General features: G+C 33.4%; 3 protein-coding genes across 11 annotated transcripts; 1 reads left to right on the top strand and 2 right to left on the bottom strand.

Moving 5' to 3' along the window:
* Nucleotides 1-65,678: 65,678 nt before the first annotated feature.
* On the bottom strand, nt 65,679-138,030 carry LOC140452522 (ras-specific guanine nucleotide-releasing factor 1-like). Of its 2 annotated transcripts, XM_072546836.1 has the most exons (21): nt 137,967-138,030; nt 113,996-114,262; nt 108,533-108,664; nt 108,301-108,407; nt 107,532-107,679; nt 102,776-103,259; nt 102,494-102,687; nt 101,028-101,153; nt 96,350-96,576; nt 96,070-96,170; nt 95,804-95,910; nt 95,480-95,747; nt 95,052-95,378; nt 94,719-94,910; nt 94,191-94,663; nt 86,540-86,685; nt 85,016-85,391; nt 82,781-82,878; nt 74,310-74,592; nt 70,400-70,597; nt 65,679-65,982 (listed from the first exon to the last, which is right to left on the bottom strand). In XM_072546836.1, the coding sequence occupies exons 2-21, from the start codon at nt 114,152-114,154 to the stop codon at nt 65,788-65,790; spliced, it is 4,341 nt and encodes a 1,446-aa protein (XP_072402937.1). In that variant the 5' UTR covers nt 114,155-114,262; nt 137,967-138,030; the 3' UTR covers nt 65,679-65,787. The 2 variants fall into 2 exon arrangements, with proteins under 2 accessions (XP_072402937.1, XP_072402938.1); XM_072546837.1 differs by lacking the exons at nt 65,679-65,982; nt 70,400-70,597 and having other exon boundaries at nt 74,424-74,590.
* Nucleotides 138,031-154,389: 16,359 nt separating this feature from the next.
* LOC140451915 (adenosylhomocysteinase-like 1) lies at nt 154,390-206,115 on the bottom strand. Of its 5 annotated transcripts, none has more exons than XM_072545873.1 (12): nt 205,848-206,115; nt 192,621-192,665; nt 176,337-176,421; nt 169,921-170,067; nt 169,603-169,775; nt 169,351-169,549; nt 163,136-163,286; nt 162,653-162,805; nt 162,282-162,447; nt 161,978-162,224; nt 161,698-161,818; nt 154,390-156,315 (listed from the first exon to the last, which is right to left on the bottom strand). In XM_072545873.1, the coding sequence occupies exons 1-12, from the start codon at nt 205,941-205,943 to the stop codon at nt 156,309-156,311; spliced, it is 1,590 nt and encodes a 529-aa protein (XP_072401974.1). In that variant the 5' UTR covers nt 205,944-206,115; the 3' UTR covers nt 154,390-156,308. The 5 variants fall into 5 exon arrangements, with proteins under 5 accessions (XP_072401974.1, XP_072401976.1, XP_072401977.1 ...); XM_072545875.1 differs by having other exon boundaries at nt 169,921-170,055; XM_072545876.1 differs by lacking the exon at nt 192,621-192,665.
* Nucleotides 177,785-242,982, top strand: LOC140451916 (solute carrier family 41 member 1-like). Of its 4 annotated transcripts, none has more exons than XM_072545879.1 (5): nt 177,785-177,954; nt 232,674-233,011; nt 233,192-233,371; nt 233,925-234,216; nt 242,112-242,982. In XM_072545879.1, the coding sequence occupies exons 2-5, from the start codon at nt 232,760-232,762 to the stop codon at nt 242,819-242,821; spliced, it is 1,434 nt and encodes a 477-aa protein (XP_072401980.1). In that variant the 5' UTR covers nt 177,785-177,954; nt 232,674-232,759; the 3' UTR covers nt 242,822-242,982. The 4 variants fall into 4 exon arrangements, with proteins under 4 accessions (XP_072401980.1, XP_072401981.1, XP_072401982.1 ...); XM_072545880.1 differs by lacking the exon at nt 177,785-177,954 and adding an exon at nt 203,699-203,842; XM_072545881.1 differs by lacking the exon at nt 177,785-177,954 and adding an exon at nt 215,738-215,827.
* The last annotated feature ends 3,209 nt before the right edge of the window (nt 242,983-246,191 follow it).

The raw sequence follows: 246,191 nt of genomic DNA, 5'->3' as shown, positions 1-246,191 counted from the left end.
ATTTATTTATATAATATGATATTTATATCTTATTATAATTTATTGTTTCGTTTGAATTTGAATCTGTCAAACGTAAACAACGTATGCTTTGTTAATACGTCAACCGGTAGTGTTAGGAGCAAACATAATAATTCATTGGATTGTTTAAATATAATACAATTTGTTTAAAATATAAATAATAAATAAATAACAAAATTACTTTATTCAATTTTTAAAAAATTGCTTTAATTTTTTTTTTTTTTTATTTCAACTTTAACGTGCTCGGCTACTATGGCCACTTACACAGGTACTATAACATGAATTTTCATTACACAAACATTAAGTGTTACATTAAGAATATGTTACAATAATACGGAATGATAATAATATGTTATACAATGTCTAAATTAAAATCTAATTATATTTTTTGATATAAGTGTTCATCTCTAAGGAATTGTAGCACAGCTTTTATTTGGTCAGGGTTGTTTAGGATATCTCGTACTTCACTTTTGAGTTTGTATTGTAATCTTCTGGCCAAATGTTGATGGCATTCAGTGAGAATATGTTTGATTGTCAAATATGATTGGCAGATTTGACAGGAGGGACGGATGCTAGAGGACATTAGGTAGCCGTGTGTGAGTTTTGAATGTCCTATCCGAAGTCGTCTTATCACAATGAGATCTCTTCTTGAGAGGGCTGAGTAGTCAAATGTAGGTTGACTGGTTATTGACGGTTGTATTTCGTGTAAGATCGAACGGTTAGAGTTCCAATGCTGCTGCCAAAGGAGTCTGGTTCTTCTTTTAATATATGATTTTAGGTCCTTACAAATTTGAATTTTATCGGTGATTTCAGGTGATGCTGTAGCAAGTTTAGCATAGTGATCTGCAATTTCATTGCCTTCTATACCAATATGAGATGGCAGCCAGATTATGGTAACTGTTATGTTTTGGGACAAGATAATTTGGTAAGAGTCTAGGATCTTTTGGACGATTGGATGATCAGTAAATATATTTTTGATAGAATAGATTGATGCTAAAGAGTCTGTGCATATGGCAACCTGCTTATTAGGTGGAGATATATGGTTAAAAGCTTGCAATATACTAAATAATTCGCCAGTATGAACGCTGCTGATGGCTGGTATAAGTGATGACTTAATTAGTGAATGAGAGGTTGTAACAGAGCAGCCTACTCCTGTGTCATTTTTTGAGGCATCCGTGTATAATATTAGGTCGTATTTATTTCTATCTATAATGTCTTTAAATGCATTTATAATGATCTCTTTCGGATGTTTATTTATATCGAAGTTGGTGAGCGAGGTGTTAAATTTGGGAGTGGACATGATCCAAGGAGGATATGGAGGGAGATAAAGAGGAAGGGTATGTGTAAGAGAGATATCATTAAGTGTCTGTGCTAAAATTAGTGGAATAGGTTTTATTGGTGGTAAGAAATTGGTATTGTGTAAATTATACGTGGACATTTTAATTTTAAAAATATAGAAAACACAGTATAAAGCTTTGTGCTAATCTACTGTACCGCTTAAAATTATATCTTTTTTTCTCCATTGATTCTGTACATATTCCGATTTAGGATATTTTTCCATGGATTATAGTAATACTTTCTTTACTTTACGTCTCCAGCTTTGTTAAAAAATCTTCTTCGACAAAAAAAAAACAGTCTGAATTGCTGTGTCGCTTGTATAAAAAAAGTGGAACAGTAGGCGGTACTGTGGACTAGCGCGGAGCTTTATACTATGTTTTCTGTATTTAAAAAAAATTATTATATATTTAAAATTAAATAAAGTAATTTTTATTATTTATTTATTTTTCGTATTTTAAACAAACTCAGTAAGTTATTAACAAAGCATACTTATTACTTTATAAAATTTATGACAAACCTGTCAAATTCAAACAAATATTAATAATAAAATATAAATAAATATCATTTGATTTTTATCCAAGCCTATTATGGCTTGAGGAAACATATGGCCCCAAAACTACCCAGAAAAAGATAACATAGAGGATGATCTAAAATCCATCGGAGTTAAAGCATGGAGAAGAGTTGCCAGAGACAGGGGCGAATGGAAGATTGTTCTGAAGAAGGCTTTGACTCATAACGAGCTGTAATGCCACTGATGATGATGATGGAGAACGAGCAAACTAATTCTACTATTCAAAAAAGAAGATAAAAAACAGTCAGAAAACTACAGAGGTATAAGCTTGTTAAATACTACGCTAAAACTTACAACTTAAATTTTACAAGTGCTAATAAATCAGAGTTTAGCAGATGAACAACAGGGTTTCGTAGTGGAAGATCATGTACAGATGCAATATTCGTTATAGAGCAAATTACTGAGAAATCACTAGAGTATACTAGACCAGCAGTTCTGTGTCTGATTGACCTAAAGAAAGCGTTTGACAGAGTAAGACTCAAAGATGTAAGTCATCTTCTGTATAATAGAGAAGCTCCCTAAATATTATAAAAACTATCGAAAACATCTACCAAAACAACAAAAGGCAAGTCAGAATAGATGGACAACTTACAGAACCTATAGAAATAGGCAGCGGAATAAGACAAGGGGATTCATTGAGCCCCATGCTCTTCAATTTGATCATGGATGAAATCATCAAAAGCATTAACAAAGAAAGAGAATACATAATGGGAAACAAACAAATCAAAATACTTTGTTACGCAGACGACGCAATATTAATAGCCCAAGATGTAGATAGTCTGCATGGACTGGTCCACAGATTTAACATAAGAGCAAAAGAATTTAATATGACAATCTCATCTCAAAAAACTTAAACAATAGTAGTCAGCAATGAAGTTATTAAAAGAAAAATACCAGTATTAGTAAGTCGGTAACATATAGAGGATACATCATTTATGTTTTTTAAATAACAAACATATAAAATCATAATTTGATGTTTATTGATAGTAAACTAAATGCACGACCAAATACTTACCATGTCGGGATATTATTATGAGGTTTTTTCCTGGTTTTTCCCTCATAATTTACTATGGAATCACTAACAGAAGATTTTTACTGTCATCATGACATGTGTTTGTCTTTTTAAAGACGAACTACATGCTATGATTTTTTCTGACGGATATTCTCAGGTTAAAGTTGATTTCATGTAATCGAATGAACTATCTTACAAGTAAACTCGTCCCAGGAACGCAACTCAACAATATTGGCAATATCATTTTAAAGTCGTCTACTTTAAAATGTATAATGTATGTATGAATTGTCAATATAAATGAGTTAGATAAAATTAAATTAGAAGAATTTTTCACCAAGTAACAAAAAAGCAAAATTTGTTTAATTTACTAATGTTTGTATTTTGAGAATGATTTCCGAAGTCGAAATTGAAACGTCAATAAACGTACTTTAACCTTTAATTGTGGCTCATTCCCATTTAAATTATGAAAATATATACCACATACTTTCCCAAACATTCTCCCGCTCCAAAAACGAATGTTTTTAGGAACAGTTAAAAGTATAAGTATAAAGAATAGACATGAAAAGACCGATATACTAATAAAGAATTAAGTAAGAATAAAATATGCATTGACAAATAAGCGGCGGTCATGTTTTGACCACAGGACATTGCTGGATGCCATCTGAAACCGTGCTCAAATTGACAACGCGTACAATGCCATCAATTAGAAAAGAATAGGGTCAAATCAGTAGAATTTTTTAGATTGTGTGTGGTATCAGTTTTTGTATGTGTTTAATACGATTGACAATTTATGGGTAGAAAAATTAGCTCAAGGGAGCGCAATCGTCGAGTCAGATCAAATATCGGAAGATCGGAAGGAGAACCCTTTGACAAAGGTGACTAGATCAGCCAGCAATATGGCTGCCAAGAGTTCCAATCTTGGAGAGTCAGAGCGAGCATGAAAATTGGACAAGACTCGTTGACATAGGTGACTAGATCAGTCAGCAGTATACCTGCCAAGAGCTCCGATCTTGTGATAGATATTTCTGTATAGAAATAACACCAGAAATGTAACACATACAAGTACAGAGGTCAGATGTATCTGTTCAGACGTTTCATCATCCCAGGATACATTGAAGTACCACAACGGTTGTAGAAGATGTTTGACTAGCAAAAAGACATGGAAAAAGAATAAAAACAAGAGGATAGCAACAAAAATACAACTGATTTACGAACGAATAGCCCGCTTTGTACAAGGTTTGTCAAAGAGACGAGAAGAATGAGAAAAGAAGTCAGTCGTAGGATTCCATTTTAGGCCCAGTATCGTAAAAATGGAAGGTTCCGCTTTGTCAACGAACAACATGTTAAAATATCTAAGCCAAAGTCTTGAAAATAAATGAAGATGGTTGTTGACGTTGTCGATTTGTCTAGCGAAAACCCATTCAGCTTTAAAAGCTAAGTGAGTGCTCACTGCAGAAGGTAAGTAGATCAAAACAAAATCACTTGTAGCGTGATTCTGACGGAAGGCCGTCGAGATGGTTGCTGGCCCATTGCCTAGCGGAAAACCATCGAGCTTTAAAAACTAAGCGAGTTCTTACTACAGAAGGTGAGTAGATCAAAGAGTTACTCTTGTAAAGTTTATTAAGCGAAATAAAACAAAGAAGAAGTGCCGTAAGTAACGGTATGTAGTAAAAACTCTTGGAGAGGTTTAGAAAAAGTCCGATCTCCAGAGAACCCCTTTTATAGTTCCATGATTTTTTCTGACGGATATTCTCAAGTTAAAGTTGATTTCATGTAATCAAATGAACTATTTTACAAGTAAAGTCGTCCCAGGAACGCAACTCAACAATATTGGCAATATCATTTTAAAGTCTACTTTAAAATGTATAATGTATGTCTGAATTGTCAATATAAATGAGTCAGATAAAATTAAATTATTAGAAGAATTTTTCACCAAGTAACAAAAAAAATTTGTTTAATTTACTAATCTTTGTATTTTGAAAACGATTTCCGAAGTGGAAATTGAAACGTTAATAAACTTACTTTAGCCTTTAATTCTGGCTTATTCTTAAAGGATATACAGCTCCAGCTTGAAGAAACACAAATTTAACAGGTGAAAACGTTTGAATACTTTGGAGTGACAAATGAAAAAACTCTCAGGTAAGAAGTAGATATAAATAAAATGATAGATAAAGCAAATACATTATACCAGGCAATAGGAAGAACAATCATCAACATGAAAGGAATAAGGAAACAAACTAAAACAAATGTTTTTAAGGTTACATATAGATTAATTCTTACTGATGGGCGAGAGTCCTGGGCAACAGCAACGTAAGACGCAGGCGGCAGAGACGAGATATTTACGAAGTTTACAGAAAAGAGATCGGGTAGAAAATAATGTTATAAGAGATAAATTAAAAATACAGTTAAGTTGGTGGGGTCATCTGTAGCGACTAAAAAATTAAGTACTGGTCAAAAACATATAGGAAAGTAAAGCACAAGCGAAAAAGAATAGAGAAAGACTTAGGGAGACTTGGAAAGATGTAATAGCAAAACAACTTGACAAAAAAGAAGTTATCAGGAGAGAAGCAAAGATTATGGCACAAGATAGTCCGTCGGATTTCAATACAAAGTTCGACCACAATTTTATCCCTTATGCCTTTTTGTGTACTGAATATGTCATATGAGATAAGCATAAAAAAAGGAAATTTAAAGTTAAACCAGGGTGCGTTTTTCTGAAAATTGAATTTTAATAATTTTCCGCAACTTTTCCAAGGTAAAACTTTTCGTTTTCATGACCAAACGAACAAACTTTTAAGTGGCATGAAGGAAAAAATGAAGGACATTGATTTAAAAACATTACATGTTTAGGTCATAATTGACACCCGTAGGGAACCAGTATCCCCTATGCCAAAATTTTTAAAAATAGAATCAATATTCCTTTATCGATTCGCTAAATGGTATAAGGGAGAAATAAAATTTGTTTTCCAAAATAAAATTCAATTTTCACGAAAGGTTCATCGTTCAAATTATGGGTCATTCGAAGGGTAGATGGGATATATATATATATATATATATATATATATATATATATATATATATATATATATATATATATTATTTCTTATTATTACTGAATTATAAAAGAATAAAAGTAAGCACACAGTCATTTAGACCAAAATTGACAATATGCAAAGGACGGAGAACTACTAACAGAGAAACAAAAAATTATAATGAGATGGAAAGAATACTATGAGGAAAATCTAATGCAGAAAATGGAAATAATCAAAACGAGACAATATATTTTACGGCGGAGCAGTACCACTGAAAATCTGAGTTATGAAGAAGTTCAAATAATAAAGAAACTAAATAACAGTAAAGTGCCAGGAACGGACGGAGTTTCGGCAGATTTGTTGAAATATGGAGGACCCGAACTCTGGGGAACAATCCATTACCTGATAAAGTTGGTATGAACCAAGGAGCAAATCCAGGAGGAATGGACAGTTGGTCTTATACAGCCAATATATAAAAAAAGAGATAAGAAGGAATGCCAGAATTACAGACCAATTACATTGCTAAATGTAATATAAAAAACCTTTCTGACATTATCTACACTAGATTGTCAGAATACTCGAATACGAAAATATAATTGGTGATTATCAAAATGGATTCAGACCAAATAGAGCCACTACAGACAACATATTCATACTTAGAACAAAACAAGAGAAAGCTTATGAATGTGACATAGAACTATATTATGTACATAGACTTTAAACAAGCTTTTGATAGTGTGAAAAGAGACAAAATGCTGGAAGACCTCCGAAATCTAGGTATACCAAAAAAATATATCAGCCTCATAAAAATGACGTTGCAAGGTTTAAAAGCCGCAGTTAGAGTAGATGGAGAACTGTCTGCCCTGTTTAACATCAACATGTGGGTGAGACAGGAAGACGCACTTTCAGCCATGCTGTTCAACCTAGTTCTTGAAGCAGTCATCAGAAAAACCAATGTAACCGGCCATATAAACACCAAAACAGTACAAATTACTTGCATATGTAGACGATGTCGCCATTATTAGTAGAAGCAAGACAAGACTAATGGAAACGATCAAGGAAATTGATCCCTAAGCACAAAAAAGAGGGCTTAAAATTAACGAAACAAAAAAAAGTACATGACCATCAAAAGAACACCTGAGAATGAAAATAATATAGCAATAGACAACTATACTATTGAACGTGTGGATGCCTTCACATATCTGGGCACAGCAATCAATCAGAAGAATTCCGTAAGTGGAGAAATTAATGCACGTATTTACAGTGAAAATCGTACATACTATACTAATAAAAGATTGATGACATCGAAATTATTGGACAAAAGAACCAAAATGACTATCTACAGAACTTTGATTAGACCCGTAGTAACCTATGATTGTGAAACCTGGGTGATGACAAAAAAAGAGGAAGCCCAACTCAGGACATTCGAGAGAAAGGTACTGAGAAAAGTATATGGTTTGGTGCAAGAGGAAGACGGCACATGGAGAATCAGGGAAAACGACGAGGTTAATAAAATGAATAATGGGTATGACATTGTAAGATTTGTGAAAATGTCAAAGACTGTCATGGTTGAGACATGTTTAGCGACAAGAAGACATGAAAACGACAAAGAAGATGTGACAGTGGAAGCCGGTAGGAAAGCGGAAAAAAGGAAGGCCTAGGACGAGATGGTTGGATGACGTGGAAGACGACCTAAAAACCATGAATATAAGGCAATGGAGGAGAAGGGCCCAAGAGAGATCTGAATGGAAGGGCATAGCCAGACAGGCAAAGACCCATCCAGGGTTATGATGCCAAAAGAAGAAGAAGAACTGAATTTTTCTGATTAATTTGTAATTTTTTTTTGTTATTCAATCTGATATATTTAAAATTTGTAAATCAAACTATAATTAACTCAATTCTGACGTTTTTTTACATCTTTTAATTTATTTTTAATACCAATTTTCGGTTCTTTAATGCCTAATTTAAAAATCATTCATTTGTTTAGCTAAATAAGTAAAACGGGCATATCTTTTTAGCAAATCCTCCTTGAAAAAAGTTTTAGATTATTTTCCACCGAAAAACGTTGAAACAGTTCTAAGCGTTGATATATTTGGAATTTTTCCTAATATAGAACAGAACACGACGATATTTAATTGAAATATTGTCGAAATCTTAAGTGCTATGATAAAGATCCTTTATATGAATCAAGTTATCAATGTCATAAGATTGATATTAATTATTATTGCATGTTATAATTTTTTGTATTTTATCCTGCTATCTAAATTATCTCAAGTGTATTGCGTACTTAAAGCATGATCTCTATGACTTTATTAACAATAATTTGCACTTAAAGACCACAAAAATATTTCAGTTCAATCCTCTTGCCAACAAAACTTATTCCAAACGTTACAACTTGTTAAACCTACAATAAAACTTACAGACTTGATGAAACAAGAAAAATTTTTTAAAGAACATACTTATAAAACATGCTATTTTTAAAAGTAAATCAAAGAGAAACCGCTGAATTAAGAAACGTAATGAACAAATTTGGCGTAATATTGGAACGTCTAAAAAATCTGAAAATTTCTAAGATTTATACTAATACTCCTTACAACAATTATCAACTACTTTTATGATCAGAACCTGTGCTCACCTTAGTCAAACTATTGCCATTCTTTTTTGTATGCCTCTATACTTAGTCCGCCTTTATTCTTCTTCTAAAAGTGCCTATTTACTAACGATGTTTGCGACCACATTGACTCATCTTATTATATTCACAACAGCTCGAAATAAATCAGGTGACGTTAGACCAATCGATTTCCTAAGTCTGGATAGTCAGAATAAGTCTACGCCCAGGGCCTCTCTTGCCCTTAATCTTGCCTTGTAGAATCAACTGTAGAAGTCTGTATTATCATTGCTCATAATATGGTTGAAATAAGCCAATTTTCTGTTCTTTATGGTGTTAATAATTTCTTTGTATTTTCTCAGTCTCTGGAGAATAATTGTTAGTTAGTGTGTGGTGTACATTCTTCTTCAGGTTCCTTCTCCTATCGGAGGTTGGAAATCATCATCACTATTTTAATTTTATTGGCCGCACTTCTGAATAATTCTAATGAGCTGCAACCGAACCACTCTCTCAAATTTCTTAGCCAGGATATTTTGCGTCGATCTGGGTTTCTCTTCCCTTGTACCTTCCCTTGCATAATTAATCTAAGTAATACGTACTTCTCGCCCCTCATTATATGACCCAGATATTGAATCTTTCTAATTTTAACAGTTTTTATGACTTCACATTCTTTCTTCATTCTTTGTAACACCTCTATATTAGTTACTTTTTCAGTCCACGATATTCTGTGGATTCTCCTGTAGCACCACATCTCAAAGGAGTTTAATTTTTTGATTTCAGACTGTTTTATTGTCCACGCTTCCATGCCGTATAGTAAAGTAGAAAAAACGTAACAACGTAGCATTCTTGTGCGGATCTCTAGATTAAGGTTACGGTTGCAAAGTAAGTTCTTCAATTTAATGAACGTGTTTCTTGCCATTTCTATTCTAGATCTGATTTCTTTTGTTTGATCTCCATCTTCACGCCACGTGTATGCCACGTGTATGGTGTACATATGAGACCCTTAACATACGTCGGTAGCACCACATTTGTCATGTTTTTGTCATCTTCTGTAAGACTGCAGCTTTCTACTAAGAAGAGGAGGACACTAAAAGACGTAACATCTAGGAATATTTATGTTTATATTGATATACATATATGTTACAGAGAATCTTCCAAAGACCATTAAAAGAGCTTCTGGCTTTTTCAATACGAGTTTTTATTTCGCAGCTTTGATCCCAGGTATCTTTTATATTGCAGCGCAGATAACCTATTTTCTCCATTCTTTCTAACGGTGTATCGTTTATTGTAATCCGGGCGTTTATGTTGGTGTACTTACTAATGATCATTATTTTTTCTTCTTACAATTTATTTTTAGGCCGTAGCTGTACATTTTCATTTCTAATACGAGCCATTCACTGTGTTTCGGAGTACACGTAAAGTTGTCGGTCCCTCTGGTTTAGTGTGCATTGACACTAGCTACTTGAAATAGGGTTAAAGATGCAATTGGCTCCAGAACTTGTTCGAAAGGATCTCTTCAGTTAAAGTACCATACGATATTATTATTATTATTTAGGCTGTATTTGTATTATGTTTCTACAACATTATCTATGATCCATTGGAGCCCCTGCGCACTATCTGCCAAAAGTACGGTATCGTCTGCATATCTAATATTGTTTATAAGTGACACTGATAGTAATGCTGGTCACAGTATGCAATCATCTCGAACTGCTTTTTCAACTATGATCATCTCTAACGGTTCCTTTTTGGAATCGGACTGTTGCTTTTTTTGGGATATAAGTTTGAGATTAGCCTTATGTCCTTACCATCGAGTTCTGATGTTTTTAGGATATCGATTAGTTTCCCATCTGATACTTTGTCAAATGCCTTCTCGAAATCAAAGAAACATGCGTAAACATCACAGTTGACATCCCTGGCTCCCTGTATTAGAACTTGCAAACTGAAAAATGCTTCCCTCGTTCCGAGTCCTGTTCTGAATCCAAATTGAGCTTCAGTTAGGTGTTCTTCTAATTTGGTATATGCGCGAACGAGTGATAGTAAGAAGTACTTTAAGTACATGGTTCATCAAACTAATTAATCTATGTTCTCCACAGCGTTCCTAGAGTTGTTTTTTTGGGAAATGGAATGAATATTGATTAGCCAGTTTTGTGGTAAGTGACTAGTCTCATATATGTTGTTGAATAGCTTTGTAAGAGCTGTTATTCGGTGTGCCTCTAATAGTTAATTAGTAATTTCAACATGCACTTTAGGTTCTGGTGATTTCTCATCTTTATGAATCAGGTCCTGGTGATTTCGCTGAATGTGCCCTTTTGTCAAAGCAGCACTATCTATAACGTCTATTGACATTATAAAATTTGTAATAGTTACAGTGCCCATCGGCAAAAAGTTGATGATAGATAAATCTCTCCCAACTTTGAGTATCGCTTCATTAGACCAAGCCGGCATATTTTCCCTTTGTGAATTTTTTTTCCGACACATGTCGATTTTACGACATACCAAAAATTTATATACTGCCATTCTCTTTCATTAAATAGCCTAAAAAATATAAGAAAAACACGAAAATAAAATTGTCTGATGATAAATGTAGGTCATTCAACGCGTCTGACGACTCGAATATGTAGGAAAAACTCCTGTGACGAATTTCATAGATAACCAGCTAATTTATATATGACACTTTCATTCACAGCAGCAAAAACCACTTTTCATATTGTCGAATGTAACTTGTTTTCCGATTTTCCTCTGACAGGTGAAAGTTGTCGATTTTATGACTGTCAAAACAATTATATTATTAATAACCGTCAGACATTAAAAAGTTATTCGTAGAAAATCAGTACTTACTCGTGGTAAAAGTCTCTCACAGATATATGGGACATAACTAGAGTCTCACGACAAAAAGTAATTTTACAGCGTTACCAGACCTACATTTTTGTTTGTAATAATTATAATCTTGTTGTAGTCTCGATTGTTATTTTAACAATCAATATGTAACTTTTTCGACATATTATAAAAAAAATGCTTTATAATAGAAAATAATATTAATAAATATCAAATATTGTATTAAAAGATTAATAAAAATATAAAAAAAATTTCAAAAATTTTTGATTTTTTTGTGAAAAAAATTATATTCATGTTTATTTTTCATGACATTATAAACAAAATGGACTGTATATTAGGATATGAATAAATAAATATCAAATAATGCATTAAAAAGTATTAATTAGGTAATATAAAAATTGTTGTACATTTTCAAAATAGAAAAAAATTGAAAAATTAATTATATTTACAAATTGTCAATTAATAATTTGTATTTATTTAACGTATGCTCTGTAAACGGTGGAATTGTGTTTACAGGTAGTCGGACAGACAAACATGCCTAATTTAAGGTCTTCACCATGTTTTGAACCCTTAATTATTAATTTTAAATTATTAATATTTTGGCAAAAATTTACATTTGGCATGCACGGCCTACACTAGCTTACTTATTCGATACAAGGATCGTCAGTACTAAATCAAAGAAGCGGGAGGTGTGTTATTTGAAGTTAGAGCGCAAAGGTCATACATTCTGCGCGCGTCTGGTTAGCTAAAAGTTTTTATAGTTGTTACAAATCAATTTATTGTGTTTTTTGTCACCGTAAAGTATGTATAAAGGCTAGTTTTTTAAATATTTTATACTATTATACTTTTGTCTCATTCTTAGTAGTCTTTTGGGTATACCTCTTTTTTACTGAAGTCAGAAATTCAGCACGTGACAAGTCATCAAATTTTAAATTACTTTGCTTACTTTGGACTGAAGATTCGAAAATCGAACAAAAACAGGATTTAGAGTAAATAGGAGAAGTTTTGAACTGAATAACACACAAGAAGAAAGTGTTTTTAGGGGAAAAGATAGTATAGTGTGGAGAAAGCATCCAAGAAGAAACGAAAGAGTACGTATAAGAAAGACTAATGTAATAAAATATTTACATGGGTCTAATAGAATTACAAAAGACTCGAAAAACATTTATGAAAAAATTAATTAGTTTATTAATGAGGACATGATTTACATAATTGTTGAAAACACTAATGAATATATTGAAAGTATAGCAAGCAATTTCTCAAAGGAAAGGGATTCAAAGCTTACAAACCTATCTGATATTCACGCTCTCATATGCCTTTTATATTTGGCAGGGACATAATATAAAACCCATCACCTGAATATGGAAGATATATGGCAAAGTAATGGCGAAGGTATTGAAATATTTAGACTAGTTATGCCCATATCACGATTTCGGTTTCTTCTAAGATGCATTAGATTTGATGATACGGTCGATCGTGAGGAACGTAGAAGACTGAATAAAAGGGGCCTCCATCCAAGTAGTTTTTGACAAATTCGTAGAAAAGTGTAAATCGAGATATAACCCTTTGGAATTTGTAATATGCGATGAAATGCTTCCTGATTTTTAAGGGAATTGTCCTTGGATATAATATATTCCAAGCAAACCCTCAAAGTATGGGCTCAAAATGTTTAGTTTATGTGATGCCAAAATTTATTATAGCATTAATATGTATGTTTATGTGGGTCGTTAACCAGATGGCCCATTTACTGTAGACAATTTCCCAAACGAAGTTATAAAAATAATATATGCACAAATAAACAATTCTGGGCGCAGCATCTAGATCTAGATAATAAGTTCGTTAGAATTCCTCTAGTTAGAATGGGGACCATTAAAAAGAACAAAGGGGAAATGTCCCTTGAATTACTTCAATGATCTCGTCCCCTAAAATCAAATATGTTCGCTTATCCCCAAAAAGAAGAAAGTTGTATTACTTGTTTTTTTAGGTCTACATGATGACGGCGCTATACATAAAGACACAGTTCAACATTATAAACAAGAAATTTTGACGTTTTATAACAATACAAAAGGCTGGATTGACGTCGCTAATCGGCTGTGCTCCTCCTATGATGTTTCGCGAAAAATAATACGTCGGCCCATGGTAATTTTTAACACGATAGTAAATATCGCAGGGATTAATTCGCTAGTGATTCATATAAGTAAAAACCTTGCTGAAAACAAAAAGGCTTAGAAGAAAATTTTTGAAGCTATTAGCATTTTCTCTTATGAATGAAAGAATATCTTCGAGTCCGACCGACAAAAGAAAATTTAAACAGAGATATGAAATTATGTATTATGAAGGCTATATGGTATATTCCTAACGCAGACGACAATCCAACTACTGGAAGAGTACATGGTAGATGCTACTTTTGCGACCGTAAAAAGAACCGGAAAACGACAGTTTCCTGCTGTAGATGTAAAAAGTTTTGTGCAGAGGGCATATACGTGCAGGATTAACTAAAAGTTTCCTTTTTTTTATAGAAGTAGAGAATAGTTTTTTAGTGTTATGTCCAGTGTTCATAACATTAGTTTACTTTTTATATTATTTTGTAACATATAACTATACTTATTAAATCTAAATAAACTAGTGTTTTACTTAAATTGGTTCCAAATACTTTTATTAACATAAGCTAGGAGGTTAAAAACGAAGCCGTGCGCGACTACTAGTTTACAAAAATTCCTAGTGACAAAAATTTTTTGATAGTCATCAAATCGACTACTTTCACCCGTAGGAAAATCAGGAAAACAAGTTCCGTCAGACAATATGAAAAGTTGTTTTTGCTGCTGTTAAGTATCCTAACAAAATTAGCAGGTTATCTATGAGTTTCGTCCCAATCGTTTTTCGGACATGTTTGAGTGGTCAGACGCGTTGAATGACCTATATTTATCATCAGACAATTTTATTTTCGTGTTTCTCTTATAATTTTTAAACTATTTAATTAAAAAGAATATAGCAGTATTTATAAATTTTCAGTATGTCATAAAATCGACATGTTTCGGGAAACCGTCTCAGACTCGGCCTAATAAAGCGATTGTCAAAGCTTATAGAGAGTATCTATCTTTAACAGTTACAGTTACATTTGTCGCTATTTTTCGCAACGTAAGGCATGAGCAATTATTAAAATACTTTAAAATGTTGGCTATGACTACACAGCCATCCGTGTTGTAGTAAATTTTCACTGAAACCAGTCAACAAGGGTAAAAATTGCCAGTTCGTTCAGTGAGTGCATTGAAAATAGGCAGGGCGTTCAGCAGGGATGTATTCTATTCCTTCTACTTTTTAATATTTATTGGGAGACATTGTTTAAAAAGTTTAGATACGCGTATGGTACATTGGTACTTTCTAACAGTATATGAGAACTACATCATCTCATGATAACGGTTCAAAGCTCTAACGATGAGAGCAAAATCATTCTAAAACTAAACAAAAACAAATGAATAACATAGTTAAACAGTTAATTGAAATTGAAAAAGCTAAAGCAACTTTTAACACCATGAGAAATCTATTCACACACAGTACAGATATTTTTCACTGAAAATAAGACTAACCAAACGCAATATATGTTCTGTTTTGCGGTACGGGGTAGAAGGATGGACATTAACGGAAATATTGAAAATAATGAGATAAATATAATTGATTATCAAAAGATAAAGTTAAAGTATCTTGGACATGTAATGAGCCATGGGAAACACTGTTTACTACAGCTAGTACTCCAGGAGAAGATAGCAAACGCAGACCCGTAAAAAGAACACAGTCGTGGCTCCACAATTATAAATTCTCTTCAACAATAAAAACGCGTTGTTCTCTGATGTAACTCTCCAGTTTTATTAAGCCTAAACTGTCAGTTGTCAAACTGGTTATTGGTGCCAACATTTTACTAAATAAATGGCGGCAAATTCAAATCTTGCGTTTGTTGTATCCCAAGTGCTTCCTTGGAGGCTTGGTGTAGATACTGGTGTTTCGTAATGCCTTTTCGAAAACAATAGCATTTATACTTCGAAATTTCTATTGTTTTTTGATTATTATTATTTTCTTCATTCTCCCCAAGTTTTAACATTTTATATTCGTCTTAAATTCATAATTTTATAACTTTAAAAATTGTGTGTATCTTTTACAAGAGGTTCAAAATATCAAAAAGGTTTATTTGGTAGGAATTTATTATTTTTTATTTTTATAATTGAATGAAGAATATCTCAACATTTGTCATGTCTCACATGAAAAACTTGCCCTTGACTTTGACTCCGAAATATATTTTACTTGGCATTCTAACAGTTTTTTAGCGCTTCTTTTGTGTTTTATTTTAGATAATACTACGCGTTCTGCTAGCAATGATATTAATTTAATATTTAAGATAGTGTATTATATCGATAATAAATGATAAGCAACCAGAATTTATGAAAAATCTACTTGTGTTTTTACTCTTAAAATGTTAGCAGATAATCGCAAAATCTTTACTTTATCTACTACTGCTGCTGGTGCTTCTTTGATCATTGACAAAGGTTTTAAATTATTTTTTTTCCATTATTTAGCTTTTCTTAAATTATTGTTAATAATTTGCCATCCCTATCTCTTTATGCAGATGTCCTAAATCAGTCGATTGTTTTCGACTAAACATCGACTAAAAAATCTAAATAGCTATATCTAAAGCGTATAATAAAAACCGAACTTCTACAGATACTAGACCTGGATTAAATACCAGGAATAACACTAAAGGTAAGGAAGGTTAGCGAAAAAATAAGCCCCTTTGAGACCTCTACTCCAGGTACCAGGCCGCACCCATGTTTCATTACTCTTCTGTCGGCTTATCCTAGCATTTCCTAGCTTCTTGTGGGACAGCAACTGATCAGGAACGATGCATAGCAAGGATCGAGAGAAGGTCCAGTTTGCGAGTATGAGCGAGAAAAAAATATCTATTTACACAAGGCCTCAATCCAAACGGGGATTGACAGTAGGCGATAAAGCCTATCAGAAAGCTACTAGCAAGTAAAAAACTATAGAATATAAAAAATTGTAAAAAGTTATAAAAAATTATATAGATACTAATGAAAATGTATATGATGAATAAATTCTATATTATATTTAACAAATTTTGAAAATTACTATAATCATTAAAGACAATTTTTAAAGAAAAAAATTAAGATTTTTTTAATTTTAAAGAAATTTTAAAGTTAAATCTATAGTGCTATTATAAGAAATATTCTTTTTCTTCTTAACATGCCGTACACCAAAGTGCGTAGGCGACTATCTCATTACTAGAATTCTGTTCTTGGCGGCGTGACACAGCTCGCCTGTATTGTGTATTCCTGTCCATTCTTTAATATTTCTTAACCAGGATAATTGTTTGCGGCCGGCTCCTCTCCTACCTTCGATCTTCCCTTGTAGGATTAACTGTGGTATTTCATATTTTGCTCCTCTCAATATGTGCCCAAGGTAACCAATCTTGCGTTTTTTAATTAATTCAAAGAGTTCTCTTTCCACGCCGGCTCTCTTAAAGACGTCATCGTTTCGAACTCTATCCACCCAAGGTATGCGCATTATTCTTCTCAATGACCACATTTCAAATGCTTCAAGTTTGTTGATAGATGTTTTTTTCAAAGTCCACGTTTCCATGCCATAAAGCAAGATGGACCATATGTAGCACTTGACCATTCTGTAGCGTATTTCGAAATTTAGGTTTTGATTACATAGGAGCGGTCTGAATTTCACAAAAGCTTGTCTTGCCATTTGTATTCGGGTTTTTATCTCTTGTTGTGGATCCGATTGGTCATTGATTGTGGTGCCAAGGTATTTAAAAGTTTTCACGCGTTTTATGCGATCGTCACCCATGCATATTATCGGGTTTTCTGGAGGGTTTCTGCTAATGACCATATATTTCGTTTTCAAAATGTTGATTTTGAGGCCATATTTTTTACCTATGCTATTCACCCTATCAAGTAATAACTGCTGATCTTCCAAATTATCTGTGTCGTCCGCATAGCGTAGGTTGCTAATTGGTATGCCGTTCACCTTAATGTCTAATTCCGTGTCTTCTAATGCTTCCGCAAATATATTTTCAACATATAAATTAAAAAGGATCGGAGAAAGTATGCAGCCTTGGCGGACACCTTTCCGGATTTCAAATTCATCCGTATATTGGTCTTGATCAATCCTCACCTTTGCCATTTGGTTCCAGTATAGATTCTGAATAATTCTGATCTCCTTCTGGTCCATGTTGGCCCTATGTAGTAGTTCCATCATGATATCATGTTTAACATTGTCAAATGCCTTCTCGTAGTCGATGAAGGTGAGGTAGACATCTTTTCGTTGATCTAAACAGTTTTGTATTAAGGTGTTCAAACATAAAATTGCCTCTCTTGTTTCTAGTCCTCCCTTAAAACCGAATTGTGTTGACCCGCTAAGTTCTTCTAGTATCTTGTACATTCTTGAGTGTAATATCCTAAGGAAGAGTTTCAGCAAGTGACTCATTAAACTGATTAAGCGGTGTTCATTGCATTTTGTGGCATTAGCTGTTTTTGGGATCATCACAAAGGATGACTGCAGCCATTCTCGTGGAATGTAACCAGTATCATAAATTCTATTGAACAGCTTTACCAAGATTTCGATATTCTCCTCGTCTAGTAGTTTTATTGCTTCTATATTAATTTCATCTGGACCTGTTGCTTTATGCATCTTTGTGGTTCTAACTGCATATTCTATTTCACTTCGCATTATTGATGGCCCTGATAAGTTTTCGGAAGGAAGTTTGCGCGTTGGTTGTGTTGGTCTTTCCTCATTAAAAAGTCTTTCTGCGTATTCTTTCCACGCCATTGCTATCTCCTCTTCTGACTCTATGTATTCGTTTCTGTCGTTGCGTATTCTTGTTCTGTGGTGGCTTTTGTGTATATTCGATATTTCTTTGATCTTCTTATGTAGTCCAAAACTATCTCCTTTTTCCTGCAATTGTTCTATTTCGTTGCACCTTTCCACCATCCAACGTTAAGAAATATTAACAATTCAGAAATGAGCAGGCATAAAATTTCATTAACCGACATATAGCAATAACAAGCTATAAGAAGTATTCACTTCTGTCGGCACTCCCCCAGAGCCACGCTCTTTTTTTTTTAATCAAGAAATCTGTTTTCTTCCTACACCTCTACGGCCTTATATTGTGCCTTTAAGGATCAATTGTAGTAATCTATATCAATTTCCTTTTACTATATTTCCCATATATGAGATTTTCCGGCAATTCTCTATCTTTGTTGACCCTCCTTAGTACTTTCTCATTAGCTGTTCTTGCTGTCCAAGGTATCTTCAGCATCCGTTATAATGCTTTAATTGTGTTTATACTTAATACTTTTAATATCCCCATTTTTGCTCCATACAAAAGTACAGACCAAATATAGCACTTAAAAGACTTTGTCTTAGTTCTAAACTGAAAAGACTTCTGATTATTGCAAAGAAATGTCTTCATTTTCATAAAATTAGTTTTAGTCATTACTATTCTGCGTTTTATTTCTATGTCTGGATCTAGTTGGTTCCATTATGACAGTTCCCAAATATGTAATTTTTCGAACTTTTTCAACTTGGACTCCATTTAATTGAAGCTCTGCATCTGGGTGTGGGTTACGACTAAATACTAAAAACTTAGCTTTGTTTGAATTTATTTTAATGTCCATTTTCTCTCCTACTTCGTGAATACGGTAAAGCAGAATTTGGAGACCTTCAATATTTTCTTACAGAGTTACTGTGTCGTCCGCGTATCTAATTACATTAAGTAGTTCTCCGTTGATGTTTATTCCTTATGGCTGTCTCTCAAGTGCCTTTTTAAATAACTAGTCCAAGTGAACATTCGAAAATGTAGTTGAGAAAATGTAACCTTGTCTGACTCCTCGTTGTACAGAGATTTCGTCGGTCTAGTGGTCAAAACAAAACAAAATTTGTTTAATTTATTAATGTTTCGTATTTTGAGAACGATTTCCGAAGTGGAAATTGAAACGTCAATAAACTTATTTTAAACTTAAATTGTGGCTTATTCCCAATTAAAATAGTAATTAGTTGTCTCCAATTTTGACGATAGCGGTTTGATTTCAGTACAGATTTTTAATGACACGAATATCTTTGTCATCTATTCCTATATTTTTTATTGTCTACATTAATTTTTCATGCTGTAAATTTGTCATATTTTAGCGCAAAAAGTGCCTCCCTAGTTTGAATAGCATTTCTAAAAGCAAAATGGATATCTTCGAGATCTTCTTCGTATTTGCATCTAATTCTGTTGTGGACTATTCTTAGGAAAATCTTATGGAGTGTGACTCACTAGGCTAATTAATCGATATTCTGAGCATTTTCTAGCATTGTGTTTTTTAGGTATTATGACAAAAATGGTCTTGAGCCAATCTGTGGGAATCCGGTGTTATATATTGCAATAAAAAGATTTACTATTATTACTTAGCTATAAGCTCAATAAAAAATAAATAAGGAGGAGTTTTCTGCGAGCATCCATATTCGTTGATAATCTTTTAGTATTATTTACTTTCTGAGTAATGCAATATCGTTCATTAATTTCATTTGCTTGTTAATTCAGCATCTATGTAACCTACACTTTCATTGATTACCAGTCATTCATACTGTGGACAATCGCTCTTTCCATTTTAGTAAACATTTGTTCCAATCATTTTATGGGAATAAAATAATTTTTCTCCCTGTATAAAAAAATATAAAAGAAGAAACAAGATTTCGGCAATACTTAAAAATACAATTGCTAATTCATGGATTTTTTCAAAAGCCCAGTGTGTCATAAGATCTTCGGTTCTCAAGATATTTTTTTGAATTATCTTATCACGTAAAGATAAATTTTAAACAGCTGAATAATTGATACTTAAAAATACCTAGGTATAATACTTGAAACTTTCTGATAAAACTGATTCAGCAAAAGTAAATAGAAAAAAATGCACATTTACGGTTTTATCGATTGAAGTACGCGGCAAACACGCATCACATGATTCAGGTTTCACATAAATCAGAATTACAATGGGTAATAAAAAAAGGTACATATAGATATTTAGAAACTTTGTATATAAGTAAAATATAACTATGAGCACCTAATGGATTTAATTTTACAAAGACATCATTTTGAACATGACCTTGCTACTAAATTAATAATTAAGTATGTATCTTAATATATTCGGAGAATATATATATATATATATATATATATATATATATATATATATATATATATATATATATATATATATATATATATGTATATATATATACATATGATTTAATAGAATGAAGGAAATTATGTAAAATATACGCGGCATTTTTTTTATAATTTATGACAGAACGTCTATTTGACAACATTGTTAAAATTACGTAAAAATTTCAAAAAATAAGAGAACTTGATTTTAGCATCAGGTGTGTTCAAGGCGTTCCAGAAATAACAATATTCGTCAATAATTCACCGTCCAATTTGTTTCATAACCGCCTCCATTTAAATACAAATATTTTTTCCGCCAAATTTAATGAAGTTAATAATGAAACAATACTGGCTAATTAATACTATTTTCTACCACTTTATGGACTCGGTTTTGGCTAAAATAATATACAGCTGTTCGCTAATACGCTTGCTGTTTATTATATGCCACTAAGAAAAATAATGACATAGTATTTATCTTTTTAGCGGCTGCTTAGTATACGAGCTGTTGCTATAATCTACCGACAACGCTTTGTTAGAGATAATCCTCGGCATTTGATGAATTTTCAAAAAATTAATTTTAACAACTTGTATCCCCAAAACTGTTGCTATTATTTTATCTTATCTGAAGGTTTAATTATATCTAATATAGGAAACAAATAAACTTTTATCACCAAGGCACGCAAAGAAGTGTTGGATTTAACACTCTGCACAAGCAATGTAAGTGATATATTAACAAATGGGTATCTATCTGATGAACCCTCATGTTCTGATCACAGACATATTCAATTTGACCTGAATTTATTTCCATCGGAAATTAAATACAGAAATCCTAGAGATACAAATTGGGTAGGAAATAGAAAATCCCTCAGTAGAAAGAAATCTCGGGGAAAGTATGAACTTTTTAAAAGGCGTTAGAGGCCTTTTAAATTCGACAGCAGAAAGGTAAGCGAAGCCATTATGGCGGCTTGTCATGAAAACTGTTCGGAAAAAACAGGTAAGAATACAATCGTAATAAAGTCTGATGGAACAACGGCTTGAAGAAGCCAAGGTCTGTAGCTTATTTAAGAAAGCCAAAAGTAACCAATACTGGGATACCTACAGGTATAAGTTAACGCTGTATAATTAAGAAATGCGGAAAGTCAAAAGGAATTCATGGAGAGAGTTTTACGAGAGGATTACAGATATCTCGGCCTGTTCTCGAAGCCATAAAGTTCTGGAAAAGGATAGTGCTATGTTTAAAGGAGTAGGTTTTATAAAGAAAGCTAATGGCAAATTTACAAAGACCAAAGAGGAAAGTCTTCGAGAACTCATAAACACGCACTTTCCGGCCTTAACAATTTTGAAAGATGTAGATAGGCAAACCAACATAGACCAAAGGCCCACTAGACTAAGTTCTATAGATTGGGAAATAGCGACAGATGGTATATATCTGATACTTTTGCATATGGGACTAAAGGTATTAACACCATACATATGTAAGCTCCTCAAAGCCAGTTTAGTATGTGGGATGATACCGGATATATTGCAAAAGGTTAAAATTATACACTTGTCTAAGGTAGATAAAGTATCAGACCTGACACCAAAGTCATATAGACCAATAAGCCTATGGTTTTTTTTATTAAAAACGCTGAAAAGCCTTCTGAGTATGTACGTAAGAGACGTAGTGCAAAAAGATAATACTCTAAGCAATCGTTAATAGGCATACCAATCTGGGAAATCTACGGACTCAGCGTTGGATGATCTAAATAGGTAAATAGGCTTATCTCAAAGTCAATAGAGGACAAAGAGATAGCAATGGCCCCTTTTTTAGATATTGAAGGGGCATTTAATAATGTTACCACCAACTCTTTGGTTAAAGCAATGAGTAGACCAGTCACTGGTCTATGGAGGTAATATGCAGATAGATAAGGGCATTCTTGGAGAATAGGATCGTAATATCCACTCTGAGTAAAGAAACCACCAAAGCAAGAACAGGTGGAGGCTGTATACAAGGAGGAGGGTCACTTCTACTTTGGGCAAACATGGTAAATGATCTTAAAAATCTGTCCCCAAAATACTTTTACTGTCTATGATACGCTGACGATATTGCAATCGACGTCAGAGGCAAATTCGGCCGGGTTGTATCTGGGAGAATGCAAGCAACCCTTAATATAGTTGATAATTATTGTAAACAAGAGAGATTGACAGTCAATACTCAAAAAACACAAATCATCAACTTCACCAAAAAGATAGCATTACAAGGCCTAAAACCAACGATGCTGGGAAGAACAGAGGCTCCATTCGCAAAAGAAAAAAAATACCTAGTACTAAAAAGCTACTTAAGTAGATAGAGAAGGATATATAGTAAGAATTGGAAGCTCAATCCGAAAATGACCCTATGGTTAGTTAACAAGAGATATTAGACCCGTGATAACCTATAAGTCTGTGACGTGGTGGACAAAGATGCAGAAAGTGGAAACAATAAGGCAGCTAAGTAATACACAAAGTCTATCATACCTATGTATTACGGGAGCCATAAAAACAACTCATACAGCGGCGTTGGAAGTCCTGCTGAATCTTCCACCACTTCAATTGCCTTCTTCACAGATAGTCAGGCAGCGCTTAAGGCACTCAATTCTGTAGAGGTCAATTCTAAGCTAGTATGGATTGTGTAGGTCTCCTAAATAAACTAATAGACCGTATCAAGGTTACAGTAGGCTGGGTACCGGGGCACAAGGGCAATAAAAAGCAGACGAAATGGCCCAACAAAGCTCATTAATGCCACTCATTGGACCGGAACTATAACCATCTAATAGCTTCAGTCTCGAAGCTATTTTAAAAATTTATGTAATCTAGGATTAGAGGATCACAATAAATCTGAAAAGGTCGCAGTAAAATAGACCAAAATCCATTGAATCTATCTATTGTCCGTCTCCAAAGATCTCTGTCTCTGGTCATTTCGTTTAACTCATGCATAGGTCTTTTGCATATTTGCGGTAATTTGATTGATCTATCTTGTTAGGGATCCTCCGTGTGATTTTACACCTTCTATCTTTTCTTGGATAATAAGTATTTCCATGTTTTCTGTGTCTGCCCTCATAACATGTCCAAAAGTATTTCAACTTTTGGAGATGGACTTTGCTGGAAAGACGTTTGTTGACCTTTATTAAAGATCGCTATTAAAGTAGACAGGAATAAAAAAGTCAACGTGTATCAAATCAGGACCTAATATTATATTTACTACTTTCGTCCAATAAATATTTGTGTGATATTCGCGTATGACATTTTAGACTGATTTTATCAAGCCCCAGAACTTATGTAGCGGTTCTTCGTTACTGAGTATCACTAGAAACACTTTTCTACTTAGTTGGGGATCCAAAATAGACCAAAAATTTCAAGATTGAAGTTATATTGCTTTTTTTCCAATGTGAAGACAACAGACAATTGGAATCAAAAATAGAAATAAAAAAGACGCAACAACAATATTTATATCATAAAAGAAATTATAAAATAGACAAATTTTATTACCAGTTTTTTTTACAATGTCCTTGTTATTATATAATGAGATCTGCCCTTCTACTACATGTGAGTTAAATTCAGAAGTTATATGCAAACGATAGCTCTTACGTAATAACCTTTGTTCAATTTTAGTCTATAAGAGAGACACCACATATTCATTTCGTTGACGAACAATTGGCCTATAATTGTATTATCTCTGTATATTCGCAGAATCTGCACATTTCTGTGTTCACTTTGCTGAGTAAACAATATATAGTGAGAACATCTGCGATTACTCTGAGTTCAGTCTTCCAAAGCTTTAAGAGTATCTTTGTGTAGCGAGTAGAAAATTGTAATAGCCTTTTTGCTTATGTTTGGCAAGGAGTATTTTCCAGTAGGCTGCCCTTAGTTTCTTCTGCCATTTTCGGATTTCATATTTTTGATATAATGCAGACTTGCTCGGTAAAAGAAGTTTTAGCTACTTTCTTAGAAAGACTATCAATAATCTTATTATCTTATTATTAATAATCTATATATTCAACAAAGTTACTTTGTTGTGCTTCGTCAATTGCTAACGGGACTGTTTGCTTTCCATTCGGACTCATAATTGTAAATTTTAATGTCAGAGTTTTCAGTGCTATTTTGACATAATTGAGACGTTTTGTTAAGCACTCTTGGGCATAAAATTCTGCTTAAAATATGTTAGGAGTATTTTGGAGGACTATTGTCAGTCTACTGTTAGGATTAGCTCCTTATTCCTATTGCCTCCTGTATTTTTAATCTATCAGTATCATACGTGAGTGGGATTTGAGCGATTTTGTTTTAGTTTAGTATGAGTCCGAAATATTTTTGTCAAACAGACAAGTTTTACAGAATGAGTCCATTTTAGCCTTAGAATTTTCTAGAGCAATCCTCTTACATATCTAACATTGCCTCTAACGCTTCAGTGGGTCACGATCTCATTATACCCGTGAAAGTAGAGCTACAAAGAGTGATAAATAACTATTTACAATAAAAATTACTAGAAATTTCGTACAGTCGCAGGTGATTGATAATCTGGAGAACAAGACAGTTACTCAAAATCCACTTTACGAATTTTGCCCATTACGATCGAAGATTTATGGACACTTGAGCTATAATAATGAAAAATAGCTATCATATTAACCAACTGGTACAGTGTTCTCTCCAGATTTTTTCCTAAAGTGACCAGTCAAACTACCAAAAATTTTGCAATTTAAATTACGGTTCCAGCATTATTATTTTGCGATACTATATATTAATTATATTATATAAATGAATATTTTAAAAATGTTAATAACATATTTTTAAAAACAATATTTATTTACTTACATTGAAATGTTTTTAAAAAACATATACATGTGCCTTATTCTCAATAGCCCCATTTTCTTCCATCTCTCAACTAAAAAATCAGTTCCAGAGGACGTTTTTAACGATTTGAGTACAATAGAATACCAAATACCCTTTTCGCTTTCTCCGTCTCACAATTAAGTTAAATTATATATACAACCGGTGCGGGGACTGAACATTGCGGCGTCGTACAAGTTTGTCCTCACTATTGGATACAAGCTGAACGTAGCGCTCGATGCTGCAAGAGCCTGTGACGTCACGGGAAGAACGGACATCGTGAAATATTTAAAACCAGTGCCGCTTGGAAAGGGGGAAGAGGATGGAGGATGGAAATACTTATGTTTAAAAGTACGTTCCTTAATCTTTTAGATAGTGTGGTAAAATATGAAATTTTTTTTGCCAAATAGTCGGTAAAACTAATATACATATAAAACAAATTTCACTTATTAGCTGACTATTGAAGTCAAGCTGGGGCTTAAAAAATAAAGCACATTATTATTTGAAGATTCAAGCTTTCGAAATATTTTATTTCCTTTTTCAAGAATTTCTACAATGCAATAAAAGAAAAAATTACAATATGTACAAATGTAATGGATCTTTATAAAAACTTATCAAAATTTAGATTAAAAATACATATTGTTTAATTCACATAAAATTAAAGTACACAGCAGAAGGCTGTAGTACATTATTAAATGAAATAAAATACTGAAATTTTTCCCAACACAAAGCTTACATAAGTTACTTAATAATTTGTACACGAAAAATCTTTGAAAAAGTTTTATATAGAAACATGTCGTTGACCGAAACACAAAATATAACTATTTTACAAAACTATGGTTTTAACAGCTTGAAGAAGTGTCGACTTTTTTGTCGAAAATTTTTTTGTCTTTAAAAGCAAACTAGTTAATTTAAAATTATATTATGTAGTTATCGAGAAGGAAAATACAATTTCTGTATTTGGCTGTATACCATATATCTTCTTCTTTACGTGTCATCTCCGCGATGGAGGTTGGCAATCGTCATGGCTATTCTGATCTTAGATGCTGCCGCTCTGAATAGTTCGATTGATGTGCATCAGTACCATTCCCTCAAGTTACGCAAGCATGAGATTCTTCTCCTACCTACACTACTCTTGCCCTGGATTTTCTCTTGTATAATTAATTGAAGTATGTTGTATCTTTCATTACGCATACCATATATCACAAAAGTTTTATTTAAAAATCCTTTATAAATGGTATATAATTAAAAAGACTCTTTCGGCTCACATCACAATAGAATGTCTTCGGAATAACTAGTACATCATCAGTGCATTTACCTGGAATAAGTATTACCACTTCAGTGAATACAAACGTACAGATTAAATTTTCACTGGGGTTAAAAAGTAATGTGGTTAAATACTCACCAGGTGTACATGGGTCAAGCCACTAAATATGTGGATAAAAACCCTTAAAATGGTACAAAATTTGTTATTTATTACATCTTTGTTAATAAGTTGTGTGATGGTTAAAATTTTTAACAGATACCTTGCATGACAACGTAAGACTTCCAGTTTGGGGATGTTTAAATTTTATTTATTGTTACTTGTAACAGTAGCAAAAATCAAGGTTGGGGTTGAAGTGTAAAGTATCCTGAAAATGATGTTTAAACATTGTAAAACAATAATTGTATGTATGGAATGACTTTAAACAGTATTTGAATCTGAAATACGTAAGCATCAATACATATAACTAAAGGAACCAGGAAAAAATGAAATATTGATATGGCTCTATATGTTTTAAATTAACATTTGGTACCTAAAACTTAAATATAAGTTATTTGTATGATGCTGATTTGTTAATTAATGAAGACAGAGGGGCAAATTCTCTTGTTTGTGAATAAAGTAGAATATAGAAATATATTAAAGAAAAAGAAAGGAAAAGTTATATTGTAATGTGGGGTTAATGTGTAATGTAACTTGAAATATTATGTTAGAAAATTGTAGAACAATTACATAGAGGAATGAATTGAAGAGAATATTTGGATTATAAGTAGGCAATCATCAATACAAATATCTAATGTACCCAGGATAACTAATTGAGGTAAAAAATGTTGATTACAAACATATAGGGCCTTATTAATCTTTTATTTCGATTTTTAATCGGTTTAGTTGATTAAATACCCAGTTGTTTACTTATTTCAATAGGTATAAACTTTCAACTAAAATGTTATGTAATATCAGTAGATCTTTTTGAACAAACTGTGGATGGGAAAGCCTATTAACAATATTTTTCAATGCTGTTATCAAATTATACTTCATTTTGGTCAGATGGTAAGAATATTAGCATATGTACCGATTGCTATAGATTGGCTTTCTGTACCATTTGATTTTAACAATATTGTTATCAAATCTCAATATAAACATGTCAAAGAGTGGCAGGGTTTTATGTACCTCTTCGTCGCAAGTGAATTGTAGATTTTCATTATAATTGCTAAACATTTGTAAAGTATAAATGATTTTATTTGGAAGAATTGCTAAGATTAGATCATATATACAGTGATGAGTGCCTTAAGAACCGGCAAAATAACGCAAAAGATAGAAAACATAATATGTTGTGAAATAAAAAGAGATGAAAGTAGTAGAGATGGGAAATTATCGATAGAAACCTATAATTTACATTAAATTTCATTAGGACTATCGATAGTTTCCCACCTTTAGACGTTAGCTTATGAGCTAGTTGACTTCAGTTATAATATTACAAGTATGACGTCGAACATTTACATTTTTTAAATTTCGCATAAAGTAAAAACTGATTGAAGGCAATAAAGTAAATGTAAGTAAACAGTTTAATTTGTAGTAATTTGATAATTAATTCTGTGTTGACGAATACAGAATAACAAGCTATGATAATTCTGTATTGAGAAGAGTGTAGGCGACGTCCCAAATCATAGTTTATTATTGATCAATATTTTAATTTTGGATAAAACAATACTCCTACTTAAACTGTTTTACTTACATTACGTGATACGTATTACTATGACTGAAGTCAACCAGCTCATAAGCTAACGTCTAAAGGTGGGAAATTTTCGATAATTCTAATGTAATGTAAAGTAAATTATAGGTTAATATCGATCATTTCTCACCTCTACTACTTTCATCTCTTTTTATTTCACAACGTATTATGTTTTCTATCTTTTGCGTTATTTTGCCGGTTCTTAAGACACTCATCCCTGTATATATTTTAACTAATGGAACATGATATTCTAATTTAAAAAGACAATATGACACCAAATGATGTAATATGTTTAGAGTCAAAAACAAAATCAATACGTTTCTTAAACATTGATAAAGTGATCGAAGTATGTAATGCAATCTCGTCCAAAATCTTAATACTCTGGATTGTGTTCAAAGGCAGGTTGGTAAACAAAAAGACAACGTCAAAACTATGGAGACCTATAAAATAGGAGAAGGATCGAGATTGGGCGACCTTGAAATTTGTGTACACTACTTTACCTGTCTGCTTGGTTTTTCGCTAGGGCGGAGCTGGTGTAGAGAAGGGCGCTAGTTTTACATTCGAGTGAATGTGAAAATTTCGAAAATAATTAATTATTCGTAGTTAATATAACATAACTGGTTTTGGGGGTTAATAATATTTAAATATGAGTGCCAAGAAACCTTACACCAGTAGAACTTGCTCCGTACAGGGATTTATTTATCGTTCAGATAAAAAATTGAAAAGGGAATTTAACGAAGTTAATACAAACCTTTTTAAAAGATAAAATATCTTAAAGAAATGTTTATTTATAATTTCATATTAATTTTAATAAGTAGGTATATTAATATTACTGCTTGAGTAAAATTGCATGATTTTTGAATTAACATCAATTTGTGGCTTATTTGTGATTTATTTATTTTTAATTTGAGTCTTGGTATGAAACAATGTTAAGACAATATTATATTTATAGAACGTGTGCTATTTCAGCCCTATAAAAGAAAATGTTTTGGATTTAACACAGAAATACTACGACTTTTTTATGATTTGTCTTTATGTTATTTTCTTCAGTGTAAATAGAGTTTGTGTTTTACCCCTGATTGATTTTTATTTCAACCTGAAAATTATATTGATAGTAGTAGGAAGATCTTGAAGTATTTCTGCCGAAACAATGCATTTTTTTGAGAAAAAAGTATTTTACACAAATTAACATTAATTTTGTAAAAATCAGACTGTCGTTAATAGGTAATTTACATATATTTCTATTAACTACACTTAAACATCTCTATAAATGCCTTCAGAATAAAAATGTAGTGTTAAAAAAAAGCATTTTAAATTTTGATAAAAAGATTAATTCAAAAAAATTTTGATCAATAAACTTCAAATAATTTAAATCATTATCATTATTGGTGCTACAGCCCTATAAAAGAGCCTCGACCATCTCAAGTCTATTACGCCAGTCAGTTCTATCCATTGCCAACTGTTGCCAGTTTGCTGCGCCTATTTTTCTACCATCTTCATCTACACCATCCCTCCATCTGAACTTTGGCCTACCCCTACTTCTACTTCCCATAGGTTGTGACATAAGGATTCTTCTAAGAGGGTTGTTCTGCTGTGATCGTGCTAGATGTCCTGCCCATCTTAGTCTTCCTATTTTTATAAGAGATACTACGTCTTTACCACCAAATATATGTTTATAACTGTGATATATCTCGTAGTTGTACTTCCTTCTCCAAACACCATTTTCACAGATGCCACCGAATATTCTTCTCAGGATCCCTCGTTCAAATATAGGCAGGAGGTTTTCATCTGCCTTGGAAATGGTCCACGTTCTCCTTGGTAATCAGGGAGCCTAAGTATGTGAATTTGTCCACCACTTCAAAGGTAGAGTTATCAACAGTGAATTGGTGGCTGATGTTTCTGGCTCTATTGTTGGTTGGTTTTTTCCACTATTTGCTTTAGCACAAAAATCTGGTCTGTTGTTGATCGACCAGGCCTAAAACCACTTTGATATTCGCCAATAAGCTCCTCTGAATATGCACTCAGGCGACCATATTAAATACTCGAAAAATATTTTGTATGCTGTATTAAGGATGGTTATTCCTCTATAGTTTCTACATTCCAATTAATCACCCTTTTTGTGTAGCGGGCAAACGATCCCAATACACCACTCTTCCGGGATTTGTTCCTCATTCCAGGCTCTCAGTATGATTATATTTATATATATATATATATATATATATATATATATATATATATATATATATATATATATATATATATGATTAGTCAGAGTAGCACCTCCACATTTAATGAGTTCCGCGGGTATACCATTACTTCCTGGAGATTTATTATATTTTAGGTGTTTTATTGCATCCCGTACCTCTTGAATTGATGGAGGCTCCAATGGTGTATTATTGTTTACTCCTGGGGGTGGTTGATTTGGATCTTCTACTTCGATAGTTAGTAGTTCTTTATAGTGTTCCACCCACCTTTTCAATCAGTGACGCACCCAGAATTTGGCTTAGGGGGGGTTTTGAAATTTTTTTATGCTACCTCCATTTTGAGCCCCTAAAATTTGGGTATTATTTTAATTTAAAGTACTAAAGATAGCAGTGCCAAAGATTCAAGTATCTGTTATCCTGTCTACCAGCTAAAATCAACCTCTCCTACTTGTGCGCAGTTGACTATCGCACGTACCGTACTCCGAAAGTGAGGTGGCCGCTTTAAGGCTGGCGATATTTTTGGAACACTCCCTTCTCTTATCTAGATCTTATCTATTGTTCTGAAGCTATTTTCTTGTGGAATTTTAAAGTAATTACGATTTTAATGGGAATAAGCCACAATTGAAAGTTAAAATAAGTTTATTGACGTTTGAAATTAATGTTTGAAAGGTAAGTGAGCCAAATATTACCATCTTACCGTTTGGTTCTAAATAAATCCTACACTTTTATTAATAAATGAAAACAAATTTGAGTAGTAGTGAAGAAATGTATTTTCTTTAACAATATATTCTAATTATATCAAAAAGTAAATAAAGAATACTTTTTTATTGACGTTGCGAATGGCAATATTAGGATTATAGATCTCCTATTATTGCCACCCATGTCAATAGTAGGCACTGCAGAAATACAGTTAACAGTAACACATTTTTCTAAAAAAATAAAATCCTGTATCTTTAAAAGAACTGTTTAAGCATTTGGAGTAAGTTTTTACTTGATTAGACACCGGATTACATTTTGTTTTTTCTTTTGTAACCGTATTGCCTCTCTGTTTATATTTTAATTCAATTAGTGGACTGTCATCTTCAGAGCAGCTGCTCCTCTTCAATCTTTTCATAGGTATGTCTTAACTATAGTGTTCTTTGCACACTACCTCTGCGGAAACATTTCGCGGGAATAGATTACGCTATTTTGTAAAGACAAAATAAACAGTAGTATGGCCTAGAATCTATTTCTACACATAACGCTATGAGTTTTTCGCTACGAGTAATCTGATATTTTTGCCTATTTAGCTAGTCCCATATACAACAAAATAAAAAAGAACTTTTCGATTTCTTCAGAAGACACGTCATTCCACTTTGGTTTTTACTTTTAACATTTTTGTTAGTTTCCAAGACAATACGTTTTAGAATATCCGAATCAACAATAAGTTTGAAAATATCCACATTTCGTAAATTGCAAGAAACATTTATTCTGTTTGCATCAGTAAAAGCAAATTGTTTCAAAGATGATCCATCTACATCATTCGACGAAATTGCAATCGTTTGATTGATATTTTCATTACTTATTGCTAAATCTGAATTGTGGCTGGCAGTTTCAGATTCAGCTTCAGGCTCGTATTCCGATTCTGAAAAGGGAAATGGTTCCTCATCACCAGCTTCTACGTTTTGGTTTTCACAACGGTATTGCCTTGTTGGTCTGCTAGTACTTATACCTTCATGGTGCTCGTCCTCTCGTAATTCATTGTCACTCCTGATCACTTTCAACAATTTTTTCTAGATAAAAAATGTACGTGTGTTACATTTACCCTAAATGTATTTATCTAAACTTAAATTTATTACCTTCTGCTTCCAGCTCATTGTACCATTGAAGTAATTTTTGTTCATTTTTAGGATCCATATTTTACAATAAAAACATTAGCAAACGACCTAGATACGCTTACACTATCAAATAACTAAAAAATTAATTAAAACACAAAAACTATAATGTTCTGGTTTATTCATATACCATGTGAATCCCCGGTGATCACAAGCAAATCCCACCAAAAAGTTATTCCGGTATCATATTTAAGCCGTCCAAATGCCCTATGCATTGGAGAATACATTGAATCGGTGAGTTGAAAAAGGTACACATTCCAAAATGGCTATTTTTCAGAAACCAAAAAAAACTGTTTATCTGCAAAACTAAATATATTACAGAAAATGTTTTAATTATGAACTTTCATAGGTAAATGTAAGACATTTAACTGTTGTGGTTATTTTTGGTTATTTTAATACTTTGTGTAAGTTATTAAGAATTTTAAATAATGGAATGTGTCCCTATTTATACTCAATAACTTAACAAGCAACATAAAACAATATAGTTTGAAATATAGCAATGTAATATTGAAATAGCTACATGATTCATTAAAAAAGTATACAGCACAATAATGAAATTTTAGTTTTCATCAGGGGTTTCAGCTTCTGTCTATGTCTCTGGAATGTATTCGATGAGTTTCATAACATCGTTGCTCTTGCTTGCCTTAATAGGTACCTTTCCATCATCGTAAGCCTTGCTTGAAGGAAGCATTACATCATTGGATTTTAGAAGTTTAAAAATGTGTGAGAAAAAAACCATCAATGAACAATGACGCTACCACGTATCCTTTCCGGTCACTTGTGTGAATCAGATAACTGTATTTGCTTATGGCAAAAGATATTGTTTTACCTTCGAGGCTTTTTGTTAGTTTAACAAAGTAAAAAGGCCACCACTTCTTACAGGCTAGTACATCTTCAATTTTTCAAGTACAGCTAGCTTATCATCCAAATAGGTTACAGGTTGCTTAGTGTAATGGGTTAAATATTTAGGATATGAATCGATATGTTTATGTATTTTGGTAGTTATAGTGGTTGGAATAGTATTAACACGATTTAAATGCGTGCTCCCATGATAACAGGAGATATTCCCTTAGTCAAGAGATTTGTAAGTCTGATAACTATCTTGTGTGAAATTGCATGTAAAGTTATGAATGCTTTGCGACATACTTCTGAACGATTTCCAGACTCAATCACATAATACTTAAATGTGAAAGTGATTTGCTTTGAATGATCAACTGTTGGTCTGTGCCGTTTGACATCGAACCTTTCAATACAGCCCAGTAAAAAAGGTGTCTTGTTCATTTTTTGATTGGCCAGCATAAAGTTTTTTTGCAATATGTTTTTTGTCTTCATCTAATAGCTTTGACATGCACAGTTTCCTACACAATCAGGTCCAGTTTATTTAGCTTCAATTAGTTTACCCGATGATGAAACAAAATCTTCACCCTTTTTTCTAGCAATTTTTTCTATCTCTCTGACATGTAATTCTTTATTTAGCTTCTCCTTCTTCTGGCGTGGCTCTGCATCTTCAATTTCTCAACTCGACATCACAAAAGAACAGTCACAAATAATACGTTATAACTATTGACTGTTAACTGTTGTTAACACACTATAACGTTGTAACACAGCTCCATACTAACTAAACAACAACAGATAAATGACTGGTAGGTGATGTATAGAAGCCGGATTTGCGCCGGCAGATAGCTGTGCGGACTCACACTACACTAGCGCTGTCTGACACGCGTCGAGTTGAAGAAGGTACACATTCCAGGAATGTGTCCCCTATTCAACTCAACGGAATATTTTGACCTGTGCATACGTGATGTATAATGTAATGTGTACCTTTTTCAGTCTCATAGTTGGAACTTGACTATAGAAACAAAGTGGCTATTTCAGTTTAAATTCGCATTTTTTGAAATGTGTACCTTTTCAACTAAGCTATTCTATTTATAGCCACAGCGTGCCTGGTACCAGACAAAAGTCTATGCAAATTTATGTCGGTATAACAGCGACTGAAGCTGATATATCGCCGCTGATTAATATAGGAGTCAACCTGTTAAAGCTACGATTTGGGCTGCTTATTCTGACGTTAAGTTAGGTACTCATTTTTTTGTAAGAATGCACCTCCTTATTGAAAAATCAAGCAGACATAGTGCATAGAACAAATTCTTGAACACAAATGTCTAGAGCTCTTCTTCAAAACTAGCCATTATCTTTAATCACACAAATAAACAAAAAAAAAATGTACGTTTGTAACACAGATTCTTGCGGCTTACTATACACATCAACTCGAAGTAAACGAGCAAACACCCATGATGAGTCACGTGACTTTTATGAGCTCATAGATTGGCCAGGCGGATTTAAGATGCCTTGCAAATAAAGCCAGTAGGGATATGAGACTTTTTCAAAATAAATACAATTTTCAAATGAACTTTTAAACGGCAAACAAGCCGTTTTGGTGCATAAAACTATTCTAGGCCTGAAAAGATCTATAACATGTTTAATAAGTAAAAACATCGAAAAATCGCAAGGTTAAATTTAAGACACTTTGGAAATAAACTCTTCAGTTATTACTTACATGTAATTTAGTGTAGCTAAGTACATAAAATTTTATTTTAACTTTGTACTACTGTAACCATATCTTTGCTCTGATAGCGCCAAAGGAGATGCTCGAAATGTTTTGGGTATCATACAAGATAGAGATGATACATAGAACAATAAACACACGTTTTTTCAGGAATCAAATACAAGAATACAGAGAGAATTTTCTTAATTTCGACGATGTGCTCGACGTTCAGATGTCTCTAAGAGAAATCAGTGCAAAATATTTCAAGTTTGGGGGACAAGTCTTTATAAAATTTATAAAATGCTACTGCTATAAATAATGCTTTTCAAAGTTAGGTAGATAAATATAAGAGGTCTGACGTATTGTGCAATTCTAAATGTCATAATGCCTCACTATGTCAGAAAAAAGACTACTTTTTTAAAAATAAAATAGACGGTTTAGGTTTAATTTCGTTACAGCGTACCACCATTCGCTGATATGCGTATTTCTGCCTCTTGGCTTCATCAGAGCCAACTCATGGCAAGCTATTATTCTCACGCAAAGATTCTTCCAAGCAATATATCTCTCAATAAATTATTCTCACTAATTTTTTTATTTTAATTACGACAAAATAAAAATAATCTAATAAATTAGGACGTTTTAATACCTTATCGGAGTTTGCGTGGTCAAACCCCGATTTTATGAAATTAACTTTCGACGTTTGCCTGACCAAATTAGTCTCTCCTAGGTTTGACGAAAATTGTAATTTTCTCCATCACGGCGGCTTAAAAATTTGGATTTAGGTTCCTTTTACCTTTTACTTTCTTTTGGATTTGAGCACAGGGTTGCTTTTACTTGGAGTGTGAAAGCCACCCCTTTACGTACGTGAAAAATATACGTTTAAAATAAGTCCAGAAATGGATAAACTGGCTAATTCTAAGCAACTTTTATTCCATAGAGTTTTTTTACTACGTCAATACTTTTTGAATTAATTGCGAGTGAAAATATTCATTTTTTGAAATAAAAACCACGTTTTCAGACGATTTTTCACAAATAACTCAAAAAGTAAGTATTTATCGAAGACAATATTACAAGCAAAAATGCAGTTTATAAACAAACAAAAAAATGGTGTACTTATTAAGTCTGTAGACCCAGTAGAATCAGAGTTGTAGCTCATGAGGAATATGTTCTTATTTGGTTATTTCATCGTCAAATAACCAGAAATGAAGCACTTTTTGGGGAAAACTTATCAAAACTTTTTGAAAGTGTTTAAAACCAGCTTTATTTTTGTTCTTGTATGTAAAAATAAAGCTGGTCTCTTTTCTTTGGTAAAAACATCGTGAAAATCATCCCCTAATTATCACTCCAAATAAAATTATTCGCTATCGCTTTACAATTTACTTTATTTATGTATTGTTAATATGATATGTAAGTTTAAGTATTTATTTTTTGAAATTTTGAAAGAATGCCTTGTTTCAAAATAACTTAAAAAGTATTAGTGATGCGAAAAATCTCGAACAGTAAAAAATATAGGTTTTGCTGTTCTGAACATTTTGGTTTATTTTGTTTTTCTGTAAGATAAAAATTGGTTAAGATATTGGTGTTCAAAGTTTGCCTAAACTCGTGATTAGCTACTAGTTCAAGCCAACTACAATCCTTTTAAAAATAAGGGTTTAAAAAAAAAATTTAAATTCTTATTGCCCTTATAAAAACCTACAAAATGGTTTTTTAACTACATTATAGCTTAAAAGCTAACCGAGTTATGAGTAAAAAACCAATCACATATTTTAGGAGTTATCAGAACGCGTATACTGGAGCATTTTAAGATTCACGTGCTGTACTATTAAGGCACAGACATACTTTTACCCATCATTACAAACTTATAAGGAGGGTTGTTTTTTAAGTTGAAATAAAATAAATTCAGACCATTTTGATTAAAACAATTATTGTATTTATAGTTTCAATGAAAAAATACTACAAATATTCGAATTTCTTCACAAGAGGTGGTTTTTAGAAAGGTAGAAATTATGTGCTAAAAAAATTAAAACAGTAAAGAACTCTAAATTTAATATATATGTATAATTAAATAATTACAAATTGCTTGAATTTACAATTATATGATTTTTTTAATAGGGGTCGTTTTCACCCATAAAAAATAAAAAGCAACCAAGGGCACATGTCCAATTTTAAGTGGAGGGTCAGTTTAACCTTAATCCAAATTTACATGCAAATTAGTGGAGACAAGTTCAGGTATTCTTAACTAATCTAAATCTTAAATTATGTTGTTTAATGTTAATTGACATACATTCACTTAAATAAAAGATGATTTGAATTAATTACCCGCTTTAATTTACAATTATACGTTTTTTCCTAATAGGAGCTGTTTTCACTCCTAAAAAATAAAAAGCAAACAATCGCACAAGTTCAGAAGTGAAGTGGAGCATAATTAAAACCCAAATCCAAATTTTCATACAATTATGTTTATGTGATGACATGGAAAATTACAGGGTATCGCCGTATTTCACGTTCATTTACTGGACTATTAGTCAAAGGCCGAAAATAGAACTTATTTCGGGGTTTAACTAAGACCGTAAATTAGATCTGAGGATTGACCAGTCAAACCAAGGAGTGCCGGATTTTTAAGGTTTAACTATAACATATACGCGGAACAGTTTGTACTTCTTCTTCAAGTGCCGTCTCCATCAATGGAGGTTAGCGGTTATGGTGGCAAACGTTTGTCTATCTTCAGCTGTTCTTAAGAGTTCCTCAAATCCAAGTCCTGTCCAGTTTTTGATATTACGTAACCAGGACAATTTTTTTCTTCCAATTCCTCGCTTTCCTTCTATTTTGCCTTTTATTATCAACTGAGGGATGTAGTATTTCTCGTTGCGCAACAAATGCCCTAAATAACTGGTTTTTCTTCTTTTGACTGTTCTCAATAGTTCTTTTTCTAAATTGAGTCTCGCTAGTACTTCTTCATTTGTTTTTCGTGCTGTCCAAGGAATTTTTAAAATTCTACGGTACACCCACATTTCAAATGCCTCGATTCTATTCAGGCTCTTTATTTTTAAAGTCCATGTTTCGACTCCGTAGAGAAGAACAGACCAGATAAAACATTTTACAAGTTTTAATCTCAATTTAATATTTATATGTGTATCGCAGAATAGAACGCGCATCTTAAAGAAACTATCCCTAGCTTGAGCAATTCTCGCTTTAATTTCTTGTTCTGGGTCCAGCTTGCAATTAATCCAACAGCCAAGGTATTTGTATTGGTTTACCTGTTCTAAAATATTCCCATTTATTTTTATAGGTAAGGGGATATTCTGTTTTCTTTGGATCACCATTACTTTTGTTTTTTTTTCGTTGATCTTCATTCAAAACTCTCGACAAGGTGGTCTATAACCCTCTGTAAGTTTGTGTCTGTATCAGCCAGTAGGACAGTGTCATCTGCATATCTTATGCTAGATATTGGTTCTCCATTAATTTTTATTCCTGTGGAAAGGTTTTCCAAGGCTTGCTTGAATAGTAGTTCCGAGTAAAGATTGAACAGCATAGGGGATAGTATGCATCCTTGCCTTACTCCTTTATTTATACTAATATTTCTAGATGTATGATCGTCGATCCTAATCTTGGCACTCTGCCTCCAATATAAGTTCTTAATTAATCGGAGATCTTTGCTATCCAAATTGATGCTCTGCAAGGAATTTAACATTTTATTATGGTTTACGCGATCAAATGCCTTTTCAAAGTCTACAAAACATAGAAAGACATCCTTTTGTTGGTCGTAACACTTCTGCAGCAGTACTTGTAATGAAAACAAGGCCTCTCTGGTCCCCATTCCGGCTCTGAATCCAAATTGATCGTTTCCAACTTCTTTTTCACACCTTTTGTATACCCTATTGTGAAGTATTTTTAATAGAATTTTAAGCATTTGGCTCATAAGACTTATTAATCTAAAATCTGCGCATCGCCTGGAGTTAGCTTGTTTTGGAATGGGAATAAAAATAGATTCTAACCATTCCTCTGGTATTTCCCCAGTATCGTAGATTGTATTAAACAAAATTACTAACAAATCAATGTTATTACTTTCGATCAATTTAAGTATTTCAGGATAAACTTCATCAGGTCCAGGGCTTTTATTGGTATTGGTTTGTACAGTACTAGTAAAATAAACAAGCGACAGGAATAAAAATACACTGTTTTAAGCTGAGGCTAACTACATAGATTAGTTATTTTCATACACAAAACACACTCATCTCCATGTTCTGTTTTTTTATGTCTTTTTAGGAGATTAATTTGGATTCTAGATTCTCAATTATTATTTTTTCTTCTTCTTTCCGTTCCTCATATATTCAAAAATATTTAAACGTATTAAAAGGTAAAAAATGGGAAAGAAAATCATTGAAAAACATTTCCGGGACAAAAAAATAAAATTCGGTTCTAATAAACCGAAATACGCAAACAAAAAGGTGACAATATTTGGTCTTAATTAGAGAAATAAGTGAAAATAGAAAAGATACATAGGAAATTAGAAAACAAATTGAGTCAACAAATGTGTTTTTGAAGGAGGGAGGCAAAGATAACTGGTAACACAAAGCTTTAAACTGTAAAGAACGGAGAGAAAACCAGAAAAACCCCTCAGATAAGAAATGACCCGGATATAGTATAAAATATAACATACGAGGTACGCCACTCTCAATAATGAAACAAAGCCTGCTGGTTAAATAATTAACAATATTAAAAATTGCCTTAGCAGAAATACGTTAAATGGGGGAATTTTAACAATAACCCAAAATTAAAAACATGACTACTTTCAAAAAGGATGTAAATGGGAGAATGGAGGATGACAATTTCGGTAAAAAACAATAAAAACTAAAACAACACTAGAGAACGATTTGAATAATCTTACAGAAAACATCGAGATAATTAATTGATCCTGGCAATGCTTATCTGGAGCTCAAAGATGGAAGCTTAGCAATATAAGAGAGCAGAATGTTGACATTAATAAGGTTATCATATCACCATCAACCATCAACCTAAATTAGTCTTCAATATAGAACTAATGTGAGAAAGGCTGCTGAAATAACCCTCCCTCACTTAAAGATTACGGTTATGGAAGTTACAAATCGTTCTAATGGGATCAAGATAGCACCCAAGAACTACCAGGAAAAAATGGTGTTCGATAATGAAAGAGGATGCATAAAGTCCTAATAAAACTTGTCCATGTACTCCTCGATATGAAGGATGGTGACTCACAGACGAATACTTTTTCTTGAAGAAAAACTAGAGTAGAAAGCTATTAAGACTGAAGAATTCTTTAAGAACAAGCCAGTCGCAGATGGATGACTACAGGTGATTTTTAGAGTCGGCAAGGAGATCGAGAAGGTACTGCACTGGAAGCTCTATTATTAACTCCATCGTGCGTATTTTAAGAAAGTGAACTAAAGACTGAGATATTCACTGCCTTGCAGGAAATAAAAGAAAAATTCATACAAATGGAGGAAACATCATTGGAGCAATAACCAGTATATCCTTAAGATTGGGGAACTAAATTTTAGGGGATGGGAGCTAATTATTTATATAATAGATAATAAAATTATAACCGACATCTTTTGTATATCTGATATGCGTAGTTAGAAGAAATTCCTATAAGAAATTTGATTGTTTTATTCTAAAACACTTATTTGTTGACGAAATTTAATGAAAGCGCAAGTAGTATTTAGAAAATCGGATCATCATGCAAAGTAAAGTAGTACATTGTCGACAAATTTATATAGTTTCTCTATTTTGGAATATCCTGTACTCGTCTATATATTTTTTATTTGTGCCAGCTAATGACTTACGTGTTTCTGTCAAAGATTTTTTATTATCGTTAGCTTTTTGTCCAGGAGTATCGTTCTGTTTGAGCGTGACTTACCCTGTATACTTTTGTGAGCTGTAGAGTTGTTATAAATAAGAGAAGTAAAAGTCTGGGAAAACAGGTAAAACGTATATTTTATATTTTTAAAAAATTTAAAGTTCAAGATTTCAACATACATGATAATGTTTAAACATGCTAAATATATATTTCCAGTGGTAACAGTTCATAAAATTGAAGTAATATATTTTAATAAGTATTATCTCGTAAAATATCTGTAAAATTGATTGAACAGACACACTGGCACACCCACAACATCGTGAACATCGTGTCGTACAATCACACTTCTTTAAAATATGTTCAAGGTTTTTAAAATTTGTCCAAAAGCTTAAGACACCTGTGATTAAAACTAGTTAACCTACAAAGGGGAAAAGTTGACCCATCACTTTAATTTTTATTTAATCATAAAAAATAGCCTGTTCCGTAATTATTTGGAAAGTTGCAAATACGCAGAGATTTGATTTTAATAAATATTGCTTGTGTTCATTCTACCGCGTGTTTTCTCCAACAGTTTTTCTCATTAGGTCTTAGAATATATAGAAAACTAATAAATATTTGACTGCCTTTTTATATTATGTTTTCATTACAAAATTTTTATACCAAAGTGTTATATTTCCTTTTAGTGACACAGTTTTTTTATTTGTTTTATTTTCTTAATAACATTAATGAAACGCAGTGAAATTAAAACTATTGTAGTGGGTTTTTTGTACATAGAAAACACTTGCCCAACAATATCTATCGAGTGTATTTCCACTAGAGTTTAAAACTTTGCTTTGTTTAAAATTAGCCATGTGTAACATATAACAAAACATACTGACGAAGAAATTGACATCTTTGACGATATTTTCAAGGTACAGATTGGTGAACTCGCCCAATTTACAATATTATGCAACCATTTTAAGTGCACGATACACTATGGAAATACATGATTCGTAAACAGCATTAGAAACGTTTGGTAGTCCAGGAAGAAACGATTGCTGTTGCAACAAAATTTTTACAGTATGAACAGTTTCTTCTATAGAGTCATCGAAAAAATCGTAATTGAGATAGGTCATGGAATCACATAAATATACTGCTCGAAATTAACTTAGTCACAATGCTAAATGATGTGAAAATTATGATTTGACTTTGAATGACCTTACTTATGGATTTTATTACAATATTGACAAATAACTTTCGTATATGTTACAAAGGTAACCAAAAGTGTTTAAAATTGGTATATCTTATTTCATTTTTTTTAAATTGTGTTTTAAAGAAATCAGATATATCGAGGGAATTACTGATTACAAGGAAGTTCTACTTTAGCACATGTGTAAAACTTCTAAATGTGCGTCCAGGAAATACACCGCGACTAGCAGCAGAGACGACCAAACATTGATGGGTTACACTGTGCTATTGAGATTCCACACAGAAGACACGGCAGCGCTATTTTCACAAGAAGCAGCCTGACTTATAAAACAACCGACACCACAAACCGGGATGGCACAAAAATCCTCTCCGTCGAACTCGACAGCTGCACAGTAATTTCTGTATATAAGCCTCCAGGAACGAAATTTGTGTTTCACCCTCTCAAAAACTTCCAATCCGCCAGTCTGACATTAAACGTAGGTAACTTCAATAGACATTACACAGCATGGGAATAAGCAGGAATGAATAATTGTGAACAGGCCATTGAAGAATGGACGGAGCTTAACGGCCTATCTCTAATTCACTATCCGAAACTGCCAAAATCGTTCTTGACCTTCGCAAGTGGCGTAATTGACAGCTGCTGCACAAGGACGGTCTAAAATCCTATTCCAAAAACACAGCACCGTCCAGTTGGTCTAAACGTACACGCCATAGTCAAAACGACAGAAGTCCTATTTTGATGAAGGTTTAATTAAAAAAAGCCAAATGGGACAGATACGCTGCCGAGATAAACTGCGCACTGGCAAACCTCGAAGCTGCCCCAGCAAATTATAATGCTTTCATCAAAATAATTCGAAAATCCTCCCGAAGATATATTTCTAGAGGCTGTAGACACCGATACATTAAGGAACTTACCGACGAAGGACGCGAGCTACTATGTAAATATCAGAGACTGTTCGAAACCGACCCCTTTAGTAACGAAACGATAGAATGCGGAGAAGAACGTATGAAGATCATGAGAGGGATGGCAGCGAAAGTAGATGAAGATGTTGAAGAAGATGCATATGACACATAGCAGTAAGATGGCGTGGAATCTAAATTAAATTGAAATAAAAAAGCTGCGATAAACTTAAGTCAAGTTACACCAGACCAAATCGACCATCAAATACTAGTCAATAAAAAAACTAAACGTTGGTATCGGGTGCATGAAGAACGATAAGGCAGCGGGCGAGGACGACCTATGTACGGAGAAGATCAAGAAGTTTAGCAAAGGCACCCTTTGAGTGGCTGCTAAAACAGACTGGGTTCAGGCCGGAAAAGAACTGTACTAGCCAAGTTCTATATCTTACTGAACACATAGAACAGGGCTACCAAGACAAACCTATTACATGTGTGGTGTTAGTAGACCTAAATTCAGCGTATGACACTGTCAGTCATAGACTACTCCTTGAAAAGGTCAGAGCATTAACACAAGATAAAAAACTCACAAGCGTCGTAAAATCATTGCTTGAAAACAGAAGATTCTATGTCTCTTTTGAGGGGGAGAAAAGCCGCTAGCAGAACCAGAAGAATGGCCTAGCGCAAGGTGGGGTACAAACACCCATGTTAGTTAACGTTTAAACTAACGATCAACCAATCATTCAAACTGCCGAGCACTTCCTGTATGCTGACGACCTTGCTTTAGCCGTACAGGACAGAACCTCCGAAGGGGTCGAAAACAGACTCGAGGAAGCATTTAAAGACCTTAGAATTTACTATAAGAGGAACTCGCTAAAGCTTAATTTCACCAAAACCCAAGTCTGCTCTTTTAATTTAAGATCGAGAGAGGCAAAAAGACAGCTGAAGATCAGATGGAACGGACACCAACTGGAACACGCGGAGTATCCAATATACCTCGGAGTAAAGTTGAATAGAACACTCACATATAAAGCAAAAAGACGTCCACCAGAAGCGTACTCACATGACGACCTGCGGCTGAAATCTAGGAAACGTTTTTTCAGTGGCGTTCCTGTGGAACCTCCAGACTGGTATCCCTCGAAAACAAACACATCGACTGGTTTGAACAATGACTGGAGGACGTAATTTATATAGTTCGGAGGGGATGTTATCAATACCTGGAGCCTTATTATTCTTTTCTGATTGAATGCTTGTTTTACCTCTTAAATCGCCAGGGTTCTATTTTTCGGTATCATGTATTTCCATATGCTCGTAATTTTCTTGCTTCGCTAAAAGAGTTTGGAAATAGGTTTACAAACTGATTATATTTCCTTTGGTCGCTGGTTATCTGAACTTTTTTATTTCTGCATATATTTGTTCAGGGTTTGTATCCTTCTTCTAAATGGCTTAGATATTTATATGCTTCTCGTATATCGTTGCTTTAATGATTTTCTTCCATTTTCGGTATATTACCGTTTTGGTATTTTCTTTTATCTATTTGGCATATTTTATCGGCCCTCCATCTTGCATGTTCGTAGCTCTTCGTTGCTATTCTGTCTCTGGTTCTTCTTTAAATATATTTCTTGTGTTGTTGTGGGTTCTCGTGAGAATATGACATTAACGTCGACAACATATTCATAGATTTTTAACAAAACTACGATTCAATTAATAGATGCACGTTATAATAAAACGCAGATTTAACATCCCCCAAAAAAAATCCGACTAGTAGAAGCAATAATGGACTCAACAGCAACTGTCAGAATAGGAAATGAGCTCACTGAGGACTTAAGTCAATGGATTAAAGCAAGGAGACGGACTGGCATCGACGTTATTCAACCTGACTCTCTAATATATTACAAGATAGTTGAATATAGAAAGAGCGAGTCTCATCATCATCATCATCATCTTGGTGCTACAGCCCTTAGAGGGCCTCGACCTTCTCAAGCTTTCTAAGCCATTGTGTTCTGTCCCTTGCTTGCATTTTCCAGTTGCCGACTCCGATCTTCTCGACATCTTGTGTTACCCCGTCCATCCACCTCAGCTTTGGTCTACCCCGTCTTCTCATTCCCACGGGTTGCGCTGTTAGAATCTTTTTTATCATGTTTGATTCAGGGGCCCGGGCTACATGTCCTGCCCACTGCAGGCGGTTTCGCTTAATTATAGTGGTAATATCTTTACCACTAAAGTGCAGAGTTTGTTAAAGTGCAGAGACTTAGATGGGCTGGACACATTGCTAGGATGTCAGATCACGAATACACGAAGAGATTAGCATTTTCACAACCAGAGGGCACAAGAAGCAGAGGACGACCACGAATGAGATGGATTGATGATGTGGAAGAAGACCTACAGATTCTAGGGGTTAGAAGATGGAGGGAAGTTGCCAGGAATCGACAGGAGTGGCGACTTCTTTGTGAGCAGGCCAAGATCCACAACGGATTGTCGAGCCACTTATGATGATGATAATATCTTTACCACCAAACGTATGCTTGTAGATATTCTGCAGTTTAAAGTTATATCTACGCCTCCATATTCTGTTCTCACAGACCGCTCCGAATATCTTGCGTAGCACCTTTCTTTCAAAAATGGATAGAGCGGATTCATCTGTTTTCGTTAGCGTCCATGCCTCTGATCCATATGTGAGAACGGGGACTATCAGTGTTCTATACAGACTTATACGAGTTTTTTGAGACAGACGTTTGTTAGCTAAGTAGTTTGATAGACCATGATAACACCTGTTTGCAATTATTATTCGCCTTTTTGCGAATCTCATAACGAATAAATTAATCCAGATTACCATCTATGTCGATGACATCACCATTATGTCTCGCAGAACGGAAGAAGCGCCAGAAATATATTCACAATTAAAAACAGTAGCAAAAGAGATCGGACTAGAAATAAATATTCAAAAGAAAAAAAAGCTAACACAGATAAGAGCCAGAAAAATAGACACACTGTTAAATTAAAAACGATATTTAAACTAAAAAGTTTCACACATCTAGGAGTTGCATTAAGCACGGATGTCGCTTATTCGCACGGACATCAGATGTCGCTATTGCGTCCACAACGAAACCATTTTATTGTTGCTTCCTAAAAGACAGTGAACATTATTTTTCACGTTAAGAAAGGCTATGAATAACTGTTCTGATGAGACTTATTAAGTCGAAATACGTATCAACAGAAACATAGACGCTTTGAACGTGAAATCAAATCTTTGCTGTCTTTTTCATTTTATTTGGATCTACTCTGTATGAGTACAAGAAACAAATTCGTTAAGGATTTCTGCTTAGTTGATAGACATGTCGTGGAATGCAAATTTTAGATTCCCCATGTCTCTATTAACATCTTTAACAACGTCTGTTATACCTTACATTTATAGAAGGTTCAGATTAAAGCAGAAATCTGAATTTGTTTCGAAACTATCTTACCGATTTTTAACAATTTAGAATTAATGGTCCAAAAACTTATGGAGAGAATGGATAAAATGTTCAACCTTCTCATAACGATGCTATCAAAATTTAATGTTCAACCCTAAAATTGAAATTAGATATTGGAACCCAAACGACCTCCAAACCATAGTAAGGAAATTAAAGCATTTTTAAAGTTAAATAATCTTGATATCATGATGGTCTCTAAAGCTCATATGACAAATGAAAGCCATTTTAGTATACCAGATTTCTGCACCTATATGGGAACCCACACCCAAGGGGAAATGGTGGTACTTCGTTAATTATTAACATAACATAAGTAACATAAAACATCATGAAATAAATAAAGTATGTGAAATCAATATTCAGACAACCTCGATATCTGTAGAACTCAGGAAGGAAGACACAACAATGTCAGTTGCGTATTGCCCCCTGGTAAAATAGTTAAAGAGGAAAATTTCTCTAGCTATTTTAATGGGCTTGGTCATCATTTCATTGCAGCAGGTGATTTTAATACAGAACATACAAGATGCGGTTCCAGATTAATAACAACAGGCGGAAGAGAATTTATCAAATTGTGTTCATAAAAGGTATTTGTTATAATCATGTCGGGGTTATGAGTAAATTCCAATAATCTTCTTCTATTATTGTTACTCATTTCCTCTGCATGTTTTCTAACATTTATACACGCTCTATCTTGTATTTCTAATCTTCCATTAAAATCACATACAAATAACATATTTTTTAGACTGTTTCCATTATTAAAAGTAATTCTTCCCGACAAGCATCTCTTTTATTGCTTTTTCATCTTCGTTAGATTCAGATATTGCTAAAATTATGTTGGTAATGCATTAAACATACGACATATTTTGCTGTTATCCTATTGTTGTCTACTCACCTTCACCATAAATATATGCCCATTTGCTCATTGTTAACTTCATTTTCCTTTCATTTTTGTTTACGGATTTATTAATGTGTGATCAAGATAAAATTCTTGACCTAGTTCTATTTTATTTCCTTCGATGCGTCCCGTGTTTCATCTTACCAGTTTTATTATAATTTCATTTTTAGTAAAACCTTGTTTTATGGTTTTTAATTTGTAATCCGTAATCATCTTCAACCTGCTCGTAATTTAAAACTAGTTTTTTAGAAATATCTGAAATTTTAAATCATTCCAAAAATAATTAGAAACAAATTTTAATGATCCACTCTGTAAAAGGAAAACGAAAAAAATAATACTTTTAAACACTTTATTTAATGTATTCTGTAATTCAACTAAGCAACAAATAATTATGGAACAGGCAGAGAAATTATTCTATTTAAAAGCCATTTATCTTTGTTGTTTCAAATTTTTAACTTAATAATAAGAAAAATCATTATTTAATAAAAATTGTAGTGTTTTGTTCCGAAAAACTTGTACCTTAAAATCTAAAATCCAATTTGTGTAAAGTTAGATTTAGAAAAATGATGTAAAACAGGAATTTTGTTCGAATAATGAGAAATCTTAATTCTAATATATGGTGGAAGCGGCGGTACAATTATACCAGAATAGCACAATATTTTGCAATAATTTATTCAACCCTTCCTTTTTTATAAAAAGAGAATTATTTATGAAATAAATATTTAAATAAAAATATATTCAAAATAAAGCATATCAATATAAGAATATTAAATTTTAAAAACGAAGAAAATCAGACGACATTGAAAAACTAGGATGTATTACCCGTGGATTAATTAAGGATTTTCCCGTGATATTCGTTGATATAGGTATCTAACAACTGCTTTTGATAAATTTGGTGATAATATAATGTATTAAATAAAATATGCAAAAGATTAAACGTCATTTTTTACTTGTAAAAAGTATATAAACAATGTAAGAACGCTATTTGATTTTAAATAATAAAGGTAAAGAACGGTAAACTATATGGAAAAAATGACACAATTTTACTGAAAAAGCATAGAAAATAATTTAAAATAAGGGTTTTTAAAGTTGTTTTTGTTAATTTTTGGCTCAATTATTGCAAAAATAGCTTCAAAAGTTGATTTTTTGAAAATTATTAATAATTTATCTAAAAATGCACAAAAAACTTGAGCATAAGGACCATGTCACAGATATTTAACTTTGAAAATTTCAATAAGTTTCACTTAATAGTTATTGCAAAATTGCAATTGTTTATCCCAAAAAGCTTTTATATACAACGTTATTATCCTTAAACTATTGGGTCTACATAAATTCTGAAAGCAGCAGATTGCAGAAAGAGGATTATTTTATCAAATAAAATTATTTAAGGATTAAACAGTTTATGCTAAATATTATAAAATAGGTTTGCAAAAGTACTGTGATTTTAAGCCTTTAAACTATTATAATAACAGACGCAATAACATAAAGGAAGTTATTTTTTTGTATTCGTTATATTGGCATTTTTACACGAATTCCAAAAAAAAAAACAAATTATATCCCACGACCTTTAAAACCCGAGTTAGCCCTTTTTGTTCAAAAGTTTACCGGAAATTTGTTTATAAATAATGAGCAATTTAAAAAGAAGCACCAGAAACATTAAATGTTTAAGTTTGGACAAAAAAAATTAAAACAATTCTTTTAAAAATGAGCCATGCATGATGCGCCAAAGATAAAGGGTTTAAAAGTGAAGCGATTTTACTATTTCGAAAACTGAATTCATAAATTTAAATTTATAAAAGTCGCAATATTTCCGGATCTAATCAACAAAATTTCATGTTTTTTTTTTGGGTACATCATAACGTAAATCATAAAAATGCATTTAGTTAATTTGTGAATTGTCTAGTTAACCGAGTAATTTGTTTAAATAATTTCAAATAATTATTTATTTTTAAAAATTTTACTTTTATCTCATCATTACTAGTAGAAACAGTTATGAAATAATAAACAACTTAAACATTAATGCATTACAGTTGTAAATAATAGCTTTTAACAATAAATTTTACAACAATTAATTTTTTATTTGAAAATCAAATCGATACTTGTTAATTTTTCTTGAATTATGCATATTATTTTTACAATTACTTTATCTCAAAAACATTACAAATATATTTTACACAAATGAATTGTTAAAAACTTTGTATAATTATAACCAAAAATTATGGAATGAATCTGTATATATTATTGACATATTACAAGTTACATGCTTCACTTTACTATATTTATTTATAATTGTACAAAGTTTATAACAATTAATTTGTTTAAAATATATTTGTGTTTTTTTTGTAAAAAAGTAATTTTAAAATGTTAAGCATAATTCAAGAAAAATTAACACATACGGATTTGATTTTCAAATAAAAAAACAAGTTATACTTCTATACACGCGTTCGTCGTTATAAATTTATATGGGAGTAAATCTGCACAATCATTACATATGTAATGCTATAGGTAAGAGAGAGCAGAAAGAGAAAAAGAATTAGGTATACAGGTGTATGGTGCATCGTTTGCTGTATATAAACATTTGCCCTGTAATAGGAGTATAGTAAGTAAATGAAGCATTGAATCAATATTTTAATGAAAATATATATTTTTATTTTCATATATGTATAAAAGGAGTTGAATGCAAAAATATTTTTTTACACATTCTCTGCAGTAAAATTCATTGTTAATTTTGTTATTAATATAAAAATACAATACAATACACTGCCACATAATTCAATTTTATAATACAATACAAATTAAAATGCAATATTCATAAGTATTTAAAAATGACAATATACATAACTTACGCATATGTTTAATTTACCATGATATAATAATATTAATAAATATTAAATATGTTTACAAAAGGAACATTTTTATTCACGAGAGAGAAAGAGAGAGAAAATATATCTTCTGTCTCTCTCTTACCTATATCTTACATATATGTAATGATTTTGCCGATTCACTCAATATATACGAATACACACAAATTTCCAACATCGAATGCGGGTATAGAAGTACAATCAAAAACGAAATAAGACCAACAACTCGGATTATTAATTTTCATTTTATTTTAAAATTTAGCATTTTTGCGTATATTACATATATTTAATAAAAATAACATGGGGTTTTTAAATATTTCAAAAATAAAAAAGGGAATTCATATATTCATAAACATTATATTATATATTATATATTATTGATTTTTTTGTAAAATTTATTTATAAAGATATTATTTATAACTACAATATATAAATATTTAAGTTATCCATCTTTTCATAACCTTTTTTACTACCAGTAATAAGAAAAATGTAAAATAAATATTTATTTTAAATTGTTTAAACAAATTACTCGGTTTAATAAACAACTAATAAATTAACTAATTGCATTTTTATAGTCTATGCTTCGAGGTACTCCAATAAAAAAAACTTCAATTTTCGTTGATTATAACCAGAGATATTGCGACTTTTATTTTGAATTTTTGAATTCATCTTTTGGAATAGTAAAATCGAGAAATAAAGAAAGTGCTAACTCGGATTCTAAGTTGTGACACTTTTCCATATAATTTGCTATTTTTCACCTTTAGTTATTAAAATCAAATAACGATCTTACATTGTTTATATATTGTTTATAAGTAAAAAATGACGTTTAAGCTTTTGCATATTTTGTTTATTATATATTTTAACCAAATTTACCAAATTAACCAAATTTATCAAAAACAGTTGTTAGATACCTGTACCAAAGAGTGTCACGAAAAATGGTTTTATTTGCTAATTCCTCTGGTCTGAACATTAATCAAAGGAATACAGAGACGCAAAGAAAACTAAGAGGAAATATTCAAGAAAATCGATTGACTCGACCAGGAGATTAAAGCAAACAGATAACAACGATGGAATAAGATTTGCGAATATACAGGGTGAGTCATGAAAAACTGTACATACACCTACCTTGTATTAAGACCCCTATGGGAAATAAAAAATGACCATTAAAAGTGTCTGCCCCCATTGTTTCATAATATACAGGGTGTGTTGTGAATTTTGACTGAAATTTCTATTATTATTTATTAATTATTATATTATTATATCTTATTATTTACTTAAAACAAACATTTTGTTTTGCAACTCCGTTTTTTATTTGCTCCCAATCGATTTCTATAGAGTTCAAGTCTGGATGATATGGCGAAAGTTTTAAAGACACATGTCCACATTCGTTGGTTGATGATTTCATACAATTGCGGCTTTAACATTGACCTTACAAATGGTACATTTTTTTTGTCAACCAAGATATCATATCCATTTTTTAGAATTACTAGTGGATACTTCATTAATTTGTACATAATGATATGACGCGTTGTCAGTAACAACAACATATCATACAGACAAATTGGGAATTAACTGTTCTTTCATCAATTTTTCGTAATTTTCTGAATTCATATGATCATGATAATCTTCTGTCTTAACTCCTGATATAAAAATCTAAAAATCAAAAGGGCATTCTGTATGAAACCCATCTCCCCACTACCATGTAGTGTACCTACCAAATACTTAATGAGTAGAGCACAAATGTTATTCCGTTCAATAATTAAACGTCCATTATCTTTCGTTTTCTTCCATTTAATTCTCAAATCTTTCACAATCCTGTAGAGAGAACTCACACTTTCAGTTACTCGTATACCTTTTTAAGTCCTTTTTACAAAAGCTTTAAAGATACACGACAACGTTTAGTCTCATAAACATGGTGAATGGTATTTCTATGAACTGTTTATTGTACTCTATTAAGTCTGTCACGGTTGCTTTCCTTTTAGCAAGTGTTGTAGCTGGAAATTTTAGTAAATTATTTGACTCTGCGTTTGTTAAAATATTGGCTTGTTAAATGATCATTTCTACTGTACGTAAAGATACTCCAGTAGCTTCGCTCATACGTTTAATATTGGTTTGATTATCTTTAGCAAATAGCAGTATATATTTAAATAAATTGTAAAATATTTGTAGATTCTGGTGTCAATCTGATCTGTTTACTCGTACTACACTTAACCATCTCCATTCTATAAAATAGTTCTAATATTCATGTTAGCACCTTTCTTTTTGAGACTCCACAACATAATGAGACTAAATTACGAATTCGTTTTAAATCCAGTGACTAGAAATTCTTGGAAATAATTCTTATCAGTTCTTTGTGTGTCCTTAATGAGTCGTTAAGGTCATTATCAATGACTTTATAATTACGGTTTTAAGGTAACCTTAAGGATAGGAACTTAAAAATTTGGCAACTTTCATCAAACTTTATAGAGTATCAATTAAAGATGGTATTATAACCTTTTGTTAAAATTTTAAGCCCACGTGTCGTAGAAAATTTTGAAAAAAAAAAAACAATCTAAAATATTCATATTTTAACACTGTCGGTACTGAACATTTTTATTTATTTTATTATTATTATTATTATTTTATTTATATAAGTTGCTGATTTGACTAAAAAGTTTGGTATCGATAAAACAATCTGTGTAAAATCAAACTCCATTTATTATTTAAGTGAGTAATAATTTTGTAATCAGTGCAGTTTCAAATAAAAAACAATCTTCTCAAATCAAATATCTATTGTCTGCGCGTTAAACTATTTCGTGGAAGTGCTCGGCACTCGATTTGTAGTACCCAATCAACTGACTTATTCACACTAGAAAAAAATCAGATCCGGCTTTAAACAATTAGTTTGTTTTGTTCGTAGCAAAAATTTCACCGGCTTTTCACCAAACGGTTTTTGAAAATAAAATTTTTATAAATTTTAATTGTATATTTAGACAAATATACAATTAAAATGCCATATTTATTTTTTTAACCACATGATTATTTATTTTTTAATTAAAAAAAAAATTTGGCTGTTAATTAAAACTGTAGCAAAGTGACCATCGACGAAAAAAAAACTAACTTTTTTTTTATACTTTTATTTTTTTAATAACAAAATTATTTTACAACATATTTCTACTAAAAATCATATAAATTAAAGAAAAATAATTTTTTTTATTTAAATTAACGTGCATGTGACATCTATGGTCATTAGCACGAGTTACGATTTACATGGTAATATCATATAAATTACAAAATAATGTAGTTAACATTTAACATAAAAAGAAAATAATAAAAATTTGTAACATAACATTCATATTTTGTTGAGCAGTTGATTTTTTTCGAGAAATTTGATAATCTTGTTGATTTGGTCTGTGCTGTTTAGGACCTCTTTGAAGTTAGTATTGGTATCGAGCTGTTGGCATATTTTGGCATAAAAAGGGCATTCGATAAGTATATGCCTGATTAGATTATAGATGATATATGCCATTGTGGTTGTGGAGATGATGTCATCAGGTAGCCATGAGTTAGACGAGTATGTCATATACGCAATCTCCGTATGATTGCCATATTTTTTCAAGATAAACTGGGGTAGGTAAGAAGGTTTACTGAATGTTTAATTTCATGCAGCGCTGAAGTAACATTATTTCAGTGAATCTGCCAAGTGGATAGTTTAAGCTTCTTCAGCCTAGCTTTGAGATCGTTGCAAATTTATATATTGATAATGGTGTCCGTGGATGATGCGGCTTTTTGTAGAAGACTAGGAATAGGATGTATAATTAAGTTACATGGAGGGTTGTTATGGGGTTGGTGTGATGATGTAATTAAATGATATACTGGATTGGATGGATTGGAAGAAATTGCAGCAGTATAGGAGAGAAGAAGATTTTCTCGCCTAAGCCATAGAGAAGGTTCATTAGCTTCACAGTAAAGACTTTCGGCCGAACTAGAACGGAATGCTCCAAGACAGAGACGAATAGCCATGTTGTGTACTATATTTAGTGAATTTAAGATTGATTTAGTTCCTGACATATAGACGAAACATCCATAGTCGAGCTTGGAGCGGATTAGTGATCTGTAAACTTTCAGTAACGTAGTTTGTTCCGCACCCCAATGATAATGTGAAAGTGTTTTGAATATATTTAACCTTTTTAGGCAAACTCCTTTAAGTTCCTATATGTGTTGTTTCCAGGTTACTCTTGAATCAAATATCAGCACTAATGTTTTGCAATTATCAACAACCGGTAATTTGAAGTTGATGATAGTGATTTTAGGATCAAAAGAACTCATTTTTCTGCTAAATTTAATAACTTTGGCATTAGAGTGAAAGAGGGTAAGTCCTAGAGAAGCTACTTTGTTTTGTAGGTCATTTACTCCTAATTGTAGAATTTTACTAGTAGTTGCGTTGGATTTACCATGACAGTACATTATTAGGTCATCGGCATATAATACGCATTTGACTGGTGGAGCTATATTTTCACTTAACTTGCTAATCGAAAGAATCAATAAGGATGTACTTAAAACTGAACCTTGAGGAACTCCATTATGTTGGATGTGTGGAGAAGAAAGGAAGTTATTGACAGAAACCCTGAACGATCTAGATGTTGGGAAGTTTTTTGGTAAATTCGTATATGTTACCAGTAAGGTTACATTTAAAAAGTTCGTCAAGGATTGCATTTCTAGAGATGGTATCAAATGCGCCTTCTATATCAAAGATAGTTGCTATCAAATCTTGCTTGCAATTTATTGCTTTGGAGATATGGGTTTGGATTATTACCAGATTATCTTTTGTGGAGCGCTGTCTTTGGTAGCCAGATTGTTCCTTTGGAATAATCTTGTGTTTTTCAAAATACCATTAAAGACGTTTGTTAATCATTTTTTCCATTAGCTTACACATAGTGCACGTGAGAGAGATGGGCCTGTAAGATTGTAGAAATATAGTTGGCTGATTTGGATTGAGTATTGGTATAACAATAGATTTGCTCCACTGAGATGGAAATTTATGGGAACTCCAGATTATATTGTATAAATTAAGGAGTTTATTAAGACCATAATTAGACAAATGTTTTAGGAATGCATAAGGAATATCATCAGGCCCAGCTGCAGTGTTTCTACTATTAGCTAAGGCGATATCGGGTGATTTCTGTGTAAATATAAGACATGATGAGATAAAGTATTATTATTAGTTTTATTCCTGAACTTCTCTTCGAAATGTTTGGCAAAAGCGTTAGGAATAAGTTCATGTGAAGTGATCTCTATACCATTTGAAATTAAACGAGTAATTTTATTATTCGTTGTGTGACCTTATTTGTCGTATTTTTTTCAAAGTTGGCTAGGATTGGAGTTTTCGTTGATAGATAATACGTGAACTTGCCAGGATGATTTTTTAGTTTTTTTAACTACGTGTTTGGCTTTAGCTTTAAAATTTTTGTAATTTATTAGATTTTCAAGGCTTTTATTTTTTTAGTACTTATTTAAACCTTTTTTGGATGGAATAATCGCCTCTTCACAAGAAGAGTTCCACCAAGGAACTGCTTTATGATTTGGAGAAAATAATGTTTTGCCAAAATGAGTCTTAGCAGCTGAAAGAATAGTGTCTGTTATTGACGTTAACAAATAGTCTACATCATTGATTATAAGATGATCATGAGCGAGCAAGAGAGATCAACAGCTTTTGAATACTCTGGCCAGTTAGCTTTATTTAGGAGCAAATAGCTTTTGGCAGAGGCAGTCGCACTTCAATTGTTGGAAATTATTATAGGATAATGATTGCTATCAAAGAGATCGTCAGCTGTTTTCCAGATTAAGAAAGGTGCAGATTTAGGTTCACTAATACTAAGATCTATAGCAGAGAGAAAGATCCAGAGAAAATAATGAGTATTAGATCCTGTTTCAAGAAGACATGAGTTTGTGCAGTTAATAATATTTTCAACTACTTTTCTCCGTCCAAATGTTGATTGAGAACCCCACATATTGTTATGTGCATTGAAGTCTCCTGTGAGTATAAATGGCTGTGGAAGTTGGAATATAAGGTCTAGGAGCTCTTCTTCTTTTAGAGAATGGTTTGGGGGAATATATATATATATATATATATATATATATATATATATATATATATATATATATATATATATATATTGAGCAGGTGGTAAGTTTATTAGGGCAATATATAGTTATGGCAATTACCTCAAGATTCGTTATTAAAGGTAGCATTGTTGAGAAGATTTCGCTGGACGCAAATATTGATGCACCTCCACTAACTCTGAAGCAGTTCGTCCTAATGAAGTGGTATCCTTCAAAGGATTTAGGATGAGGAATATTAGTTGTATTGAAATTAGTCTCTTGGAGACAAAGAAAATCTGGAAGGTAAATTGATATAAGATATTGAATGTGTTCAAGGCGCGGATAGTATCCGTCGCAGTTACATTGTAAAATAGTGGATTTAAAAACTTATTTAGTTAGTAGAAAGAATATACCTTGTACTAATTATGTAATTTTTAGAAAAGATCGATATCATTGCAGTTAGAGTCACATGAATTATTGGACGTGTGGCTGGTAAGTTCGTCAGCGTCTTTAGAATTTAAAGTGCGTTTTAGCTTTATCGTTATAAAGAAAAATATCGTTTTTTTAAAATTGGCTTATAATTTTCATGGAAAAAACCAAAATCAAAATTTAACAAAAAATATACAGGTTTTTATTTATGCCTTACACATCGGTGTCTGACATATCGGACTCAGTATTAGAGTTATTCCGTAACAGCATTTAAATTGTTTCAGGGCAGAATGATCCTGGTTTGACCTTTTTGTGTACCCGTTTGTGGCTGCTTAAAATGGTAAATAGTAGGTCAGAAGTTAAAAGAAGTCTGATGAACAAATCTAGGTTGCATTCTTTCCGCGAGAACTTCGTGCATAAATCACGCGGTATAATCAAAAATGCTTATTCTCAGCTTTTGTTATACTACTACTACTAAGGATTTCCACAGTTTTCACTGTCTTCCTTCACTCAACCGTTTTCTCCAATTTTCCCTGTCATTCCAGTCTCCATCTCGCAGGGTTCTTTTCTCCATAGCCTCGTCGATTTCATCTCTGAATGACCTTCGGGGTCTTCCTCTCTTTCTTCTTCCAATCGGGCTCCATTCTGTGATTTTATTTATCCAGCGTCCTCTGTCCGCTCTTCTGACGTGGCCGTACCAGGATAGTCTCTTCTCCTCTATATAGTCGATTATGTCTGATTGCACTCCCATTCTCCGCTTAATCTCTGCGTTTTCAATTCTGTCTCTTTTTGTAAGTCTACAGCTTCTCCTCAGGAACTCCATTTCTACTGCTCTTATTCTACCTCTATTTCTCTTGTTTATTGTCCAGTTTTCGGACCCATATGTCAGGATACTTCTTGTCAGGGTATTATATATTTTCTTTTTTGTCTTTCTCGTAATGTTCTTATCCCACAACACTGAGTTTAGTTGTCTTATACAGTTTCTTGTTTGTCTCAGTCTGTTGTTTATATCTTCTTCTGTTGTTCCCTGGTTCGATATTATGGTTCCTAAATACTTGAATTTATCTGTTCCATTTATTTGTCTTCCCTCGTCTATCTTTAGGTTTCTCATATCCTTGTTTTCTGTTGTTAGGTATTCGGTTTTCTCTAAGTTTATTTCCATTCCGTTGTTTTTATATTCTTCTTCTAGTTTTCTGAGCATAAAGCTGAGATCTTCTTCATCTTGTGCGATGACTACTTGATCGTCGGCAAAACTTAAGGTGTATAGGTATTCGTCTCTTACTGGTATGCCCATTCCTTCGCACTTTCTCCTCCATGGTTTGAGTGTCTTTTCCAAGAATATTTTAAACAGAGTAGGGGACGTAGCACAGCCTTGTAGAAGTCCTTTTGTCGTCTTAAATGGATTGTAGGCTTTATTTCCACATTTAATAGCTACTTTGTTTTCTTTGTATAGTGCTTTAACTGCTTTTATTAGTGTTTGTCGGATTTCGAGATCATTCATTGCTTCCCATAATTTGACTCTAGGTTTTGAGTCATATGCTTTCTTTAGATCAACAAAGGCCAGATGGACCGGTCTACCTTTTGCCATTTTCTTCTCTATCAGTTGTTCTAATGTGTACGTATGATCTAGGCATGATTTTCCTACTGTGAACCCTGCTTGGTCTTCTCCAATTTTTCCTATTATTTCAGTTTCTAGTTTTTCTTTAATAATTTTCCCGTAAAGTCTACCTACCGACGATATTATACTAATTCCTCTATAGTTTTCACATTTTTTCCTGTTTCCTTTCTTATGTATGGATGTGTTGTATGCTTGTGTCCATTCCGCAGGTATTTCTTCTCCATTTAGTCCTCTTTCGAATATTCTATGTAGCATGCTTTTGTTATATCGGCAGCTAATTAAGGATTTCAAAGAATCTTCGGCTAGTGTTGCTGTTATTAGTGTTCCCGAAATTGACTTTTGGCATGTTGATTAACAATTCAGTTTCTTTTCTAAATCTTTCCTGAATGTGTTTTTTGTGAACACTAACTGCTTTTTTTCATCAGTTCTCTTCTCTACCTTCTTTTTTATTGGTAATTTATATGCCAAACGTAAAACGCTTTCAAGCTTTCGGATTCTGGCATGTAATACAGACTAAATTCATTAGACGTAAAACCCGTATTTATTTTTTTCAGATTATTACCAGTCAAATTGTTAAAGTCTTTAGATGTCGCACCATATATATATATAACACTGACTTGTAGATTTTGTATTGGTTACAGCATTGCAGACCTTGCCATCAACTATGGTAATCTTAAAGGCATGCTCAAACATGGATGTGTTACCATGCAAATCAACTTCAGTAGGTGTTAAGTTCTTGGCAAATTCTTCAATTTTGTAAACTGTTTTCTACGGAAGTACTTGTAACCTTTATGCAATCCGTAGGTGAGTATCATTGTTCTTTCCTTTAAAAATAAGTCGTAGCATGGATATAATGATTTATTTGAATTTCCAATAATTTCATATTGTCGCTTGGTTAAATCGGCTCTAACAAACATTGCTAGGGCTTGCAACGGTGAAAGAGCAGTAATGTCTTCTTTATCTAATTTTGTCTGTACACATCTCTGTATTTACCTGCACGCTTTAGAGAGTTTGTGACCTTTTTTAGTATTTTTTAAGCATTCCTTTATTCGCAAGCTTGTAACATTGTCTGTTCTGAATAAACAGCATCATAACTTCACCATGCAGCAAAGAACGTATTTCTTCTTTTCATCCTTTTGCTAGAGTCTTCAAATGGTTTAGAAGGCCAATCTGGTCAGATTTGTTAGTTTTCTACCAGTTTAAATGTTCCGTCTAACCAATCTTTATTTTTTTGTATAAACACTGCTTTTTTTGGTGGACTTTTAACCACTTCCCTTTCATTGCCGTTTTAAAATATCAAAATCTCTACTAAACTGGTTAAATTATTAGGTTTGTCACCATAATAGGTCAATAAGCGATTTTCTAAATATTTTAGTTTAACTCTAGATTATGCAAATATTGTTGCTTTATTTGGCCGTAAAGATATTTACGGGCCACTATTTTCATGCCAGAGGCACCAGATGTAGCTAAAACAAAGAAAATAGTAACTTAAAGTAAAAAGTAATTAAAAGAATTAAATAATTTTTGTGACGTCATCCAATATAGCAAAATTAACAAAAACCCCTATATTTCGGTTATCCGCAACTATCCGTAGCTAAATTCTACGTCATTAATTAGTCAAATATATGCAATATACTATACAATCAACAGTGATCCCCGAGAGAATTCGAGAATATAACTAAATGTCTTACAAATATAAAAATTAAATAGAAATGTCACTACAAAACGGCATGCTTTTGATTTTCTAAAAATAATGTAAAACAACAGTAAACCTTCTTAAATAATTAATTCTTACCTGAATTATTTAATTCCATTACAATCACTTTAAAAACTAAGGTGAATATCACAAAATATCACAATTTTTTAAAGATTGACTACTACTGATCTTAGAGAACAAACAGCCACCAACAGCTACCTGCGCGTGCATTCCTACATGCACACGTGCGCGGTGAACAGTTCTGGAGTGGGGATAGTAAATTTTTGTTAAAACAAACCATCATTTGTCTCTAGGTTGTTTCTTCAATTTTTAACGTCACTCTTGAAATTCGAATTTTGGCCGGCTAATTATTTAAAATCAACGTATGTGCGCCGTAGACAAAAATGTTTCAAATAAAGAATGTAGCTAAGATCATTTTGAACAAAAATGTTTATTAACACTTTTGATGTAGAATGAACCGTTCTCTCAGGAACAACGCTTGAATCGATGAGCGATTTTAAATGTCAATTACGCGCGCGAAATCAATGTTATATAAAATTTGCATCAACTCGACGGTAAAAATTCGATATCTTTTGACCAGAGTGTCCTATCGACAAAAATCAAAATTTTCAAAATTTTATTTAACATTGATTTTGCACAATGTAACTGACATTCAAAATCGCCGGTCGGTTCAAGCATTGTTTCTGAGAGAATGGTATTCTACACAAAAAGTGCTAATAAACATTTTTGTTCAAAATTATCTCAGCTACATTTTTTATTTAAAACATTTTCTTTTACGGCGTAGAGATTCTTGGTAAATCGATTTTTTCTGTGTTTCCCCCTTACCAGGGCGTTTTAGGGAAGCCCAGGGATAAAAGTGCTAAATTTTTAATCGTAATCGTGTGAGGAAAAAAATGTCTATTTCTCTAATTTATAAAATTCATATTAGAGTTTTCAAAAACCGTACACAGGGTAAAATTTTTTCTACGAACAAAACGAACTAATTTTTTTAAAAGCGCACCTGCGTTTTTCCAGTCTGAATCAGGTCCGGTTTGTTTATTAAATGTTAAATTAAATATTTATTAAAAAAAAAATTTTTTGGTTCACTATCGATGGTTCACTTTGCTAAACTTTTAATTAATAGTCAAATTTATTTTTTTTTAATAAAAAATTAAGTAATCATGTAAGGGAAAATATGGCATTTTAATTGTTTGTTTATCTGATTTATAAAATTCTTATCAGAGTTTTCAAAAACCGTATACAGGGTGAAATTTTTGCTATGAACAAAACGAAATAATTTTTTAAAGCCGGACTTGATTTTTTTCCAATTTGAATAAATCAGTTGATTAGTGTCACGTTTGTCCAAAATACACATCGATCATACGGTTCAAAAGTTAAGACGAATAGAAATTTCAGAAAAATATTATCTATATATTATTAAATAATGGGAGCAGATACTTTTTAATGGTTGTTTATTATTCCCCATAGGGGCCTCCATATGAGGTAGGAGCATTTACAGTTCCTCATGAGTCAACCTGTATAGTCATTGTCGCAGACAATAGTGAAGACCTACAACAATCAATCCTAGCTGTACCGGGTAGTAAATCATCGAAAAAGCTCTTGATGTTTTTAAATCCCATGTATCAAAAGCCATTGGAAACTGTTGTATCTACTCTCCAAATTGGGCACATTTTAAAAATTGCAAGAATTTAGTACCCTTTTTAAATAGATGTGAAGAAGTTCTTTTTAATTCGTTCATAAAAATGTAAAATATAAATTAGAATCTAAATGCACTCTCTCATATCTCCGTAAATTTTTATGTACCTATTCCATAGAGAAGTGAACTACACTTTTTTGTATTATTTTTATATTATTGTTCTGTTTCGTTGTATTTTCTATTATTGCAGGTATTCTTTTGAAAGTAATTTCCATTCTGTTCTTTGCAATTTTGTCTTTTCTTGATTTTATTTAAAATTTTCACCAGGAAATTATTTTCGTAGTTATCAATATTTGTTGTGCTTTTTCTTTAATTTTCCAAACCTGAGTTAATGTCTTTTATTTAATATTATGTCTACCTTATGCTCTTTATTTTTTATGGCTTTTTATGCCACTTTTTATGGCAAATTGACTACAAGAAGGAAGTTCTTATAGATACTTAAAAGCTTAAAAAAATGAAAGAGGAGAGAAATTGAACGTGGGATAAAACCCCGTAATAGCACATATTTGCCATATTTGCACAAGAATTAAAGTGGTATAAAAAAGACCGAGACTCTAACGTCAGAAGCCTTAAAAAATCCATCAAAAATAAGTCTACATCAAGCTTAACACAAATTATCTGGATAGAAATCGGATACAAATAAAAATTCGAGATATAAAATTGGAAGTACATACATTCAGGTTAATACTAATCAAGAAGAAATTCCAAGAACATGATCAACAGCAAGAGAATATTGGTTGGACAAATACCGTTGAAAATAATTTTTATCGCCAACCGTCATTAAAGTCATTCATTATTGTACTCATTTGCGATAAGAAAACCCCAAACATATGTACACATATCACAGCAGATACATAGAAAATACACAAAATAACCAATATATCAAACGAAAACAGAACCATCAACGAATGTTGGTCCGACATAGAAAACTCGATTTTAGAGGAAGTAGGAGAGTCTTTGAATATTTGCAAAACATGAGTGGATGACACAGGAAATCCTAGACCTGATGAAAGTTCCACCGAAACATAAAAGGAGAAATATTAACAAATATTGCGAAATCAACAAACTCATAAGAAGAGAAATTAGGCAAGCCAAAGAATCTTGCTTCAAGAATTTATGTACAGAAATAAAACACCTCATAAAAACACGACAGTTTTAACCTTCACAAGAAACTTAAATATACCTTCGGAATTAGGAAACTGAAAAATGCTTATGTACTTAAAAACGCAAATGGAAAAATTTGTGATCACGAACAAGAATGCAAATAATGGAAGAGATACATCACTAACCTTTTTGACGATGCGTCTCGAGAAAATAGTACACATACACATAGTACCTGTGACAACCAGTTAGACAGAGGTCCCAGTATACTGAAATCAGAAGTCAGAAAAGCAATACAGAAAGCCAAAAAATAAAGCACTAGGACCAGATCAAATCCCTGCTAAGCAATTTAAACTTTCGGACGACGAAAACGGTACCTACTTAATCACTTTCTCTAACAAAATTTACAACGAAGGAATAATCCCAGATGATTGGTTGGAGTTACTGTTTATAACATTACCAAAGATATGCAGGCTTACCAAATGCAGCAATTTTAGACTAATCAGTTTGATGAGTCACACACTTAAGATACTTTTCCGAATAATACAAAACCGAGTATTCTTTTTGTGCGAAAGTAAAATGAGTAATAAGTGGTTTGGATTTAGAAATTGTCTAGGAACTAGAGAGGCACTAGGTATAAAAAAATCTATGAGCTCCAAAGGAACGTTTATGTTTGCTTCATCGATTTCGAAAAGGCATTCGACAGAGTACAACACGATACACTTTTCGATTATACATACAATACACAAGTAGTCTCACTACTTGTGTACAGAAATTGAAGATAGTCGTACTGAAAAACTATCTATCAAACGTAGAGTACGACAGTAAATACGTTAAATTGGTGCAGCATACGTTGTAAATCATCTTCACTTTGAGATAGTAGTATTCCGTCGTCTGCAAAGCAGATTATTTTAATTTGTTTGTCTCCAATTTGGTATCCTTTTTTAGTTCTTACTTTTTTTATTATTTTATTCATAGTCAGATTGAATAATAGAGGACTAAGGGAATCTCCCTGTCTTATCCTATTGCCAGCTTCAACAGGGTCAGTTAGTTCTTCTACTTTTAAAACCTTGTTGTTTTTCTGCTGTTATCATTTCATTTCGTTTATTTGTTATCACTTTGGTTGTTAATTTTGGTGTTTTGTTTAATAAATTAATTTCTCTGTAATTTTTTGTGTCCGATTTCTCTCCCTTTTTGAAGACAGGTATGCTTGATCTTCATTCTTAAGGAATGGTTCTATTATTTTTTGGATAAGTTTTAGTAGTTGTTTGGTCAGATCTGGCCCTTTGTACTTTGGGAGTTCGTTCGATATTCTCTCCTCTTCTGGTGATTTTCTGTTTTTCAATTTCCTTAATGCTTCCTTTACCTCTTCTTCCTCAATATCTATTTCTTTATGACTTGTCGTCAGTCCTGGTGTTGGTGATTCATTATCGTCACCTTTAGCAAATATAGATCGAAGGTAGTCTGCTTATGTTTTCTTCTGAATGTGTTTTGCTTTTATTAGTTCGTTTATCTTCTTTCTTTGTTCTCTGCTCCTGTACGCTATTCTTTCCTTTGATGTGCTCCTGTACACATATATTCTGTTTATTTTTAATTTACTGCTAATACCCATTTTTCGTATTATTCTACAAGCTTTCTTGTCATATACTATAAGTCATCATACTGTTGTACTATTATTACCTGGTCGTCCACAAAACTGCATTTCTTCTTCAATTGTTTCAATATTTATTCTATAAATATTTTAAACAATGTGGGTGATAAATAGCAACATTGTTGCTCTTAATCCTTTGCTAACCTTAAATCAATTAATCACTTTAACTTTTAATAAGGATACTAATAGTTATATAAAAAGTGCGAAGAAAAGATGGGGTACGGCCAGTTTGGATTTAGAGATGCAAAAGTGCGGGAGATTCTTTGTTTTCTGTCCAAATAAATCTTCATAGAATGTTACATTTTCTAAGAAACATTAACTTAGATGATAAAGATCTCAGACTAATAAGAAATTTATGTTGGACTCAAAATGTTAAAATAAGAATTGATGAACAAACATCCAGAAACAGTATAAAAGAGTCAGTCAATTTTGGGTATTATCTTCCATGCTATTTAACTTATTCGTACCAGTGAATAGTTAAAAATACCTACTATTTTTCGGGATAATTCAGGACAAAAGCTATAAATTCGGGACCAAAAAAACCAACTGTACAAAATCAGAATAAGGATGAAAAATTAAATATATTTAGTTTTTCAGACCTGGTATCAATGCATTAGGTTTCATAAACCTGTTTTAAAATTTAAACCCTCAATTTGGTTTAAGCTAATCTAATTATTCTATAAAATATTACCACAAGCTTAAACATTAAATATTTGTAAATTAGCGTATGATATGCCTTATGTTTGCTCATTTAAACATTGACATATTGAAAAAGCCAGATTCGTAGGAATGAACAGCTCTACATTGGAATTTTGAAACTTTGAGAAAAGTAGAGATATAATAAAAAGTTGCTATTGAGAGGCAAGAAAACTTATGGAATTAAATGTCGTTGAACATGGCTTGTTCTTGAGATGACTAACTACTCAGTCGAACCCTATTATAAAAATGTCTGTGGGAAATATAAGTTGGAATAGGCCAAAGCAGAAACGACTAGTGAAAAAGACTAGTAAATATACTTTTTAGGGCTTTTACTTTTTTAGCTAAAAGCTTTCTAAACAGCTGATCATGAGAACAAGGTTTTACTAATAATAATAGATATCCCTAAGTATTCATTAAAAAATGATTCATAAAATAAAAATAACTGAATATCTATTAAATATAAATTCTTTATTTTATTTTAAGGATTTTTGAGTGATGTGTCAAATTTCTGCACCAGTATATGATTGCCGTGTACATAAGAATATATTGGTAAAATTTACTTGATAATAGTTGTTGATAATTGAGAGACCAATCGAGGTGTCCTTGGTTCGAGTTCCAGAGAAGTGTTATATAGTTCTTCGTCGTCCATAATAAGCGAAGTATCTAACAAATAATTGGCTACTTTTTGTATGAGTTCTATATTGTACGGGGTCTGTTGAAAGTGCCGAATTTCTCGAATAACATGGGCAATCTGGAAAAAAGTTAAATATAATTTTTACAAGTAATTTGTTTATATACTTTTAGTCAGTACCAAAGATATGTACAACTTAAAACAAAACGGGCACATACATAAAAAAGTCAGCATCATTGCATCAAAGCATCACCACAGACATTGCCTTGATAGATACACAGAAAGATATCTAGCTGCAACTTGCAAAAAACATAGGATTTACTGACTAAAGCAACATATTAAAAAGCAGCATGTTATGTCTTATGCTGTCCAGATTTAGCCATAAGGCTCACATTCCCTCTAAGGGAAAAGGATTGAGCACTGGAAGGATTGCTGCTTTTTGCATGGTCTTCTAAAGACGTTCATAAAGGTCCAGCTGTTTTATGTCCTCTAAGAGGCTCTTCGGAATGACTCCAGTAGTAGAGAGAATAATAGTTATCGTCTGGGTACTGTCCATTCTCCACTGTCTCCTTATTTGTATTTCAGGTTCTCTCTACTTGGCGATTTTTTTGTTGTATTTAACAAGCAGATTATTATTGTTAGATATCGCCCCATCTATTAGTGTTGTCTGTCTAGCAAGTTTATTAACTAGTATGCGATCTGGTCTATTATGTGCCACTGGGTAGTCTGTGAGCACAGAGCGGTCCCAGTAAAGTATATAGTTGTTGTTTTCAAGTATTCTGTCAGAGATATATTGATAATAAGGGAGACGGTTGGTTTAGAGAAGTCCTAGTTTCCTAGCTAGTTCTTGGTGAAAAATCTTTCCTACTGAGTCGTGGCGTTCTTTGTAATCAGTTTCGACAAACGCCTGACTAAACGCCTCCAGTAAGATGTTGGTTGGTTTCTTGGGCTTGACATCCATATCGGTTTTTATCGCTCAGGACCTGACGGTCTTTGACAATATATTTCAGGTAATTTTAGTAAGAATAAACTGATCCTGAATGGTAAGTAGGAAACACTCTATCCCGGAAAACATCTTTCCTGATGTCAACCAATAGTTCGACGCTGTGTTGTCGAAATATTCTTGACTAATTTCATTGACATATCGCCCATGCAGAGGTTTACTCATCTAGGCGTTTACATTTTTTCTTGCTTAGTCAGGTGGTTTATGCGCATTTCTTGTTCCCTCAGTTTGAGCGGTGTAGTATCATCTACTGCTCAAATTGCTCGATGTAAAGTAGATGTCTCAGCCTGCATCTGAAAAAAAGGTTCTTAAATAAGCAAGCTATTTATCCAGTTGCTCACCTGTGTCCATAAGTCCTCTTCCCCCTTGATACCGCAGTAATGTTGTTCTCTCTATTGCACTGGGTTCTTACTGTAAAAAGTGTTCTTACTTTCCACTTAAGACTTTCTATATCCGTTTTTGATAATTTTATAATACCAAATGATTAGCTAAGAGTGGAACAGGCATACGTATTTAATGCCTAACAGATTTTTACTATTAAGATATGATTGGTTTAGCTGTGTTACTCTTCGCACAAACTTAGAAGTTAGTTCTGTTTTCATATGTTCATGGTCAATTTTCCGAGCTTGATTTACTCCGAAATATTTGTATATATCATTTTTACCCATTGCTTAGATGTTTTGGCTATCTTGCATTCGAAACTTCCGGGCTGAACCTTTGCTCTAACTATATTTATGATATCATTTGAGAATGTTTCCACAGTTTTTAGAATCTGATCCAGGTGGTTTCGACTAAGTCGAAGTCATTAATTTCAAACCATCCATATACAGCAGAGGTTCCGGTTAATTGGGATATTTTCAGTTTCGATGTGGCTTTTACCAGGTATTTGAAGGTGAATTTTAGTTTTCCACTCTATCATTATATCCTTTAAAAGAGTCACTATATGATCATCGATTTAATATATTTTCAATATATAAATATATATAAGCCATTCATGCGGTACTGTATCAAAGTTCTCTTGTCGTCAATGAAGGCAGTAAAAATGTGTTTTTTTTTTTGGTGTACGCTTGGTTAGAAATGACTGAGTCTATTATAAGTTGTTCTTTGCAGCCCATGGAACCCTTAGCGCATACTTTTTGTTGAGGCTTGGAATATTGTTTAGAGAATAGTGATGGTAGATACGCTGGGCTACACAGGGTGTGACCAATTTGTACAAGGTTAGAAGACAAGTAATTGGGCAGTACTTGGCTGGATCTTGGGTGTTATTTTGATCCTTTGGTATTAGATAAGTGATTCTCTATATAAGAAATGAGGGTATTTACATGAACACTCCAAAACTTGTTTAGCCAGAATTGTAGCCAGACTGTGTCTGGTCCAGGAGATTTCCAGTTATGAAGCTTTTTGATAATATTAGAGACTTTTTCAGTGGCGATAGATTCATAAGGGATATTACTGTAGTGTTGACAGTTGTTCGTCGTATCTTCAATCCATCCAGCATTGTTGTTATGAGTAGTATAGAAAGCCTTCTCCGCATGTTCCAAAAATTATTGTCGCGTTTCCGATTGTTATTAACTTTGTATCTCCTTAGGCGACCTGAATAAACGGAGAGTTTTTATTTTAATGTGTTCAGGCAATGTTGGGCTGTGTTGTTTTGTGGATCATGTTGTGAGTGTCTTGGAGTCTTCAGAATTATTTCTTCAGCTCTTTTAATTACTTTTTGAATTTTTACTCTTCGGATGTATTCCGTAATTTGTTCAACATCCCTACACAATAATTCAATTTCCCTCAACAGTCGATTTTTGCAGGGTGCAATTTTGTTTTTAGTCCTTTCGATATTAGTACCCTGTCGTGTTCTTATCTTAATGCCCATAACTTAGTAATTGCTGTTGCTGCACAGTAAATCAGCTTATGTAAATATTTTGTATGGGCTTCCACGATATAATTGGGTAGAACTTCAGTGTTCACAATTTGTAACAGCGCACCTAGTCTCTCACAAGGGTTTTTTTTTTGGTAGCGGTGGTCTGCTAAGTGGGTTTTTCCCATTAAACCCTTTTACGGCACGTGTCGGTACGGCAAGTTGTTGTTGTTGAGCTTTTTGTATAAGAGGCTCAGGAATCTGCGCATTAGGGATTTCATTAGGGACTTGATCTACAATTAGGTCTTGGTTATGAATCTCCCGTTCGACTTCGAATCTGATGGTATCAGCCTAGTGTCTGGGATTAGATTATTTTTTATAATTACCCGGTATTAATCTGCTAGACGTTGAGGCTTCGTCTTATACTATTATTTTTATGTTTATAATTATAGTACGAAAAAATAAGCCGGAACATGTAAGAAAGTCCTAATAACATTTGAAGAAATATGGCTAATATTATTAGAGATCTCTTTTCAGTCTTAACCCATTGGAGGGAGTGTAGTAGTCGTCGTAATATTGTGTGTATTGGTCCGTCTTCATAAACTTTTGTCCCTGGTCATTTCTATTATATCGTGCATAGGTCTTTTGCAACTTCCTGTGATTTGGTCTATCCATCTTCTTAAAAATATTCCTCGTAATCGTTGGCCTTGTACCTTCCCTTAAACTATGAGTCTCATTATATTGTCTATAACATGTCCAAAATATTTTAATTGTTGCAGTTGGATTTTGCTGGAGAGCGTTTACCGGTCTTTAGTTCTTTTAGAATAGAATAATTTGCTCTATGGTCGATCCATGGAATTTGCAACATTTTTCTCCAGAAAATTTCAGTGGCGTGTATATTTCTCCTTTTTGATTGCCTCATTTTGAAGGTTTTTGAAATATTAGGGTCTTTTCATATTTTTGTAATTTTCCCATAGCGATTTTGGCTAATATAGTATAGATCACATGTACGTTCTATTTCTTTCTAGAGTGTCCCTGTGTTTGTGATCAAAGATCTCATATATAAGTAAGAGTTTACAACATTAAACTGGTCAATTTTGGTTATATGTGGATGATTGTTATGTTGCATATCCACTATTATGATTTTTGTCATTTATATATTTAACTCCAGACCAAAGTTTTTACTCTCATTTTCAACCAGCCGCATGAGATCAATCAGGTCTTCTTTTAGCTGTTAGCAAGGAGGACTGTATCTTCCTCAAGGCATAGATTGTTTATTTTTTGGCCATGTATTGAGATGCCTTATTCTCTGTATATTGATAATTAGCTGGGGAGATAGTATACATTCTTAGTTAGTTAAGCCTAAATCTTTAACATGTTATATTTACTTATATCGTATATCTATATTTTGAATTCAGCTCAAGATTAAAATAAAAAATATGAACTATAAAGTAGGAGAAATTAGTACATTTTAAATAAGGGGGCATTAAAATAATTTAATGATAATAAAGCGGCTAGATAAAATGTCATGACTTCAGCAATATTAAAAAACAAGGAAAGATCATAATGAATCTTATTAATTATTAAAGGAGAACTTTTATAGATAAAATAGTAACGAACAATGACAAATTAATGAATCCATATAAAAATTAAAAACTAGCGTCCAATGAATAACTTACCATGCGCATTTTCGAAAAGTTTAGAAGTCCATCGGAAGTAAAATTTGGGGTTCCCTCTTCGATAAAAGATAAGTCCGTTAAATACATGCCTAGGTATGGTATACAGGGTGGATCACATCTATGTAAAGCGTCTCTTAGAGATCTAAAACGCCCGTCTGATGACACAACAGTCTGCAGCTTTTCAATCGTATGTTTGGCCTAAAAATAAGGTTGATATTTTCAATGTTTAAAATGTCCAATCTAGACTATACTTGCTTTATTAAACAGAATTTTATATATCAATCAATAATGCCTTTTTATTTCTCATTAAAAAAATACAATACAATTTTCTCTTTTAGCGACATTTGTTCTCCTTGGCACATGCCATCAGAAGGGTTGGCAAACAAATATTATTCTTTAATATACAAAAAGTTACACTTAGGCTCATTCTATTTAACAAGGTCATTAAAATTAATAAAAAATAAATTAAATAAATATTCATATACATGTTATAGTAATAAACTAAATGTGTATATCCTACTGAGTAAGACTTCGCACTAGACTAAACAATAATAACAATGTATACCAATAAGGTATGGCTTGCATTTAAAATGATTGAATTTGTCCCTTAATACTGAAAATGATATGTACAAATATCTCAGAGTAAAACAAGCGCGGAAAATTGACCATAAACAAATGAAAACTGAACTAACTTCGGAGTTTGTGCGAAGAGAAAGACAACTAAATCGGTCATATCTTAATAGTAAAAATTTGTTTAAACATTAAATACGTACGCCTGTTCCGCGCTGAGCTACTCATTTGGTATTATAAAGTGGTCAAAAACGGATATAGAGGGTCTTCAGCGGAAAGTAAGAACACTTCTCACAAAGGCGCAAAAACATCACCCACGCAGTGCAGTAGAGAGAACAACATTACCGCGGTATCAAGGGGGAATAGGACTTATGGATATATGTGAGCAATTGGATAAACAAATTGCTAATTTAAGAACTTATTTTCAGGTACAGGCTAAGACATCTACTTTACATCGAGCAATTTGCGCAGTAGATGATACAACTCTACTTAAACTGAGGAAACAAGAAATGCGCATAAACCACCTGACTCAGCAAGAAAAAAAGCTCACCTGAATGAGTAAACCTCTGCATGGGCGACATCTCAATGAGATCAGCCAAGAATATGTCGACAGTACAGCTTCGAACTATTGGTTGACATCAGGAAATATGTTTCCCGAGACTGAAGGTCCTACTTGCCATTCAGGATCAGGTTATTCCAACTAAAAATTACCTGAAATATATTGTTAAAGATCCTCAAGTGCAAAATGACAAATGCGAATATGGATGCCAAGCCCAAGAAACCATCCAACATCTTACCGGTGGCTGCCAGGCATTTGTCGGTACTGATTATAAAGAACGCCATGACTCAGTAGGAAAGATTATCCACTAAGAACTAGCTGACAAACTAGGACTTCTCCAAACCGACCTTCTTGCTTATTATCAATACGTCCCTGACAGAATGCTTGAAAATGACAACTACAAGCTATACTGAGACCACACTGTACTTACAGACCAACCAGTCGCTCATAATAGACTGGATCTCATACTAGTTAATAAACTTACTAGGCAAACAACACTTATTGATGTGGCGATACCCAATAACAATAATTTACGTGTTAAATACAACGAAAAGATCGCCAAGTACAGAGATATAGAAATACAAATCAGGAGACAATGGCGAATGGAAAGTACCCAGAGAGTACCTATTATTCTATCTACTACTGGTGTTATTCCCAAAAACCGCCTAGAGAACATAAAACATCTGGGTCTAAATGAACATCACTATAAGGCCATGCAGAAAGCTGTACTCCTCGCGACGTCCAGATGTGTATGACAATTTTTGGGAGATACTCCAACATACCAAGTCACCTAGGGCTCGATAACATGGAAAGAGTCCCACTAGAGCTCAATCCTTTTGATACCGTAGGTATCTGGGATGAGTAAATTTTTCTCTTACAGGAAGTGTGAGCCGTATGGCTAAATCTGGATAATAACAAGTTAGTCAAGATAGAAAGGATAGATAAAAAGATAATAGCTATACGCAAACAAATTATTAATGCTAATTTTAATATTTTCATCCTAATGAACTAACACCATGCTAATAGATTTAGTAATTAAATAGGCTCACTAACTCATACCTATACGGCTATACGGCTATGCGTCCCTACTAACCTGCTAACTCAGCCTGTCCCTGTCTCATCATAGTAACTACTTCCACTCTACTAAGTTCATTTCTACCCAATCACTTTAACCTAACCTGTCTCAACACCAAACATTTTCCAAAAAAAAATTATCACATCTTCCCCTTCTTTCGTGTTACAAATGAAATGATCTTTCATAATTTCTGCCAGGCCGATCATTTAAATATAGAACTCCACATCTTAATTTGAACAGCCATCGAATGTCCCCAAAATTTTCCATTTCCAGTAGATAATGCATGCTTACTCCTTCTTCCCGCAGTTCTTTGTAGTGTCCACAAAAATTTGATTCGAGTGCCCTATTCTCTGCCTGACGCTGTATCTCCCTCTTCTTTTTTCTATCATATTCTCAATCACCAGCTATCTCTCCATTCCCATTCACATCTTACCTCAATACCAAATTTTTCTCCCATGCTCATCCAATCTTTCCACCAGCCACACTTTGCTCTCATCATTTCTTTCAAAAGAAATTTTATCAACCTATCATTCCAATATCCTAGTATTTTTTTAACATATTTAGTAAACGTAAATTCATCGTATATAGGCTGACTCTAGCAATACCTGTTTCTAAATATAACATAAAGTTAGGACAATACCTTGGACAAGAAAACATTTTGTTTATATAAAATATTCTAATTATTTCCACCTCATCGTACTCAAAAAGACCCTATACCTGAGACCCATAAGTCAAAATTGATCTTACCACCGACTCATACACTGTTACTTTAGCCAAAAAGGGTATATCAGTCTTAGACACGAAACTACTAAGCCGTGTGAATCACCACTTTTGCCAAACTCTATCGCTTTTTTAGATGAGCTTTAAACGACAACTTGGGTGTTACTATCATTCCCAAATAATTATGGTTATTCACTACCTCTAATACTCGATCATTTAGTTTTCAAGATTCCCTGATCACACCACCTCCTCTTCTGAATACAAGAATTTTGGATTTATCTAAATTTATTTTTAGATTCCACATCCTGCAGTATTTTTCCAGTTCATTAATCATCCGCTGTAGCACCTTTGGATTGATTGCATAAAAAACCAAATCATCTGCATATAATAAAAGCATTATAATCAAACTATCTCCAAACCGCCTCCCAATGCTTCGTGTAGGTCAATCAAGAAAAGCGCAAACAGTAATAGACTTAAACGATAACCCTGTCTCACTCCTACATTACAGTCAAACCATTCAGATAGACCTTCCCTTGACCAGACTGCAGATTTTGTATTCGCGAACATACTTTTTAACAAATTCAGCACTTGAATAGATAATCCCAAGTGACTCAACATGTAAAAAAGGGCCCGCCGATCAACTGTATCAAAAGCAGCACTAAAGTCCACAAAAAATGTATAAACATTTTTTACTCCCCGTGCATGTTGGATGTTTACTATACTCGTAAGATTAAAAATATTGTCTATAGTTGAATAGCTGGTTTTATATTCTACCTGGAAGTCAATACCGCAATGAGTTTGGTTCCTGCATTTAAGAAGCTACCTCGATAACTTTCTGTACTTTCCATGTTTCCTTTCTTAAGAAAGGAATTTTATATATAAGAACATCACTTCACAATTAAATTAAAAAAATTGCAATTGTTTTTATTTCCGTTTTAAATTATGACCACTGCTTACATAAAGAAGCGTTGACATTAATATCTTACCGTTTTCGAGACTTTCTCCCAGGTCTTCTTCAGCCGAAATATTGACGTATTGGTAAACGCTGAGCATATCTGTAGAACTCCATTGAAGTTGTGAAGACATCTAGCAATGTCCGCCACAGCTGCCCATTTCTCAATGGTGGATACTCTTGCAGCAATCGACTTGCGTCTTAAGATCTCTGAAGCCACCAGTCTAGAGACGTCGTTGAAGCGTTTAGTCATCATAAGGATGTGTGGGGCTCGCTTTTCCTTGTCGAGCTTCATCCAAGCTTGCCCCAGGAGTTCTCTAAAATTATTATCATCTATACTTTTAAATACACAAATGTTTTTTATTGAAAGGTGAGGAAAAGAATGGAATCTGGGACTATTAGAATATATTATTTTTATGAATTTGTTTTGAGATTATCATAATATTCGCATTTAAGATTTTCATTGATATTGATTGATTTATAATATCTTTTAGATCAATCATGACGTACAGGATAGAGGCATGAATGGCTAAGAAGACTATCGAAAGCATATTAGCCAAAAAGAAGATATTTTTAATAATATTAACTTAAAAGGTTCAATGATATATAAATAATGAAGTAAAATAGGCTAAAATCGATGATAAATAAAAGGAGAATAAGAAATATATAGCCTTAAAAATAATTACAGAAGCCTTTGATTAATGAACAGATTTCTGGTAATATACATCTTAGACAGTGCTATATTCTGAGGCAAAAATCAATAGACCTTAATCAGTGGAAAAATAATGATACCTCGATGGAAAGATCATAGAGATGTTGTATAACTTATTTTTATAGATAAAGATCTACAGATATAGACAAAAATGGTTCTATTGTATAATATAAATACTTCTTCTTCTTTAAGTTCCATCTTCTATCGAAGGTTGAAAATCCTGTTATACCCTGTTGACTGTCGCTCTAAATAGTTCTTCACTACTTCATTCAAAATATTTCCTCCAGTTTTTAAGCCACCATATTGTTCGTCTTCCCATATTTCGTTTTCCTCGAAATTTGCCTTGCATAATAAACTGCAATATTTAGTATCTTTGCCCTCTCATAACATGGCCTAAGTACTCAAGTTTTCCTCTTTTAATAGTCAATATTATTTTAGCTTCAATTCCTATTCGTCTAGTAACTTCTGCGCTTAACATTATTTGGGTCCATGATATTCGTAGGATTCTTCTGTAACACCAAAGTTCAAAGGCCGCCAACTTATTTAGATGCACTTGTTTTAATGTCCATGCTACCAAGCCATAAAGAAGAGTAGTGAATACGTAACACGTACAAAGAAACTTTTTAAGTTTAACAAATGATGCACGTGCTATTTCAATACGTGTTTAAACTTCTTTGGTTTGGTCTACATTTGATGTTATCTATGTTCCTAAGTATTTGTAGGTATCCACACTCTCAATTACAGTATTCTTAACAACGACAACATATAAATACTAGTAAAGTATATTTCACGAATTTGCTGCTATTTTGGATTAGGGATGAAACCTTTGGCTTATACGGTCTGCTGTGCTGAGAAAGTTAATAACAAATTCTCCCAATATTTAAAAGTTTCTCTCAATGCGATTTTAACTGATAATGTATTTTATATTTATATACAATTATTGCAAAAATAGAAGAAAATTACAAATTCTATTATTTCTAAATTTACTGATAAAATAATAACAATAATACTCAAAATTTTTCTTAATGGGAAAATGAAAACAATACCGTACAGTGTAATCAAGAATTAAATCTATACTCATAATCACTGTCGTCGGTATCTTCATTTGGATTCATCATCATCATCATTATTCAATCTTCGCTTATCCACTGCTGGACATAGATCTTCCTCATAATTTTCCATCTATTTCGATCTTGTGCCTCTTGCATCCAATTCCTATGACAACGTTTTAGATAGTCAGTCCAACGTGTTGGTGGACGACCTCTACTTCGGTAGGCATCATCTCTTGGTCTCCATTCCAGTATCCGCTTTGTCCATCTATTGTCTGTCATTCGAGCCACGTGACCTGCCCAGTTCCATTTTAGTGTTGCTACTCTCTCTACTGCATCAGCCACTCCTGTTCTTTGTCGTAGCTGGCGATTTGGGATCTTGTCTCGTAGTGAAACGCCCAACATAGCACGCTCCATCGCCCTTTGACACACACGGATCTTTTGAACTGTTTTTTGAACTTTTGAACTGTCATTTGGATTGTAACTGAGTGAATAATTGCTTTGATTCGATTTTCACGTATTAACAGTTTTATTCCCATATTTCCGCACATTTTTTTTTCCAAATTGCAGTAGTAGTATTCAGTTCTTTTTGCCATGTTTCCAAAACTACTGCATCACTGTAACCGCTACGTCCAATATATGTATTTATCGTAGCAGGTTTCGCATATTCTCCAAATATGACAATGGTAAAAGAGCAGTCTTATTATGTCCAAAACTATGTCGTCTATATAAATATTTTTGGTTAACCATTCTTTTATTTTATGTACTATCCAGAAATATTTTAGTTGCTTATTTAAAATTTCCGAATGGTATGGGGCATTATCAAAAACTATAGATGGTTCATGTAAACTAGTAAGCCATTTTCTTTTAACCATCTCACAAACATCTCCATAATCATGTTAAACTGATAATCATGTTCCTTCGTGTATTCATGTTCCTTCTGTTTATATATAATATGCCGAAAATCAAACTTACAACATCAGGAAGATCTTTAGTCTTAGGGTGTGTTCTAGGTTTATATTATGCGACAGTAGTTCATTATTTACACTTTTTTCTGTTTTTCAAAACTGACTTGCAAAAACTCCTGTTCTAGCACTCGAACGAGTAAGACGTATGCCAAGTACAATTAAAATCCAGTTTGCCTTATCGGTAGTAATTAGTGCTTAATTTAGATTTAATAGTGTAATTTCGAAAAGTGATTTCTGGTTAAGATTTGTACGTATTGCTTTTATAATATTATTAAATCATATAAATTATATTTAATTTATACAAAGTGCATACCAGAGACTGGTTTTACCAGTCTGCTGGTTCTTGATGGCCATCCAATTCAATGGATTTTAATACAAATTTGGATAGCAAAACTAGTTAAAGAAGAGAAATAAAACGAGGTTACTGTCTGTATTTACATAAACAGTACAAATATAAACAATACTCCTACAGTTTCTACCTTAACCATGGTCCTTCAAACTGCTACAAACAACATTCCAGCAACTACATCTCTTTCATACGTAACCGCTGCAAAATCTACACCGAAACCATCTTTTCCAAAAAAAGAACAGGCGATAGTTCTTCACGCAGAAGAAAACGTTAAACTTCTAGACTATGTTAAAGCCATTGGTGATATCATCGAACCAAAAAATATTTCTAGCGAACTCAAATCTCGTTAATCAACTTCTGAAATCCCACTCAACCGTTCAAATCGGGCGCCTTATTTTAAGTATTCGTAAACTTGTCTCCCCAACAAAAAGAATATTAATTTCTCCTTACATTCTCCATGAACTGGACGAAAATGCAGTAGTCTTGGTTTCCAAATAGCCTCCCCCGTGTCCTTTCTTAAAGCAGGCATTCCAGGTGATGAATACTCCCACATCCTTAGCTTCCGCCGTCAAGTATATATTTTTCCTCCCTCTGATAATTTTGAGCTTCACACCTCCTTGTTAATTCCTTTTGAAGGCAATGATAATAGAATTTTTCTGTCTACGGACAAGATGGAATGTTTCTTATGCAAACAATCAGGACTGAAAATCCTACTGTTTCTCATGACCTCTCAAGTCCCCTCACCGAATCAACGTCACAGCAACAGAATACACAATTTCCATCTCATTCTGAACCGTCTCCCTCCCAAACAAATCTATTTTATTTGTCTTCCTCCCCAGAGAATTGCGAAAATCGTACCTCTGAAAAGTCAGATAAACTATGTTTAAGTTCTCAACTTTTACAGAAAAGGCCACGCTCATCTGTATCATCTATAAGCGATAAGAAACCTTCAATCTGGGGAAAACCCCGCAATAGAACAAACTGTGTTTCCTCCCAAACAAACAGTTCCTAGTTCCTCTAGCACCTCCAATACAAAAAAGAAACGAAAACATAGTTCTTCTCTCGACCTCAGTCTATCCACTGACTCCAAGCAAGCAATACATGAAGCCTATAAACAAAACCCAGAATCTTCTGCAGTTCCTCCTGATAATATAATTGCCTTTATCCTATTGCCTAATATATATCATATATACAAAACGCAATAAACAAAATAGACACCTGGTCTACGCGTGCTGGATTTGTGTTTTCAGCTCCTAAATACAAAGTAATTCACTTTACCAAAAAGTATAGACCTAATCCACCTTCTATAACTCTAAACGAACTTCGTTTACAAACAGTTAATTATTTGACATGTCTTGGTATCACCTTTGATAAAAAGCTTATCTGGAGACAGCATATTCAGAAACTTAAAGGAAACTGTATCCAAATAATCAATTTACTTAAATCTCTTGCTAGCTTCTCTTGGGGAGCTGACGAAGAATCTCTTCTTAAAATATATAGAGCGTTAATTCGCTCTAAACTAGATTATGGCAGTATTCTTTATATGGCATCTAGTAGCTCCCTACTAAAGTCTCTAAAAACGATTTAAAATACATCCCTACGACTCTGTGCTTTCAAATCAAGCCCCGCTGAAAGTGTGTGCGTTGAATCTTCAGAGCCACCACTCCATCTAAGAAGGCAGCAGCTTCTACTTTCATACTTTGTAAGAATATCAGCAAATCCGGTAATAAATTTAATCAATCCCATAGAACCTCCCCCAGCAAACGCATCCAATCAGTCTCTCACATTACCACAAATATTATCTCCTTTATTAGATTCCATCAACCTTTCCAATACTACTTCTATTTATACCCCCAAGACAGCTCCATGGATGCACAATCTTCCAATATTCAATACTGATTTATGCAGATTCGACAAAATAGAAACCCCAAACTAAATCCTTAGAAAATCCTTCCAAAACATCCTTAACTTAACACAATGTGATGAAATTTTATACACCGATGCGTCCAAGAATGAAGACTGCTGTGGCTGCGCTGTGTCCACACTGACGACGACAATAAGCTCTGTGCGATTGCCTAAAAGTTGTAGTATCTATACCGCAGAATTATATGGAATACTCCAAGCATTAAAGACTTCAATCAATCCTACTTCAAATGAAAGCATAAAAATCGCCATTTGCACTGATTCTCTTTCCTCGATTCATTCCATAAGATGCACTTTCTCGAAAAACCCACTAGTCCAGGAAATCCACACAATCTGTAACCAACTATATTCTGCTAACATAAAAGTCATAGTGATCTGGACTCCATCTCATGTTGGTATATTGGGAAACGAAAAAGCAGACCAAGCCGCTGAAGCAGCATGTTCTTCTGACATAGCCTTCAAAGAGGCCCAAATCCATACGGATCTTAAAATATTGATAAAACAAAAAATCCTCAGCTCATGGGCGGACCTGTGGAGTAAAAATGGCGTTTAACCCAACTTATCTCGCGTCAATATCTCCTCTATGAACAGGAAAGAAAAATCAGTTATTCACCTACTACGAATAGGGCATACACGTCTCACACATGGATACCTTATGGCAACAGAAAACCACAAGCGTACATAAACACATTTATGTACGATTGACTTGTCGCAAAGGGCCTCCATTGGCTGTTCAGCAGTAAAGTAAGCGTACAAATTACATATTTTAATTTCTATGTAAATCACGTTTGGCCATTTTCGCTGTCAATACACAAACTCTTTCCAATCACAAGCACTGTGGCATGTTAATTTCTCTTAAGTTTATAGACTGTATTTTTAGGTTAACTCTGTCTAGAGATTAATATTTTTTATCGCTCTGAATACGTGGGTACTTAAAAGTTCCCCTTTTTCTTAATAAATTATGTCTGGGTTAGAATAGGCAATAGTTTCCATGAACGCGCAGGTTTTTCTTAAACTACTTCATTCAAGTGTTTAACTTATATAATCACTCTCAAAATTTAATTAGTTTTGCTATGATTAAAGTAAAGTGGCAAGCTATTCTCACAGGAACGAATACGATGAATACATATAACTATATATCCATCCCCAAAAATTAATTAGCTTTGGCTAAGTTATAAAAGAGCGAAAACCCAGTTTCTGTCTGTTGTTAAGTTGTATATCGAATATAAGTTAGCCGTGATCAAGAACTCGCATATTATGATGTGGTAAGTTGATCATTCTCTATTTTTTAATTTATTCCTGTATTTTTTTTAGAGAGCATAGAGTTTTACTGGACAACTCAAGTTCTACAGGGATTCCTTTACTCAATGTCGAGGAGAGTCTCCTTTGTTAATATGTTTGCCGAAGAGGGTGAAAATACCTTCTTTTTATCTCCTACATCTAGAGAGCCCACTTGTTTTCAGAGCTTTAGAAGCCAACGACTGGTTTCTTTCTCTTGGTTTTAGTACATATTTTCTCCATAGGTTAGTAACTTTGTCATAATGTAATTGCCATATATAATATTTTGTTATTTTTGTGTGCGGTTGATTTATCTTATTTTACAGAACTTTTTTTAAAGAACATGAACTTTGTGTTTATTGTAACATTAATTTTTGGATAAACGAAACAATGGCTATTGAATTCGGTTCAGGTTGTAGTCAATTATACATTTAATTACCATTTTGCTCTGTTGAGATGTTTTAAGTTTTAATAAAATCAATTTACGTTTTAAATTTTTTATTTTGTATTTATTTAATGGCTGGAATCTATTTTAATTATAAGATTATTGACGATAATATTGCTCGTAAGAAAATTGTTGAGTATTTAATAACAGATGACACATGTTTTTTTAAGTTAATATGTATTTGTTAATAAATTTATTTTTGAGCATTTAATAAAAATATTTTCGAGACTCATACTACTACTACTAAGGATTTCCACAGTTTTCACTGTCTTCCTTCACTCAACCGTTTTCTCCAATTTTCCCTGTCATTCCAGTCTCCCTCTCGCAGGGTTCTTTTCTCCATAGCCTCGTCGATTTCATCTCTGAATGACCTTCGGGGTCTTCCTCTCTTTCTTCTTCCAATCGGGCTCAATTCTGTGATTTTATTTATCCAGCGTCCTCTGTCGGCTCTTCTGACGTGGCCGTACCAGGATAGTCTCTTCTCCTCTATATAGTCGATTATGTCTGATTGCACTCCCATTCTCCGCTTAATCTCTGCGTTTTCAATTCTGTCTCTTTTTGTAAGTCTACAGCTTCTCCTCAGGAACTCCATTTCTACTGCTCTTATTCTACCTCTATTTCTCTTGTTTATTGTCCAGTTTTCGGACCCATATGTCAGGATACTTCTTGTCAGGGTATTATATATTCTCTTTTTTGTCTTTATCGTAATGTTCTTATCCCACAACACTGAGTTTAGTTGTCTTATACAGTTTCTTGTTTGTCTCAGTCTATTGTTTATATCTTCTTCTGTTGTTCCCTGGTTCGATATTATGGTTTCTAAATACTTGAATTTATCTGTTCCATTTATTTGTCTTCCCTCGTCTATCTCTAGGTTTCTCATATCCTTGTTTTCTGTTGTTAGGTATTCGGTTTTCTCTAAGTTTATTTCCATTCCGTTGTTTTTATATTCTTCTTCTAGTTTTCTGAGCGTAAAGCTGAGATCTTCTTCATCTTGTGCGATGACTACTTGATCGTCGGCAAAACTTAAGGTGTATAGGTATTCGTCTCTTACTGGTATGCCCATTTCGAGACTCATTATTTTATTTAAATAATAACATTGTAGAGACGATTGAACTTTTTTGAATATTTGATTGAATATATAACCTTTTTTACAGCTTGTCTTTCTTTTGTCAAACTGGTATCTAATTATTATCTATCGTTTATCTATCTGTCCTTAATATGTACTTTTCATTAATTTATATTCTTACCTTCACCCAATGAACCTCCCTTTATTAGCTTTTTTGTTACAGTACCTCTATAAAAAATTTATTAGGGTAGGGGAAGGTGGGAGAATATCGACTACTTAAGACAAAACTGTTATAGATTGTTATAGACATTTAATTCATTCAGTTAACCAATTACTGATTCAAAAATATTATAAAATAATTACAAATATTTTAAAAATACATATTTTTGAAACTCAAAAATTCGGGTAATATCGATCAATCGGGTAATATCGACAATGGAGATGGGTAATATCGATCAAGGATGGGAAATATCGATCACAGATGGACAAGTTCAATGGTTAAGTTTACTTAGGTTTAAGTATAAAATACATGTTTCAAGGATTTTTTTATTTCAACTTGGAAGTTCCTTATTTCATATTTTTATTACTAAAGCATTTTACTTTCGTACTTCTTATGCTATACAGTAGAGTGAACCATTGGCTGTCAAGTGTCTAGCGATAATCCAAACAGGTGCAAATTGGTAAAATACGGTATAGTAAGGTTTCATATACTTACTCGCTTGAAATATTTATAAATATTTGATGATCAATACAGGTGAGTTGTTCTGCTATTTCTAAAGCTGATAATGTCTCAATAGACTCTTTGCTGGCTACCTGCAAAAAGATCCTTAAGTGTACATTACTATTTAGGAGTACATATACACGGTGTCCCAAAAAATACATATACTCCTCTAGAACTCGATAGAAAAATGTTTTGACCAAAAACCAAAAGCCGGTCGAATTTTATATCGAGAGGTACCAATTTTTATGCAAAAATTCTTGCAGCTTTATAGTCCAAGCTGTCGAGAAAAAAAGTGCATTAAGTAGTGAATTTTTGAAAACAACACAGCGTTATATGGGGCACGTTCAGGGCAATGCCTGAAGTAACCTCTAGGTGTTCAAACTATTGGTTATAATTTATTTATGGCACTTTTTAAGTGCAAAAACGGTGTTGATTATTTTTATTGTTATTGGATCAAATCAATATCTTAGGGAAAATAAGTAGGATATTGAATAAAAGTACATGAACAAGCTTTAATTTAATCTTAAATGCAGAATTAATAATTGAAAGTCGAAAAATGTGAATTTTTCGCCATTTCTAATTTTTGGAAATAACTTTTGTAAAAATTCTTTTTTTTTGCAAAAAGCATTATATTTTAGCTCTTTTAATTAATGGAACCGACGTAGCCCGCTACTGGGCCGAAATTTTATGAATGAAATATCCGGACACGATAAAGTAAGTAAAGGAGGTTACTTCAGGCATTGTCCTTCAGAATGCTGAAGCTGTGCTAGTTTCAAAAATTCACTTATTAATGCTCAAACACTTTCATCTCCACAGCTTGTAATATTAACCCTGTGCTGGAGGTTGCAACCAACTGTAAATTTTTACGTGAAACAAAATTTTAAAAGGCGATTTGTCGGTAACTTATTGATCGATTAAAAAAAAACCGTAAAAACGGTTATGTAAGTAATTAAAACCCCTTTCAAATGATGGCTCATTTGACCCCTCGTTCTATTAAAAAAATGATGGGTTTTGCCACTACAAGCATAGGGTTAAAGTTGTAAGAATTTTTTTTACATAGAAATTGGTCCCTTTCGTTTTGGGGGGTACAAATTCGTTGAGACACCTTGTATATCTGGTGGTCTTAAATGTAAAATCTAAATTAATTCTTCTCTCTTCTTGGAACTCATGGCTCCTCATCAACGTATTTATTATATGTCAATTATGATTGCCTGCAAGGTTTTTTTCAACGATCTCTAATCATGTTAGTGTCTAGTTAGGTGTATATTTTTACTCTTTTTGTTGACCTTTCACACTGATTCGTAGAAATTGCTGTTCCTTCTTAGAGATCATCATACATTTTGCTTTCTTAATGTTCAGTGGAAGACCATATCTCTGACTTATTTCTGTGATCCTATTCATTAACTCCTGTAGGGTTTCATCACTGTTAACGAATACCACTGTCTCGTCCGTGTATATGATGTTATTGATACATTCTCCGGTAATTAGAATTCAGGCTTCAACTTCCTCTACTGCTTCTTAAAAGATTTCCTCAGAATATCATCGGATTCTCATGTCTTTTGTACAGATAGACGATGTTTGATTCCAGTAAAGATTACTAATAATTCTTAGATCAAAGGTATTTATTCTTTGATTTTCTTCTTTTTTCCATGAGTTGCAGTGTATTGTCATTCGTCCAACTTTTCCTCTTCTCTTTTTTTTCTGTTAGATGTTCTTCTCTGATCTTGTTAAAAGTTTCACATATATTCTGTAGTGATTTTTCTGCATTGTATGATTGCTCCATGTTACTTAGCTTCTCTGAAAAAATCCGTGCGACTGTCTCTTTTGTTTCCTTACATTTTATTCTTCACATATCGCATTTTTTGTAATATGTGATATGTGATATGGAACATGATTTGACGATATTTCAGTACCATAAATTTGCTTATATTCAACAAAAATATCTTTATTTCTGATTACTACGTTTTAAATATTTATTTACTGTATATTTTATTCAACAACTTATAGGTTTCCAAAAATTGGAAAATCACCTTCATAAATGTATATTCAGTTTTCAAAATACAATAAATGAAATAAAAGAGAAGTATAAATCCGTCCATTGTAATATTAACCATTTTTTAATTGTTATAATTGACGTGCGCTTGGCTTACATGTTTTGGTTTATTTCCTGTAATAAGAATGATAATGATGTGTAAAGATCTGGCGGATCGACTATATATGAATATTTACCGGTGAAGGAATAAGCAAACGTTGCACATCCACTTTGTTACTCTTCGGTTCCTCTTTGACAAGCAACCTTAACAACTGAACAGCAGCTTTATGCTCAGCGGGCAACAAATTTGGACTATAAATAATATCTTCCAAAAACTCAACCGTTAAATTTTTCAAACATTGATCGTTTTCGAAATCTTGAGCATGCTTGGATATCCAGTGTCTTAGTACATTCAGTACGCGCATAGTACATGCTGTAGAGGTGACCGATTCCTTGTGCCGGACTCTTTCTGCCTGGTAGTCCTCTTGCTCTCTGCACGGGGAAACATCGCGAGGGTTACTGGATCCGGAAGTGGCAATGGCAAAAGCTGCTGCTGCTGTGGATGTACTGCTTCTGAAATAAAATAATATATTAAATAATGATAATATACTAAAAGTTGAAACACAAAGACAAAAATTTTAAAAACCAATAGTAATTCATGTTTCAGAAATAATCGTCTTTACTGCAATATAATTACCACTAAAATCTTATAAATAAAACAATAAAGAAAGTAGAATAATCAAATATGTATATTATGAAATGTATCAAATAAAAAAATTTGGAACATACAGAAATGAAAGCAAAGGAGGACATATACTTAGATGGGAGAAAAAGAATTACTTAATAGTGAAAATATCTAGATATCTTATTCTTTATGTGCCGTCTTCTACCGAAGGTTGGCGACCATCAAACGATAGGTTTCTCTGTTTTGTGTCGCATGTATTATGTTCGCGGCTTCTGGTATTTGAAACCATTCTCTCAAATTTCTCAGCCAGGATTTCTTCTTTCTACCCAAACCTCTTCTACCTTCAATCTTGCCTTCCACGATAAGCTGTAGCAGACTGTACTTATCATTACGGAACACATGGCCCAGGTATGACGCTTTCCTCCTTTTAACAGTTGTTAACAATTCCATCTCTTTACCCATTCGTCTTAATACCTCTGTGTTGGTCACTCTGTCTGTCCAAGGTATTCTCAGTATGCGTCGATACAGCCACATTTCTAGAGCCGCTAACTTCTTTATAGTTGCTGCTGTTAACGTCCACCCTTCAACTCCGTAAAGTAGCGTAGAGAGTACGTAGCATTTCGTGGCGCGCCATCGGAGGTTAACGCTTAGGTGGCGGTTGCTTAAGAGCTTTCTCATTTTGATGAATTTGGATCTTGCTATTTCAATTCGGATCTTAATCTCTACATCTGGGTCCCACTTATCATTTACTGTATATCCCAGATATTTAAATCGGTGTACTCTTTCAATACGTTCGGATTCAATATTCAGGTCGATATGTTGAATGTTCTTTTTACTGATCACCATAAATTTAGTTTTCTTTCTATTGATCTATTGATCTATTGATCTAGATATCACCACATAAAAATGCAATAGACATATAGAAGACACGACAGAAAGAAAGCATAGAAAAATTCAAAATAAAGACGGAAGTAAAGAACATATGAAAGAAGGTGAAGGATAAGAAAATAACCTCAGTTTCATTATGGTCTTTTACCTTCGTTTCGATTTTCGAAAAGATGTGATTACAACACCAGCACGACTTGGCCTTGAAGGAGAATCCTGCTGGAAGCTTGATCTGGCTGTTGGTACGTCTTTTTCCGTTCCTGGTTGATTCATTCCATAGTAGCTTTGAAAAAACGACTGCAAAATAAAATATTTAATGTTATTAGTTCTTTTATCTATTTATTAGAACGTTTAAAGGGAATTCTCTTTAAAGGGCCCACAGACGATGCTATTTGTTGTACTACCGATCATACAATAAGTTGCACAAGAAACATTAAATACAAATCTTAGAGTATTTTGCCCAGAGACGTAAAAAGTTCTAAATGGTCGGTTGTACAATTAGTTTAGTTTATTGTTCATTATGACACTAACTGTTTCGATAAAAGGTAACCAGCTTCTACAGTAGTCGCATTATTTTCGAATGAAAATAACAAGGTGAAAAAGAAAAAAGGCTGTGGTAAAAGAAATGCTAACAGAAAAGACATGTTCATTTATTTAGACAATTTACTTAATGAACTACGCATCAGACAACCAATAGATTTCAAGAATTACGTATAAATAGACGATGATTTATTTAAAAAAATTATTAGAGTTAGTACGGGCAGCAATTACAAAACAAAATAAAAGCCATGAGATGTGCAATGAGAGTTTTACGACCGATTTTTAGGCATGCCATATTTTCCGGACGACTTCGTGAACTACAATAGCACACACGTTGCGATTATCGTCGTTATGCGATAAATTTTATCGTCTGTGGGCCGTTCTAGGACCGTTGATTGGGCCCTAAATGCGCAAAAGTGAAATGACGCAGCAGTTTTTAAGATCGGCTCGTTGTTTGGGCATTAAAAAACATTTTCTATGCACAGTTATTTATTTGTAGAAAAAAGTAATATTGCATCATGTTGATAAGAAGGCTTTAGGGAAGTTTGTCAATGGACAAATCGTAAGAAGTTTGGATTATGTTGATTTTTAAGAGACAGATCACATTAGTTTTTAAGCACCCTCATAAACATGTAAAATATTGTAACATGTTTAACAATAAAACGAGTGGTTCTAATTTATGTAAATTTATTTATTTTTAAGCTTACAGCACGATAATAATAGCTTATCAACTAACTAACAGCGCTTTTTATATACGGGAATACTAATACTAGAATAATCTGAATAGTCCACCTCTATTCTTCACCACGTGTATTCGTTACCAACACTCGTTTCACCATACCTGGCACGCTATCTTGAAGGTTCTCGGACACGCGTCATCGTTCGGAGAGGTGCAACCGTTATATGGGGTACGTCGAAATTAGCTTTTTCGTTACACTACTCTTCTCTTAGATCTGAGCATCCCGATCTGCAAGTTTATGTGTAGGCCTAGGATGGCGGAATCTACAGGACTCTCCAGCTCTGTGTAAACCCCTTAAGAAGAAATAATGGTCTACTGTCTTTGAAGGACACGATCTCTTTAAGTTAATGCAAAACAAAGACATTTGTACGCCAGTTTCTCGAAAGATCACTTCATGCATGCTTGTTACAATCTTCCAATCCAAACCCTTCAGGGCATGGCCTATTTTTGCTATAGCCAAATTTTTGATGTTATAATTGCACACGATTTTCTTTAAATTAGTTAGAGCACGCCATATGTCCTCGTAGCTTGACTTGTCTGTATAAGAGTTACTGGTCACCATATACAGCAAAGATCGTGGACCATCTTCTAATCCCAGTACTCTTCCAACTTTAGGCTGCTGATTTTTTAATTCGTCCAAGCGATCAAACTTCTTATTGAATACGGACGAGATTCCTTTAGTCATCTCGAAGTATTGGGCAACACAATGGGCTAGAGAGACGTTTTCGATAACACTAAAAAGATCCTGTTGAACTTCTAAGGTCACGCCGAATCTAGCACTGTTTCTTTCTGCGTAATTTGACATAAGTTCATTAAAACTTTGTCTTCGGTCATCTTTGATCTCTAGTTAAAGGGATAGTGCTTCTTCTGTTTCATGTGAGACAGCATAAGATGCAAGACAATTTATGTGAACAACTTTACCTTTTGACAACTTCTTAATTCGGTTTATTACGTCATTTATTATCTTTTTTATTTCATACGGACTTTCACATTGTCTTTACAGTTTAGGAGACAAATCTCGACAACGTTGTGGATTATAAAGCCAGACAAGATCACCTATTTCAAAGCTCTCATTCTTGCATCGAGAATCTCTCACTGTCTAACTGGATGTGTTGTTGGGCAATTTCATGACTGTTGTTCATTCTTAACTTCAGGCGGTCGAAACCTAGGTCAAGACCTAGCTAAACTCTAGATCGCAGTGCAAATGATCACGACCCAACACGATGCAGGTTAGAGTATGGCCTGTAGTTTCATTTACGACGGAACGGTAGGCCATAAGAAATAAATGAATGTGCAGGTCCCAATCTCTTTGATGTTCGGATACAATTTTGAACAGATGTTTACCCATCGTTTGATTCATCCTCTCGACTATTCCATCTGATTAGGGATGCAGGGGTGTCGTTCTGGTCCTCTTGACACCAATCAATTTACAAACGTTTTGGAAGAGGTTTGACTCAAAGTTTTGCGGGAGAACCTCCAAGAGAACACTAAATAGGCCTGAGAATTCTTTAAAAAGTATCTCTGAAACGGTAGCAGCTTCTTAATTTGGTATCGCATAAGCCTTAGTCCATTTCGTAAAATAATCCATGGCTACCAGAATATATTTATTTCCATCAACCGTTTTTAGAAATGGACCTGCCATGTCGATTGCTACTTTTGCCATAGGACTACCAACATTATACTGTTATATGGGTGTCCCCTTTTTACCAACTGGATCATTACTGGTTGCAGACAGTTCACATTTCTGCCATCTTCTAACATCATCTTTACGGTTCACCAAATAGAACCGTTCTCAACCTTTTACAGAGTCTTCGTAATACCAAATTGCCCACCTGATGCACTGTCATGCAACTGGTGCAATACCTCTGACACTTTACTTTTAGGTACAATCAACTGAAGCTTGGATTCTGTACCATCATCGTTCTCAAAGGTTCTATACAGAAGATCATCTTTTAGTACCAGGCAATTTTATTGGCTCCAGTAGAACTTGACTTCTGGAATACATGCACTAATGCCTTGTCAAGAAGGTCGACCTTTGCGTCCAATCCAATACTCTTTTTATACATGGATCATCAGCTTGGGTGTCTTGTAGCTGTTGAGGCTGCCATTGATTGTTAATGACCGTGGTTCGTCTCATGGGGCAAAGTCGTTACTCTAATTTATGACAGTGATTACAATCATCATTGCATGACCGTTTAAACAGAGCATCAGCATTTGAATAAACTCTTCCAGCCCTGTGTTCGATCTGTTCAAGTTTTTTGACTATTGTATTATTTTCTTGTGATTTACGGCGAATGTGACGTACATCACCAACACTGCAACATCGACATCGTGTTACAAACTATTTTTTGTACTATTTCCTCCAGACTTTCATTGTCTCCTTTGTCAAGGTTCATTCTCGATAGCTCCGTGAAGTTTGACTAGCTGTTTCGTGTTCCTAAATCTTTCTGTCTTTCTAGTCGTAAAGCTTTTTCTATTTTACTATCTCTCCATCAATTAACGAAGGTATCTTTAGAAATTTCTTTCAGAATGTCTCATGCCTCCGGATAAGCTGACCGTACTATACGAGCAACATCTGCTTCAAATTCTTGCAAATTTTCACTTGTTCATTGAATTTTACCCTTAGTTGTGCTTTGTAGATTTGTTGTAGATGGACATCTTCGAAGCGTTTTTCTAGTCAAATGAACAATGTCTGATAACAATTTTTTTGGCCCTTAGGAAGCGATGTAAGGATATTCGCGGCATCACCTCTTAAAGCAGCAGTCAAGGAAACAGCCTTTTTTTGTTCTGTCCAATGCTTGGCTGTCACAATAGCTTCATATTGTCTAAGGTATATAGTCCAAGATAACTTCCCATCAAATGGTGGCAATTTGAATCTTATATGATGTGTCTCTTTAATTGATAAGGTATGTGCAGGTAATATGGCCATGTACGGTAATATGACCATCTATCAAATTTCCTACTATTTTTTTGTTTAAACGGTAAACTTCTTAATAATAACTTAGTAATACGCATTTAGTGCCGAAATTGTCAAGCAGATGGCCCCACATTCTCTATACGTCAGACGAGTATTTCATTATTGCGCCGTCGCCATTGTAGACGCTGTTTATTAATTCCATAATTAAAAAAAATCTTATCTGGTTCTAATATGTAACTTTTTATTGCATATTCCTCTTTTATTGTATACCTAATTTTCGATTTATTACATTTTTGTATAGAAAAATATCAAAATATAGTGTAGAGTAATACGGTGACGTGAAATGTAGGGTTAATAGGCCATATTTCTCTTCCCGTGGCCACATTACTCTACAATATATATTTTGCTTGCTTGCTGTATTGATATGATTTCTCTTGTTACAGCAATCAAAAATGCCCCAGTATCAGTGCAGAGGCCTACGAGACAACTAGACCAAAGAAAAATTTATCACCAGCTTTAAGAGGGGTGGAAAATGGAAACGCAGTTGACATAAAAAGTCGTGCATATCATATCTTAAGACGGATACTTAGACGACATTAAGAAGAAGGAAAGCAAGGAAAGTCTTTTACAACAATCGTCAAATCAGGCATAGAAAAGCAAAAAATCGAAATCCGGCTAGGGAACAAAAGTTTAATAAATCCATTGTAAACGATAATTTTACTAAGCGGGAAGGTATTTTAAGAAAAATGGACAAATTGACTAAACTTTCCTGATATTTTTCCGAATGCAAAAAGTTGCACAGCGATTCATCTCTGCGGAAAATTGGTAGGTTTAGTGCTTCGTAAGATGTCACTTGGATCACACTATTGTAGAAACTGCCGAAAAATACGGAATCACTCTATATTGTCTTCCCTGTAATACTACTAATTAACTTTAACCAATGGACAAAGCTGTATTTAGAGCCTTTAAATATTACTGGGATACTAAAGTTATGAAACAAAATTCTATCCGTAGAGATTGTGTTATTAACAAACAGAGATTTGGGATAATTTTTTCTACCGGTTGGCACAAATAATGGCACCATTCAATATAAAATCAGGGTTGTCATCAACAGGAATTATTCGTTCAACCCAAAAGCTATCCCAGAGATAGCATTTGTTCCTAGTACTATCACATACCAACATCAGGAAGAAAATGAGAATGTAGTATTACCAGTAGGTACCTAACGTTGGTAATAAAGCAGATTATTTTATCCCGTTAACTTCAGACATGCAACGAAAAGATTACCGTCGTCATTCTACTTCGGGCTTACAACCAAAAAATAGCTCAAAAAAAGACGACAAGCAACTCTTGTTGTCTCTCTACTTCGGATATTAAACCGAAAATTCGCACAAAAAAACCATTTCTGGACACTGATAGTAGCAACTCTGACTCATCCTTTAATTTTCATAACTCTAGCAGCGATAAAATTATTGATTCAAAAGACGATAAGAAGATTTTTCAAATATCCACAATATTTCATTCACAAATATGCTCTAAACACATGAAAATGCAGCAATCAAGAACAATAACAAAAGGCCTAGAAAAATAGCTATCAATAGTCGAGCTCAAATTGTTGCTAGAAATTTATTTGGTAGCTGTATTAGACCCAGCGATTCAGAAAATGCGAATATTACAGATGGTAAAAAAGACTCGTCAATGCTACTAAAATTACCCAATGCAACAAAAAACATTAAATCCTTGGTGCTAAGAAGAAGGGAACAATAAAACAAGAATCTTGGTTCTGCAAATTATGCAAGGAAGGCAGAATGGCAGATATGAGACTATGTAGCGCATGTAGCACGTATGTCCAACAAGAGTGCATGTGTCTTACAGCCAAAGACAAGAATAGTACATTCTTATACCCTGAGTGTGAAAAATAAAATATTTTTAAGTTTCTGTACTGTATTTGCTTAATATTTATTAAAACTGTTAAAAATTCTGAAACTATTTTATTGTATTAAGTTTTAAGTTTCATAATTAGGTATAAAAATTAACTTATTTTAGAGTGGCCATATTGCCGACACAATGTTCGTAATATGGCCAATAGCAGCTTTTTTTAAATGCGTCATAAATATCGTATTTTTAGAAAATTTAGACTTTTTAGAGTTTTATAAAAATAATTTTAAAGTTTAGTTTAAATACAGTGTGGTTTAAATTTAAAACAAATTGTATTATTATTTCTTCAATCAAATGATTGTGAAGATTATCAAAATCTAGCTATTGTAGCTTTTGTTTTTTCTAAACATATTAATCTAATTCATACGAGTTTTTAAAATCGCCAGACTCGTTTAGAACTCCAACATATAGACTCGGAATTTGTAGACCCTTTCGTTGTTTCGTCTACGGAAATTCAAAGATATTCGGCTTTTAACTGTCATAACCGTCATCACAACTTTGTAATATGCACATATTTCTTCCGAAGAGATGAAGAACTTGGTATTTGAGACAGTTTATCTTTAATCTTGCAATAAGTTTTAAAAAATGTTTAGTACGATTCATTTTCTAACTTGTGCAGAGGGATATTTTACTTCGAAAAGAAGTTGCATAGATCCTGTGCAAAAATTTCTTGCCAAGCTGACGTATTTTACATCTAGAAATACCTCTGTAGAATCTGCTGGCGAGGTTTATTTTCATTTTCTGATAGCCTATTTTTGTGAAGTGAAGTCTTTATGTGTTGAACTGCTTGGAATTTATGTATTTTGGCACCTGAAATAAATGAATATATGTTTTCTTAAATAGGTACCTATATTAAAATGATTAAACATTTTCGCATTTTTTTTATTTCTCAAAGTGAAATCGAAATCATAAAACTTTAAATGAAAACAATTTAGTTTTAGTGTTTATTTTGAAAAACTATATTAAATGAGACAACAGGACAGCTCCGATGTTACGGGACTGTTTCACCCTTAAATAGCGATAGACATATATATGTGTAAAGAATTTTGATAAGTTTAAAAATCTATTAAAATAGAGAAATTACCTTTATATCACAAATAGTGCAAAACATTTTCACTGTCGATAACGTTTAGTTGATAGTTGCTTCCAATCAAACTTCTTAGAAGACTTGATTTTTCCCTTGCTACTTTAGACACTCTCTCAAAAAATAATAGAATGACTTTTTCTACACACTATACGATTGATTTAAGACAAACCATTAATATAACAAGTTGCGATATCTACCCTACCCTTAAAATTTAATTTTGTCTTTTTTTTCTAGAATAATTCTTACAGCAGAAAGTACTGGTAGTATTTGTAGTATTCAAAATATAATAGGTATTTACTAATGTAATCTTTTCTGAGAAATCTATAATCTTACACATCCGGACAGTGATACCGCCCATGGCGGTATGTTTATGGGTACAACCACAAAGGAACTTAAAAATCGAATATATACTTTTACATTTTATTTTAATGGATGTTATTAATGTTGCAAGGTATATGCATTTATGAAAAACATGAGAAAAATGCAGCATATTTATGCATATGCATTTTGCATATAATTCAGTCTCTAGTTATTATAAATATGACATGCAAGTGTATTATAAATTATGAAAACATTATTACCTGCATAACTCCGGTTGAAGTAGAAATACTCGCTGATCTTGAAGAACTACATGAGGCATGATGGCTGTGACTATAAAAATGATGCTCATCTGATTGATCCTCTGATTCCACTGAAACTCCTCTTTGTATTACCTTAGCCTTGTCACTTGATTCCTGCTTCATTTTTACTGACGGTTTTTTTGGGTGCTCAGTTCTTTTTTGATCTTTGGTAGGAGACAGAAGTGTTTGAATGGCAGACTTAGTAGGGGACTTAACCATTGAAATTTTCACACTTGTGGTGGGTATGGTTTTTGTAGAAGTGGTTGCTTTACTTGGATATGCTTTTTGTGCAGTCTTTTCAGATGAGTCTTTATGTGGAGATGTGGCTGGGGAGAGAGTAATATCTTGACGGTTACTATCTGAGGGTGATAAACCGACTAAAGTTACTGAGCTGAGATTGCTAGGGGAATTTGGCTCGTTAAGGACGGTTACATCTAAAAGAAAAAGTGAGAAAATCAAATTTTGATAAATTAAAAAAAAATCATTTACCAGTTAAGGTATCACTGCTGCTGGAGGCTGCTACTTTGGAGATCGTTAAAAATTTATTTTTCTCTTCAATTTTTGCTGATTCGACTTTTATAGAAACAGATTTGTTTCCAGGATATGGCAAACTGTCTCCGGTTTTGGTGGGACTGGATTTGAACACTTTGGGACTTTCTGCTTCTTGTCCCTCTTCTCTGTCTAAAATAATTTTTTTTTATTTATTTACCAAAATGAAAAAAAAAACTTATATGTTCTGAATGCGTTAGCTATATAAGGTGCTATGTTTTAGTAATATCAACTACATTATGTATAAATCAAGGATATTTTATTTCTACTCACACATTTGCAACGTTGCTTTCCAAACTTTATGCCCTTGGGAGTCATAGCTGTGAGACCTGTCCCTATCGCTCATTTCAGACCCATATCCAGATACAGAACTAGCACCACTGGTTCTTCTTGGTGAAAAACTACTCCGTCTTCTTCCATCATCAAAGGTCTGCAAGGTATTCTCATCTTTAGTTTGTAGTCCATCTAGAGAAACTTCAAGGCAGTCTTCAATACTATAGAAAACCTTTTTTAGGGCTTCCAGGACTGTTACACCGTCAGTGAATACTCTATAAGTTAGCAGGAAAGTGTTAAGGAAGTCAATGGAGAGGAATCTCAAGTCTGGAACAAAAGTATTTAAATTAATAAAGTCTTGGACAAAATTAGTACTGCGTCTTCACTGACAAAATATATTTACCTAAAAATTTAATTTGTTTATTTACCTGTTAGTCTTTGTAGCAATCGTTCAGGTGTGGCATACCGAATTTGTGGTACCTTACAAGAATTCAATGTACGACTGAACCTAATATCAACTTCATTTTTAAACAATTTCGGATCATCTTTGAGGGATTGTGGAAGGCTTATGGAACTACTGTCTGGCATTGTTGGTCCCATAATATCGCTAAACTGTACGTTGTCCAGACACTGGGTAATATCAGATATCCAGGCAGTCTTTTCTTGCATTGTTGATGCTAATAAATGGACGCACATCTGCAGAAAAATATGTTTACAATAATGAGAGAGATTTTCAGGAAAACTTTACTTACCTGACTTGATTGTGTCATACTCTTTGTTTCTATGACGATCTTAAAATCCCTGTTGTGATATACATTTGTGCTAGTTGAAGCTTCGCTTGTAGTCGATTGACTAGATACTAAAGACATCAGAAATTTATGTTCAAACAATAATTATAGCAAACAGAATTTCAAAGTTAATGCTGTCATTTACTCTTTAAAAACAAGAAATACCCAAATAAATAACAACATAAGCAATAATTTAATGATTACCGTCATATATCAAAAATATTACTAACCATCCTCCTCAGGATTTTCTGAGGGATCTTCTATTAAACGAGCATCAGCTAGCGTAATTTTTCCAATGCCAGAAACTAAATGAAGTTTTCCACTTAACGTTCTAAAATATAAAAAGAAGAAGGTCAATAATACATAAATCAATTAAAAATTAAAATCACATTCAGAGTATTATAAATAGTTAGTGAACTTACAATGTACAATTACTAATGAATATCATGTTTTTATAAAAAGTACTTCTTGTGTGATATTTGAAACACCCTATAATAGATAAACACTTACCTAGTAGCTATAATAAGATGATTTGAAAACAAAAAACACTGCCTTACGATTTCTTTGTCAATTTTAAAAGGAAGTTTACTTTTTGGGGTTTTTGTCTTTTCACTTGGAAGCTGAATAAGCGATCCTTGTCGTACAAACACCTGGTTAACATCCAGTAAGATGTCACAGCCTTCCACTATCATTCTTTCAATTGCTAAGTTTTTGCGAAGGTTTTCAGTTTCTGATACCTATAATATTTTGTCATAATTATCATCATAAAAACATAATTATTATCTTGAAATTTGTTACTATCTTAATCATCATCAATTTCTTTATCTAATGTTTATGTTTTTTTACAAATATATCTCCAATGGAGAACAAAAGAAGGAAATGGAAAGAAAATACAAATTAAGAATTCCCGAATGAGAGAATATTTCTAAATAATGATGTAACGAATGAAGAAACAAGAATTCAAAATAACCTAGGAGATTTACTAAAATAGGAATAAAAGGATAAAGGGAAGGAAACATACATAGGTTACAGTAAGATCACTATAGACGGGGAAGAATGGAGATCGAACAAAAATTAGAGAAAACTGTAAAAAGACAAATATAGTTAAAATATTGATCTAACTAAAAGAAATAATAGCCGATATAGCAAGAGAATTCTTGGTAGGGGAAAAGAATACGAAAATAACAAAGAATGACTTTGTCAGGAGTAAAAATGCCTAAATAAAAAAAAACAGAATGCAATGGCTCAGGACAAGGACTGAAATAGATCGGAAATAATATAAAATGACAAAAAACACTAAACATTTTATATACAATAGAATGAAGAACGACTGGCTAAATAAAAAACACTAAAAGAAGTAGAGCAAGGAGGACGTACTCATAAATTGAAGCAGTCGAATAAAAATATATAAAATGATGTATTCATAAAGGGGCATCTAAAGTAAGAGAGGAAGAATTAGACATGTTCATATATAGGTAATATAAATAATATAACCAAACCCTTTAAAATGAAAAAGAAATTAAAAAAAATAGTAATCCTAAAGAAATTAAATGAAAAAATGGAAATGTGTTTAATGAACTCCAAAGCCACAATCAAATTCCAGGAAACAATATCAGAGGAATTTAAAATCAATAATGGGTTATGTTATACCTAACATATTTTGTGACAAGCAGAATTATGCGAAGAAATGAAGCACTAAAAAGCGATAAATCTACCAATTTTCCCCAACGAGATGAATCGCTATGCCACTTTTTACGCTCGATTGGGGAAAGTGTCTGGAAAGTTTGTTAACAAAACTAATGGTGGTAGATTGAAAATTGCATTTTTGATTGCATAAGAAAAATAGATTTTTAAAGTATATATAAAATGAAAAATTTGCAACTCAGAAAATATCGACAGAAATAAGTTTAATTGCGTTACTCGCAGGTTGTCGAGGTCGCTGAACACGAATTTGATAACGATGATGTTCTTCGAGCTACCTGGTACCCATATTGGACCTCGTCTCTAAGAGTTTTATTGTATTTTTTATTAAAATCAGTCGAAAGCCATCACTTGTGGGGTTTTCGAGGGCTCTGAATACAAATATTATGACCTCGATGATCCCTGAGCTACCTGGTGCCCAGGGTGAACCTAGTCTTCTGAAGTTTTATGTTATTTTCATTCGAAATCAGTCAAAAGTCATTACTCGGCGGTTTTCGAGGTTGATGAACATAAATATTATGTCAATATTCCTCGAGCTACCTGAAGCTCATTGTGGACCTCGACTCTTTGAGTTTTATGTTATTTTTATTCGAAATCTGTCAAAAGTCATTACTCGTGAGTTTTTGAGGTTGTTGAATACCAATATAGGCGCAGAAAATTGGCAAATTGGCGATGAACAGAAACAACTGGCGAAATAGACTGAGAAAGGTCGAGGCTCAACTAGGGCTGTAGAACCACTGATAATGATGTGATAATAATAATAATAATAATAAATAATGAGATTTTGTGATCGTTGAACACAAATAATTCATTGATAAATGACACCAGAATATCTTATGGAATTATATATAATTCAAAAAAATTAACCAAAATATTATTTTTTTAATTTGGCGCTTTTAAGCAGTTCGCAACACTTATTAAGTGCCAGGTGATACATATTATAATCCCGTCTGTAGCAGCTCCCGCCTTTTCCTTTCACTGTTCTCTTATATCTACTCATTTTCTTACACGTACTAGTATAGAGACATCCGCAAAATTACATAGGTAGTTAACGTACGATTTTTCTCCTCACTCTATATCAAATTATTATGAAAATCACTTTTTTTATATAAACATGTGGATTGAGAAAGAATGGCTTGGTTTACAATTTGGTACGTAAACATTATGCCGGGTGAAAATGGCACGAATATCGAAAACTATAAGGAAAATCAATTATCTGATATAGAAGAAGATGAAAAAAGAAATACATTTGAATGATACGATTATTTGTTAATCATTTTTTTACTTAGTAATTTTTTTTTATATTTATATTTAAGAAATCATATTTTAACTTATATTTTTTTTATTTAAAGGCAGTCGCATCAATCATATTGGTTATTAGCTGATGAATTTAATGCAAACAATAATGATTACAAATAACAAATAAATAACATACTTATATGTGGTTCAATATGTTACAGTCTCTTAAAAATTTCACAATATTTTCACTGGTACACTCACTAAAAATATCTCCTATAACTGATGGAATTTTATTAGTTAGTCTTTCAGCGCTATGTTTGGGACACTCCGTTAATACGTGTTTCACTGTTAACGGCACGTCACAACTCGTACATTTTGGTTGAGGTTCCTTCTTCATGAGATATTCATGTGTGAGTTTGCTGTGTCCTAATCGGAGTCTGGTTAATACAACCTGAAGGAAACGGCTAGGGACGTTGTTATTCCATCGTCCAAAATTTGGTTTAATTTCTTTTAACTTTGAGGATTTTTCTTCCCAACATTTAGTCCAATTACATATCAGCTTTTGTTTAAAGTACGGATTGAGATCTTCTGCTAATGGTTTTATTATCGGTCTGATATTTGGGGAATTTGCTATTTCTCGAGCATTTTTATCAGCTAGTTCGTTTCCTTTAATGCCTATATGTGATGGTATCCACACGAAGACTAATGTTTTGTTTTCCACCTGCTGCATCTTGTTTTTAATTAATTTAGCAATCGAGTTGCAAGTGTACATTTTTGACAGTATATGGAGGGAATTGATTGAGTCAGTAATAATAAGGAATTTATCTGGTTTGACTGTTTGTATGCGATTTAGAGCTCTGTATATATTGCATACATTTCTCCAGTTATCACAGTGGATTCTGTGGGCAATTTGAAACTTTTTATTATATCTCTTATAACAAATGATGATCCTACACCAGAAGTTGTTTTGGATGCATCTGTGTAAACTTGGATATATTCAGGGAAACAAGAAAGTATTCTATTATAATTGCTTATAAATATTTGTGGATTAGTTTCAGATTTATGATATGATGATAGTTCTAAATTCAAAGTAGGCAAAGGTATTAACTTATATTTGATACCGCACTTTCATTAACATTTTAAATAATAAATTAACGAAAAACTTCATGAGACAAGATAGCCGCTGGGCACAAGATACCTTGGAGATCATTGGCGTCACAATATTCGTGTTCAGCAACCCGAAAACCCTCTAATAACGACTTTTGATTGATTTGATTAATAAAAATTACATAAAACTTTAGAAGACGAGGTTCACCCTGAGCACCAGGAAGCTTAAGGATCATCGCCGTATTAATATTCGTGTTCAGAGACTTCGAAAACCACCCAAGTAATTACTTTGGATTGATTTTGACTAAAAATCACATAAATCTCTAGGAGACGAGGTTCACTCTGGGCACTAGGTAGCTCGAGGACCATTGTCATTATTATATTTATGTTAAGTGACCTCGAAAACCACCGAATAATAAAATTAAACTCATTCCTGTCGATATTTTCTTAGTTGCAAATTTTTAATTTTCTATGCATTTTAGAACTGCATTTTTCTTATGCACATAAGAATTAAAAATTTTTATTTTACCACCATGAATTGTATTCACAAACTTTCTTGACACTTTCCTAAATCGAATACAAAAAGTTTTACAGCGATTCATCTTGCTGCGGAAACTTGGTAGGCTTAGTACTTCATTTCCTTGCATAAATTAAATAAAAATAACAATACTAAATTGAATTCAAATGATTGCAGATTACCTAACAATTTTAAAAGAAAAAAAGAAAAGACTTAATGAAATCTATACATAAAATAACATTGAACGCAGATACAGGAAAAGGTTACCAAAAACTGAAAATTATTTAGATTTAGATTTAGATTTATTATTAGAAATTTGTGAGAGAGGTTTGGCTGCACCAAGAATCAATTGCAAATAAGATCAGGATAGCATTGGTGATTTCCAATCTCCGATAAAATTAACGCAAGAAAAAGACGAAAACATCAGCGAACAGCAAAAGATCCAGGAAAAGATGGTAGGACTAGATAGAAGAAGATATAAAAATAATGAAAATAACAAACTAGAAGACAAAATATATAAACAAACAGGATTGGAAACGCATAACCAACGTTTCAAGGATACATGTAGAGTTATGAAAAATAAATATATTAAAGATATGAACTGTTAGTCCTTAAAACACTTACCTCGTCATGCATCTGTCTTGATAAATCTTCCAGTTGTTGTCTGGCGTTTTGTAAACTTTTTCTTTCAACATGATCATGTGGGGTATGTGCTAATAATTCGTGTAAAGTAATTATATACCGGGGTACCTAAAATATGCGCTAAATTATGTAACGATTCTAAGAAAAATTTATAAAAATTTTAATTTACGTAGATCAAATTCAATTTAATTCAGAAAGCATTAATTTTTATGCTGCCCTTTTATATACAGGGTGTCCCATAATTAATTGGACATTAGCTAATGGGTGATAGCTGACATCAAAACAAAGTGTTTGAGCTCAAATTGCTTAGGCAAAATGTTGCTAGTTTTCGTTCTACAGGGTGATTCATTAATATTTTTTTGTATTATTTTTAGGGATATATTGAAAACTATTTAACCGATTTAAGTGAAATTTGGTATCCTGCTATTATTTAGTATGCTTCATATGAAAATGATATTAGTTTAACCATTGAAAATAGGTGGCGCCACCTACTATACCATTGGTTTATTAATGTGGCCATAATTTTTTGTCCGCCCTGTATAAACATTCTAGGAATAAAAAGATGAAATAACATTCAATTCTACACAAAAAAGGTATTCTTGTTTCAAATCAAAAAAGTACACCGTTTTCGAAATAAACGAATTTTTTAGAGACGTGCATAAAATTAAAAAAAATTACAAAAAATTATCTAAATTCAAATATTATTCAAAAGGTCTTAAATACCAGTGAATATTAAATGTATTAGTAGTAGATAATTTTTGTAAACAAAATGCATATGATTGAAACAATTATTTTTATAAAACCGTTTACACAGCAACAAAATTGAAAAAAATTAGAAATTAAATTAAATTAAACAATGAAGAAAATAAAACAACTGACAAACTGAATAATTCAAACCGAAACGAAAAAAATTACAATAAGTGTTCAAAATGTTCACCATTAGATAAACTACATAATCTAAATCTTTCGTGTAAGTTTTGTTTTATTTTAAATAATGAGTTTCTTTGGGCCCTAATTGCGTTAACTCCGTCTACAATATTTTACCTTTATCTTAAGTGGTTTATAAAAAACTTAATAGCACTTTGACAAATAATGACTCGCACTGCACTTTGACAACTAATAATAAATAAATTCGTAGTTACGTCTTGACGTTGCCATTAAGTTCAAAGGATACTTGTTTTGCAAAAAATTAAATAGAGACATGCATCATTAACAAAATACATTTATTTCAAAAACGGTGTACTTTTTTATGTGGAAGAAGACTAGGTACCTTTTTTTGTGTAGAATTTAATGTTAGTCCATGTTTTTGAAGTTATACTTCTTTAGGTGCAATTGGGAAAAATCAAAAAAATTGATTTAGCAGAATTATTGGTGGAGGCAGAACAGGATCTTTTATTTCCTGCGCCTTCACCAATTCCAATTCTTTCTTCAAAAAATTTCAAGTATACCTGATGCATGGGATATGTCAAAAACGCTTCTAAAGATCGTCCTCTACAGGCTGGTTTACTTTCCAACCGTTTTAATAGAGCAGAAAACTGGATTGATTGCTTACATTCTGTCAGTACTTGGAGGGAATAATGATGGTTCCTTACGTATTCTTGATAAATGCTTAATAAAGGAAGTAACATGGAAAATAAGTCACCTGGAATTACAGAATGGATAATATATAGATTTAAAAATTAAAGAAAATATTCAAAATCGTACGTATACGAAGATTTTGCTGTACTTACCCAAGACAAGCGTCGGCCAACTCTCTAACCTGGACGTCAATCCTTTTAGAAAGATCTGATGAAGAAATAATACTGTCTCGCTGTTTAGGAAAATCGAGTTTACGTCTTCATGGGAACATGGCGGTTTCTTTGAGGAAGCTGCCATTTTAAAAGGCCTCAGAAAACACGTGACTAGCACTTCCATCTGCTCCATGTACTCTTCTTCATCTTCAACCATACGAAACACAAGGCTGTTCCGCTTGCGCATGCTCTCAGCGTGGGGACTTTTGATGTACTGTTCTACTATTTGCTTCCACCTTCTTCGACACAGCCAGCCACGGAAGAAACTCTGGACTTTCTTTATCTTCCGCAGTGCAATGGAATCTTCATCTAAGTTAGAGAATTGACTACCTACGTCTGAGCTAGAGTTACCTTGATATGTCGCTATATTGCCGTTTAATTGATAGTGTGGCATCGATCTCCATTCTTTCTTCAGAGCAAATAACTGCAAAAGAATACAGCAAATTAATATCTTCCTATATCGATACTGTGTAGATGCTATACAGATGGCTTCCAGATGAAGATAACGACCTGAAAGGTACAAGAAGAAATTACGTCATTTCAATAGACTTGAGAAATACTTCTTTATCTTTCAAGCCGAGATGAGGGCTTAGAGATACAACTAATATGCTCTGAGATAATTCGGTGGTGTTAAAGCCTTTAAAGGCTTCTAATTTGTGTATCTCATAATGCTATTGAAGCGATGCCCAATGTAATCGTTAAGTTGTTGGGATTAAACTCCTAGATGAGAGAAAGGCAGGAAAGTGCACCAAAAGTTCTCTCCTATGACTATAGTGCTGCTGTGTGATACCAAACACTTCGTCGGTGAGTTAATCAGTAGCCAATTGAAGGATAAGTGGCAAAGCAAACTTGATTGGAGTCAGAAGCTTAGCCTGGCATTAAAAAATTTATTATTAGGAGATAAATAACACAATTAATTATTTCTTGATTTTTGTTTGTTTTTGCACATAATCTGTAGACACACTGTACACAAATATATATATATATATATATATATATATATATATATATATAAAACTTGTATAAACACCGTGCTTTTATAATTATAGTAGTAATAATCGGGGCGGTCCTTATTCTATTGATCAGGAATGCAAATGTATGTGGTTTATAAATAATAAAACGTCAATTGATCCCCTTTTATCATCGTAATTTTTAAAATATAAAGAAACAGTTTAAACATATCTTATTTGTGTAATATACAGACAATATCATAGAATTTCATTAATTTGAACTAAATAGTAACTTAAAATTAATTAAATTTCGTAATATATAAAATTTAGAAAAAAATTATAATCTTGCTTGACCACACTTTTGGTCTCCTATGCCCCTTTTTATTGTTTTCCTGTTAATTTGTCAGCTTCCATTTACACTAAATGACAAACTTATCGAAGTTTCTAATATTTACCAAATAGTTCTTTAAACAGTTGGTGGTTTACTGGTTTCTTATGGTGGTTTTAGGTGGTGGTCCTCCGAAAGCAATTGTATATCTGGCAAATATAACAAACGGAATGCTAAGATACAGATACATATAAAAAATTCCATGTACTTATGATACCAAAGCCAGGAAAAACCACATATTTTCGCAAAATTACAGGCTGATTAGCTTACTTCCAGTAGTCAGTAAGACAGTAGAGCGAAACATCCAAACCAAACTCCAATCAGAGACAGACAGGCTAGGGTTAATCCCAGAAGCACAATTTGGATTCAGAGCTAAACATTCCAGCGAACTGCAAGTACTGATACTTATAAAATACATAGCAGCTCGATTCAACGACAAGAAATATATAGCAGCCTTTCTGAATGTGAGCAAAGTCTTTGACAGAAAGTGGCATGAAAGACTGACATACAAAATAAAAGATTATGGATACACCGGAGCCATGACAAAACGCATCTCCTCGTACCTAAGCGACCGGAGTTTCGGGGTCCAGATAGGATTGGTTCTATCTGAACACGGAATCCCTGAAGCTGGCGTGCTATAGGGGGTAGTCTTATCACCCCTCCTGTAAAGCATATATGTACAACAAATGTTCTAAGAACACCCAGAATACTAATCAGCCTTTAGAAGACACTGCAATCGCGGAAAAACAACCTTGACATGGCTGCAAGAAATCTATAGATGGCACTGGATACGATAGTGGAATAGAGTATACAACGGACTCATCGAACCGCAAAATAATGCTAAATATCTAGGAGTCACAATGAAATAAGGTCTAACATTCACACCACATGTTAACGCGACAGTCTAGAAAACAGCAGCGGCTAAAGCCACAATAAGAGGACCGAAAGGAAAAAGATTGGCGACCACATTTTTAAAAGCTTCTCTATCTTTTGCAACGTGGAATAATTCGTCTACAGTCATGTTTGTCCAGTCTCGAATATTTCGCAGCCATGACTTCCTCTTTCTACCTATTCCCTTTTTGCCATCGACTCTACCCTGCATGATGACCTGCAGAAGACTATATTTATTATCTCTTAGTATGTGTCCAAGGTATGCAGTCTTGCGTACTTCTATCGTTCTCAACAATTTTTTGTCTCGACCCATTCTTCTCAGCACTTACTCATTGGTGACCCTGGTAGTCCATGGGATTCTCAACATTCTCCGGTATATCCAAAGTTCAAAGGCTTCAATATTTTTAACTATTTGCGCTTTTAGTGTCCATGTTTCTACCCCGTACAATAGTTTCGACCAGACGTAACATTCAACAAACCTCAGTCTCAGCGCAATATTCAGATTTTTTGTCACAGAACAATTGTCTGAATTCTAAGAACGCTGCCCTTGCCATTTCTATTCGTACCCGGATCTCTTGGTCTGGATCTAATTCTGTGTTGATGTAAGCTCCCAGATATTTATATTTTGTCACTCTCTCTATTTGCTGTCCACCAAGAGTTAGTTGTTCATTATTTATTGGACTCCTTGATACTATCATAGATTTGGTCTTATCTGTGTTGATGTCAAGTCCCATTTGAATGCATTCACTATTTATTGCATCTAGTAAAGTTTGTAGATCTTCTATACTCTCAGCCATAATTACCGTGTCATCTGCAAATCTCATGGTGTTTATGATTTCTACACCAATTCTTATTCCCTCTTTTCTTTCCCATAAGGCTTTTCTGAATATGACCTGTGAGTACACGTTGAAAAGCGTCGGAGACAAGACGCATCCTTGCCTAACCCCTCTCGCAATCGGTATATTATTTGTTTCTATAATCGTACTACCAATAATTACATATTAATCTCTTGTATGGGGATACAAAAGTCACAGCAACAAAAAAAATGTTCAAGCAGCACACAACAACTGCCTTAGAGAAACTGCACACGTGTCCAGATACGTCGCTGAACGGTTCCTATTCAGAGACCTAAAGACACCCGGGGTGATGTGATTCTTTTTTGCACGAGCTAATCCTCCTCGCCCAATGAATTATATCACCCTAATGTCCAAATTCTAAAGACAAAAAACATAGACCATAGGGACTTACGAATAATAACAAACCTCTACTGGAATCAAAGAGCACAAATCATAATAGATAAGAAACCAAGTCCAGAAATGGAAATCAGGAGAGGAGTTAGGCAGGGATGTATTATGTCCCCATTACTATTTAATGTATATAGTGAAGCCATTTTTGAAGAAACATTACTATCTCAAAGTGAAGGAATAATAATTAACGGAAGATTTATTAACAACATAAGGTATGCAGATGACACCGTGATTATGGCAAGCTCTGCTGAACAACTCCAATTACTGCTAAACAAAACAAACAGTTTATGTGACAAATATGGACTGAATATAAAAAAAAAATGATAATAACAAAGAAAACAAATAAACCAACAAACACACATTTGTAAAATGTAGCATATGTAGAAAGGGTTGATAAATACAAATACCTAGGAACCTGGATTTCAGACAATAATGATCAAACAACCGAAATAAGAGCCAGGATAGAAATAGCAAGAAATGCGTTCGTAAAAATGAAAACAATTTTTTGCAACAAAGACCTTAGATTAGAACTGAGAGTAAGAGCACTGATATGCTACGTGTTTTCGATACTGCAATATGGACTTGAAAGCTGGACATTAAAGCAAGAACACATAACTAAGTTACAGTCCTTTGAAATGTGGTGTTACAGGAGGATGCTTAGAATAGCATGGACACAGAAGAAAACTAACACGGAAGTATTGCGAGAAATGGGCAAATAATGCGAAATAATAAACACAATAAAAATAAGAAAGTTACAATATCTGGGACACGTAATGAGGGGACAGCTATATTAACTGCTAAGGCTGATAATACAGGTAAACATAAGAGGAGGAAGGAGTATAGGAAGAAGGAGAGTGTCATCGTTGAATAATTTAAGGGACTGGTTTAAATGCAGTTCTATAGAACTCTTCGGAGCAGCAGTAGATAGAGTAAAGATAGTGATGATGATATCCAACCTCCGATCGGGAGACGGCACTTAAAGAAGAAGAATGTCACACTTAAGGGGTGTGTAAGTCTCTCAGGCTGGGTTAAACTATTGTTTGCTTACTAAAAATCTGTTTACAAAACACTACTGTCAAATCTAATTGGAACATTTCTGACAAATTTACATTGTTACATTTGATTTACTAACTTTAATAATTTACTTCATTTTTGTGTACAGCTCCCTAAACATGAAAACAAAAATATTAATCTTTAAAAGTCATCAATTTAGTACTTACTTCAGCCCTTAGTTTCTTAATTTCCGTTGCTAGCTCTTCGCATTGCAAAGTGTACTGCCACTTTGCCGTTTTTTCCGATTCAACAATCTGTAGTAAGTGCAGATGCTTCTGTTCCAGTTCTTCTTTTTGAAGAAGCAGCCTATTAAAACTAAAAGAATAGATTTTTTAAGTCTAAGAAATGGAATCTGGCTAAAGAAAAGATACAAAGGCAGCCAATTGGGAGGCATTTTAAAGAACTCCGTGGCTTAGAAAGAGATATACTGGAGAGAATAATTTAAAAAACAATAACCTATAAGAATCGTCGGCCGAAGAAATCAAGAAACAACAGTGCCCTAGTCCATTTTTGTTTAAGTTTTGAATTAAAAACTTCTAATAGTTTACTTTAAGTATTCTTTTTTGTTAAGGAGATGTTATTAATTGAAATGAACCCCTCATTTCAATTAATTTGATCAAATAACCCTAATTAAATTTAAAATTAACCACATAACAATATTAGTATTTAATAATATACTTTAAATTAAAAATGGACAGTAATATTATTGAGAAGGTAGAAAAAGGGCACTTTAACGTGGTTTTGATATGTAAAAATGAGGACAGTGGATTTCTGGTGAATACAAAAATATATAACGCCTACGAATAAGTTGGTGTGTCGTTGATATAATATAGATGATTTAAGGGGAAGACATTAATTTATGACAAGAAAATATGGAAATTGTGAACGGAGAGGCAACCTCGACTTTTTGTCAATTTTAAATTAAAATTTTCTTACCTTGCTTCTCTGATCGCTTCGATCCAGTTTTTGCACTCCATTTCATTGAGCGCGCGCAACTCATATTGTCGGATATTTTCTCTTCGATATGTAACAGCAAAACAAAACTAGAAGAAATAGTTTTTAAAAACATTTATCATATATTTTAACTTACTTAAGAAGAGGTATCTTTGTGTACTGTGATCAGAACAGAATATTAATTACAAAGTTTCTTTTTTGACTGATAACTCACCTGTCTCTCGGAACTATCTTTTGATTTGGATCCTGTTCCAGTAGTTGGTAACCTTTCACAATAACAACCTTCTAGCATTAATATTCCAGAAGGGCGGTTGCATTGCTCAGATTCGTAGTAAAACAGGAGATTCTGTGAAAACAGAAGAAAAATTAAGCAATTCTAATAATTTTGATATTTTTTAAAATAACTTTTCGTATGTCGATCAAATTATTTGATCCATTTTTAAATACGCCCTTTACATTTTTGTTATCTATCTCGTTTTAGTATATTTGTTAAGATTGCTACTCTATTTCATTTAAGGTTTCCTTCCTTTGACTCAGCGCATAATTTCTTTCTTCAAAGCATGGGGTCATCGATACCATAAAACTTAGCCACAATTTAAATGATTTTAAGGACCAAAATCGAAATAACATATATAGTAACTTCTCATGCGCAGCAGACACGTCAAACAATTACTTTATACTATATGGCATAAGTCTGGAAATATGTTCCATTTAATCCTCCGTAGGTCGCATTTGTATCAAAATGATACAAGCTCGCCAATTTTCAATGCTATTATTGAACCCTAAAGTAAAGAGAACCCATCTTCATAGTACCTTCCTAGACCGGTTTAGTCTATCGATCAGTCGTATTCTTAACGTCCTAGTAATTGAGTGTGTTTAAGTTTTCTTTTACTTTGATCGTATTTTAAGCTATTTTCGGCCTACTTATTATAGGTGAGTGTTATTTTATATTTTTATTTTCAGTATAATGGCTGCAAAGCGGATTTACAACTTAAATAATCCGAATGATGTAGAATATCTTCGAAAATATATGTTAGAAAAGGACGAAAATGAAGACGCCCCTAACCAAGTGGAAGATTTCGAGGATAAACCGGACACAGATGCAGAAGATCAGCCAACGGATGAAAGAGTTGGTGACTCTGATACTGAAGAGAGTGGGACAGGGGAAAAACCAGATTTACACGGCAATTTATTTTACTTTGGAAAAGATAAAATCACTAGATGGATGAAAACACCGCGCGCGAAGAAGCGACGTACTGAGCCACATAACCTTGTTACACGTTTCTCAGGAGTAATACATGAAGCAACTGACACGGACATGACAGAACTCAAGGCCTTTATAGACTTTTTATATCTAGCAGGAACTTTGCACGCCAACAAAATGATGTTAGAGCATTTCTGGGGTACAGATGGACACGGCGTGGAAATATTTCGACTGGTTATGAGTCTAAGAAGTTTCAAGTTTCTTATGAGATCTGAAAGGAAAGCTGTTGACAACATTGCGCATATTCGTGAACTCTTTAACGATTTTACATATACATTACAATAACAGACACAACATGCCCTTCTTCTTCTTTAGTGCCATCTCCGCGCGACGGAGGTTGGCAATCATCATGGCTATTCTGATCTTACATGCTGCCGCTCTGAATAGTTCGATTGATAGTGCATCCGTACCATTCCCTCAAGTTACGCAATCATGAGATTCTTCTTCTTCCTACATTTCTCTTGCCTTGGATTTTCCCTTGTATAATTAATTGAAGTATGTTGTATCTTTCATCATGCATAACATACCCCAGGTATTGCAACTTTCGTGTTTTGATGATTTCTAATGTTTCCATTCTTTTGTTGACTCTTCTCATAACTTTGTTGTTTTGAACTTTGATCTTTTTGGAGTAATTGTTTGTCTGATTAATTATTGTGCCAAGATAATTGTAGTTTTCAACTTGTTCTAAAGGTTTACCGTTAGTTGTCAGGCTTTTATCATTATTTTGGGTTTTAGATATCCTCATAAATTTAGTTTTCTTGATGTTTATTGATAATCCATATTATTCTCCATACTCAACTATCTTGTTCATTAGTTTCTGTAAGTCTTGGAGGTTGTCTGCTATTATGATAGTGTCTAATGTCATAGTAGTGTCATGTAATAGTCAACATATCTAATGTTGTTAATTGGTGTTCCATTGACCTTTATTCCTGATGTTTCCAACTCAAGAGTTCTTTTCATAATTTTTTCAGAGTATGCATTGAATAGTAGCGGTGACAGGATACACCCCTGTCGCACCTCTCTTTTAATTTCGAACTCTTCAAGAGAGCTTCACGGGACCTACGCCTCTACGGAATCCAAATTGGGATTTTTCAATATCCATATCAAGTATTTGGTAAATGCGTTTATGGATGATCTTTAAAAACATTTTAAGTGTGTGAGACATCAGGCTTATGGTGCGGTGGTCGGTGTATTCTCTAGCATTTTTTTTTTGGAAGACAAATAAATGTTGAGGTCAACCATTCATTGGGTATGTCACCCGACTGATAAATTTCATTAAAGTTTCTGGTGTTCTTTAGTGCATACAATATTTCTTCCTTTGTAATTTCTATACTTGTTGTCTCTGTCCTCGAAAGATATGTCTTGTAGGTTTCCTGTTTCGTCGTCGAAGAGCTTTCCATATATTCTTTCCATCGTTTTAGATTTTCGTCAGTCGTTATCATAGTATTTCCATTTTATCTAAAAGAGTTGGTTTGTGGTTTTTTGCAGCCCTGCCATTTCTTTAACCTTTTTATGTAGGTTGAATAAGTCGTATTTGTTCTGAAGATCTTCTATCTCTTTACATTTTTCCTCATAGTAAGTTTGTTTTGCCTCTCTTATCATTTTTCTGATTTCATTGTTAATGATTTTGTAATTGTGACTGTCTTTGTTCTTGGCTTGTCTTCTTTGGTCATCCAGTTGTCTCTACTTCTTATCGGTTCTTTTATTATCTCTTTGCAGGGAACGAGGAGGCAGTTTTTTAATGTTTTTCATTGTTGGTTTATCTCGTAGGTATTATTATCTAATTTATCAAAGTTTTCGTATATTTTCTGTTGGAGTTTGTTTTTTATATTAGCTTTTTCAGCTATATCAGTTTTCTAACATCTAATTTTAGAAATTTTGGAGTTCTTTGGAGTTTTCTAATACGTTTAAGCTTAAGCGTGACATTAGCGATTAGTGGGTTATGGTCTGATGTGACATCTGCTTCTGGATATGTTTTAACTGATTTGATGGTGTTACGATATCTCTTTTTAATCATTATATAATCGATTTGGTTTCTTACCATTTTTTCCGATTTATCTGCTGGTGAGCGCCATGTATATAACCGTCTCATAGGTAATTTAAAGAACGTGTTTGTGATTATTAGACTTTCTTCTTTGTTCAGAATTGTATTATCTCCTCTATCGTTACGTTCCCCTAGTCCTTGATCTCCCATTATTGTTCCAGCTCTTCACTTGCCAACTTTTGGATTGCAATCACCCATAACTACCGTGAGTTTCCTGTTCTTTGTCATTTTCAGTGCATCTTTAATTTGTTGGTAGAATGTTTCTACTTCATCTTCTGTAAATTCGGTCGTTGGCGCATATACTTGGATCAAATTAAGTTTTGTGTGTGATGTCCTTATTTGTAGTAGCATCACTCTTTCTGAGATTGGAACAAAACCCTCTATTGACTTGTTGACCTTTGTATCGACAATAATTGCTACAACATGCCCATTGAAAGAAAAAACATCCACAAGTCAAGAAATGAAAAGGGGCAAATTATTGACAATCGAGATCAAATTATAAACATTATAGAGAGTTTTTATAGCCAACTGTACAAAGAATAGCAATGTACCCGGAGTGGATCGTTACCAAAGATAATTAATCAGGGATCTGGAATTTGACCGGTCATAACACTCAGTAAAGTTCAAAGGTCAGTGCAAAAAATAAAAAACGATAGGTCACCCGGAGACGATGAAATAATGGCAGATGCCTTGAAAGTGGCTGGAAAAATATTATGGCAGGGCCTTGCCAAACTATTCACTAGATAACTGCAGGGAGCAGCAACATCAACTCAGTGGCATAATTTAGAAATTATTTTCCATCCATCCAATGGCGCTACAGCCCAAATCGGGCCTTGGCCTCCTTCAACAGGCTTCTCCAACCATCTCTATTTACCGCTGTTCTTTTCCATGAACGCGTTCCCAGGCAGTTCCTGGCATCCTCATCGACTTCATCTTCCCATCTCTTTTTAGGTCTTCCAACAGGTCTTTTTCCCTGCATTCTTGCATTTAATAATTTTCTGGGGATTAGAAATTATTTTACTTCATCAAAAAGACTATGCTACCTACCTCAGAAACTACAGTCCCATAAGTATAAGTCTACATATTTATAAACTATTTATAAAAATAATTACGAAACGATTAGAAAATGGAATTTTATCAGCACATAGAAAAGGTGGGTTTTAGAAAAGGTTACTGAACAAACGGTCACCTATTGGTAAAAAATGTTTTTATAAAAAAATGTAGTGAATATAATAAACCACTAGCTTTAATATTTGTGGATTATGAAAAGGCATTTGACACCATAAACCAATATAAATGTAGGTAGCCTTAAAAGTTTTGGGATAATTGACTATCGATATATAAATATAATTATAGAGATATATCAAAACGCAATAGCTAGTGTTAGAGTGGGTGATGGTCAAACTCAGAAATTCGCGATACAACGTGAAGTACGTCGGGGGGACACCATATTACCGAAACTGTACACTAAGCTTTTAAAATATACATGTAAAAGGGCAAAGCCGACCGACAAGGGCATAAACATAAACAGATAAAAGCTTAGCCACCTGAGGTTTGCAGATGATATTGTGCTAAAATCTATTAGGATAGGTGAGACCAAAGAACTTTTAAATCAGCTCTACCTTTCCTGGCTAGAAAGAGGATTAAAAATAAATATATCTAAAACCTAGATGATGGCAAATCTTCTAGTAAGCGAAGATATATGCGTAGGAATAAGATCCATAGACCAGGTAATGACCTGTAAATACATAGGTCATGAGATTCACATATGAAAAGATAACCAAACCGTTAAGCTTCTTCGTCGTATAAGATTGACTTGGGTATCCTTCGGCGAGTTGAAGTCCATTTGTCTTGAAAGAAAAACTTTTAATCAATGTGTTTTTTCTAGTGTCGACTTACTGTAAAAGATCAGTACGACTTACATTGTGATGGATCGTGCTATGTTGGGCATTTCACTGCGAGACAATATCCCAAACCGCCAGTTGCAATAAAGATCAGAGGTGTCTAATGTTGTAGAGAGAATAGCAACATTGAAGTAAAACTGGGTAGATCACGTGGCTTGTATGACAGTTAACAGATGGGCAAAGCAGGTAATGAAATGGAGACCAAGCGATGATGCTTACCGAAGCAGAGGTCGTCCAAAAATACGTTGAACTGAATATCTATAACGTTGCCATAGGAATTGGATGTAAGAGGCACAAGATATAAACAGCTGGAAAATTATGAGGAAGATCTACGTCCAGGAGTGGACAAGCGAAGATTGAATGATGATATTGTACTTAGCACGGTTTTGTTGCCTGTCCATACTTTATCTTACAATTTAACCTCAAAAATTCTCATAATCTTATTTGTGTAATAAATTGACCTACCTGATATAGCACAAACCATCTCAGTTGCCATTTGCTGCTATCTGCAGATCTTTTGTGAAGATAGCCTGATTTGACATGGTCATAGTGAGCTCTTTCTGATAACATAAGGAGTTGATTTTCATTTACTCGAATAGTTCTTTGCATCTTAGGACTTAACATTATTCTGGCAAAATTATTTGGCTTTGTTGTATCAACTAAGTTTTGTTATACATTCGATCCAGAAATTAAACGGTACAGCTGGAGTTGGCTTATTTTGAACCTCGCATCCTGAAAAAAACTGTTTTTAAACACTTTTAAACTAAACAATTTTACTATAAACGTCTTTACAAACGACCAAAAATCATTTACGAACTGTCAAATAAACGTCAAAGTGTAAATACGAAGTTACAAGTTCTCCGCATTTTAAAGTTTAATTTCAGTTTATTTATAAATAGTTAAGTGACAATTACATGTAAAACCAGTAAGTTAACACGTCATATTAGTTTTCATTAATATAACGTGATCAATCAGTTTTTTGGTTGATTAGTAATTTAACAATTATCAATAAGATACGAGTTAAGAAACATTATTCCAGTCTTATTACCTGTTTGATTACTAGTCAGGTCCGTATTGTTTTTAAACACATGTCCCGTGTTAAAATCAAAAATAGAACCTAATATTCAGAGACTGTCTAACATACCACAAGTATCGCAATTATAGACAAATACCAATAAAAATACCAATAAAACCTATTCATCAGCAGCTTCTACTCAATTTCCCTCAAAAAATCAAGCAATTGTCTTCAGCGCTTTAGAAAATACGCGACTGCAAGATTTTGGGTAACCTAATTCCTTTGGGTAACCTAATTCATCCCAAAAATATTATATTTTCCTCCCGACTATCCAATAATTGGATTTGCATGTACCTTGCAAACAAACAAATCGTGGAAGAATTCATGCCAAACCATGGACAAATACAAATCCAGAACAATATTGTACAAGCTAGAAGATTAATCTCACCAGCGGAACGTATTGTTTTTTCAAACGTATCTCCAACAATACCACACAGTCTGTTAGTTGATTATCTACAAAGTATTGGACTTAATATGGTCTCTCCTGTCACTTTTCTAAAAATCAATTCCACCCTTCCCGAATATAATCATATTTTAAGTTTCAAAAGACAAATATATGTCAGTCCCCATAATATCTCCTTACCCGACTCATTCACCTTAAAATATGGTAATACAACATATCGAAAATTCTTATCTCAAGAAACGATGGCCTGTTATAACTGCAAAAAGTCTGGACATATCGCCATCAACTGTCCCGATAAACTAGAATCAACAACAAATTTAATTGATTCTAATAACAGTCAATCTACTACTCCTTTCTCCCCTGACATCATGCCTCAACCTGCAGTAACATCCATAGCAAACGATCAAATTTCCGTCCAAGAAAAATTAGCAAATAAAATTTGCTATTTGAAGGTATTTAAAATTTCGTTTAAATACCTTCGAACATCTAAAGCATAATGCGGAGGCGCACCATCCTGTTGATGATGATCCCAATGATTTTATTTCTTACAATGCCAGCCCATACGTTTACCTTTTGCGGATATTGTGTATGATGTTCCCGCATCCAGTTGTATTTTCTTTTGCCCACTATCTACAATTCTGACGGTTGACCTCGCCATTTAATTTGAATGTAGCCTCATCAGAAAAAATAATATTTTGAACCAAGAGAGGGTTTAGGTGGCTGTTATCCATCATTATTTCGCAAAATTGTATTCTTTTATCTGGATCATCCTCGTTTAATTCCTGTACAACTGTGCATTTTACTTACTTTACTTACTTTTACGTACTTTGTGTACCGTTGTTTTGCAAACATCGAGATCACTACTAACCTTACGAACAGAAGTGTGCGCATATTCTTCAAAAGCAAGTAGAACATCTAATGTTGTAACATAATTTACAGAGGGACGACCTGATTTGCATGTATTTCCAACCGGACCAGTTTCTCGAAATTTCTTTTCAATCTTACTTACTGTTGACTGCGTGATGGGTATTTCTGGATATTTATCATTAAATAAATTACACACTTCCATCTGAGTTCGCGATTTGTCTCCATATCCAATCGTCATGAGTATTTCAACTCTTTGCTTTACACTCAAATTCATTTCTACTTAAAATTAATTCTTAGCAATAATACAGAACATTCACGAATTAATACAATTATTGTACTATTTAATTCTTATTGAACGTTACTAAAAATAATTACAGTTTACCAAAAACTAGAAGTAGGCTACTTTTTTGTAATTGATAATAAATCATTTATTTTCTAAGCGCATATCTTTCAAATTATATCCACTAGACCCGAGTATTATACTTTTTTGAAATCAGCTCATTTTTATCGATCTAAAACTGTCCTAAAATATAGGGTGTTACATTTAAAAAAGAGCCGATGACGTCATCACTGTAATGTGTATCACCTGGTATAATAAAATTTTATTGTAAAATGTAGAACATTAAATTTAAAACACGACGTGTTTTAGATTTTTTTAAAAAGGCTGTTTATTTAGGAAATATCGAATTTATTCCATACTTTACGGACACACTGTATATATTAGTAATTCCATCTGTAAAATTCTCATATCTGTGTTAGGTGAGACCTCACCACTCCCTTTATAATCAATTATTGGCATATTTATCTAAAGTCCTATAAATGGATTGATACAAAATTCAGTGTTTAAAAATTTACAACTGGGTCACGCCAGATGAACTTTTCTCTTAAATATTAAAACTCTAAGTGTCAGATAACTGTCAAGCACCTTATTCTACCTCATTAAATATTCAATTACTTACGAAAGCCATCCAATTATTATTAAAACAATAAAGGAAATTCTTTACGGCTTAAAAAAGAGACCCATTTCATATCTGCTTTAGTTAAGAATACCAATATTTTAAATATTTTAATGAACCTTTTTGTTTTTGAGCCTATTTTTAGAAGACAAGCAATAGAATTTTTAATTTGTTTGAATTTGTCATACTGTTTACATTTAAATGTCTCCTAAAATTATAAATCAAAAATACTACTGTATTTACATAGTAAACACCTGTTCAGCAACTTTTCTAAGACCGATATTTACAAAGGGACAAAAACTGTCGGCACCCTTTTTGTGACAGTCTACCATCAACCCAGGATTGCAATTCAACGCGCCGTTGGATCCCGGCTTGATGTGGCCGGTAATAAAAACAGCTTAAGTACATGTTTATTAAGGTGTTTATTGGGTGTTAAGTACCTATAAAAGAATATTCCTTGTTTAACTACTTTGATTGATTTATTGTTGTTAAATGGCAGTTTTTCTCTTTTCCGGTATTATAGTCCAGTCGTCAGAGAATTGACCTCTAAAAATGATACGAAAAAACTGAATTTTGGTGAGTCAATTTTCTAATTTCAAAAGGATGCAAAAACGTTTACCACTCTTACTTTCCCCTAAAGCCTCCATCGCAGAGGGAAATAGAAAAAATCGATTTACCAAGAATCTGTGCGCAGTAAAAAAAATGTTTCAAATAGAAAATGTAGCTGAGGTAATTTTGAATAAAAACCTTTATAAGCACTTTTTCTGTAAAATTAACCATTCTCTTAGAACCAACGCTTAAAGCAACCGGTGATTTTCAATGTGAGGTATGAGCAAGAAATCAATTTTAAATAAAGTTTATATCAACTCGACTGTAAAAATTCGTTATCTTGTGATCAGAGTTTCGTATCGACAAAAATCAAAATGAATTTTAAAGGAAAAAAGTGCAGCTTTCTTATAAAATATTTGTATTTTGCCGCAAATTAAGTCCATTTTAACAAATCCGTTAAATAAATAAACGTTGCCCAAATTTTGCCATTTTTTACGATTCTTGTGAGAACAATAAAATTTATCACTTTCATTAGACTATCGCTATGAAATTTTCATTGCTGAAGAATAATCTTCAAAACCTATAATATGAAATATCGATTTTAAGTTTTGGCAACAAAAACGTTTAAAGTAGTAATAGATGTTTTAAATCGTTTGTAATTTAAAACATTAAATTCAGCGTTAAGGCATATTTCAAATGCCTCACACAAACGTGAGGTTAGGTTTAAATTTTGCCGCTTTATTTTTCTAAAAACTTTTGTTTTTAGAAACTAAGTTTTGAAAGCATATTAAAAATAATATTGTGCTTAATAGTTAAGTCGGTTATTGTTTTTTATATTTCATGAATAAGAGACTGCAAAAAGCCGAGGATTACTGAAATATTTTAAGATACAATTTTGAGGTTATAATGAGCAATAATTGTAGCGCTTGTCCCCAATATCTTGGTACTGATGAAAAGCAAATAATAGCATGCGACAGTTGCCGTTCAAGGATACACATTGCAGAAAAATGCACTGGCTTGTCTACATCCGAGATACGGGTAATTATTTTGCAGAAACTTCTACTTATGTACTTTTGCGCTACCTGTCGTGATGCATTTAAGAGTGTTCCTATGTTTGTGCGAAGATTTACCAAGCTGGAAGAAGAAATCGCCAGTCTCAAAAAAAAGATTACATTAATGGAAAATAGCAATTCACAGACAACAGTCAATTCAGTTTTTTATGAAGTACAACAACGTATAGATAAAGTTCAGAATCTTATGATTTATAAAATTCCTGAATATAATTCTAATGTATTAGCTGATAGCATTCTTCTTCTTAAAGTGCCTATCCGTTCCGGATGTTGAAAATCATCACGGCTATCTTTACTTTATTTATTGCAGCGCGGAACAGTTAAGTGGTAGTCGTGTTATACCACTTTCGTAAATTTTGAAGCCAGGAAATGCGTCTTCTTCCCGGTCCTCTCTTACCATTTACTTTCCCTTGGAGAATCAGCTGGAGAAGGCCGTAGCTGATAGCATTAGCTATGACAAATCTCAGGTGTGTGAGGTCTTTCGTTTACTTGGCTTACAGCAAGAGGAATCCACCATATCACATGTTATCCGAGTTGGCAAAGTGTCCAGTTACAATCAAGCTAGACCAGTCAAAGTTATATGTAATGCTAACACGATGAAATTAACTCTTAAGTCTAGTAATAAGCTTCGAAATACTGTTTATAGAATCTCAAAGGATCAAACTAAGATGGAACAAGACGCTTACAAGGCAGCTAAAAAGAAACTAGAGGAAAGAAAATCTGCTGGCGATGAAAATTTATGCATTAGATACCGCAGTGGTGTTCCTACAGTTTGTGAAGTTAAACTACAAAAATACTAGTATCTTTCCCATTAACAGTTTTTTATCAAAATGTTGGAGGTATTCGTACAAAGATTTCCGAGATCCTGAAAAATATTTCCTGCTGCTTGTACAATATAATTATTTCAGTGGAGAGTAACTTGAATGATAACATAACTGATTGTGAAATTAAATGTGATGATTTTAGTATCTACAGATGTGATAGATCCCAGAGAACCAGGGCAAAATTGAGTGGCGGTGGTGTACTAGTGTTTGTTAATAACAAGCTAAAATCACAAACCATTAGTATTCGTGAAGATCGGGTTGAGCGAATATATATCTTATGTCAACTTAATAAAGTCAAATTTGTGGCCGGTGGTGTTTACATACCTCCACAATCACCTCGCGAAGTATACAACTGGCATTGTCAAACTGTGGAAAATGTTGTTCTGCAATACTCAGCATAGAATATCTATGTTTTTGGTGATTACAATCTTCCCAATGCATCATGGGAGAATGATGAGTTTGGTGTAATGGTGCATTGTCCTTCAAGTGATCCAGCTGTGAATATTGGTCAAGACTTTGGTTTTTTAAAATTGTATCAACATAATAATATTTCTACTAATCGTAATGTATTTTTGGATTTAGTTTTTTCTAATGTTAGGGAGCTTAATATCTTAAAAGTAAGTGATCCCCTTGTAGATCTTAGCATCCTTCATGTGGGTTATGAATGTTGCTTAAACCTCGATGAACTTTATGATTTTCGGAATGGTGATTACATTGCACTTAACAACATCCTTGCTTCCATAGACTGGCAGGTATGTATGGTACATGATATTGAAATTACTACATAATTATTCCATAAAGTTCTCTCTATATTTTTGCTTAGTTTGTGCCATTGAAGAAATATAGAACTTCAACTTTTCCCAAGTGGTTCTCTGCTGATCTTAGAAGACTGACTCTGAAGAAAAAATGTGCTCATTATATTTTTGTTAATAATCGTACTGATGATGACTATATTCGATTTTTCCACTTAAGAGCTGAATGTAAACAACTGTCTGAAATTTGCTTCAGCAACTATATTTTATAGGTATAGACACTGGCCTAAGAAATGATCCAAAATCATTTTGGAAATACATCAATGATAAGCGATCTAGTCATAACCTACCTAACTCCTTATTTTATCAAGTCCAATCTGCAACAAATGTTCAAGACATAGCTAATTTATTTCTGAACTTCTTCCAAACTGTGTATTCACCAAATAACAACAACCTTTACATACCTATCCATCCTTTAAATATCAACTTTAGTACAAAAATTTGTCCTTCTAAGATTACCATGACCAATATGTTTAATGTCATAAATGAGCTGCCCAATAAGCTTACTGCTGGTTCACATGGAGTGCCTAATTTTTTATTAGAAAAGTGTGTCTGTACCCTTGTAATACCATGTGTTACAGTTTAATAGATTTATGTAAACCTTTGTGTTTCCTTCTTCATGGAAAGAAAGGTATGTTGTTCAAATATTTAAAAATGGTCAGAAAGACAATATTGAAAATTATCATAGCACTTGTATACAATCTGCAATCCCTAAGCTCTTCGACAGTCTTATAGCAAAGCAACTTTCTTGGTTATGTAAAGGCTTAATATCTCAATCACAACATAGTTTTCATAACAAAAAATTTAATGCAACAAAGTTGGCAGATGATGTGGCAGAATGTTAATTTAGGAAGTTTAATTAATATTTTTGTTTTATTAGACATAAATAATGCTCCCACTCCATCTATAGTTTTAGAGGCATCGGTATATATAAGACTATGGTTACTGTATGTCTTAAAACAAGGTAATTTGATTTTCATTTTAGCTGCAAAATTTTGGTTTTGACCTATAAAAATATTTTTCTTATTTTTACTTTTTATTAAAACCCTACAGTCGAGTAAAAAAAAATAGAGATTCTACGAAAACAAGAGACATTGTTGAAAACATTTCATTAAAAATATTATAATTCGTTATTACTTCTCCAGCAATAAACATTTTGTTGGGCTATATTATAGATTAAAAAAATATTAAAAAACCATTATAGGAAAAGGCAGGTATGCTAACGACAATGTTTTTATTCTAAAACAAATTATCGAACAACGAAGAAAATTTAAGCTAGAAAAAACTATCTAAAATTATGTATAAAATAGGATACCTAATACACCTGATCACACCAATCAAAAGTATGCCAAGTACCTTTAATAGATTTCTTTAATAAATTTAGAAATATCTGTCTTATCTTATATATTATTATCTGTCTTTAATATCGTTCTAGATACCCTCATATTTTGTAATAAAAAAAATTGCCTATATTTCACGCATAAAAAAGATTTTCTGAATTTGAGTCAAAGACGGCCCCCCTTGGCCTTCCATGTTCCAATTTTATATTAAGTAAATACCGCTATTTCACTATTATGTGTAATTATTATTTTGTGGAATTAAGTTGCGTGTGATCTCTGGCGGTTCAGCAGTACATAATGTTGTAATTAAGCAGTTCACATTCGAGCGGAGCTGCGGCGTTCAAGCTACTAAAAAGCCACACACTTTTTTTCACATAAATACTCATACACGGTAAACGCAAATGCAATACGTTGCCTATTATCATCCATGCTGCTTGGGAGGCGTAATGAGACTGAAGACACCGAGAAACCGCTCAATGTGTGTTGATGAGAAACAAACAAGCCAAGAGCACGCATTTTGCTCGCAGCGTACACGTTACTTGCAAAGACGCAAGTATGCATCGAGCCTTACTGACTGCTTCAGTTAGTCATTATTATTTTTTCTTGTGTATATATGTATAAATTTTCTTAGTGCTTTGTGTATGCTCCAACTGCAGATAAATTGGAAGCTGAAATAGACCTTTTTTATGAACAACTCAAACAACTTTTACAATACACCAGGCAGGAAGAAATTCCAATAATAATGGGCGATTTAAATGCAAAGATAAAAAAAGCCGAGTGGACAATATAATAGGTGGGTATGGTTTAGGTACAAGAAATGCTAGAGGCGACAGATTCGCTCAAGTTTGTCAAGAAGAAAAACTGACGTAGACTCAGAGAGTAGTTAATTCTTATGTGATAAATATTTGTTAAATCATTCAGTATTTGTGCTAATGAGAATATGATGATCAGAATATTAAAATGGATGGGTATGTTCAGTAGTCTACTTCGAACGAAGAGCCATTTTAACAAAACCAAGCTTTGTTGAACAATTAGAACAAAACCAAGAGAAAAATTAGAAACCACTATTAAACAGCTTTTAGCACTATTAAATACGAGTTAAAATCATTCAACATTTTTATTATTTTTATTCAATAGAACGATTTCCGAAGTGGAAATTGAAACGTCAATAAACGTATTTTAACCTTTAATTGTGGCTTATTCCCATTTAAATAGTAATTAATTTAAAATGCCACAAGAAAATAGCTTCAGAACAATATTAAGAAACCGTTATGGGCCCAGCGTTATTCAAAACCATTCAAAATAAAATAGAACCAATTGAGGAGAGCAGTTGAGGAATCCGGGCACACATACAATTACTGCAAAAAGGAATCAAGATGTGTCAAATGCATTGGAAAACATCTAACCCAAGAGTGTAAAAAACCCAAAAATGTAGCTTCAAAATGTGTTCACTGCGGCAATGACCATCCTGCTAATTATAAAGGATGTACCACTGCAAAAGCTTTGCAAAAACTGAGCAATAAGAAGGCTCCTAAGAGCAGACAACATGGGAAATCTGAAAAATAGACATCGAACTTTAAAAAGTGCTGGAGTATCTTACACACAAGGAACACAACCAGAAGCAGAAAATAATACAGATACAGTAACTGAAATGTTGCAAAAAATAATGGAGAAAATAAGTAAACAAGAAGAATTTAATGACTGGACAGACTTGAAAACATCAGAAACCGATCTTCATCATCATCATTCTGGCTTTACAACCCTGCGTGGGTCCTAGTCTCCTCAAGAATTTCTCTCCAGTCGTCCCTACGCAATGCCTTCCTCGGCCAAGCATTTATTCCCATATTTCTCATGTCGTCATTGATATTATCAAGGAACCTTGTTCTGGGTCTTCCTCTTCTTCTCTGACCAATAGGCCTATCAAAGAGCATTTTTCTAGCTGGTCATTTTGTTCCATCCGCATTACATGCCCTATCCACCTACGACGTCATATCTTAATATGTTTTACGATATCTGGTTCCTGGTATATTCTATAAACTTCCAAGTTGTATCATCTTCTCCACACTACATTGTCATTTACTGATCCATAGATTCGCCTTAGTACCTTTCTTTCGAAACATCCTAACATCTTTTTATTACTTTTTGTTAGAGTCCAGGTCTCTGAACTATATGTTAGGACTGGGCAAAGCCGATCTTAATGAGACTATAATGCCCTCGGATCTTAGAACACTCCAATGGAATACAAATGGACTCTTACAATACCAGCAAGAGTTATTATTAACCCTACACAGAAAATACATACATGCCTAATTGCAGAAACACATCTAACTAGACAAGCATTTATTAGGCTGCAAGGTTATCAAATCTATCATGCCAAACATCCACAAAATTCAGCCAGAGGTGGAGCTGCTATTAAACAGAAGAAGATATACAATGTGCTTCTATCAGTTTTAAAACTAATAAATACACACTTAACATTGCAGCTATATATTTCCCTCCTAAACATAACTTCAAAAGAGATGACTATGCTAACTTTTTATCAACCTTGGGCGAAAAATACATAGTTGACGTAGACTTTATTGCAAAAATACCTATTGGTGCTCCAGGCTCTCAACACCTAAAAGTAAAGAATTGCAGCATGTTGTGACTGGACACAAATGTAGATGGCACTCTACTACCCACTTACTGGCTAAATAATGCAAACAGAATCCCGGATCTTCTAGATTTTTTCATATACAGGGGTGTAGCAACAAATTTTACAAAAATAGAGGATTTAGAGGAGCGTATATCCGACCACTCCCCAATTCTACTAACCATTAGTGAGCAAATTGTTACCACTGAAGTGAAACTTGCGTTGACCAATAAGTTTACGGACTGGGTAAACTGCCAATCAGAAATAAAATTGTGTTCAATGGATTTATTCAAACAATAGAACAATTGGAACGAGAAACTGAACTATTTATGATAAACATCCAACAGGCTGCGTGGAACAACACATCTATGATCCAAAGAAAAACAGTAGGAAATAATTACCCCAAAGAAATTAAAGAGTTGATTCAGGAAAAAAGAAAACAGCTGCAAAAAGAAATCGCTAAAATTAAAAACGAATCAATCATAATGTACTTGAGAGAACTAACTGATGACGAGTGCACTAATTACTCCCTCTGGAAGGCGACCAGAAAGATAAATAAGCCAGTTTAACATATACCTCCTTTACGAAAAAAAAAACAGAACATAAACAAGAAATCCCAAATATAAAGTGGATGCGTTAGATGATTATTTAAAAAACATATTTCAACCCAACCCTGTGGAAACTCATGTAGACGATGAACGAGTAGATACTGATTCCATTAACATACAATTAACTACTACAAAAGAAGTCCAACAATTAATCAAGAACATCAACACAAAAAAATGTCTGGGTTTGACCTGATCAATGGTGAGATACTAAAAAATTACCTAGAAAAGCGATAGTAAAGCTTTCTATCCTAATAAATGCATCTTTTAGACTTAGTTATGTTTCCATCCTTTAGAAAACTGCAGAGGTCGTAATGATTCACAAAGTAGTGCAATATTACCATGAACTAACACCATACAGGTCAATCTCCTTACTATCCATAATTTCAAAAATTGCTACTACGAAGAATAAACCGTATAATTGAACCAAAAATATTATTCTGACACACCAATTTGGATTTCGTGATAAACACTCCACAGTTGACCAAATCCATCCAATAATAATTGAAATAGAGAAAGCATTGGAAGGGGACAAAATTTGTTCAGCATTATTCCTGGATATCGCAAAAGCATTCGACAAAGTATGGCACGATGACCTGTTAATGAAGGTAAAGAAAATATTGCCTTTGCAACTCGTTGAAATATTGCAGTCACACCTACACCAGCGAACATTTAGCCAAGCCAAGCAGGGGTTCCACAAGCTAGCGTTCTTGGACAAGTATTATACCTTTTGTATACATCTGACATTTCTGAGAGAAAAAACATTCAACTAGCCACATTTGCTGATGATACAGCTGTCCGGACAATAGAAGCAACTATAGAAGAATCTACGGTTAACCAAAAAAATGCAATTAATGGCAGAGACTGCTGGTCCAAAAATGGCGTATAAAGTTTAGTGAACATAAATCAGTTCATATTATTTTTACTAACAAGAAAATTTTATTTATTAAATACCAATTACCTTACACAAAAGCATTAATTCCTAATAAGAAAACAGCGACATACCTAAGTTTAAACCTGGACGTCCAACTCAAATAAAAGGAGCATGTTAAATAGAAAACTGAACAGTTGAAGATAAAGTACAAAAATATGTATTAGCTGATAGGTAGGTACCCTCAACTTTCCATCCAGAACAAAGTACTGATTTACGAACAGATATTGAAACCGGTGTCGACCTATGGCCTACAATTATGGGGCTGTTCCAAAAAAAGCAATAAAAGAAATTTAGAAACGCTCCAGAACCGAATACTAAAGAATATTGTACGTGCTCCTTGATATGTTTGGAATGACGATTTACGTAGAGTCCTTAAAGTCGAATTTATTCCAGTTAAAAAAATTCGCCAGGAGATAAGAAGAAAGGCTCCATAAATATCCCAACCATAAAGTACTTCAGCTTCTTGTCAACCAACCCCAGATGCGAAGGCTCAAGAGGACTAAACCGTTCGAGCTTGTGTAATGTGTGAAATTGTGCAAGGCTTAGTTAGTTTTGTGTATTGTAGCCACAACAAGGGCGTGAGCAGTTATTGCAAAGCAGAGTCAGTGCTGTGCTGTGTAGCCACAACAAAAACGTGGGCATTTCATGTCAAACAAAAGATAGGATGGACCAGGTGACATCTATTTTCTAAACAATCTTAGGAAGATTGGGTTAAAGAAAAATGCTGATTAATCTTGTCAATTAGGTGTATTCTTATTGTTTAAAAATAAAAAAAATCAATTTTAATATATAAGAGATATGATAAGTTATTATCATCTTTTATTTATCCCTGCCATTTCTTTTTGTTCGGATTTGCACTTAAGATAAGACGACCTTCACATCAGAGACTAGAGCTAGTCGAAGCCAAAAACAGTTGGCACCCAACGTTAGTCAGATTTGTATTATTACACATTGGCGCCCACCATTTCGGATGGATAGTATTATTGTTACAGTTTAAGATAAAAATATATTAATTGATAATTTTAAGCCTCTTATGACACTGAGCTCTGAGGTGGTTGGCTCACTTGCTTACGGCCAGTAGGCTACCTTGGGCATTGGTATTAATTCTATTCTATTTTAGCACTTTTGGACAAACTGTTTAAAATAATTTGATATCTACTTCCTACCTGTACTTACAATACATTGTTTTCAAGGCTTATATGTGATGGTCTGTAATTCTTTTTACCTGAAGTTTCTACCGAATCTAGTGAATAAAGCTTATCTTATTTATTCCCAATCCAATTTTGGATAGAAAGTTTTTAATATAATCTTATTTTGATACAAATTTTACAAATAGGCTGAAATCCAAACTATTTCCCTAATATGTTATTGGATTTTCCACACAATTGACACGTTTTTGTTGGATCAACAAAAGTCGATAGAGAACATCGTTTTTCATTTCGTAATATCCGTCTTCGTTTATTTACGTATGTATAAAGGAAATAGTGGTTTTTATAATAACTTTATTGGCAATGTGAATTAGTTTTTCTCATGTTTAATATCACTGAAGTTTGTATTTTGTTTTTCAACTACGTCGAAATATGTGTATATAGTGGCAAAAAATCGCTATACTTACCGGCATAAAGAGTAAAAAGCAATTAACGTCTATATACAGGGTGTTTCAAAAAAAGATAACCCCGTCTCTAGGGTAGGTAAAAAACTGAAAAATAATTGGGGTTTGCTTAGTAAAAAATTTTTGTAACGCCATCCGTTTTCAAGATACAGGGCGTTGAAAAAAAAAAATTACGCATTTTTTACGATTTTGCCGAAACTACTGGCAACATTGTAATGAAATTTTATATAAATATGTTTTGGAAGCTGATACATCCCATGAATTTGTTTTTATATCTGATTCTCATAGAGGGCGCTAGTTACACGGATCATACTCAGTATTAGTCAATATAACATTTTTAAGAGCTTAATTATTAATCAAAATTTCAAGTAAGTTTACTTAAAATTGAATGATGTTTAAGTTTAAATTTTACACGAAAAAGGTACTCTTGGTAAAACTCGATACTGTGTACCGTTTTCGGAATATTTTGATTTGAAAATTATGAAGTAATAATTGATGCTGGTATACAATAGTTAGTAATTAAACAAAGCTCACAAGAAGAAAATTAAATTAATGACTAAGAACATAAAATAAAATTCAATTACAGTAAGTGTTCAAAATGCCCTCCGTTTTCGCGAATACACAAGTCTATTCTTTTTTCTAAAGATTCCATTAACCTTGTAACGGTAGGGAATCAGCTATGATGTCATTAAGTTGACGTTAAATTCTTTTTTCCAATTCTTGGCGTGAATTTACCTCTGTAGCATAGACTTTTTCCTTAGTATACGACCAAACTGCGTAGTCCAAAGGGTTAAAATCGCATGACCGAGGAGGCCAATGAATCGGAGCTTCTGCACCTCTACCAATCCATCGATTCGGAAAATGATTACTCAACCAAGTAACACCTTCTATCAAAGTGTGGTGGAGCTCCATCGTGCATAAAAAATAAAGATCTTCGCTCGTTTAGCGTTAAATCTTCTAATATCTCGAATAAGGAATTGTTTAAAAAATCAAGATACATATCACCATTTAAATTTCCAGGTAGAATATGATAACCTATTAATTTGTTACCTAAAGTTGCTGCCCAAACATTAACTTTAAATGAGTGTTGGTAATGTAATACCCTTTTGACTCGTGGATTCTCATCACACCAGTTAGTAGTGTGCATTATGGGAGTTAAATATATCTTGTCGCGTAAAGGTGGCCTCGTCCGTAAAAAGAATGCATTTAAAAAATTTGAATTGTGGGCTGTCCTTTGTTGCAATGTTTCACAAAAATCCACTCTAACCGGTAGATCATCTGGCAACAGCTCTTGGACTTGTCTGTAATGATAAGGATGTAATTGCTGTCCTGTCAGTATCCGCCAAGTACTTGAAGAAGAAGTATTTGTTTGTCTTGCTATATTCCTTACGCTAACTGTTGGATCTTGATCAAGTAAATTTAAAATATTATCTTCTTTATTAATTGTTCTTGTTGATCTTGGTCTACCAGAATTTATTTTATTTGGTCTTTTTTTACTTGGTAAGTTTCTTCTAGGAAACTTTTCTGCATAACGTGTCACAGCTGCACTAGAACATAATCTGACATAATCTGACAAGATTTGCTTCCCTTCCTTCTAGACTCGCGACCCACCACTGATCTGTAGTACCTCTACCAGGACGATATCCACATTGATACTATTGTAATTTCTCTTCCAGCAATCAATTTTTGTGCTTAAGAGAGTCTGAAAAACGCCTTAATTTAACCTAAATATTTATTGTCTCTGACAGTCAAGCTGCACTAAAGGCTATGAAGTCTACAACTTACTTATGACTCAATAACAGCTTGGAACTGTAAACAGGCACTGAAGTAACTGACAAGTACAACAAAGTAACTTTCTATGGGTGCTAGAGCATAAAGGAATTTTTGGTAATGAGATTGCTGATAGTTTTGCTAAAGAAGTAGCAAACATTCCTTTTATCGGAATAGATGAATTTTTCTTTCCTAGAAGTATCAATCCGCAAATAAACAAGCAGAATTGCTTATAGAGGCGAAGAAGATAACCGTTTATTAGAACGTATAATATTCATCAAAATGTTTAATTAATTAAACACATCTTTTTTGGTTTTTTGAAGATTTACTGTCAATTGATTAGAATAAACATAATATTTAGTTTCCATGACAACCATTGTTACATATGATTATAATTCTCGATCTAATTACGCTTGGTATACTTCAGGTGCCTGTTTCATTTGTTTTCTCGTATACAGTGGTAGCCACCATCAATTTAAATGTTTAATTGACGTAACTCTATATATACTTGCTTAAAATGCACAAACACACTCGTCAATAATATAAATACCAATTTTCCAGAATAAACCCACACGTTTACTAATCCTATATTTCGTTTAAACTAATGGCTTTAATTGGGATTCAAACGTTTTATAAAAACAGCTTTGTGGATACGAGAGAGGGTCAAAGGTTTTATTTCGCCTGTGTCCAATTAATCGTTAATATTTGGGATTATTTCTAGCATTTCTACTTATGACTATTATAATTTCAATTCTCGGTAACGTGTATATTTCAATTCGACTTATGCGAAAAATCTTTAGAATCAATTTTGTAAATAATTCGTGAGTGATTGACTTCAGAGAAATGATTGTGAGACTGTTAATAGAATATACTATAAAACAATATGCTACAATAGAAAACACTTCACAGAATTTGTCTTCAACAATGTTAGCCACATCATTCGTATCCTGACAAATGATTCCCTCCTTCTTTTTTAAGTTTGTTTCTATAGAAAGTTATAGAGTCTGTTAAATACAAAATATTTGAATTGCAACCTTGCACGTTCAGCAACCTTGATTGTTATTTTAAACTAAATAATGAGAACCCAAAGCGTCACAGTTCAATGTTATATAATAGGTAAACAGACCAGTAGTCGTTCATTATAATTACACATTATTCATTCATTCGTTACTCGTATTGAGTCGTGTTTTGTAAATATTTAATATATTAAGTACTGCCACCCCTATGTTATCTGTATGTATATCTTCTTCTTCAGGTGCCATCTCCGCTACAGAGGTTGGCAATCATCATAGCTATTTTAATTTTTGAGGCAGTGGCTTTAAATAGTTGTTTTGAGCTGCATCCAAACCATTCTCTCAGGTTCTTAAGCCATGAAATTCGTCTTCTTCCGATGCTTCTTCTGCCATCTATCTTTCCTTGCATTATGAGTCGCAGGATGTCATACTTCTCACCCCGCATCACATGTCCGAGATACTGTAGCTTTCTTTCTTTAATTGTAAGTTCAACTTGCTTCTCTTTGCCTATTCTTCTCAGTACGTCATTGTTCGTAACTCTATCTACCCAGGAAACCCTCATAATTCTTCTATATGTCCACATTTCAAAGGCGTTAAGTCGTCTCATTGTGTCTAGATTTAACGTCCATGATTCCACTCCATAGTATAGTACACTGTATACTTTAAGAGCTAATGTTAAGTCTTTGCCACATAGGACCTTTTTCATTTTCATAAAATTAGAAAGTGCTTTTTCGATTCTGACTTTGATTTCTGCAGTGTAGTCATTATTTTCTGTTATAAGTGTTTCTAGGTAAGTGTACTTTTTTACTCTTTCGATCTGCTGGCCCTCTACTATCAAGATTTCGTTAGTATTATGGTTGTTTTTACAAATTTTCATAAACTTCGTCTTTTTGATATTGAGCGAGTGTCCGTACTTCCTACTACACATTACTATTTTACTTATGAGTCTTTCCAGGTCTTGTAAACTATCGGCTATTATTACTGTATCATCTGCATATCTGTTGTTAACTAAGACTCCATTTACTCTTATGCCGACTGTTTCATCTTTCAGAGTTTCTCGAATTACCTCTTCAGAATAAGCGTTAAATAATAGAGGTGATAGTATGCAGCCTTGCCTGACTCCTCTCTTTATTTCCATTTCTTCAGATGTCTCTTTTTCAATTCGTATTATTGCTCGCTGATTGTAATAAAGGTTTGTTATTAGCATTAAATCTCTTTCATCTAGGTTTTTATTTTTTTAAATTTCCATGAGTCGGTCATGTTCTACTTTATCAAACGCTTTATTGTAGTCTATAAAACAGACGTAAAGAGGACGATTAAGATCCAAACATCTCTGCATCAGCACATTGAAGGAGAATAGTGCTTATCTGGTACCCTAACCATTGCGGAACCCATATTGTGTGTCACTAATATCCAGCTCCAGTTTAGAGTGAATTCTGGCGTGGATAATTTTCAACAGAATTTTCAAGGTATGTGACATTAAGCTTACGGTTCGATAGTCACTGCACTCTTTGGCATTCACTTTCTTTGGCAAACACACAAATGCTGATGTCAACATTTCTCTAGGGATGATTCCCGTAGTATAGATAGCGTTGAATAGTTCTACTATTATATTGTTACGATAGATAATGACGTGTCATATGACTCAAAACTGTAAACATATTTATTACTAATATGCTTTCTCATTCAAGTATTTTCCAGATCATATACCTGCCGGCCGAAATGTCTAGTCCCCTACGGTAAAAGACCTGTTTACCGGAATTTTGATGAGTCACCCACTTCTCGGCTCTTCGATGGGGGATCGCCTCCACTTCGAGAATAACGGCATTTTATATTTAAAGAGGAATTTTGCTGTAAGAAGAACAGTTAGTTTTTGAACATCGCGTCGCGTTTTAAAATGTAACGCACGTATTATAATAAATTATATAATTATTAGTGTAAGATAAATTAGTAATAAAGACTTTAATAAACTTATAAGTGTTTTAAGTGTAGAACCTTTAATAATAAATAAAAACAATAAAATAGAATAATAAAAACATTACAAAATATAGAATTCCATTAAACCACAGTGACTTGGAATGGCCGGACACATAATATGAATGCCTGACAACATGTGTGCCAAAAATCTTACGACAGGAACACCTAAAGGAAGAAGAAGCAGCCGACCGCGAATTAGGTGGTTAGATAAAGTTAAGACCGACTTATGGATACTAGAGATCAGAAGATGGCAACACGTTGCCAGAAACCGAACAGAATGGCGACTAACCTTAGAGCAGGCAAGGATCCACACAGGATTGTCGAGCCAAAGATGATGATGATGGTAGTATGTAAATAAATCTTATTATATTTTAATCAAAAACTTCCTTTCGATTTTATTTAGAGTATTAATATAGAATTTTTAAATTTTTTAATAGATTTTAAATTATTTTTCATCAAACGCCTATTAAAATTTTATCAAATATTGAATGTTTTCTGAGTTTTTGAATATCTATGTTTTTATTAATTTTATAATATATAATTTTTAAATATTATTATCGACTATTTGGACTGAACATTAATATTTTTGTTGTAAAGAGATCTAAATTAGATTTTCTTTCTAAATATAATGATCAGTGATTACATTAAGAACTATTGAGATAAGGAAATTGATGTAAATAAATTTTAAGAAGAATTAGATATATAGAGGAATAATATAATGAAACAATTTGACAATAAAACGTAATGAGAAACCCATTACACCTGTCACTGTACGGGAAGTTTACAATATAACTATTCTGTATTTTGAAATAAACTGAATCTTGAATAAGAACAAGCATATAGATCAAATGAAGATCAAGGGTTATATGTGAATTGTAACAGAAGAAGAAAAACGCATAAGTTATCTGATATTCGGTTCTTTAAGCTAACCAAATCATATTACAGATTATGCATATGGATCAAAGCTGATATAAGGATTATGAGTTGCAGTAACAGATGAAGTTATATTGAACATGAAATATGAATATAAATTATATATGATATGTATGGTATATGAAAATGATAAATGATGAAGTTAAATGAACAATTGTGTACAGGATATTGAAGAAATATGAAATATGAATTGTTTTTAAAAGTACACTGTAGAAAAAAGTACTAGAGTATAAAAGAAAATAAATAATTATGTATTTGTGGACGAATATGAACAAATGTAGGAATATATAGGTATAAGACACAGCCACAGCTATTTTCCACGCGTTTAAACCGAACATAACAAAAAGGCCAACAATCTGAAAAGGACCGTTTTTCCAACAGAACTTCTACTTAGTTGAGGGCTTGGTCCAACCGGCACCCAAAGGCAGGAAATCGTTCTGACACTACTGCTTTACAACCACCACTTAAGTTCAGAGAGCGGCAATATGCAGATGTCATGTCTTCTTCTTCTTCGTTCTCAGTAGTATTTTTACACAAAGTTACAATTAAGGTCAATAAGTTTTCTTTTTTTTATATACTATAACTTTTCCTCTTCTTTTCTTCTTTATAAATTTTCTTACACTGGCTTTATAAATTCTTGACTTCATCTCAGTGTTAATGTGGCTGTTTCGCCATATAGTGTTATTAAGTCATCCTACCAGTCTATTTGCTTTTTGTACTTGATCTCTTACTTCTTTGTCCAGGTCTCTATAGCTGGACAGTGTAATGCCAAGGTATTTTATTTCCATTATTTGTTCAATATTGAAGCCATCAATTTTTATTTTACGTCTGGTTGGTTCTTTGCTGATGACTATTGTTTTAGTTTTCTGAGGCTGACTAAATTACTGTTATTTACTATGATTAAATTCTGAAAATTACTTTGATCGCTTAAAGTTATTATTTCGTAATGTCGTCTTTGATAAGAAAGTGGTGGTGTTAAATATGGTTTTTATGATAGTTTAAGCACTATTTCGTTTCCGCAATTAGCAGATGGGGAGGATGAATATGACGTTAATAAGTATTCTTCTTCTTGTAGTAAAACAAGTTTATAATGTTATTTGACGAGTGATCGCGTAAAAACTCACAGTTTATAATTATGTTACATGTACATCTTTACATATTAATGTGTTTGAGTTATTTTATTAAGATTTATGGGCCCTATTATGCAGCCTTAGTTTATTCAGAAAGAAAATTGAAGAACGTTTAAAATAACAAACACCTTACACTTGCGAGATGTCCCCCTCAGAGAACGCAGGATGGTGCTATTTTATTTTAACTACAGTCGACTTTCTTCCATTTTGTAAGGGACGCTGAGCCAGTTGCTGCATCATCTGTGATACAGAAAAATATGTTTTTCTATTCCGCATTTTATGATTTCATTAAAAGCACGTGATTTCAAATATATACATACATTTATATTTGTAAGTTTATTTCTTTTTTTATTAAAAGGTAGTAAAATTGTTGCCTTTATAACAATAAATAAGGTTAGTGCTACGATAGCATTGCTACGCTCATGATGCAATTGCACGTATCCTGATGCGAGAATTAGATGGCCTGCAACATACCAATCTAGAAGCCCGTGGAATGATTCTGAGTTAGTCTAATAAATATATTTGTAGCGCTCCAAAAATATGTTATAAATTGTGTTTTTAGTGTCAGTGTTAAAATACTGTAAATAAATTAAAATAAGTGTTAAAAGACTGTGAATAAAATTTAAATAAAATTACAATATTATTATAGGGTTTAATGAAGTACTTTTATTGATGCATCTTTCAATATATTGAAGTATAGATCAAATAATGTTTACTAAATGACTAAACTTTATGTTTTTGCTTAATTTAAAGTATAAATCAATTGGTTTTTACCCAGAAAGGCAACTTTACGAAAACATATTTTCTCTTTCTGGTATTTTGCTTTGCAATTTCGTTTTTACTTACAAAAATTGAATTGTAATGTGACAGTATTATTGCTACTGGTACATTTTATTTGTTAATTACCAAAAAAGAGTATCGCTATCAAAGTAAACTTGGTGATTTTGCTAATTTAAGGTATAAATCAATTGATTTTTACCCCAGAAAGGCAACTTCGCAAATATATTTTCTCTTTCTGGTATTTTGCTTCGTAATTTCGTTTTTTTTTTACAGAAATTGAAGGGCTGAAGGGAATTGAAGAAGAAATTGGGCAGAACTACGATTGTCACATACAATTAAAGAACAAGGCAAGCGATGAAAAAAATTCTGATAAAATTGCCGCTGCGTTAAATGACTCAACCATACACGCCTGTAATTTTCACCTGCAACAGGTCATGTACGTTCCAACAGATCCGATAAATCCGGTTCTATTTTATGAAACGAAACCCGCTACTTATAATTTTACGATTTTTAATACTGGAAATAATACTGGTAAATGTTTCATGTGGACTGAGATTGAGGATGGACGTGGGTCCTCAGAAGTAGCGTCTTGCTGGGTTCACCATCTTAGGAGCCTCCCCCAAACATTTAAAAATGTTAGACTATTAAGTGACACTTGCGGTGGTCAGAACAAAAATCAATTTGTTGCTGCCATGTTTCTGTATGCTGTTCAGGCTTTACCTATTGAAGTAATCGATCAAAAATTTCTTATCTCTGGCCACAGTCAAATTGAATGTGACTCAATGCATACTAGAATAGAAACCGCTGCCAAAAATATCCCTGTATACTTGCTGCATAAATGGGTAACTATTGCAAAGAACGCAAAACGAAATGCTCCAAAATATGAAGTTTATACAACACCTGACCTTACCTTCATTGATTGGAAATCCCTTGCAAAACTTATAATGGTTAATCGAAACAAAGCTGAAGATAGAACTGTGATTAATTGGCGTGACATTAAGTGGAGTCGTTATGAAAAAGGTAATCCTTTTGTGATGCACGTTAAAACCTATTTAGATGAAGAAGTATTTCACAAAATATTGATTGTTCCTCGTAGGGGTCGAAGAGTTACGTCCACCATGGAAAATTGTTTAAAGCCTTTGTTTAAAGAAAAAAGAAAAATATCGGCTGCAAAACTTCAAAACTTAAAAGAAATCAGTAGTGCCGCAAATTTTCCCGACGATTGCAGAGCTTTTTATACAGACTCAATAATTGGAGATCCAAATATTGTGCACGAGACGGTATTACCCGATATAAATGACCAGGAAGAACAAGAGATTTTTTTTGAAATATTTATTTTACAAGAAGTGTACATCGTTGTTTATTTATTACTTATTTTTATAAATGTTACTGTAGTTGTAATATTGTAGATAATGAGTATTCATTTTTCAATTTAAAATAAAGTTAAATTCCAAATGTAGCTACGTGCATTTTATTACGAAAAACCCTCCCCAGACGAATAATTTAAAGAACTATTTATTATTCTTATATCAAAGGTGTTTTTCAGTATTACTACCCAATATTTTATAGACAAACAATAATTCGATTTGAAAGACCTGATTTGATCGACAGGGTTAAACTTAAAATTTCGTTTAATCGAAAACGACGATTTTGTAGTTAGCCACTTTTGGAACCAGGCCATCGATATAACAATTTAATTTAATATTATATGGATCTCATTCATAAAAACTAAATCTAACGCTGATGGCAAATTTTTTATTCTGAAACGGGTTGGATTCGTAATGACTTGGTATAAATTGCAGCTGTGAACAAAATTTATTTCTTAACAATGTTTTTTTGCATTTATAAGTTTATTTAGTAATATGTAGTATTAGTATTTAGTAAGTAAATAAGTTGAAATCTCCAAATAACATAAGAATATCAAGGTTTGAAACAAGTACCATTTTGTCAATACTAGACGAAATGAAAATGAATTTTGAGAAATGTTTAAACGGAAAAGTTTATTGTTAGTGACAGAAGAAATAATAGAAAACTTTTTAGTAACTCTTAATGCTTAATATATGCACATTCTACCTGCTCATCTCGTTATCGTTTATCGTCTCGTGAATTAGTTTTTTATCTGTTCATTTATTTCCACAACTGTTGTTTTTATCCTGTCAAGGATATTTTTAAAATATATTGTTCAAATGTGTATGTATCTCCTTAATTTTTCCGTATTTATCATGAAGACTCGCCTCTATTGATGTTGAGCTCAACACTTCAATTCTAAGCTACTGTTAGTAAACACCAGCTTTTCTGTAATTTTATGGTTGCATTCTACTCATTTTCACGGCGATAAAGAAATACTTGTTGCATTATCCTGCATCTGAAATCTCTGGTGCAATATACGACACTTAGATCACTATACCAATCAATAACCGTCCGTAAAAATGTCAAAAAACAACAAAACCAACACTATTATTGTGATAATAACCTGCTAAAATTTTTAAACCAATTATTATTCGTTAATTAAAGAAATAATTAACCATATTTGAGTTTGGGAATTCAATAATTTTTGTCGTGGCGTAATTCAAGAACTAATATAAAAAATTCAGAAATTAAATCAATATTAATTTAACAATAAATGTTAGTTTTGTTTTAATCATTTGTACACGCAGTATTTAGTTAATTTCGAAAATTAAGCCAGGGGATTAAATGAAGAACATTACTTAAATTAAATATATCATTTGTTTTTGATTGTTTTACAAATTTTAAGTGTACTGAAAGGATTTACGTAGTTTTTAATATTTTATATAATAAAAATTCAGTTGAAAGTGTGTACATACTTTGTTTATATCATTTTTCCCTTGTCTTAATAAAAAAGTTCTTAATAGATAAGACTTAATTTACAGTAAATGCAGTTTACAAAAATAGTAATACAAGTTATTTTATATATTATGTTAAGTAAGACAATTTTAACTGTGATGTATAAGTTTTTGTATTAAATAGGATTTTGAATATTTCATAAACCAAGAACGGATTTAAAATTTGTTTTTACGCTCTAATAGACTAAAAAACTCAATTCTACAATTTTTTATCACATAAACTGACCTTATTTTTCCTAATTGTGTTACATTTTAGTAATAAAAAAATAAAAACTACCTGTATGACTTACCTACATACATGCCCCTCTGTCTTGAGCACCACGACACTTTGATTCTTCCACGACCACGTTTTGGAGATCGACTGGAAAAGTGCCCCTAGTTTTTTCACCATATAGAACCGAGAAAACAACGTCCAATACGCGTGCGTACTTGTTGAATATAAACTCTAACCAAAATGAGATCGATAGGAGTTTGGCTCACCTAATCATAATCATTAGAGCAACAAGTAGATAGAAATGAAACTGAAATATTTGTGTTTTGACGTGTGTATTGACCCTCAGGAACCTCAGGTGTATCTGCAAGATTAGGAACTTAATGATTGATTATTAGAGTTGGGCATGCTACTAAAAATGTGGAAAATGCGCATAAATATTTATTAGCTTACCAAAAATATGTTTAAATTTTACAAAATCTGCTTATAATATTAGAAAATTTAAATTATACAACTATTTAAATAACAGCAAGTCAATCTTCTCCTTTATTATAAACGTGTCCGTTATCTTGTACTTAAAATGAGAAATACAAGGTATAGTGGTATAATACTGTGCTCACAGACCACCAAGTAATTTATATAATAGACTAGATATCATACAAGTTGATAAACTAACTAGGCTTCTTCTTCTTTAAGTTCCATCTTTTATCGAATGTTGGAAATCATCATGGCTATGCGGACCCTATTGATTGTAGCTCTAAATAGCTCTGCACTATGATTTTTTAAGCCACAATATTGTTCGTCTTCCCATATTTCGTCTTCGTCAAATTTTGCCTGGCCTAATAAGTTGTAATAATGAGTATTTTTGCCCTCTCATCGCATGTCCTAAGTACTGAAGTTTTCTTCGTTTGATTGTCAATATTATTTCAGCAACCAAATACTTACCATGTCGGGATAGTATTATGAGGTTTTTTTACATGGTTTTTTCCTCATCGATTCACTAACAGGAGAATTTTACTATTATGATGCATGTGGTTGTCTTTTTAAAGACAGAATCACATGCTATGATTTTTCTGACAAATATTCTCAAGTTAAAGTTTATTTCATGTAATCAAATGAACTATCTTACAATAAAGTCGTCCTAGGAACGCAACTCAACAATATTGGCAATATCGTTTTAAAGTCGTCTACTTTAAAATGTATAATATATGTCTGAATTGTCAATATGAATGAGTCGGATAAAATTAAATTATTAGAAAAACTTTTCACCAAGTAACAAAAAATAAGATCTGTTTAATTTATTAATGTTTTTATTTTGAAAATGATTTCCGAAGTAAAAATTAAAATGTCAATAAACTTATTTTAAACCTAAATTGTGGCTTATTCCCAAGAAAAATACTAATAACATTAAGATGCCAATAGTTTCAGAATTATATTAATGAATAGATTGGAAGCATTTGGGCTGTAGTTCTTTCGTCGAATTCAGAAAATTTCATGAACGACACACACTATCAACAGGGTGGTGCTTTGAATGATAAACAAAGAGCGGGAACTTTTTTTGAAGCCGTCTGTTATGAACCGGTCGTACTGCAGCCAATTGGCTTATTTTACATCTTCCATTTCTTTATGATACCCATTCCAGAATTCTGTATCCCTGTACTAGCTTATACAGATCTAGTAGATGGGTACCATATACTTTTGGAGTCACTTCGTTTGCTCCAAAAGGTGTTTTCCACCTGCGATCCAATGCCTCGCAGTCATGCAAGCTATTCGTAAAGAAATGGATGACGCAGCACAGACTGAAACTTGGGACAGATAAAACCGAAGCCATCATTCTAAAGGGGAAAAGGAACAGGGAAAAAAAAGTTTAATTACAATGTGCGGGAGCATGTCTAACACCCAAGAAACACGTAAAGTAACTAGGAGTGACATTGCACCAGAATGGAAAATGGGGAGAGCACGTGCGGGAGGTGGCCCGGTAGGCTGGGAATAGTGCAGCTGCCTAAAGTAGAGGGAACAGAACCCCTCCTTGTGGACAGCCTCCACCTACTTTTGCTTTGATGGTTGCTTTACCCAGAGTGGACATTACTGTTCTATTCTCTAGGGATGCCCTTATCAATCTGCATATTACCGCAGGTGCGCCTCGTCTACTCATAGCTCCTATCAAAGAGCTGGTGGTAACATTATTAAATGCCCCTTCTATATATAAAAAAGCGGCCATTGCTATCTCTTTGTCTTCCATTGATTTTGAGATAAGCCTATTTAGATCATCCAACGCAGAGTCCGTAGATTTACCAGGTTGGTAAATTGGCATATTGACGATTGCTTAGAGGATTATCTTTTAACACTTCGTCTCTGATGTACCTATCAAGAAGCCTTTCCAGAGTTTTTAATAGAAAAGAAGATAGGCTTATCGGTCTATATAACTTTGGTGTTAGGTCTAATACTTTACCTACCTTAGGCAAGTATATTACTTAAACCTTTTGCCATATTTCCGGTACGACCCCCCATGCTAAACTGGCTTTAAGGAGCTTGCATAGGTGTGGTATCAATACCTCTAATCCCATATGCAACAGTATTGGATATATGCCATCTGTCCCTGGAGACGCTTATGGCCGCAACTTATTTATAGCCCATCTAATTCTGTTTGGTCTTGTGATTGCTGTGGCTATTTCCCAATCTGTAGACCTTGACCTAGTGAGCCTTTGGTCTATGTTGGTTGGCCTATCTGCATCATCAAGAATTGTTAAGCCCGGAAAGTGCGTGTTTATCAGTTCTCTAAGACTTTCCTCTTTGGTGTCCGTAAATTTGCCATTAGCTTTCTTCAGGAAACCTAATTCTTTTATTGTAGCACCATCCTTTGCCAGGACTTTATGGATTCGAGAACATGCCGGGATACCTGTAATCTCTTCGCAAAACTCCCTCCATAAATTCCTTTTAGCTTTCCGTTAGCTTATACCTGCAGGTATCTGAATCTTGGTTACTTTTGGCTTTATTAAATAGGCTTCGGACTTCCGACCTCATCCTCTTTAAGCCGTTGTTCCACCAGACTGTATTACTGCCCGTACTTTTCCTTGTTTTTTTCTGGACAGTTTTTCTGGTAAACCGCCATAATAGCTTCGCTTATCGTTTCTGCCTCCGAATCTATAACCTCTGGGCCTTTAAACAAGATCATACTTTCTCCGAGATTTTTACTGAGGGACTCCCTATATCCTACCCAGTTTGTATCTCTAGGATTTCTGTATTTAATTTCCGATCGAAAAATATCATGGTCAAATCGTATATGTCTGTGATCCGCACATGAGGGTTCGTCAGCTGTTTCGTTATAATCTCAGTTGTAGTTTGAACGCGGCTGAGGGAATTGTGTTTCTGTGTGACAAAACTAAATTGTTTTGTCATCGTCAGAGAAAAACCTAAAGGTTTGTTTCTCGAGACTGACATGAAAGATGCAATAGAGCTCGTTTGTCAAGGCCACTCCATCAGACGGGCAGCAGAATTAAAAAATGTAAACTACGTAACATTATCTAGGTATGTAAAAAAGAAAAAAGACAATAAGTGTGATAAAAATTTTAAAGTATGTTCCGCACTACATTGTCCGACAAGTGTTTAATGTAGAACAAGAAAATAAACTGAGAGAGTATTTGCTAATGTGCTATGTCTAAATATTTTATGGTCTTCCAGTGGCGGAATGCAAGAAAGTTGCCTATAACATGGCAGTAATAAATAAAATCTGCTCAGCAGAAATCAAAATAAGAATAGAAAAAGCCAGATCCATATTCACTAAAATGAAGAGAGTGTTCTGCGGAAGAGATTTGAGCCTTGAAATGAAACTTCGCCTGATGATATGTTACGTACTTTCTGTGCTGTTCTACGGAATGGAGTCATGGACGTTGAAAAAGATTGATACCAAAAAATTAGAGGCATTTGAACTGTGGATGTATCGCAGAATCCTGAGAATATCATGGACCGAGAGAGTCACAAATGTCGAGGTCTTGAGAAGAATGAATAAAGAAAAGGAAGTCATATTTACGATCAAAAAACGAAAACTGCAATACTTGGGACACATTACAAGAGGCGAAAGATATGAACTGCTTCGAATAATTATGCAAGGGAAAATAGCAGGAAAAAGGTCTATAGGAAGAAGACGAAACTCCTGGCTAAAGAATCTACGGGAATGGTATAGCTGTAGCAGCAACGAATTGTTTCGGTCAGCAGTTTCGAAAATACGTATAGCCCTGATGATCGCCAACCTTCGGAACGAAGATGGCACTTGAAGAAGAAGAATAAATAAAATAAAATATCTAATTTCATGGGACGCTAACAAATCGGCAGGACAAGATTGGTTCTATGAGTTTTTGAAAAGAAATCCATCGCTCAGTCAAAGAATTCCTGAGGGATGTAGTTTGTCCCGAGCTATCTCTTTCACAACGGCAAATGTAGAAGTGTTTTTTTACAATTTGCAAGCAGTGTACAAAAATCCTTACTTTGCAAATGGAACACGAGTATTTAATCTGGACGAAACAGGCACACGCACAGTTCAGACGCCTCAAAAATAATTGCCGAAAATGAGCTAAGCAGGTCAGCAAGTGCACTAGTTCTGAGAAGGGTACTAATGTGACAACCTTTTGTTTCATCTCAACGAGCGGCGACTGTATCCCCCCCCGTCATGATATTTCCACGTGTACACTTTAAGCCTCACATGAACCAGGAAGCCTCCACTGGTACTCTTGGTTTGGCAAATCCATCACCACTCAAAAAGCAGCATACAATCACCCACTCTGATATTATGCGACAATCACGAAAGTCATTTATCATTGGAGGCACTTAGCATCCTGGACAAACAGCAAATATTTACAATGTTGCGGGTTTGAAGAAAACAGGGATTTACCCAGATGACAGACATGTTTTCACCGATGCCGATTATTTATGTAATTACGTTACCGACGACCAATAGCGGACTTGCCAGCTACTTGTCAGGTAAAAGAGAATCCAACGTAAGGTGATGCTCCTGCTGAAAAAATCAACAACTCAACAATGGAAATCGATGCAGATGCCAACTCCTCAAATTTCAATAACAACTCTTAAGACCCCAGTACTTCTACCATCAGTAATGTAAAAATTTCCTTATGCGAACCTGAAGATTTTAGAGGATTTCCCAAGGCAGGGAGTAGGAAAAACAATAGAAAATAGAAATGGTCAAAGGGAAAATAACACATTTTATTAAAGACACTAGGAAGAAATCCAAAAAATCGAAGAGGTTCAGTCTTCATCTAAAGAAGATGTAGTCAATTATAGAGACTTTTGACGACTTTAGCGCCATTCAAGACATTTTCATTCTTAATGAAGACGAATTCATAGATCTGGATAGGTCACCCATTAAAAATGATTGGGTACTGTTGGAAGAGAGATTTCGAAGTGAAATTTTTCAGAAAAAAAAGGACATAACAGCTTTGTAGAGCCACCAGTTCCAGATGTATTAATAGTCGCTGAGAAAAGCATTAAGATGATTTTGGAAAACCCGGTTTTTGCGGGATCAATACAATACCAAAAACCATTTATTTCTTTCGGAATCGATTTCACCAATTTAAACATTGGCTAACTACTATATTCAACGTTTCAATTATTTTTCCTTTGATGTTATATTATTTTTTTATTATTGGAATAAAACTATAGAATACCATTTTGTACAACTTGGTCGTTTTTATATATGTTACATTGTACCCCTATGTATGTTACATTGTGCCCCAGTGGTGGGACACGATAAAACATCTTTTTTTAAACTTAAGAAGTTCTTTGTTCATATTTTCTCTCTTATTTCTGCGGTGGATTTTCTTTTCTTCCTTACCTAGTTATTTATATTCCTCCTCTGCTTGCCGGGCACTGTGCCCCTGTTGCATAAATAGATATGCTCTATTTTTTCTTTCTGTTGTAATCTGACATTCTTTGTCAAAACAGTCATTCGTTCTTGTTCTTCTTTGTTTATCTTCCGTGCCTAGTAATTCTTCAGCTGCGTCTTTCATAATGTTTTTGCACCCTTCCCACTTTTCATTTATGTTCTCATGTTTTACTCTGTTTTCTAGTTTGATTTTTATATTCCCTATTTTTGTGTGTATTTTTGAGTCCATCTACTATGAAATAAGTCATCAGTCATTTTTGAAATCAGAGCATCAAAAACATTTAAAATTCGTTATATCTCAAGCACCAAATTTTTTCATTTTGTTGGGCTGTGTTATCATTCCTGTTTCATACCATGTAAGTCCAACGTTTACTTTGTATTTTAGTTGTTTCGTTGACGGAATTTTTAATTTTTTATTGACGCTTATAAAATGAAAGTATTTGCTTCGTTGTGTAGTTACAGAAATCTGCTGACTCAGCTGTTGATTCATCTGTTGTTTCTTTATTATGCTGTGTAAACACATTTCGACATAATGTCAGGACGTTGATTAATTCGTAAACGAAATACGTAGAATCAATTGGGGGAGTATTGTATTTGTAACAATATGATTCATGTGTAATGTATGACTCGATGTATAACTTATTACAAAATAAACACGTTTTGACATGTTTTTAGAAGACCTTATGTACATACAAATCAAACAAACATCTGCGTGTGCTAGTACTCTTTCTATTGACAAACTAAATAATTGAATATCTTATATATATATATATATATATATATATATATATATATATATATATATATATATATATATATATATATATATATATATATGTGTGTGTGTGTGAAACCACTCAAGGGTTACCGACACTTTTGTTTCGCAATATCAGTTCCTATTTCATCATCCTTTCAGCAAGCGTTCCCATAGAGATAGCTGACCATGCACGGACATCAAACTCTGACCAAAGCTGGCCTTTCGTAGGAAATGCCGACACCACATTTTGTAGGAAGATTATAAATTTAGGACTTTAACATTATTGTATCACTCGTCATTTAAGTTTCTTGCTAATAACATATTTGTATTATAATTTTATTTGCTTCATTTTATCGTAGAAGAAAGTGTAACTTTTAATTGTAAAATAAATCTTTTTTAAAAAGTCAATCAAGAAGTTAGTGATTTAACATTTGGCGCAGTCAGTAGGATCCGGTTAACGTTGTTAGAATAAGGAAACTCACTAGCAACGGCGGATCCCTATCCCTTAACGGAAAAGAACCTAGAGCCGTCGTCATTCAACTGGATACTATGGAAGGAACACCTGATGAAGCCTCTGGTAGCAGATCCCGTTAGAAAACAAGACGTCCTCGATGTTTCTGTTAATTACTATTTTAATATTTGCAAACATACCGTACATACATCATAATATTTTCAATTTATAATCTTGACTATACAGAAAGTCAAGCCAAGTTGATTATCTAATAAAGAAATAATTTTTTTACATATTATTACTATTTTATCATTTTTATTTACGCATTTCATTGATTTTATATTATATTTTTACCGATATTTTACTATATTTCATTTTATTTTAACATATTTACTTTTCGTATATTTTGTTTTTATACTTCCACTGACATATTATTATCTATCAAAATGCCTGAAACACGTTCACAAACCCAAGTTGAAATTGAACCCTACAAACTTTCAGAAATATTTTCCATAATTCCTGAGTTTGAAGGAGATCCAATCTCTCTTCCCACATTCTTAGACGCATGTGATTGCGCGATTAAAATGTCTTCGGAAGACCAACGTATCTTATTAACGATTCAAATAATTCACAAAATAAACTAAGAGGTAAAGCAGCTCAACTAATAAACTCTAGAAAACCAACTTCATATACGGACATCAAAAACTTATTAAACCTTCATTTCGGAGATAGTAGAGATCTCACTTCTTTAATTCATGACCTACAACGACTTCGACAATTATCAAATGAATCACCCTTAACCTTTTTCAATAGACTACAAGTTCTAAATGCAAATATGCACGCCTCAATCCAAAAATCAGGCCTAACACAAGACCAAAAGACCGCCCAATGCACGTTAATTGACTCTATGGCTTTGAATACTCTTAACTGTACTAGAACCCCGCTTAGGACAAATAATCAGGGCAAGTAACCCTAAAGATCTTATTGAAGCCAGTAACCGTATCCGACGTGAACTTCAGTTATCGTATTTCGAATCACAAAAATCAAATAAAGATAGCCAAAATCATCCAAAACCTTCCCAACCGATGAGAAGAACCTCATCTAATTTTTCCAAATGCACAAGTTGTGGTCGTATTGGCCATTTAAGCAGCGAATGTCGCTCATCACGTTTTCCTTCTTACCAAAATCAATATAACGGTAGACCACAAAATTACCCAAGTAATCAAAATCAATACTCTTCCAATCAACAAAATTTAAACCCACAAAGATCGAACTTCCCTTCTCAAAATCAACCGCAGAATCACCCCTCTGTTATTCAGAGAAATCCAAATTTCCAAAATTTTCAGCAAAGAGCCCATGTCTTTAATGAATACCCTGATGATCTCGTAGAATCTTATGAAGATTATTATACAAAGGATGATCTTGAAACTGACTATTTTTACGATTATACCAATGATACATCTGATTATATCAATGATACACCTGATAGAGAAAATTATCAGGATTTTCTTTCGCTACCCAATCAGAACCATCCTCCAGTATATACGAATCTTTCAACCGATATTATGAACGTACAACAACAAATCCAAGTCCACAATTTAGACAATTTCGATCCAAATGTGAATTTCTCCGAACAGAAATTCCTGTAAGCCCCTTTCGCACAATGAGTTCTAAAAACTTATATTATATCAATGACGGTACGAATACTTTTAAACTTCTAATTGACAGCGGTGCAGGAATTACAGTTTTCAAAGAGAATACTGCACGAAATTATCATAACCGATCCCCAGAAAATATTACCATTCAAGGCATAACCGACGAAAAACTCCTAATTACAGAATCTGTCCTTATTCCATTTACCGATGACAACCCTCACAAAGTTTTCATTTTTAATCTAGACATTGACTTTGACGGCATAATAGGCCTAGATTTCCTAGACCATTACGAATGTATAATAGACCTTAAAACCAGACAACTTCATACACACTTTAAAACTCTTACCCTGCATAAAGTTGGACAAGACACACATAAACCCACAGAAAATATTCCGGTGACATTTCCTACAAAAATAGTACCGCCAAATAATTTTCAAACATATCCGAAATCAAACACAAACATTAAAGCTCAACAAAATAGCAGCTCACTTCACGAAAACACTCATGATCAACAAAAACACATCCCAAGACCAAAGAAAAAACGAATAAAAGAAAAAATAAACCAAATTTCGATTGATAGCCGAACAGAACAAATATTTAAATTAAAATGCAACCTATCCAATACAGACGCAATATTGTCATCCCAAGAAATCGAAAAAGTTCGAATTCCTCACATTAGTTCATGTAGACGAAAATGGAGACTTTTTAACTTCCGTCATTATTGCTAATGCAATGCCAAAAATAATCGAATTTTCGAATATTTCCATCGAACCTATAGAAAACTTGGAGACAATTTTCACCTACGACGAAAATCACTGCGAACATCCAATTATAGACAGAGAACAAATAATTAAAGAACAACTGAGAATTGACCACTTAAACTCAGAAGAAAAGGAACAAATTCTAAACATTTGTACGGAATTTTCAGATATATTTTACGTAGAAGGTGACAAGCTAACATTCACGAATGAAATTAAGCAGGCAATCAAAACGAACAACACGAAACCGATATACACGAAATCTTACAGATATCTGTTCATAAAGAAGAGGTAAAAACACAAACCAACAAAATGCTAGAGCAAGGAATAATTCGGCATAGCATATCGCCCTGGTCAAGCCCAGTGTGGGTTGTACCCAAAAAACTTGACGCATCTGGCAAACAGAAATGGAGAGTCGTTATTGACTATCGTAAACCTAATGAAGTTACAATAGAAGACCGTTATCCACTTCCACAAATTTCAGAATTGTTCGACCAACTTGGAAAATGTCGGTACTTTACAACATTAGATTTGGCGTCCGGACTCCACCAAATTGAAATCGATCCAAAAGATATCCAAAAAACAGCATTTTCAGTTGACAACGGACATTACGAATTTGTTCGTATGCCTTTCGGATTAAGAAATGCTCCTTCCACATTTCAACGAGTAATGGATAACATCCTCTTAGGAATTCAAAACGAGAGATGTTTAGTATATATGGACGACATAATCATCTATCCAGCCACCATTCACGAGCATATGTCACGACTGACAGAAGTATTTAAAAGATTAAGGAAAGCAAATCTGAAGATACAACCGGATAAATGTGAATTCTTAAGAAAAGAAGTCGCATACTTAGGACACCTCGTAACTGAACACGGAGTAAAAACAAATCCTGCCAAGGTATCATGCATAAAAAGTTTCCCAGAACCCAAGACAGCTAAAGAAATAAAACCATTTTTAGGCCTAGTAGGTTACTACCGTAGATTTATCCCGAATTTTGCCAAAATTTCCAAACCACTGACTAAATTACTTCAAAAAGATGTCCCTTTTGTTTTTAATGCCGAATGTAAGGAAGCATTCAACGATCTCAAAAATATTCTAATGACAGACCCAATTCTCATATATCCAAATTTTGAAGAACCCTTTTTACTCACTACTGACGCTAGTGCTTTCGCAATTGGAGCCGTTTTGTCACAAGGCCCATTAGGAAAAGATCTGCCAATCACTTATATGCCTCACGAACATTATGCAGTGCAGAAACCAAATATTCCACAATAGAGAGGGAATTACTAGCTATAGTATGGGCAGTAAAACATTTCCGACCATATCTTTTCGGTCGTAAGTTTACGCTTATCACTGATCATCGACCTCTTACATGGCTATTTTCAATCAAAGACCCAGGAACCCACCTAGCGCTCTGGCGCCTAAAACTTGAAGAATATAACTACAAAATAGAGCACCGTTCAGGAAAAATCAACAGAAAGGCAGATGCACTCTCAAGAATAAAAATAAACCATTTTAAGGCCTGTGCAGATTTTCAATCAAAACTTGCCCTGCACGCATCTAACAAAGATGAAACCGAGACAGAAGAAGACGAAGAAGAAAAAGAGGACACAGAAGAAGGAATAGAAAAGATGTCCGAAGAATTCGAAAAATTTCTCGAATTATATAGAACAAAATCCATTATCGATTACTCCAAAATAGAAACGTCAAACGCAGAACTGTTAGATAAATCTCACAAGAATATCGATACCTTTTTCTGGCAGAATAAACTTGAGGACCTGCCCGAAAAAATAATGAGCGACATATTTGAAGAAAATATCTTCCTTTGTGGACCTGTGGACCTTTCGATCCACAAAGAGTAATGTCATACTTATTTCTCATACTGTATGCGAACCAAGAACAATTTGACGAATCAAAGACTTATTGCATAGAAAATAATCTCGAACTTCCCATTCTAGAAATATTTTCCTATATATTTGCAGACAAAGAACTTAAATTAAAAATCTGCCAAAATGTAATTAAACAGGCAAGTGAAGACGAAACCCCAAAAATCCTAGAACATTACCATCGTGGCAAAAATAAATTGCACAGAGGAATAAACGAAACCGTTAGACCGTTTTTGTATACACTAGAAGTGTCAGAAGTTTTTTTCGCATGGTTCTATGGGTGGCCTTTGACACATGGTTACCACATCTCCGCATCTTTTGATCCAGGATCTTCGTGATAACGACTTGGATAGACAATAGTGCACATACACTTTCGAAAGACTTGTTTACTAGTAACTAGTATTAATAGTAGGAATTTTGTTTAGTTCTTTATGTATTTGTACTGATTTTATTTATGCTATTTGTTTTTCTCTCTTTTTCTCTTTAATAAATCGTTTTGTTCCTTTGGATAGCTTTTTGAACAGCTAGTGTTTAAGACATTCTTATATTACAGGTAAGAGCTCCCATATTTTGTAACCAGTAATCTATTTTATACTCTCTATCTCATTTTAGGACATTCTTCATGTTTGTCCTATTGTGTAGATACTAATTTTATCTACACCATCCTACAGAAGGATGAGCGCAGATGAGCGTGGACTGGTCACCCAGGCTCATCTCCAGCCATCCACCAAATCTCCAGTCATTAACACTTTTGATGATTTAGATTCTTAACATCCGGATACATACAAACGGATATGCATAGGGCAGGTGGCTATGCATAATCCTAATATACCGCCTCCCCAACCTCAAGGTGTAACACCATCGTGCCAAAGGGGTGCATGGCCCAGGGGTAACATAGTGCGCTACAAGCGATGCCCAAGGGTGGTGGCGAACCTGAGGGGAAAATAGCCTTGGTGGGGTAAGGGCGCACTGCCCCACTGGACCGATCAGCACGACCCAACTCGTGGGAAAAAAGATGAGAAGGAAAAAGAAAAATAAAAAAGACGGAAGAGGGAGCAGAGGAGATGAAGGAGAAAGTAGAAGAGGAGGAGTGAAAGAAAGGGATGAAACTCAAGGGAAGAAAAGCTGGAGAAGAGAAGTGGAAGAAATTTGAGATAGAAAAAAAGCAAGCAGAAGTAGCGGGAAGGATAGGGAAGAAAAAGAGAAACAGCAAACCAAGAGACAGGAAGAAATAAAGGGAGGAGAAAAAGAGAAAGAAGAAGGAGAAAACAGGCAGAAGGACGGAAAAAATAAAATGAGGGAGGAGATTCTAAAGAAAGAAAATAAAAGAAAGAAAGATGAAGAAGCAAGCAACTCGGACAGCGGAAGCAGCTTTGATGATGAATGGAAAAACAGAGGTCAAGAAAAAGAAAATCGAGCAACAGGACAGAAACGACCACTTCGGAAGAAGAGGGACAGCCACTGAACTACAAAGCTAGATCAAAGTTGGAGCGTCTCCAGGACAGCGTAACGGAACTCGGGAAACTCATGAGGAAGGTGCCAAATACAAGGCTATCCATAAAGAGGGAGGTCGACATCCTGAGAAATCGGATGCTCGATTATATCGAGGAAGTGGAGGAAAATAAGGAAGAAGAGGCACCAAGGAAGTCTGTGTGCATGACATCCAGAGGCGTGCAGATCAACATGGAACCCTCGAAAGTTAAGAAGTTGGCGACAATGGGGGTTCAAGTGGACCTAGAGAACCCAGAAGCCATTAAACGAAGGGTAGATGCTATCGAGAACAAGATGACAACATGTAAGGAAGAGAAGGAAACAATAGAGTTTCTAAATGAAGACTGGCCGGAGGAGGTCTTCACTAGGACCATAGTGAAAGAAGGAGACATCTCAGAAATAACATGAGATGTGGCAGTCTTTGTCACCAAAAACGAAGAGGACAACAAAGCCATGGAAAAGGCCAAAGCTATGTTTCCGCAGCTACCAGGTGCTGCAGTGGAGGTGGACGAGGAGGGCGGCCTGGGAACTATGAAAGTCACGATGTCTGCTTATAAAGATGGAACAGGAGAAGTACGGATTCAAACTTCTCCCAAACAAAAAGGAAGAACCTATGCCGGTGAAATTCCTGAAAAACAGAAGATGGAGGAGCTGGGAAGAGAACACGTGGGAATCCACACACCGGCAGCACTGGGAGTTGAGATATCGAGAATGATTATGGAGTGGGCTGCAAGAGGAAGAGATGTAACGACCACCCTCCTAGGTAAAAAAACAACAAGAAGGTGGGCCAACATCAACACCAAGCCCAAAGAACAAAATGGAGTCGTAATCATCAGCAAAACCAAAGAAAAAACCTTTGTGGATCTAATGACAGAAGTAAAAGACAAACTGACAGGAAGAAAGGACATTGACATAAAAAGTATCAGACAGACTAGAGACTAGAGTTGGGCGGAGGACGGGAAATGACGGAGGAAGTGAAGAAACTCCTCTCTGATAATATATGCGTGTCGAGAGCAGTGGCAAAAGGAGGCATCGTGAAGAGAAGGATTTTGGTACAGGAAATCCTACCCAATACAACGAAGGAAGAGATCCAAAGGCCACAGAGGAAGCAGCTGACAAAGAGCAGGCCTGTGACATCATAAAAATTTGGACCGAGACACGAAGCGCAGTAAGAGGGATGATAAGTGCCGTGATCGATGTGGATGAAGACGCTGCCGAAAAGATCTTGAAAATGAAAAGAATAAAAGTAGACTACACATCCTGCCGAGTAATAGAATCAAGGGTACAAATACCGAGATGCCTAAGATGTCTTGCCTTTGGACACAAACAATGGCACTGTAAGGGGCAGAACAGATGGCACTGTAAGGGGCAGAACAGAAGAGGATGTTGCTTCCGATGTGACAAAGAGGATCACATAGCGCTGGAATGCAAGGAAGAAACAACCAAATGCTTCAACTGCGACGTGACTGGGCATGTGGCGAATTCAAGAATATGCCCAAAGTTCAACCGACTGGTTGAAAATAGAAATCACTGAGGACTAGTTCGTTCGGTCGTTGAGCATGCTATCTATTAGACGTGCTATTGATTTACAGGGGATTGCACGGAGAATTTTGTATATAAGGCCCTCTCTCCATACTGTATCGTAAGCTGCCGAGAGATCAATAAATGCCGCTGAAGTTTTAAGTCTTCTTTGGAAACTCGCTTCGATGTAGGTGGTGAGTGACATTACCTGGTCCGCGCAGCTTCTTTCTGAAAACCCGCTTGTTCGACTGGGATCACCTGGAACAGTTCTGTACTGATTCTTTTATATATAAGCCTCTCTAATAGTTTATAGATGGCAGAGAGAAGCGCAATTGGTCTGTAGTTTTTTAGGTTGTCGGCGGGTTTGCCTGGCTTTCGTATGGCTATTATCTTAGAGCGCTTTAGTTCTTGTGGAATATTTCCAGTTTCCATGATGTTTGTGAAAAATCGAGCCAGCCAAACTTTTGTATACTTGCCACAATTTATTAGGAATTCAGGGTGAATATTATCAAATCCTGGTGCTTTTGCTGGCTTAACGTCTTTAAGAGCTTCTGATATGTCTTCGCGGGTGAAAGGGGAATGCTCCGTTTCTGTGGCTACATGTTTTAAAGTTTTAAGTTCTCTCTTTACGTAGATGGTGTGTGCTTTATCCTTTGGTGCCCTGGATGTTTTTACTATATGTGATGCTACGGCATCTGGCTTTACGGCTGCCTCTCGGCGTTTCGTACGGACACCACTCCCTAATTTTCTTAGTAATGACCATGCCTGTCTACTTGATTTCCGGAAATTTAGAATTTCTACTGTTTCGGTCCACTTTTGGCTTCTAGCGGCGTCTAGGCAGCGGTGGTAAGGCATAGAGATGTTCTCCGATATTTGTCAGTTCTAAGTTTTATTCAATATTTCAGCTGTTGCTAGCGTGATATCTATGATTGTTTGGCTACGAACATTCATAAATGTAGGTTCGGTGCCTATTTAAGATATACATTCTAATGATATAGCCATAAAGAGACTTAGTTCAAGCGTTGTTATCTCTGCTGCCCCCGCCTAAATGATGAGAGTTCGAATCGCAGCCGATAATGAGTTTTACCTTCTGACTAAGCAATGATCGATGCTAGTATCAACTCTCTATTTTTGCCCTTTCGCCATAGGTATTTCACTTTAACCGCAGTTACGTCCGAGGTGCAAAACTGCGCCCTGGCGAGGTTTTGATGGAAAAACCAGTTATTTTGGTCTTAATTGTTCAAGGCTCTTGATTAGTGCTATTGCATCTTCCGTCACGACGTTCTTGCCCATGGCTTAGGTGTCGTTTCAGTTCTTTAAGGTTTTCATTTCCTCTCGTTTGGGGAGCGGGCAGCCTTAGTCGTTTCGGCAGCCAGAGTTCGTCAGCCGCGTAGCTTAGCCTCATTGCTCTTTTCCTAAAGATAGCCATGTCCTCGTCTTACATTCCGAAGACGAACAAGTGCCCTTTATCCTGACTGACAACAGCCAGTGCTGCTTCCTCCCGCAGTTTGAGGTCGACTGTAACCTTTTCCAGCCATGCAAGCACCCCACCCTTTGTTTTGGGAGGGGCTGGAGAGGAATGAGCTGCTCCCGCGGGTACCTTTCCCATCGCTTCTCCGGCCTTCAGTCTTTAGACTATCTAGGAGAGATTCCCAGATATTCCAGAGAGCCAAGTGGTGACAGGAACTGCTCTGGCGTGGTCGTTTCACATATTTCCCATTTAGCAGGCTTTTTGAAGGTTTTTATATGGCATAAGTTTCTTACTCTGAAATTTGTTTCAAATACTTCACTTTTTGCTGATAGACGAAAAAAGCCTTAGTGTGTTAATAACTAATTATGTCCAAAAAACGACTGCGGAAAAGATATAGAGGTCCATACTAGTCAAAACAACTGTTGTTTGCCTGGAGGGATATGTGTCAGAAACAGTGTACTTATTTCCCTGAACTACTACTATAATATACTATTGGGTGCCTACTTCTATCTGTATAGTAATTCATTTTCAATTGCTTCCTCTACATTACGCGCTTGAAAGCCATAGGGGCCTCCGCTCTGGTTTGTGACATTTTCAAATAAAACGTCTGTGGCTTTTTCAAAAAATATTTTTATTACACAACTACTTATAGATACAACTCATATCCCTTTACAATTAGTTAACAATTCACCTAACTTTTTACCGTTTACAACTTAATTGCCCTGACATGCTTCTTTCTATATATACACTTAAGCCCCAAAATAACGCATACCTAAAAGAGTTTATCAATGAGGTTTCTATATAAAAATTATGTTAGCGTTGTTAGTTATCACATTTTTGACTAAACTTAAAACATGGTTTATGGTGTTCTATATATTATCAGAATCTTTTTGTTTGTTAACAACTGGTGTTTTAGAACAAAATTTATTAATAATATACATAATCATATTCTTTATAAATCTCACATAAAGCGTTCAGGTGAAGGTTTTTTGGTACCTAAGTGTATATTCATATGGTTTCACATCTAGGTAAACTTTACTCTATAGGTAATTGAAGTGTCAGTACTAATCTAAACCTACAACAGATTCAGTGTTATAAATTGTAAAAATTGATTAACTTTATATTAAGCGTCATTGATTCTTGGTGTTTTTTGCCATTGCTTCTGAACATATAGGAATACTGATAATACAACCGACACTATCATATAATATTGTGGCAAGTGAGTTTATAGATAGTGGATAAAGGGTAGGTTTATGCAAACTCATTGAGAAAAGTATTAAAAGTAGAAAAGTATCTATTACATGCATATTCATCACGATCTTCATTTTAATTAGGTTTTGAAACTATTTTCTTGCGCCATTTCTATATTATGTACTATATTTGATGGGAATAAACCACAATTTTGCTAGTTTACCTCCATTACTTCTTGGCTATTTTTTTTTCGTATATGCGGAATATTGTAAATATTTTTCCATTTTTTTATTGATTTGTATATTCATCACATCTCATATCGCTTTGTTTGTTATGTTTTGCTTCTTTTATTCTTATATTTGGAAAATTTACATTTTTTGTTTTGGAAATGTAGTTTATTTATGTCATTTGTCCCTAATATTCGTATCTTTTTAGTACCTGATAGTTTTGGTCGCATGTTATCTCAGACTGACATAATGCAAAATCGATGAAGCTGAATATGCATAATAGATACAGAATATAAATAAATAAATAAAACGCGGATTTTCACGTAAAAAACCGTAATTATAAAATTGGCCTGGGATTCGATTGGTACAAGAAGATCACATCGCCACAACCACATTGAAGATTTGGCTATGGCAAAAGAAGCAGAAAGAAGAATATTTAAGTACATTGCATGTCCATGTGAAGCCTTGCAAAAAAATTTCCCAGCACTGTAAAAAAGATACGTCTTTTTAAATCCCCACATCTATGTTACGGTACGTTTCTCGTTAAGAATTCATTAGCAGGTAGAGTAGTACATAGAATGTGCGCATCATAGACAAGTTATCAATTTTACCAATAAGGTCTAATTTGGGCAAAACGAACATGAATATGTAGGCAAAAGTTGACCTTAAGGGTAATCTGGTCACAATTTAAACAAATCTTTACTGTATATATTGTTATTGTTCACATTATTGTGATATGTTCCCGCATATAATCATCTAATAACCCAAAATAACTTAAGCCTAGATAACGGGAGATATTTGAGGCTAAATTTACATTCCACCTTCTAAAATAATCATTCTCTATACTTTTTAACGTATTTAATTCTTCCCTACATATCCATCAAGCCGCTATTGACAAATACAGACAATTTCAAACGAAAGTACAAAATAATTACAAAAATGTAAATTTTCAACTGTTCAATTCCCGAAATATTAGCGTTAAAACGTGGAAAGATTCAAATATACTACAGCTTTCTGCTTCTAAAAAACTGGTGTGATGTTTCATCGGATCTACTATATAAACCAGCAACAACATTAACTCGACTTACTAGTGGTAAAGTAATAGATCGTGTTAATACCTGAAACAATAAAAAACAATATTAGTACAGGTTTATACATATACAGTGTATTCCAATAATGTTGGCAACCGGATATATCTTGGCAGCTACAACAAATTTATGGAAATATTATTTTCCAATACGAAAATCGTTTTCAAAAAAGCTTTAAAATAAAAATTAGCAATAACTTGCTAATTTTTGACTTGATTTACAAAACCTGTAAATGTTTACAAAATAGCGCTGGATAGTAAAGGTACCTATTCACGCACGGTCGGCCTGCAGTTCGGGACTGTCGATTTACACATATGCAATAAAATATTTACAATACTCACGCAGGTCGTCGACAGGTTCAGACCTGCAGACTATTTAGAACGGACATAAAACTGACGTATGTTGAACCTAAACCAGTCCTTAACTTTTAACCAGTTGGAACATCTCATTGTTTCACTGGTTTTTATAATATCAGATCCGAACAATAAAACGAGCATTTTAACTAAATTTATACATTGGTATCGACAACTTCCATGTTTATGTAAAATCAAAAGCAAATCGTATTTGAATAGACGCGAAAAAACTAAAGCTTATGAAGAAAAACTGCTTAATTTATATAAAACTGTAGACGAAAGTGCAACAGTAGATACCGTGAAAAAGAAAATAAATAACCTCCGAAGGGCTTTTCGCAAAGAAGTAAAAAAGTTCGGAGGTAGAAGAGGTCTGGTGAAGGGGCTGTTAATGTCTACTTGCCTACTTTGTTGTATTTTAAAATGCTGCAGTTCTCAGTGGATCAAGAGGAGCCTCGGTCTGCCATGTCAATATTACCCAGAGTGACGAAGAAATGTATAGTGAGGGTAAGTAATAAATTTTTATCGAACATCCGTTTAAAAATGACATCGCAGGAAGGAAGTGGGTTCAACTTTTTTTAAAACGTCATAAGTGATTATTTCGAGCAAAAAATAATTTATAAATATGTAGGAATTTTATAATTTAAAGTGTTTTTATTTTTGTTAATGTGATACATCTCAAGAAATAATCTACTTTTGTAGTTATCAGTCTGTGCCAAAATGTGAGCTTTGTTATAGTCAAGCATATGACCGGTGTTATCATAGTGCTCAACTACTGCACAAGTATTTCTTCCCAAGCGGCAATCACTTTTATGTTGTGTGATACGTTGTTTTAGCCATTGTGATGTTTGGCAATGTAGCTATTTTGACATCCTAAACATGGTATTTCATAAACATTACTTTTATATAAGGTTGGTACTGGGTCATTGATTTATTGACGAAAGATTTTTATTAGAGACCACTATACCTGATAATTCCTACACATTTATATATATACAGTGTGACCCATTTAGATTGGAAACACCTCTATAAAATTTGAAGTTGTTAACCGATTTTAACCAAATTTTCTTTTAATGTCATGTAATAAAAGGTCTATTGCGGGACAAAATATGAAATATTTTGTTAAATTTTCACGGCAGTCTACGATACTTTTTCTTCGTCGAAAATAGAGAATTTGTATTAGCGATTTTTTTATTAAAAAAATTTCTCCGCCACTGGATTTAGAGTGTCTTCAAATAGCTATGACAAAAATTTCATTAAAATATATTTATTAATAACGAAGTTATGACAACTTAAAATTTTAAAACTCACTAAGCTACGAGTCAAAAAAGAACACCCTGTATCAATAGATAACCATAAAACTAATTATTTTTCAGATAATTTTAATAATAAACCACTACTAGACAAAAAAATGTTTAAAATAGCATAAAAATTTAATGCAAGTAACGCACTTACATTATTATTAACTTTACATGCTACAACTTTAATCTCAGTTGCCATGACAACGATATTACTGTATGACATTATTTGTGTCATACAAATTTCAGTGCTAGCATAAATTTATCCATAATATCTGCAACAATATTTACTTCAAATTCTTTTAACAATATTTTGTGTCATGGCTGAAAGATTAAGTTTGAGAGACAAAATTGAAATTATACGTCTTTTGGGAGATAACGATAGAAGTGCCAGGGAAGTTTGTACAATATTTAATGACAGACATGTGGATCGTACTAATATTAGTTGCGGTACGGCAAACAAAATAAATAGAATATTTAATGAATATGGTGCAGTATCAAAACTAATTTTAAAAAATAGCCCGTTACAAAGAAGAAGAGGAAATGATCAAATCATTTTAGATCATATCAGAAATAACCCTAATGCCAGTTTAAGGAATGCCAGTTTATATTTGAATGTGCCTCGAGAGAGTATTCGGCGATGTATTAAGGTAAATAATATTAAACCTTTCAAACCAAAATTCTTACACACATTACAAGAAGGCGACGAAGCAAAACGTTTAGAATATTGTTTATGAGCCCAAGGGAAATATTTAAACAATATAAATTTTCTAAAAAACGTGTTGTTTACCGACGAAGCCACTTTCACTACAAATGGAGAAGTATCATCACAGAATTGTCGCTATTGGATAGCAGATAATCCCCATTGGGTAATAAACTGTAAAAGCCAGTATTCTCAAAAAATCAATGTTTGGTGTGGTATACTGAACGAGCGAGTTATTGGTCCTTTCTTTTTTGAAGAAAACTTGAACTCACAGAACTTTTTAGAATTTTTAAACACCCACTTGTGGAATACTCTTCATGAGATTCCAATTAATGGACGATTAAATTTGTATATCCAGTTGGATGGGTGTCCTGTTCATTACGCCAGAACCGTGAAGCAATGGCTAAATGAAAATTATCCGAACCGTTGGATAGGCTGGGGTAGTCCGTTGACAGATTGGCTACCCAGATCTCACAATTTTAGACTTCTTTCTCTGGGGAGTTATCAAACAAAAAGTTTACCAAACCCGTGCAAGAGACGTAAACGAACTTCGTACAAGAATTCGAGGCATGTGCAGAAATTACTCCCCAACAACTAAGAAATGTAATTAGAAATATTCATAAACGCTACGACAAATGTATCCAATTAGATGGTGGATTGGTAAAGGCAACTGGGATTTAAACTAAAATTATGTTTCCATGTTTCTGTTAATACAGAGTGTTTTTTTTAACGTTAATACAGAGTTTTTTTCTTAGTGAGTTTTAAAATTTTAAGTTGTCATAACTTCGTTATTAATAAATATATTTTAATGAAATTTTTGTTATAGCTATTTGAAGCCACTCTAAATCCAGTGGCGTAGAAATTTTTTTACTAAAAAAATCGCTAATACAAATTCTCCATTTTCGACGAAGAAAAAGTATCGTAGACTGCCGTGAAAATTTAACTAAATATTTCATATTTTGTCCCGCAATAGACCTTTTATTACATGACTTTAAAAAAAAAAATTGGTTAAAATCGGTTAACAACTTCAAATTTTATAGAGGTGTTTCCAATCTAAATGGGTCACACTGTATATATATATATATATATATATATATATATATATATATATATATATATATATATATATATATATATATATATATATATATATTTATAAGGCAATATTTTTTTAATGCAGCCAAACAAGTACGATTTATTATGTTTAAGTTGTTGTTATAAAGGCGGGTACACATATGCGAACAGAACTGTTTGTGTACGCTATATTCGTTAATTTGTACGACGGGACGAACCGCTTGCGAGCTGTTCGTTCGTTGCTCGTCAGGAACCGCGGCCTGTCGGTTTTTGGGGCGAACACAAAGAATGTTCGCAGTTAAATTTGGATGGTGTTCGAGACTATAAATTGTTTCTGCTAAGTGTGCGATGAGATAATTCCGTTAAACAAAATTGCTGAACGAGCGCGGCTTATTCAGAAATAACGAGAGAAATTAATAACAGATAATGTAAACAAAATACCGAAATGTTTAGAATAACGAAGTAAATTAATTCTCGGTTTGTTATTAGATACTTAGGGTATTGGATAGTCTGAACATAAACATATTTTCAACGAACTCTTCGCGAACAGCTCACGAGCAGTTCGCAAACAGTTCAGCTCGCATATTTGTACCCACCTTTACTGTTCTAATTTTAAGTAATCTGATACAATTAATCAGGCTTCTTTAATAAAGCCAGAAAAAATCGATTTATTGATATAAATCCAAAGTAGGTCGCCCCAAAGTAGCTGCGAGTTGGAAATTATTACTAATGGACTCTTTATAATATCATCAAAATTTAAAGCACATAAAAGATATCAATACAGTTTTTACCGTCATTTAAGCTTATTTATCTCTTTAGAAATAATTATATAAACATACACTGTTACATTTTAAATTTTTTGCGAAAATGTAGAAAAATCCATGACTGGGAGATAACGCCTTCTAGTGAATGTATTAAACATTACAGGATTACACTAATTTTATCCTAAAAATCTCCAATATATACCAATTCTTACGATCTCTTAAACACTCCGTTCGGGTAAAAATTGCGTAACTTTTAAAATACGTATTTAAAATTACAGCAAATATTCACATCATTATTCTGGTTTTACAACCCTCGATAGGCATTCTCCCCCAGTTTTCCCTATCCATCACCTTCCTGCGCCAAACACGTACCCATGTTTTCCATCTCTTTTTCGATGCGCAAATAGTGACATACCCAAAAAATTAATTTAAGTACTATTTTTCCCATTACTTTGTCGTACCTTCTAAGATATAGCCGATGGCAAAAGTGATTGAGACACTCTGTATATTTTTATTTTAACTTAAGGAGTTGACTCGGTGCCAATAAGTAACACCGAAGTTTAAAGCGAGTAAGTTACTACGTTTATGGTCGTAGTCACGCTCATCAAAAAATTTTTAATCGGCAACATAATACAATCCGTTATATGCAGAATGGGAGAGAAAAAAAAGGCGCGTGGCACTTGGGGAGTACCGACAGAAGTGTATGCTTCTTATAGCGTGTTATTACTATATGAGGATTAATGAAATTTTTTCTATGTTTATTATTGAATTGTTAATATTCTTTATTTATATTTTATATTTTTGTTTAATGATTTTAGTAATTTTCAAAATGTGTTAATTATAATATAGAATTTATTCATTTTTTACGTTTCCATTATTATCTTGTATTTATGTTTAATTACTTCATTTTGATTATCATATTATCATTATAATTCATTCATCATTATACATCATGAACAAAAAACGGGATGTGACCGAGTGATCTAGGAGGAGAAGCATATCTTTCTTATCGATCCAGTTGTTCTCGAGAAATAAAATGACGTTTGTTAAAAATTATGTTATTTTTATAATAACTGTATATGTTCTTACATTACGTAAATTACTGTATATCGCAAGGTTACTGCACGCGTCTCGATATTTCGTGTCACGCAAAATATTATTTCGGGCCCGTGCAAAAAATCATACCGAGCGATAAGAAGTATTCACTTCAAAAAGCAACTTACCGATAGTAGTTAGGCTTGAAAGGTCCTGCTTTGTTCAACCCCATATACTTGGCTTGTTCATCAGTTAATTCCGTCAAATGAGCATCAAATGTAGGCAGATGCAGACTGGCAACATATTCATCTAAAAAAAATGAAGAAAATCACTAGAAACTACTAATGAGAAAAATAAAAAAAAATTAAGTTACGTTTCATGCATTTTTTCTGTGATACATTACTTTTTCTCGGTTTTCTGTAAGTTTAAGCTTATATTTCTTTACGTAAATTAACGTTCAACCCTTACCCATCTTTTTTGGCAGTAAATACACATCGGATTTATATCGTCCCTGGGGAGCATTGAAAAGTTCGATGAGGGCCAAAGCTTGAGTTGCTGATGTTATAGACACAACGAAAGAAGGTAAACTAGAGCAGCTCAAGTTGACTAGACGACCCTCGGCTAGAAGTATTATCCGTTTACTATCTGGCCAGATTACATGATCCACCTGGGACCTCACTTTTTCCCATGTTAAGTCCGGTGTTCTTAGGCTATTCTGTAAGAGAAGATTATCGATTTGAACATAGTTAAGCTTTTTTCTATTTATACTTACAATATCAATTTCTGTATTAGAATGGCCCATATTACAGACAATACAACCATTCTTCATCTTATCCATATGTTCCCTAGTGACTACATTTTTGTTCCCAGTGGCTGTTATGACTATGTCGACATTACGAATTACTTCATACAATTTTATTACTCGAAAACCATCCATACTAAAAAAAAATACACTGTATATTTTTAAATATTTAAAATAAGCCTTTTACATAATGTCTTTATCCCACAAGATAAAAATCTATCAGATGGGCAAATGACATCATAAAATCCATTTAAATAACTGGATCAAAATCTCATTTCTTCGACCTACCTCTTGTGATCGTGATCTGATATAACTATCAAAAGGAAACGAAGCATGCTTACCTTGCTTGCAATGCACAAATTGGGTCTATTTCGGTAACATAAACTACACAACCAAATCCTTTTAGTGCCTGGCAACATCCTTTTCCTACTTCACCATATCCACACACCACCACTTGTTTTCCACCGAACATAACATCAGTTGATCGTTTCAAGCTAAAAACAATTTGACAGATTAAAAAAGGAGTGTAGGTTTTCACGGTCGGTGTGTTGTAACGAAAATTATTCTATGGGTTTTGGCAGACACTATCAAGTCGATAGACAACGATTAGGCCTTATAAACTCCCGAAAACAAAGTATAATTACTTTAAAAAAAAAATAATCGAAGAGTACAGTGTAAAACAAGAAAGGAACACAATGAAGAAGTTTTGGACATGAACATACAGAGATGAGAGAAAAGCATTTAGAAGGATGAATGAATCTTAGAAGGGAAAAAATAGGTACTGTGAACTATTAGACAATGATCAATTTATAATCAGTACTTACCTATCAATAATTGATTCTCGGCAACTATACAAATTATCATATTTGGTTTTTGTCACGGAGTCGTTGACATTCATAGCGGGGACGGTAAGTTTACCACCTTTGGACAGCTGGTAGAGGCGATGCACACCAGTGACACTTTCTTCTACTATTCCTGTAACAAAAAACGTAGAATTGCAAATGGTTTTCTCTCCAAATTCCCTCAAATTAATGATAATCCTTGTTGTCGGTGTTTTACTACCAGTTTTCGACCCATTCCAGGTATTTAAGGTAATAAATGGTCCTCTTTTGTGCTTCTACGTAGGTATTATTCTCGCTAAAACGTAAGTATATGATTTTTAATCAAGCACTTCCTATCTTTAAATTTAAATAAAACAAAGTGTGTACGAAATATAATCGAAATTTTTTATTCGTTTGAAAGGCCACTCGATACCATTATGAATGGAATATAACATCGATCAAATATCTGCCTCTAGATCGCTGGGTGTCGCGCATCCGAAATGTTCAATTTTCCATGACCCTGGGGCATAAATCAGGCTGAATTTGACCGACGGCATGGGTTATGTTGGCTTTGAGAGCCGCTGTGGTTTCTGGCTTGTTCGCAGACTTGCGACGTAAGAAAATCCCAGAAGAAAGGGCCAAACGCACGATTTCGGTGACCTGTTCACAACACCTCCACGTGAGATGACCATATTCCCAAATAGATCGTGCAGAATGTTTAATGTGTCAGGAGCTGTGTGGCACGTAGCGCCGTCCTGTTGAAACCACATGTCATTGGTGTCTATGTAATCCATTTCAGACCAAAAGAAGTTGGTTAAGATCGAGCTATAGGGCTCGCCGTTGACGGTGATGGCCTGGTCAACGTCGATCTCAAAGACATATAGGCCGATGACACCGCCAGGCCAAAATCAACACCAAACAGTGACTTTTTCTGGATACATTGAACGCTCTTAGATGTTATCTGGATTAATATCTTCTCAGATTCGACATTTACGTTTTTGACGTACTTATCATCATTCTGGCTTTAAAACCCTGGGTGGGTACTAGCCTCCTTAAGAATTTCTCTCTAGTCATTCCTATCCATCGCCTTCCTCCACCAAGTACGTATTCCCATATTGCTCATTTTGTTCTATCCGCATTACATGTCCTATACACCTCAGACGTCCTTAATCTTATATATTATACGATATCTGGTTCCTGGTATATTCTATAAAGTTCGAAGTTGTATAGTCTTCTCCACACTCGACAAGTACTTTTTTTTTCAAAACATCCCAACACGTTTCATTACTTTTTGTTACGAGTCCAGGCATCTGAACCATATGTTAGGACTGGGAGTATTGGTGTTTTGTAGAATTTCACCTTTGTATTTCTATTGAGAATTTAAGAAGGAGATTGACCCCAAAATAGTGGCCGTGCAAATTCTGCGGCTTATCTCTGCGGTAAAATTATTTTCAGTGTTAACGAGCGCTCTCAGGTATACAAATTCGTCCACTGCTTCGATGACGTCGTTTTCTATAACAAGTGGTCCTATGATTTGTGGTTGTGTGCCTATTTTCATGTATATCGCTTTGCTGGTGTATATTATTAAACCCATTTTTGTAGCCGATTCTTTTAGTGTTATACACGTCTCTCGTACGCGTGTTTTCCGTTGTCCCAACAATATCGATATCATCAGCATAGATTTACACTGATTTGTTATATATTGAACTAATGGTAGTGATTTAACCGGTGGTTGTGCTTTGTGACATACGTATTATTTTTTCCAGAGCCAGATTGATCAATATATACGAGAGAGTGTCTCCCTGGCACAACCCTTTATTTTTTTAAAAGGCTCAAACAGTTCCCCCTGGATTTTACTCTACATTCAACATTTTCAAGAGTTAGTTTTGTTAAATTTACCAACTGATTTTGTATTCCTATCACTTTCATTGCTTTGAACATTTCTCTTCTATTTACAAAGTCGTAGGCTTCTTTGTAGTCTATAAATATGTGATGAGTATTTATGCCATTTCCAGTGTTTTTTCTAAAATTTACGACTGCCTCGGATTCTCCTGCACAATCTCACGAACAGCGGCGATGTTTTCGTCAGATCATGAGTTTCGTCGACATACGGGTGTTGGTTGATTGTTTACTGAAACAGTGGACTCAAAGGGTACCCCCCGTTAAGATGGGCAAAATGTCATCACTCCTAGAATTCAATTTTTCTCATTTCTTTTTAAGTTCTACGTGATTACAAAATAAGAAAAAGCGCAATTTTAACCGTCCGCTTCTTCCCCAAAAAACGTAATTTTTTCTTTTTTTATTTTTTTTTTTTTCGGTGGGTTACAACCGATTTAAAAATTTCGAAAATTTCACACGCATATATTTAAAGCTTTATAATTTAATCGAAAATTTAATTTTTAGGGTTTTTTTTTTGGGGGATTTTCACCATTTATAGATATCAAAATAAATCAAATCAAGGTTTTTTTATAGGCTATCATATATAGTTTGAAGTAACTGGATCTTTTCCTGGAACATTCAAACATTGAGCGAAACACCTTTAAACCCCCAAAGAACAATATTTATTTATTTTTTTTTTTATAGTTATTTATAATTATATTTATTTATAGTCATTTAAGGGTTTTTGCGTTGTTAATCATATTGTTTAAGATCGAGACAACCTCTATCAATTATTTTATTGGTTAAAAGCGCAATTTTAGCTCGTCACATCCTCCTCTAACCCCAAAAACATATTTTTTGGTTTTTATTGTTTTTTTTTCGGCGGGGTGCAAACAATTTAAAAATTAAAAAAAAATCACACGCGTATTTGAGGCTTTTACAAAACTTATGTTGAGTGTACATAACCTATAATGCAGTTTGTTTTCGAAAAAAACGTATAATTTTTTTGAAAATGGCTGCAGGTCTAGTTTTTTTGGGCATTAAAGAGAATTCTCATGTAGCTTAGAATCAATAATTATATTATTTTAATAAAATGATTTAACATGTAGACTTTTCACTAAACACTTTTCTCGCCCAGTGTTCGATCAAGGCATTTTTGTTTACAACACAAGGTATAGTTTTTTTTCTATTTTGTGTATTTAATCTGTTTTTTTTTTAGGTTTTTTGAGAAATTTTCCCATTTTATAGACTTAAAATAGATCAAATCAAGGTTTTTTTTCAGTTTATATAATTTGAAGTGACTGGGTCTTTTAAATATCATTCAAAAATTGGTCGAAACACCTTTAAACCTCCAAAAAACTATGTTTTATTGTTTTTAAGCGTTTTTTGCGGGATCAAAAATAAAGACTAGCGCAATTTTAGCCCGCCACCCCCTCCTCTAACCCCACAAAAACGTAATTTTTTCGTTTTTATAAATATTTTTATTCAAAAATACTCTTTTTCCGAAAGAAAAATGAATTTTTCGTTTATGTAGTTTAACAGTGAACCAACGAAATATTTTCTACGAATATTAACCACAGTTGACTTACAAATCCATCCGGTCAGTTAGCCGGCACGTGCTGCAAAGTTTATACGAGGTGCGAGCTAATTGTTGTTTTTAGAGGGAAAAGCTTATATATTTAAAGTAAGTATTACGATTTTTAATGTCCTTGCGTTGATTATATTTAAGAGCAAACCTTTTCTATAATTTTCTATAGGTATTTGGTCATACTTATGTAAAATAGTTGCAAGTGTGTTAAGCTTTTTTTCTTATTTTTTCTAACCTAAAATATAATAATGTACAGGGTTGTACACAGTGAATCAATCTACCCTGTTTCACAGTGAACCGGTTCACTGTGGACCGGTTCACTGTGGATCAGATACTTTTTTGTGAGTGTTTCTTTAAAAAAAATGTGAACTAAGTTAACTTTACTTAAAAAGTACATTTATGTTTATTGTTTTTATTTATTAGACTCGAACTAAACACGTTCTAGAATAGCAATTTTACGTTTTTATTTTCTAGAATGCCGCGAAACAAAACTAAGGAAAGAACAATTGGAGCAACTACACAGGAAAATATGAGAAAGGCTTTAGAAGCAGTAGAAAAAGGCATGAGTATACGAAAGGCAGCTAAAGAAGACGACATTCCTTATCCTACACTTCGCCGCTATGTAAAAAAAAGAGAAAATCAAGGCAACATTTCTTTGGTTCCCAACTACGAAGTAAATCGAGTTTTTTCTTTAGAACAAGAAAATGTATTAATTGGATACTTAAAGATTTGATAACCACGAATCGCATTTCTCCATAGAGGCTTTGGATTTGGCAAAAAATTCTGGAGTAACAATTCTCACACTGCCTCCGCACACTTCAGCTAAATTGCAGCCGTTAGATGTTGGACTGCTAAGTCCGTTTAAGATGTATTATTATGCTGCTTTAGAATCCTGGATGCTTCGTAATCCAGGGAAGCCTGTCACCATTTATCAAGTGGCTGAGTTTGTCGGCCATGCTTATCCTAGAGCTATGACACCACTGAACATAGCCGCTGCCTTCTCCAAGTGTGGAAATGTGGAATTGTGAAACGCCACAACGTAACGAAAAAAAAAAAGCAGGCCCAAGCAAAATCGCGGATGATGTTGCAGACACAGAGAAATCCATTGACCAGCCTTTCCAGTCCACCACCAAAGTATTAATAACACCAGAAATATTTCGATCACCTTTAAAAGCAGGTCCTCGTGGTGAAAAGAGAAAACGTAGAAATATTAGAAAAAGCGTTATGGCAACAGATACACCGGAAAATGATGCAATAGCTTTAAAACGGGCCAACGCGAAAGCTAAAAAAGAAACTGCAAAAAGACAGGTTTTTGCAGATTCTGCTAATACAAAAACCAAAGCTGCATTGAGAAAACCAAATAAGCGTAAAAGAAAATCTGATTCAGACACAAACGAATCTGAAGAATTTATTTCTGATAGCTCTTCTGATGATGACTGGTACGAAAAACCAAGTGATGATGATGACTTAGAAATTTTTGATGAAAACTTTGCTCCTCTTTCACGAAATCCTAAAGAAGATGATTTTGTCTTGGTACACTTTACTACAAAAAAACTGTCTGTTTATTATGTAGCAAAAATTTTACAAGATATATTATAAGAGAAAAACAAAAGTTTACATTTTCCATTGAACCCGATCTAGCAAATGTAAAAATTTCAGATATTAAGTATATTTTTAAACATCATAAAATCATTAAACAACATAAGTTTTTAACTCTCTATGCTTTATGTCTAATGTAAGCTACTAAGTTTTTCAAATTTTGATGTTCGATATTTTTATTTTTTTAATGGCTGTATTATTTTAAATTATCTTAGCAGAACTACGTTTGTTTGTTTAATAAGCACCCACTTGTTTTTGATTATTGCATTGTTGGATCACTGATAAATTAAATGGTTCACTGTGGACCACCTCTGGTCCACAGTTAATCAAATGACATTTAACAAACAAAGACTAATATCTTTTACATAAATTGTTAAAATTAAAAATACACTTTAAAACAATAATTTAGAAACTCTATTCTGTATTTTAAATGCAAAAAATATATTTTAAATTTTAATGTTAGCTATTTTTTGAGCTTCCAAAAAAAGTGGTTCACTGTTGAATATCTTCCCCTACACTCAACCTACGGGTCTATAAAAATAGACAGGTTTTGTAAAAGCCTCATCTCAGCGTGTGAATTTTTTAAAATTGTTTGATTTTAAACCCTGCTAAAAAATAAAAACCAAAAAATTCATTTTGTAGGGGGTAGGAGGGAGGAGGGAGGTGGCGAGTTAAAATTGCGCTGAGTCTTATTTTTTATTCACATAGACCATAAAAAAATTAAAAAATGGAATTCTGGGAGTGAGGGCATTTTGCTTATCTTAATCCTTTATCCATCACTTGGGAAGAGTCATTTCATAGTACGATTATAGCGACCGTAAAATTGGCGAAGCGCGCGGAACGTTGCCCGAACAGAAAACCCATTTTGATAAAATAATTTGATCATTTGCATGTGTTGTTGTACGTTATATCCATATATAGTGATTTGGTCAAAGTTAGGAAGACTCCATATGAAGACAATGTACCATATATTTCATAATAATTTTACATCATTGTGGCGCAATAAATTCCTCATAAGAAAATATTGGTAACATTAACATTACAAATATAAACAAACAAAAAAAACATAAAAAATAGACATCTTCAATTTTCTTCTTGGTTTAGTTCGTAACACTTATTTAGTTTTTATAATTGTATACTGCATTTCACTCACCTTTAATTAGCTTAAACATAGCGGGATATTTTTTTAACATTAAATGTGTAGCATCCCCTCCATCGTCCAAAATCATATTCGGCTGCCAATTCTCAGAATTAACACACCTATCTATACACCACCAAAAATCTTCCTCAGTCTCACCACGCCAAGCGAAAATTGGGTAACCTGCTTCTGCTAAAGCAGCAGCAACCTCATTCTGAAACAAAATGAGCACTGAAGAGAAAAAAACTACCTGCGGATTATAAATACCTGTGTGGAATAGATGTTGCACGCTGCCCATCTAAGACTAGCACCCAGGGCTGCTAAGGTTTCGATAAGTACAGCAGTTTGGGCATTTATATGAGTACAACCTACAACTTTAGCATTCTTTAGAGGTTTGTCCTCGGCTGCACGCTTCCTCAAAGCCATTATACCAGGCATTTCTTAAAAAATACATTTTTATATAGTGCATATATAAACATTTGCAAAATTGATTACGTGCATCTAATTCTCACATATATAGACTCATTTTTTGCACACAATTAATAAAAATCAAATAAAAATTTCACTATACAAAGACGACTTTACCTTGCTCAGCTATTTCTATTTCACGTCTTCCAAAAGCGTGTTGGTTGATATTACGTACACAAAAGTCAGAAAGACCACCAGAGTTCTTCTGAACCTTCTCCCTGGGTGAAACGTCATCGTCGTCTGAGCTACTTCCTGTACAAGACGCTAAATATACATATTTTAATAAGCATCAATATTTTTTATTCTTTAGAGTTGTTAGCCAATACACAAGTCATGATATAGTCCAACCTGTAGAGACAAAATGAATGATTTTGAGTACTAATTAGAAACTTTTTAAAACGAGCACAGCTTTATGAAGGGCAATGCCTGAAGTAACTTCCAAGTGTTTGCAACTCCAAACTGTTGGTTATAATTTTATTATGGCACTTATAAGCTTCAAAACAAGGTGTTATTTTAATTTTTTTTGTATCAAATCAACATTTTAGGGTAAAGTAAGAACAATATTATGAAAGTAGAAATAAAAAGCTTTAATTTGAGCTATGTTGATACTACATTAAATTTAACCCAACAACTTATGCAAAACTAATGATTGAAGGTCCAAAAATATCAATTTTTCTCCATTTTTAGTTTTTGAAGCAACTTTTATAAAAATTACCTTTTTATACAAAATCATTATATTTTAGCTCTTTTAATTATATATCGAATGAGACTTTGTAAGATCCGATAAGTCAATTCGTTTTCAAAATACGTTTAAAAATTCTTAAAAGTTTATAAAATTTGCAAGACCACAACTTTTTTTATAAAAAAGATAGAGATGTATTTTTAATCGAATTCTCTTGATTGAGTAGTGACTGTTTTTTCAAGTAGCCGAATTTGCTCGGTGGTGGAGAACTCTTCTCCTGTCGGCCTGAAGAAGAAAAACTTCAAAACTTCAAATTCCCGGCGCTCGGCAAAATTTATCATATCTCCTTTAAATACGGACCAATTTCGCTCTTTTTTTAATATGGAACAGCAAAAAATTTTGTGAAAATTAGCGATATTTTGTTTTACTGCGATTAAAACTTTGATGACTATTAACATTTCTTTTTAAATTTCCCTACATCCACGGAGGAAGCTAAGCTACCTGAGGAAAGGAATGCCAAACGTTTAGAACGTTTCAAACAACAAGAAAAAGGTTAATGCGAGTTGATAGTAAAATAAAGGTAAAAGATATCGGCATAGCTCGCAACAAAGGAAAAAAATATAATAAAATATGTGTATAAGATGTTAGGCAACCGTATATACGTATTTATGACTATTGGTCGTCTTCAGTACGGTGCTCTGGAAACCTCAGAGTCTTCTAACATTATTGCCACAAATTGGCACTACTCCTGTAGTGATCCTTTCTCAAGTTAATATGCTCCTTTTCTAACTTGGCTGCACCGTACTGAAGACGACCAATAGTCATAAATACGGATATATGGTTGCCGTCCATCTTATACACATATTTTATTATATATTTTTTTTCTTTGTTGCGAGCTATGCCGATACCGTTTACCTTTATTTAGGAATATTGCTCAAAATGCTAAAACAAAGATAAGTATAACAAGTGAAGTGGTGCTCAGTCCCATTGTGGTAAAACATCTATTGTTTCGAGGAGTTGAATTTGACCATGAGTATTTGGAATCGTTAACTTCTCAATTTTTATCTGGTAATCCGGCAATAGTTTTATGGGAACTATTTTTGGTATTGAAATATCTTCTGATGTTTTCTTGTTCAAGTAGACTCCTTCGATGACGATTGGTTCTTCTGTCGTTAGTAAACTGGTTGATTTAACTCCATGTTGTTGAATTGTTATTGTATGGATTATTCCTAGCAATATCACTTTGCTGGTTTCTTGGAAACAGTTCTCTGTCACTATGGTCTTCGTGCAATTATGGACATTTGGTATTGTACAATGGGATTGTACGTTTTTGGTACAAATGATGTGGACACTTTCTCCAATGCAGCTTCCAAACCATTTGTTGTTAACATAATAGGGTGTAGGTGCTAAAATCATGATCTGATCTTTATTTGGGATCGGATAAATCTTAAAAGTGGTATAGGAAGTTTCGTGGAGAATAGGTATTTTAATAATTACGAGCATTGTATTGGGGATAACACAGACTAACATTTTGGATGCTTCGATTTGTTCATAAGGATGTTCATCACTGACAAGAAGCGAATTTCTAGGATAAAGTTTAAGGAGGTTTTCTTTTAAATTTTCTAATTCTTCTAACGCAAATAATTCGATATTTGGAATATTTAATTGAGATAAGGTAATGGTTGTAATTAGTTTCATTACGAATTCGTTAGTTTTTTGAATGTTTACTATTTCATTATGCAAAATCAAATAACTATCAAAATCTGCAGAAAACTTACTAACTGCAGTTGCACGAGCAGCATTATCAGTATTTATCTTTTCTAAAAGTTTATCGAATCTTGTAATTGACCAGGAAACTGACGTTGATCCTGTTCGCAGCTCCAAATATGTCACAAGCACTTACAGAGATATTTGCTGACTCTAACTTGTACACTAACGCCACTTCAGTCTCTCCAAAACACCTCCTGCATAAACACCTATCCCACAGGAACACACTTTCTTACTAATAGACAGAATTTTCACTTCACCGATTATCACTACAAATATGCTACACCTGTTTTTCTTACTACAGGATGTAAATTACGCTTTGAACTGCTACTACTCCTTTGGCTTGTTCCACAGACACATCAAACACTATACACAATTTTTATTTACAAGCTTTTACTGCAGGCCCTGAAGCAACAAAACAACCAGCTTCATCAGAACTTCAGAACACAGTAAAATCTCCTCCGTCATCGCAAAATCAGCTTGGCGTCATTTCACTCTACCTTTCGAATCTATCAATCAGATTCCAGTATCATACACTCCACACCTTAAATTCTAACCAATCACATTCCATACTTTCTCAGTAAACAAACTCGCTGTCGTCATGACCTTATATCATTTGGTATTTCCAATCTCATAAACAATTCATTTCTCAAGTCTCGATATAACAATATAATTGAACATCAAGATTATTATCTACCCTGATCTTTTACTAAAAGCTTTCTCCTTACTTTCAAAATTCTGTGTACAAAAGATTTCTATTTTGTATTCAAAGAATTCCTATATCTGTGCCTTTGACATAATTGTTTATTAAAAACCGACTAATGCTATAATATCGATATCTATCTGCTTGACCATAGCTTAGAAAAACCATTACTCATTCTTATCTATTTGGTTTTTTAGAAATAATTTTCCTATTTATTTATTAAATCAAGTTTATTTATTGGTCGATGAAATTAAATTTATATTATGATCTTTAAATATTTTAGATCAATTCAAACCATAACAATATACACTCGCGATCATAAAATCCGGGTCATCTTGAAAATTTCAAGTTTCTTAAATATTTTTGCCTCTGGTGCAGTAATAACCTTTTTTTTTGCTAATGTATTTTTAATTTGTAATCAATGTTTGTTTTGAAAGAAAAAAAAATGGTTTTTTATTGTTTTTATTGAAAAAAACAGAAAACAAATCAAATTGTTGATAAAACAGACATACGAAAAAGAATGGAAAATACAGAACGTGGTAAAAAATCAGTGAAATTTCAATGACCAATATCGTGTATTGCCTCCCCTTGCTCTAATAACCTCTTGCAGACGACGGGGCATACTCTCAATTTTTCTCCGGATTACATGTTGTGGTATGTTATTCCACTCTCTCACTAACATATCCTTAAGCTCCTGTGCGTTGTTAGGAGGAGGTGTATGGGTTTGAATACGTTTTTTCTAATCGTCCCAGAGATGTTCGATGGGATTCAGGTCCGGAGACCTAGCTGGCCAGGGTACCCTCGTAATTCCAACTTAGTCCAAGTATTACATACCGATCCTGGCAACGTGAGGTCGCACGTTGTCCTGCATAAAAACGGCGTTTTCTCCAAGCCCTGCCATGTTGGGCATAACATGTTCTTCCGGAATCTCCGTAATGTACCTTCGTGTAGTTAGGGACCCATTTTCGATGTAGGGTAATTCTGTGTGGAAGTCGGAAGATATACCTCCTCAAGCCATGACCGAGCCTCAACCAAATGGCATTCTTGGAGCAATGCAAGCTTGTGAAAATCGTTCACCGGTTCTCCTCCAAACTCTTACACGTCCATCGGATCCATTTAGGCAGAAACGGGATTCATCTGAGAATAACACTTTGCTACAATCGTTAATTCCCCAATGCGCGTATTGTCGAGCAAATGCTAGTCGTGCAACTAGAGGCACCCGGCGAAGTGGCGGTCCTCTAGCCATTACCCGAGAAGATAGTCAAGAAGAACGAAGTCTTCTTCTGACTGTTGCAACACTAAAATTGCGATTTCGTACTTCCTCTAGACGATTTTGATGCATAACCGCCGTTGAGGTCCGGTTTCGTAAAGCCTGAAACACAAGGAAACGGTCATCTAGTGCCTTGGTCGTTCTTCTTCGTCCAGAGCCAGGTCGCCTGGTTAGCAAACTTGCCTCCTGAAAGCATTGAAGCACTCGTTGAACCGTAGAAAGGCTTACGCCAACAGTTCTTGCGACGTGCCGTTGAGTGTGACTGTCTTCCACAAGTGCAACAATTTGTGCCGTTTCAACAACAGTCAAAGGCATTTTTGTCAAAAAATAAACACTAATAATGGCACTAATAAACACTAATGGTGGCAATAATAAACGTTTGTCCGTTGCATTTGAACAGAAAGTCGAAGTACAAACGAGACATTTAAAACAAGCGGAGTTACAGGTAGCGTTCATTTTGGGAAGTGTGCACTTTACCGCGAAATCGGCACTATTGGAATTCTTTCTTACAAAGGAAACCGCAACAATTCTCAGAAACATGCATTAGTTTGTATTTGTGTTCTTATTATTTACGATAAAGCTCGTTAAAAATGAAATATCGGTGATTTTCAAGGTGACCCGGATTTTATGATCGCGAGTGTATATATATATATATATATATATATATATATATATATATATATATATATATATGCTTTCTCTTGTTCTGTTAAGAATACTATATAAAAGAGAAAACAGAAACAGTTGTATTGTTTACAAAAAAGCGGAAAGGATTGCTACAAGAATGATCCAACCAGATAAAACAAACTTCCTAGGTGCGTATAGGGATTTTAGTATTAAGAATTGAAGTTTAGCTGTGCATCTACGTAGACAACTACGTAGAATAAAGATTGTTTAAATTAAACAATATATCATTCCATAAAAGTCAAAAATATTCATCGTTCATCATGTAAGTAAAATTATATATTATTGTAATTCTTTTGCAAAACTTTAAAAAATAATTTAAAATATTTAGAAGTTTATTACTCGTGAAATTTGTTAAATATAAAATTCAAACCTAAGTATTCTTTTTTTTATAAATGACAAATTTAAAATCATATTTACATTAATTCTCTGCTCATTGTTTCTGTATACAAATAAAATTGATATCCCCTTCAAATGTCTTCCGATCCTCTAATTAAGTATACATTTTTTCTTTGCATCTCTATACATTAAATTTGAATTTAGTCTATCAATTGAGTAATAATAAAACTTATGACATTGCCTCTGAGCTCAAAAGTTGTTTTTATGAGTAATATTAACAATAAAAAAACCTTCTAATTTTAATAGGTTTTACATATTAATCCATAAATTTGTTATTGTATACCTAAAAAACGTTTAGCCTAATTTGAATTAAAATAAGCTTAAGGTCTTTATGACATGCCGCTATGTTTGATTTTTCTTTGTCATTGTATTGTATTAGATAAATCTTGCCATATATTACCTTGCACGTTACGATTGGACCGATAGTAGCAAAAGTATATGTGACTAAAGCCTTTTTGGCATGCTGTCATCGTATTCTACTAGCTCTGATGACACCTTAAAAGTGCCATAAAAAATTAACAGTTTGAAGTTGCAAACACTTTGAGGTTACTCCAGACATTGACCTTAATAACGCCGTGCTGGTTTCAAAAATTCACTAATTAATGCACGTTTTTTTCTTTACAGTTTGGGCTTATATTAAATGTTTGGTGGTGTAAGAATACGTACACCACCAAACATATCGAAAGAGTGTATGTATTAAAATACAAAAAAAAAAAGAAAAAAATATTTTTCTACTCTGATTGACTTTAATATGGCTGCGAAACTATTTGCCTATGGCATTTCTATATTATCTACAATATATATTGGGAATAACCTACAATTTTAATTGAAAACACATTATATTTGTCGGTTCGCGTTTCATCTCGAAAATGTACTTTTAAAACGATTTTGTATTTTGAAAACAATTTTCGATGTGGAAATCAAAACGCCAAATATAATGAACTAAATATAGGAGATACTATTCCACTAATCGATATCTGCTACATTCAAATATGTTAAAGATTTGTTGAACCATGTTTCATATTTACCTGAACTATACGAATCTGTTGAAGATGCCGAAAGTGAACGACTTCTATATCGACTAGATTTTTTCAATGCACTAGTTTTTGTATCCTAGAAATAGAGAAAGAGATAGTAAGCAATGTTATTATAATAGATACAAAGCAATGACATAATGCATGCTAAAAATGTTACTGGGGAAACAGGTAAACAGGGGCTGTCGGTAGGGGAGTCTTATCTTTTCTCTTGTGGAATCTGATCATAGATGGGTTGATAGCTAGACTTACCAACGACAGACATCATATCCTGAGCTGTACTGCAAACTTCAAAGTCATACCTGGTACGCAGACGCGTTTAAAACTACTGGAGGGTCGGCTGTAGGAATATTCAGTAGTGGTGGAACATTTCTATCATACCACGCGAACATACCTCTGCATTCCAGCCAGAGATTTATTCACCCTTGTATTTTAGAATTAATCGGATAAGTATATGCACAGATAATAAAGCAGCTATGGGAACTCTCAGGAGTCCTAAGATAAGCTCTAGGCCCTAGTTCGATAGACGGACTAAACATATATGCCCGTCTCGGTGGACGTTCCACCGCTCTAATAGTGCCAAACCGTTAGTGCAGGCACCGTTCGTATGATAAAATGTATATCCATCCATTAAGAGAACTGAAGTACTGTGGAAAACAAGCAAATATCAACACAGAATCATAACAGACGTCTTTCCTTGATATGCGTCAGTCAAGGAGTAGATGCATAAAATAGGACTCTTTTATTAAGACTTAAGCTGCGGACTATTAGCAGAGAACTTGAAATAGTTAACTTATTTGAATAACTGCGAGGTATTAGATCGCAGGCGGCAAACACTTTTCAGAACTACCAAGTGACTTCAAAAACATATGGTACCCATCAACTAGACCTGTAGAAGCTAGTACAAGGTTCCAGAATTCTGGAATTGGTATCACCAATGAATGGAAGATGTACATTTAACCAATTGTCAAAAGTATCTATAAGCCGTAAGAGAATGATATAAAATCAATGCGTGCTTCCAGATATAACTTATAACAAATGGGTCTGAAACATGAATTCTTACCACAAAAAATGTAAATAAACGAAGAATATCACAGAAGAAAATGTAAAAATCAATATTAGGAATTAATTTAAAGAACCACGTACAAAAAGACAGGCAAAGTAACAAGGGCAGAATGGAGATTCGCAGGCCATGTAAGTTATCAAAATAAACGTTAATACTCTATCATTCAATTATTTATTTAGGTTGGTTAGTCCCTGTACTACAATTTTTAAGCTGGTTCCTTGTCTGTAGTCTCATATTATCTAATTATTATTATGTGTTATGTGTATAATATCGAAATTAATTAGCATGGAAGTTTTTGCAGCGTGAATCATTAGATTCGAAGGTCTTTTTGCTGTGTCTTCATTCCAGTTGCTTGGTTTTTATTGGGCATAGATAGCTGAGAGAGGAGAGACAAGCAACGCAAATTCCACGAAGAGTGTAGTGTGCTTAAATATTGATACACAGTTAGTTTATATGCCTGTGTAGAACATACCATTGTATTGGTGCATTTGCAAGTACTTACATAAATAAATTATAGTGTAATATCTTCAGTTTAAATAATAATTGGTAAGTCACATTTTTTATTTAAATATTTCTGATAAAATATGAAAATGATTTTAAGAGGCTTGTTGGGCAGTTTTTTGGTTCACATAGTGCTATAGTTTTTTTCAAAGCTCTTCTAGTTATCCTATTTATGCTTGTTCTATATTTTTTGTTCAGGGGCTTATATTATTTTCTTTCGGGCGTGTATATATATATATATATATATATATATATATATATATATATATATATATAAATACGTTGGAATTATCGGGTAAAGTGGTCTCTAATAAAAATCTTTCAGATTCTCAATATTTCGCTATTTATTTGATAGCTTCCTCAGGAGTAAACTGAAACAATTTGAACATTACAAAAAATGGCGTACAAACACATTTAAAAACACTCACAGAAATTAAAAGATTTCGCAAATAAAAACTGACATTGAAGTATTTGAAATATTGAATGTCAAGATTAAATTGTCTTAATTTCTTAATTAATTTCTGTGAGTGTTTTTAAATGTATTTGTACGCCATTTTTTGTAATGTTCAAATTGTTTCAGTTTACTCCTGAGGAAGTTATCAAATACATAGCGAAATATTGAGTATCTTAGAAAAAAAGAAAAATTTTTATTAGAGACCACTTTACCCGATAATTCCAACAAATTATTTTTTGGTCGAAATAATCACTTCTAATATATATATATATATATATATATATATATATATATATATATATATATATATATATACATACAGAGTTTCACAAAATGATTGTGGTCGTAAATTATACCACGATTTTTACGGATATAGATAAGTCGATTTGACCTAACTTACCTATATGCAAAAATGCACGCAAAAAAAGTGACGGGGATATTGCTCCAAAACAGTTTAAAAGTTTTTTATGAAAATGTACGTTATGTTAGCATACCATGGCCAATAAAACCGAAGTACGGAAAAAATGTTTCTCCATTTTTCTAAATTGTATGAGGTCTACAAACCTTCCCTCTTCCCCAACTTTTTTGTAGTATAATATTGGATTAAAAACGGGACGTCAATCGAATGAAATACCTATTTTACAAGATTTTGTTTGTTAGTATTTGTTTGTAAAATCATTAATTTAGAAGATACAGCCACTTTTTTAAATGCAATATTAAATTTTTACAAATATGAAAGTTCTAAGCCACTAAAGCACTAAAAAGTACTCAAAGTGACCTCCTCCTACCTATATACAGGCTCTACATCGTTTTAACAATAAATATCGAATATTTTGAAAAATCAAATATCTGTCGAAATGCATTGTTAGCTTCTAAAATTCGATTTATTGTTGAATTAAAATTTAAATTTAAATTGTTATTCTGCCATTTCAGAAAAACTGTAATTGTTCATTTTCAATGTAATTAATTAAAACAAAACTTTCGTTCACAATAACTGTCAAATCACTGCTAAGATGTGAAAACAGCATAAATTTGTTTACTTAAGTAATAAACTTGATGTCTGGATAATTTTATTATTTTAGCTTGACAGTTGTTGTAAAATGAGTATTTCATTCTATTGACGTTTCGTGAAATTTTTTTTCGTACTTCGGTTTTATTGACCATGGCATGCTAACACATAATATAAATTGTCATTAAAAAATTTTAAACCGTTTTGGAGCAATATTAAAAACTTCGGTTTTATTTTGTAGCTTAACACCTCGTAATTTTTTGGGTGCACTTTTGCATATAAGTAAGTTTCACCAAATGGACTTATTTTCATCCTTAAAAATGTGTAATCTATAAATTATTTCTTTATACTATTTACACCGTTTTCCAGTCTTTCCTGTTTTTCGCCATTTCTTTCGCTTCGTGCCATGTCTTGTTTCAATATCTTCCCAACTGCATTATCTCAAGTTTCTTTAGGTCTTCCTCTTCGTCTCTTTTTTGTCGAACTCTCTATTTATGGTGTTTAATACTGTTCAATTCTTAATGTGTTTTGTCCATGATATTCTGAGTATTTTGCGATAAAGCCACATTTCAAAGGTGTCATGGTATTTAATTTTAATGTCCAGGCTGCCACTCCATACAGAAGGACTGACCAAACGTAGCATTTAATAACTCTAATTCGGATATCTAAGCTTAGTTGTCAGTTATAGATAATTTGCTTCCATTTATTGTACATGTTCCTAGCCTGTTCTATTCATGTTTTTATTTCTAGATCTGTATCCCACTTATCATTTAATACTACTCCTAAGTATCTGAATTTGTGAACTTGTTCTAATTGAGTGTTATTTAGGTCAAAGCGACAATTTTCATCGGTTTTGCTAATCACCATTACTTTAGTTTTTTGAAAATTTATTATCAGTCGCCTTGCGTCACTTGCATTATTAACTCTGTCTAGTTATTTTGTAAGTCTTCCATTTTTCTGCTACCAGAACGGTCCTGTCTGCATACCTGAGACTGTTAATATATTTACTGTTTATTTTTATAAGAATTTCGGAACCGTCTAGTGCTTGTTTAAATATGCATTCAGAGTACAAGTTAAATACCAATGGAGACATGATACAGCCTTATAGGACACCTATTTGTTTACGGACGCTTTTAATGGTATGGTTGGAATATTTAAAGGTTGCTTCTTGGTTCTAATAAAAGTTTTGAATTATGCGGAGATCTTTTCGACTAACTTAATTTTCTGTTGTTCATACAACAATTTTTCATGCTGGACTCTATCAAAAGCCTTCTGGTAGTCGATGAAATAGAGATATACTTTTTTCTAGTAATCGATATCACACGATCACACCTGTCATTGCGTGTGCCTAATCCGTATCCCTCAGTGATATCAGCTACTTTTTCTTTGCCGATTTTTGCATTAAAGTCGGCTAGTATAATGTTGATGTGGTGTTTCTTGAGGCTTTTTGTGATGTCCATTATTCCTGCATAAAGTTCTTCTACCTCATTCTCTTCTTTGTCTGTTGTGGGTGCACGTACTTGTATTAGATTCAGTATAGTGTTTTTACATTTAAGTTGTAGTAACACTATCCTTTCGGCGTAAGGGGTAAAGTTTTCTAGGATTTATCAACGTTAGAAGTAGATAACATGATCATTAATTTCTAGTCTTCCTGCACCGAACCATCTTACTTCGTTTAATCCTAATATTTCAAAGGTATTCCTACTAATTTCTTGAATTATCATTGTTGTCGTGTCTTATTGTCAGCTGCTCTGAAAAGGTACCTTAAGCTGCAATTATGCTAAACTCGCAGGTTTCTTAGCGAGAAAATCCTTCTTCGGCTTCTTTTACGCTAATATTTCCTTACATGATAAGTCTTATTACTTTATATGGCCTAAATATTCTAATATTTTCAATTCAATAGTATTTTATCTCAGAGCCATCAAGGATCTTAGAAACATGGAAATCCTATATAGAAAAATTATTTGCATCGGAGAGGACTGATAATCAGCTATATGGAGGAGAAACAAGACCTTCTATCCTTAAATCAGAGATAGAAGATGCCATTGCAGCATTAAAAAACAACAAGGCAGCAGGTCCGGACTATGTACAATAAGCCTAACCAATCACATCACTAAAGCGTTCACCAAGATCATTCATATATGATAAATTTGAGTCAAAGATTGATAGATCGTCGTTTGCCTTTCGGAAAGAACTTGGAGAATGTAGAAATGTTAACAAAGATGTGTATTTGTGCTTTGTGTATTTTAGAAAAGCATTTCACAATGCTAATCATAAACTACTAATAAATATTCTACGAAAAACAGGTATCGATGACAAGAATATTCGGATTGTGGCAAATCTAAACTGAGGTCAAACAGCAAGAGCTAAAATAGGCAATGACCTTACTGAAAGTGTGGAGATCAAAAGTGTCCGACAGGGACACACTACTCACAAAAAATGTATAAAAATACACAGCGAGTATAAAAATTAACTGTGAGTTAAGGAACAACATATGCCGATGATTAGAGAATATCTTATCATTTTTACAAATCTTTCTCTCGCAATTTCAATTCGTGCCCTTCTGCTATAATCATTATTCTCATGAATCCAGGTTCCTAGATATTTTTAGTTGTTAACCCTTTCTATGTAGTTTGTTTCGATGGTTAGACTCCCTAGTATATGTCGCTTTGTAATGATCATGAACTTGGCTTTCTTCACGTTCATTTTCAGTCCGTGTTGGATACTGCATTGATTTTCTCTATGTACAAATTGTTGTAGTTATTCTAGACTTCCATTGCTATACCGTATTCTTCCTTAATGATTGCTTATAGATAGCTCGGTGTAAAGGTTAAATAACAATGGAGACTTTTCACATTATTTGCTCTTAGCAGTTCAACAAGTTTCTGATGTCGAACTCTATTAAATGCCTTCTGAAAAGCAGACATCGATATCCATATTCATATTTAAACATCTTTGTGTGAGCACATTAAAAGCGAAAAGTGCTTTTCTCGAACCCAGTCTTTTTCTGAATCCGAACTGGGTATCATCTGTCTCTTCTTCCAGTTTTTTGTATAGTCTTCATGTTAAGTGTGCATGATATTTTGTACGTCAATAACAATGCTTAGAAAAGAACCAAATGCAAATATTTTTGACATATGCCTCAGTATTTCTTTTTCTTCTAGTTCCATGACCGTTATCGATCGTTGGATATGATGTTGGCTACCATATTCGCTATCGTGACTTTATTGACAGTAGCTCTAAATAACGATGTAGTCGATTTTCCGTACCATTGTCTTAAATTTTTCAGCCATGATGTTCTTCTACCAGGATCACGTTTATCTTGGATCTATCCCTGAATGATCAGATATAAAAGTTCATATTTTTCAAGGTTTATCATAATATGACCAAAGTATTCCAGCTTGCGTCTCTTTATTATATTGACCAGTTGTATTGTTTGGTTCAGGCGTCTAAGGTTCTCCTTATTTCTAACTCTGTCGACCCAACTTATTCGTAGTAGTAGCCTATATAATCACATCTCAAAGGTTTCCAAACGTTTAAGCATCGCATTACTTGGGGTACACACTTCTACTCCATACAATAGCACTGGAAAAATATAGCAATATGTTATTCTAACGCAAAGGTCAATACTAAGATCGTGGCTGCAAAGCACGTTCCTCATTTTTACAAAAGTGGCTCGGGCTTGCTCTATGCAGCTTTTAATTTCTACGGTTGGTACCCAGCTGACATTGATATTACTGCCGAGATACACGAGTTTCTCTACTCTCTCCAGTACGCCATCTCTGACTTTTATACCGCCATCCTGTTCATAGTTTTGTTAGGGGCTTCATTAGGGCTTTCTTAAATATTTCTTCTCAACAAGTTAAAGAGTAAAGGCGATAGTATACAGCCTTGTCTCACTCCTCTTTTTATATTTATTTTATCCGACAATTCTTGTTCAGCTTTTATTCTTGCGACTTTATGCCAGTACAGATTTCTAATTATTCGTAAATCATTATCGTCTAATCTAGCTGTTTTCAATACTCATAGCATTTTATGTCGAACCTTGTCAAAATCTTTTTCAAAATAGATTGCACACATGTATACGTTTTGATTTATATCCCTCCATCTCTGGATAAGAACTTGAATAATGAACAAAGCTTCTCTCGTAGCCAAGCCACCCCTAAATCCGAATTGAGTAGTGCTAATTTTCTTTTCTAATATCCTGTATATTCTGCTATGTATTTTTATCTTTATTTCTAATTTCTCTTCTTTGATCCATGAGACTCAGTATTTCTTCTGTCATCAACCCTTGTTATTACTGCACTTAAATTAGTTTCTTGAACGGTCTTTAATATATTATCTTTTCTCGTCCAATTTTCCTCAGTACTTTCAGCTTTGCTTGATGTCAACTTTATTTTTCGTTCTAATACACTGGTTATCTCCTGTTTTACGGTATCATTTGACATCTTTTATTTATCAATAGTAACTCTTTGCGTATTAGTCCTTGAAACTCTTTTCAATATCAGTATTATTTTTTCTACCAGAATAGTGTAATCTGTTCGTACATCTGCACGTGGATATGTTTTGACTGCTAATACTGAATTTCTGTATCTTTTATTTATACATAAGTCTATTTGGCTACGAACCACACGTCCAGGTGTATGTGCTTGTGATCTCCATGTGTAAAGACGACGCTTTGGAAGTTTGCAAATTGTGTTTTTTATAACTAATTGCTTTTCTACACAAAAAGATATTTTCCTACTATATCTTTCTGTTCTCCTTTGCCAATTTTCGCATTAAAATCTCCCATGACAATATTGAGCTCGTGTTTCTTTGGAGATGCTAATACTTTTTCTAAATCATGATAGAATTACATTTATTAATTTTGTTTGTACTAGTAACTTGTCTGAGATTAGGAAGACTTTTTTTTACACAATCACAAAACAAAACAACAAAACACAACAATCACAAAACTCCAATTCTAAGTCCAATAAAAAAAATTGAGACCGGTGCAACTAGTTTTATAGAAACTGGTAGAAGAATACAATCAGTTGGAAGCCAACGATTTAATTCGTATTTTGCTTATATACTTTCAAGTCGTGAATTATATTTACCAGTTATTCACGGGTCCAACGAATCAAATATTTATATTATTTTTTGAACTATTGCCAAGCCATTTAAAACTGCACAGTAATGTCAGGATTTTATAAAGTGTTCTAATACATGTTTATTTCTTTTGTAAACATATTTTATATTCGTAATTATATACCATTTCAATAATTATGCACTCTGGTTACAAAAAATTTGTTTTCAAAGAAGGAAATGTTTTATTTTTGTTAATATGTGATTAAAGAACTAGATTTATTTATATAAGGAATTTCATTGGATGACCTTGTTTGCTCAGCATTGGTGATACTCAGCTTTTCGTATTTTTGAATTACATTTAATGCATTAATTTGAAGCAGTTTTTTCGAAAGAAAAACATTTTATTTTTTTAGTCTAGTCTCTTTTTTCAATCTCTCTACACAAAACACTTCTTCAATATTTTAAGTTACCATTTGACTTCAGTACAGGTCTACTAGTAATATATCCGTTTAGATAAGGAAACTAACGATTTTCCCGAATTTATAAATTTGGTTATAACAATATGTAATAAACAAAATATGCAAAAGATTAAATGCTTTACTTTACTTATAAACAATGTAAAATCGCTATTTGATTTTAAATACTAACGGTGAAGACCGGTACATTATATGGATAGGTTACACAATTTTGCTAAAAAAGAATAGAAAACCTATTAACATGAAGTTAAATTATTACTAATTATTATTAAATTATTACTAAAATCAGTTTACACTGTGTAAATCACAGTACTGTAATTTTAAGCTTATAAACATTTCAAACAACTAAGACATAGGTATAGGAAGTTAATTTTCTTTTATTCGAAATATTTGCATTTTTACACGAATTTAAAAAAAATACAAAGTCTACGACCCTTACAACCCGAGTTAGCCTTTGTTATTTCTCGATTTGACTGATTATACAAGGCAAATAAAAAACTGGAGATGGTGTTTAAAGAATCAGGGCTAGATATACTGACAATAACTAAAACTAAGAAAAAAGGACGGGTAACAATATAAATTAATCATGTATTTATATATAGTGGAATAAAAGAAAACAAGATAGCACCGGCACGGGTGGGATGCATAGTGCACACCAGATTAACAGAATAACTAATTAGCAAGCCTGGTCAGAGAAATGAGATGAAAGACAAAAGGAAGACAGAAAGACGGTTTGAAAAAATTTGAATTTAGTTTCTCCAAGTAGGAAATCTTAGGATTTCTAATGTTGACAAAAAAAAAAGAATTTAAAAACAATAATAATTATATATGGCCCAAACGATGCCTGCTCGGCTTATAATAAGGATTCTAGGAAGAATTAGCATTAGTCACGGAACATGCAAAAGGAAATATATATTTAGTAGGTGACCTCAATAGCAGAGTAGGGGCAAATAACCAGGAATATAAAGAGGTATTAGAAAAATATGGAAAAACAGCACGAAACAATAATGGCAAAAAATGCTAGACTTCTGTATAGTGCATAATATAGTTATAACTTATACATTTTTTTAACACAAAAATATCCACAAGTATACAAGAGAAGTTAAAAGTAGAGAAGAGAAATCGATAATTCATTATATGATCATAGAAAAAAAATAACAGAAGAAACATAATAGATACAAAAGTTAGAAGGGGCCCAGAAATAGGAAGTGACCACTATTTAGAAGTAATGAAAATAAAACAAAATAAGTCAGATAATAACAACATTAACAAATTGCGAGAAAAGAAACAAGAATATGAAACTATTAGGTCATATAAATTGAGAAAATACTGAAAAGTACCAGATGACCGTTAATCAAAAGCTAGAAAATACTAAAGAAAAGATAGAGGGTCGAAACATATAACAATTATGGAACTACTTTAAAGAGGTTATAATAAATACCGCGACAGAAGTATGTGGAACAAGTAAGAAGAGCAATAAAAGAAAGCAAACTGCATAGTGGAATGAAGAAAAAAAATAATAATTAAAAGAAAGAAAATTACTTGGAAAATATACTTACAAAATAAAACACAAGAAAGCTATGAAGAATATAAAAAATACAGAAGAGTTAGTAAAAGAATTTGTTACAAAAGCAAAAAAGGAGAAATGTACAGAATTTGGAGAAAAGATGGAAACAAACACTAAAGATAGTCAGAAACTGTATGGAGTTTTAAAATCAATCAAAAGAACAAAACTGGAGAACTTGTCACAGAAGAAAATTAAATAATTAACAGATAGAGAGAATATGTCCAAGAGATGCTATAAACTCACTGCTATCAAGAAGAAAACCTGTTGAACCAAAGAATAGAAGAATATAATGTAGATCACAAGTGAAATGATGTAAAAAAAAATGGGACAAAATACAACAGAGTTATTACTAAACATATTTAATTCCATATGGAGATAAGAACAGATACCAATTAACTGGCAGAAGGCTCAGATCGTACCGATTTATAAATAAAGGGCTTGCAACGGATTGCAACAACTACAGAGGAATAACACTCTTAAGTACTGCCATGAAAATATACGAAAAAATATTGAACAAAAGAATAACCGGAAAAATTGACAGCACACTGAGAAATCACAAACTGGATTCAGAAAAGGCAGAAGCATACAAGATCATCTATTTACTATCAAAAAATGAAAGAAAAATAGCAGCAACAGGAAAAAAAGATGTATATGGCGAAATATATACCTTAAAAAGACTTTTGACACGGTACCAAAGCAAAAATTATGGGAAATATTAGAACATAGAGGTATTAGTAACAAATTGATAAGGGTAATTAACAGCAATATGAATTATGCCATCAGTCAAAAAAGAACATCAAAACCATTTACTACAAACGAGGGTCTGACACGAGGACGAGGATTTATAAGTCCAATGGATGAGATCTATAAGGAATGTAACGTAAAAGTGAAAAAAATGCATGTGGGTTCCAGAAATATAAGAAGAGTAGACATTTCAGAAGGAGCATTCGCCAACGACGTCGTCATATTGGCCGAAAATGAGAAACAACTTGAAGTACTAAAAAAATATGGAATGACAATTAATAAAAATAAAACAAAAGTTATGGTGATAGAAGAAAATGAAGAAGAAAAGATAAATATAAAAATCGAAATAAACATAGAACAAGCACGAACCTTCTAATAGAGTAGAATCAGAAGACAACGGAAGATAGAAAAGAGATATTAATAATAGAATTTAAAAAACGATGACCCTATACTATGCGATGAACAATAAATTCATAAATAAGACCTGAAATTACAAGAAAACCAAAGATTAATGTGTTCAAGTCAATATATAGGCCTGTATTAACCTTTGGATGCGAGTCGTGAGCTCTAACAGAACAACAAAAGAGTAAAATACAGACAGTAGAAATGAAATATCTGAGACGAGTTCGAGGAGTTACCAAAAGAGATACGACTATGGAACACTCAAATAAAAGAATATTTGCAAATTGAGTCATCATTAGAATACATAGAAAGAATATCAAACCGGTAAAATAAATTTGGCAGGCAAAAGGCAAAGAAGATAGACCACGACAAACATGGGACAAAACCCTAGGAAACATTATCGAAAAAAGAGGAACAATATGGACATAAGCAAGGACGCTGACGAGAAATAAGCAAGAATGGGTCAAATTTATACATAATGTAAATATACAGTAAAATATACTTAAGTTTAAAAATAAGATTAAGCTTGATATTAATATTGAATTATATTTGTATTATAACCTATTGTCGCCGTACACCACTGTGTCATATAAGGGTTTTTGAATATATAATTATTAAGAAAAAAATTACCAAAAATATCTTTACAAACTCTCATTTTAAAGGATTTTCTATGCTTTTTCAATAAAATTATGTCACTTTTTCATATAATTTACCGGTCTCCACTTTTAGTATTTAAAACCAAATAGTAATCTCACACTGTTTATATATTGTTTATAAGTAAAAAATTACGTTGAATATTTTGCATATTTTGTTTATTACATATTGTTATCACCAAATTTATCAAACGCAGTTGTTAGATACCTGTATCAAAGAGAGTCACGAAAAAGGCTTCTATTTGCTAATTTCTCTGATGTAGTTGCTATATCACTAAGCGATATTTTGCCATTGGATCTACGCGTTTGAATATTTTATTATAACACAATTTGGGTATTTCATCCCTTATATTCCACAAGCCTATGTACATATCCCAAAATTTTATTGTGTACCTTTTGTAAAACATACAAGACAATTACATATATAACACGCTTTTACAAGTTAAAAATAATGTCACTGACTAATAAGAATGTTGTATTTTTAAATAGGTGGTACTAGAAATATTTAGCTAATTACCGTATCTCTGTTATGTTCATTATTATTAATTATTATTGTCGCGGAATTTTCACAAGCGGTACCATCACCAATATATTTATCTACGAAACAACTTTAAAAATAATAGGCACTGGTTTTAATCTCATTTAATTGGCAACGGAATTATAAATAAAATTGTACTGTTCGATATCGTCGTTTTTGTTTTATGGCGTTTTCGATATTGTTTTAGATTAGCTGTGACAAATCCGTGTTATGTACATATTGCACTAAATATTCAAACAAAATATTTCGTGTATACACTTGAAAAATCTGAAGATGACGACACCTTACTAACTTATCTTCGTACCGTCCATTTCCTAATGTTTTGAAGCCGTGACATTTTGCGTCTTCGTACTGCCCTCGCGGATTTCTTTGTCAACCGTACTGTTAACTTCAAAAAACATATGTCTACGCCATCTTCTTCTTTTTCTTCCTTCCTGTATGTAGGCTTTAAAGCCTGTTCCTTCTTCAACATTAGCCTCCTAAATTGTTTAAAATGATCGCACCATCTTTTTCTTGGTCTGCCAATACTTCTTCGTCCATTTGGTGACTTATCTAGTGCTATTCCTACTATCCTATCCTCTGTCATTCTACTAATGTGTTCGTTCCACTGCTGTTTCCGTTTTGTCACCCATCCATTTATATCTTCTATATCGCATGCTCCTATTTACGTTTTCGCTTATCTGCTTAACCAACTGACTTTTCCCTGATATTCGTCGTAGTATTTTCATCTCTGTTGTTTCTAGTAGTCGTCTTGTTTTAGATGTGTCAGGTCTTGTCTCCGCCTTGTATGTTAATATAGGTCTAATTACTGCTTTATAGATTCTTGTTTTTGTGTCTTGTCTTAGGTGTCTGTTCTTCCAGATTGTGCCATTAAGAGATCCCGCCGCTTTACTTGCTTTTAAGCTTTGTTGTACTTCTTCTTCAACATCTACGTAACTAGTTATATATATTAGGTCCGGTAAGCGAGCTGGCCATTCTATCGAACCTCGTCGTCCAATCTAGCTACCACGATATTCCTCATCTAGGTAACGTCTTACTGCATCATATTAGTGTAGAGGAGCACCATATTGTTGAAAGATTATTTCCAAGTTGCTGAATTCATCTGGATTATTTTCCAGAATTTCAAGAATTAACGGCTCAATTCCATTTTGTAATATCTCCAGATACACTTCACCGGTTAAGTTAGCATTGAGAAAACATGCACAACTATGTAGTTTTCCCAAATACCTGCCCAAACATTTACTTTTTCTGGAACGTGAGTATGTTTTTCACGAAAGACGTGAGGATTTGTGTCACTCCAATACCTCACATTGTGTGTTACATTTACATTGATGAAAAAATACTTTTGTCACTAAAACAAATTGCTTTTATGTAATCTGATGGTTGGTTAATTTGATTTGACATATTTTCACAGAATTCTAATCTTCGGTCGGGATCATCATCTGAAAGTTGGTGTACAATTTTTAATTTGTATGATTGAAATTTGTTTTTAGCCAACACTCGGTGTACTGTCCTTCGACTGATTCCACAGATAGACACAACTTGGGCTGTAGAAAAAGTAGGGTTCACTACCATTTCTTTAATTATGTCAATTTTTTGTCATCACAACTGTTGGTCGACCAAATCGTTTGGCATCTTGAACACTACCTGTTTCTTCAAACTCCCAAAGAAGCTCCATCAAATAAGTCCTCGAAATAGCGCAATCGAGGTACCTCTCCTTAAAAAGACGTTCCGCTGCATGGAAATTGTTTTTAAATCCACCAATTATTAAGACAGTAGCTATTTTGTCGGTTACAGTACGTACCTGTCTATGTAGGTAACTGCCTATAGATATACTGCCTATGTAAACATTAAAACGCCTCGTTAAACAATAATTAAACTAAATATTCAAGGTACTTACACTTTTGCAAAAACTTAGCAAAATAAAAGGTCTTAGGGCTTAACATAAGATCCAATTTAAAATTATAGGCCACAGTGACTCTGCAACGTCATCTATCACTATTACGTCACCTGTTATGACTAGTTGAGAAGCCTACGTCCGTTTATTTCCTCCCTCTAGATTTCACTATTATAAGACTAATAAGTTTTCACTATTATAAGACTATTCACTTCACTATTATAAGACTATTCACTTCACTATTATAAGACTAAATTCACTATTATAAGACTTATAAGTATCACCGTTCCAAAGATACCAGGGGGAGGGCTAGCTACGACTTTTGACTGGCACTGTATAACAGTCTTCTCTATGTCTTTAAACATTTGTTATATATACATTTCCCATAGTGTTATTTTGTTATCTGGGTCTATTATTTGTTTTCTGTCATTACCCTGTACCTTGTGTTGTTTGTAGCAGTTACATTTTCCTGATAAATCTATAATTCTTCCGTGCAAATTAAAATGGCCGTGTAGCTAATTTAGCTATTCTAGTTTTTCACATTTCACTTTCGTCCATCCTTTGGCCTCTTTGATTTTTATTTTTATCAATTTGTTAATTTGTCGATGTTGAGTTATATTATTTTTACTTGGTTTTCACTAGTTCACTCTATAATTTAGTTTGTCATCCGGCCTTTTATCCTAATGTATGGTTTCTGTCATTAAAGGTTTTTACTATTTGTTGTTATTATTGCCTCTTTTATTTTTTGCTCATTTCAATTCTACGTTTTTGAATAACTGCAATTTTGTTGATTTCTGGTTTCTCATACCATTCTTCTATAATTACATCAGTACTCTCTTTAGTCATTCCATTTCCTAAAAGGCGTTTCTAAGCTCCAAAATTGTCCGTACATTCGGTGTACCCGTTCGTAATCTTTCTGAATTCAGTTTCCTCGCGGGGATTCTTTGCACCCTCTGATGATTTAAAACTTACAAGGGACTGAAGCTTGGGGCTATCATTAGCCCTCGGAAATACTTCTAAACATTTTAAAATAAATTACTAGCCTTTACCACTGGCCAAATATTGGCACTGACAACCAAACTGTACTAAAGACTATATGTGACTGCATAACAGCTTGGAACTATAAACAGTTCTTTAAGCAACTGTCGAACCACAACAAAGTAGCTTTGTTATGAGTGTCAGGGCATAAAGGAATTACTTGTGTCAAGATTGCCAGAACTTATGAAAGGAGCTCGTACTGTTTTTACCAGACCAGCACCAATCTGTAGTATACCAAGAAGTCGCATAGTGGAAGATGTCCGAAAAGGAACTCAGTGCAGGTTACTGGGAGAAGATGCTAGGTCAAAAGTAAACAGAAAGTATATTACAAAGTTTTTGCTTAGTACACAAAAATACTCTTATAGCTTCGAAAAACTTATTAAAAACTTAAAAACTCTTATAGCTCAAAGTAATCACAGGTTTTCTCACTGGACACTACTCATTCAAATATCATCTTTATGAATGAGCAAACCGGACAGAGTGATACGCAGATTCTGCGAAAATACAGAGGAAGCGGCCGAACATATTGGGTGCTTGAGCAACGCAATTGTTTGCCAACGCAATAAATACCTGAAATAGTATTTTTAAGAACCTGATCAGGTAACAAACTTCGAACTGTTCGAAACAGAAGATAATAGACAACCTCGAGTTAATGTGTCATTCGACATCCATCCCTTATTTGGCATCGAAACATTTACTTTTACAGTCCAACAAAAATGCACTAAAACAGCGATAATATATGGACAAGAATTTTTTCTTTATTCAATGTATGGTAAATAAACTGTGTAGTAACGTAAATTAAGCTTTTAAGAAAACTAAGAAAAGCATAGATATAGAGATTATCGATAATCGTATGTTTTTCTTACCATTTTTGATCTTTGGCAGACGAACGCATTACTCCCATCTAAACCCTGGAAATAAATATATAAATTTATTATTTTGAAGTCACTTAGGCCTGAATTTGACATTTACACTTTGTAATCCATTACATTTGAATATCCATTCGCTATAAAAAAACTAATATATTTTTTAAACCATTTGATAATCCGGAACGATTTTTTATTGTCATTGGCATTGGAACAATTAAAAATTTATATACATGATTAAGTGTCGTATATACAAACATAAAAAAGAAATCACTAAAATCTACAGTTAAGGTTGTACTAATATAACTTCTTTGAGTGTGGACAAAATACGTTACAGCACTATATTATCTAAAAAGGGTGTTTCACATTAATATTTGGAAATATTTTAACTGTAGAATACTGGGCTTAAAAATTTTAAGCTTTAACTCAAACCACTTGTATAAAATGTGGCTCTTTAATGAGTTACAGAATGTTTTATTTAAAAATTTAAAAACTATTCGTACCCAGTACTTTAAAACTACTTGACATACCCTTGCCATACTTGGCAGGAAGTGTAGGTACTGTACACCCTAAATTATGTTAAATAAACGTTTCTGACTACTACCAGAGGCGTACGAAGGGAAAGTGAATAGTTGACCCTTTCCAAATTCTACGCCACTGGCGGAATTGCTATTTTAGCGCAATTTTTCGATTCTCCAATAATTTCTATGTAAATAACAATGTTTATTCGTAACAATAAAGTCATTATTTTTAAAGATATTTGAAGTTAAAAATGAAGCGTTTACAGTTATTTTGATTATGTATGGTATTAATTATCGGTGTTTTTGGGCCATAAGATTGCATTTACTGCGCTAATGAAATTTTAATCTCTATTAACAAAAAAACATATTAAAATTACTTGAAATTTACTTAATTAAAATTACTTAATTAAAAACGGAACGGAAAAGTTATTCCGCATGCTACATAGAATGTTCGAAAGAGGACTAAATGGAGAAGAAATACCTGCGGAATGGACACAAGCATACATCACATCCATACATAAGAAAGGAAACAGGAAAAAATGTGAAAACTATAGAGGAATTAGTATAATATCGTCGGTAGGTAGACTTTACGGGAAAATTATTAAAGAAAAACTAGAAACTGAAATAATACGAAAAATTGGAGAAGACCAAACAGGGTTCACAGTAGGAAAATCATGCCTAGATCATACGTACACATTAGAACAACTGATAGAGAAGAAAATGGCAAAAGGTAGACCGGTCCATCTGGCCTTTGTTGATCTAAAGAAAGCATATGACTCAATACCTAGAGTCAAATTATGGGAAGCAATGAATGATCTCGGAATCCGACAAACACTAATAAAAGCAGTTAAAGCACTATACAAAGAAAACAAAGTAGCTATTAAATGTGGAAATAAAGCCTACAATCCATTTAAGACGACAAAAGGACTTCTACAAGGCTGTGCTACGTCCCCTACTCTGTTTAAAATATTCTTGGAAAAGACACTCAAACCATGGAGGAGAAAGTGCGAAGGAATGGGCATACCAGTAAGAGACGAATACCTATACACCTTAAGTTTTGCCGACGATCAAGTAGTCATCGCACAAGATGAAGAAGATCTCAGCTTTATGCTCAGAAAACTAGAAGAAGAATATAAAAACAATACCTAACAACAGAAAACAAGGATATGAGAAACCTAGAGATAGACGAGGGAAGACAAATAAATGGAACAGATAAATTCAAGTATTTAGGAACCATAATATCGAACCAGGGAACAACAGAAGAAGATATAAACAACAGACTGAGACAAACAAGACACTGTATAAGACAACTAAACTCAGTGTTGTGGGATAAGAACATTACGATAAAGACAAAAAAGAGAATATATAATACCCTGACAAGAAGTATCCTGACATATGGGTCCGAAAACTGGACAATAAACAAGAGAAATAGAGGTAGAATAAGAGCAGTAGAAATGGAGTTCCTGAGGAGAAGCTGTAGACTTACAAAAAGAGACAGAATTGAAAACGCAGAGATTAAGCGGAGAATGGGAGTGCAATCAGACATAATCGACTATATAGAGGAGAAGAGACTATCCTGGTACGGCCACGTCAGAAGAGCGGACAGAGGACGCTGGATAAACAAAATCACATAATGGAGCCCTATTGGAAGAAGAAAGAGAGGAAGACCCCGAAGGTCATTCAGAGATGAAATCGACGAGGCTATGGAGAAAAGAACCCTGCGAGATGGAGACTGGAATGACAGGGAAAATTGGAGAAAACGGTTGAGTGAAGGAAGACAGTGAAAACTGTGGAAATCCTTAGTAGTAGTAGTAGTAAATTACTTGAAACGAACAGATGCATTCAACATTTAAAAACAAATTGTGGTTCGAAAAAGAACCATTTTAATAAAACGAAAACAGTAAAAAACATATTTTAACTAAACCTTTTATAAGAAATGGTTAATGTGACGCCCATTTACCTCAACAAGCTTATCAATTATTTCTTTGTAAATAAGTTAAAAACACTTTATAACAAATAAACTGTGTCTACATTTATTTACAATATCACAATCAGATTAATACGACTTGAAACATTTCTCCACATCATGTAGAATATGTAGATAAACGCTTATCAGGAGCTTGGAAGCGTAAAGGCGAACTGCAAAAACACGTTTCTGGAAAACTGAGTATAAAGTTTAAAAACATGTTAGAATAGTAAGGGCGAACAAGTTTTATTTTATTAACAAAACTTAAAAGAGGATAAGTTCTGAAGCTATTTATTTGTGGCATGTTTGGTAAAGGTATAGTTTTATAGGATTTAGCCACAATTGGCTGTAATGATAATTACATTTTTTTTTAAGAAGGAAAAAGTTCTTTTTAAAAAATGTAATTATCATTACAACCAACTGTGGCTTAATACCATAAAACTGCAAGATGTATAAGATTTTTATAAAATGAAAAGAAAAGGGGTTTAATATTTTTTATTCTACAAAAATAAACATAGTTTTGTTAACAAAGTAGGATTTGAAAGCTAATATCAGTAAAATAATTTGCAAAATTCACAAATAATTCTTCAATTAAACTCAATTTCATTTTCGTCGTCTACAGTTTCTTCGACTTCAGTTGTACTAATTCCTCCACTAATAGCTTCTTGAAAAACACGCTTGTGAGGCATGGGTACATAATCAAGAAGATCTTTTGAGTCCTTTTTCTCTTCTTCTGTAAGCTTGAGAGCACCATGGTATTTGAGAGGAAGTTCTATACTATCTAAGTTAAAATTTATTACATCGTGAAGTTTCTTTCGACTATTTTGGAGTATGACATTTTTATGAATATCTGTGTTATATGCGATTTGAATTTTAAAGTCCATCTTAAAATCATTTGAAAAATCGAATATTCTACCATCCTTGTAGTTAGCTCCCAACATTTGAGATTTATTTGCTGCTTTTTGAAGAATACTGAAATCCTTAACCATTTCCCTCGGGACATTAACAACTTGGAATTTGTTCTTTTTTTGTTAGTGTGTGTAATGAAATGGATATAGTGTTCTTTAGAAAATACCTCACAGCCCTTGATCTTTAATTTAATTGAACCAAAATCTCGATAACATCCCATCATCGAATGCCCTGACATTAGAAAAACGTGCTTAATAAGATCAAAGCGATTTGCATGAATGTGGCGAAGGTTAGACAAAACAACATTTATGTTATTTTGCCCGGCACAGTTATCAGTAAAAATTATAACTTTTCTCACATGCTTATTAACAAAGTTCTCCAAGTAGTGACTAAGAAAACTGGATATTTCGCACCATCCGCGTTTAGCGATGGTTTCATCCCATACATACATTATGGCTGTTCCTGTTTTAACGTTGTGGATTCCTAAGTTGGAAGTCCACATTTTTCTTTTGTAGTATTGTACGTTGCAGGTAAGTTTAGGCGTGGGTAATGCTTGTTGTAAATCAACACATACAACTTTAGTATTTTCATCCTCCTTGCTTTCGTAGCTTTTCATCATATTCTGAGCAGCATTCTGCTTTGTTAAATGAACCTCCAGTTCAGTATCCAATTCAGTTATTCTGGGAGAATTCGTGTTGCTAGTCTTTAACCCATTAAGTTCAACTTTAATCTTAGAGCAGGTATTACAATCATCAACAGAAGGAGGCTGAACACCTATATTGAATTCGTTGACAAAGATATTTTGATAGTAGTACTCTATCACAGGTTGTTCTTTAGGATGTGTGTTTCTTAGCCATTCCATATAAGCTCCATATACTCCAGTAATTGACGAACCCGGTGGCATATATTTTCGAAAAGGACTTTTGGCTCTGCTATAGTGACTGGAAACGGTAACAAGTGAATCAATGTGATCTCTGACCAACTGCTTTCTATATCCAACCATTTTATTTGCTGGACTTAGCTTTCCTCTGTTATAACCCAGCACAGTTCCTGTGGGGGTCTGCTTGTTTAAAACAACGCGAACTCTTTTTTCGCTTATGCCATGGATGCTAATAAAAGCCTGACGACAAAAACATTTTCTTTCTCCATTTATTGAAACACTATATTCTATGGTCCGAAGCTTTCTACTAGCTCTTTCAGTAATTAAAGACTTTTTACAATCATTCCAACTTACCACTTTTGAAATGTATTGGTTTTGATTATCGTAGTTGCCGATTTGCCAAAAGTTATTGAAAACCATATTGATATTGTTCATGCCCGACTTTTCAAAACACATTTTACGACACTTACATGGCAGTTCGATTGTGCACGCAGATACAGTTCTCTTTGATGTCTTGGCTCGTATGCTTCACCACAGTTTCGTTTGGTTTTACACACGTTAACAAGCTATTGTTCCGTTTTCTTTTGCATCCGCCTTGTCGTTTTCTCGGCGTTCATTTTGAAAATAAATCAGAAAAAACAAAACAACTTTAAGGCTAATGTAACGTCGGTTTTTTCTTGAAATACGAGTAATTAAAACCACAACAAGCACACTATGCTACCCAAAAACTCAAGAACAACGCATATGTCTCAGACAGAGAAGGGGCGAACCCTGAACGAAAACGCAACGAAAGCCTGTGGGTTCGCCCTTGCTCTTATAGACGATTATGTAGTTCAGTTTCTGACTTGAATAGATTGGTATATTATTTCTTACAGAATTTTAGGAATATGAAGGACGAAACATGCTTTTATAATACTTCAACACAAGCATTCTTTAAAGGTTTGTGAGAAAGATGAGACTGTTTTTGAAACGTCCACTTTTCGAGTTCGCCCTTACTCTTCCAAGCTCCTGTTATGCTTTCATGGTATAAAGTGCTTACGACATATTGAAAATAGGTTCAGGTTTTGTAGTTGGTTCTGGTTTGAATCCATCGTTTCGATCTAGTAGGATGCTGTCATTGCTGTTAGTTGTTGTTAATGTCACTAAATATTCTGATTGTTGTAAAATTTAAAAAGTTAATGAAGTGAAAATGCCGGGTCATAACAATTTTACTTATGTTGAAATGCGGGATATGCTCTGCATTTATGTACAAGAAAATTATTCCTGTCTTTCTTCTGAACAAAGATATCGAAAAATGTATGCAGACCAATCGCCAAACTTTCGGTAATATTTTTAGTCGATTAGGAGATACTGGACAATTTAAGCCTAAAAGTGATGTGGGACGACCTAAAATTTTAACAGCTGATCAGTAGGACGATTTTTAGTGCGACTTGCTAATAATCCTGAACTAAGCACTCGGCGTTTATCAGCAATGACTGGAGTATGCCACCGTTTAGTTTTTCGAGTACTGTAAACAGAAAAACTACGATCTTACCTCTTTACAGCCGTACAAAATGTGTTACCTAGAGATTATCCTTACAATTGAATTTTGCTCAGTGGATGATAAATAAAAAGAAACCAAAATCGTAATTTTATTAAAAAAAATCTTTTTACTGACGAGGTTACGTTTACATATAGAAACGGCCACAGTTTTGATATTGAAAAGTCCCATATTTTTTAAATTTAGATCGTTTAACGAGAGAATTGATAAGTTTGTTGAGGTAAATCCGCGCCACATTGAACATTTGTTCTAAATGGTTTAGTTAAAATGTGTTTGTTGATATTTTCGTGTTATTAAATTTTCTTTTATTTATATTATAAAAAAATGGTCCATTTTAGAACCACATTTGTTTTAAAATGTTGAATGCATCTATTCGTTTCAAGAAATTTCAATGAATACCAAGATGTTCTTTTGTTAATAGCGATTAAAATTTCATTTGGGTAATAAATACACGGCCCAAATATATGACCTAAAAACACCGACATAATATATTAATCGGAATAACTGTGTCCCTTCATTTTGAACTTCAAATATCTCGAAAAATAATGACTTTATCGTTACGCATGAGGAGTATATTATTTACATAGAAAGTATTGGAAAATTGAAAAACTGCGCTAAAACAACAATTCCGCCAGTGGCGTAGAATTTGGGAAAGGCCAACTATTCACTTTCATTCAACATTCTTTTCATTCTATTATTCAACATAATTTAGTAGGGTGCACAGTACCTACACTTCCTGCCAAGTATGACAAGGATATGTAATATTTTAAAGTTCTGGGTAGAAGTGGTTTTTAATTTTTTAATTAACAATTATTTATTAACTAAGTAAGGAGCCACATTTTATTGAAGTGAATTGGGTTAAAGCTTAATATTTTGAGCCCAGAAATCTACAGTTAAAATATTTCTAATTATTAAAGAAACACTCTGTACCTAGTTATAAAGATTGTCATGTAAAAAATTAATTAAGTCTTTAAAGTTGGAATTTGCACTTAATAATTCTTCTATTGTCCTTCAGAGGTTGAATCGTAGCCTCCTCTTTTTTTCTTCACGTGCCATCTCCTCTAAGAAGGTTGGCAACCATCATGGCAATTCGCACTTTCGACACCGCTGCTCTAAAGAGGTTAGCAGAAGTGCAGTTAAACCAAGCTCTCAAATTATTCAACCAGGCGATTCTGTATTTTTCCTTGCATTATTAATTGCAACAAGTTATAACGCTCGCCCCTCATGACATGTTCCAGATATTGCAGTTTTCTGACTTTAATTGTATTTAAAACCTCTTTATCTTTTCCCATTCTTCTCAACACCTCGACGTTCGTGACTCTATCCACCTAACTTATTCTTAATATCCTTCTGTAGGCCCATAACTCGAAGGCTTCCAATCTGTCCGAAACATCTTTCTTTAAAGTCCAAGCCTCCAACCCATAAAATAATACGGAGAACACGTAGCATCTCAGAAGTCTTATGTCTTGTCCCTGCTCAAGAAATTGAGGGCACTCCACAAGAAAATAAGTATCGTGAATCGTGTATTGCAGTGGTTGCATCGAGGTGGATCGCAATTTTCCATTAGGTGGTCATGCATGGTTCGCATGTGTCCTAATCTAAGCCTGTGAAATATGACTTAAATTTTTTTTTTTCATTTGTGGTAATTTAGTGAACAACCATGGATCTACTTTGGATAATTTGGTTTCTGATTGTGTTCATTGCATTTGCCATTTATTAAAGACTCACTCGTGAGTGCCTTATTAGCTGCTTAGTCTGCTTTTTCGTTGCCAGAATATACCCTTGATGTGTTTGAACGTCGTCAGGATTCCATATAATTCTGCGGTACTGAACAACCAACAACGTTTGGAGGCATCCGTATATAAAATGTTTTTAAAGCAACTGCTTTGAGTGAACCAACTGTAAGAAACCGTGTCTGAATGTTAAGTAAATGTAGTGTACTGTATTCGTCAAATTTACATAAGTCTGTGTTTACAGGAGGTAAAATTTTGAACCATGGTAGAGAGAAGATTGGGAGAGGTTTTTGTAAGTTTGACTGAACGATTTTTTATTTATTATAAAAATTAATAAAAAATAGAACTTTTTGTGCTTCTAATTTTTTATGTAGTCTGTTCTTCCTACAGTACCACGTTCATGTGTTTGATCCATGTTCTTGTCTGCATCGATCTGATGGTTATTTCTTCCTTGGTGGTTCTGTTTTTGTTGAATCATATGTACAGCTGCGGTCACTGAATAGTTTACACCTTCATTTTTATATTGTAATACTGTAAAATCGCAGTGTCGTACAGATTTGCTAAATGTCAGGGTGGTTGTGAAAAATTTCGCGCGTATTGAAAAATAAAATAAAACGCTATTAAACGCGTCCAAAGTGCCTAGAATGCATTTAAATAACGCGCAAAAAACAAGAGCAATTGCCAAACTAGAAGAAGGTTGGTCCCTAAGGCAAGTTGCTGCAGATTTGAACGTGAGCCAGATGTGCATATGGAACGGTATCGTTTTCACCCTATAGCACGGTTGAGTGGTTGAAGAGGGCAGAAGACCTCCACAGAGCAACAAGATGAGGTGTTGGTAGATTATCTGAGAGAAGCTCCTTTTGCCCCAGCTTAAAAAGCTAACCAAGAGACAGTATTTCTGGACAGCATTCGCACTGTACATAGAAGGATTAAAGTGAATTGATAAAGGGTGCAGCTGTAAGGAAACATTTTTTGACTGAGGATCTCAATAGGAGACGAGTTGCATTTTGTAATGAATTCGTAAACCGTGAAGGCAACTTTTTGGTCTAACGTTGCATATTCCTATGAAAAAGTGTTTCAATCATATAGCAATGGTCGAATAAGAGTTTATAGGCCGAGAAATCATAGTTTCAATCATGAACGGTATACTTCGATGGGGATGGATAAGTGCTGAAGGCCCGGGCTTTTCTTCTTACATAGAAGAAAAATTACCAGGATTATATTACAAAAATTTGATTATATTGAGAGCATACTGTTGCCATCAGTGATCCAGAGATTCCCTAATAACAACTTCATCTTCCAACATGATAATTGCCTGGTGCATACGAGTAGAATTGTTCTAGAATGGTTGGAAGAAACTCCTATTTATGTTCTTCCGTGGCCTTCCCGGCGAGTTGACAAATATATTAAATTAGAAGAAACCTTAGGCCACGGAATAGAATTGAATTATGGGAAGCAATTGAGCAGGCATGGTAGAGCTTGTTGAATATAACATGGAGATTATGATTGAACAGCAGATTGCAAAGTTGTATTGTGTACCAAATATTAATTATTGTGTCACTATTGTGTATAATATAAAATAGGTTTAAAATCAAATCGATATTTTTAACGCAGGCTCCCTTAATTTCATTAGTAAGAACATAATCCATTTTATTAAAAAACTTTCTATAATTTCCATTTTGTTACATTTTGTAAAATAGATTTATTTTATTTTGATTTTTTAATTTTAATCAACCTATTCTAGGTCCGCCACTGGTAATTAACGCCACTTTGACGTAAAATGTGCGTTTAAACGAGGTAAAAATTGAAAAACTCGTTTTTTTTAATTAAATTGATTGTTTATTTGAAAATATTTCTACTAAAAAATTTATGAATCCTAGATGAGAGTATTTTTGTAATATTTCATACTACATAAAAAATTCTTATTTTTTACTTTTACTTGATTGCTCTATACCTTTCACTTCCTTTCTCCACTTCTATGTTTTTTACTGCTTATCATTTTATTATTAGATATTCGGTCTTGCTTAGGTTTATCTCTAATCCGTTTTTTGTGTGTTCTTGTTCCAGTTTTAGGAACATATATGCTAGATCTTCTTCGTCTTCAGTATTCACAACTTGGTCATCTGCGAAACTCAGTGTGTACAAGAACCTGTCTCCACGTATCATTCCCATACCATTTCCTTTTCCATGGTTTTATAATCAATTTTTTTAAAACTTTTGAACACCGTTGAAGACGTAGGCATCCTTGTCGTAAGCTTTTTGTGGTCTTAAATTCATTTGAGTATAAATTATTTTATAGTCTATAAGCCCATGGGAGATTTTAATGGGTCATTTGAACTAGAATGAATCACATATAAAACAATACTATAATATAATATGTAATAACAACTTTGAATGCCGTCAATTCTTATCGGTAGATGTGAGTCACAGGTAAGATAAACTTACCACTCAAGGGAATAAGTTTTTTTTTGGCCAAACATTTTTGTAAGGCATTTATAACTATAAGGTAGGTAAAATTTTTACCTACCACAGGTAACAGGGAAAATTTTTTATTTTCGGAAAACTTTTTCCCACTTTTCGGTACTGACACAAATTACTACAGCATAATGTAATAATATGTATGTCATATTTTGAGGTCTAGAATATACAACTCAAAGATTAGGGATTCACCCAGTATGTAATATTTGTAGTTGAACAACGAAGAGTAGTTGTAGTATTGTATCATAATTATTGGTACCATGGAAATAAAATATATTTTAGTAACATTTTCTTTGATATTTAATTTTTTTTAATAATAATATTGTCCATTGACACAGAAGAAGGTATGTAAATGTACATGCCAAGAGAAAGGCAAAGAGAGGAGCGAATTGTTGTGCACCGAATGAGGATAATCATGTTACCTCTTAGCATTCATTCTAGTATTTTCTTGTCCATTTTATATGTTTTAATTGGCGTGTCTTTTTTATTAAGTTTTGTAAAAGAGTAAATAAACCATCATATTATTTGCATGCTGATTACAATAATATAGGTAAAAAGGTTGACAATTTCACTTGTTATTTGAATTACATCATTCAATCTTAACAAAAATTTTTTGAAATATACTTATTTGCACTGTAATAAAATTATATATAAAATAAAGTTTGTTTATAACAAAAAAAAATAAATTTTTCCGACTGACTCAAGCTAAATAGTAGAAAAGACTAAAATTATAATATATGTACAAGTATTCTTGATATGGAATTTCTAAGATACAGTACCAATAACCAAAGTAAAAAAGAGGGATAGGGGTATAAAATATAAGAATTCATGGCCAAGGATTGCTTTACACAAAAACTGCAAAATCAAGTTCAACCATGGTGTGACACATTAAAAATCCAAACCTATTTATTTGATTATAAAAAATTGCTCATGAGGAAACAGGTAGTGAATATAATGATGCTGAACTGTAACAATTAGATCAATTATTTAACCTTGCCATTAGTTATACCATAGGATATATATTTTATATATATCATGGCATAATTTGGTACACATTTTTTCTTCTACTTTATGTGGCCTCATGTTTGTGTGATCATTCAGCCAATCCGGCAGTGAGTGCATACTGCTTTGACTACATAAAATTCTCAAAAAATATTGGATTATGTTATCATTATAGCAAGGACACCTGTAATAGGTAAGGTTAGGATTAAAATGCATTTATGCACGTTAATGAATGCATGTTAAGGCATTTTTTATGCACATTTAATATTTAATTAACACATATTATGACTTTTATTTATGTTTCTTGTGTAGATCACAGTTTGAATTACTAAAATCTGCATTTTATACATTATCTTCATAAATAAGTGTTTCCCCTTTTAAATCTTTCTTTTTTTTATGGGATCGTCCATTCTGATTTCATTTTTTTTTTTAATTACTGATGTATTTTCACTACTTGTCTCTACACTTTCCTATTTTTCACATTTCTTTCCTGTATTTCTTCTATTCAACCTACTTCTTGTCTCCCAGAACCATATAACGCTTTATTCTTATCAAAATTAAATTTGATGTGTTTCAGGGCCCATTTTTGGGTTTTTATTACCTGTGTTAAATTACATGAAAATTATCTAAGATCTGAATGTATTGTATTAAGTAATGCACTTATCAAAAATATAAAAGCATTAAATAGAGTATATATGTTCTATTCTATATTTTGTTTGTGTTTTTAACTCTACTTTTAATTTTTCTTAAAAGGTTCTTGTTTTTTGTACTTAATACAGGATTATATTTTAAAAATTGATAAAAATGAATCATTTAAGTAAGCTGTAGATAATATATCTTGGGATTAAAATATTTTGATGTTTTTATCAATGTTGGCAAATATTCTTATCAATTTATTGTGGTTTATTACAAAAATGACAGGAAGATATAGTTTGAGCTAACATAGCAAAAAACACATCTAACACCTCATTTATTTATGATAAAATATATGAAATAATAAGAGACCGCACAAGTTTAAAAGTAATTTAAACAAGTACATTTAACATTTGATAAAAAGAGACATTGCAGATACCATAATGGGCAATCAAAAGAGCACCCATTGATTTAATGACAGAAATTAAAGATATAAAAATAGTTTGTTGGTTAGACTGATAACTAATGACTTATTGTTCTATGTAAAAATATTAAAAGTTCACTCCAGGTCTAAAGAACACAGTAACATATATGAGGAAAGTAAAATAAAGTGAATAAATAGGAAGCCAATCATCAGATTTCTTCTCAGAGATATATTTATATATAAGTGTATGAATTGTATAAAAATCCAGTAGCTGAAAGAAAGAATATATAGAACATATGCTGTATACTACAGATCATGTTAATATAAAAATATCTAACTCAAGAATTGAACTGAGAATTACAAATTGGGAGCAAAATAGTTTGGCCATATTTTACAAGGCACAAATTTCATTTTTATAATTAATTAATATGGTAATATACTTTAGTAATAGAACAAGATATAATATGAGTATACTGAATTGTGAAGACAGGCTCTTAAACTGATAGTCTGAAAAAATAATATTACTTTGGGTAAAATCAGGTAGAATACTGAAAGGTTGAAGCATATTACGGGCCCTGTAAACTTCCTAGTATTCCTTAATCTTAATGCCCAATAAATAACAGACTGTCCTGTTATAATTGCTAAACTTGTGGCATTAAAAAAACTTTTGTTAAGTATAAAATTTCTTGCAAATAAAAAAGAATATAAAATGAATAGTAGTAATGAAAAAAAAATCAATATCTCCATCTACTGACCGGATATAGGTCTAAAAACCCTTAATAATCCATTATACAAACAGAAAAAACAAAAATATGGGGTAATATGAACTTTTAATTACCTATTTTATAGAGTTCCTGTTTAGTAATAATATTTTTCGTTTTTGTCAAATAAATTCTTCAAAAATTCGCTATTAATAATACAATTTTATTGTTTTAGTTAATAAAGGTTTTATTAATTATTGCGTTTGATAAAAAATCATGTAATTTTATAGACCCTTTCGCTAGAGTTCTAAATTTAACTACATAAAACCTTCATTGTTCCTTTATATAACTAACTGTGCTTTATTAAAAAATAAACTAATTGAATTATTTCAATTATTACTGAATAATCAATGAATAAGAAAGTCTTTTATTAAATTTACCTTTGCCAAAGATGCTGGGTCTGTTACAGGAGTGTCAGTTACCGCATTTATGTTCCTGTTTCCAATAATTGTCCGTATTTCTATTGACTCTGACATTTTTCGTTCGAAACGTAAGCCTTCTTTTATTTATGGTCAAAAATCAACATATGTTCCAACCTATCAACTAGATTCATACAAATTTTAAGTACATTTATTATTAAATTATGTAGGAGCAAAAACACAGACTGCACGGTTTCCGATACTCTTTACGGAACTGTCGAACTGTCAATTTTCAGTATAAACACAATATATACAAATACACAGCATGTCACTTGTGCCTCAATTCGACGATCGCGCATGTGACGTCACGTTTGTAAAACAGGCTCGTCATTTGAATTTGCTCTTGAATTGTATAATTGCTATCTTATATAAAACAACCTTTATCAAAATAATTCCTTTACAAAAAAATAGTCTTGTATAAAATAAAGATTTTTATCACAAAATAAAACTGTATCCTGTATAAAACAACCTTTATCAAAATAATTCATTTACAAAAATAGTCTTGTATAAAATAAAGGTTTTTATCACAAAATAAAAACGTCAGAAAAACCTTATCCCTTGTTTTACCTATAGCATTTTGTTAAAAATTGTAAGTTTCATGTATCTAGATATTTTGTTTCCGTCTGCTCAAAAACGACTGGCCATCCAATTTATGTTTTGATAGAGTCAGAATAATCGCTCTACATCAACACAACTGGTCATAATAGGATTTCAGCGTGGTTTAGCATTCCCAGAACCTCTGTTATCAGTTTAAACTATAAAAAGAGATTCTTGTCTTTCTTCGGATGAGTCCCGATTTGGATTGACAAGTGACAGCCACCATAGATGAGTATGGAGATAGCCATGACACAGAATAAAAAACAATCAGAATGCCCACTCTCAGATGCCGCCTTTGAAGTTTGTCAGACGGAAACATAGACTCGAATTGAGAAATTTGTGACAAGCTACGACAGAACTGTAATTTAAATTTTTAGAGATTAATAATTTAGTACATTTGAAATAATTTAATCTATTCTTTAACTAAAAGTACGAATAAAATAGTGCATATTAGGTATGTCTATAGTTGCCGTAAATAAATTAAACCGAGTTAATTTTTCTATGCACACCAGATAAAATGTCACTGAACAGCACTGGTTCTGTTTAAAACATGGCTGATTCCGTCTGCGCGAACGAGATGCGCGTACTTATTTTTTCAAACAGAGTGGGCATTCTGTTTAGCCTTTTATTGAGAAGAGGTTCCATATCAAGGATGGACAGTAATGTTTTGAGGAGGCAATATGCATGGTTTTTGCTCCACTTATTCACATACCAGAGACACTGATGGGAATTTTTACCTAGAAATGTTATCAGGCCAATTATTCTGCCTCAGAACGAAGAATTTGCTAACAGGCCAACTGTTATCTTTATGGATGACCGCTGGCCCACGTCGTACTAGAAGGATTGAAAATGTGTGCAGAGATCTGTCCGGCTAACTCGCCGGACTTGAATCCAATTGAGCACGTGTGAAATATGGTTTCACGAGCCCTATTCAAAAGACTAAACCCACCAATAACTCACGCTTAATGAATAACTTGGTAAGAGAATAACGAATTTTATGATCTCTCTCTCTCTCTCTCCCTCTCTTTAATCATGGTCCCCCGGAGGATGTAGTGGTCATCATGCATAGGTATTTTGTATATTCCTGTAATTTTTACCTTTCATTAGATAATAAATCTTTTCATGTTTTCTGTGTCTGCTCTCATAACATGTCCTAAGTATTTTAATTGTTGGAGATGGACTTTGCTGACCTTTAGCTCATTTAAAATTGAATTATTTGTCCTGTCATCGGTCCACGAAGTTCGTAACATACTTCTCCAACAGATCATTTCAGTGGCGTCTATTTTGCTTCTTTTCTCTTTCGTAAGGTCTCACGTCCTTATTGAGAATATTAAGCAGTTGACCAACCTCATTTTTAAAATTCGTGAAATTTGGAAAACCTTCCTTTTCTATAATGAATATAGAAAAGTTTTCTTCCTTCTCTATAATGAATAGTACCTTTGCGTTTTTTGAAATAGCTTCGTTTCTTTTTCTAACTGTTAATAACAATTCATCTAGAAACGGGTGTTCCAATAACGTCACTTCATAAAACGCTTAACTCCATATAATTTGCTCGTCGATTTTTTACTATAATGCGTTTTAATGCCCTTCGATCTGCTTCGGTTATTTTACTTTTTCGTACATTTCTAGGTTTTGTGATGATCGAACCTGTAGTTTTGTAACTTCTGACTAAATTTCTTACACTATAGCGTGACAATTGCAACATATTCGTGATTTCTAAATTGGAGTTTCCAGAATTAAAAAATTTAATAATGATTGAACAAATTTTCTCATCAATAACTTTACCTCGACCCATTAAAGATTGTAAAACTTAGTTTATGGCATCTTTTACTGGTATGTTTTAACTCTGACACAGAGAACAGAAAGTAAAAACCATATGATTAAAAAGTAATTAGGTGTACTTAATAATATATTTCTTTTTAAGAAATACTAGGGGCCCATCTTAGGTGATTTTACTTTTTAATTTTTAAACCTGTCTTAATGGTATGTAACATGTTATGCATACAAGTGTAATTTATGTACAGGTAAATATTTATTTTATTTTGGATGTTTTTCCAGTAAGTAACAATAAATACTCAGTTTATCTATGTCAGACTTTTTTATTGATGCAAGATGTACTAGATTTTATGAAACACATTTCCAAGAAAACACATTTTGAATGGTTCTTTTCCTTTGCCAAAAAACAGAAATCCTCGAAATTAAATTCAGGTTTCAACGTTAAAGCATGTTCTGTCAGTGCACATGCATTTATTTTTTTGGTTTTTATATCACTACGATGTGAGATTACTCTACATTACGAGATGATTCTCCTATGTATATTTTGTTACAATTGGTACACGGTATAGAATAAACAACATTCGATGACTCATGTATTGTGAAAGGATCTTTTGTTTTTGTGTATAACTTCGATAACGTCTTCACATTTTTGGTTGTAATTTTTAAACCACTAACATTTTTGAAGATGTTCGTTAGCTTCGGTGTCAGAAATAGAATGTAGGGTAGGCAACCCTAAGTTATTTTAAATGGTATCACTGATGTGTTCTGTGTCAATATCAATTGTCGGACCTCATTGTTATGAAAATTTTAAATTTTAAATGCCAATTTTCTGACTGCAACCCTAATAAACTGTGTTGTTTGTTTATATCGACCGTCACTAATATCTAGTATTTCTTGTATATATATATATATATATATATATATATATATATATATATATATATATATAATCCTACCATTAGCCGCCCATCCTATGTACATTTATCCTCCTAATAATTTGAACGTTTGGTTGACTTTACCTATCCTTATTTCGCGTCCTAGATATAAATATTTCTCGACCAATTCTATTTAATCTGAACATTTTCACAGATGACCAAATTTGATATTATCTGTATTTTGGTTGTCTATCTATAGGCCTACTTCTCGATGGCTTCACCTAGATTAAACCCTTCAGAGGTTTTAGAACAGTTGTCCAGGTATTGTGACGCTAGCTATCTTAAGGTGAATCCTGACAAAACACTGAAGTGTGTTCCACATTCGTGACAAAGAAGCTAGTATGTAGCGTGAATGTGGGTAAGACTGGAGCACTGTAACTATTCTAGATATCTGGATATTAAATTATGCAATACACTCTCATTTAAACAACATTTTCTTGCTCTTTTTCTTCTTGTAGTGCTTATCAGTTTCGGATGTTGGCGACCATCATGGCAACCTATATTTTTCAATCTGCTGCTCTGAAAAGATTTGTGGATGTTGTGTTGAACCCAGTACGTATATTTTTCAGCCAGGAAATCCTTCGCCTTCCTGGTCCTCGTTTTCCTTCTCTGAAGAACAAAATAAGTGAGAGGAATAATATCGTCTGCAAGCTAACAGTCTTAAACTGGGGATGGCAACCACAAGTATTAAGAACATCAGCCTTGGCACCTTGTTTTACGATAGGCGTGTATACTGCTCCAGTATGGGCATCCTCGGTGCACACCTACTGCTACCGGTTTTTGTATACACTATCTGGAATAGCTCTAACACATGTAAGAAGAAGAGTGGTACCTGAAATAAAGAGAAACAAGTGGACAACAAAGTTGACGCATCCGAATTTTGCTTCAAATCAAGACCCAGATTCATATAAAGGACTACACCACTAATAGAAAACCACAATGGAAAGGACAGACACATTGTGCATTGTGAAGACAGAGTGTACCAGGTAACATTTACCTACAGCCTATTGACCTGAACATAAATTACATTACACCAATTAGAGAACTCTCAACAAACTCAGAGTGGGGTTATCAAACTTCATGACTAACAGAGTCAAGTCAGCCTATGCTTTTGAAGACCATTGTGACTGTGAAGAAGTGGAACTCAATAATAAATCCGCTAAAGCTCAGCAAACGGCTCTATAGCAAAGTCCACCTCCAACAATTAAAATACTTTGAACATGTTATGAAAGCAGATACAACAAACATGGAATGACTTATTATCCAACGAAAGGTAGAAGGCCGAAGATCACGAAGAAGATCTCCAACAAGATGGATCGAGCAAATTACAAGAATATGTAAAAGACCTATGCATGAGTTAAAAGGAATGACCATGTACAGAGATCATTGGTGACGGAAAATACACGACATCACGATGAACACTACACTTCTTCCGAGGGATTAGGACTAAAGAGATATAGAGAGATCATAAAATTCGTTATTCTCTTATCAAGTTATTCATATATTTTTTTATGTGCATAGGTCTTGGGTGGGAAAATAATAAAAAGAAATAAGGTTCCAAAACACAATTTATTAAATATAAACTAAATAATTTAATGACTTATTATCCAACGAAAGGTAGAAGGCCGAAGATCACGAAGAAGATCCCCAACAAGATGGATCGAGCAAATTACAAGAATATGTAAAAGACCTATGCATGAGTTAAAAGGAATGACCATGTACAGAGATCTTTGGTGACGGAAAATACACGACATCACGATGAACACTACACTTCTTCCGAGGGATTAGGACTAAAGAGAAAGAGAGAGATCATAAAATTCGTTATTCTCTTATCAAGTTATTCATATATTTTTTTATGTGCATAGGTCTTGGGTGGGGAAAATAATAAAAAGAAATAAGGTTCCAAAACACAATTTATTAAATACCTAAAAAAAATAATTTGGGGAAAAATGCCATATGTAACAACAGCAATATTCAGTGTGACCTCCTCTGTTCTCGAGGCATGAATTGACCCGTCTAGGCATTCAGAGGATAAGGATATTGTTATATATTTAATAGCATAACTATATATTATTACTACTAATAAATAAGATACACGTGGAGTCAACTAACTTGTTTATTGACAGAACTATAACTGACTAATTAACATAAGACATAGTATCTAAAACATAACGGGTATCTTTACCTAAGGGTACTTTCATAAAAATCTTACCCAGTTAAAGAAAAAGAAAAAAAAAGTAGGTAAATAAACAAATTTTCCAAATCTAATTTGGTAGGAGCTTTAATTACTCTATCTGAACGAGTAGCAGTAACTTTTGGGGTGGTAGAAAGTCTGACCTTAGTTTTATCAAAGATACTTTTAGTGTTTTCATTCAAATCATTGGATTATTCATTCTTATCATTACTAATAGGAGTCTCTACTGGTTCATTTGTTATTGATACACATTTTGTTATTAGGGTTTACATGTGTAACTGATTCTTGCCCAGAATCATTTACAACTTTTTCAGTAGTAGAAACTATCGGTTTTCTCATTCTATTGGCTTGGTAAAACAGGACAAATTCACTAAAACTAAAGGATGGTCTATTATCTGAAACCAGTTCAACCAGTAACACAAACACAGTAAATACTTCTTTTAATTTAATAATTATTGTTTCAGAAGCATGTGTACCCCTGTCCATCATTTTAACATCCATCCATTTAGATTTATTGTCTACTACTATTAAAAAAGTGTGATTATGCTTATGAAACAAATCTATACTGACTATAAATATAATTGAGGTCATTTGGAAAAAGCAAAAATGTACTAGAATAAGAAAAGTTTTGCGTTTCTTGACAAATACTTCAAGAACTTATAAACGTTTCAACATTGCCAACTTATGCCACCAAAAGTAAGATCTAACTAGGATTTTTATTCGTACTACTCCTAAATACTGTTCATGATCAAAGAACTAGAAATCACTACTTTGTTTCCTGCTAATAAGCAATGATTTTCAGCTGATAATTCATGTTTCCTTTAAAAAAAAAGGTTTCAGTGACACATGTGATACCGACTCAGGCCGCCCAGATAACGTAAACTCTAGTAATTTCAATATTAGCAAACCTTTCTTGGTAGCATTCATAATATCTTCAAAATTTAACAGAATACTATTAATTAAACTAAAAGAATAAAGAGAACTTGAGATTTCTGTTTCTGATATCATCAGAAGCCTCGATAGACCACCGGCATTGGCAAACATATTTCAGTTTTTGTACTGTATTTCATAATCGTAAGCAGATAGGATCATGGAATAGCCCATCGAATGATTTTAGATGCTGCAGCCACTGGTCAGTCAGTTAACAATATAAAACTTTCGACCGTATATACATTAATGGAAACGCTCTAAGGTAAATATTATAGCTAAACTCTCCCTTTCCAAATTATAATAACTTTGTTCAGCTGCTGATATTGTCATAGATGCAAACATTATTAGGTTTTAGATCACCATCTATTTTGTAGCTCAATACTCCCCAACTCCATGCTCACTATCGTCATAAATAATAGTTATTGGAAGACGAGGGCCATAATGAGTTAATACATCATTTAACATTAGTAACTTTTTACTCTGCTGAAATGTTTGTTCAGCTTCCTCAGTCCATTCAAATTTCGTGTTTGCTTTGCATAAACCATAAATTTGCCATAGAAATTTAAACGACCTAAAAATGAGTTTAACTGCCTTACATTTTATGGCGCCGCAGCATTTTTAATACATACGAGTTTTTGTTCATTTGGGTGTAAACCACCTGCATCTATAATATGCACTAAAAACTCTACACTTGATTTATAAAATTTACATTTAGTACCGTTTATTTTTATGTTCTATTTCTCTAAATTGTTTAAAACATTAATCATGTTTAAATGACAGTCATCTAAATTCGTTCCATGAAATAGAATATCACCTAAATAACATTTATTCTTTGGGAGATTGGCCAGCACTGTATCAATTATGGTTTGGAAAATACCTGGGGCTGAGCTTACGCCATAAGTAAGTCTGCTATATCTAAACAAACCCAAGTGGATATTACTAGTAAAATATTCTTTAGATTCTTCCTCTATTTCAAGTTGCTGCTACGCTCCTTTAAAGACTGGCACTGAAAAATATTTACTACCCGCTAAACTAGCATACGAAAGGTAATCAGTACACAGTAATCCTCATCTATGGCTCTAACGTCTTTTTAAAATCAACACAAAGTGTACTAAGTGGACTATATTGCGCATCTTTCAATTGCTGATATGTTTTCATCTGTGGTAACTCTAGTGCTAACAAATACTTTAATAACTCATACGCTTCCCCTCCCATGAAAGTGAGTAACATCGAAACTTTTTTATTATCTTCCACCATATTACATTCATTCTTCCATGCACTCAATATATAAGGTTATTTTAGAACTTTTAGGGTTAAACTGCTTAATATTACCAATTAAAGCCATAATTTCCACGGCACGTAGATCTGACTATACTCGGCGCCAAATATGTTATATATTTCATAGTATAAATGTATATTTATTAGTACTAATAAATAAGACACACGTGGATTCAATTTGTTTATTGACAGAAATATGACTGATTGACATAAAGCAAAGTATCTAAAACATAAGTGGTCTCTTTAACTAATGATACATTCATAACAAATATTTCTCAATCTCTACTTGAGGAATATTGTAACACTCTGCGTGTGCTTACACAATCAGCTCATGGAGAGCTATTGGTGGGTTTGGTCTTCTGAATAGGGCTTGTGAAACCATATCTCACACGTGCTCAATTGGATTCAAGTCCGGCGAGCTAGCCGGACAGATCACTCCCTGGACATTAGCTCCAGTCAACACATTTTCAATCCTTCTAGTACAATGTGGGACAGCGTTGTCATCCATAAAGATAACAGTTGGCCTAAATTCTTGGGGCAGAATAATTGGTCTGATAACATTTTCCAGGTAAATATTTCCCATCCGTGTTTCTGGTATGTGAATCATCATCATGCAACCTCTTCTGTTCACTACTGGACATAGGTCTATCCCATTTTTCGCCACTCCTCACGGTTTTGTGCGTCTTGTTGCCATTTCTTGGATATTCGTTTAATTTCGTCCATCCAGCGTATTGGTGGTCGTCCTCTGCTGCGTTTGTCTTCTCTTGGGTGCTAGTCAATTAGTTTTCTGGTATATCTTGAGTCTTGTAGTCTCGCTATGCCCTGCCCAATTCCATTTCAGCTTGGCTATACGTTCGACGACATCAGTGATACCTGTTCTTTTCTTAGGTCTTGGTTCCTTATTTTGTCTTTTTTTGTCACGCCGAGAATCGATCTTTCCATGCGCCTTTGTGCCACTCGCATTTTTAGTGCTGTTGTTTTTGTGAGAGTGAGAGTTTTTGCTTCGTATATCATAATAGGAAGAACGCATTGGTCAAATGTCTTCCGTTTCATAGCTATCGGGATGTTGCTCTTAAAGATGTCTCTTAGTGAATCATACGCCACCCAAGCAAGTATTGTTCGTCGTTGAAATTCACAGGTCTGATTATCCTTGCATATTCTGATTTCATGACCGAGATATATGTGTTTTTCTCTCAATTATACCACTGTTAATCTTTATCATGATCATGGTTAAATCCTTATCATGACCAGTTGTGTTGAGGTAGAGCGAATATTCTGCCTCTATCAAAATAGGAATTGGATGGCCAGTCGTTTTTGTAAAAATGGAAACAAAATACATGAAACTTACAATGTTTAACAAATACTGTAGTTATGTAAAACACGGGATAAGATATGAACTCTGTGAGAACTTACGAAGATCTTTTTTTCTGCGACGACCGGCAATCAAGTTGCACAATGTGCAACGTGTTGTGTAATAAAGGTACCAGTATATCTGGTATCAGGAAAGCCTGATAATAAACGGTAAGACTCTAAAACAAACAAAAACTAGAACTACCTTGGCACAATAAAAAAGTAACACTAACGATTACTCAAAAGAAATCAGAAGTTTCTTTGTACAAGAGATCTGAAACTGGAATTGAGAGTTAGACTGGCAAGGTGTTAATTTTCTCGACTCTGCTCTACGGAATGGAAAAGTGGACTTCGAACGCGGAACTACTGGAAGTTCGACCTGGAAGCGTTCAAGTTATGGATATATGGGAGAATATTGAAGAAAATAAAATTAAGAAGTCATGGAAAGAATTAACGAAAGAATTATCGGAGGAAATAATGGATACTATCAAAACACGAAAGCTCCAATACCTGGGATATGTTGTGCTTGAGAAGAGGTAATGCGTGCTTTAATTGGTTATATAATGAAATATCCAGGACAAGAAAAACATATGAGGAAGAAGAATCTCCTGGCTACATAACTTGTGGGAATGGAAAGTGTAATAAAGTATGAGTTTTATGATTCATGGGATGTGTGTTTCGGATAAGAAAAATAAGTAAGCAAGATGTAAACATTTTCAGTAGGTCATGAATGTTTACCGTGGCTGTTGCTTGTCTCTATATATTGTCGATAAAATTGGTGAATCGGTGATCAGTGCAAAATTATTTCAAAGCCATCAACCAGAGTAAATTAAGATAGTACAAAAATTAAGAAAACATTTTAAATTCGAACGATCCTGTAGGTAAGTAAGGAAGAAGGAAGTATTTTGATTCTAATTTTCATATTTTTGACTAAGGATTCTTCAATTAGCGCATGTATAATGATTAATAGCACATCCTGTGTACACGGAGAGATAGTTAAAATGTTAAGCCATCCGCAGCAACGTCTGTGATTGTCGTAAGATTATATCTTTCCGTTTAGGTCACACTGTATTCCAAGGAGAAACATTAATATAATTGGACGAACCGCAGTGTGAGTTTTGGTCTCTGCTTATCGAGCTAAACATGAATTCACGAAAGAAAAAATATAAGGAAAGATTAGTGTATTCGGATAGGAATCGGGGATAGTGAACAACACCTTTTGGTTGAAGCAAATTAGCAAATTCAGGGTTCATTTTTACGCATTTAAACGTTATTGAGGGCATAATAGTATAATGACCACAATAACTTAAACTATTGCCGAACAATTGCGCGTATGATAGTTTAAAGTAGATATATCATCAAAACGGTGTCGTTCTTTTTCTATCTGAGACCAGTCTCACTTATTTAATTTTTAAATTCCACGAATGTCCTAGTTTATTTAGTGGATGTCCCAGTTTTAAATGTAAGGACCAAACATTTGCATAAGACAGTTACAGGGTAAGTCATTTTTTAATTAAACTCTCTATTGCTACAATTTTATCAAATATGATAATTTGAACGATGTACCACACAAATTTAAATCTCTTACTTATCTATATAACATAAAATCTCTATTAAAGTGGTGGGGGGTGGGTATGTAAATGTATATAGGCTATATGAATGTAATGCGCTACATAGAACTTGTTGACCAAGTATTCAAAATAAAAATCATAAATGTCAGATTGGAACAAGGAAATCTGTTATTAAAAATGACCTTCATTTAAAACGTTTGTCTTTTCCTGCTACTTTAATCAATATTTGATTATTATTTTAACTACTTGCATCTGAGATATACTTCTCCTCCTTTGTCCTTTATCCTTCGTAAGGACGTAGTAACGGTATGCCATTCGGTTGACTATTATTGCCTATTCTTCTCTTTTTTGTGTATGTTGTTTTGATTCTGAGAACGAATAGGCAGTCATGTCCTTTATTTGGTCTGATTATCGCAATGAAGATTTTTATCTAGATATTTTTGTCAGCTAAATTCCTTCAACTATCATTCTTTCCATACTTTTTTTCTACTACTAATCTGTCATTATTATAACATAGCATAATAGAGATCTTTATCTAGGTCTTTTTGCCAGCTACATTGCCTTTAACTATTATTTTTTCCATACTTTTTCTTGTACTGTTATTCTGCCATTATTATAACATAGCATAATAAAATATTATATGCGTTACAATCAAATTTTTTAGTGGAAATTTCACAACGTATGTAGTGATGAAAAAAACTAATGCTCGAACAATGTGTACTTTTGGTTTTTGCAATGTTAGTATTTTTCCATATTTCTTCTTTTCATATTTAAATATACCTAGTTCTTCTAACAAAAAAAAAATAAGATGTTCTGGAGTACCCAATTCTCTATAGTATAAGCCATATTTTATCCATTTTTACATTATCGCAGGCCTTTGAGTAATCAACAACTGAATTTTTCTAGAATTTGACGAAGATTAAGAATCTCTTCTCTTGTGCCTCTTCCTAAGACAAATCAGAGATATGTAGCAAGAATATTGATTTTAGTTTTTGATGATGCTGATGAAAACTTTGCTCGCCTGAAAGATTAGTGCTACGTATGATTCTGTAGGTAATCCTTTTTATATACAGGAATAAAAGTGAGCTTACATCAGTCATTTGACCATTTTCCAGTGTTCCAGTTTCAGTTGAATGTCCTAATCATTAGACCAATCTCTACTTCTCCCAGTCCTTTACATGTTTCAGTCCTTATTCCGTTTTATTCCTCTGTCTTTCTTAGTCTTAGGTTATTTAACGTCGTCTCAATTTCGGGTTTCAGGATTAGTAGCCTTTTCCATGGCTTTCTTGATCCATATTGGCCTCTTAATCTTCAATAATTACTTCTTGTCCATTGTAATTCCAGTAGTTTTAGATCAAGTCTCCATCTTCTTTATCGCTGCATTAATAATATGAAGATGTTATGTTCTTCTTAACACCATCGGATATTGCATAAACATAATTGTTGTTTTCTTTCAATCCCCCTTTTATTCTTTACCTTGAAATACAAGCTCTGGTACAAAATATCACGTGGCTCAAATATGATACAGTTTCTATACATGTTGATTTTACGACATATCGAAAATTGATAGATACTGCTATTCTTTTTAATTAAATATCTAAAAAAATTTAAGAAAAACATGAAAATGAAATTGTCTAATGATAAACAGGTTATTCAACGCGTCTTACGCATCGAACATGTCGAAAAAACGACTGTGGCGAAATTTATAGATAATCAGCTACTTTTTCAGGATATTTTCATTAACAGTAACAAAAACAACTTGACATATTGTCTGACATAACTTGTTTTCCGATTTTCCTGTCTGACGGGTGAAGGTGGTCGAGTTTATGACTATCAAAAAATTTATTTATAACCGTCAGACATATGTAGACAATTAGTACTTACTACGAGACCAGAGAAATTAGCAAATAAAAAGCCATTTTCGTGGCACACTTTGATACAAGTATCTAACAACTGCTTTTGATAAATTTGATGATAACAATAAGTAATAAACAAAATATGCAAAAGATTAAACGTAATTTTTTAGTTATAAACAATATATAAACAATGTAAGATAATCCTTTAAAATGAGTGTTTGTAAAATTATTGTTTTAATTTTTTGTTCAGTTATGGCAAAAAGTCTTCAAAAAGACTTCAAAAATCGTTTTTTGAAAATTATTAATATGTTTTCTAAAAATATACAAAATACTTTAATCTCGCGTGATAATAGGGACAATACCCTATGTATTCAGCTATAAAAATGTCAAGAAGTTTCACTTAACAGTTATTGTAAAATTTAAATTGTTTATCCCAGAAAGCTTTTATCTACAACGTTATTATGGGCAAACTATTGGGTCTACATAATTTTTGAAAGCACCAAATTTAAGAAAAAGGCTTATTTTATCAAATTAAATCATTTAATTATTAAAACGTTTATAATAAATATTGTTAAATAGGTTTACAAAAGTACTCTGATTTTAAGCTTACAAACATTTAAAATAATTCAGACGCATCAACATATACGAAGTTAATTTTTTTTATTCGAACTGTCGGCATTTTTAAACGAATTTAAAAAAAATTTAATGTCTTACGACCCTTAGAGCCCGAGTTTTTTTTATTTCTCGATTTTACCATTTTTAAAACTGAATTCATCAATTCAAAATAAAAGTCGGGATGTCTCTGGTTCTAATCAACGTTGATGTTTTTTTTTAATTTGTTGTACCTCGTTGCAGGGATTATAAAAATTCAATTACTTAGTTAATTCAATTAGTTTATTGAACCGAGTAATTTGTTTAAACAATTTAAAACAAATATTTATTTTGTAAAATTTTACTTTTCTCTTATTATTAGTACTAAAAATGTTATGAAAAGAGAGGTTACTTAAATATTTATTCATTATAGTTATAAATAATATCTTTTACAAAAAAATTTTTTTTTGAAACTCGAATGTATAAGTGTTATCCAAATTTTTTTTTGAATTGTGCGTAGAGTTCAGTTTTTGAAATAGTAAAATCGTTTCGCTTTTAATTCTTTATCTTTGGCCCTTTATGGATAGCTCATTTTTAAATGAATCGTTTTTAAATTTTTGTTGTTTAAACTTGAACTTTTAATCTTTCAAAAGATACTTTTTAAATTGCTTATAAACAAAGCTTCGGTGAATTTTTGAAAAAAGGGCTAACTCGGGTTTTAAGGGTCGTAGCACAATATGTTTTTTTTGGAATTCGTTTAAAAATGCCAATATAACTAATACAAACAAATTAATTTTCTATATGTAGTCTGTCTGAGTTATGTTCATTGTTTATAAGCTTATAATCACAGTATTTTTCCAACCTATTTTTCAATATTTTTAACACAAATTTTGAATCGTTATATGATTTAATTTGATAGAGTAAGCCTTTTTCTTTAATCTGGTGGTTTCAGTATTCATGTAGACACCCAATGCAGAAACTTGAAATTTGTAAAGCTGAATAATTGAGGCCAACCCCGGAAAAAGGGCCCATATGCCATATGGCGCTTTTGAGAAAAACGCAATTGAAAATTTAATTTTTCAAAAGTATTTTGAAAATAAAGATTAAAACTTTGAACTTTATTAATAGCTAAAATAAAAGTATTGTATTTAAACTAAAGTTACAATAAGATGTTTCAAAGATATAGACACATTTTTATGTAAATATAATTTTTTTACATTAGCTTGTCATGGGCCCTTTTTCCACAGATTAGTTGCAAAAGTATGAAATAAGTTTAAAAAAATCTTTATTTGGCAAATGACGTAAAAAATAAACATAAACAAGTTATTATTATACAAAGAAAGTTATACAGAAACTTCTTCTATATAGTATCCAGCATATCCATTGTTCATCTTCTTGAGACAAAAACGAAAATAGATCTCTCACGTCTTTTTCCTTCGCCGGCTTTATTCCAACCACTGGGACAGTTTGAAGAGCAATGTTTGTGTTTATGTCTCTTCCTTTCCAAATTGTGAATGGTATGTAATTTTCCATGTATGAGAACAAGCCAATGTTCCGTCTTTTTTGTATTTCATTTGTACACACTGTTGAATGCTGAAAACAAGTCCCTTTGTTTTTGGCTTATTTAGAAAGAGTCCTTCCAAACTTTCAGTCCAATTTTTGATTAGCGTTCTGTCCATGACAACATTAAATGGAGATGGATTTTTCCGACAATGCACTATTGCTTCCAAATATGGCTTTGCCGTCCCTATGTATTCCTTCTTTTTTAAAGATGACTTTACCAGCCCAAAATTGCGATCGCACTGGTTAAAGGAATGGCCACGAACCGGAAATATATGGCGAATATTGACGTTAAACTTGTGTGCTAGCCACATTCCAAATTTTACCAATGAAATGTTCTTATTTTGTCTTCCGCATGCATCCAACAAAAATACGATTTCAGTGACATCGTCATTAATTTTTTTGCACAAGCAGTCATAGACATAGACAACTGAAATAACAGAATCGGCGCCTTTTTTTCCTTGTCCTTCCATAAATGTATACATAAAACACGACCCATCATTGTGAATATGTATATTAAAGAGATAATACCAAAACATAACTGCACTGTTACATTGAGTTTTGGAACTGGTAGATTTTGTCCATAGTCAAATTCAATAACAAGGCAACTACTGTCAGTTTTGCTTCTTTCTATCAAATTCCTTCTCATTGCTATATGTCGCTTTACTTTCATATTGTGGAGGCGATAGGAAATTGCACAGGCATCGTTAGGATTAATAGATAGTTTTTGTTTACATTCTGTGCAGAAATCACATACGTGTGTTTTGGGATTGAACGCAGTGACTTAAAATACTGAAAGTATGTCTTGTATTTCATCTTTAGATTTGTGCATGTCTTTTCTTTATAGTATTGTGCATTTAATATTTAATTCGGGATTCTGAAAATATTTTAGTTCGGATTTGTGTTGGAATAATGACTTTTCTTAAACGGAATAGTTTCCAAATGCTCTTTAAGCAATTCATGAATGTTAGGAGCCAATTTGTGGGTTCTGTTGGCATGTGTCCCTCGCTTTTCTGTAAATGAATCTCCCTCAATTACCTTATTTTTGCGGATTTTTCCATGGCGGATCGATTTAAACGATCTGCGGAAAAACGGCCCATAGCCTTATGGGTCCTTTTTCCGGGGATGGCCTCAATTGTGAAATTGTTCTTAGTCTTAAGCAAAATCAAGTTTTGTGCATTTTTAGAAAAGCTATTAATAGTTTTTAAAAAATCAACTTGGGAAGTTACTTTTGCAATAATTAAGGAACAAACTAACAAAAATAGCTTTGCAAACGCTCATTTTAAAGGATTTTCTATGCTTTTTTATTGAAATTGTGTCACTTTTTCATATAATTTACTAGACTTCACCTTTAGTATTTAAAATCAAGTAGCGATCTTATATTGTTTGTATATTGTTTATAAGTAAAAAATTACGTTCAATATTTTGCATATTTTTTTATTACATATTGTTATCGCCAAATTTATCAAAAGCAGTTGTTAGATACCTGTATCAACGAGTGTCTCTGAAAAATCAATAGTTTTCTGGTCTATACGTGGTACAAGTCTTTGACGGATTTATTGAAACATAGCTAGAGTCTGACGAAAAAAAGTAATTTTAAATTGGTAACAGACCTACAATAGTAATAATTATAGTATTTTAATTTGTAGTTATTGTTAATTGAACAATCAATATTCAACTTCCTCGAAATATTATAAAGAAAAAACACTTTATAATGGAAAATAATTTAAATAAATATCAAGTATTGTATAAAAAGTAGTAGTAAAAGTAAAAAAAAAATCAAAAATTACTATTTAAATGGGAATGAGCCACAATTAAAGGTTAAAATACGTTTATTGACGTTTCAATTTCCACTTCTGAAATCGTTCTCAAAATACAAACATTAGTTTGTATTTTGAGATTATTCCCATTTAAATAGTAATTAATTTAAAATGCCACAAGAAAATAGCTTCAGAACAATAAAAATCAAAAAGTTTGAAAATCGAGAAAAAAATTACATTTATTACAAAATTTTTACATTAACTAATTAATATTTTTTAATACGATATTTGATATTAATTTATTCATATCCTCATATACGGCCCTTTTTATTTATAAAATCATGAAATCGATAAATTAAATTTTTTTCATGACTTTCAAAATTTTTGAAATTTTTTTTATACTTACCTTTACTTATTATCCAAGTGAAACTATAGTTTCTGATTTATAATTTTCTCTAGGATTTTTGAAAAAGTAGACAGTATACTAATTAATCGAATTTCATTAAATCCTGTCCGATTATTTGTTTTCGGTAAAGGTACAATTTTAGCAACTTTCCACATTGTAACTCTGCTCTTATAATGCAAACATTGATAATATATGTCAATTTAGGTAATAAAAAATGGAATGTACATTAATCGTAAATATATTTATTTTGTCACATCCGGTAGCAGCACTATTAATACGTTTAATGACATTTAAAACGTCACTTTCTTGGACACAAGAAAAATTTGCTTCCATGTCCATACGACAATTATTATTATCAAAGTTGTTAAGTGGTAAATCGGGATTCTTGGTAGGAACACAATTTATAAAGCATTCATTTGTTGCAGAAATATCACTCAAATTTTCTGACAGTTGCGTAGTATTTTGAATATCCCTACCAAGACCTATCATTTTTAAGGAATCCCAAAGATCTCTACCGCTTTTATTATCCAATTTATTTTAATAGAAAGCTTTTTTCTCTTCTGACAGCTAAAATAAACATATTTTTAATTGTTTTGTATTCCCCCTAGTTCGCATGTTTTGTAGTACTTTGTCCCTTTTTCTTTTCATAATACGTAAAGTATCAGTGCATAATTTTTCGAATTTTTTTGGGTTATGTAGGGAGCATGACGATACAGTAAGCATATTGTATTATTAGTAAAAAATGGAACTTTCCTTCCATTACGCTTAATATTAAAAATATTTCACCCAGGTAGTAATTCTTCCTAAAATATGATATGGTTTATTGCCTTGAAGTTTCTCGACAGTTTTATGAATAACTTCTTTCTTTTTAGTTTGTATGCATATTTCAGGTATCAACAACTTATGATCACTGAAATCAACTTATTCCACGATAATATCATGAATCGATCTTCGTTTTGTAGTTAAAATATAATCAATAAGGATTGCAGTACTAGATGTGATTCTAGTCAGCTGATCTATAACTTGATGTAGTCCCACTGTTTAAAATAAATTAGAGGCAATTTTAGTGTCAGGACAATCAGTATTTATCCAATTAACATTAAAGTCATCAGTAAAATATGTTTCAACCAACGGTATAATATCGGATAGGATATTCTCAAACTCATTAAAAAAATGTCTGACATTAAATTTAGAAGGTTTGTATACAATACAGAATCCATATAATTTATTACGTAAGAATAATTTCAAGCAAAGGTATTTAATATTGTTACTATTTGTTTTTAGAGTTTTACATGTAATTTAAAATTTAACACAAAATGTCACCTTTTACGTCGGTTTCTAGCCGCTTAACCTAACTCTCAAGATATTCCTAATTCGACGTATTCGGCTTCTTTTGTCGACGGGTCTGTTAAATTATCATTCATTATGACTTCTTCTTCTTGATTTGCCTATTCGTGACGAATACTGGCAATCATCATGGCAATCTTTACCTTATCTGCAGTTTCGTGCAAAGCTTCCATAAATATTCGTTTAGAGTAAAGATTGGAGATTGGAGGAGACAAAATACAGCCTTGCCTAATTCCACGCATGACTTTTACATACATTTTGGTTGTTAATTCCTGCTTCTTTTAGAATTTGCTTCATTTTGGCCTGCTGGACTCGATCAAACGCTATCTCGTAATCAACCAGACAAGGGTATACGTCACAATTGACGTTTCTGCATCTCTGCAATCAAACTTATATTTAGGAACAAAGCCTCACTCGTACCACCAGCATTTATAAACCCGAACCGGTTGTGGAAAATTTAACTTTCACATAGCTTGTAAATTATCTTATGGATTATCTTTAGGAACAGTTTTAGGAGATTCATGAGGCTTATCGTACGGTATTCTTCGCATTTTTTGGCTCCTGTTTTTTTTTTGGAAGTGCAATAAACTTAGACTTCAGCCATTCTGTTGGTATTTCTCCAGAGTTGTGTATATTGCTGAGTATCTTGTTGATTATTGCGATTCATTCATTGTCCATTGGTTTAAGTAGTTCTGCTTGTATATTATCGGGGCCTGCTGCTTTACCAGGTTTAGCCTGTGTTATTGCAGAATAAACTTTCGGCTGTAATATTCTTCGTCCATCATTTATCTGTTCTTCTAGCTCAAATATGTTTTCTCTTTGGTCCTCAAACAGTTTCTCTAGGTATTCTTTCCACCTTCTTATTTTACTCCGTTTGTCCAAGATGATGTTTCCGTCAGAATCAATTAGTTTTCCTTTCTGTCTCCGTTTTAGTCCACCTATGTGTTCTTTAAATTTCCTCTTCGGTTCTCTGATTTTCCTTCTTATTGATAAATATCGTTTTATATATGTCTGGATCATTTTTGGCTTTTCTTCTTAGGTCCATTAGTTTCAGGATCTCATCTGTCATCCATGATGTTTTCTTGATTAATTTATCTGCCTTTAAGCGTGTATCCTTTACATTTTCAACTATTTCTGTAATCTGTTTAATCATTTGTTCTTCGTTCGATTTATTTTTAATTACAGTCACTTGCTCGTTTAACATGGCTTGGACCATCATTTTCGTATTATTTTTTAGCGTTCGTTGATCGTATGATTGTAATTTTCTTTTCTGCACTCTTTTGAGTTTTCTTTGACTAGGAGTACTCTCACCAGTGGAACGTGGTCCGTCTTCAAGTCTACTCCAGGATAAGTCTTGACAGATATAAAGCTGTTTCGGAATCTTTCATTCACTAAAATGTAATTTATTTGATTTCCAATGACTTAATGAAGAATAAATACTATGAATTGGCGCTATTAACAAACAATTATCAGAGTGGAACAGTCAAATGAAATTAATTCGATGTTAATTCCTATTTTTAGTTGCTCATTTTTTGCAATAAAAACATTTTATACGGGGTGTGTCATGTAACAGTGGCCAATACCAACTTTTTTACTAGAAGTGTTACATTTTTGCTAAATTCTTATGAATTTGATGCTCATGATATGACGTTTTTCCAATGTCTTTGACCTTCCCAGTATGTTTTAAATATGCCAAAAATGCCTATCTTTTCCTTAAGAAGTTCTTTTTCTACTGTATATAATTTCTCTGGCTCCAGTAGTCTTTGAATATTCCATGGTTAATGTTTCATGATGCTGTACTTTCTTTGTTACATTTTATTTTTATTTTCCAGTATCCCATTTCGAAAATTTTGTTTGGTTGCCCAAATTAATCTACCAATCGATCCGGAATCGACATAGCTCCGGTTTCTAGCCAGATCTCTTAGCACTATATCCAATAAGATACTGTATCCATCCATACTGTAAGATCTGTATCCAATCCGCATCACGTTCTCACCGTAAGATAATCAGGTGATTTCCCGTTGCCTGTATGATTTCAGTGTCACAGCTCAGTGTCACGGCAATCACAACCAAGATGTGATTGCCGCCTATAAGTATATATATATTTAGGGATTCTACAGTATTCACTGCCTTCCCTCGCTCAACCGTTTCCATCTCTCTCTGTTGTTCCATTCTCCATCGTTTAGTCCTCTCTTACTCATGGCGTCGTCTACTTCGTTCCTCCAGGATTTTCGGGGTCGTCCTCTTTTCCTCCTTCCTATGGGGCTCCATTCGGTTATTCTCTTTATCCATCTGCTGTCGCTAGCTCTTCTTACATGTCCATACCACTTTAGTCTTTTTTGTTCTATATATGTTAGTATGTCTGTTTCTATTGATGTTCTATGTTTTATTTCGTCATTACTTCTCCTATCCATTCTTGTTATAAATCTGCATTTTTGTCTTCATATTAAGGTGTCTATCCCACCATACTGAGTTAAGTTGTCGGATTGCTGTTCTTGTTTGTCCTAATCTTTGTGTAATTTCTTCCTCTGTTGTTGCCTTTTTCGTGATTATAAACCCCAGGTATTTGAATTTATCCTTTCCTTTGATTGTTACGTTGTCATCAATCTGTAGATCTTCTATGTCTTCTTCACTTGTAGATAGGTACTCTGTTTTCGCGAGGTTAATATCTAGACCAGCCTTGGTTTATTGTTACAACTTCTATACAGCCTATAAGTATCTTACACTAAATCTGTATGGGTCATACAGCCCCGAAACAGAAATGACATAGCTGCTGCCCTATATCATGGTCTTGCCATCTCCTTAGTTGATCCGCGGGTACTTATTTGGTTAAACCTCATTTACATCTGTCCTGCATATGGTGAGGAATTACCCCCCCCCCCCCCCCGTAGTCTGTCTTCTACGAAGTATTGACAAGGCTCCACTCAATTCTCCCTCCACGCAAGCTGAGACTAGCACGGGTCTTATCTGAGATGTTGTTGAACGAAATAGTCCTACGATATTTTTGAAATCAAAGAATACTAAGATGAACAAGACAAAAATAAAAGGTTTATGAGAGTTAATAGTAAAATCAAGTTGAAAAAGTATTGGCTTATCTCGCAACAAGGAAAAATACAGCAGGTATATAAGATGGAATGCAACCGTAAATCCGTATTTCTGACTATTTTTCGTCATCAGTACGGTGCAGCCAAGTTAAAATAGGAGAATGTTAACTTGGAAAAGGATCACTGCAGGAGCAATGCGGCCAATTTATGCCAATAATGTTAGAAGACCCTGTGGTTTCCATCTGTTAGTTGTTTCTCGGATTCCCAGATTCCCAGAAATGATTGCTCCTTAAATTAAAAACATCGCAGCGTGTAAATGTAACTTCGTCCGTAAATAATATTCTACCGACCAAGGAGTGGTCAATATTTTACCTGTTTCGGATATCATTTGCAAATCTGCATCTTAAAGGTAAATCTGCTGGTAATAGATTTTGCGCAGGTGTAAAATGGTAAGGGTGAAAATGCTCACAGTGTAGGATTTTGATTCCTAACGCTAAAGATAAACGTCGTGTACTTACTTGAGAATAATCGTCAACGCGAACCATTTCTTCATCTTCTTGATCAGTCGTAATGATTTTCGGTCGCCACAATTTGTCACGTTTAAGACGAAATGAACCACTTTCGCCTAAATTCCGAAATAGATTATTAAAGGTTTGGTGATTATGTTGCATTCTCTTTAGGTATCTTCTTAAATATTCCCTTTTCGCAGCACACCCGTTAAAATATTGCTGACAATAAATAGTAATCATGTCTCTCATATCAATATCAGAAAAATTAATATGCCTCTGCATTTTCTACTTTTCTTTGATAAAACAAAATAAACTAGATATTACAAAAGTAACTGACTACTCGAAACAAAATTTATTTTTAGTTGTTAAAAGCATTTGTGACATCAGCCTATTATGTTAAGATTTCCCGTAATACATTAAATAAGATTGGGGTTGTCTAATGATGACATCAAAACTGGCTTCAAATGAAACATTTAGCAGCAGTAACAAAGCACGTTATAGCACATTTATATCGTTATATACATAACGATTTTGGAGCTGTTTTTATAAGAATAAACTGTTAATTATGGTAATCCACAGGTATTCTGTGCTTTAAAGCACAATTATCACAAATAATTATTATACAGCTGATTTGAAGAATGCGATTATCTCGAAAACTCTTGAGATTTAAAGTTATTAACATGTATATCTTTTTGTTGAAATAATGTAGGTACCTTTAATATCTTTTAACACACATAGCGATAACTTGAAAATCAAAAAAGTTAAGCGCAAATTTATGCCACATATGTGGCATATTATGTGGCGCCCTCTATCAGCTACATCAAATTATAATTCCTCATACTTAAAAGCCCCAGTTATAAATTTTTATACATAAATGTTCACAAACATGAAATAAAATTTTAAATTTCAACTTTAACACCCTTTATCTTTCTTAATAAAAAACATTTTATTAAAGCAAGTTGACTGAAATCGTTTAAAGTATACTGTTTCTTTTTGTACAATTACTTAAGGACCACCCTGTATATATGCTGTCAATGTTGACGTTATTAATGTTTTATTCGTTGTAGTCATAAACAAAATTTTGTTAAATATTTCTTTTCTTATTTATACTGTTTTCTTTAATAAGATTTGTAAATCATTTAGTTTCTGCCAGACATATATTTTTATATACTTCTATTGTTGTTTTTTTTTATATTTTCTTAATGACAAAATAATAGAGAATTTTTTCATCTCATAAGCTTCAGAATAAAATCGAACAAACAAGAAAAGAAGAATATTTTTTACACTATGAGTCTAAGAGCCAACATTAGAGGAAAGTCCTATATCTAATCCTTCGTTTTTTGTCAGTTGGAATACTATTTTTGGTGGATTTATGTTATGTGTGTATTGTGTCTGGTTTTGAGTATCACCTTTTATTTTTCATCAAAAGATAGTACCTGAATGGGCAGTAAAATACCCAGCAAAACTCATAAATAAGTCACACTCAACCGACACAGTACAAACCCGGAAGACAAATTGTTTATGATGACTCTGGCCTTGAAAGCCCACGCTCTTATTATTCTTCATGTCGGGATTTTTGTCAGTATTATTTATTTGAAATATAAGGTGATTTGCAATTGTTTAGACTTTTCTTTTTGTAGTGGGCTGTTATATTTCTTGATTCCTATTACAGAGATGATGCGTTTGACTATCATTGTCCCTTGAAAGTTATTTTCTCTTGAAACTTGTTCAACATAAAAATTTTATATTGGAGAATAATTCGTTCTGAGCTTTCTTGTATTTTGTCGACAAAAGTACATTAGTGTCTATGCTCAGTACATAGTACTAATGTACTTTTACATAAGCAAAACTAACAACCCTAGAAGACTCTTTGTCTACCTTCTACACTACGACCTCAAAAAACTTATGTGTAGATCCTACATCTACATTTTAGTTGTAAGAAAGCCTATTATCTATTTCGAGTCAAGTTTGTTCCTACGATTAGGTTATAAAAAGATATGTTCTAGCTTTAGCCAAATATTCTGTAGTTGCAGTTTTGCTCAGTTGCAGTGCAATATGCTCAGTTTTCTCTACTTTTTTGCAGAATCTGTATGTTGCTCTCTCAAATTTGCCCATTTTACAAAATGATTTAGCGTTTTTTAGTCAGGACACCTATTATTACCCTAAGTTTAGTTTTCTGTAGCAGTAAGAGTATTTTGGTGTAGCGAGTAGAATTTTATAATAACCTTTTTCTTACCTTATCTTTTATCTGATGTATTTTCCACAGTAGACTAAGTTTCCAGTTTCTACTCTAAAATTAATGTGACTATTCTTATTAAGTTCAGTTTCCTATTAAGAGTATTTTTATGTAGCGAACAGAATTTTGTAATAACCTTTGTCCCGGAGTATTTTTCCAGTAGACACGAGTAAATCTCAGACTACCGCACCACATCTGGCTCATCATACGTACTGGATCAATTCCGAAAAGTTGCCTTAGCAATGCCCTAGAGAACTGGTGAACTCCGGAAGATTAAAATAGTCGTAACGCGGTAAGGAGCACTGCCGTGTCTGACAGTATTTCGTCCCACCTCGTGGAAACAAATTGGTCAGAGAGATTAAAATAAAAAGAGATCGATCAGAAAAAGGCTCAGAAATGAGTGGTTCTTCTAACTTATAAACATGTAAGGCGACTCAGGTCATGGATTCTGTCTCTGTCCCAAATACTAAGCCAGTTGGTTCGAGAAGAACAGACTAAGCAATTATCAAAAAACGCCTCTAGAGATCAACAGAAGAAGATCAAAAGAAAGGCAAAAATAGCTTGTTGGAGATGGACGACAGCAAACCTATATAAAACGCAACAAATTAAGGAGTCGTTAATAAAATTAAGGAATTCTAACGATCATACTCGGTCATATTGAAAATGTTACAAAAGTATTCAAGATAAGAAATGGGTCGTAAAAAGACACTTTCTTGATACTCAACTAGAGCCTACGCATACTTGATCATCAACACACTGGAACAAGGACTAGATGAGGCTCCTATCGAGAGCCAAAATCAACTTCTACAGTTACATAAAACAACGTTCAGTGCATGTGACATGTTATAGTGAAATTATAATATAGTTATGACACCAGCAATTACATATACATCAATGGTACCATCCTCTACTTAAGCAATGTGCACACATTTGCTTGCTTGGACTCACAGAAGCTCTGAGGGGTACACCAATAGTAGCTATGGAAGCCCTACTGTGCCCCCTCCTTTGCTCATTGTTGTAATGAGGATGGCGAGAATGGAACATTATAGACTGCGAGAAAACCTGAGCAACGTAATGGTTAGATCAGGACATAGCAACATTATAAGTGAATAAATGATGATTTATGACCATATGGTACCCAGACACATACCTAAAGTATCTTTACAAGTGGACATTTATCCACGAGAGATATGGAGCAGAGACAACACCTGACCCAGACTTCATGATTATAGCTGGTCCACAGGTGGGTCTTAAACTGGAGAAGGGTCGAGTGCCGGAATATTCAATAGTGGTGCAAATTTAAACATTTCTATTTCACTAGGAGAATAGACGTTACAAAATGGCGCCCAACCAGCTAAATCCTATTTATTCTTCCTCGCGCTTTTCTTAGTCAGGATGCAGGAAGTGGAAATTTACTTTTATAGTATTTTGCAGATTTTTATCGCTAACAATTTTCAATACACAAATATGTGTAATTTCATATTTTCCACACTACCTTGGGAAGCAAACAACAGCCAACCACACTACCTTGGGGAAACAATCAACAACCACCCATACTACCTTAAATCCACTGATGCATCAGAATATAATTTGAAACCCATTTACCAACATGGGGACAAAAATGATTGCTATAATCTAGACCAACAATCCCCCTTAGCCCAGCCAACAACCACCGACAGCGGCTAACTTCCACAAAGATCGGAACCCTTCCTGGAGAACTGAACGACTCCATCAGAACGAACTAAAGCTGAGTACTTTTTTAATCTTAAATTATTTTATACCGGCAACCGGCAGAATCTTTGAGTCTCAGTATAAAAATTTATTTTTGTTTCACATTCATAATATGTAATATGAATTCTGTTTATTATTATTTAATAAATATATATACCTTTACTATGACTTCGAAAGTTTTTTTTATTTCCTGTACCTTTCTGGGATTGGTGTGGGGAGAGAATGAACAGGGAACGAACCCAGGGCTGAGCAGTCGGGCAGAGCACCATTCTGATGGATGGAACGGTGGGCGTTTTTCTGTTGAATATCCTTAGGGATATTCGAAGAATTTCTCCCCTCGTTTCTTCCAGCAGTGTGGTGTTGCTTAACACCCTGGTCTTAATATGACTAGACTTTACAAAATGGCACCTCCTCTGTATTACAGGCAGAGATTTATGCAATCTTGCACTGTGCAAGAGAAATTAACATGATGGTTTTCGAACTGAAGCAAATCAATATATGCACAGATAGCCAAGCATATGTATTCATTTAATCTTCCACTTCTGTTTTGAGCTTTCCGTAGCTAGATAATCTGTTGCTTAGATATTTAAACTCCATCACTTGTTTTATTACCTGACCTTCCAGCTCCAATTTACATTTTAGTAAATTTGCTGTTATAACCAGGTAAGTTTTGGGCAAATTACCATGTTAAATTGTCTGGCGGTTATATTAAATTGATGCAGCATACGTTGTCAATCACCTTCACTTTAAGATCGATCAAGTATTGCGTCGTCTGCATAGCTGATTATTTTAAGTTGTTTTTCTCCCATTTGGTATCCTTTTTTAGTTCTTACTTTTTTTTATTATTTCAACCATAATTAGGTGGAACAATAGAGAACTTAGGGAATCTCCCTGTCCTATCCTATTGCCAGCTTCAATAGGGTCAGTTAATTGGTCTTCTACTTTTACATTTATTGTGTTATTTTGGTAGATATTTTCAATCGTTTTGGAATGTACTCAAATGTACTAGTACTAGTGTAAAATCTAAAATCTAAAGTCTTACACTTTAAAATCTAAAATTTTCGAACAATTAACATGTTATTTAAAATTAGAGACTAATGCTCTTATCATTTGCAGAAAAAGAAATATGGACCAAAAGTAGGAAATAGTACCAAAAAGATTCATCAAGTACGTACAACATATTTGGTGCTGTTTCCCCACTCATGGAGTCCCCCAGTCAGTCAAATGTCTTGAAAGCAAGTCCTTCGTTAGATATGAAAAAAATCTCAAGTAATTCTCAAGACAATGTTGATAATGAGAACGGAGTACTGCCTGATGTTGTTGCAACAAAGATTTTTAAACAAGAGGAGCAGTTTGAGGAGAGTTATTTGTCTACAGCGGTACAAGTTTTTATTCCGTTTTTGATTGCTGGATTTGGGATGGTATTTGCTGGATTGGTCCTGGACAAAATTCAGGTGAGTCAACTTTTTCCTACACTGGATATTGCCCTGTTTTCTTAATTTATAACTATGTATACTCAGAGACACTATTAGCAACTGTAGTTATTGGTACAGCCGCTAAAACGATTTTAATAAAATTTTTACCGCTACTTAATCATCTTATAGATTGTATGCATTATATATAATTTATTTTAGCATTGGACAGTATTTGAACAAATTACAGAATTAGTAATCTTGATACCTGCACTTCTTGGTCTAAAAGGCAATTTGGAAATGACTTTAGCATCAAGATTATCCACACAAGCCAACTTAGGTCATATGGATACAACTAAACAAAAAATAAGTATTATTGTTAGAAGCTTAACGTTGATACAGGTAAGTGCATTTTGAATAATAAAAGATATTTATATTGATTACTTACCTTGATTGATTTTCGCATGAAGAAAATACCAAATAAATTAAATAGTTACAACGTAATCACAGTGAAGAAGTTAATTACATTATCCACCTGGATAGAGTCCAAAAAGAAAATGATTAAAACAAACGAAAAGGAACGTTGATAATACAAAGCTGCAAAAATAAGAAATTTCTTTGTCAATATTATATGACAATAGTGAATTGTATAGTGATCCCACCAAGACCTGTGCTTAAAGTAGCGAAAACGTATTTTTAATCAAATACAGTTAATTCTCGCCTACTTAGCGAAGAATGGACGATATAAGCACATTATTAGTCATCACAAGATGAATATTATTTGTTAAAGAAGCAGTCTAGATCTTTTGGACTAAAACTTAGACTTATAGTTGATATACACAACAGAGATTTTTCAGACCGCAGTGTGGAAAGATCTACAAAGCCAAACAACTTTTTTGGAATCTATAATATATTAATAAAAATGAACTTTTGTGTAGTAATGTTCTCTTTTTAGTGTCAAGCCATAGTCGTGGGGTTTCTGGGTGCTCTGGTGGCAGTTGTAATGGGTGGCATCAAAAGCAATGATGTCGAATTAGACCACGTATATCTTTTATGTGCCAGTAGTCTAGTAACAGTTTCGATAGCTAGTTTTTTATTGGGACTTATTACAGCTGGAGTGATAGTGCTATCCAGATATTGTCACATCAATCCCGATAATGTAGCTACGCCTATAGCAGCCAGTTTGGGAGACATTACTTCGCTAGCGTTATTGTCATGGGTTGCAACCATGTTATATGAATCAATAGGTAAGACGAAGTCTTAAAGCAGGGAAGAGTGGGGTACATTCATTAATGGTTAAAAACCGCCGAATATTTAAATTTTCTGATAACACATTAGTTGATATGCTTGTGGAAATTGAAGCACTGAGGGCTTTGTGGTACAAGTTATTTTATTGTGATTTTTTTGAAAAAAACGAGATAAATAAATATTTTGCTACAAGTAAATTTTAAAATTGGTGGTTTTAAATTAATATATATATATATGTATATATATATATATATATATATATATATATATATAAGTTTTTCAAATATTGCAGAAGCATTACAGAGTCCAAATAGCATAACGTTAAATTGCCACAATTCAGATCCTGTGGTGAAGGTTAACTTCTCCTTTTCTATCGGGTCCATTTTTACCTGCCAATATCCATACTGTAAGTCCAAAATAAAAACAATTTACTTCCAACCAATGTATCTATCGTGTTGTCGATACGAGGCAAAGCATAACTATCTTTTGTGGTAACATTGTTCAACAAGCTATAGTCCACACAGAACACAGTTTCTTCTGTTCTATCACCACGTCTTTCTTCATTTCCCGAACAATCGTTTCAGCTTCCTCTCTCTTCGTATGTGATAATCGTTGAGCTGTTTAAGGAATTGACTTGGCATTACCAATATCGATTTTATGCTTGACAACGGCAGTTCTTCCGGTCTTTCCTCCTTTCAGTACGAAGATGTCACGTTATCGCCTAAGAAATTCCCTTAATTTCATTTTCTCCACCTGATTTAGAGACTGGCCAGCAACTGAAATCATTTGGTCTACCCCAGTAGTGTGATGAAGGTACCTTATACCGATGGGGTGCTTTCGTCGTATTGCATCAATTAAACGAAATAAGTTTAATAATATAAAATTATTTTATGTCTTTAAATAAATTGGCAAACGAGTGTCATAAATCTATAAACATTTTAAAAAATATATCAAAGAGCTGTAAATGTGAACAACAATAAATGGGCAGTGTATTTTGTATAGAACTATCGAATGTACCCCACTCTCCCCTACAGACAGTTTAATTTAGTAATTTATATACTAAATTTTAGATGCTATTAAATAGTTGTTTTCTCTAAATTATCATTTAAACTGTAAATACTGTAATTTTTTTTAATTTCCCTTAGAAGTGTTCGTTATTTTATGGATAGTTTACACCTATTTCTTATACGCTCCATATTTTCGCTATAAAATCTGTTATAATCCCAGGCTCAATATTTTGCTTCAATATTTTAATAACTAGTATTAGAGCAGACCACGTTTGTAGTTTTTATTAACTCAAGACCCTTGTATATGGTAGAATTTGTATAAATGGAGTATAGTTTCTGTGGTCCATTCACATTATAACGTGTTTCATCCTATTTGGGACTCATCAAATAGTAGTAGATCAAAAGTAGAAAGGGAGGCACTCTCATCATTATTCCCATTACGGAGTAGATAGTCGCCATCTACCTAAATATAAAAATAGAGACCAAAGTATGTCTTAAATATTGTTGGTTTCAAATGCAGTGGCGAGAATTTCTCGGAACAGTAATGTCTAACCTAATGAAGCAGTGGCGATCCAAAAAATACTTATGATTTACAATAGGTCAAATTGTTGAAGATAGGTACAAAATAGACACAATTTTTGAAAAAATAATATTATGGATATCTTGTCATCATTTCAGTTTGCTCGTCAGTAGCAGCTTTTGTGGGACGGTGTCATCAAGTGCCCCAGTCTGTCGACCAATAGCACGCACTTGATGCGCATCGCCCCGCCTACCTCGACTAGGAGATTTTGTATGAATAATCGCACAATCTTCGAGTGAGGATCAGTCGTTTGACCACATGACCACGGCCTCACCTAGAGCATAGTAAGCTCTAGGGGGTCGCCGGTCGGGGCTCTAATCCATTTGCTACTGCAAAATCTTGACTCTGTAGCTAGTCTTTGCTTCAAACGTTGTTTTATTTCAACAATGGTCTACGATATCATACATTACACACCCAGTCTTTATCAAGACTTGGAAAAAGAATACACATCCAGGAGTTAAAATGGATAAATGCTTAGGGGTTCTTCATACATTATACATGAAGCCCCTAGGCAGAGCGTACAGCAGAGTGGATAATTGCATAGGTCCACTCTTGCTGCTACGACAACAGTACCCAAATAAATTTACCAATTGCGTGTCTGTTTTGTAGATGGTAAAGTGCAAGTTGTATTTATTGCAGGATAGCATGTGCTGGATATATTTGCCTTAAGCTCTGAAGAACAGATAAAGAGTTAGTAATGAGAAGAAATTTTGAGCTTGAGCTTTGAGTTACATGTAATACCTTTGAAACGGCAATTGCTTCTCCCGTAAAAATGCTACATAATTGAGGGACCCGAATTGCATATTCAGTATTTCCTAGTATAAAGGCCACTGCATGTCCAATTTCAGTTCTTGTTGTATCAGTAAAAATCTTGTTAGAGCCAATGTATTCTGATATCCGTTCTTGATATAGGTTGTTAATCATTATGGCATTTGTAGTACTCTTGGGATAGGTGGTGAGGGATATATCAATAGTGGGAGTATTAGTAGTCCTGGGAAGTGTATAGGACAAGAATATGTTAGCTGTCCAGGTCAAAACCATATCTCGTTAAACCATATCTCAATAAAAAAGTGGGTAGTTTATGTTCTTAGGGTTGAAAGACAATCTGGCGACATATTTGAAGAAATATGTTGTATTCGTATTGATAGGGAGGTACATCTAGGATAACCTGAAAACTTGAAACACGACTAGTTCGGTAAACACCCAACACAAGTCTTAAATATGTGCTTGTACACGTTAGTTTTTTAAGAATATGAATACTAGCAGTCGAGTAGCATATTGCACCATAATCCAATTTACGTCGGAATAATGATTGGAATACATGTAATAATTTTATAGTGTCTGCTCCTCAAGATCGGTTAGATAGCATTTTCAGAAGATTTATTTTAGATTGACAAGAAAGTCGAAGCTCTTTACTTGTTTTAGGTCAATGTATCATTTAGAGTAAGTGTTGTTTTGCAATCAGTTTGTCTTTTGCTGAATATGATGAAATGAGATTTATCACTTGAGAAAGTAAAACCAATTTTTCGAGACCAGTCTTCTAGTTTATGCAGGAATAATTGCAGAAGTTTTGAGGCTATGTAATATTACAGCTACTAGTATATACAATTAAGTTATCTGCATATAGACTTGCTTTTTTCAAATGTAACTTTATCTCTTGTGCGATATTATTAATTGCTATTACGAATAGAGTTTAGTTTAAGGTTAAGCCCTGTGGAATTCCATTTTGAAGATATTCTGTTTTTGAAGGAATTCCGTTCACACGTACTTAAAATGGTCTATGGTTTATGAAATTTTTTACGAATACAAGAAAATTTACCTGGATACCCCAGTTACAAAATGCTTTAAATATATCAAAAAATATGGCAATTATTACTTTTTGGTTATTTGTAAAGAACTCAGCTACTAAGGCATCATAAGTTGATTTGCCTTTTCTAAAACCGCTTTAGATGTGGCTTAATAATCATTGTTTTTTTAAACTATATTAATCTGTTGTTTAAATTTTTTCTAGCAGTTTGCATGTCTTAATTTTATAAGAGAAATTCGTCTATAGGAAAGAGGGTTAGTTTTTGATTTGCAAGGTTTTAAAATGGGAATAATTGTTGATTCAGACCACATTAAAGGAAATTTTTTATTAAGGAATATGTGATTGAAAATGTCTAAGAGAATTAATTTTCCTGAGTGCGGCAAATTTTATTTTTTATAAATATGATTGGTATATTATCAGGACCTGATTTTTTTTATTTATCTAGAGCTTCTTCAAATTCTTAATATCTGATGGGAAAATTTAATGGATTCTCGGTATCTTCTATATATATTTCTATCATTTCACATTGATTTTTGAAATCTAAAAATGCAGGATTAAAGTTTGCATTGCTCGAATTTGTCTTATATAAATCTGACAGAATATTACTAATTTTTTGTTTGGAAGATATTAATTTGTTGTTATCAGAAAGAGTATTAATATGAGTTGAACTATGTTTACCTTTGAGTGTACGTACTTTATATCAGATTGTACCGATAGGTGTTATGAGCTTATAGTAGAGACATAATTTGACCAAGTTTCTTTTATACTTTTCTTAATAAGATATTTTGTTTTTGCCCTAATTTTTTTTTAATTGTTAAGGTTTTCTGTTGTTTTATGTCTTTTTAAAACAATGAAAGCATGTTCAATAGCCCTAGCCCTAGCTAACTTTCATAGCTAGGGCTAGTTCTTGATTCCACAATGGTACCGGTTTTCGTTTACAAAGTTTTGTTTTTCCCACCACAATATTAGCGCTTTTTAGTATATCATTAAAATAATGAGTAGTACAATCTATACTATCTTCTGGACCAAAGTTTTATTAGATCTCTATATAAGTCTCAGTTTGCGGAGTTCAATTTCCATTTTTGGTAAACAGGAATGTTCGGTTGATCATGCCCAATGGTTTTAATTTTTAGAGGAAAATTGTTGCTATTATACAGGTAATCAAGACTGTTCCAAGAGAAACTTGCAGCTAAAGAGTGATCACACCTTTTCATTTGGATGTCAATAGGTATGCAGTTGATATTGCATAATATAGATACAGCAACGGCTTCCAAATTAATGTTAATGTTAATTTTTTTTGCCTTTACGAAATTGTTTACAAAAATACCTACGCCGCCGCTGGCCTGTTGTGCCGCGATTTTTAAGAAAACTAGTAGGTACAGTTTATCATAAATGCAAGTTGTTGGTTTTAAGATGTGTTTCTGTATACCAATTAGTAGAGGAGACAAATTCTTTCATTAATATATTAAGAGATTCTGTTGTTGTAATAGCTGTTTAGGTTCCACTGTAAAGTAAATGTATTAGTCATTTTAGATAGCTGACTGAGAAATAGAGATATCACTTCCTATGTCCGATGAAGACTGATATTAAATTATAATTTTTTTCTTAGTCTTGTTGATTTGGATTTTATGCCACGGTCTAAAATATGATCTTGTGCAAATAACAGAATATCTTTAGATTATGTCATATCTGTTGTGTAGTTTTCTACACAACGGATACCAACCTACTTCCTTTTGAAATATTTAAAAAAAAATCCTTTACCACTATCATCTGACCAACTGTTTGACGTAGTGTCTCCTGCATGTACATAGATCCAATTGGCTTACATTCACTGCTGTGGTATTTAATATTGTCTAAATATCTTCACAAGGAAAATAAAGTTGCTATCTAGAGCCCATACAGAGATCCTCTCAGGCTCAGCAACCCCTTTGGGAGTCTTTCGTTGCCATGCAGGTTATCTATTAATAACTTTAACATCACACCAAGTTTTAAACAAAGATGTAATAAATAACAACTTTTGTACCAGTTCACGTGTTTTTGTCCACATATTTAGTGGCTTATCTCATGTACACCTGGTAAATGCACTGATGATGGACTAGTAAGTCCAAAAACGTTCTGTTGTGATGTAGCCCAAAAGGGTCTTTTTTAATAACGTACATTTTAAAAAGGATTTTTAAATAAAACTAGTGTCTAAATCCTTAAGACGTAGAGCTCGAATGTCATTCCGTTTAATTAATAAACGTCGATTATCTTTCGTTTTCTTACATTTAAATCCCAAATCTTTTACAATCCTGTAGAGAGAACTACACTCCCAGTCCACTCGTATATTTCTTCAAGCCTTTCCTGCAAAAGCTTCAATATACACAACAACAACCCGTGGACTTTCTTCAGAATAGTTAAACAGAATAGTTCAGATAAGTTAAACAAAAGTGACGATAAAACACATCCCTGTCTAACTCCTCTACAGATCTTCATTTCTTCTGAGTGTTGAAAATCAATTTGAACTATGGCACTTTGGTTCCAATATAATGTTTGCACTATATTTATGATTTTACTGTCAATGCGCTTATTCATAAGTATTGATATTAGTTTTTCATGTATTACTTTATCGAAAGCCTTTTTGGTAGATCAACGTTTAAATCCCGACATCGCTGAACCAATATGTTGATGGCAAATAGTCCTTTTCGAGTACCCATTCCATTTCGGAACCCGATCTGCGTCTCGCTAATATCATCATCTAGCCTTTCGTATATTCTCTTATGTATTACTTTCAGCAGTACTTTTAAAGTATGACTTATGAAGTTCAATGTTCGATAATTAGAGCACTCTTTTGCTGCTTGTTTTTAAGGGATGGTTATAAATGCTGACTTCGGCCACTCTTGTGGTATTATTCCCGTATCGTACACCGTGTTGAATAAATCTGCCAATACTTCCAAGTTATCCTCTTCCACTAGTTTTAACAGTTCTACTGGTATTTCATCTAATTCAGCTGCCTTATTGTCTTAAGAGAAATCATTAGAATACAACAAACCGGAATTTCGTGGACCGTAAGAAGGCATTTGACCGGGTCAAATTAAAAGACGTTTTCCACTTACTGTAAGCAAGAGAGATATCTCTAGGAATAATCAAAACGATCAAAAATATCTACCAAAACAACACAATAAAAGTAAAAGTAGAAAAAGAACTAACCGATCCTATTGAAACTGGCAATGGGATAAGACAGCGACATTCCCTGAGTCCTCTATTGTTCAACCTGATTATGGATAAAATAATAAAAAAAGTAAGAACTAAAAAAGGATACCAAACGGGAGAAAAACAACTTAAAATAATCTGCTATGCAGACGACGCAATACTACTCTCTCAAAGTGAGGATGATTTACAACGTATGCTGCACCAATTTAATATAACTGAAAGAAAATTTAAGAACACGTTATTTTCTCCAAAAAAGACAATATGCATGGTTACAAAAAGGATGTTTGAAACAGCAGAGATGAACACACTTAGAAAAATTGATGGTAAGACACTATGGGAGAGAGCTAGACGTACAGATATATGACGTAGATGCAAAGTGGAGAACACCAAGAACTGGGTAAGAAATAGAAGAGTAGAATGTAACGATCATATAATCCGAATGACAACAAATAGAATAGTAAAGATGGTAAGAGACGGTTCCCCAATAAGAAAACGATCAGTAGGAAGACCACGAAAACGATGGAACGACAACTTACTGGAGGCACATTTGAAAAACAGACAGAGTCATGTCTATATAAAAAGAAGAAGATGTTTCAGTTTGTCATAGTCCCTCAAGTCTATCACAGTTGTGAATTATTTTAATATGCGTTTGTTAACATATTAACTCATTATCTTTTCTACTGTCCGTACAGATACTTCAGTAACTTCGCTTACTCGTTTAATATTGGTTCTCTTATCTTCAGAAAACAGTGTTTGTATATATTTAAACAGTTTGTAAAATATCCCTTTGGATTCCGGTGTGAATCAGATATGTTTACCCATACTACCCTTCTCCGTCTCCATTCGATAAAATAGTTTCTAACACGCGTATTCACACGTTTCTTTATGAGACTGAAGTACAAACTCGTTTGAAATCCAGTGGTTAGAAATTGTCGAAAATATTTCTCATCAGTTCTTTGTATGTCCCTAATGAGTATACTTATAATTTTAGTAGCAAATTTTATTTAATGTTTATGTGAGTGTTACAATATTTTGCCGTTTCAAATGTAAAATATTCTTCTTAAATTGTTTAATATTGCAACGCCACTGCATAGTTGTTTTTATTGACTACGCGATAATATATTTCGTGGAACTGCTAGTCACTGCATTTAAAACCAGCTGTAAGTACCTAGGTATGGTATCATCGGCGAAAATTTTGAATATCTGTAATGTTCTAAAAACAGAAATCTGTTTCTGGAAGGTATTTCAACGATATTAAGATGATTCTATATACTCTACCTGATTGTTTATATAGTAAATATTTTTTAGGACAACAAGATTGGTTGGCCCCATCTATAATAGCAGCATATTTACTAGCGATACCTTTGTGGGTATGGATTGCTAAAAGGAACTACCAAACTCGAGAAGTTCTGTATTATGGTTGGACGCCAGTAATAGCCGCCATGGTAATAAGTTCCATCGGAGGTTTAATTCTGGACTTTATGGTTTCTAGATTTGAGGGTATTGCAGTATTCCAACCAGTGATAAATGGCGTTGGAGGTAATCTAGTTGCCGTACAGGCAAGCAGAATTTCAACAGCTCTTCATAAACAAGCCGAACTTGGTATACAGTCATCAGAAAATAATACAGACAAGGAGATGGTTATTTTCATTTCGCCCTTAACCTGCTTTTGTGGAAAAGATATGCACTCCAGAACAACCAGGGTCCTTATGGCAATGGTAATACCGGGTCATTTAATTTTCATCTACCTCATAGATTACATTAAAAGTGGAGACACTTCTCTTCGGTCCTGGTTTATAGTAGTGTATTTATGCGCAGCTGTGACCCAAGTAGCAACCCTACAGTATATAGCATACATTATGATTCACTGGATGTGGAATAAAAAAATAGATCCTGACAATTCTGCAATTCCGTACTTAACGTCTATTGGGGATCTTCTAGGAATATCTTTACTAGCATTTGCCTTTCAGTTTTTGAATCTGATCTCAGATCCTAACACTGAGGTCCACGAAAGTTGATTAGTTTGTTGTTACTATTTATGATTCTTCAAAAACACTTATAATTCTAAACCTAACTATATATATGTTGTAATAGGTGAATACCATTAAAAATTATATTACAGAATAAAATTAAAAATGAAATTTCATCGCTTTGTTAATTATATACTTTATTTTCACAATTGTGTTTTTCTTTTTCACCTCCATAAATAAAAACTATAGATATCAGACAGAAAAGATAAGTAATTATAGAAAATCAGTGGAAATAAAACATATTTGAGGACAAGACTACCTGAAAACTTAATGGTACATATTTTGCAGAGAAAATGTCTAAGAAACAAGATAGGGAGAGCCTTCAGCTAAAAATACAGTTTATAATGTAAACTAAGAAAGAAAAACTTATCAAAAGAATAATCGCTTAAGTTTTAATTGACTTCTGATTATATACACATTTCGACGTTGTTAACTGCTACATTGTTATTCAATGATTGAGAAAAATACCCACATAGGGTGTGTCGCGACAAGTTTTGATTAAAGTAATAGCGGATATAGTTATGTTAAAAATCAGAAATTACTAAGCTGTAGGTTTTGGATGACGCTGAGTTGAAATATAATGTTCTGAATGTGCCACCTCCGGTTATGCCGGAAGTAGACGTCAACTTTGTTTTTTTAAATGACACCTAATATTTTTATTTTATTTTCGAATTTTAAATGAAATGTCCAAACACCCTGTATTTTATGACATTTTCCGCTGTATTTTTTTAAGCCAAATATTTTAGTAATTGGCTTAAAAATATTTAAATATATAAGCCAATAATTAATATTTATTAATTATTTCAATATTAGTAAGTGATGTTACTATGGCTAAGGCTGTAAAGATTTGATAGTTAGAACGTTAATGATTTATATGTATTGTTTTGACAGTTTTCTTTACCAGTTGTACTTCATAGTAAATAATGGTAAATGTAGAATTTACTAATGATGAATTTTGAAATCTTAATATTATTTACGGCGAGTGTAATAGAATTTTTTTTTATTTATTTAAATTAATGTGTTTTGGCTGCAATGGCCATTAACACGCGAACAATATTGTGTACAATAATTACAATAAGAACATATTATTTATTGCTACTATTAATCTATAAGCTTTAAATAAGAACCCATGACTAAATACAAGTTTTATCACTAAGTTATAAATCAAAGGTACAGTAAACGGAAAACATAAGGTCATATTCTGTTAAACAACTGAATTTCTTTCAAGAAACCAATTAGATTAAAGACTTAATCGGATGAGTTTAAAACGTCTTTAATATTTGACGTTTATGTTGCACTTTGTTTCCTATACAGGGGACACTCGATAAGGATGTGTTTTACATTCGAGCAGATTTGGCAATTGGGCTTCGGCTCGCAGTTCATTAACTAGTCATGTGTGAATTAGGTATGTCCAATTCTTAATCTTCTGATAACAGCTTTTTCTTTTCTAGAGATTGTTGGAAGTTCAAATTTTTTAACAGTGTGTCGGATCTCATGTGATTGAGGATCTCTCTCTTGATTGTGTTCCAGTGGGTTTGCCAGGTATGATACTGTTATTACTTGAACATTCGCTTTAGATCATTACAAATTTGAATATGTTGGGCTCTTGAGTATTGACTATTTACGCAAGAAGCTGCTTGTTTGGCAATTTGGTCTACTTTTTCATTACCGGGGATGCCGATATAGGATGGTAGCCAGATGATAGTCAAATTTACGCCTTGAGAAGCGAGCATACCGTAAGTTCTATGGATTTCTTGAACTAAGGGATGTAAAGCGTATAGACTTTTTATCGAGTGAAGTGACGAGAGGGAGTCTGTGAATACTGCTTGGTTCTTATCATCTTCTTTTAGGTTTTTAAAAGTCCCCAGTATATACGCTGCATAAATTCGGTAATAGAGATGATTCTATTATTTCATCACATGTTATAACGGCACATCCAACGCCTGCTTCGCTTTTGGAGGCATCTGTATACAAAATTTTTTGGAATTGGTTCCTGCTTATGATTTCTTCGAAGCGTTTCCTTATGAGAAGGCTTGGTATTTACTGTATGCTAAAAGAGAAGTGATTAAATGTGGGATTGGTCTATTCCAAGGAGGAGTATCGGATTGGAAAAGGATGTGTTTTAGTAAGGTCGATGGTTTTTCTTAGAGTTAATTTCTGGATGTCTATTATTGATTGGATTCTTTGCGGAGTCTCCGGCGGCGAATTTAAGTTGAATAAACTATAGATTGGATTGGATGGATTTGCGGATACGGCAGCAAAGTAAGATTGTAGAATATACTCTCGTCGAATCCAGAGAGGTGGTTCATTAGCCTTGCAGTAGAGGCTGTCTATGGGAATAGATTTTAAAGCGCGTAATCAAAGACGAATGGAAGTGTTAGGCACAGAGTTCAGTAGCTTTAAGTCAAATTTTGATGCAGACATGTAAAAGAAGCTGCCGTAGTCCAGTTTTGAGGGGATTAAAGCTTTATATACACAAGTAAGATGCTTTAGTCTGCACCATATGTGCACTGTGATAGTGCCTTGATGATATTAAGTCTCTTCATTGCATTGCCATTTACGACACTAATATGCTGTTTTCAAGTTAGCCTATTATCAAACGTTAAACCGAGTATTTTGTTATGAGTAACAGGTTGTAATGGAGTTCCGTAAGTCTCCGTAAGTTTCCGTAAGGGTGATAATTGGACTTTGGTTGCAAGTTCTTCTGCTACACCGTATTAATTTCGATTTAGTGGTTGAAAGAGCTAATCCGGCTTTTTTGGACCATTTGCTAAGTTTATTTACAGCGGTCTGGAGCACGTTTCATGTGGCGACTGCACTTTTTTCCTGCCAATATAGAATAAGCTCGTCTGCGTATAGTAAGTGTTACACTGGTGGACAAATATCATTTATTTACAAGTGTTGTACTGAGCATTGGGGTACTCCATTATTTTGTCCGTATGTCGTGAGCTTTTTTATAAAGGAGTAAATATTTCCTGTTATCTTGTATTGACGAAGCTTTTGAAGAATGGCTGGGCGCGAAATAGTATCGAACGCTCCTTCTATGCCAAAGACAGTAGCGATCAGATCCTGTTTATTTGAAATAGTGGAAGCTATTTGTGTGTGTAATAACACTAAGTTGTAAGATTTGAACGGTGACGTGTGAAACCGGATTGTGTTGCGTCAATTAGTCAATTATTGCATACTTTTCAAGAAACCATGTTAATCCTGAATTAATCGTTTTCTCCAACATTTTACATAATAAACAGGTACGAGAGATAGGTCTGTATGATTTTGTTAAGTTTGCGGATAGATCGGGTTTTTTTATTGGTATTGTTGTGGATTTATTAAAAGGTTCAATATTTATAACACTTACGGA

Source organism: Diabrotica undecimpunctata, chromosome 10 (genome assembly GCF_040954645.1).
Source record: "Diabrotica undecimpunctata isolate CICGRU chromosome 10, icDiaUnde3, whole genome shotgun sequence".
In the NCBI taxonomy this organism is placed as follows: domain Eukaryota; kingdom Metazoa; phylum Arthropoda; class Insecta; order Coleoptera; family Chrysomelidae; genus Diabrotica; species Diabrotica undecimpunctata.
Note: the sequence above shows the minus strand (reverse complement) of the source record. Positions and strands in the feature narration are given on the sequence as shown.

What these genes read in the sequence shown, in the direction of transcription:
- LOC140451915 (XM_072545873.1), bottom strand. Translation starts at nt 205,943, where the DNA reads ATGTCAGAGTCAATAGAAATACGGACAATTATTGGAAACAGGAACATA. An exon ending in TCTGCCAAAGATCAAAAATG is followed by an intron (nt 176,422 to 192,620) that starts GTAAGAAAAACA and finishes CTCTATTTCTAG; the next exon opens with GATACAAAAACTAGTGCATT. An exon ending in TATGTTTAAGCTAATTAAAG is followed by an intron (nt 163,287 to 169,350) that starts GTGAGTGAAATG and finishes TTTTTGTTACAG; the next exon opens with GAATAGTAGAAGAAAGTGTC.
- LOC140451916 (XM_072545879.1), top strand. Translation starts at nt 232,760, where the DNA reads ATGGAGTCCCCCAGTCAGTCAAATGTCTTGAAAGCAAGTCCTTCGTTA. An exon ending in TGGTCCTGGACAAAATTCAG is followed by an intron (nt 233,012 to 233,191) that starts GTGAGTCAACTT and finishes AATTTATTTTAG; the next exon opens with CATTGGACAGTATTTGAACA. An exon ending in GAAGCTTAACGTTGATACAG is followed by an intron (nt 233,372 to 233,924) that starts GTAAGTGCATTT and finishes TTCTCTTTTTAG; the next exon opens with TGTCAAGCCATAGTCGTGGG.
- LOC140452522 (XM_072546836.1), bottom strand. Translation starts at nt 114,154, where the DNA reads ATGTTAAGTCCTAAGATGCAAAGAACTATTCGAGTAAATGAAAATCAA. An exon ending in ATTGCTACAAAGACTAACAG is followed by an intron (nt 95,379 to 95,479) that starts GTAAATAAACAA and finishes CTTTTGTTCCAG; the next exon opens with ACTTGAGATTCCTCTCCATT. An exon ending in TTTATAAATATTTCAAGCGA is followed by an intron (nt 74,593 to 82,780) that starts GTAAGTATATGA and finishes TAATAATTTTAG; the next exon opens with AGAACTCCTGGGGCAAGCTT.